The sequence below is a fragment of the Glycine max genome, chromosome 14 (genome assembly GCF_000004515.6).
Source record: "Glycine max cultivar Williams 82 chromosome 14, Glycine_max_v4.0, whole genome shotgun sequence".
NCBI lineage: Eukaryota > Viridiplantae > Streptophyta > Magnoliopsida > Fabales > Fabaceae > Glycine > Glycine max.
In genome coordinates this window covers 4449446-4722321 of record NC_038250.2, presented here as the reverse complement: position 1 = coordinate 4722321, position 272876 = coordinate 4449446, and the positions used below count along the sequence as shown (strand labels likewise).

The 272876-nt window shown below is 32.5% G+C and overlaps 24 protein-coding genes, 1 long non-coding RNA gene, 1 other non-coding gene and 2 pseudogenes across 44 annotated transcripts; 11 read left to right on the top strand and 17 right to left on the bottom strand.

The window, feature by feature from the left end:
• The first annotated feature begins 3776 nt into the window (after positions 1-3776).
• LOC547863 (phosphoinositide-specific phospholipase C P12) lies at positions 3777-8742 on the top strand. 2 transcript variants are annotated; one of them, XM_041008817.1, is made up of 9 exons: positions 3777-4228; positions 5875-6022; positions 6147-6282; positions 6375-6602; positions 6696-6916; positions 7016-7133; positions 7548-7700; positions 7773-7859; positions 8311-8742. In XM_041008817.1, exons 1-9 carry the CDS (start codon positions 4129-4131, stop codon positions 8602-8604), a joined length of 1485 nt encoding a protein of 494 aa, XP_040864751.1. In that variant the 5' UTR covers positions 3777-4128; the 3' UTR covers positions 8605-8742. The 2 variants fall into 2 exon arrangements, with proteins under 2 accessions (XP_040864751.1, NP_001235296.1); NM_001248367.2 differs by having other exon boundaries at positions 3940-4228; positions 5826-6022; positions 8311-8737.
• A 4682-nt stretch (positions 8743-13424) lies between these two features.
• Positions 13425-18290, top strand: LOC547864 (phosphoinositide-specific phospholipase C P13). The gene is made up of 9 exons (NM_001248381.2): positions 13425-13873; positions 14797-14993; positions 15524-15659; positions 15736-16008; positions 16102-16331; positions 16634-16751; positions 17191-17343; positions 17427-17513; positions 17689-18290. The coding sequence occupies exons 1-9, from the start codon at positions 13565-13567 to the stop codon at positions 17986-17988; spliced, it is 1803 nt and encodes a 600-aa protein (NP_001235310.1). The 5' UTR covers positions 13425-13564; the 3' UTR covers positions 17989-18290.
• A 2059-nt stretch (positions 18291-20349) lies between these two features.
• Positions 20350-23558, bottom strand: LOC100798905 (putative serine/threonine-protein kinase-like protein CCR3). The gene has a single exon (XM_003544038.5). It carries the CDS (start codon positions 23309-23311, stop codon positions 20921-20923), a length of 2391 nt encoding a protein of 796 aa, XP_003544086.2. The 5' UTR covers positions 23312-23558; the 3' UTR covers positions 20350-20920.
• A 9591-nt stretch (positions 23559-33149) lies between these two features.
• Positions 33150-37801, bottom strand: LOC100819720 (CTD nuclear envelope phosphatase 1 homolog). The gene is made up of 6 exons (XM_014767129.2): positions 37160-37801; positions 35726-35854; positions 35525-35642; positions 35344-35425; positions 33703-33856; positions 33150-33582 (listed from the first exon to the last, which is right to left on the bottom strand). Exons 1-6 carry the CDS (start codon positions 37460-37462, stop codon positions 33448-33450), a joined length of 921 nt encoding a protein of 306 aa, XP_014622615.2. The 5' UTR covers positions 37463-37801; the 3' UTR covers positions 33150-33447.
• Positions 37802-45077: 7276 nt separating this feature from the next.
• Positions 45078-49825, bottom strand: LOC100795722 (dual specificity tyrosine-phosphorylation-regulated kinase mbk-1). 2 transcript variants are annotated; one of them, XM_003544035.5, is made up of 7 exons: positions 49324-49825; positions 47941-48808; positions 47338-47617; positions 46988-47095; positions 46456-46734; positions 46118-46261; positions 45078-45513 (listed from the first exon to the last, which is right to left on the bottom strand). In XM_003544035.5, the coding sequence occupies exons 1-7, from the start codon at positions 49601-49603 to the stop codon at positions 45340-45342; spliced, it is 2133 nt and encodes a 710-aa protein (XP_003544083.1). In that variant the 5' UTR covers positions 49604-49825; the 3' UTR covers positions 45078-45339. The 2 variants fall into 2 exon arrangements, with proteins under 2 accessions (XP_003544083.1, XP_040865195.1); XM_041009261.1 differs by lacking the exon at positions 47941-48808 and having other exon boundaries at positions 49311-49823.
• A 5526-nt stretch (positions 49826-55351) lies between these two features.
• Positions 55352-56819, top strand: LOC102663240 (protein SMAX1-LIKE 8-like; annotated as a pseudogene).
• Positions 56820-64817: 7998 nt separating this feature from the next.
• LOC100794125 (probable 2-oxoglutarate-dependent dioxygenase At5g05600) lies at positions 64818-68773 on the bottom strand. Its single transcript, XM_003544033.4, has 3 exons — positions 67906-68773; positions 66998-67328; positions 64818-65457 (listed from the first exon to the last, which is right to left on the bottom strand). Exons 1-3 carry the CDS (start codon positions 68409-68411, stop codon positions 65209-65211), a joined length of 1086 nt encoding a protein of 361 aa, XP_003544081.2. The 5' UTR covers positions 68412-68773; the 3' UTR covers positions 64818-65208.
• A 7439-nt stretch (positions 68774-76212) lies between these two features.
• On the bottom strand, positions 76213-82283 carry LOC102662071 (uncharacterized). 3 transcript variants are annotated; one of them, XM_041009258.1, is made up of 10 exons: positions 81905-82283; positions 81566-81699; positions 81060-81144; positions 80725-80778; positions 79928-80230; positions 77329-79471; positions 77192-77257; positions 77004-77113; positions 76871-76933; positions 76213-76572 (listed from the first exon to the last, which is right to left on the bottom strand). In XM_041009258.1, the coding sequence occupies exons 6-10, from the start codon at positions 77669-77671 to the stop codon at positions 76486-76488; spliced, it is 669 nt and encodes a 222-aa protein (XP_040865192.1). In that variant the 5' UTR covers positions 77672-79471; positions 79928-80230; positions 80725-80778; positions 81060-81144; positions 81566-81699; positions 81905-82283; the 3' UTR covers positions 76213-76485. The 3 variants fall into 3 exon arrangements, with proteins under 3 accessions (XP_040865192.1, XP_040865193.1, XP_040865194.1); XM_041009259.1 differs by having other exon boundaries at positions 80075-80230; XM_041009260.1 differs by having other exon boundaries at positions 76213-76569; positions 77329-80230.
• A 5387-nt stretch (positions 82284-87670) lies between these two features.
• LOC100819181 (feruloyl CoA ortho-hydroxylase F6H1-3-like) lies at positions 87671-91222 on the top strand (annotated as a pseudogene).
• A 6288-nt stretch (positions 91223-97510) lies between these two features.
• LOC100789919 (protein ESKIMO 1-like) lies at positions 97511-101143 on the top strand. The gene is made up of 5 exons (NM_001369315.2): positions 97511-98243; positions 98356-98527; positions 99230-99435; positions 99542-99700; positions 100454-101143. Exons 1-5 carry the CDS (start codon positions 97588-97590, stop codon positions 100800-100802), a joined length of 1542 nt encoding a protein of 513 aa, NP_001356244.1. The 5' UTR covers positions 97511-97587; the 3' UTR covers positions 100803-101143.
• A 490-nt stretch (positions 101144-101633) lies between these two features.
• Positions 101634-132724, bottom strand: LOC100818647 (anaphase-promoting complex subunit 1). 2 transcript variants are annotated; one of them, XM_006595797.3, is made up of 37 exons: positions 132299-132724; positions 132021-132084; positions 130435-130519; positions 128845-129083; positions 128599-128704; positions 128355-128518; positions 123321-123508; positions 123178-123247; positions 122205-122375; positions 121582-122072; positions 118568-119027; positions 117879-118217; positions 117040-117123; positions 115537-115629; positions 115371-115430; positions 115161-115259; positions 111335-111475; positions 110484-110564; positions 109238-109309; positions 109003-109074; positions 108344-108437; positions 108189-108268; positions 108049-108102; positions 107851-107928; positions 107612-107733; positions 107360-107520; positions 107005-107081; positions 106813-106926; positions 106624-106725; positions 105958-106098; positions 105690-105863; positions 105409-105472; positions 105171-105310; positions 104932-105089; positions 103667-103745; positions 102839-102937; positions 101634-102344 (listed from the first exon to the last, which is right to left on the bottom strand). In XM_006595797.3, exons 1-37 carry the CDS (start codon positions 132523-132525, stop codon positions 101967-101969), a joined length of 5421 nt encoding a protein of 1806 aa, XP_006595860.1. In that variant the 5' UTR covers positions 132526-132724; the 3' UTR covers positions 101634-101966. The 2 variants fall into 2 exon arrangements, with proteins under 2 accessions (XP_006595860.1, XP_025981108.1); XM_026125323.2 differs by lacking the exons at positions 128845-129083; positions 130435-130519; positions 132021-132084; positions 132299-132724 and adding an exon at positions 128799-128837.
• Positions 132725-135944: 3220 nt separating this feature from the next.
• Positions 135945-150198, top strand: LOC100786715 (clathrin heavy chain 2). Its single transcript, XM_003544027.5, has 30 exons — positions 135945-136331; positions 136671-136875; positions 137821-137909; positions 137989-138067; positions 138204-138331; positions 139732-139830; positions 139928-140036; positions 141196-141275; positions 141353-141580; positions 141666-141731; positions 142606-142722; positions 142890-143087; positions 143248-143364; positions 143538-143597; positions 143780-143866; positions 143997-144080; positions 144169-144303; positions 144396-144458; positions 144556-144660; positions 144738-144850; positions 144968-145220; positions 145304-145440; positions 145522-145800; positions 146074-147076; positions 147384-147869; positions 147958-148128; positions 148212-148397; positions 148830-148952; positions 149426-149536; positions 149699-150198. Exons 1-30 carry the CDS (start codon positions 136287-136289, stop codon positions 149843-149845), a joined length of 5103 nt encoding a protein of 1700 aa, XP_003544075.1. The 5' UTR covers positions 135945-136286; the 3' UTR covers positions 149846-150198.
• A 5913-nt stretch (positions 150199-156111) lies between these two features.
• On the top strand, positions 156112-157975 carry LOC100306102 (transcription factor bHLH51). The gene is made up of 2 exons (XM_003544024.5): positions 156112-156666; positions 157361-157975. Exons 1-2 carry the CDS (start codon positions 156355-156357, stop codon positions 157841-157843), a joined length of 795 nt encoding a protein of 264 aa, XP_003544072.2. The 5' UTR covers positions 156112-156354; the 3' UTR covers positions 157844-157975.
• Positions 157976-164475: 6500 nt separating this feature from the next.
• On the top strand, positions 164476-165941 carry LOC102661292 (transcription factor MYB73). 2 transcript variants are annotated; one of them, XM_006595796.4, is made up of 2 exons: positions 164476-165158; positions 165597-165941. In XM_006595796.4, exons 1-2 carry the CDS (start codon positions 164476-164478, stop codon positions 165598-165600), a joined length of 687 nt encoding a protein of 228 aa, XP_006595859.1. In that variant the 3' UTR covers positions 165601-165941. The 2 variants fall into 2 exon arrangements, with proteins under 2 accessions (XP_006595859.1, XP_014622073.1); XM_014766587.3 differs by having other exon boundaries at positions 164476-165128; positions 165597-165940.
• A 2405-nt stretch (positions 165942-168346) lies between these two features.
• Positions 168347-169167, bottom strand: LOC106796022 (uncharacterized). The gene is made up of 2 exons (XR_001384801.2): positions 168736-169167; positions 168347-168614 (listed from the first exon to the last, which is right to left on the bottom strand). It is a non-coding gene; the product is annotated as an uncharacterized lncRNA (long non-coding RNA).
• A 4497-nt stretch (positions 169168-173664) lies between these two features.
• LOC102660969 (RING-H2 finger protein ATL66) lies at positions 173665-174477 on the bottom strand. Its single transcript, XM_006595795.4, has one exon. The coding sequence runs from the start codon at positions 174331-174333 to the stop codon at positions 173824-173826; it is 510 nt and encodes a 169-aa protein (XP_006595858.1). The 5' UTR covers positions 174334-174477; the 3' UTR covers positions 173665-173823.
• Positions 174478-179238: 4761 nt separating this feature from the next.
• On the bottom strand, positions 179239-184819 carry LOC100779779 (ethylene-responsive transcription factor ABI4). Of its 10 annotated transcripts, none has more exons than XM_041009251.1 (3): positions 183683-184819; positions 183268-183340; positions 179239-180355 (listed from the first exon to the last, which is right to left on the bottom strand). In XM_041009251.1, the coding sequence occupies exons 1-2, from the start codon at positions 184638-184640 to the stop codon at positions 183294-183296; spliced, it is 1005 nt and encodes a 334-aa protein (XP_040865185.1). In that variant the 5' UTR covers positions 184641-184819; the 3' UTR covers positions 179239-180355; positions 183268-183293. The 10 variants fall into 10 exon arrangements, with proteins under 10 accessions (XP_040865185.1, XP_040865186.1, XP_040865183.1 ...); XM_041009252.1 differs by having other exon boundaries at positions 179239-179732; XM_041009249.1 differs by having other exon boundaries at positions 179239-179638; positions 183683-184818.
• A 7750-nt stretch (positions 184820-192569) lies between these two features.
• On the top strand, positions 192570-195196 carry LOC100817048 (alcohol acyltransferase 9). The gene has a single exon (XM_003545178.5). The coding sequence runs from the start codon at positions 192943-192945 to the stop codon at positions 194266-194268; it is 1326 nt and encodes a 441-aa protein (XP_003545226.1). The 5' UTR covers positions 192570-192942; the 3' UTR covers positions 194269-195196.
• Positions 195197-200743: 5547 nt separating this feature from the next.
• Positions 200744-202145, bottom strand: LOC100777635 (LOB domain-containing protein 21). The gene has a single exon (XM_003544018.4). The coding sequence runs from the start codon at positions 201579-201581 to the stop codon at positions 201033-201035; it is 549 nt and encodes a 182-aa protein (XP_003544066.1). The 5' UTR covers positions 201582-202145; the 3' UTR covers positions 200744-201032.
• A 6258-nt stretch (positions 202146-208403) lies between these two features.
• On the bottom strand, positions 208404-212442 carry LOC100776589 (sorting and assembly machinery component 50 homolog). 2 transcript variants are annotated; one of them, XM_006595793.4, is made up of 5 exons: positions 211806-212442; positions 210840-211325; positions 209478-209769; positions 209257-209384; positions 208404-208785 (listed from the first exon to the last, which is right to left on the bottom strand). In XM_006595793.4, the coding sequence occupies exons 1-5, from the start codon at positions 212328-212330 to the stop codon at positions 208702-208704; spliced, it is 1515 nt and encodes a 504-aa protein (XP_006595856.1). In that variant the 5' UTR covers positions 212331-212442; the 3' UTR covers positions 208404-208701. The 2 variants fall into 2 exon arrangements, with proteins under 2 accessions (XP_006595856.1, XP_003544065.1); XM_003544017.5 differs by having other exon boundaries at positions 209257-209769; positions 211806-212441.
• A 1546-nt stretch (positions 212443-213988) lies between these two features.
• On the bottom strand, positions 213989-218094 carry LOC100820416 (probable inactive receptor-like protein kinase At3g56050). 2 transcript variants are annotated; one of them, XM_003544015.5, is made up of 9 exons: positions 217680-218093; positions 217452-217590; positions 217017-217088; positions 216768-216911; positions 216534-216674; positions 215953-216362; positions 215362-215552; positions 215118-215250; positions 213989-214833 (listed from the first exon to the last, which is right to left on the bottom strand). In XM_003544015.5, the coding sequence occupies exons 1-9, from the start codon at positions 217792-217794 to the stop codon at positions 214247-214249; spliced, it is 1932 nt and encodes a 643-aa protein (XP_003544063.2). In that variant the 5' UTR covers positions 217795-218093; the 3' UTR covers positions 213989-214246. The 2 variants fall into 2 exon arrangements, with proteins under 2 accessions (XP_003544063.2, XP_040865182.1); XM_041009248.1 differs by having other exon boundaries at positions 216534-216911; positions 217680-218094.
• A 5673-nt stretch (positions 218095-223767) lies between these two features.
• Positions 223768-225318, bottom strand: LOC100816516 (uncharacterized protein At3g28850). Its single transcript, XM_003545177.5, has one exon. The coding sequence runs from the start codon at positions 224789-224791 to the stop codon at positions 224063-224065; it is 729 nt and encodes a 242-aa protein (XP_003545225.1). The 5' UTR covers positions 224792-225318; the 3' UTR covers positions 223768-224062.
• A 2386-nt stretch (positions 225319-227704) lies between these two features.
• LOC100815989 (sister chromatid cohesion 1 protein 1) lies at positions 227705-232871 on the bottom strand. Its single transcript, XM_041009372.1, has 20 exons — positions 232799-232871; positions 232377-232445; positions 232237-232295; positions 232074-232118; positions 231948-231967; positions 231782-231858; positions 231510-231630; positions 231312-231390; positions 231147-231232; positions 230959-231112; positions 230033-230106; positions 229801-229953; positions 229375-229540; positions 229169-229248; positions 228933-229074; positions 228758-228833; positions 228481-228599; positions 228267-228348; positions 228065-228177; positions 227705-227971 (listed from the first exon to the last, which is right to left on the bottom strand). The coding sequence occupies exons 1-20, from the start codon at positions 232849-232851 to the stop codon at positions 227889-227891; spliced, it is 1851 nt and encodes a 616-aa protein (XP_040865306.1). The 5' UTR covers positions 232852-232871; the 3' UTR covers positions 227705-227888.
• A 2750-nt stretch (positions 232872-235621) lies between these two features.
• Positions 235622-239576, top strand: LOC100815451 (probable methyltransferase PMT23). Of its 2 annotated transcripts, XM_003545175.5 has the most exons (8): positions 235629-236467; positions 236632-236781; positions 237422-237692; positions 237809-237919; positions 238134-238305; positions 238517-238771; positions 239001-239195; positions 239341-239576. In XM_003545175.5, the coding sequence occupies exons 1-8, from the start codon at positions 236027-236029 to the stop codon at positions 239531-239533; spliced, it is 1788 nt and encodes a 595-aa protein (XP_003545223.1). In that variant the 5' UTR covers positions 235629-236026; the 3' UTR covers positions 239534-239576. The 2 variants fall into 2 exon arrangements, with proteins under 2 accessions (XP_014622475.1, XP_003545223.1); XM_014766989.3 differs by lacking the exon at positions 239341-239576 and having other exon boundaries at positions 235622-236467; positions 238894-239181.
• Positions 239577-240245: 669 nt separating this feature from the next.
• Positions 240246-242833, bottom strand: LOC100814925 (peptide-N4-(N-acetyl-beta-glucosaminyl)asparagine amidase A). The gene has a single exon (XM_006595790.4). The coding sequence runs from the start codon at positions 242485-242487 to the stop codon at positions 240709-240711; it is 1779 nt and encodes a 592-aa protein (XP_006595853.1). The 5' UTR covers positions 242488-242833; the 3' UTR covers positions 240246-240708.
• Positions 242834-249762: 6929 nt separating this feature from the next.
• On the bottom strand, positions 249763-249835 carry TRNAK-CUU (transfer RNA lysine (anticodon CUU)). The gene has a single exon. It is a non-coding gene; the product is annotated as a tRNA-Lys (tRNA).
• A 4416-nt stretch (positions 249836-254251) lies between these two features.
• Positions 254252-256889, top strand: LOC100811336 (40S ribosomal protein S4-1). Its single transcript, XM_003544009.5, has 5 exons — positions 254252-254447; positions 254851-254928; positions 255013-255193; positions 255745-255842; positions 256292-256889. The coding sequence occupies exons 1-5, from the start codon at positions 254445-254447 to the stop codon at positions 256724-256726; spliced, it is 795 nt and encodes a 264-aa protein (XP_003544057.1). The 5' UTR covers positions 254252-254444; the 3' UTR covers positions 256727-256889.
• A 6163-nt stretch (positions 256890-263052) lies between these two features.
• Positions 263053-265612, bottom strand: SFERH-4 (ferritin). Its single transcript, NM_001250120.2, has 8 exons — positions 265240-265612; positions 265064-265147; positions 264903-264963; positions 264728-264815; positions 263762-263823; positions 263562-263627; positions 263362-263425; positions 263053-263251 (listed from the first exon to the last, which is right to left on the bottom strand). Exons 1-8 carry the CDS (start codon positions 265503-265505, stop codon positions 263199-263201), a joined length of 744 nt encoding a protein of 247 aa, NP_001237049.1. The 5' UTR covers positions 265506-265612; the 3' UTR covers positions 263053-263198.
• Between the last annotated feature and the right edge of the window lie 7264 nt (positions 265613-272876).

Below are 272876 nucleotides of genomic sequence, written 5' to 3'. Positions count from 1 at the left end.
GATATAATTAAAAACTACATCAATTATTTTCAAATGTCATAATTAAAATTCACATTAAAAATTGTTAGAAAATATATTTTACATATAACATAGATTATAAAAAAAAATTAAAAGTCTTTGCCGAATGTAACAATATTTTGCATCTTATAATTTAAAAAAAAAACAATAACTGAGATTATGGGAAAACATTTACACATATATTATAGTCTATAAACTATATTTTCCAATAAACAATTATAACAGGCAGAATTATCATTCAAGTACACCTGAATATATATAACATCTGCCATTTGCAGACGTTGAGACAATGATACAAGAAAAGTGAAAACAAAGTAGACGCATGCGTGCACCAAGATTAATATCCAGCAAGTATTTGAATTAAATTTTATCAAGGGAAAAACCTTACACCGTATATTGATATTCTAATTCTAGTCATTCTTATCTTGTGGAGTAAATATTCCGCTGGACCTTAAAACTGGTCAACTGGGTATAGTCTTCTCATCTTCCTAATCCTTGGGAATGTGCTTATTAGGAAGATAACTTGTAAAGCTGATAGTGATACCTAATATAAAGCACTTAAGTAAACCTTTTTCGTATAAAGATTGTCACAAACGTATGCCTGCCAGTGATGCCATGAAAATTGAAGAGAGGAGTTGATTGCTCATTATGTTGACAAAAAAAAAAAAACATTGAGCTGGATAAAATCTGAATTGGAACCTAATGAGTTAATATGCCAAAATATTGAAATAATGACCTAGTAAGTTATCAAAGTATCACGGTTAAGTGATAATATAATAAGTTAATGTAGTGTTACGTCATTACTTAATAAACTTAGATTAATAACAAATAAAAAAATAAAAATTTGAAAATTTCAATTAGTAAAATAATAAAAAATATTATATAGATAATAAACTAAAAATTAAATATATTATAGGTATGAAAAATAATACAGTTATTTTTAATATTTATAAAACACTCCTCTTCACTCCCACCTTACTTTTTAAAATATAAAAAGAAGTTAATCAAAATGAAATACTCCAATGACTTCACTTTTACATTTTTATTAATAAAATACAAAAATCGTATTTCATATCTCCAATTTCACTTCTTTGTTTTTTTTAAAAAAAGTTATAATATCAATAACTTCACTTTTATATTTTTTTAATAGTAATAAAATACAAAATAGCATTTCATATCTCTAACTTCACTTCTTTATTTATTAAAAAATAGCCTTCTTTAGAAGTCGTAATTTTGAATATAAACTTTACTTTTTATCAATAGAGATAATAAGAGAAAGCTAAATCCTCGCGGGTATTATGCAACCCGGTTGTAATAGGTCATCAAGTATACTCATCCATGGCACTCTCTTGTTGTCCCTCACCCAAGGCGCATACTGCAAAAGCAAAAAACCAGAAAGTCATATAAATAATCAATGGAAACAATGGTTCAAACCAATAAGTCATATAAACAACCATCGGAAACAATGGTTCAACCTTCACTAGTGCTTATTTCAGATAAAGAGAAAAGTAGGGGAAAGAAAAATAGAGTGGGAAGAAGCAAGAGAAGCCAGAATGAATGAATAAAAAGTGAATAGATTTTTAAGGTGTTGGGATTAAAAAGTAGGAAAGAAATATAAGAGAAAGGAAAGTTGAATTTTTTTTTTCTCTACTTATTTGATTGGATAGAAAGTGAAAAAAAAAATCTTCTTAATATATTTTGATCTTATGAGGTAGAGAAGAAATAATAAGATTAAAATTATAATTTTTTATATATGGATCTCACATTTTATTATCTCTCTTTCTTTTTTTCTCACTAAATGAGATATTATGCATGTTTATATTTAAATTTGCAAAAATAATTTGAACCAAAAGTATGTTGTAAATTTAAGTTCGATAAAAATAAATTTACAATAATATAATTTATTTTTGAATATTTTTTATTCCAAAGTATACTGATAAAATAAATTTTGTTTGGATAATACATATAAAAAATACTTTTACTTCATATTTCTATTACAAATATATAAATCAAAAGTACTTTTTATTTAAAGTAACATATTTGTTCCTTATTTAAATCCAAATTTGTCTCAGATGCCTTATACAGATAATTTTAAGAGAATCTAAGTGAATGTTTGATTCAAGTTTGCAAACTTAAATTTGCAAATTGAATTTACAAAATTATCTTAAATCACACTTCTCAAAAATTAAATTTTTGAATAAAATTTTACTCTTAAACATATCTCTATATCACTTCAGTGGAATTCAAACAAACCCATGATACAAAACTGAGTTTGAAGTTCTAAAAGTATGTTTGAGGTCCGCAGATGACTATACAAACATACTCATTATTATTTGAGTTCATCACTTCCATACTTCATTCACTTTCCTTAACCAAGTTACGTCAAAGTACTTTTTCTTTCCTACTTAGTCACTTCTCTCTTCTCAAATTTTATTAAACTAAAGATAACAGTAATTAAGGCATGTGGATCCTCTTCAACTATAAATTTTTAGTACGAGAGAGACATACAAATAATGATTATAATTTATTTTTGATTTAAATATAATTTGAGCCTTTCTATTTTGTTTATTTTTGTAATTTTTATTTTTTTATTTTAAAATTGAGACATTTAATCATGATATTTTAAAAAATTTATGATTTTAATAATTTTATTTTAAAATAAAGATATTTAATCTTTTTATTTTAAAAAATTTATAATTTTAAACAAATTCTCAATTTTATCTATTTTTTTTGTCTTGATCCAATTAAACCTTAAACTTAACATATTCATTTAAAGTACCACTAATAAATAATTTAATTAATAACAAAATAAGAAATAAAATATAAGTAAAATTAGATATTAAATCAAAATTGTAGTTTTTTAAAAATATGAAGACAAAAATTGTGAATTCCCTATTATATAAGAATCAAATGTTTGTATTTTGAAATAGGAAAATCAAAATTATAAATTTTTTAAAATAAAAGAATCAAGTGTCTTAATTTTAAAATAAAGGGATCAAAATTATCAATTAAATAAAATAAAAGAACCAAAATTACATTTAAATCTTTTTTTAAACCATTTAATTTGTTTGATTGCGTCTGTTCCCTATTTTTAATATTTCAAATAATAATACACACTCGTGATTAAAAGGATAAACATGAGAGTCTCAAATTAAACACTTAAAATCCTTTGTAAAATTATAATTTATTCAAGTTTAATTCATTTATATAAACAATCCTAATTAAAAGCTTCATCTCTACTTATTGACAAATAAAACTTGAAATTAACATATTTGAACTGTTTATAGTTTAATTACTTTTACATCTAGCTATAAAAAGACAAAATATGAATTATGAGAAATATAGTTAAAATTATAATTAATTTGAAACATATATTTCATTGAATTTAATGTCTATAAGCTTATAAGGTAAAATAGTGTAACATTATCATCTAATCACATTATACCTTTAAAAGTCTAACAAATTTATTATAAATATGTTAAATTTTTTTATATCAATGCATAATCATTTATTCTCAATTTCATTTGTTATAAATGTTGATAAAGGCTCTTGATATCACTTTTAATCATTTTAAATTTATAAAAAAAAATAAAGTTAACAAAAATATATATTTAGGAAAATAAGAGGAAATAGAACATTTTTTTTACGAAAAAGCAAAATTTACGTGTTAGTCAGTCTAAAGTGTAAACGACAATGGGTTCCGCTTAACTCGCATTCCATTTATGTTTACGGTGTTTCTCTCTGTCTCCCAAACTCCAAATTCAAAAGGTTTTCATTCACCATTTATTTCATACCCATCGCTTTCTCCTTCTTCTTCTTCTTCTTCTTCTTCTTCTTTTCTCCGTGTCCAACAATGGGCACCGTCACCTACAGCTACAAAATGTTCAAGTACTTCAATAGAAAATTCGCCGTCTCCGAGCAGGCCCCTCCGCCGGACGTCAAGGAGGCCTTCTCCGCCTTCTCCGACGCCGCTGCCGCATCCATGTCCGCCGACCAGCTCCTCCGCTTCCTGCACGATCACCAGCGCGAAACGGACTGCTCCGCTGAGGATTCCAACCGCATCCTCGACAGCATCATTCAATCGCGCAAACAAAACGACACCAATGCCGAATGCGACCACCACACCGACAACAACAACAATGGTCTCAGCCTCGACGAGTTCTTCCGTTTCTTGTTCCTCGTCGATTTCAACGATCCCCTCAAATCCCAGGTCTCTTTCTTTTGCTTTCTCCGATAAAGGTGCAACAAAAACAAAAACCGTTTTTGTTCACTACCTATTATTTTATGCAATGAAATATTACGTGTCATAAAGGTTCTAACTTCTAAGTTGGAAAAAATCCAAACTAGGATGTAGGATTTTTTTGTTACCTTATATAAGCATTTTGTCATCTTGTTAGTGTTTGTAAACGTTGTTACGGAGAAGGTCTTACTAAGATAACAAACCAATATCACCAAGCGCATCAATTAACTGGTGTAAGGTTATTCCGGCAAGGTGATTTCAAATTTGAGTCCTAGATAGAGTTTTGTGGCAAACAATGATTTTACTAGCAGAATTGACTCATGTGAAAGATGCATGAAGATTTTACCAAATAAAATCTAATAAAGTTGATAGATAGTTAGTCCTCAAAATTTAAATACGTTAACAATGTTTGATTTTGGACAACTATGTGTGTATTTGGTCAAGCGTTGGAAATTCACATTCAACAAAAAAAATACTGTTCCAAGACATAAAAGCTAAAACAATGTGATGGATATTTTTTTTCAGCACTTGCGTTCTGGTTCGCAAACACACCCTATGTATATGAAAATGGTAAAATCAATTTTGATGATATTTTGAAATGATTAATTTCTGGAGAAAAAAAAAACATAGACAAAGCATATTTGCGTGATCTGTATTCAATGGATTAACGTTGGGGAATACGTTAAAAAAGGGGTGGTTGCTGTCTCGAGGATATTTGTGCGTGTGTGTGTTTTGATGGATTATTCGCTGTTGTACTAATTTGCTTTATTGTTTAATTTCCACATGTTATGTTTCTTTATCTTCTTTTTACTGCACAAAAAGGAAAGCATAAAAAGGAGAAATGGAAAAGTTTATATAACAGGCAAGAAATGGCACCTGTCATAAATAGCTTTATAAAGGACATAGAATTTAGCTTCCTATCCATTACTTTGAGTCCTTTCAAGTGACAAAAATTGAAATTGAAGGTATGAACTGTTACATCACATTATGGAGCCAACATAGGGAAGTCTAACTTATTTACAACACTTGTCAGATGTTGTTAGATATCAAATAGATAAAGGATGAGATTAGATGAATTTTGGAAAATAAATTTTTTGAGGAAAACACAAATTAATTTTTAAAAATGTTTGATCTTTAGAATATTTTTGAAGATATCTTTTAACTGAATTTTTTTTTTACTTAAAAGTTCAAACAATCGAGACCTGAGAGCTTTTCTTTGAATGTATGTAATGTGTAGTGATATTTTCTTATGTGCCAGAATTGTGAGTCACGACCTCCAACTAAAAGGGGAAAGTTTGAATAAGGAGTGAAACTGACTTGGATTTATCTTCTGCAGTTACATGTAAAGTTTGTGAGTGACATTGGATTTATAATGATCAATAGTTATACTAGTGTAAGAGTGTCTAAAATTAAATCATCAATACACTTCATTTGTTAAAGCCAATTATCGGAGATTAAACTGGAAAAAATGAGTATATAGGTTGAGGACAATATCTAGTTTATGGTGTTATTTTTTTAAGGAATGTTTGTGTTTCTTCTTGACAATATGAATGATGTGTCATGCCAGGTACATCATGATATGAATGCTCCGTTGTCACATTATTTCATATATACAGGGCACAATTCCTACCTGACTGGGAATCAGCTGAGCAGCGATTGCAGTGATGTGCCAATCATAAAGGCTTTGCAACGAGGTGTGCGAGTAATTGAACTAGATTTATGGCCAAATTCAACTAAAGATGATATCGACGTAGTTCATGGAAGGTGCTGATCTTGAGTTCAATCTTGTGGAGCTAGATGACTATTTTGATGCTTTATAGTTTTCAGATATTCATGGTGCAATTTGTAAAACTCATTTGCTTTGTAACCTTTTTCTTAAATATTTCAGGACACTTACTGCTCCTGTCTCACTTATCCAATGTTTAAAGTCCATAAAAGAGTATGCTTTTGTTAAATCTGACTACCCAGTCATCATAACTTTAGAGGACCACCTTACACCATTCCTTCAAGCTAAAGTTGCAGAGGTAATGTTCCATTGTTACCACACACACAAAAAGAATCTACTTCAAGTCCCTATTTTTGTAGGCATTGAATGCAAATTTAATCTTATTTGCAGATGATAGCTCAAGTATTTGGAGACATGCTCTATTTTCCTCAGGCAGATTCTCTGACAGAATTCCCCACACCAGAATCGTTGAAAGGTCGAATTCTTATATCAACCAAACCACCAAAAGAATATCTTGAATCCAAGCAATTCAAGGATAGTGACAGTGAGAGGGAATCAACTGAAGAAGGATCATTATCCCCATGTGTTATCCCTGAATTGGAGGCTGTTGATGAGAAGGTGAGCATAAAGTCATATTTGTGTCTGATTCGATTTGCATTTATAAGCTCTGTGTGCTTATGTCATCCCCCCCCCCCCCCCCCAACTGGATAGTTAAATGGAAGTGATCTTGATGAGGAAGGCTTGAATGCTCGTGATAAAAAATCAGACCAACAGAGTGCACCTGAGTACAAACGTTTGATTACAATCCATGCTGGGAAGCCAAAGGGTCATGTAAAGCACCACTTGAACAATGTTGGGGGCGTGAAGCGCTTGAGCTTGAGCGAACAGGAACTTGAAAAGGCTTCTGCTACTTATGGATCAGATATTGTTAGGTATCCTACTCAGTACATAGTAGTGCTAACTGCAAATATTTTCAACACTTTTATAGTTGACAACCTCTCAAATAAGATAGATGCATTTTATGCTTCCAGATTTACACAGAAGAATATTATCAGGGTGTATCCAAAGGGAACACGTGTTACCTCCTCGAATTACAGGCCACATATAGGATGGATGTATGGAGCTCAGATGGTGGCATTTAACATGCAGGTGAGGGACTTATGACCAAGGTTGTTTCAAATAAAAGGTTCATCCTAGTGTTCTATATTTATAGTCCTGATGCACTCTATCACACATGATCCATGTTAAAATTTTATTATACAGTTGCAAACTTGGATGATCAGGAAACTAGTGAAGCATGCATAGTTACATCTTCGGGCTATTTTCTGTAGTGGAGCAATCTTAATGCATATTGAATTAATATTTCTTAAGTTGTGCCCACATATATTTAATTCTTTATTGTACACTATTTTAGTGTTACCAGTAGAACAATCACTGCTAGTGCTATATGGATTTTGTGAATTTCTTCTTATTAAGGTATTTTGTTGACAGGCATATGCTAGTAACTAGTATGATGTTATTTTTCTTTTGTTTAGTGCATCAGTGTGTGTTTTTCTTTATCAGGGGCATGGAAAATCACTCTGGTACATGCAAGGCATGTTTAGAGCAAATGGCGGGTGTGGTTATGTGAAAAAGCCTGCATTTCTAATAGAAAAAGGTCCACATAATGAGGTTTTTGATCCTAAAAGAGCATTGCCAGTGAAGAAAACATTGAAGGTAAGGTACTATTTGAAAAGGAAATCAATTGATTTGGTGACATCGTTTAAACTTCTCCCCATCAACATATAGGTGAAAGTATATATGGGAAATGGGTGGAGCTCAGATTTCAGCAAAACACACTTTGATTCCTTCTCTCCACCGGACTTTTACACAAAGGTGAGTTCAATATTTTTACTAATATTGCAGATCAGGGGCAGTAATCCGTCAGTGGATTGACATAGTTGAACATCTCGTGAAGAGATGTTTTTGACAATTGAACTTGAAAATGTGGCCTAGTCTTCATGTTTGAATAATGATTGATACACCTCCAACTAGTTATGTGCTGAACTTTTCTTGGTATGAATGTTACAAACCCTTCAACTTTTTATAACCATCTCCTATATCTGTATTTCACAATTTGTATGGGATGTGCATATACCTTGGAGAGCAGACTACATAGTTTCAAGATCGTGTAAAAATTATTGTTGGAAATCCCTTGAAGTTAGTTGTTGATAATGGCTTGAATCTGAAGAACTAATTGTGTAATTGCAGTTATCATCAGGAAACAAGAGAGAGATACAAATACAATAATATATTATACTTAGCATTTGATTAATTTATATATCAGGTTTGCATTGTTGGAGTACCAGCTGATAAAGCCAATAAGAAGACCAAGGTAATTCAAGACAACTGGTTTCCCGTCTGGGACGAAGAGTTTGAATTTCCCTTGACTGTTCCAGAACTAGCTTTGCTCCGAATAGAAGTTCGAGAATATGATAAGCATGAAAAGGATGACTTTGGTGGGCAAACATGTTTGCCAATCTCTGAGTTAAGATCTGGTTTCCGTGCAGTCCCTCTATTTGATCAGAAGGGCGAGCAATTAAAATCTGTAAAGCTTTTAATGCGGTTTCAGTTCAAATGAACTACAAAGATTAGCCATTATTTAGGCATGTAACATGATATAATATTCCTAGGTGGTTTTCCTTTTGACTAGTGTGACTAGGGGCATCAAGAAGATTGTTTTAACTATATTATGGGCTTAAGAGGTTTATTTATCTAACTTATCTTCACCTTCAACACAACACAAACATATTAGCAACATCAATTTTTATTCCTGAGTGCTGTTAATTTTAAGGTGTATACTGATGCGAGACCTGAGACCAGAAAGGCATAATGTAGATGGGAGTTTGATGTCATACCCTTACAATGAAATTGCTGATAAATAAATAAGTTGGCAGATGTTTGTCAAAACAGCCACAAAAGGTGGCACATGCCACCTTGCTACTGACAAATATTCAAATATATATGTAACATGGTGAGGAAGATGCTGGATGGTGAATCTCTCTCCATGTTAGTGGAGGTGTCGCATCACTATTCAACCATTCATTCATTCATTCACCATTGCAACTATTTTGAAGGAGACCCTTGATTTGCCCTTTTATATTTGATAGTGAATACTCCAGGTCCAGTGTTGTGCCGGTCCTCTGATAACTTTTGTCGTATATTCTCGTAGATGCATAGGTCCTTACAGATAAAATGCATTCCCAGTGGCATTATTGTTTTGGAAATTAATGAGGGAAAAAGCTGGGGAAGTAAAGGTTCCCCCTCCTTTAGTTTTTAAAACCAAAAATTTCTTACCCATTAAGTTTTTCATTTTTGTTGTTGTTATTGTTGTTGCTGTACAATAGAAGTAACAAGTTTTAAATCTAAGACCTTCAGTAAACTACTGAAACCCTTTATTATTTGGCTGATGTTATAGGATTAAATTAAGAGTTTAACATAGGCAAAAATATGTTTTTCTTTTTAAAAAAAATAGTTATTAAATTACGTGCACACAGCGCATACATTCACATATCTACGTGTAGGCTTGCACGTTGCATTATAAATTTATAATGACTGCATGTTTGGAAACGCAATTTTGAAAAATAGATCTGCATGTGTATAATTAACGCATGTTTAGATCTGTGATTTGGAAGAATGGATCCGCATCTGGTCAGTAGCTTCTGCGTTTTTTTGGCATGATTTCAAAATTCTGAAAGTTAAGAATGCGTATCAAAACAGATACTTGGTTTTAATTTTCTTAATGCATGCCTACTTATTTTTAGAAGTATTTAAGTAAGTTACTTCTTATATAATTTATGAAAATCGATAATATAACTTCTTAAAATACTCTTGTTCAAAAGTAAGTAAGGGTATCTTAATAAATTATTTTCAGAAATATTTTAGAAAAATATAATTTTAGTGTATTTTAAACAAAATCGAAATTATAATTTGTTAACATAGTTAATGAGAATTTAAGATCATATCTGAATATATAATTTGTCTAACACAATCTATAATTTGTTAACATCAGCAAACAAAACAGGGGAGCGACGTGTGTTCTCATGGAAGCATAGTTAATGAGAAAATGATATCTATATTATTAAGGACATGGATGACAAGGTCAAAGTCTTTAAGATAATGTTTGTTTCAGACATTATCTTAAAATCTTTAAGATAACGACCGTAAGAGCTAGAAGATAGGGGAGCTACATGTGTTCTCATGTAATGTTTCGGACGGAACAAAGATGACCAATTACAAAGGACACACCACGAACAAGTTCGTAATTCTTTTAACAAACATCATACAGGGAAATTAGAAGACAACACTTGTTTCTTCAATTTGACCAGAGGTTATTAGAAAGCAGGTCTTGACTTTCCAAACAAAATAAAATAAAAATGTAGGGTTGAGTGTAATGGTGTCATCAAAACCCATGTGACGGTACAAAGGGTAGGTGTGATTGTTATGACATGCCTAATGAGCATTAGCCAGCAACAAGCTAGAGAGTTCATTTGATTAGAGTGGCAAAGTAATTTTACCCAATATAATCAATGAACCATGGGTTACAAATGAGTGGGGTAGTAGCAAAGTTGGATTTCAAATGATACTTTTAATAAGAATAGGACTAATCTAGAAAGTTCTTGTTATGCAATGAGACAGTAAATTAAAGAGAATTTAAGAAGTGTAATTTTGTAGTAATTCAAAAAGAGATGTATTGTGTATAAAGTAAAAGTTATCTACGTACAAGTGTTTTGAAACTTGGGTTGTTAAAATTAAGATTTGTAATTTGATCTTCAGCTTGAAAATAAAATTATGATTAATGATATTTGTACTGATTCGAAAGAATAATTGTAATTCTTCTTTCTTACGTCAACAATTATAATTCTTTTTTGTTACGTTAAACTGTATGTGAAAATAACTTTCCTTCAAGTGTCTAGAGAGAATATATATATAAAGATACTTTAATGCTTAAGTCACTTAATATAATAATATAAGAATAATAATGAAGTCAAGTTGAATTTTACATAAAAAATCTCACCATATATATATATGGATCTCATATTTATGGTCCTTATGATAATATTGTTATTTTGATAAGATAATATTATTTTTATTATGATATTTTTAGATAAGTATAAAGACCCTGTTGCCCTAAAATGGTCGATCCATGGAGAGGTGACTAATTGAATGTGAAATAGAAAACATGTACAAGTATGCATATATATAATTTTTTCTTTCAGAGCAAAACGTGAACTGTTCCACTAAAACCACCAAAGTAGAAGACACAAAATGTTCGTTACAGCTTTCAAAATTATTTCCAGTTTTGACACGGTCAATATTTCGAACAATTATATTGCATGGGGCAAAGTGGAACCAAATTATTATTTCTATTTCTAACTATTAGAAGAAAAAAAAATATCCATGTAGGACATGTGAATATATACCACATATAAATTTCTTCTACTTTATTGTAGAAATAGATAGATAATGTTGCCATGTTGACAATTCTTTAGAGAAAAATGGTTGGATCTACTCCTTTACAGGATTGGAATTGAACGATCATCGTCTTGATCAATGATTATTTATTGAGAGCATGTGGACACGTGAAAACAGACAACCGCATAAAATTAATTCCATACCAAAGTGCGTGGGGCACCTCCTGGTTTTGACGATAATCATGTTTAGCTAACTTTTCCAGTTAACTCAACGGTACTTCAATAATGCAAATACCAAAATACATACAACAAAAATCAACGTTTTTAGAGAAATAATTATCTTTTTTAAAAATAAGTAATTAATTTTCTAAAATAATCTGTTATTGCTGAATACGATACGAGCATAATATATTGTTCCTTTGTCAGATCTATTCAACTTGGATTAGTCTGATATTTTTACTTATAGTGTCTTATATAACTTATTTCCACTTGTTATTATGAAAGATGGAGAGATTTCTATATGGTGTCAATCATGGTGTTAATTGATGTCATTGATTTTGTTCAATTTTAGTCTTTTAACATGTATGATTATATTTTTGAAAAAGAAATTGCCCAAAAGGCGCTCGATCAGTTTATATAAAAAAGAAAAGAGATCAAGTTACTTCCGTAAAAAAATAAATCAATATCTTAATATATATTAAATTTTATGAATTCAACTATTAAATTAAAAGTTCTTATTAAATATACAATTTTTTTTATTAAATTTTATAATTATTTAATAATTTATTAAATGAATCCATTTCAATATACTTTTAAAAATATTAATAAATGATGACTATAATATTATATAGTAACAAATGTCATTTTCTTTTTTACAGAACCATCAAACGTCTAATTTATTTAAGTTTTGGTATACATAACTTGTTAAGTTAATGTAAAAATATCCAATGATTCAATTAATAAAATTTAATATATACAAAAAATCAAGCGAATAATTTTAGTAAAATTTAGAGATAAATTAGGAAATTTCTTAATGCTAATTGTTATGAAATTTAAAACATGAGTAATTTTATTTCTTGATTTTGTGTAAGGAATTCATTTTGTGGAGAATTTTTTTTTTCAAAATACTTAACACAGGATAATAAAAACTCGAATTCAAGACTATTAAAATTTCGCACCAAATGATTTGTGTGATCAATAGTTGTATAAAAAATTATTTTAATTTCTTAAAGGTTAAACTCAAGTTTCTCCCATAATTTATTATAAAATCTTAATTATATTTCTTCATAGTTAAAGTGAACTTTCTCTCATCTTATAATAAAATCTAAAGTATTAATTATATTTCTTAATTTAATTCGTATGTATACTTGAAGTGAAACTGGACCAATCCAGTTTGACTTTTAATGCTTTGACTTAAAAATTTTAAAAATAATAATATTATCCAACTTCTTAATATATTTTTCATTGCATGTATAATATTTATATATTAATTGTGTAAAATAATTTTATACGTCATTTAATCTTAAATTATTTTAAAAGTTAATAAATTTATGAGTTAAATATCTATATACTAATAATATATTATTATTTAATTATGAATTATTTTAAAATAATTATTTTAAAAATTAATAAATATATCATATATGATATGCTGTTATTTAATGATTATGTTACACTGATGTATAATTTCTTTTAATTTATCATAAGTAATGATAAAATATTGTATAAACAGCAACTAATAAATTAATGCATATTTTTTTTTCTCATCTTTTCACTGCTTTTTTTTTTTTTACTTGTGATTTGTCCATGGCTTATGTATGTCACGTCACGTTTTATTCTCACTTCTCAGTTCAAAGAGATACTACTACTATGCGTCGGTATAAATAATGCTACTCTTAAATGATACACGAATTTAACTGTACGCTAATTAAAACCGGCGTCGGTTGAAGCGTCGATCCACTTCCACCCGTGTCTGTGTTGTGTGTAGTTAACACTTTGACTCCACAGCAACAACAACGTTAAAGCAGAACCACACGGAATCCACACGCACACAACACACATATTCGTGTGTGTTTGAAGTGGAAGAAAGAGAACGCATAACACAGAACACAGTGCAGACAGCAAGTGATGACGTCGAAACAGACATACAGCGTGTGCTTCTGCTGGCGGCGGCGGTTCAAGCTGGCGCTGGCGGAGGCGCCGTCGGAAATCAAGACCCTATTCAATGAGTACTCCGAGAATGAGCTCATGACACCTTCGCATCTTAAGAGATTCCTGGTCGATGTGCAGAGGCAAGAGAAGGCCACTGAAGAAGACGCGCAAGCCATCATCGATAGCTTCAGGCATTTCCATCGCAGAGGCGCTGGCCTCAATCTCGAAACTTTCTTCAAGTACCTCTTCAGTGACGATAATCCTCCTCTTCTTCCTTCTCATGGGGTAAGCAAAAAAAAACACTCAGCTTTTTGTGTTTTCCTATTTGGGTTTTGTCAGAGACAGTTTGGGTCTACGAGATCTGGATTTGGCATTGTTTACTTTCCAATTGGGTGCTCTTCTTTTCTCCCTAGATTGGATTTTACTCGATTCATTCCCTTATTCTATTTTTTTACTGTATTTGCTTGCTGTACTTTTTCAATTGCGGTGTTTGGTTTTATTTTACTTCAGTTTTTGCAAAAGCTTGGTCTACTCATGCTAGTTCTCGTTTATTGTTATGCACAAAGGGTTAATCGTAACTGAATCTGTAGTGATTTAGCTTCTTCTTGGTTTTCTAGTTTGTACTTTTGGACTCACCCCCCAAAGAAAAGTCTGAGTTTTATTGCATTTTGGTTGACCGTGAAGATTTGTGACTCAAGTTCCTAATACAAAATGATAACACGATTGAGGATTAGCATTTTTCTCCCCTCAATTTTCAGAATGGATTCATCATTTATGCAGTTGAGCCTTTCTCTTATAAGTTGCTTCTTTTGGGAAGGACAGGGCATTGCAAGGCATATGAAGCCTTTTGATTTATATTCCATTCATGGAAATACCCTTTATTGTTGGATACACTATATAGTGTCACGGTGTCTTTGGGATATGGCATTGCTTTTTAGTTTTTACATTGGTTTTGATTGTGTTTTTGGGAATCAGTCATCATTTAGATTAGGATCTTCTTCTCTAGTGCCTTAATTTGGTAAAAATCAGGCCCCGAGATATTACACAGAGGGTTTCAGGGGCAAAACTTTGATTTACATATTGAATTTCATCCAAATTTTTGACAAGTCATTGTTACTTCCATCAATATTGATATTGTATCATGCTTAATTATATGCATTTGCTTATTCTGATCATTGTGTGTTGTATGATTATTTCTTCCATCTCAGGTGCACCATGATATGACTTTACCCTTGTCACATTATTTCATATATACTGGCCATAATTCCTATTTAACTGGGAATCAGCTGAGCAGCGACTGCAGTGACGTCCCCATCATAAATGCACTGAAGAAAGGTGTGCGGGTGATTGAATTAGACATATGGCCTAATGCATCAAAGGATAGTATAGATGTTCTTCATGGAAGGTAAGTTTAGTAGTTTACAGGTAGAATGATGCTGACTTTCATACATGAACTCATGCCAACTCTTTTTCCCTCATTTCTCCTTAGTGATCAAGCAGAAGTCAAAGAAATAAGTTTATCAGTTTTGAAAATTGTTATTTATTTTAGCTATCTTTCTCTGCTCTGACTTGCTGTCATGAGTTGAGTGTAGCCTTGAAGACAAAATTTTGTTAACTTTTGCAAACAATGTTAGTTCTCCAACAATTTGATAAAGATTTATCCTTCTATTCTTTTTTTTTTTTTTTTGGAGAATGATGTTGCCAGAGTCAATTGAAGTAAAAAGTTGATGAGTTGCAATGTGACCTCTGAAATCTCTATCTGGCATAATTGAAGCATAAGTTTGAAATTTTTGCCTATTAAAAATTCACTTGAAACCATGATTGTGGAACAGGTTATATATGAATGATATTATATCAATATATTGTTTAATATTGCCAGCTGAATCCAGAAATTATTGACTTGGAAATTTGATACATAATTGTTTATATGTCTAGGACATTGACTACTCCTGTAGAGCTTATCAGATGTTTGAGGTCTATTAAGGATCATGCCTTTGTGGCATCAGAATATCCAGTTGTAATAACCCTAGAAGACCACCTTACACCAGATCTTCAGGCTAAAGTGGCTGAGGTTAGTTACTTGGAGTTTAATTGGGATTCATAATGCTCACATTCTTAATAGTTGATAATCCTATCCAAATTTTTAGATGGTTACCCAAACATTTGGAGACATACTATTTACTCCTAACTCAGAAAGTGTGAAGGAATTCCCTTCTCCTGAATCACTTAAGAAGAGAATTATTATATCAACCAAACCACCTAAGGAGTACCTTGAGGCAAAAGAAAAGGAAAAAGGGGATGATTCACAGCACGAAAAGGAGAAAGGGGATGATTCAGAGCATGGAAAGGCATCAGGTGAAGATGAAGCTTGGGGGAAGGAAGTCCCAAGCTTGAAAGGTGGTACTATAGAGGATTACAAGGTTGGAAACTAAAACAATCGTGCATATTAACTACAACTGCATTTAATTTTATAAGGTAAATTTGTTAATTGACTTTATGCTTTGCCATCTTAGGACAACAACGTGGATGAAGATCTTAATGATGAGGAAGAATTTGATGAATCAGACAAGTCACATCATAATGAAGCTCCAGAATATAGACACCTAATTGCCATTCATGCTGGGAAGCCTAAAGGTGGATTAGTGGAATGCCTCAAAGTGGATCCTGAAAAAGTGAGACGTCTAAGTTTAAGTGAGCAACAGCTTGAAAAGGCTGCTATAAATTATGGACAACAAATTGTCAGGTATTATTAAATGTTTCTAGTAAGTCCTTTTAAGGTAGAATTGATTTGAATGTGGTTGAACCCCCTTTAAAAATGAATAAATAAACATCCTCTAACTCTTTATTGTCATGCAAAATGTTCTAAAAATTGACTGTTAAATATTGTGCTCCAATGATGGTGCACTGCATAAGTGTATGACTTGTTAATATTTAATAATGTTAATAGTTGGTTGATTTATCATCTTGTCTGATATGTGGAGGGTGTGTGATGCATCTGTGTTTATTTGAATTAATTTGTATTTCCTAATTGTTGGCCTGCTGTAGGTTTACTCAGCGGAATATACTGAGGGTGTATCCAAAAGGTACTCGCATTGACTCATCAAATTATAACCCATTAATTGGGTGGATGCATGGAGCTCAGATGGTTGCATTTAATATGCAGGTATCTGCCTCTTCCTTGTATATTTTATTTCATTCTCCCCTCCCCCCCGACCACACACACATTTTTGTTTTCCTTTTTTAATATTTTCTGTTTGGCAATTTTTGCTATTGCTTTGTATTTTGTTGGTTCGTTCTATCTTCTTCTTTGAGGAGGCAGGGGGAATAAGAAATTGGTAACCTTAAAGATACCAACAAAATTTAATAAGCATTTGACATCTAGTGATACAAATTTTACGATGAACATTTGATGTCTAACAATGTGCCTGTTGAAATATGGGGCAGTCCTTTTTTAGCTTGAGTTTTATAATTTATTGAATCCCTTGATGTGTTATTGCCTGCAAGATTCCACGAGTTAGGATGTACACACATCATGACATGAAGTATATTATTGAATACGATGAATATGATTCAGTTTTCATTGTGGTTGGTTTCATTACCAGGGGTATGGGAGATCTCTTTGGTTGATGCATGGAATGTTCAGAGCCAATGGAGGGTGCGGTTATGTTAAAAAACCAAATTTTCTATTGGAGACTGGTCCAGATGACGAGGTCTTCAATCCTAAAGCTAAGTTACCTGTGAAGACTACTTTGAAGGCAAGGGTTTTATGTCAATCAGCTGCCTCATTCAAGTATCTCTAGTTTAATGTTAACAATTTTCATACGCTTCTTATTCTTAGGTGACTGTATATATGGGGGAAGGATGGTACTATGATTTCAAGCATACACACTTTGATCAATATTCACCTCCAGACTTCTACACAAGAGTAAGTTAAGATCATATACTCTTAAAGCATGGGATTCTTGTCATAGCAATTCATTTTCAATTGATAAGGGTAGTTGTTCCTTGCTATTTATTGCATGCATATATGATACCTTCCCTTTTGTTTTCACCTATTTCATGGCAAAATTGTTGTGTGATTTGATAAACTTTTTATGCAGGTGGGGATTGCTGGAGTCCCTAATGATACTATAATGAAGAGAACTAAGGCAATAGAGGATAATTGGTTACCTACATGGAATGAGGCATTTGAGTTCCCTCTCACTGTTCCGGAGTTGGCCTTGCTTCGCATAGAAGTTCACGAGTATGACATGTCTGAGAAAGATGACTTTGGTGGACAAACATGCCTACCTATCTGGGAGCTTAGAAGTGGCATTCGAGCAATTCCACTGCATAGCCAAAAGGGAGATAAATACAACACTGTAAAGCTTCTCATGCGCTTTGAGTTTATTAATAATTGATTCTGTGCAATGTGCATCCTTCTGCTCCCCATTATTATTATTATTATTATGTACAGTCATTAAGATGTGTTAGTAGCAAGAGTTTGTATGTAGTAGCTGGATGATATCGTGAATTATGTGCCCCGTTAAATGATGTAAGAAAAAAAATGTGTTGTGTATTTTGTTTTCTTGAGGAGACTTGTTGGTCTTGTAAGGCTTGTCAATATATACTACTTATATATATATATATAAACATAAGGAAATTGTTCGTGTTTTGTATGAGAATACTTTTTAAGTCATCTGTACTCAAATGTTGGTTTTGATCTGTGATGTGTTCTCATTTTACAAATTTTATTTTAAAAGCATGAAGTTATTTTAGATTCTTTACTTTTTAAACAAAAGACAAAACAATGATTAAGTTTGAAAATTAGCATGAATGCGTAATAAGGAAGTTTGTTTAATACCATGACAGCAAAACGTGTTAAGATATCTTGGTCAAAGACAAAATAAAATATGTAATCGCTTCTCGAAGTAGATCATAGACTTGAAGGAAGAAATTGATGGTTAAAACCCTAACATAAATTGGGTTAACAAATGATTGATGTTCATGACAGCCTGACAGGCTAACATAAAAGAGCTAAGGCGTGGTGCTGCTTATTGTTTTTTCTGACCCATCTATTTAGTGGTATTTCTCTTATATTATTAATTAAAAGTTATGCCTAAATTATTTAATATAATTCAAAGTATTTAATATTATTAAATATACCTAATCAAAATTGAAAGTAAAGTTTGTTAAAAACTGATTGAGTTCTCTCTGACTGTCTCCCAATTTCTCTATCTATATTACTTTGATCTAAATTTTAGTTACTAGATATTGAGTTTAGTTTCTTTTAGAAAAAACTGAATTTAATTAGAATATACTAATAGTGTATATATGATTGTCATATTTTATATGATAAATTTATTTATTCTTATAATAATTATTTTAAAAGTTATACTTAGAATTAGTTTTTTATTAGTTGGCAACTTTAAAAAATTTATACTGACCGTAGATAAAAATGAAACCTAGTTATATATTTGTTTCTAAATATAATTGGTCTCACCATTTTTTTTCGCCATGTTAATCTGTAAGTTTCCAAGTAACCACTAAACCACGTACTTAAGTGGGATCTGTTTCATATTTTGGCTGCCTGAGGAAAATATTAATAAGATAGCATCCAAATATCACGTTAATGAATCATTCAAAAGAAAAATGTGTTATCTTAATACATACTAGTACTTTCTTAGTTTATATACGCCAAAAAAAAAACAGTGATTGCACTAGCACTCATCCCAAATATAGAGCCTTCCTGAGTTGGGGCTCACAGTTTAGATGCATATATATCTGTAAAGTTAGCCTTGGGTTGGGTATTGCCTTGACCTATAAGCATTCATATCATAGCAAACATAAATGGATAAAAATTTAATGGGTATAACTCAGTTGATAACCCATATTGAATTTGTGGGAAAGAACATAAATTCTACTCTTGTAGATTATACTCTTGAAAAAAAAATAAGAACTCTCAAGTGATTAAACTCTGAACCGAATGATTACTGTTGTTAATAAAAAAACATAAATGGGCAAAAGTAAGTTGGGTCACCGGGTATTAATTACAAAGGACACATTCATCATCACCATCAGACCCCAATCATATTGACACTTCACTAACCCATTAGGCCTATGGTCCAGTACCCTAAGCCCAGCATGTGCAGAATTTGCAAGTGACATTAATTTTGAGCCATTGAAGTACCGTTCCATATTTGACCAGTCTAAAGAAAATTTCAGTAGAATAATTTCTTTCACGAGGAAGAGCAAAATTGCTTCAGACGGAGTCCTATAAAATGTGTAGTACTCAAAGCCTGTGTTGGTCATTATCATTAACTCTTGACCCCATCACCTAGCTGACGTGTGACTAGAAAGGAGCAATAGGCTACAAGTCATTAACCAATCCACTTCTTTAATTGGTTCCTTTTCTCTAGTCAGACTCTTCCACCCATCATAGAAGTCAGCAAAGTCTTTCTAAGTAATTAAATAAATGTGTAGACCAATCTATTTTTTGATGGGGTCCATGTTTGGAAAGGTGATAAAGAACAAAAGGGTTAATTATAGTGCTTCTTCCCAGGGCCCAATAGCAACCTAGAATGAGAGGATACACTAGCATTGTATTTTCAAGCTCAAGCTCAAGCCAACCCTTGTTAACACTCTTTCACACGCTTACCAAATTTGCATTAGACTTGGTAAACTACAAGTAGCTTCCCTGTCAACGCGTGTGACCAAATAAGTAGTTCATGACGGTGCCTTCTCCTCCGACCAAAATATAAATGTAAACAAACTAATGCGCAATAGTTAATATGTTCATGGAGGTAAGTGTTCTAAATTTACACGTTACATCAAGTACAATGCCTTAAACGTATTAGCCTAAACCTTAACATAGAGGTTGCACTTGCATCAAGTACATTGCTTTAACCTGTAGCATAAACGACAAGAAGAGAGGCTACAAAAATTTTAGTGTACTTGCACACAATGTCACATGCATTAGGCACAAATTATACTTTACCTGTATCACTGTATGTGCGAGGCATACAAGAATTGCAGGTTGCAAATTCTTATCCGAAACAAACAATACTTATCACACAACGCTATAGACATGGTTAAAAACCAAAATTTCAAGAATATTTTTATTTACCATGAAAAAGAAAAACAAAATTCTGATATGAAAAAGAAAAAGAAGATTTATAATTGATCAATTTTACTGGCTGTTAGTGTATAACAAAATTCTGCACTACAGCTTCATGTTAGGTGACATTCCTAGTCTTTACACCCCAAGAGTATACCCATGTAATTAATCAGAAAGAATCAATAAGAATAAGGGAACATTTTCTATTTTGCTTCCCCTTTACCAGGGTTTGAATGTCAGTCGGATACAATGGAGATTGTACCACTGGAAATGCTGCCATGACTACTATCACAGAGAGCCAAAGCACGCTCCAAATTTGCTACAATATCAGCCATTGTTGGTCTGTCCTTCCCCTCCAAATTTACACAATGCATAGCAGTATATCCCACTAGCTCCACTGCTTCTGTTTCATTCATCTCTGGTGGTTTAACCCTGGGGTCCAAAATTTTCGCCAATTCTCCCGTCATAATTACCGGCACTGCGAAGTCTACCACACTCACTGGGGTGCCTCCATTTTCATCATTTTTGAATATAGCCCTCTTTCCTGTTAATAGTTCTAGCAGCACCACTCCAAGCCCATAGACATCACTCTTTGCTGTCAATACATTCAGACCATAATATTCAGGATCAATGTATCCAACTGTTCCCGCTGCCTTCATCGGCTGGTAATCATGGTCAGATTCTGGACTCATCAATGACAATCCAAAATCTGATACTCTCGCCGTCCAAGTCGCATCAATGAGAATGTTGGAAGACTTGATATCTCTGTGAATTATAGATGGAACTGCATAATTATGGAGATACTCAATTCCTCGTGAAGCATCCAGCGCTACTTTGATCCTCATTCTCCAAGAATTCAAGACACTACTACTCTTGTCCACATTGTTCTTGTCATGCAAATGATCATACAATGCCCCATTCTTCATGTACTCGTACACCAAGAGCCTCTCATCTTTCTCTTCACAGAACCCCACCAACCTGACCAAGTGCTTGTGGTGTAACCGGGACAAGAAGGCCAATTCTGACTCAAATGCAGTCTCTTTCTCTTGAAACTTCTTCATCTTGGTACTAGTTTCACCCCTTTTGATTGCCACCTCGCGACCATCGGCGAGTTTGCCTTTATAAACAACACCATAGCTTCCAGCACCAATCTTATTCTCAAGGGAAAAATTGTCGGTGGCTGCAACAAGTTCAGCCAAAGTGAACTCCTCAGCCCTCTCAGGATGCTTTGTGGATGATGTTCCACTCCTTTGACGCCTCATTATCCGCGACCCTTGACGCCTTATGGTGGATGATCTAGAAGGAGGACTAATACTGTTATTAGAACCGCCCACACCATTTACACTGCCACCTCTAGTGATTGTTGGCTGCACAGAATTGTGAACTTTCTTCTTCCCAAAACAAACCCCAGTCCACAAAGAATAAATCGCAGTGCATATCCCAGCAACACCTCCCACACATCCAACAATGGCAAATGCCAATAACCCCTTAGTCAAGGCCTTCGACCGAGAAGCCGGAGGAGGACTCGGTGGTGTTGCCGGCATCACCACAGGTGGCGCTGGCACCAGCATTTCAGGTAAACAAGGCTTTGGCTTACAAATGTTTCCATAGCCTGAACACAGAGACGCAGATTGAGGATATATCCCACATTCACTACAAGGAGATTGAACACAAGGCCCTGGAAGAATAGGAGGCAAGGGAATCTCATAACCTGAACCATTATCCCAACCAGGACCCCAACAAATGACTGAAAAATTGTTAGTAGTCAATCCACAAGTAAAATTGGACCCAGAAACAATAACCTCAAAAGAAACACCTTTTGTAACATTATCCTCAAACAACCCTCTCCCACCCCAACAAACGACAGAACCATTGGATCTCCGAATAGCACAAGTGTGCTCAACCCCAAGCGCCAAACCAGAAAACTCCAAAGCACCTCCTTCAGGAACATCAATTTGACCAAAGTTGTTACTTCCTCTGCAAACCAAATACCCACTTGAATTCAACCCACAAACATGTGACTCCCCAGCCACAAGACTCACCATAGACATGTTCCTAAATTCACTCTCCATTTTTCTCGCTATAGACCCAACACCCCAACACCGAACCCGATCACTACCCTTCAAAACTCCGCAAGAGAAGCCCGACCCAGATGAAATGGAATCAAACCGGTCCGAGCCAGATGGCGATTCGAACGCGGCGTTCGTTCTCCAGCACGACGCCTTTCCGGCGCCGACCACGGTGGCGCAAACCTGGGAGTCTCCGAGGGCGAGATTCTCGAATAGAACAGTGCCATTGTTGTAAAGCCTCTTGCTTTGGAAGGCGGAGAGGGTGTCCCAGCAGAGGAGGCTGTAGTTGCCGCAGCGGAGACCGCAGAAGTAGCTCCGGCCGCCGGAGATGGTCGAGAAGGAGACGTTGGGGGCGACGGCGACGACTTCGCCGTGGCGGTAGCACGCAATGCGCCGCGTCGGCTCCGATGCCACCACGCCGCAGACGGCGGAGGAGGTGACGGCTAGGGTGGCGGCGGAACCGAGGGCATGCGATGGTGATAGTGAAGAGAGGATTAAGAGGGTGGCGATGAAGAGAGTGAAGGTGGCGGCGGAGAAGGGTGATTTATTCTTCTTCATTGTGCGAAAGAATGGATTTTTTTGGGTTTGGGGGTTGCGATTGTTTCTGCGACATTGGCAGAGAAAAAGAGTTGAAGGGTACGGTGAAAGTGAAACCTTTTCAGGGTGTTTGTTGCAGACTCTGTTGACATCAGATAACGAGGTTTTTTGAACGTGTTTTGGGGATCGCCTTTTCCTTTTCTTTAGGCCATGTTAGGCTCATGAATATTTATCTCTTATCTTTCACATGAAATTTTTTGGATTTATATAACCACACGCACACGTGACACGTGGAGTAGTTTTTTTTAATTTTTTTTACCAAATAAAATTATTTTTATGTTATAAATAAAAATAAAAAATAATTGAGGAATGAAATTAGATATTATTTTTCTTTTTAGTTTATAATTAGTCCAAAAAAAATCAACTATCTCAAATTATTTTATTTATATAAATGATTTTCTTAACCAACTATTTATTTCAATCTATCATGATTATCTTTATCTTTAAATAAGAATTAAAAAAAAATTAACGCTAAACTGAACTTCGATAATTATTTAAAATAAATTTTAATAATTAAAATATTTTTTTAATAATTTAAATTGTTCATTGTAAATCTAAAATATAATTTTTATATATGAATTTCATTCAATTTTTTTTAGTCTCATCTATTTGATTTGTATTAAATAAAAAATTATTCTTTGGATTTATATATTTAAAAATATTTATTTTTTATAAATTTTAATTACAATAGAATTTATATATTTAAAATATTTATGTTAGTATAAATTTTAATTGAGTAAAAAAATATTTATCACGTGCAATACATAAGTTAAAATAATAGTTTTTTTTTCAAAATTATTATCTCTTTTAGTTTTTAAAAAACAAACTATCTCTAAATTGCTTTTGTTTTCTACTTTTCACTTTTCTATTATTCATGTTAGGGATGAAATGTGATGAGAGTGTTTTCTTAACTCAAGCTTTGGTGATGAGGGAGTTGAATATTACAATCCATGGATGTGTCATAAGAAAGGTTTGCCAAAGTGTGTGTGGAGATTGACTTGTGCCATTCAGTAACGGGGCAGGTTTGATTTTGCAATTACATAGGTTGACGACATCACCTACTTTTGTAAATTACAGGTGTTTTTATTTTTATTTCATTGAGATATTGTCAGCATTAGTCAAAGCTAAGGAAAAGAATTTTTACACTGGCTAAAGTTGACATGGTTGAAAGGATGTTTAATCAATGTGATATAATTTATAATTTTATATATTGGTAACAATTTCTTTAATGTGTTTGTGTGCGCCCTTCTAAGGTGATGTACAGTGGTGAAAATTTTATAATATGTAGCATTACTATTATATACTTATATTCATTTATACATGTGAAAGGTGAATTTTTTAAGTTGATACCATCATTAATATATATATATATATATATATATATATATATATATATATATATATAAGATGCTAGTATCTTAGTCATTTCATTTATTTTTAATCATGACTTTTAAAAGGAGACAATATTTTATAGGTGTTTAGTAGTTGTATATCTAAAAATTTAAAAATAATACAATCACTTATCAATATATACATTCAAACATCAATAATTTATTAAACTTTAAGCACTTATAGCATAAGTTGTTTCTTATATAATAAAAATTGTTGAATAAAATATCGATTAAGTTTTTTTTTCAAACCGATCTTAATGTAGATATATTATATTTATTAAATCACGCATAAACACATGTTAGAAAATTAATAAAAGTGTTTTCACAAAAAAAAAATAATAAAAGTGTCCGTATACATTTTATTTAATATATATAGGTATTACTTAAGTCCTATCATAATTACTTTTACTTAAACTATAGTGTGTTTTATATATAGATCTATTCAAAAAGTCAAACTTTCCATAAATATCTATTATATATTTAATAGATATAATATTTAATAAATATCAAAATAAATCATATATAAATATATCTATTTGTTTATATAAATATTATATTAATAATATTAAATGTTATATTAATGTTTGTGTTTAACTATTCCATATTATTTTTTAATTTGTATATTTAAAATATGTTTAATGTATAATAATAATTTAAAATAAGATTTCTTATAAAATATATAGTTAACTTTTCAATTCATAATACTTTATTTAAAATAATATTTAGAGAATTGATATATGTACAATAACTAGCATGTTTACCGGTGTCTTACATGGAAATGATATTTTTTTATCATTATGATATAAGTGTAAAATATTTATCAGTTTTATTAATGATTAATTTTGACAGGAATTACACCTTTAATAGAATTTCTCTTTTCAATCACATTTTTTTACTTAAAATCATTTTTTTAGACATTATTAATCTTTTTTTCGTAATAATCATTTTTATTTATTATCTTTTCACTTTAGTGAGGATTTTCTTTTATTACCGAAAAATTAAATTTTCTCTTATACGTTGATATCTCTGTGTAAATATTTTAATATAGAAATTATATGACATATAAAATAGAACTTTTATGAAAATCCTGGCTTGATGTATTATTTATTATAGAATTTAGTAGTATTTTACAAATTTGGACCAAAAGGTAAAAGCTTTTCAATTAAGTATTCAAAGTTGTTTTCACATTTTTAAGAATATTTTTATTACAATATTATATCTTTTAACCTAGTAAAAAAACATATTTTTTCCTCAAAGTTACTAATCCAATTTTAGAATTTCTAACAATTTAATTTCTAACAATTTAATTGTAATAGTTATTTTATACGTTTACAACAAATATAAGTAAATATCATCCCGTGCACCAATATCATCGAATCTTTTTTATTTCCAAAATTTAATAATTAACAATTAAAACTGTCAATTTTAAAAACTCTCAAATCTTTTTTATTTCAAAATTAAACAATGAAATGCAAAGAAATGAATTACAGCAGAAAAAACCACTTGTCGAAAGAAGAATGAGACAAATGACAAAAAAAAATGGAAGTCTTCCACTATTAACTCACAAATGTATAATATACATTGATGGATTTCTTTTTTTTAATGATTGAGGAAAAAAGAACAAACAAAAAGTAGCAAAAAAAGCAACAGACTATCTCAGTCTTAGAGAAATTACTCCCAAGAAATAAGCTAGAAGTAAACTTTGCACATCACAATTCAGATGGATCGGACATTGTGTCCAAATTTGAAGAACAATATTCATTAATTCGAGATCCTTTCTTGGCGAGAAGATCCGTGCAAAAATACATTTCACAGACAATATGCTTGATGGATATGTTGACATCCCGAGCTGTGAAAGATCTAATCCTTGATATTAGCGGGTACAAAGGGCATTGTTGTTATGTTTAAACAACAACCTTAGAATCTGATTCACACATGAACATGATATTAGTGTATCTAGCAGACAAAGCAAGCTTTATCCCATAATAGATAAGTTGCAATTCAGCATTCAAGATAGTAGTGACCTCACAATAGCCTGAAAAACCCATACACCAGTTACCAAGTGAGTTTCTGATGATGCCTCCGGATTGCCAGATTGAGAATTTGATTTCGAATGTACCAATCATCACGGACCACGCCTTGAAAGATTAAATCATTCCCAGATTTCCAGATGAACCAGCAACCAGCAATAGCAAAAAGACTCCCATGATCAGCAAGAGAGTTCCCACAAATCCACTGAGAATGAAGCATCGTCGTCTGAGTTATATTGAGACGCAGCAAGTTTCACACTCTCGTAGCCATAGGACAATGACGAAGACAGTGAAAGATGGTTTCATTACACCTGTAACAAGAAGAATCTAGACAATGGTGACGAAAAACACAAAAATTGACTTTGATTCCAAGCCAGCCAAACAATGATCGATGTCCAATACATCGATTGATTTGTAATCATTTATCCAATATTGATATTAATTGATATTTAGAAGCCTTCAAATTTATTTTGTTGTATAAGTACAATTTCTCTAATATTTAAGGCTAGAAATCACAAGATGGATTATTTTGAGAAAATAGTTTGTAGTCAAATTATGCAATAACTCATTAATTAAGAAAATGTTTAAATCATTTATTAGTGAAAACAATTATTAGTCAGATTTTAGTTACCTTGTGGTCTAATTTTAGATTAGGTAGTGTCTCTTACCTCTGGTAAATCAAAAGGTTAAGAAAAAAAAAGTTATCATTACAAATTTTTTGTTCTTATTTAAAAAAATCAAACTTAAATTTTAAATTAAACTTATTTAAATGTATAATTAAATTTAAATAATTTTTTCAGGAGTCAATTCAAACTTATTACTCGTTTTTTACCTGACTAAATAATATATGCATTGGGTGGGATAAAAATTCTGCGTTCTTATGTTTTTTTCTTTTGAACAGAAATTACAGTTTATCTCGGAACTACAGGACCATAATTGGATTCTAAAACAAAGAGCAAGCCAAACAAATCCAAATTTGGAGGAAGAGAATGGAAAGGAAGCTCACGACATGACACGACATACGTAACGTAAGTAATTGCAGCTTCCCAGTGTTCCAAATGAAAACATAGGATGCCAATGTTTTTTTTTAACTTACATATAGAATTCAACAGGCATGCATCTATTATATTAGGGTAATCTTATTATACTTTTAACTAATCCAAAAATACTTTTGGTATATTTTTAATGTATTTATTATCATAAAAGTAAAAAAAAAAACTTATTATTTGAAACAATTTGTTACTGAATAAAAGTGTAAAATATTTTTACACAGTCAATTTATATATTATTTATACATATTTTTTATAATATTTTTTTATATTTTATGAATAAATAATATATGCACTGGGTACGATTATTATTTTAACACTATCATTGGATCATAAATTATTTATAATAAATTTATTTATTTCCTTAAAAATTATACTAAGATAATTTTTTATTGGTTGATTGAGTAAAAAAAAATTACACTTTTTTTGCTACTCTCTCAATACATGTTTACTAAACTTTTTTTTTATATTTTTATGGGACACCCTTTTTTGTATTTTTTTTTCTATCACATTGTTTATTTATTTCATATTTTTATGCATTTAAATTAAAATATATATTAAAATATATTGAACGCGTCACTCAATTATATATTGTCACGAATAATAATTTTTATTTTATTTTATGATATAGGCATCTCCAATTACATTCATTTAAGAATTTCTCTTTGAGTTTTTAAGCGAGTCCGAAATAAATGTTATTATGCCACGCCCCTTTTAAGCAATTTACTCACATTGTACTTGAATAGTACAATCCTTTAATAAGCAATCGACATTTTTATTTAATTTTTTTATCATTAAACTATTCGCATTTAATTGACCTTTACAAAATCAATTTTTTGTAAGGATTTAAAAGATCTAGTTAAAAATTATACTTATTATAATTTCTTATTAATTAATAGTGTAAATTTTTTATACTATAATGAAAAATAAAATATCTTGTTAATTAAAAGTTAAATCTGCCAGTCAGATTCCATTTTCAATTTGTGTAGTGGCGCAAAATAATTAATGAGTTTTCAGTTTCGCACTGTTACAGAATTAGAATTTACTCGGTTTGTAATGTTGTAGCTTCCCGTGACTAGCTGTTTATTCATGATATTTCCTCCGTCGTAAAATAAATATTACATAAAAAAATCTGTTACAAAATAGGTATTATATTTTACTTTTCAATATAATATTAAATATTCTTTTTCACCAACATTTTAATAAATATTACTATAATTTTTAAATCTTTCATTTATTTGATAAGATTAATTATATAAAATTATTAATATTTTTTATTTATTTAACAGTTTTTTTAGTCTCCATAAAATAACCTAAAATAATATAACTTATTTTGAGATGAAGGTAATATTAATTTATTAATTTATAATAATAAATGTTTTTAAAAGATGTGATAGTTTTTGCGATCTTTGAGTTGGAGCTTTGAAATTGAAATCTGAGATGGACACGAGGAATCATATATTCAAATTAAATATCATAATTTTACAAAAGAAGAAAAAGCACGAAAGGGACAAGAAATGAGAAAAATGATAGTAGGAGATTAGGAGTACTTCCGCACTTTGCTGGCTATGGAGACTGTAGAAATTATTTAAGAGATACATATACTCATTTTTTCTTATACATCATGTCTGGTTTAAAAAGAAAGAAATAGAAAAGATGAAATAAAAGAGAGATAAATATTGTAATAGTGTATCAATCATTAAAAAAATTTCAAATTATAATAATTAGTCACAATCTATTATAAATAAAAAATAAATATATCACATATTTCACTTCTTTGAATCTGAGTTATTTTATTAACGGTAACGGACGAAAGTTAATAGTTGGATATATTTATCACACTTTTTTCACTTTTGAGGACTAAATTTTGTATTTTCATCTCTCAGGGACGTATTTGTCAACAAATTACACATTCAGGAATAAAAAGTGAATATTTACCCTATTCTTATTCCAGGGAAGACGAAAAGTCAATAAAATATTATATGGCAAATATGTCCCTATGTTGACAATTAGAGATGGTCATATTGACAATTATTTCAGTGACAAATTCGTCCCTCTGTGTCAAGTATGTTATTTTATTAACGGTGATGAACGTAAGTTAACGGTTGAATATATTTGTCGCACTTTTTACACTTTTAGGGACTAAATTTTATATTTTCATATTTCAGAGACATATTTGTCAGCAAATTACACATTCAAGAACAAAAACAATTAATTAATTAATAAATAGAGACAACATTCTAAGCTCTTAAGAGGCTAAATCCTCCATTGTTGAGAGCTTAGCAACCAAACACTCATGATGTAATTTTTTTTCATTATCTATTTAATGTTATTTTAATTTTTATTGTCTCTTTCATGTATCTGTCTTAGGATTTAGGCATTGAGAAATGTTTATCTTTTAAGAACTGAGAAAAGACATCTAAATGATTCATGTCTAGGAATAGAATGATATTGTTTAGTATGTTTTATGCATCTCTACTTCTAATGCAATTTACTTAGTTTATTCTTCAAAGGGATTAGGATAAATATTAGATAAATTAGACTATTTTACTTGAGTGATCGTGATTAGAGTATATGAGTAGATATAGGTAAAAATTGGAATAATATTAAATAAAAAAATCATTAACATTACATCGAGAGTAGTTTTGGTAGGCTAAATCCCAACATATTATTTGCATATTTTTGTATCATAACCCCCAAAATGTTTGTTTTTTTTGCTCTTGCCTGTTTTAGATAGTAGTTTAATTTTTTTGTCAATTTATTTTTTAATTTTTCATCTCTCAAATTCAATTTATTATTTGCTTGAAAATTAAGAATACACCAATTTAAATACAAATAAAGTCATTATAGACTCAACACTTGGACTTTCGTTTTACTTTACTACTTGTGATAATTTGATGCACTTGCTGCATTTAAATTAGGAAATTAAAAAAGTAAAACGAATTCTCTTTTACAAAAAGCAAACTAATCATTTCCTTAAGACAAAAAGCAGCTTGTTTAAGTTTCAAGCAATATTTTATTGGACATGAAATTGTGCACTGCCTGTGACCCATTCTTCTAATCAAGAGCCCAGATTGTATATTTGGAATTCCATGTATCAAATAATTACAATTACAGTGCAAAAATGAAACCTGCCCATTTAATATCACCAATTGTTAACTATGATATACCAACCACAAGAATAGGATAATTAGCATGGATTTTCTTTTTCTTTTTTTAAGCCAAAGGAGACATTTACAAAACGCAACTGAATTAGTGTTTAAGAATAAATGAAGGGTATGGAAGTAGACAAGCAGAAGAGAAGAGAAGCAGAGAGACAAAGTGTCACCCTAAGAATGAATTTGAAAAGAGGTTCTTTAAGGTCCAGCTCCTTTTTGTCAAGGTATTCAGGAATACTGGATAGAACTTTAAGGACAGGTTAAGCTGGCAAGCTGGAAAGAATTGCTTTTCTTTTTTTAATTTTTATTTCTTACAATCTAAATACCTAACATGATGTTGGGCTTCCAATTCCATCCAACCATTACTTAATTCTTATTTCTTTAAGAGCATAAGGCATATGACCATACTTGGGTTGCCTTGCCAGTTGCTACCCATCTTTTGGAGGGAGACTTTAAGACAAATAGATAACCATTTAATAAATGTTGGAGTTTATATAAAAATATATATATAATATTAGGGGATTGCTATTGAACACACGAGCGTCTGAACGCTCAAAACATTAGATTGAAAAGTATCATAATCTGTGTAACTGTGTAAGATTTTGAGTTAATATTAGTAAAAGAAAGAGAGAAAACAAAAACTGTGTGCATTCAGCTCTAGCATATAAATGCTCGAGCTCTTTCTAGCACCCTTAAAAGTATGAACTAAAGAGGATGGTGCATGTTGGGTTAATTTAATGCATATTACTGGGCTAAGCTATAACTAACAATATGAACCATTTATTACATCAAACCTTTACCATACATAACCTATAGTTACAAATGGATTTAGTTATCTAAAACAAAGGGATGTACTTCAAAAAAAGAAAAACAATTATAATCATTGATCGGAAAACAAGTGATTAAAATTTTAATAACTTCACGATTTGCTATATATGTAAATATATTTTTATCACAATTTCAATTGTTAAATTTTTAATTAATAGTTCTAATTATACCTTATCTTTCAAGGTAATAATACCTCAACTTTAAAAGAAACTTTTTTTTTTTAATTTGTGGAGTGGAACCAGTCAACCTGATCCTTCCCTAAGATGTTCGACTCCATCAAATTTCTCACATATTATTCATACCTTTTTTTATCTAATTTTAAATTAAATCTTAAATTAGTCTTAATTAAATAGTTTTTTTTCTTTTCCAAAACCTCGGTATGCGGATACCATATCGAACAGTTAATTAATCTACTTCGAGTTGGGGGCAAGACTACTTTTAAGTGGCTAAGCTCTTTCGACTGAGTTAATAAAATAATTTTGATTATTTTATACAGGTTCAATTCCCAGAAGGGCTAAATAGTAAGTTCACTGTGAAAAAAATACATGATTATCTTTATACAGTTGAACGCAACTTCATACTACCTACTCAAGGTAAAATACGACTGCCTCTGTTGTCAAATATATATATATAAAAAAAACATCTTTTAAGTTAAATTTAAATATAAATAAATCTAACTAATTCCATTTTAATTGATAATATCTTTCTAAAAATCCATTCATTTAATTATAATTTAATTTTCAAACTCTTTTATATTCATAATATTAAGTTTCAATGAAAACACATTATAGAAATAATTTTATTTTTTACGAATAAAATTAAATGAGATTAATTAACTTTCTTAATATAAAATTAATTAATTTTATTTATATATGAATTCATAGAAAATAGAAATTTTCACACAAGTCAAAAGAAAAAATCCTGCAACTCCAGGCTAGCACACAATAAGGAGGAGGAATAACAAATTTTTTTCTTTTTCCAGAGGCCAATCATACCTACCTAACACCAAAATAATTCTCCCAACTCACCCAAGAAAAAAAAAAAGCTACACTAGCCAATATGCCATAGACTTTTGACTTTGTGAGCAGCACAATAACGTCAATCTGAGTTATTAAGGATACTACTAGCTCCAAACGTTAGATTTCTCATAAATTACATAAATTATGCTAACGACCAAGACTATAAAGTACAGATAATCACAGATCACTTCAAGCTTTCTTGAACTCATTAAAGCAATTGACCCTGACTAAAGAAAATAAAAAAGCGAATCATTTATGCAGTTAGTTAGCTTTAATTTATTTTACATGCTTCACTAGCTGGTCATAACAAACTTTGCAACGTAATGAATGTTTAAACTGTTAATTATTGATAATTGATAATTTTACAATGGACTAACGAGATACTTTCCAACAGACTGCAAGCCTATAAACAAGAATCAGAATTCTGGCAATCTACATACACAAGTGGTGAACTGATTTGACATCCAAGAAGCAGAGCATTTGAAACCCTTAGGCAATCCAAAAACAAATTGATGCTATACAAAAAATCTATTTCAACCAATCAGCAGCTGCCCTTCCAGCAAAACAACTAAGAATTTCACCAAAAAGAAAACAGAGAGCTTAATGGCAAACTAGTTTAATCCTACAAAGTCCAACTGGAAGCTGGAATCCCTTGTTTCTGGAACCAATCAGGCATGTGGAACTTTTCATAGAGGAAAGGTCTTACATCATTCTGCTCAGAAAGTTGCTTGAGAAGTGGAAGAATGACATCTAGAAGCTGTTACACATCAAAATACAGGAGATGATGGTGAGCAATTCATCAAAGTATCAGATGAGTGATTTATTTTATTTTAAGCATTGGTGGTCTTAAATTTCAATAGCACAGATCTTTGCACACCTGGGTGTCATGTGGTTGCCCAGCAGAAAATGGAATGCACGGAATTCCATTCACCGGTTGCAATACAAAGCTGAAAGGATTATTGTCTACAATAACAATGCGACAAAGATCCTTTGAGATGCAGGTAAGATCCTTGACATGCTCCCGATATTCCCTGCAAGCAAACAGCATTTATAAGAATGCTTGTACAAATTCATCCAGCAGAATCCATTCTGAACTTCAAACTCAAGCACATACACCCCAAAATAACTTTAAAATTCCAGAAATGATGCAGATTATTTAATAACATTTAAAAAACTACAAAGAAAATCCTCGCAGACTGAAAATACTGTGAACAGAAACAATTAAATTTTAAGTTTGTAATATCAATGGTACATACAAACCAGTCTGGTGTGAACAACAGTCGGTTGTTATGGTTTGTTAGCATGATTTCAGCTGTTGAATTTATATTGAGCCCAAAAAGAAAAAGTAAATCCAAATTCAATTGTGACCTTGATTATGCAGAACATAGTTCAGAACTGAGAGAAATGCAAAAGCGTAGAAATTTAATCCCATGCATTACTCAAGTGGTTATGATGGGTAGGGATTTGGGTAGAGCTCTAGAGTTTGGGTGCGGTAACAACTCCAATTATATCAAAAATGAAATCATAGACAAAACATCCAAAAGTCAGTTAGGATAAACTTCTCGACAAATATTTATAGGAAAAGAAAATATAATGAACCAAACATCTCGCGTAAGCTAAAATCATTATATGCACTTCAATTAATGAAGTTTGATGAAAGAGTTATTGAAAAATTTGAGGTGCATAAGTTGATTTTTAACATGAGAAGTTAGATCATTCTACCTCCTTGATTCATTTTATTTTCTTTAGAAGTGCTTAATGAGAAAATTTTCCAAACTGGCTCTATACAGTTTTGTCCCTCTCAAAAAGATTCTGGTAAAACCAACAAAAGAATCAAGACATTTAGCCAGAAAATCCAAAGCATGTAATCCCTCAGGACTTTGAAGATATTACAAAAGCCAGCCAAATGTTTTTTTTTCTGCGGAAAGCATAACAATAAAAATGACCACAAGATGTACCATTCTTTGAGACTTGTATACACTCTACTAATTTAAGTAAGATCACTCGCACACACACACACACATATCTAGTATAAATGATAGAATAATATCATAAACATAAATATATAGCTGGAAAAGAAAAAAAGAAAATTTTAGAAACAATTAAAGAGAATAATTGCTGCACAGTTCTTCTATAACAGCACAAAACTTTCGTCCATTTAGCTATGCAGCACACTGCAGTCAAATTTAGCAGATGCTCATAAGCTCATTCGGTCCAAAAGTGTCCAGCATTATTATATGAATGCAACAAATTTGCACCAAATATCAATTTTTGTGGGTGGTTTATCAGTTTTGTAAAGATTCAATGACCGACCCTCCAACTTATAGAGAAGACAGGCATAGACCATGAAAGCATGGGCTGGTACCAGAAAAACAAGGAATAAAGAACCATAACTAAAAATAAAATGAACTATAATATTAATTCACATATAGTTGGCTGGCTACCAACCATGATGTAAACAGAAAGATTAATTACATAAAACAGAATACTGGATTTGAAACAAGGTAGATGCACTTACGTGCTAATTGTTGAGGGCCGATAAAGTCGTAGACTGAATCGATTTTCCACATCTATTCTGTCAACAAGGGGTCTAGCATAGCCTGTGAGAATTTACAGGCATATGTCATTCAGAAATGTTGAACATAATTCCCGAAAGATGAATATGCACAAGTGCAGCAGCTTAGTATTTTGGGACAAACCTTCAAGACCAGCTGTAAACAGCACCATGTCAGCAAATTCACTGAGTTGCTTTAAAAATTCCTTCAACCCAGGGCGTTCAAATACTGTAACATAATTGATTTTTTTGCCTTCTCCTTCCTTGAAAATCCAACATGATCAAGTGAGGATATAATATTATAGTTGTCGACAAGCAATCAGATGCAAATTACAAAGTAACTTACCTTGTCTATCGATACACATTCCAGCTCAAACCAATTCAAACCACCTTCGATTGCTTGAGTCCGTAGAGCAGCTGGCAAACTTGATGTCTCATATGCACATACCAGTGTTTCATCTAAGTCCAGCACAACCTACAAGTGCACATATAAGATCAAAATCTACATTAGCAACAGGAAAAGAGGAAGCAACAAAAGAAAATTACTAAAGAATGATATCATTAACATTCTTCTAACAGCTCATCAATAGAATACACCTTATACCACTTTTTCATTCTTCTTTTCTGACTAACAAAATAAATTCAAACCGGTATATTTTGCATACCAAATTTGGGCATTTGCAAGTGTGTGCCAAGGGTAAATGTAAAGACATGAAAATTAAAACAAAATAACAACTCAACGAGAGAAGCTACATGCAAATAGCATGGTTGAAACATGTGTACATGAATAAAACGGAGTCAGATTGTGATAAAAACGCAGAAACTACTGTGAGTAGCTTCTGCTTGGACACACGTAAAGCTTGGAATCCAAACATGTGGTAAATATAAATGAGGAAGTTTTCGAAACACATCACCGTATATTACAATTTACAAGCAAACTAAGGAATCAGTACAGCAGACAGCAATATAACAACAAATCATAAATCCCTCCATCATAAAAATCCAAAACACAAGGGGCTTTAAGCTGAACTGCATATGTTGCAACAAGAGTGACTCAACTCTCTAAGGCAAGCAACAGAAATCAGTACACAACCAAACCCAGAGGACAAGCTTCTACAGTCTCATTCCAAATGTCCCCAAACATGAGAAAGACATTTCTAATGTTTTGTCTTCTGCCTTAGATGCTTCCAAAAACCCTTTGAGTTCATGAAAGCCAACCATTTTCCACTTTGAGCAAGTCAACAAGACCATCCCAATAAACTTTATAAATATGCATGTTCAAGTAAAACCAAAACCAAAACGAAACCAGAACATCCAGCTAATGTTCAAGTTTAAGCAAAATCCAAACACAAAAACAAGAAACAAGGAAACTAAAAAAAAAAAGGGTACAAAAACAATAAGACAACAACGAAGTTTGAAGTATAGACAAAAGACAAAACAAATCATCCTCATCCCCGAAACACAGATTCACCCGTATAACAGGCACAGTGATCTTTATCAACTACAAACAAGTCTTCCCATTCACCTCCTTAGATATGCAAATTTCAGCATCCTTCTCAAACCCTACTCAGATCAGAGCCAAAGTCAAAAGTTTTTATTTTTTTAAAAAAAAGACACTAAAATCCTGAAATGAAAAACTGAAGCACTAGTTATATTATATTCAACACAAAAGGAATTAACCAATTAATCCTCGAATAAAACACTTTTTTTTTCTTCTCACTAAACACAAAAACAGAGAAAACAATTAAAAAAGAAAAGAAGTGGTTGGTTGCTACGGTACCGTGAGTTTTGGGACGGGATGATCGGCGGGGGAATAATCAAGTGGTGAGATTTCGAGGGCGGAGGGAGGAGGCGAATCGTGTTCAGCAATCTCAACGGAGGGAAGAGGTTTGAAGGAAGAGGAAGAGGAAGAAGCGTTTGAAGAAGAAGAAGAATTAGAAGAGAAAGAGAGTAGAGGGTAGTGACCTAAGGCTCTTATAATCTGGAAGAAGATCTGAAAGAAGAAGGCCAACCAACTCAACAGTGCCCTCCACACTTGCTGAGTCCGAGGCGAGTACACCTCCGCCTGAGTCAACTCGCCCATATTCCCCCAAAACAAAAACCTAACCAACGATCGATCGATCGATGCAAATTGATTATTAATCTCTTGCGTTGCGATTGTGCCGTGCTGCTTACGGGGTGTTTCGATTCTCTCTCTCTTTTGCGTGTGAGTGATTTTCAGAGAGATGTTGTGGTCATGGTGGTGCTTCGACGAGGTCTAGAGAGAGAGAGGGAAAGGAAAAGGGCTACGGAGATTGACGCACGCGCTGCGGTTGCGCGTGAGGTCTTTGGTGGCGCGTTAGTCAGAGATGGCCTTCTAGCTTTTTCTGTATTTTGGATGTTTTTGCTTTTTCTGCGGTCATGGGAGATTCATTGACTACGATTAATAGGGTCGAAAATGGAAATGGCCTTCTTATTAGTATTGAATTTTATTTGTTATCAATAACAATTTTAGTCCTTAATTCGAGAACTTAAACGTAAAATTAGGGATTCTCTAAAAAAAACATGAATTTTGGAATTAAATTGATTATTTAATAAAAATTAAAATAAATTGATTTCATAATGAAAACCCTACAAACATTTAAGTTTTAAAGAATTATTTTAATTTATTTTAGGTTTTGTTTGGTAAAATTAGGTGAAAAATGAAAAATAAAAAATAAAAGGAAAGTTTAAAACTAAAAAGTTAACTTATTAAATTATATTACCAATTATCTATATACAAGCAACATAGTATAAATTATTAAAATTAAGAAAAGTGATGATTACATTTAATATTATCATAAATTTAAATTTTATCCTGAAAGTATTCTTAACTTTAAATGTGTGGTGATGGGTAATCTCATTTAATATTAAAAATTATAGTGTGAAGTGTACTAAATAGAGTTAGTAATAAATTAAGGATATAAAAATCATTTAATTATGAATAAGTTTGAAAATTAATCATTGTTATTTATTGTTAGGATAAAAAAAATACTATTTATTGCTTATATATAAAATGGGAGGTATTAATATTTAGTAAAACTAGCTACGGAAATAAATGGAAATATAAAGTACAAAAATAGAATTTATTTTTAAAAAATAATTAAAAAGTTTGATAAAATATATTAAGGATAAAAAAAACTATAAACTAAAAATTAATATTTTAAAAAAATACTATTTTAAGTAACATATTTTAAAATGTTAAAAATTTAAAAAAATATTTATTTAACAAATAGTTAAATATATTTTTCAGCTAATAAAAAATTAAAATACCTTGTTTAACATCATCTTATTTTCAAGACTAATATTCCATCAAGATGCAAATTAGGGAGTAATAAACAGCAACATATTGTTTTTTTTATATATAAAAAAAAGCAACATATGCGGGTAATGTATTTAATTAAATAATGCAGCGCAGGGATGAGGGGACACAAAGGGTGGTAATGATTGATAATTGAGGCAATGTCCGAAAAGGCGCGTGAGGGGGAGGATGAACGAAAGAAGTAACAAATGATAAATAAAGAATAGGAAGCTATGGCCTATGGGGATAATGAATAAACCCAATAAGAAAAGACAATCTTTGAGTCTTTAAAGAGTCTGTCCTTCTTCTTCAAATTATTAAATTACATGGACTCACAGACACAACACGACTCAGGATCTCAAAACTCAAAAGATTGTTGCAGCAATTGGTTCTGATCAAATTTGAAACTAAATTAATTTTTTCAACGTTTTAATAACATTTAACTGTGTGCAAAAAGCTTTAGAAGTATGTCATCACATTCAAAATAAATAATGTTGTGACAAGTTAAACTAGTCTTCTTTTTGTTTTTAAAGAAGAAATTTGATATAAATTTACTCTTTATTCATAAACAAATAGGTATGAAACAACCTTGGTGTTTTGTATTTTTATATTTGGAAATTAAAAATGATATTAAAAAATTATAATAATTGACGCATGTTATTCAACTAATTAATTTAAATTCCTTTAACACAACTTTAGTGTTTAATTACGGTGAATATGATCTTTAGTTATTCAATAGTTATGGAGAAATTTTCTTTAAACTTTGAAGTAAAATTATCATTAACTAACAAACAATATTCATAGTTTTTCTTATAGTCTTTTTTTTATGAAATTCAAAGTCTGTGTTGGAAATTTGTTAGGTTATGCTTTTCCCCTTTAAATAGTAAAATCCACAATAAAGATATGGTACAATTAGCCTAACATGTACATGATACTAGTTGAATAAGAATAAGTGCCTCATATTTTAGATATCTACAAATTACAAATACTCCAGGTTTTTTTTTTCGTCTTTCTCTTCCTATTGCATTAGTACTAATAAATTCAATCACTTATTTCTTCTTCTTTTTTTTTATCTCTCTCAAGATGTAGACACTTAAGGGGTGACTATGAGAAGAATTTGAGTTGCCTTTGGTGAAAAAAGAGAATCATTATTTATTCTTTTGAATACACTTTTTATTATTGACCAAAAATTATTGAAAATTATAAACTTTAAGGGATCTTACTTTTTGAATCTCTTATTTTGTATTTTTAATAAATTTTAATTAATAGTAAGTAAGTGTGTGTTAAAAATAATATTTTAAAAGTTTATTGTTGACACTTCTCCTTAATTTTGACAACAAATTATAATGACTTTTGTATTTCTTATGTTGAAACTTAAAATTTAAAATATACTTATTAAATAAAAATTAATTTCAAAAGTTTATAGTGTTAACTTTTTTTTTTTTACCGTCGTATCTAGTTTAAGTTTTAGGGGTCACCAGGTAGAGCGAAATAAAGTATAAAAAAAATGAATGAAATGAGCAATAAAAATTTGTACAATCCACACTTTTACTTTTTACTTAATTGAAAACTTTCATCTATTTTCATTTCACATTCAAAAAGATAATTTTGTTATTTATAATAATATTCAAAATAATATTTTTTATTGATAAATAAATATTCAATTTTTAAATATCATTTTCTATATACAAGACTAGAAAATTATGTAATCAAATAATTTCATATTTTCAAGCAGAATTGACAATAACAAAGTCTATAAATAGTTGGGCTTCTAGTCTTCAGTAAAGAAAAAAAGATAAAAATATTCATTTATTTTTCAACTCATTAAAAAAGACAAATGATATATTATTTCTTTATCAAATCATAAATTTTATAATATTTATATTTTTTTCTTTTTTTCTCTCTAAGTATTTTATGGCATAATAGATGTTCATAAAATATTTTTCATTCAAAAATTCTCCAAAACGTCACGTGTGTATTACTCCCTCTATACTTATATTTAAATAAAAATAACTAATTTTATAATGATAGTGAGTTGATATTATTTAATTTTATTAATATCAAATAAAAAATAAATTTATTTTTAAAATATTCTTTATTGGAATGTATTATTGTGAATTAAAAAAGTTATTAAAAATAAAATTATAATTAAATGAAAAATATTTTTAAAATAATATCATTAAATAAAAATAAAATTTATTTATATTTAAGATGAACATAATTTTTATTTATTTAATTATATGCAAATGTAAGAATAACTCATAAGTGAAGTAAGTGTTTTCTGTTCCGTCAGTGGTCAACGTTGTTGGTAATTGGATCAGACTTGAATGCAGTGGACAGTGGTGCCATCAAGATCTTTATAGTATGGTCGTTGAAAATCATTAAAATGGTAGATATGCCACTATTTATGACTCAAAACTGAAAACATCATCTTCCTTTTTCAATTAGTACAGCTTCCTTTCTCAATTAGTACTAGTACATTCTTTCTTTTCTCGTGTAGCCTTGAATTCACGTTGCATCTCTTTATATTTTAAATTAATATTTTTTAAATTTTTAATTTATAGTACTTCTTTTGTTATCTTACTTAATATTTGTGTATAAATGACAAAATCACAATTTAGTAATAATTTTTTTATTTTCAAATTTTATAAAATTAAAGAATTAAAACATATATTTTATATTTAATTTTTTTTATTGCTAATAAAACAAATCTTTCTACTTGATATAATATTCTCTTTTATATATATAGTAAAAATATTTCATTTGTTAGGAAAACACTTATCCCATCAACTCATGATGGATCATTTTATTGAGTTAGGTTATTAATTTTTACGGTATTATTTAACTCATTTAATAAGCAAGTCAAGTTGAATTGACTCATTTTTTAAAAAAAATTTGACAAATTAATTCATTTCTTGTTTTTTATAGTGAAAAAGGACTAAAATGAGTGAAATGAATAGTAAAATGAGATAAGATTCATACTTTTACACTTTTATTTTAAGGTGAATTTTAGGGTGAACCACTTGATAAGTGGTCCATAATGAATCATAATTCTTAATCATTATATCAATGTTATTACCATAGGTCTATTCACACTAAATCCCCCAAACCCTTGCAACAACTCCCTTGACCACCTTTGTCGTTATTGGCAACGACGTTTTTTTCCTTCCTTACCTCCACCTTGTCTCTTTTTTCTCCATCTCTTTAGCTTTTTTTTCCCTTTCCCTTGCCATGAGGGGTCGATGCGTGGATAGATCCACACCGAAACCAATGCCTCGAAATTCTTACATTTCTATTTTCTTTTAGAGGTTAAAGCGTTTTCACCACAAAGAGGAGCATGGAGAGAAATTTGGAGCTACTAATGTCACTTTGAGATTCATACATGAACAGATGAAACCGTCAAAGTCTTGCCCATAAATGTTTCCCATTGTGATAATTATTACTCTTGTTCTTAACCCAAGACCTAGATTCATACCTAGATATGTTTGTGAGTGATAGAGAAATGAACATCAAAGAGAAGCAGAGACAGATAGATGACACTGAAAGGGGAACATGTAGTGGTGACGTCGTCGCCGTCTCGTTCCTCTTCACAGACTTGGCATCTATGTTGGGATTGTATCTAAGAGGTCTAGTCGAGCCCATCTTTTTTTTCAACTGTATAGAAATGGAACAAGAAATTAGGGAAGGGGAGGGAACAAACTAGTGCTCCTTTGGGTTGATAAATGCGACTTTATTAGCTAATGTGGATGTGAATATGCTTATGAATGCGATGGTGACATATGAGGGGCCGTTAGAGAATGGGAGGGGGAGGTGGTAGTTGTTGTTGTAGACAGAGGAGTCTTCATGGAGAATAGAGAGGAGGTGGGAGGGGTCTGAGGTGGGGGTCATGGGTTTTGAAATGCCTTCGGCGATAGAGAACAATGATAAAAAAAAATCTGTCAAGAGGAGGCTAAAAGATCCAGTAAGCTAATTTATGATAATAGATCAATCTAACAACTGACAATTATTGTCCATAATGGATTGCCTTGATAGGTGGTCCAGCGAAATAATGATCATACTTTAAATCAAAATTCTATCTCAATTTATTTTCATTTAATTTCATTTCATTCCACCGAACACTATTAGGTAAGTAAGGTTGACTTACTTTGATATCACAGTTTAGGACAGGTTATCATTCTTACGAGGCCATGTCTCTTAGTTGTTGGATTTTATGGGCCAGACCCAAGCCTCGTTCGAATGTTTACCAAAAATTGGTCTAGTGGTTCGGTCACTAACACCCCCCTTAGTGCATGGGACCAAATGTGGCATCTCATTAAAATTTAGGCAGTTGCTTTGGACACTTAGAATTTTTGTTGGGACACCCAACAACACAGGTGAAAGGGCTAAAATGTCTTTCACCTTTTCTTTAAATACGAATCGACGATCCGTATGACTCATACGGATGGCGAACCGTATGATTCATATGAATTAATGATCCATATGTTTTCATATGACTCATACGGATCAACAACCCGTATGAATTTTTTTAAAAAATAAAAAATAAAAAAACAAAACAAAAGAACTCATACGGACAACCGTATGATTTTTTTTTTAATTTTTAATTTTTTTAAAAAAATAATAATTTTTTTTAAAAATAATACAGATTGTTGATCCGTATGAGTTTTTTTTAAAAAAAAAATTGTTAAAAAAATTTAAAATTTTAAAATCCATATTTATAAAATTGCTAAAAATATTAAAAAAATTACACTACAAAACAAATTAAAAAAATATTTACAATTATATTTAAGAAAAAACCTACGGATCAGCAATCCGTATGAAACATACGGATTAACAATCCATAAGGCCATACAGATCAACAATTCGTATGAACCACACGGATTGTCAATCCATATGTTTTTTTTAAAAAAAAACATTATGTATTTCTTTTTCTTCGACGATGAAAAACCACCCAATTTCATTGTATATTCATAAATAACACATGTACACCGCCAGAGACAACAAACGGTCGAAATAGGAGACTAATGGAAGAAAATCACACTAAGGGAGTTAGGTTTTATGGAAAAAAATGGTACTATAAAAATAAAAAATAAAACCTGCTATTTATAACCAAAAATACACATAAGAATATTTTCAGCATTTTGAAAATCTGCTGGGTTTCTCAGCAAAAACGCTAGGTGCCCCAAGCAAATATCTAAAATTTAAAAGCCACAAGTGAAGGAGAAAGTCCAAGACATAAGCCCGTTTATCCAGAACCTCAATTATCCCTCAGTCCATTTCTCCTCATCTCATCTCGATGATCCCTCCTCATATTATGATCAAACTTTTATTTTAAATTCTTTGAATGCATATAATAATGAAATTATTTATGTGTAAAAAAAACTCATATCATGAATAATAATAATAATAATAATAATAATAATAATAATAATAATAATAATAATAAGAAGAAGAAGAAATTTTATAATAGACAAATGATACAAATCATTACTTGGATTAATGGGTGGGTAATAAAAAGACTCAAAATAAAATATATTATTTAGAACATTAAGTTTAAAAGAAGATTACAGAAGCAGCCTCAATTTAAGTGGGAAAAATGTCTTTATACTAACTTTTTTTATATTATATAAAGATACATGTATTAATTTTCATTTATTTTAAATGATCCTTTTCTTTACATTTTATAAAATTATAATTATACTTATTTTCATTTATCTTGTTTTTAAAAAAAATTGTTGACAGAATTTTAAAAATACTTATACTAATATATTTGTAAAATCTATTTTAAATTTTATATTATTAATGCTTATCCACAGAATGAAAATTTTAAAAATAATTTAAATAAAATAAACAAGTAAAATAAAAAGTTATTTAAATTTCAAAAAAATGAATAAATTTTAAAAAATGAAGAAAATTAATGACTGAAATTTAAGATGAAAGAGATAATTTTAATGAAGAAAAATCAAAAGTAATTTAATCTATGATTTGAGTGAAAAAATTGAATATAAAAGAAAATATAAAAATGATTAATAATTAAATTTTAAAAATATATAGGAAAACAAGTGATAAATAACAATAAATTCATTTTATAAGAAAGAAAAAGAAATAATAGAGGATCTTCACGTTTAAGTGAGATTTTTTTTAATAATTATAGAAATAAGGTTTAAATATCTAAATTGATGTTACTTGAGCCTCTCACCAGTAGCCCAATCTAAGAGAACTTACATTTATAAAATAATAAAGTCTGGCATTTGAATTGGCAGCACCGATCACTGAGAAAGTTCCATTGTTTTTGTAATGAAACTATATTAATCCAAATCCAGTGAATTCATAGAACCCCAGTATTATGTGACATGATGTTAGGACTTAGAACCAAATGGGGTGACATTAAAATGTTATTATGATAACCTCCCAATTCATGGAAGGCAAAAAAATAATGGGAAGAAATTCTGTACAAAGAACAAACTGTAAATCAACAGGCAAAAAAATTATACAGCATGAGACAGTGAATTCACTTGGTGTAGTTTATAAACAAACCAAAATTGTGATTGCAAGCTTTGCTATATGGGGAAAATAAGCTTTAGAGATCACGATTGATGAGGATAACTCCAATAGAATTACTGAACTCTCCACCAGAGAAAGAACTAGTAAACATAGGAAAGCCATGGATGCCTCAGTGCTTGTCTTGCAGTAGGCCTTCTTTTGGGGTTGATGCTAAGTAAGTATCTGACAAAGTCGATAAACGTAGTATCAGTGACCTGTAGGTGCTGCTCCAATGATGACTCTTCTGGAATTATGTACTCCAGTTGATCAGTCTCCTGTGCAATGTGTACAATGTTAAAGATTAGATGGAAAGAACTAAAATGAAATTTAGAAGGAGGATTCAAATTCAAATTATGCTGATGCATGAAAGGCCTTTATTTTTCTTCCCTTTATTGTGCATAACTAGTACGTGTGTATATTCCCCTTTCATTTACTCTACTTTCTCACTCAAAATAGACATACTAATCCATCTGAGCTTTTCCTCACATCAACTTTACCCTTCTCGTTCATATATTCTGAAAAAGGTGTGGATTTTCATTGGCTGCCTTTTGCAAATTTGAAATTGGCCACAATGTGGTTTAATAAGAATATAAGATTCTTTTGGTGAGAGTATAAGATTTAATCAGTGCTCATAAAGAAATTAAGAAAATGAAGAAAGATGTACTGCATTCTTGTGTTAATTAGATCATAGCATGCTCATACTTCTAGAAACAAGAAGAGAACTTTTTCCTGTTTTTTCTTTCAAATAAATGAGTCAATATGATCTGTATTCAGAAGCGAGAAGAAAATGTTTTTTCACCTATGATTTCATAAAAAAAAAACAATAAATCTTATAAAAAAAAGGAACAGCTATGAAGAGAAAAAATAGGGGGAACAAACCTCGTTTACGTAATAAATATCATATTCTTTGGTGAAGTACTTGTGCGTTTCTTGCCCTTTTACCAACATCTCCATATCAATAGAACCAAACATTCCAATCATGCGTGCTAGAATCATCACAACTGCATCATTTGGAAATAGCACCTGCAGAAGACATAAGAATTCAGGATGAGTAAATATCAAAAAATTCTTTGAAATTATGTTTATTCCTCAATTATATTAGCTTACCAAAACGAAAACCTGATTAAACTATATGAAAAAAAAAATTCCATGCTCATGTTAAAGCCATAGAAAAATATATTTCATGAATATCATAAAAAAGGCAAATTAGAACATACTTCACCAGAGCATAACTCTGCCAAGATACAGCCGAGAGACCATATATCAATCTTTTCATCATATTGAAGGCCCAACATCACTTCAGGAGCTCTATAGGATCGGGATTGTACATATAGACACAAATTGTCTGTTTGGAAGCAACTGCTTCCTAGATCAATAACCTTTATCTCACATCTTCTGTAACTTTTGATTAGAATGTTCTCTGGCTTCAGGTCACAGTGAACAATTCCCAAGCTATGCAAGTATTGCAATGCTTCCAAACATTGGCGAGTAATGAGCTGAATGAAAAGAAGGATAACAACAACCCTGATCATTTAGACAACTCTATATCTGACATGAAGCAATTCTACACAAATAGCTGAATTAACTATCTAACAATGGAAAGGCAATGTATTAATAGAAGCCACATATTGCTGAGGATCATAGGTCTGAAGGATCAAGGGTGCTTTAGACAGCTAAGTTTAGCAATATAAAGACTGAATAAGTAATCATGTGCAAGAGAACAAAAAATATTGTTCTGTTTGAACAAACCTGCAATCTGTTCAACGTAAAATATTCTTCCCCTCCAGATTCTTGCTTGAACTTCTGAAATTCGTACAAGTTTGCTTGCAGAAGTTCAGTTACAATGAATAAATGCTCCTGTGAAGTTTTAATTCAAGGTGAATTCAGACTAAATGGGATGGGAGAAGATATAGTAAGAAATGTTAATAATAAATTTCCACTAGATCATTCTGAAAGCTATATAAAAAGGATTTATTTGTGCTCTAGCTTAGTCCAAAGTTTCCCTGCTAAGCACGTATTATTTCACAAATATTTTGGATATAGCTTGACCTAGACATTTTGATCACTTAATGAAATCAATTCAGCAACATATGACATACCTGATGGTAGAAATAATCATAAAGGCGCAAAAAGTGGTGTAGATCTGCTGGGTCATGCTTATTGACAAGTTTCAGAAGCTTGATTTCATCTAAGCTTTGATCAAAAAAGTCTTTGTCGTTTTTAATGATCTTCAAGCAAACATCTATTCCTGTCTGAAGATCATGTGCCTGAACAACCCTACTGAAGGCAGCTGAACCAAGATATTCTGTTACATAATACCTTCCAGCCAAGACTGTATTTAGCACAATGGGCAGTTCCTTGTTTTCTTCAAATCCAGTCCTGTATGTGCAATAATGGATGAGAGCAAATTATACTCAAATACAATGCAAGTCTATTTAAAATACCTAAAGAGCCAGAGTGAAAAGCCAAAATTCAAATTCCACAATAAATAAATACTGAGTCAAAATCACCATGCAATTAGTTAAAGCCAACAAAGAAAAAGTTGACGGCTCAACAAGTAAAAGCCAACAAAGTTGCATTTAATTTCAAAATTTACTAATTCCTGATCTCCTACACATTCAAAATCAACTCATTCACCAGCATTAACAGGAATATTTGGCAGAAATGAAAGTTCAGGATACAAGATCATCTTTCAAGCAAACCTATTCTTTCTATGTATAATTCTCAGATCAAATACTTCGTATTCTTCCTCTTGAGTATACTTTAAGAGCTCATCATCAGTAGTATCCTCTCCATCTGCAGTAATCTCAGGATCTTGGCACTCTTCAGCTAATTCTCCACCATCTCGTGCTTTATAGGTGTCAAGTCCATTTGGTAGATCTTTTTGATTAACTTTGATAGTTAAGTCATATGGACCGTTGTACTCCTTACTGCTGTCATTTTTAGTGTAGTAGTCAAAACTTTGATTCACAGTTAGCTCTGAAGTAGAGTCAAAAGAGTTAATGTCCCCAAACTTCAGATGGATTTCCTTCAAATTAGGGTATCCGAAGTTTGTAGGATCCAAACTGCAAGAACCACCTGGACTGCTTTTGCAAAATGGAACTTCACAACTACAGGCAACAGTGTGTTTCTCAGCCTTGCCCTCTAATTCCCCTTCAAATAAGTTGTTGTTATCAACATGACAATACTCTTTTGAATAAGTAGCATTTCCATCCCTTACAGAGGAATGATTATAAAGGCATGCCTTGTCCATGAAACCACCATTACCATTTCCCTTTAATAGAAATTCTTCAGAGTTGTAAACAAGGTCCAGAGAATTGTCATGCTGATTTTCCGTTTCTGCTGTCATGACAAACTTATCTTCACTTTGACACGCAAAGAAATCCGGCCCTTCAAAACTAGGAGTCATGAAATAGTCATCATCTTTTTCATTATACCAATATGGTTCATTCTGCATTTCAAAATCATGATAATCACGTGCAGTGCCAAACTGAGATAATCTTTCAGACGAAGATGCGGAGTCATTCTGAGTCTGAGACGAGGAACGAATTCCATACGGATTTATGAATTCTGCAAAAACAACTAGGTTTTAGGATGCTCTAATCTCTGCCATAGGTGAATGACACCACTAAACCAAACTGATGTTTTTCTGGAATTACTAAATATATTTCTAACAAAAGTTGAATATTAGCATTTTTGTGTGTGTACGAAACCCAGTATTTTACTAGAGACAATCCTATTCACCCCGGATAGGACCACTGTGTTGAATCCCCTAAGTTCAGATCATAATAACTAGAATTCCTGGATACAGCATATAGCATGCAATCGAGTTGTGATCAACAAAACCAAACACACGAATTCAAATTTGGATGATAAATTTATATGATCCAAATATACAAATTAAAAACATTAAAAGAAAGCATCCGATTCAAGAATAGTAGCTAAACAACACAGTAACTAACTGTTACCGTCTCCGTTACTTCGAACAGAGAGTGATCACCAATCACTGATCAACACATGCAATTGAACATTAGCACTAAACAATTTGATTTGAATTTGAATAGTAGCTTACAACTTTGGAGTACCTGAAGAAGAAACACGAGAAGTGGGAGAACCGATGCTGACGAACTCATCGGAGCTGGATTTGGAGCAGTTGCCGTCGGCGGAGAGCTCGGATAGCCGGGAGAAGGATCGGACTCTGACCGGCGGCGGCGGTGGGACCATGGGGAAGAAGAACTTCTCGTAGTCGAAGTTTCCGAGGTCGTTGTTCTCGATGATGTCTTGTCGGAGAGCGGACTCAGCTTCCGACAAGCCATTCTTGCGCAGAAACTCTAACACTGCTTCGACGCCGTTGGACACAGCCATGGATACGACAAGACCAACTCAGAAACGTTGTTGTTGCTGATTAAGGAGGGCAGTGACATGTGAATTAAGAAACACGGAAGGGACAAAAGCGTAATAAAACGCATGGTTTATGATGTGCATGCTCTGGTAATGGTTGCAGGAGAGAGAATGAAGGTGAGATTCTGCGTGTCTCTCTTTCTCTCTCTTTGTTTTTTTGTGTAAAACATAAGCCAAACGAGGGGTGCCAATGTCTTACCAACTTTGAAATGATGAATAGAGAGAGAAAAAAAGTTTGTGAGAGGTTGCTGTTTGGTGGGTCCAGAGACGTCTTGCATTGTTCGATTTGACACGTGTAGTCATGATGGATGTCCACGTCATGTGACTGTTTTTATGTTCTGTTTTTTTTTTTCTTCTTTTATGGTGAGAAGTCAACATGGCATGGGACCATCGCGTTTTGCTTTTCTTTTTCTTTTTTTCCCTTTAGCGATTTTTATTGCTTTTCATTTCTAGAACGCGTTTTTTGGGTTACCTTCGTAGCTTTTTCTCCCTTTTTTTTCGTTGGGGAGTTCATTCTTTTTCATGAAAATATTAAATGAAAGCGTCAATAAAATTACTTGTTAGAATAATTCTGACATTTTTTTTATCTTCTAGACGTGGATTATCACTGTAAAATTGTTATATTATAAACTAATTAGAAATTATTCATCGCTAGAAAATTAAAGTTAATGGTGAAATAATTTGTTTATAATATTTAAATAATTCTAATTAAAAAAATTCTATGACTCCTAAATTAATGATAAAAAAATAGTTTGTCATTTGATCATTTATTTTTTATTGTGATTTTAAGATAACAGTTATAAAAGAAAATAAATTTCACGGTTTGTAAAGGAATGTTACAATATTAGTGGATGTATTACTTTTTTTGGTTAGACCAAATGAAGATATAGATAGCTATTATTGGATTATGTTCAGCCGCCTTAAAAATCTTCCTTATGTTTTGAATATTCTTCTTTGAGATTTTATGGTTATTTGATTGTAAAACATTTGAAATGAGCAGCATTCAGAATAACTAGACCATATAAAAGTCCAAAATGAATTAATAGAATCAAATCGGTTGCCGATATGGACAAAATGCTTTCGTAAGCAACATGGCTGGAGGCTGTGGCGCAAAGAAACTTCAAGAAGTGGCCATATAGAGATTAGAGAGTAGTATTTTTCTTTCCCGTTTTGCATATATGGATAACTCACCACCCGATTTTAGAATGGATGTGTTTTGGAGAATATGTTATGATATAATTGTGATTGTGATTATTATAAATTAAAAGAGAGAGAGAGAATTCAGAAAGAAGCAAAGATTAATAAAATTAGTAGGACCACATGCACATGTTCAATATTGAACTTTTTTACTAGTGTAACCTACTTTTGATTAGAGGGTCGATAATCAATAGCTTAGATCCACCATTTACCACAAGGTTGTTTCACAATTCTGATAATTACTAAATAAGAATTGTTTTTAACAATAAAAATAGAGTTAAAATATCTTTAAAAAGAATTATTTAGTAGTTATTCATGTTTAATTATTAAGAATTGATGTTTTTTTTTATGACTTGCAGATATAAAAAAATAAAGAATTAAAAGCAAAAAAATGTAAAAAATACGAAAAAAGATGAAGATTTTAGCACTAGGCCCAGTGACGCGCTAAGTGCGAAAGCAGACATCTGCGCTTAGCGAGCAGAGTGTGCTAAGCCTGAATACACAGACCCAAGTCTACCCAGCATAAAAAAAAGTCAAGCCAAAGAAAAATGGCACACTTAGTCTCAAAACACTCTAATACACACCTAAAGCATGAGAACTTTTCCTTAGAAAATTCTCTCATCATTTTCTCTAATTCTTAATAAGAATATAAGAAAAGTATGCATGCATCAGTTTTGGGAGTTAGACGCTCGACAAATGATAACTTCTAATAGAACTAAAAGGAACAAATATCATAATAAAATCGATGCTAGACATAAAATGATTGCATTATGTCCATGCATCTAGAATTAAAGTTTCATGCATTTTATCTATTAAATCTCTGTAAAGACATTTGGGAGATAGATAGGTAAAATAGACTTGTCATCATGAGACGTGCAAGTACTCTAACAGATGTGGGTAGGATAAATTTACGTGATTGATAAAGAAAAATAAAAAAATAATACATCTTAGTCAAATAATGTATCTTATAACATTCTCATCCCATTGAATTCTATATTTGATTATTTTGCTTCCTACTATGTTCTCTTTCTACAATTATTCGTTATTATTTATTGTTCTCTTTATTTATCTTTTACCTCTCTTTATCTCTTTTCTTATAAATTGAAAATTATACAAATGCAAAATAAAATTCCAATAAAAATTGAGACTCGAACTTCCAAGTTTTTACTATTAAAACATTAGATGAACTTGCCAAACTGTTAACAAATTCTATATACGGAACTGAGTCGCCACCCACTCCTTTCTTTTCCAGGTTGATCAATCACCACACCACACCCGCCATGGCTCGTAGAATGATTAACCTCTTTTCCCTCCTTTCATTTGTTCCCTTTACAATTATTGTTGTCCTCACCCTCCTTTTTGTCTTCTTTTTAACCCTTTTTTTCTTCTTCTATTTTTCTCTCTGGCCCTGGACAACATTTGAATTTCAAACGAGTTGCTCGTTAGTGAGGCCACACACGAAACATGCCAAGTTCTTAAAAATATGTCACTTTTATGTTAATTTAAGAGGATAAGTGACAAGAGGTAGTACATATATTGCATGGTTGAAGCTCAAAGCATATAACGTTAGCGTAACTTCCAAATAAATGTAACAGGTGAAAAATTTAGTGTCAGTTATGATTTGTGAAAAAAGTGGTCTAATTTATAACATCAGCAATTCAGCATCAATCTTTAGATTTCTTCTATAAATTGCACAAAACCTAGACTAAATATAGGCAGTAATCCATAAATGGGGTGCCAAAGTTGTTGGCAGTGTTCTTAGGTTAATAGTATTAGTATGTAACTTCAAGGTTCAAAAGCTCATGAACTTCAAAATATAAACAAATAGGGTGCATAAATGCAAATTTTGTTATGTTACTTGTAATGTTGGAAAAGGGTTATTATTCTCCATTGTCAATATTTGATTGTGTCTTTGTATGGACAAGACCCCGACCTAAATGGTCAAGTAGTATAATGACATAATCCCTAACAAAATAATTGACTTTTATTTTCTCTCACTTTTTAAAACCTAGAGCATTTCAATTAGGGGCCATGGGAATATAGTATAACATAACTAACGTATACACAACAAAGAAAAATAAACAATTGTTTGAGTCGTTCTCTGTCCCTCAGATCCATTTGAAACTGAATATTTTAAAGCGCGTAGAATCATTATTTATGATGATAATTTTTTTTTTTTGGTTTTATAATTCCGTAAATTAATTTATGTTGCTGATAATGGTGGCTTTGTGCTTAGTTAATACTTAATACTTTAATAGCTATCATGATTCCTGAATTCCCTTGTATGACTACAATAATGATTATCAACATTGGAGGTATCTTAGGATGCCCATGTTCTGAAGCACCTTGCGGAGATTGAGGAGTGGAAGAAAATAGAGCAAAAAATTGATAGCTTCCTAATCCCATTCAAAATGAAAGTGACTCAAGGAATAGTAGAAGACCAACAAAAAAAAAATAGAAATAATATTGGGTAATAATTGCTGCTTAATGTCTAATCACATATTACAATTTTGGGGTATAGTTAATTAGTTATCATCATGACCCCCCTCCCTCCCTTCCCAAGTGATGAGATCTAAGAATGGATCACTCCTAATCGACTATTGTATAAATTAGAATTATGTTTATTTGCGTTTTCCCTAAGAAAACATTATAATAATTATTTAATTTGGTGACTAAAAACTTTAAATATTTTTTCAACGCTTTAACATATCAAGTTTTAAAAATTATATATGTAACTATATGTGTAATAAAATCACCTTTTTTTATACACATGCAGAAGAAATTAGATATATAAAATTTCCCCAAAAAGTTAATTCAAATTCAACATATTGAAATGAAATTGTTGAACGGAAGTTTTACATAAAAATTTAAGGGCCTGTTTGATTTCATTAAATGTTTTGTGTTCGTTTCTATTTTTATTTTTAATGATAATAATAAATAGGAAAAATTTTGTTATTTTTTTATACAAATATTTAAAAATTAAAGTAAAATAAACATAAGATAATACTTTTTGTAATAAAAATGATTTTTTTCCATATTTTTTCAAATCAAATAAAGGTGAAGGTGATGGTTGGGAAACTGAAGGCTTAATTTTGAAGGCCCAACTCAAAACGTAAACATTTAAAATAAATAATGCCCCATGAGTTGAATTTACATATTTTGATCGAGAGTTACTATTCACAGCTATCGGTTTCTATTTTCACCTCCACTTGCTGAAATTTTTCTTATTTCCGAAAATATGATTATGTTGTACAATTTATACAAAAAAATCATATTTTCATTTCATACTTGTTGTGCTCCTCTTATTAATACATTAAAAATATGTTTTCATTGGGTATCTAATGAAAGTGTATAATGAAAATGTGTTTGCCTGAGATATCTTGGTGAGATACACAACGGAAATGTGCTTTTATGGTGTAATTTTGTTAGACACCCAACGAATGTGATTTCATTATCTCAGTAACATACTGATAGTGGGTCGACCCATTATGACCATAGTAGGTCCATTAGAATGACTTCCAGCCCTTATTGCCGAAAGACTTCCAGCAGATATGAATGGGCCTTTTTATCATTTAGTTGTTGTTGATTTTTATTACAGTTTCCCAAAAGTTACCCTAGCTAGGTATATTAAGTGATTTTGTATTCCTGAGACTTATTATGAAATGAATTGTGCATCTTTTTCTTAGTAGTTGTAGTGTAGCCTTTACCGTGCTTTACCCTAATTTAGCTAGTAGCTCTTTATCACATACACTATAGAGTCCCATTTCTGTTGTACACTTTTATCAACGAAAATGTGTTATACATTTCCGTTGAACAAATACATGCAAAAAGAAAAAATGCACCTCTCACAAAGGCTATGAAGACAAAGAAAGAAGGTAGTGGGGAAAAAAGGGTAAAGAAGTGAAGTAGGAGATGAGGGTATGAAGATGGCAGCAGGTGAAAGAGAAGGAGGAGGGGTGGGGGTGTGGGAAACTGGCAACAGGGGTAGTTTCATCCTTTAAACGAAATCTAAAAAAGAATGGGGGTGAATAGTAGTGTCATGGGTGAGAATAACAACTCCCTTTTTGAGCTCATGAGGCCCAAGTAAGTTTCAAACATTCCAAGCAATATTTTAACGGATTTTCTTCTTGTACCCAACACCATTTCTTCTACACCCAACATTTTGAGTGAAAAACTAATTTTGCTCCTGATTCATTGACGCTTAGATGTGAAGTATGGATTCCCAATCTATATGAACCTTACGGATTGCAAATCCGTATATTTATTAGCACAAATCGAAGTTGTAGAAAAAAACTAACATCCTTTGTCATTACACTGTAACACTAACCATGAACTACCAACGAATCACCGCGGCAATGCACCTCGACCAAACCAGCCACAACAAAAAAGGAGGAGCTCCACCAAAACAAAACAAAAATGAATGGTGTATGAAGAAAATAAAGAACAAACATAGGAAGAAGAATAAGTTAACATGGGTAATTTTGGAATTTTAAAAAAAATGTTGAATGTAGAAGTATGTACGGTATAGGAAGAAAATCTCATATTTCAAATGCAACATGTTCCACTTCATTTGTATGTGATGGAAGCCAGATGTCTCCCACATCTGTGATTTCTGTAACCACAGATTTGGGCTTAGGAATGTGCTCCTCTCCTACCAGCAATCAATCTAAGAAACCTTCCACTCAATATACAATGGAGCCTCCAAAGGAAATCTCAAGTTCATTTTCTTCAAAGTTTAATGTTGCTGATGGAAATATCTTGAAACATCCATCCCAGCATTTAACCTTTTTTTTTAAAAAAAAAGACTTTTGGGGACAAGTTGATGCAAGAAATCCCTAAATTCTTTTTGATGTCCTTACCAAGAAGGTTAGCTGGCAAGATGAAGCCTCAAGTGTTATCAGCAGAACAATAGCTGGCTGCCATGCAAAAAGGGTTGGAGCAAATCAAAGGGGTGATGTGTGGATGAATTTTGTGGGGCCTGATAGGAATGGTAAAAAGAAAGTTTCTGTTTCTCTAGTTAAGTTCTTGTAAGGAAGCCGGGATAATTTTTTTATGTGGATCTTTGTTCTGAAGAAATGAGAGGATGCAATGTGAAATTCAGAGGGAAGACTACTCTTGATTTTATTGTGGGTGAGTTTTGCAAGAAACGCTTCTCTGTGGTCTTCCTTGAAAATGTAGACAAGGCTGATGTGTTGGTTCAAAATAGTTTGTCCCAAGCCATCAAGACCAGAAAGCTTATTCACTCACACCGAGAAGTTGGTGTAAACAATGCAATATTTGTGACTTCTTTCTCTGGTCACCAAGCAAAGGATCCTTACAACTATTCTGAGGAAAGAATAGCAAAGGTAAAAGTGACGCCTATCAAAATAGCAGTTGAACATGTGAGTGGAGACATCAGAAGCCAAAGAGTTAGTGTGGCTGATGGTTCAATAGAGAGAATTTCCAATCTAGTTTTAGTAAATGAACGTAAGTTCATTGGTCAAATGAATTTTATGATCAGCATTTAATCTCAGACACGGCTAAAACAGCACACACAAAATCAAATTGGTATTTAGATTTGAATCTTCCAGCTGAAGACACTGAAATGGAAGATGGAAACTTGGAACATGCCTCAACTGAGAACCAAAACCTTTGGTTGCAAGATTTGTATGACCAGGTTGATGAAACAGTGGTTTTTAAACCTTTTAATTTTGATGAACTTGCGGATAGAGTGGTGAAAGTTATGACAAGTAGCTTCCACAAAACTATTGGATCAGAGTGTGCATTACAGATAGTGTCAGAAGTCATGGACCAATTGCTTGCAGCTGCATATGTCTCAGACAGAGGTAAAGACAATGAAAATTGGGTAGAAGAAGTTCTCTGTGGAGGATTTACAGAAGTACAGAGAAGGCACAACCTTACTGCTAGTTCCATTGTGAAACTTTTTACATGTTCGCATCAAGCATCAAGTGAATACCTTCTTCCAAGTATTACAATGGAATGAATTCCTGTTAGAAAATGTTGCTCCAATTTGGATGTATAATTTAGCTGTAGCACATAGTTAAACTTATTCTAGCCAACACAACTATAATTTTTCTGTTTTTTTTTAATCTAAATGACAAAGTTATAATTGCAAATACTATGTAATACTCAGCTAGTGGTTTGTGTGATTTTCCTTGCATAGTAAAATCAATAATCTTCTTTATACTGAAGGAAAAATATAATCAAATGTCTTCTAGAATCTTGTAACAAAAAAATACCCCTATTTCGATCGACAATTTCCTGCCGTTCGACTTTTAAAAGTGAAACAATTGAACCAAAGACTAGTCGCTAGCCAAAGGACATTAAATCATGAATGAAAGGGATAAAATGGTATGCAGTAATATGAAATGAAATCTGCTTGATTATTCTCTTATTCATTCTAACCCTTTTTCCCCTTGTATGCTTGTACAGAGCGAAAAATCTTAAAATTTGAATAATTTGATACGTATTTTTTTTTAAAGTAATGATGTGTATATAATAAACAAGGAGGGCACTGAAGCCTTACAACAACAACAATGTACAAGATGTGATACTTGTTTGAGATCATAGATAAAAACTTTTTTCTTACTTAAAAATATTTTATTTATTAAAAAGTTTATGGTTAATGTTTAATAAGAAATATTTGTTATTTTAAATCATTCTTTATTTTAATATTTTACACATGAAAATAATTTTTTCATTAGTATATATAATACAATCATTTTTAAATATATTTAATAAAATTTAAATTTCACTATTTTATTAATAAATTTAAAATAAGGATAATGATACAAAATGAAATTTTATTATAATTTGATTCAATATTAATATAATTACCTATTTTCTGAGTGATTGAAGTTCACATCTTAAAAAAAGTTTTCAAGGTTAAATGATTCTTAAAGTTTTATGCGAAGTTTTTAATTAGGCACTTATAATTTAAAAACTCTTAATAATATTCTTAGAACAAACATTTTTATGTGCTAGGAAATAACATTCTTAGATATAATATTTCTAGGATGTGATTTCAAAAAATGTAAGAAGATTCCATTAAATAAACACTCTCATATAGTCAGGTAGTCACATATCTTTTTTTTTTTTTTTACTGAATATATCTTTCTTGTCTTGTAATAAGTGTTTTATGAATTTTTATGTCAAATTAATTCCATTGTTCTCTTTAATTGGTCATCAACCCAAGAATGATTTTAAATTTCCTTAATTATTTTACTCAATACTTAAATTTCCACAAATTAATGTTACATATAATAATATATTTCTAAATCATCAATAAATTAACATCGATTAAAATAATTTAAAAATAAAATATAAACATTTATATATATATATATATATATATTTATAAATGTATAATTTACGAGATATTTATTAGTCATAAGAAAAAATATTAAATGCTATTTTCATTTTTAAACGGAGTGGATTGATTAACCTCATTAAAAAAATGAGCAGCTTTCATTTTCAAACTCGTGCTGTTTGACAAAATTTTCACTTATTTTTAAAAATTATTTCTGGCGTGCGTGTTAGAAACAACTGCCTCAAAAACACTTATTTTTAGTTGCAAGTGACGGACCAACTAAAATCATGTTTGTCCACTTGACACGCACTGAAGTTACCCCTTATGTCTCCAAATTCTTATGCCTCGTCTTCCCCGCCCAAAGTATAATTAATATCATTCGCCAATTAGCAATTTTATAACCTCTAGGGAATTTCAGTCAAAGAGCTGTAAGCTGCAACAAATTTTTTGGTAATATACTCTTTGAGACTTGTAAACGAGCTTGTAACAGTTTTTTTTTTTTTTTTTATCTTGTGAGAATCGAAAACAGTTTATCCAGATAATTATGAAGAATTAAGAAAGTAATATGAATTACTAGGTGAATAAGTGAATGTCTGTGTGCATGAGTTCTAAAAATGGTACTTCCTTCATTTAAAGATGATCAATGTTTTAACATTTTAAACTTTTAATGGAAAGGATAAATTAAAATTTTCTCTCTAAAAGTAAACAAAAGAAATAAAATTATCTTGATGAAATATGTCATGCAATATGAGTACTGTAGAAAATTTATATTAAGGAGGGGCATGTCCCCATGGAAAACTACAAACAAATATTTCGAGGCATAAACAATCCTATAAAATCTTTCAGCAGAAACTGAAGGCAATCTGCAAGTGGATTACAAAGAAGATTTAAGCCAAGGTCCTCTTTGTGAGCTTAACCGGCTACATGATCTACTAACTAACATATGGATCTCCCTAATCCTACACATGTAGTATGAGTTCCTAATCCTTATTAACTCAGTGACGAATTGCTTTCACTGTAGAATTAGAACATGGTAGAGAATTCATTGTAAAATTAAGTTTGAAGTAAAAATAATTTTGTCAATAGATCAAAAATCTTATTTTTATATTTATTTTATTTTTATCCGTTAAATTTATTATCATATTTTCAACTGTAAATCAACATCCATATCTCGAGATCGAGCTAAGACATAAGTACTAACAAACCGGACCACAACACATGCATGTGAATCACATTCCACCAATTCTTTTTTCTGGCAACTACATTATATTCCATGTTCTTTCCAGGCCTGTATAAAGACCCCACAACGACCAAAAGAGTTGAAGAATTCAAATTAATGTACATTGAATATATACATGCAATATGTATATTGGATATATGAATGTAGCCGATTAGCCACTTAACTAACGACATCATCACTTTTAATTCATATAAACTAAAATTAATCAATAGACCAACATAACTAATTAAAGAGTCTTACTAGCTAGTACTTTTAACATAATTCAGCCGGCAATGCAAACAGGAAGTTAACACATTAGTTGTGATTTTTGAATTAGGTTGAAGTTGAACCCCGGTATACATTCTAACTTAATTTGTCCAACATGATAGTTACCACCCTTAATATAAGCCATTAAAATTTGGCCACTCGATCCGTGCATGTGCACTGTGTTCCCAGTAGGGTATGTAAAGAGCTTTTTCCTATTAATTACTTACATCTGGTGACTGACTTCTCTAATGTGATTGAATGGCTAAATTTTAGACAATGACAAGAGCAAACCGTTTATCCAATGTACATTATTTTTTTAAGGGTCTCGCGGGCTAATATTTTTAGGCCAGTTAAAGAATTAAAAAAAATATTTATCGTCTAAATTATAGAACATAAAAAAAATTATGAATAACAATTTTTTATCTTTCAATAAAAATATTTTTACTTTAAATTTTTTAATTAATATTTTTAGGACATCGATTAATATTTATATTTTTTAATGAACTATTATCAACAAGAAAAATAGCAACACAATTTTTATAATTGATTGAAATTTATTAAAAATTATAATTTTTATAGGTTTCACTTGTTATTTAATGAATTTTTTTATTTTAAATAAATTTTAATCAATAATAAAATGTGTCAGATAGAGGAAATGTGTTAGAGAATATGTTAATGAGATTTGTTTTTATCACCAATAATGAAATTTTAAACTAACCTCTTTCTCTTCGTTGAGATTGATATGTAATCAAAAGGGACGAAAATTATGTCTAATATGTTGTTAATATATGGCAGTAGCGCTACCTTTTCAAACTTCGCGTCGGCACCTACCTAGCACCTCTATTAGAATTATTAGAAATAAATACTTCACGACATCATGGACGAAAATATAGTTAATCAACATATCGCTTTCATGTCTTAATTTTCGTTATTAAAGGTACTTAATCTGCCACTTGTTCCATCACACAAATGGAACAAATTGTGTAGGGAAAGATCAGAATCCAAAGAAGGTAATACTTTTCTTACTTGACAAGACGAATGAAAGGTTTTACCCCACATAAACGACGGCTTGGATAACCATGCATTGTTTGTCCCTCAATTTTATGCCATGATGCCGACATTAAACTACCATTCAGAGTTCATCATGCAGAGGCATTAGAATGCTAGTTTAGTTCTCGACCCTGCACGTTAGGAAGAAATACTATGAATCACGGGAATGCTATGCTGCTGCTAGCTACAGTCATTATGAATTAGATATGCTATGTTCTCTTCTGTCTTTGGGAACCATTTGGAATCCAACAAAGTAAAGAAAGAAATTAGAATGGCATAAATGAAAGAAATAAATAATACTAATGAAAAGGGCATGGTCAACTCCACACACTGCATCCTCTTCTCCCAATCTTAGTTCTTTCCAATTAAGTTTGTAAATATGTTCCATTTGTGGATAGGTATAGTTGAATTTTAATGTAGTTTAATTTCATCGTTCCACAAGCAATATATAACAGCAAAACTTGCTCACTTGATATGTAATAAAATGTATTAATTAAATGCATATTTGATTTTCAAGTAAAAAAGTACTTTTTGAAATAAAAGTAATTTTTTCAAATGATCATAATTATTTTATTTTTGTATGTTGGATTTGTATTAGAACACCAAATTCAAAGATTTCAAATCATGTCAACGAAAATTGATTCAATTGATAGGAATAGGATAAAAATGCATTAATTTAATAATTTTGGTTCTGTTTATCTTATTTTCCATAAATAAAGTTGTAGTATTAGTTACTTGTTAAATCCTTGCATGACTTATAAAACACAAAACAAGCGTGAAAGATTCTTTTTTCCATTGAAACAAACGTCCGTCAAACGTTAAACTGTATTCTAGAAAAATCAAATACACATTAGTAAATGATAATATAAATTTCTGTAGAAGTTTGTGGCATATCTTTGCCTCTTTAAATAATTTATTAAAAAGAAAAAGTTTCGAACCAATATAATTAAACGATCCTATCATGTGTACGTAATCCCAAATGAGCAATTCCAGATTAGGGTGACTCACTGCCACTATGAGACAACATGAGTGGCCTTTTAAAAAGAAATCAGACAAAGCGTGTCAATATATGTACAGTTTCAAGCACGTGACTAAAAAATGGTTGTGATTTGGATTTTTTTATGATGAAAACCTTAATAAATAGTTGACAATACTGACTTTTGAGCATGATGGGGCTCTAGAATATTCAACACAGTTACACTTGTTTTGTTGTGAGATAAAGCTCATTCGATCGTGACAAGAATTTATTAGGCAAGCATGTGGGTTTTAATTTAAGAACAACTTTTGTCAATACTAAGTTAGGAGCAGTTAATTAATAACTCACCTTGTTGAGCAGAGGTTTAACATTGGATACTAGATTTTTTATTTATTTATAAGAATGAAAGATAAATATTAGATAATTTATAAAAATTTATATACAATGTGATTAATCAATTGAATTAAATTTCTTAACAGTTAGAAAGAACCCATCTGTTAGGATTCATGAGAAATGAGAAATTATTATATGATTTGAAACTATTATTTATTTATGATCATAGTTAATTTTTATATTATATACAATCAAAATTTTAATTTTTAAGAAAGAATTAATATACCTCAATTACTTGTTAGGTATACGGTGATCTATACTAAAATTATCTATAAAAAAAAAAATCTTATTTCATGAATCCATCGATCCCCCCCCTAAATAACTGCAGACAATCATCTGGAGAATCTCGATGTGTCATACAATTTATATTGTTCATTGAGAATCTGCAACTTAACCCCTCGCCCTCACCACAGATAAGAAAATAAATAAAGAAATGAAAAACATTTGTCTTGTATCAAATGCGATGGAGGAAATTCGACATCCCATTTCCACGTATTAAAAAAGGAATATTAATTTCTTTAATAATTTTCATAACTATGATAAAGAAATGACACATGCACGAAAGCGAGCATCAACTTGTGATATTTAGAATCAGATACATCACAAAGACAAAAGGTTATATGCTCGTGAAAAAAAGAGTCAATTACAGTTGTCATTGTTGAAAAAAAATTGTCTAATAAAAATTGATCGAAGTATTAGTATTATGAATTTAAATTAATAATAAGTTGTGTCAAATTATGATTTTTTTTTCACGTTGAGAATCATCATTTCTAAAAAATATGAATCTGAAAATCATGATTTCTAAGAATAATGAAATTTATTTGGTTAGTAATTAAGATTAATTCTCATATAAATTTTCTGTGAACAAAAAAGTAACATATATAGTAATTCTACTACAAATTTTTATTATTTAACATATTAAATAATGAATTAATAAGAGTAACAAAACATTTTTATAAACTTGTTTTTAAATTTAAAAAATTACATTTTCACTTTTTCCCATGAAAATATTTTTGTTAGAAATGTAGTAAAACAATTCCCGATAAACATGGTTTCCTGAAAATGTTATTTTAAAACAATTAAACATGGAAAAAAAAAAATTTCATGAAACAAAAAAAAATTCTTATACCAAGCATCCCTTAACGCTTTTTGTCATTGGACAAAATTTTGACCGATTAAGTTCTCAAAAAATTTTAAAAACTCAAATTTTAATCCTGTACATCTATATAAAATAAAAAAAAAATAATGTGATTCAAACTTTGTTTGAAAAACTAAAAATTGAATTTTTAAACAGTTTAAAGACATTAATTGGTTAAATTTTTATTTAAAAACTAAAAACTTTAAGAAAAAAAATTAGAAAACATTAATCCATCAAACTTTTGTTTAAAACTAAAAAAATAAAATTTTAAAAAGTTTAAAAATTAAAAACTTAATCAGCCCGTCAAAATACTAGTATTCATAAAATGTCACACACAAAAGATATTTTCACACTTCTTTTCACAGTTAGATCAATCATCAATACATCTCCCCCGGCCTACCCATATTTCAATTTTCAAGAGACTAGTCTCTTTTAATTAATCCCCATTCTTTCTATCTGTTTTTTTTCTTCCTATAATGCAAACTCAATTGTGTTATTATTGTTTTAGATGGTGACTCACGAGCGTATCCACCTTAGATCAGATCATCAGCTGTTTGAAATCTCCCACAAACGTCTCAATCAAAGTATTGTGCTATGTTTTTTATTGTTATTATTTTCTTTTTAATATATTAAGTTTGTTAATTAGTCTGGTCTAAACATCTTGTTCTCATGATTAAGCGTTGTGTTTTTTTTCCAAGTACATGAATGTCTACCATTCAAGCCAAAGTGTGTGATGAAAATATCCTGATTGAATATTGGGTTTATTTCATGAGTTTGCTTTTTTTCCTAATCATTGATTGATATAGAAATCACCTTCTATAAACTCAGAGAAGACGTTAATATTTACTTATTTCGTGAGATTTTATTCTAATTGATTGCCACTATCGGATGATCATTCATGATTTTGGGTGGCACACGGGAAGCTCAATGCCATGAAAGCGTGGTAGATCTGGTTTGATGCCATATGGAAAGTGGTTTTTGTTGGCATGAGATAGATTGTGCTCATTGCGAAGCAAAGATCAAGTTCTGAAATCATCATTTTTGTTTTTTTAATGAAGGGACTTACCTAAGTTGGCCAATCTTAAGGAACTATTAAGTTAGTTAGCAGTTCAACAATTAATATAACATAAGTATTTCACTCTTCCTTTGTTGCTTACATATAGCAATTCAAAATCCCTAATGTGTAACTTTTTTAATCGTTATGCAAGTCCTTAGTGATAAAATATAGAATTTTGCTTGATACGACAATCTATAGTGTTGGTTTGCTTGATAAAATATAGAACTTTTTTAATCGTTAGTACCTAACGTAAGTATTTTATTTCTTAGCTTTTTCGCCCCACTTGGCTATATCTTTCGGTGGTTACTTCATATTTATCATTCTATGTTGGTAAATATTTATTAACCACCTATTACATGTTGGTGGGGCTGAATATGTAAGTTTTATGGGTACATCTTGTATCCCTTTTAATATTATTATACCTTTGCCTATAAAAAAAACTGACAATCTATATATATATAGTATGAGAATATAAATATTATTTTTTTAAAGGATGAGAATACAAATAACACTCTCCTAAAAAATATTTATTTTTAAATAATGCCGGAGACAATGTAGAAAGAAAAAAGTAGTGGAGTTCAATAATTAATTTAGTGCATTGAATTTGAAGCAGGCTTGTCAAGCATTGCATCATACAATTAATACAGTACATACTATTACTATATGATACAAATATTGCCCCTAAGATTATGGTGCACTTATCACCGTCATCTGTTGGGAATGTGGGGACACAAATCTCTAATAATTACAAAGCTATAGGAATGATCTTTGCGGACCTCCCAAATTCATCCATTAACATAAACAGTTTTTCCACATCAATTTCATATCTATATTATCCAATTGCTTTTGTGGTTTAACTATTAGGCAATTTGTTCAGACAAGTACATATCTAGGAACAGGATTTACAATACTATTAATTATATAATATTGCAAGCAATGTCCTTGTTGATAACGATATATCGATCATCTTGGAGATTTTAACGATTCCACATGAGATTTTCCGCATGGTCCTCTCAATCTAATGAAGAGCCTGTATTCATCAAAGGTCATGGGCGTGTAGAGTGCAGGTTTGTCTGGCTTTACCAATTCCTTTACTGGTTCAATGGGTATGTCACTTTTGGGATTGTAGAAGAAGGCTAGGGAAACTCTCTCTTTGTTTGAATTTACTAGCACCCTGTGCTCCACACTCTTGTAGTTTGCATTGCTTAGAACCTTGTCAAACAAAAACTAAAATAAATTAGTATGATTTTCTCATTGATAAGCTACATACTAAAGATCTAACATTGAATTTCAACTGGAAGTAACATGGTCATGCAAACTTAAAATCGGAGACAAAAATCTACCTTATATGTTTGTACCGCGACATTGCTTAAGCAAAAGCAAATATATATCCCTAATCTATAACTATTATAATGATAATTATCTTATTTAGTATACGTATTTATTATTTCTAATTTATCCTCAATTATTTTTTTCATTACTATCTATCTAAAAAAAAAGCAAAAAATAATATTATCATTCTCAAACGCCTATGACATACTTAATTGTCTCACTATTACACAAATCTCAATTGTTTTGTAAATAGCCAGACACAAAGTGCCTCATTTTTGCCCTTAGCCTTGGCTTATATAATGATCTTAGCAATATCAGTGTCATTTGCACCGTGACTAGCCAAATTTTTAAAAAAAACATCACTAATTCGTGCGGTAGTTGGTACCCTATTCTGTCATTTTTTTTCAGTCACGATAACGTCATGCACTCATTAGGTGTTTATTTTATTTTGACTTAGTACATACCTCATAAAACTTTAATCAATGTAATGTCTATTTTGAATTTTTTTTATTAAATATAAATAAGCATAGATTATAGGTATCTTAACAGTACTCTTTTAGTTGAAGTCTCAATTATTGGAGCGTGCTCTAACCTTTTGTAGTAGTCAACATAATCTAGATATATTTCATCTTATACAGTCATGATAGAAATAATATTTTACTAGGTGCAGTGTTTGGTCTTTTGAACATCGTCAAAAGATGCAATTATGTACTAGCTAGTTATAATTGGTAGATCATTGATCATAGCTTTATATGATGAGGGTATGATTGGTATGAAGGATAGAGTTTCAGTCACAAACTTAGGAAGGTAAAAGCAAAAATGAGCTTAAGCAATGAAATCATTTGTTCAGAAATGTCTTGTCAATAAAGAAAGACCTTATCCCTATAATGCTTTGGCCAACAGGCCAAATGCTATCTATTTTTATGTGTGCGCGCTGATTCTGCGACAGTGAAAAGAACATTCTTTATAATTAAGATCTCTTTCAAGTTTCAATCAAACTATCACTAATAAAAATTATTTTACTACTAATTTATAATAAAACATTTATCAATAGTTTCTATTATTAACAGTTATACTAATAAATAATTTTATTAGTATAAGAAATTAGAAATTATTATTAATCTGCGTTTTAAAATATTAAATAGAAAGATCTATAATTAAATATTAATGTATAACTATTTTACCGTGTGTTCATATATAATATATTTTTTCATTGAATAAAATAAAACCCTAAATGAGATCACATGCATGTGTGTAGAAACATTGAAATGGCCACATCCGTCAAAAAATCCGACGAATTAAGGACAAAACTAAAAAAGAATCAACCCTCAACTTGTACCCTCATGTGACAGATGCATGTATCATGAATTTGTAGCCAAAGATTCCATGAGGATAATTATGGGAGAGAGAGAGCATTCACCTGAATTTGGTCTCCAATATTGACAATAAAAGCATGGGGAAGGGGCTTCACCGTAATCCAATTGTTGCCTTTTCGGACTTGAAGACCAGGGACTTGGTCGTCAGAAAGTAAAAGTGTCATGCCTCCTGGATCTGAGTGCGAAGACAAACCCAGCGTCAACTCTGGCCTTGGACACTTTGGGTAAAAATTCACCCTCATGCATGCTCCAACATCTTCTCCTCCAAAAGCTTTCTGAAGAGCATCCTCTTCCAATCCAAGGTTTATGGATAGAACCTTCATCAACCTCCCACATAGCTTCACCAGCTCTCTCCCATACTCATCACACACTTCCCTGCATTAATTCAAGTTTTTATATAAATATATATGGTTGTTATCTTAGCTAGGGATATAATATAGTTAATAACTTTAAAAATTTAAATAGTTAATTTATGATATATGGTATTCGAGTCTCTTGTATTCAATTGTAATCTAGAATTATATTCAATCTTAGTCAATCTCATTCTTCCAATAGAAAAGCAATGAATTTATGCATTATTCATGCATGCTTTGTGTACAAAGGAGTCTTGGGTGATAGAACATGCTAGACATATAATATAATTAATCATTCATGTATATATCATTATGGTTTAAACATTTTGGGTAATTCGATATCATACGTGTTATATACCAAAAGACAAGACATACAATTATACAATTAAGAACTCGACCACATACAGCAAGAGAAATCATGACAATAATCACTTCTAAATTTAAAATATTTTTTTAAAGAAATAGAGGTCAAATAAACTTATTATAAGAATATATGGTAATGAACGATAATTTAAAAACTGATCTTCACACGATCAGTTCATAGACTATTTTCTGGTAAAAATTAAATTCATCACAAGTTTATTAAATTAGATATGTACCTGCAAGAGGGAGGCTGACTGGGCCATTTGTTATTGTCCTTCAAAGACAAGGGAAGGTAATGAAGATAATAGTAATCACTCCAGTCAAGAATGGCACCTTTCTCAATCCCAAGCCTGCTACCATACCCTTCATAGGTTTTTGGCGAGTTTGCATACTGCTGCTTCACCTCCAAAGGCATGTGAAAGAACTGGCGCCAAGTTTCCCTAGCCATGTCCATCAGCTCAGGGCTAACACCATGGTTCACGATTTGGAAGAAACCCCACTCATTACAAGCCTCAGAGATTTTCTTCAGTGTGGAGGCTCGAGCATCTGGGTCACCACCATAAAGCCCTGCAAGGTCAATGATTGGGATGTTGGCATCATCAACAGCAACGGCATCATCAGATGGACGGTCACTGAGGGGTTTGATATACCTCTCAGGGATTGAATCTGTGCACCTTTCGGACAAGGACTGAACTCTGACTATTGGCTCAGGCCAATCTTGTGGGCTATTGTTTTTCATCATTCTAATCTTTAACTACACAAAGTTTGTTTTAGGCTTGTTCTCCAAGGTACTCTTCATAGTTCACATATATATATATATATATATATGTGTGCACTAAAGTACTATGAAAAAAAAAAAACAAAGGGTGTTGATTTTATTGCAACAGTTGGGGTACGTGGGTGTTAGATAGAGAGAGGGAGAGGTGGGCGCGATGGGGCATGGGGTGAAATGGACTTGAATATGAAACGTGGAATTCGTGGGTGTTTAATAGGTGTGAATGCTTCATAAGTTAATGCAAAAGAAAAAATTAGATGAGGCAATTTAGTGGGTGTTTTTTTTTTTTTTTGCAAAGATGGGGTGGCAGCAGGTCGCCTTGAAGTAGTTGACGCAAAAGAAATAAAAGCAGCATATATCAAATGTGAATTTATTTGCTCTGGTTCATTTTATTATTTCGAAAATGTTTACTGTACATCAGACTGTGAATATCGTGCTACTAATAAGAATCTAATAATACATAACTTGTGGATTAAAAAATTATATGCTAACTCTCATTTAATTACAATTTATGGTAAATTTATTAACCTTTAAAATAATTTAATTTATAATTAATGTAAAATTCTTAAAAATATTAAGTGTGTCATTTATAAGGAAGGAAGTTCGTGGTAAATATCATGGTCATGAGAGGAGAATTAGCAAGTCAATGACTAAAATAAAAACAAGATATATTTAAAATATACTTAAAAGGAAAAAAAAAACAAGAAGAGTGATTATATTTTGATAACTAAAAGTTTCAAACATCAAATTAATAATTATTATTTTTCTTTTTCTTTTCTTATACATTACATCATCAATCAAATTAATCATTTATATTTCATTTTTTTTCTTTTTCTCTCAAGTTATAAATAACTTAAGATTTTTCAAGAAAAAATTTTCAAACAAAAAGGAGGAGGAAAAATTAACGAGGGTTAGGAATATTTAAAACAAAAATTGTACTATAAAGTAACATGTGTCATGTATATTGCTTACGTTACATATGACTGCCAAACAATTTATTGATGTGAACAAATGGATTATCACTAAAAATATTATAAGAAGCATAATATATCATGTTTTTGGACTATCTTTTTTATAAGAAGGCACAGAAAAATATTATATAACTAAAATAATATTTATAAGTTTCTTAAAAATATGTGAGATGTAACAAAGAATGATATACAACATTATTCTCCTTCTCATTATGTGGTTAAACTAATTTATAAGTTGCTCAAAAGTCTTAAAAACATACTTTTAAAAAGTAACGTTGGATTATGACTTAAAAAATTATTATTTTTTCTTTCAGAAACGCAGTTCGTTTCCTAAGCGGCATTCAACATGTCGTGGGTGATTTAGTTTACTGACATTTTTAATTAATTGCAGAAGTTTGATAATAATATTTTCTTGATAAGTAGTTTGATAATGATATTGATCGATAATAACGTACAATTTATATTATTATCTTAAAAAAACACTTTATAATATTATTGCAAATATACATTCTACAATGTTAATTAAAAACTAGCTAGCTATAGGATGAATATGGCCACAGCCCTCATCTTACAACTTATGTCGACAGATATGGATTGAAAGGGATAGCCATATTCCGGCGCCGTGCACAACTTGATCATTTTATGGTTTGCTATTTTAATACATATGTCTAATTCTGAACCAGAAAAATTCTGAGTTCAATAATCTTATAAGCCACCAAGATTTCTAGCCTTGCTTTCACTGTATGGAAATGTTTGAGGCTGGGATTTAAGTTGTCCCGAAGTGTTTGATGGGACTTTTATTGAATTGGCTCTCATGTTTCTTCTTTTTCCCCATCTAAAGAGCATGAACTGTTTGCATATATTGGGTACTCCCTATATGTCTCAATTGTTTTCAATTCCGATCCAGTTTTTAGTGGTAACATGAAATTAATGGTTTTGTTTATTAAAATCTTAACTGTAATTTTAATTTTTTAAATATTATTAATGTATCATTTTATTTTCTCTATAATTTTTTGTAAATTAAATAACCATTTTTTAATTATTAAAATTATGACCTTTCATAACTATGAGTGCAAGTACAGTTTCTCTGCGGAATACGATACTCGGTCTTACCGTTTTATATTATTTGTGCAACTTGGTACAACTGACCTATTCTAATTATGATGAGTTTCTGGAGGAGCTCGAGTGGAGCCATTGAGATAGGAAGCTCACCATGCTTCCAGAGAAGAACATAGATGTGACCTTGGTGAAGGAGTTTTACTCCAACATTTATAATCAGTGCAAGGTCCGAGGAAAGGTCATCAAGTTCGATGCTCAGACATTGAACACCTTCCTGGAGACGCCTGTAGTCCTACAGGAGGGCGAGAGGTACCCTGTCTTCTCCCAGTTTCTCCACAGCCAAGGAATACAATACTCGATCTTACTATTTTATAATTTTGTTGATTACATGTATATATGTCTTGATTTCTTTCTGTTCATTGAGTTTATACTTTGCTTGTGTGATGAATTAGGGTACATTGTGTACATACATGTGTGTTGTTGCGTTTGTTTGTATTGTTTATGCCATTTTAAGTTTTCGAAAATCGATGAACTTGTTAAGTCGGGCTTTCGTGTTTATCGAGTTCATACGATTTGGGTTTCTGAAACATGAACTCACTAAGCTAGAATGCTGCTCTTAGTGAGTTCATGAATTTCTGGAAATTTTGGATGAACCCACTAAGCGTGCCCTACATGCTAAGCAAGTTCATAGGTTTGTTTAATTACTTTGGCATTTTTGGGTTGATGTTCTTCAACCCTTATGAATGTTCTTCAACATTCACACAATCTGGGAATTTTTCAGAATCTGCATTCAATAAGCGGGTCTTCTATTTTGATGTTATCGTTACTCGGGCTTAGCGCTGACTACGCGCTAAGCCCAAAATGTCTCTTCATTTTTCATAAGTGGCTTAGCGCCCAAGAGACTTTTTGAATTCTGAATGTAGGCTTAGTGTGTACCCTCGCGCTAAGCAAGCTAGACACTGGACAATTCTTGTAATTGCTTGGGCTAAGCGCCATTCTTGCGCTAAGCCTAAATATGTCTCTGTTTGAATTCTAATATTATTTGGGCTAAGCGCATTCTACGCGCTAAGCCCAAATATCTCTGTGTGTGAAATATTTTGCTAATTGGGCTATAAGCACACACCTCGTGCTAAGCCCAAGCTATTTTTTGTATGTTCCACTTTGTGTTGGGTTAAGCACGCCCTACGCGCTAAGTCCAATTCCTTTTTTTGTCTTAAAATTTTGTTAATTGGGCTAAGTGTGCTACTTGCGCTAAGCCCACGCCTCTCCGAGAGGTTTCATTTTTTGAATGGGGCTTAGCGAGCCATATGCGCTAAGCTCAAATATCTCTGTGTTTTCCTATTTTCAATAATTGGGTTGAGCGCACACCCTCGTGCTAAGCCTAGTCTCCCTTTCTGAGTGTTTTGCTAAGGTTGGTGTTAAGCAACCATGTGTGCGCTTAGTGCCGAGTCCACTACATATTACCTTTATTTGTACTTTTTACTTTTGACTTTAACTATTTTACCTTTTAACTTGTGTTCTTTTTGTCTTTCTTTTTGTGCAAGTGGCTTCTAAAAAAACGCAGAGTTTCCACATCACAAGCTAGGCCACAAGTGCCCAAGACAAAATAGGACTCCACCAGGTTGACATCAAAAGTGACTTGGCATAGATATCAGGAGAACGTTCATCTCCGGAACATCCTTCCAGAGAGGAACGTACAACTAGCCTACTCTGATTATGATGAGTTCCTGGAGGAGCTCGAGCGAGGGCATTGGGATAGGAAGCTCATCAGGCTTCTAGAGAAGAACATATATGTGGCCTTGGTGAAAGAGTTTTACTCCAACATTTATGATCCTGAGGACGACTCACCTAAACAGTGCAAGGTCCGATTGAAGGTCATCAAGTTTTATGCTCAGACATTGAACACCTTCCTGGAGATGCTTGTGGTCCTATAGGAGGGCAAGAGGTACCCTGCCTTCTCCCAGTTTCTCCAAACCTACCCTAACCACCAGGCCTTCTCCTAGTTTCTCCACACCTACCCCGAAAACGACACCAATAACTTGTTGTCTCCTTGGCAAACATACCAAGTTGTACAAGTAGTATAAAACAGTAAGATCGAGTATCGTATTCTATAGAGACTATGCTTGTACTCAGAGTTATATATATATGATTAAGCAATTAATGACTCAAGTCGAATCTTGTTTATTGATTAACTACAAGTATAACTAAAAAGAATTAACTACAAAGCAAGAAACATAAAGGTTGAGAAAACATACACTCGAAGTTATGAGATGATGTTGTGGTGATTTAAGGAACATGTTGGGGCTCTGCTTGCCAAAACTTCTCTTGATGTAATCTTAATGGATTTTTCTCTTCTTAACATTAATATGGTTATTACCCACATCTACTAGTCTATTCTAACCAAGATCCCTCGAGCGAAAGAACCTAAACCACTTAATACCACTCTCAATCCCTTGGCGATTAATTAATAAATAATTTCCATTTTAGAGATCATTTCAAAGTTCTTAACATACAAACATTTCCCAATATTTGTATCCTAAAATAGTACATAATGATGGATGATCAAACCATAAGTATGTAAATAAGCACTGGATGAATAATAATAACATTATATTAATAGATAGTTTAGAATCATTACATCACAGAGAGTTTGGTTTGCAGAGCTCCCAACAATGAGTGGTTTTAGCCTCTCATTGTCATGAGAGACTTACAAAAAATAAAGGTGGGATGAAAAGGAAGAAAATGGAAGAAAAATGATTGAAACGAATCGACCAGAGCTCCGAACAAGGATTTCCCTTGGTTGTTTGCTTCCCTCTGTTTCCTTGTTCCTCTGCTTCCTTGGTTCCTTTGTGCATAAGGAAACAAAGTATGTTTCCTTTCCTTTTATATGTTTTACCAATTAATTGGTCAATCAGAACTCTCTTGTGCGCTTAGCGCAACTCTCGCGCATGTCCACTTGGATTAAGTGGTCACGTGCTAAGCGCAAGATGCCGCTTGTTCGTGATAGTTGTCTTCCAATGTGGCTCCTTGTGCTAAGCGGTTAACTTGGGCTGAGCGATTTTGATTCACTGAGCGAGGAGATCGCGCTGAAAGCAACACTTCTGTTTATTCATCCTCTTTCATGTCTTTGCTACAACTCAACTCTACATAAAATACAACAAAAATTATTCTAAAATCAATAAATTTAGTATCTTTTGAATAAAAATTCAAAAGAAGTTATGTTTTTGTTGTTTTAACACAAAAAAAACAATAAAAAATTAAATAATTGCTATATAATTTCAGTATAACAATAATGTATGCATAACCCTTATCAATATGTATTTGTGCATCATTATCACTCTTATCCCTTTATTAATTTATAAATCATGAAAATAAAGTTAGTTATAATAAAAATGAATAGATTAGTCCGTGCAAATTAAAAATAGTTAAGAAATATTGAAGAGACTAAATGAACCCTTAAACAATGCAATATTTTGCATACATACAAACACAGTTGGCCTTAAGATTTGGTTGGAAGAGTTTATTTACAGTTTTTGTTTGTGTGTGTGTTTATCTTATGGCATAAGTACATGATCAAGAATGTGGCGATTTTCGCATGATAAGGAGGCAATTTGATTTAACATTTCAGACTATAGTGATGGTTCTTTGTCTTATTAGGCTAATAGGCCCAATGCCTATCTATTGCAGGCTGAGTTCTTTTGTTGTGGAGGGATATTGCAAAGTGGAAGGTGCTGGAAGACTGCCTCTTAATTGGTTTCTGAAGACAAGGATTCTGATTTTTTTGTTGAAAGCTTCCCTTTATAAGATTATATTTTTCAATTAATTTCAGCTAACAATAATTAGTTTAAAGATTTTATTAGAGTATGTTAGTAATACCCTTTTATTAAATAAAGGGATGAGAGTGATAAAGATGTACAAATACATAAAAAAAACCTCAAAATTTACCACGTTATTTCCTTGGATTTGAATTCCCTACCATTTTAAATTATGAATTAATCTTTATCTTGCTGGAGAAAAATTAAAATCGAGAGTAATCATTCTAGGAACTTGTGATGTGAATTAAAATGCTTATGTTCTTTCACGAATGTTAGCTTATTGGATCTTGACAAATTTCTGTTATTCTTGAGCTACTTATTCTTTACAACCTAAATTTTGCATCAGAATGGTAGTTTATTAGTTCTTGACACGTAGTTGAGACAATTTTTGGCAACATTAGAAGAATCAATGCCTTGTGTCGCGTACTAGAAAGGGTTCGCTTGTAATTGAAATGTCTCTAAACACTTATAAGGTGTGGTAAAACACAAGCTCATTAAGAAAAGGTAATCTAATTGCACTTAGTAATTTATGTATGCCATTATTGTAAAAAGATACAACTTTGAAATGAAGGCAATGTGGGGAAACATTGTTGTCCAGATTAGAGGGTTATGTGGCGGAATGGCGATCCAATGGTTCCTATAGGTAGTTGAGTCCTTCGGATAATGAGTTGGCCTTGGTATATAGTTTGTTTTGGGAGTTTAGCATACCACGTGCTAAAAGGGATTATTTTGCTGCATAAGTCATTTTTCTTTTATATCCAACATATTTTTTATAATTTCAATATTATCCTTACACATAATCTATATGAATTCATAATTTGTATGGACCTATATGAATTCATAATTCATATGAACTTATACGAATTGACCAATAAAAATTATAAATTAAAATTTTTATATAAAAAAATATATTATTATATCAAAATTAATTATTACAAAATTTGTTATGTGAATTTATATATGTATTAAATATACATTAAAAAATTTAATATTTTATATAATAATATTTATTATTTTTTTAACAAAATTGATGTATTAGTTTAATTAGTTAGAATATTGTGCTAATAAGATAAAAGTCAAATGTACTTTTAACAATCCATATTGACCGTCTGTATGAACTATATGCAAAGGTGTTTTTGATTTATCCCTCGTTGTTGGGTGTATGAGGAAATTTGTTGAATGCGGGAAGAAAATCACATGCTAAAATTTGTAAGGATAATGTTTAAGGCACGTTAGTAAAGTAGGCAAACCAAAAAAAATGCATGAAGTACATTTTGTATCTTTGATATGAAATAAAGGCAGAGATGATCGGCATAAAGTACACATTATGTGTAATGGTTAAATTTTATGCAAAATTGTAAGAGATATTAATATAATATGTATTTTTTTTAGGAATTAAAGACGGTTAGAATTTATAATAATTCATACATTTTTATTCAATCTGAATTAGATTATATATATATATATATATATGCTCTTATCGCATTTTGTGAGTTATCTTCTGGACTTATTTCAGGAAGTATACCGCCAAATGAACGAAAATTGTATAAATAAAAATATAAAATTTATGCCGCGCAACTAAATTTAAATTTCTATAAACAAATGTAAAGTTAACCTCCATAAACTAGAGATAAACTTATTAATCGACTAGAATATGTTATGATGAATTTCTGTGTTGTTTCTCTAGCACAACTTTTTAATACAAAACCATGGCATATTAGATCTGCTCAGTTAAGTTCATAAAAATTGCATCTTCATGATTCTCTCAAATGAAACATTGACATTTTTTTTTTATCTAATTTCATCATTAAATAATTGTTAACATTTAGTTTTGAGGAAAAAAATATTGATATTTTTCACATTTTATTCGTAATTTAAAAAATATCAATTTACCTGAAAATGCATTATGCAGCATGCAACTTATTGAGGTTTATTATATTATTATAATATACAAAATTATATGCTGTACACAATAATTAAATTACACTAATATCCTAAAAAAATTAAATTAAACTAATATGTGCGTCAGAAAAATAAAAAATAATAACATGCACCACGTTGGACCAAATATGTTTACAAACAGTAAGTGATGGAATCAGCTACCTTAGCAAACTGCGAGGCCAATTCTCCATTCCAGAACTTCAACTTCGAAAGGAAATGAATAAGCGTATCGATGAAAATAAGAAATGCAACCAATCATAACTGCCACCATTTACGATTTTCCATTCTTTTAGCGAGCTCAGTTGCCATGGATGCAAAGTCTTGTGCCCCATTTTGCAACTCCTCAGTACGTTCGTTGAGTATCAAGTAAAAGAATGGCAAGACATGGTTAGATAGAAAAATAATACACGCATTTGGGAGAATTCCAGCCAAGTTTCAATTCATAGTAACTAAAAAATACTTTGATTTCTCATACAGCTAGGTGTGTGTGGGTGTGTAAGAAATGTCTGTTTTTAGAAACTTGATAAAAATGGAGTTTCTTTTTGGTGATTCAGGCTTTTATGTTCTTTGAAAAGGAGAAGTTTGAAATTGTCAAAAATAAGATACGGGTAATGAATTAAGGAATCAAACAATCATCTACCTGGAGTTTTTCTTGCCGCTCTACAAGTTTGTCCCTTGCAAGTGCAGTTGCTGCCGAGGCATCCTGACACCAGTAAAAAGTCAAGACATGATCTAAAATGAGTAAATTACAGAATTTTCAGATCTAGATTTACCCCCGTCTTTCTGTATTTAGCCTTAATTTCCTCAGCTGTTCTAGCTTTTGGTTTCGAGTCTGTGCTCACTTCTTCAAGTAATTTCTGTCTGTCTGTTCCTTTCCCTTTATCTGCAAGGCAACCATTTAATATTCAAAAGATAAAATCATAAAATACTTTTTGGAGAAAATAAAACAATATAGACGTACCTCTCTTGTCAATATCGATTTTCTGAGGAGATGAAAAGACTACAGGTTCATCAATTTGAATGTCATCTGCAAAAAGATAAGGTTAACATTTTAAGAAAATAAAGAATAGTAGGCAGTAGAAAATGTTAGGGACAAACCTATGTCAATCACAAAAGGATCTTGCTTATCTACTGTGCTCGAGGAAGACTTTAAGAAAGGAGGACTGGAGAATAATTGTTTTAAATTTTCCAATCTATTAGTATGAACTGCTTGATTTGCATTCTGATCCGCATTCCCCACTTTAAAGCTCTTAGCTATATTAAGAAAGATATGAGCAGCACCCCACAAATCAGTAAATACAAGTTCAAAAGGTTTTGAATAGACTGATTTAGAGGAAGAAGAGGGAAGTCTATGAGATTTACCAACACAACAATGATTACAATAATCAGAAACATTTTTATTGATTGGTGGACTAGTACAAAGTTTAAAGACAATTTTCATAGCATCCACACTAGGATGACCTAGTCTAGAATGCCAAGTAGAAAAGGAACATGAAGTATAAGCAGCTGTATTTACAATAGGAACAACAGATTTACAAGAATCTGTATCTAAAATAGGAACAACAGAATCACTTCTATCAACAGAAACAGAAGCATTTTTACTTACAAAAACAGAATTAACAGAAGCAAAATCAGCAGTGCTAAGAGACTGAGAAGTCCGAGGCACCAAAGACTTTAAGGCGGGAAATTGGTAGAGACCATCACGTCCCACTAACCCTTTAAAAAGAGTTTCTTCAGTGTATTGTGATTTAACAAGACAAAAAGAAGAATGAAATTCAAAGAAAGCATAATTATCTTTGCAAAATTGACTCACACTAACTAGATTTTTAGTAATTGAGGGAACAACAGCATATTACTTAGGACAAGAGACAAATTAGGTTTTAAAGGAGAGGGAAATGTAGAGACACCTGAGGAATTGACATTAAGTCCTTGACCATTACAAATAGTAATCTGGTCAGGACCCTCAAAATGAGTTAGCTGCTGGATGTTTTGGGACATATTGGTGACACGGAGAGATGCACCAGAATCAGGATACCTGCTCTGTGAAGGAGACTGAGCAGTGCTGGTAAGATAAGCCTGAGAAGCAGCATGAGATGTGGAACTCGAAGGCACAGGATTGGGTGTATAGGGTAACTGAGTTGGATACAGTTGAGGGTAGGCAAACTGAGGTAGCAACATGTATTGAGGTTGGTGAAAGTAAGAGGGAGTCCAGAACGGGGGCACCACTAAGCTGGTGCTTGAGTAGTGGTAGATGCAACAGGAGAAGCCACAGTCGAAACCGCAGAGGAAGCAGCAGAAGTAGTAGAAGCCATAGGAATAGTAGCAACATAGTTCTCATCATTTGTGACACACTTGGCATTGGACATCAACAAAATGATCTCGACCACCACCACCGCGTCCAAAGCTCCGACCACCAAGATTGTGCCTACCAAAACCACAGCCACCTCACCTAGCCGTGTGATTGTTAGCAGTTTCAGAAGCCAGATGAACTTGACCTTGCAAATTAGAATTTGAAGGTTGAAAGGAATCATTAGCCCTAAAATTTCCTTCAGTTAGATTAACAGAAACTAGGGAACGCTTTTTGGCCATGTCAATACGAGATTCATGCTCCAAGAGCATGGTCTCAACCTCATCAATCGTAAAATTGGCAACACATCTACTAATCAGTGAAATCGATGAGTCGTACTCAAGAGGAAGTCCATCAAGCACAAGATCAAGATGCTCAGTGGACGTTACGGTCTCTCCAACAGCCGTGAGAGAATTAACCAGTGTTTGGATCTGAAGAAGATATTCAGAAACCAAGCGGGTTTACAAGAGAGATCATGAAGCTCATTACGGATTTGGAAGCTTTGGCACAAGTGAGTGTGGATTTTGGCCCAAATCTGCCACGCAGACTTGCATCCAACAATTCGCAGAAGCATTCTCCCGAAGCCCAGAGGCTCTTCGCTATGCGAAGGTATGGGAGAGGGATATTGTACGTAGCCTTACCCTTGCATATGCAAAGAGGCTGTTTCCAGATTCGAACCCATGACCAACAAGTCACCAAGGCACAACTTTACCGCTGCACCAGGGCTCGCCCTCAAAATTGATAACAGATTATAATATTTTAATTTTCTCATCGAAAGTACTTGCCTATAATGTGCATTGAAATTGCATTTGATTTTACGCTGGGGCTCATTGTCCTACTGCAAACCATATCCCCTAACAGCTTAAACTTTCAAGTCAAGTGGGTGTAGAACATCTATATGCATGCAAACGTGCATGGATATTAGCAAAATACCAAAAAAGAATATTAGATCCTGTATGATAGCATATGCATTTATACAAAATCTCATGATTAGTTATAAACTTACAACCCTAAACTCAAAATCTCTCCGGGTGACACACATCACCCATATCAAGAAAGTTGATAGGTTACACCAAACATGCAATAACAACATTTCTCGTGTACAAAACCACAAGGCCATTTCAAAATTTGTAATTAATGGGTTACAATCTGCATCCAGACTCCAGAGAAAGTTACCCAATATCTTAATCAGAAATTTGGAACAGAAAATTTCTCTCACCACACACCAAAATTCAAACCAAAGAAAAGGCCAATGCTTCTTTTAAGCCAGCCACATAGGCAGGTACAAAAATACTAGTCTTGCTTCCAACTCAAATATGGTATAAATGAACTACAAGAATGAGTACATACCAGATATAACATTTGTGGGAACATAATAGGGTAATATTGTAATTTTTCTGTCTTCAGAGTTGAACATCAACACATATACCATCCCATGCTCAGTTCCAATATACTTGAATCTCATTAAGAGGGCAAAAATGTAAAATACCCATTTACCTATGTTTTCTTTGAACAAGTAGCATGCAAATGCAGATAGAAAATCATCTGCACAAGTATTTTACATGTAACTGGTGCCATAATAACAGAGAAAGAAGTTATGATGGATTCCCACTGCAAGGCAGAAGCAATTTGTTTGCTTTTCAAATCCCAAACCTGCCATTATCAGAAACATACTAAGCTGACTAGTGAATGAAACTGAGGAAAGGGGAGAATGAGAGTAAGGGGGAAAAAAAACTAGGCATAAATGTTAACCATTTTAAAATAACAAAAGCATCCAAGGAAAGAAAGTTCATATGTAATACCCAAAAAACAGGGTAAAATATGTTTTTGGACCCTCAAAATATCTCGAACTTTGGTTTTAGTCCATATAAAATTTTAATACATTTTTAATCTCTAAATTTACCATAGTGATACGGTTTTAGTCCCTCATCAAGAATACAAACATGTTTTTCTGTTAAAATCTACGGACTAAAAATGTATTAAATTTTTAAGGCACTAAAATTGAATTTTGAAATATTTTGAGATACCAAAAACATATTTTACAGCAAAAAATTATTACTCATATTCAGAGGGTGCCTGGTCATAAACAGTTTAAAAGATCTCATATGGAAGACCCAAAAAGAATTATAAGCTAATACGTAAGGTACCTGTATTTCATTATCACTTGAGACGCTGGCAAGAAAACCTTGATTTTCCAAGAACTGTGAGAAATTTGCAAAAAGATAAGATATAATATTATTCATGAAATCCCTCAAAATCATTTCATTTCGAGAGATTAATAAATGTACAATGTTAGATCAATAAGCATGCAAATGCACATCATACACACACTGACACACATCTGTGCATCACCAGTCACCACATACGCATATTCAAAGAAAAAATAAAACAAAATATCAAGGTAATAACCAATATAAGATTAAATGACTGATGCACATTACTCTTTAGTTTCAAGTTTCAACATGAATCCAAGATTACGAACCTCTAAATTTTTGAAGGATGCTTGCTTGGGAGAGATAAGAGTCCCTTCAATATTGTCACCACCAAACAACTTTATCTTTCCATCACTACAGGAGGGAAGAAAATGCCAGAGTCAGCTCAAAAACTGTCTAGCTCTCAATACCATAAAGTAGCAAGAATAACTAGTAATAACTAATGTACTACATCTAAGCTACTCCTCAATCATCACCACAAAGGAATAAATAGATTTTATTTTATTTTTAAAGTAAAACAGTTAAAAATACAATTTCAAAAGCACATAATAAAACATAAATATTTCCTTTAATAACATTAAAAAAAAAAGAAGGTGCATAACGTATCATAAGCTAGTTCCAATAGCATGAATCTCTATATACTGCATAACGTATCATAAGCTAGTTCTAACTAATGAAATTTCATTTCGGTATCCTTAGAAATGGAGAATTCCAATAAAGCAGAAAACATGAACAGAACGCGTTGTTCCAAAGCAAAGCAAAGCAAATAACTCACAGTGTTCCCACTGCTAATAGGCGTTGAATGTGATCAAAAGCGAGAATAGACGCAGTAGATGGAACGCCATGGTGAAGAACAACTCGCAGATCGAAATTCGGCGACGGAAAACTATCTTGCACCACGTCCTGTTGCTGAACGACGCCAAAAATGTTCAGAAACAACGTCAATTGCAGGATTTGCATTAATATATAAGCTCATACGGATGCACTATTACTATTCAACAAAAAAAAAACAAAAGGTTTCCAAACATTCTGCACCGGCATTCTTAACAGCCAGAAAAAAATAATCGAAGATGCTAGAATCTGCAATGAGCGTGAATAGCGTTTGTTTATGTACCTGAGGGCGCTGTTGCGGTGGAGATTTGTGAAAGAATCGAGAGAACATTGTTGAAGATGATCCAATCCAAGAGCTTCTTCTTCTGGCTTTTGTTTGTTTGGTTCCTCTGCTGGCCAAATTTGTATTCCGATTTTCTGTTTCTTCGTGCAGTGCTTCATCTTCAGGTGCCGCGTGAATCACCAGTATGGTGCATCGTGCACGCTTGCTCCTTCCGATTTTTTTCCCATCGAAATGGACGGTGATGCGAAGCCTGAAGGGTCACGTGGACCGTCCGATTTCAATCTTCAAAGGAGTTTCCGGGATCTGATCTCCGGAGCACCAGCACACGAAACTCGAAAGTTAACACGGGGCCCATAGAAGGCAGACACTTGGCTTTTCTCTGTCCACCTCCTCTTGAAAATAAAATAAAAACTTAAATACCAATTTGGTTTTTTATATTATTTAAACTGTATCAATTTAGTCTCCGACTTAACGCTGTTAATGGAATCAATTATTTGGGAACTTAATTAATACATTAAAATAATTTGAGGATTTAATTGGAGCTTTAAAATTTGGAAACTAAATTGATGCCTTTTAAAAATGTTAGATATATATTTTTAATATAAAATTTCATTAGTTAATAAATTGATAGTTAATCCTAAAATAAGATGTTTTTACTTTTTAAAAATGTTAGGTATACATCTTTAATATAAAAAAATTTACACAATTAATTAACTAGAATTTATTGATCGTTAAAATAATTATTATAAAAGTTAATAAATTTATCATTAATAATAATAATAATGTTACATCTTATCTTTCAGTTTTTTTACTAAAGTTTTGCTAAAAAACTTCTCATAGTTTTTTACAAAACAATATAGGGTGTTTTTCTACCTAAAAAAGTATTTGATAAAGCACTTTGACCGGTAGTTTTTCTTCGTCGTTTGATTGATAATTAATTCTAAATTTGTAAGTTTTATATATATAAAAAAAAACATCTCTAATCAGTTGGTTGTCTTACCCTCTTAATTACTAGTTCTACCATCAATATATAGATTAAATGACATGAATGAATTATTTTAACTTTATCAGATAATATAAATTCAAATCCTAATTATACAATTGTTAAATATTTGAAGATTTTTTTTTATTTACAATAATCTGACATAGAGGGACATTCGATTTAAAGGGGTGGACAAGGGCCCAAGTGTCCTCTCCCTCCTTTGAAACTTTTTATGTATATACATATTAATTTTAAGTTAATTAGTATAAAATTATTTTTGTATGTTTTTATTATAATAATGATTAAGGTTAGTTAATAAAAAAATTATAAATTTGGTTATATTTATTATTTTATTGTAATGATTAAAGTGATAATTAATGTAAAATTAGTTATGTGTTTATTATTATTATGATAATAATCAAGGTTATTATTATTCAATATAAAAAAATTTAATTTTATTTGTAAAAATAGAATTTTCTTAAAAAATATTATTTATTGAAATTTAGATATTTAAACAATTATAAAGGAAGAAAAAAAATTCAGACCCATTTTATAAGATTTCTAGATCTGCCTCCGCCGCATATAGTTAATCAGACTTAAAAAATAAAAAGTCTGAATTATAATAACCCAAAAATAATTATATTTTGGTTTGTTTTCAACCTCATAGTTCATTAATTAAGTTGAGTGAGTTGCGGTCCGTGAGCAATCCAGACAGTTTAAACCGAAATAAACAAAAAACAAGTAAAAGTTTAAGGTGTGTTTAAATCATTAAAATTATTAATTTTTATTAAACCCTAAACTAGAAGTGAGGAAATTAATTTTGAAACATTAAGAAAACAAATTTGTTTAAAGAGTTTAATTAAAAATGAAATACAAAGATAAATAAACAAACAGTTATATATGCCTTTGTCCAACTGTCCAATTCAATTACCACCTTTGTCCATGACCTGCTTGCTGCCACGAGAGACGCATCTTTCCTCACAAAAGGGCACAGGGCTGTGAGTCTGCGACTAACTATCAGCCCTAAACTTGCATGGGTTCAAAAGCTACTGCCATTTTTCTATGCAGCCACAGACACATTATTTAATTATGCAAAATCTGCCACACATAAAATAATGAACATGCTGGGTTAGACTCATTGTTTCAATCAAGATATTCCCCATTGTACTTGCATAATTAAGCCCTCACTATTCCACTGTTCCTTGTCTCGTGCCTCTTTAGTTTAAGAACACTGACTGGTAGACACCATACCAAACATATTACTTTCATAAGATTATACAATTATATTTTAATATAAGGTAAGGTTAATAATAATAAAATAATAAGAATTATGCAATGGTAGGAAGTTATTTATATTTTAGATGGTATACTATATATTGAAATAAATTGGTAAAATAAAGTATATCAGTTCATTTTTAAATTATTTAAGATTTTCCTAAATTTAATTTATTTTGTTAAAAAATAATATCATAGTTAGATCAATAAAATTTAATATTTATAAAAATTATAAGAAAAAAAATATATTTTACTAAATTTAATATTTAATATTATGAATATTAAATATATCTATTGTTTTAAATATATCTGTTGATTGATTTTGTCATTATGAATATTATGGTGATCGTTTTAAATATATCTATTGTTTGTATTTTATTATAACTATCATCTTGTGCATTTATATGATAAGTTAGAAAAATATTTTTTCCGTAATAAATATAGTTAAATTATAAGATAAAATAATAATGAAACAAGGGGTTAAGATGGTATAAACAATAGTCCAGGTCCTTTTTAGAAATATCTTAAAAATTAGTTAAAACATGTCAAAAAAGTAAGACTATATCCATGCCCACCCAAAGTTACATATTAAATATCCACCTGTATACTGTGCAGACTCATGTCATGCCCAGATAAATATTTTTTAAAATATATTTTTTAACTTTTCTAGTGAGAATTATTTATAATTTTTATTTATTTATTCAAATCATTTATTTATTAGTTATTGTTTTCTATTATTAAGGATTGCTATATATATAGTAGACTTAAAAAAATACAATGAAAGAAATAATAATTAATTATATTTAAGTAGGGAGAGATGCTTTTTGTATGTTCATGTTAATGATTAGAAGCTCTAAAAAAATCAATCAATCACTACTATTTACTAGAATATAGAGATTTCATAATTAAAGTTAAATAATATGTCTTTAAGAACTATCAAAATAGATCTTCCATTTTAAGTAATGAAATCAAATAAAAATTTGATACATTTGTTGTAATTTACTAATTTAGCATTAATTAGAGAACCCCTCAGTCAATTGTAACAATCGTTGAAAAAATGGGAAAAAACGAGTGCTCGAAATTATGATTTAACGAAAATGATTCTTAATCTCCACACTTCATTTTCTTATTTAAGTTAGTAATGAATTAATCACATAAAATTTGGATATGTTGGTCACGATCTAGCTAGTATTTAGAGAAACCTCTCAATCATTTTCAATAATTATTGAAAGACAAAAGCAGATCAATTTCTGGCGATCGAGATTTCTTCAAAATTTAATGCAACTATAACAAAAGGATTGTCGTGATATAGAAAGAGAAGTTACGTGACTAAGTTTTTTTTTAAAGATGATGGTTACGTGATTAAGTTGAATTAATATAAAATTAAAGGACAAAATCAAAACGAACCTAGCTAGAAATTAATGTTATGTCGATGCCATATGTTGCACAAGCATAATGTCATGACATACGTAATGTCAAACAAATCTATTATAATTAAATTTTAGTTACATACGTGTATTAATCAAACATAAAAGATTTACAATTAAACATAAAAAGTTTTAATTATAACTAAAAAGAAACTTATTTAAACAATTTGATGAAATGAAAGCGTTTGGCTATTGTGGCCAACAAAATCCCAAGGTTGAGTGAGATTCAATAACACACGTTACAACAAAATCCCAGGGTTTCCACTGTCACTCTCCATAGTCCAAAGCATCCATTAAAATCCCAAGTCGAAACCAATAGGCAGGCTCTTAGTCTGTAGTGGGGTGGCAGGGTTCTCTATAAACCAAAACGACTAGGTTACATTCAACTTATTTAAACAATTGATTAAATGAAAGTGTTACTAAACAAGATCTTACCCACATCAGCAATCAAATGTGGCAATAAAAAGTTAAATAAAAGTACATAACTAAATTTAAATAGAATTGGTAAAAATAAAAATATTAGATGGGAAGATATAACTGTTTATTTAAGAAAATTTAAATTTTAAGAATTAATTATTTTCCTTAAGCTATTCGAATAAGTAAGTTAAGAAAGTAATTATTTTTCTAAAATAAATTAAAGTAAATGTGGAATAAATTATAGCCCTACATTATATGTTGTGTGTGAGTTTTATTTCCTGCATGTATCTTCTGTATAAGACTATTTTAATGTTCAAATTAATTAACTCAATTCATTTACATTCTTAATTACAAATAAATAAGTCATTTAAAAAAAAGCATTAGTATAATGTCTAAAAAGAGGCCAAAGTACCAAACGAGGGAAGGAGACTTCAAATAAAATCAAAACACAAAAAGAGGATTAAAAACATAAGTGAGAAAAGGCTTGAAACATTTTATTCTTCTACTTAAATGAGTTTATCGATGAATGTAAATATATTTATATACTTCTTGAGTTTTATATCTGTTGATATTTAAATTTAATATCAATACATACAAAAAAAATATTTAATATACTAACATATCAACATCATTGTATTTAGGTTAAAACATTTTTTTTTTAATATTTTGAACTGACTTTCAATTTGCTGATTTTTGTCTATCTGCCCACTGCACAAATCAATCACATAGAATTGATTTGGGACATCATACTTTGTACTTGTGACATTCAACTCAAGTTTTATACTTGGGAGTGACATCAACACAAGGCCAACCTTGGAAGACATCTTCTTTGTTTGACCTTTGTGGTCGACATGTGTTATACTGAGAATTCCAAATCAACTTCAACTTGTGTTATGTGCAATGTTACTATCATGCCATGTAACTCATAATTTGGAATAATTGTCAATAGCTTATCACGCATTTGACATATATATAGATTGGCATGTGTCTTAGATCCTTCATCTATTCCTTTATTAACGTCACATCGTTACCTCTCATAATTTTTTACTTGAGCGATAAAGTCTTTGTAAGTTGCGAACGTTGAGTTCTTTCTTACCAATTATCGCACTATTGTTGTACAACCTTCTTTTTGCCCCCCAAAAATTGTATGTATTGTACTTGTACTAATATCTACATATGTTAATCCCAACAAACAAATACATTATTATTTATAATAAATTACTATTATAAAACAGTTTTAAATAAGGATATAAACTAAACAAATAATTAATTAATAAGATTTTAAATTTGTAAAACATTAATACATTTTAAAAATAAAACAAAATTTTACAATTATGGAAGAGAGATACTAGTAATATAATTAATTATGCTAAATTAAAATCTGCAAAAAAAAAAAGAATTTTTCTTTTTATGATCTTGCCAAATGCGTTAAAAAAAATCCCAATATTGTCTATATTGCCTGCCAACTCCGACATTGTTAACTAGATTGTCTCATTTTTATAACCAAAAAAAGCATATCAGACGTCCTGAAAAATGGAAATGGAAACGGGCCCATCACACGTGTGAATCGTCCTTTGTGCCACATATTTTGCACGCTCGCACATTCACCACAACAACGAGCCCAACATATAAGAACAACCCACAGGGTCCCAAAATTTCACACTATTTCTTATTATTCTCTCACGTAATGGCGTCTTCAGCTCAAGTGCCAAACCTCTTCGGCAGTGCCACCTCAGCTCTGCCGCCAACCCCGGCGGCGCACCACGACAACATCATGTCCTCCTCCGACGCCGCCGACGCGCTCTCCTGCCTCCTCCACCGCCTCCCGCCCACGCTCTCCCTTCCCACGCGCCTCCCCTCGCCTTCCTCCGCAGCCGCCACGTCTCCCCCCTCCCTCTCCCTAAACGACGTATTCTCCTGCGTTTCAAAACTCGGTTACGCGCAACTCACCGATCACTCAGTCCCCTCCGAACTCGCCAACTCGGCCGAGTCGGAAGCGCTTGCCCTCTTTGACCTTTCCAAAGAACAGAAGAACTCTCTCTTTCCCAAAAACTGGCCTCTCGGATACGGCGGCGACGACGAAGACGAAGACGAGCTCGCCGAGTCGTTCCGCTTCGACTCGGCGTGTTCGACCGAGTCGAACGAGTTGGCACTCTTTTCCCTGCGCAAGTTTGCGCGCGAACTGGAGATGCTGGGTTTAAAGATCGTTGATGGGTTAACAAAAGGACTTGGGGTGTGAGAATCCGCTTGGGGATGACCCGAACCGGTTCTGTTCGGTTCTGTGGGTTTCGGAGTCTCTGTCCGGGAACAAATCGGGTGGGTTTTACCCGTTTGTAATCGGATTGCAGTACCAGATAAGGAATCTGAAATACTCATTGCTGTCGGATTCGGGATGGGTTTCTGTGCTGCCACACGTGGACTCGATTTTGGTCACTGTTGGTGACATTGCTCAGGTAAATTATTATTTTTTAATTGATTAATGTTTTTGTTCAGACATAATGGCTGTGGCTTCTTAATTACTGCAACTTGTTTGTTTTATGTTTTGGATATTTGTTAATTTTGTTCTCCGGTCTCTTTTAAGATTGTTTGTTTATTTATTGATAATTTTAAGATTATTAATTTTACTTTTAATGTTTATACATTGATATGGAAACTCATTCTAGAACAAATTTTCTCTTAATAGAGATGACCTATTTGAAAAGCACTCAAGTAAAATTTGTCTCACCTGCTTTCTTAGGGCAACCAACAAGCCATTTATCATTGTTCATTGTACCTTTTTCCCCTATGATCACATTCAGAATATTATGGCTATCAAAATGTTTATATGTTATAACGTAGATGCCAACTAGATGGAATATCCGTATCCCTGGCAATGACTAGGCGAGATATCAACCCCTGATTTAATGACGTACGGTTGTAGGGTCCGATCAGGAGGGATATTACCACTACCGATTGTATTTTATCCAAGTGTGTATAGGTTAAAGCTTAATGGTTGGATCAAGATTCCACTTAGAGGACACACAGTTTGCTAGCTTAAAGCATGAAGTGTATAGGGATTAAGTGTGTAGCAATTGGGATTAATGGTAGGGTATAAACTAACATTCAATTATTAATTATCTTTTAAATGATTTTAAAATAATTATTTTTAAGAGTCAATAATTTATGATTGAATAATTGTTTAAACTATTAATACATAGTAATTTCTCTTTTTTTTTTCTCCTTAGTTATGGTTTGGGGGAAAATCGGAAAAGCTTGTGTATAAGTTTGTTAGTTTGTTAGGTAATCATATGGTGGCTAGTATAAAATTATATATTTATGACTTGTAATTACTTTATTGTCCCTTAGGTACATCCATAGTTTGATTTTGACACCTGTATGTATAATTTGAAGTTTGAACAAGGTTTGAAAACACAAACTGAACTAATCACGTTTTATTTGAACTATGTGATTTCGCCTAATGAGGCAGGCATTATAAGTTATATGAATGAATCTATTTTGGTTGTTATACTTCTTTACACTTTATTATTTTAATTCTATATGTAAACACTGTAAGTTTTAGTACAAATAAATTTAATGTGTTTTGTTACTTTTATAGCCATACTAACGTGGTTGACAGTGTAGCTGTTATGATCGCTACAAAATTTATGGAAGAACTACAATATTTATCACGGTTTACCAATTGTTAGAAAAATTCTATCGTGGAAAGAATTTTAGACGGCTTAACAATTGCTAGATTTCTTTTTGGGATTTTATATAGTTGGAAAAATTTTGTCTGGATGTTACAATGGCTAAAGTTAACTTTAGCGAAGTTAAAAAAAAAAAACTAACATTAGAAACCAAATTACATTATATTTACTTGTTCAAAGAATAAAATTTTCAATTTTTACATAAAGGTCAAAACAGTAAAGTGCAAACAAATTAATAATTAAACCTTTTTTTAGTATGGAGTCTTCTTTTACGAGAGAAATGTTACTTTAGTGATGTAATTCTACATTATTTTGTATTTTTAAGAAGAATTTAATATAAATATATTAACAGGTTATGAATATATTTCAATCATAAATAATTTATTTTAAAACAATTATTATAAAAATAAAAAAATTTATACATGCTAAATTATTATGTAAAAAAATTTACGCGGTCAGTGCATGTTTTTTTTTTTCTCTTTTAAGACTGATAATGAAGTTATAATTAAAATATTTTATTACGTATGCATAAAGTAATCATTGTTCTTTTCGGTCATACATTTTGGCATGCAAATTCTGATTTTGATCCTGCAGATAATTTATGTTGGTTGGGCCCCCTTCTTTAGCAAGGTGGATCACAATGCACTGTGTAGCAATGTCCCTATGTCAGGGTGTGTCTGTTCTTCATTTTTCATTTAGAAAAATCTTCAATTCAGCTCAGAAAAAGTGGACTAGGCAAAAGCCTCAAATCTCAAATGTTATACCACACATCATTTCCTAAGAATAGAAGATGAATTCAATTTCATATGGAGGAAAAAAATCATATACAATGCCCCATAAGTGTTTTTGTGTGTGTGATGCCTTAGTTTCTTAGTAGTTGGTTTCATATTTCTTAAAAAGTTTATAAGATTCATTATTTGTTCAATTTTGTATCATACTATCATGTATCTTTTTTTATAAATTATTTTATTTTGAAGAGCACATTACATTAATCCTAGGGGTGATGCATTTATAAAGTGGGATACTATATGAATTTAAACAATTACTGTGCAGATGTGGAGCAATGGCAAGTTAAAGAAAGTGAGAGGCAGACCAATGGCCACAGTGGGAGATGAAAATGGTTCACGCTGCATAACAATGTCATTGCTGATAACTCTTCCAACAGATAGCAGAGTGGCTCCACTCCTTCCCAAGGCAACCTGCAACAAGGAACAAAAGGAAGAAGAAGTTGATGAAGAAAGCAATGATGGTGGTGAAGAACTAGAGAAGAGGGTGTTCAACTCTTTTGATTTTGAGGACTATGCTTGGAGAGTGTACCATGAACGCATCATTTTCAAAGATCCATTGGATAGGTACCGTGTTGCTTAGAAGTTGTTGTTTGATCTTCTCAGCCATCGATGTTTTGTGTGAGATTCATTAATTTGTCATGCTAGTGTTAGTTAGTCTAGTAAGATTTGAATTTTGGATGGGTGAAAGGGAAATATGAGAGGACTGCAATAATGAGATGAATATCATATGCTCCATTTATTTATTGGATTGATTTTGAAGTTAGAGAAGTGTCACTTATTTTTTACTTTAGCTTTCAATCAAGAATTCAGAGTTTGTGTCAGTTACTCTAGGGACAGGGGTCCAACTCTGTCATGCCGAAATTGACGGGACAGTGGCTTCAATTATATACCTTTCAATGAAGTATCATTAAATATTGAATATCCTGATAGAATATCTATCTATATATGTTTCTATCAAAGATGAAAAAATTTGGGTTTTATTAATTAATTTTAAAAAGTAAAGATAAAAGAACATTAAATATACTTCATAAATACTTTTATTTACTTTTAAAAGTATATACTGAATATTTTTTATATTTCTGAAATAATAAATATTTTTCAATAAAAGATTCTTATTCTAGTTCAATTTTCTTACATTATCATTGCAAAGATTTTTATATTATTAATTAATTCAAAATAAATTTAAATATGATTTTTTAAAAATAATTATTATAAAAATAACAATTTCAGTTTGTAGGGTAATCTATGATAGGATTTTTTTATGGGGAATAACTCATTATTTCAATAACGACTTTCTCCTCAGTACAAGATGATAAAGTATCAAATTAAGAAACAAGAATCATCATGAGATATAGAAGTCGTCTGTTAAAAACTACGAGCAACTAAAATTACTTGTCAGGAAATAAAGTACAACTACATAGGTCGTTGACAACACGTTGATTATCAAGCTCTATCACAATGTCAAGATTTTGAAGCCATAAAAATGCTTCCTTCAGGGCCAAGGCCTATCCTTCATGGACTGCAGAATAAAAGGTTTCTAATCAGAGAATGCGGTTACAAATTGACTTTGGTCATATCTTATACAGACTCCCAAGCCCCATCCCAAAACTGCTACAATTCTTTACACTATTAGTATATTTAAATTAAATTCAAATTATTTTTTTGTTCATTCAACTAATATGCTTAAAACATTAGTTAATATAATTTTATAGAACAATACTGGATAATCGTATAATGAAATGTGGAAGTACAGGTAACTACTGATTGAAAATTCTAACTTACGTATGGGGGTAGTCATGGGATGGTATCTTTACCCAATAGAGTTATTTATTTAAATCTAAATTTAAATTCCATTTGATTAAGATCTAATGATATATAGAATATCAATCTTAATATTATATATAATTAAATTGTAGAATTAAAGTATATATTTACAATTAATGTATATTTTAAAGTATATAATATTAATATTGTATAATATCATGCCATACAAAACATTGTTTATTAAACTAAGAAGTTATATTATTAATACATAATTGATAAAAAGATTTATACTTTTTTTAAAAGAATCTAAGATATTGAACGAGGTTTGAACATTCTGAAGTATAACTTGTATCCATCCTTAAAATATACTGAATTTAATTTCTTAAAAGTAATTTCAAGTCAGATCAAATTAATGGAATGGTATGGATCATAAACATTCCTGATTCTTTGGGTTAAGGTACAACCCAAGCTTAATTACCACTTTGGGAAGAATTATATTGAAACTGGCAACCTCTTCCATCATGAGGAGAATGTGTATTAAAACTTGCTACGATCTTGTAATCGTTTTCATCTAAAACAGCTTTGAGACTCCAACTACCACTTCTACCATTCTCCCTGTCTTCAGATTCACTACTAGACGTCCTTTACTGAAGTGCCTTTGAGTGGTTTAGTGCCTTTGATGGCATACTTTTTTAAGGAAAAATGTTTGATGGACATCCATTAACCTATAACCGATAGGACATCTTCTTTGAAAGAGAGATAAAAATAAGAGAAAAATATAGATATGATAGAGTTTGTGATGTGACAAAAAAAAGAGATAAAAAAATATAAATGAGGTATTCAAAATTAAAATATATTTATATATTATTACTCTTTTTTTAGAATTGCTACTATATTCTACTTGGAGTTTTCTTTTGCTCACGATTTACCAGTCCAAAACAAAATCAAGGTACACTCAGTGAGGGTGGGGATAAACTTTAACAAAAACGAACAAACACAAATGTGTAAAAACAAAAAAGACCATTCTTATGTGCAATGTGTTTGGATTCGAACGTACTAAACCAGAGAACTAATGGTATTATTCTTCCACATTATTCAAATTTCTTCTACATTTAACATATTTTAAAAAATTTAAACTTTATTTTTTTTTTATTTTTTCTTCTTTGTTTTTTTCTTTTTGCTTTTCTTCATATAACCTATGGATTAACAATATGGATTGGATCCATAGTATGATAGTCTAACCAATCAAACTAATAGATCAATTATATTAAAAAATAGTTAACATCATTATATATAACACTAAAATTTCTAATGTATATTTAATACACATAAGTTTATATAATAAATTTTGTAATAATTAATTTTGATCTAATAATGGAAAAAATTTAATAATAATTTTGACCTAATAATGTTTTTTTACACAAATTTTAAATAAAAATTTTAAACAAAATATTCCTGCCTACATCGCCTACTCATTTGACATTTCCATGGTTTTGCAGAAAAACAATCCTCATGCAATAGCCACGATTTACTTATATGTAATTAACTTTCCTTGCCACATGTAATAAATTGATGTCTAGTAGGACTACAACTTTGCGACAAATAAATATTAGTCTACAAAATGTTAATTCATAGGAAAATATTTTTTTTTGGACAGAATTCATAGTAATAAAAGATAATAAAATGGAGACTTTGAAGTTTAAATACAACGTTATAAACACTATATTTTTACATATTTTCCTTAACAATTTTTTCTATATAAAAAAGAGGAGACTTTCTTTCTCCTGTACTTCCAAAAGAAAAAATTGTAAAACATTGAAATTAAAAAAATTATCGATTGTTGTTTTGGTTTCTTTCTTCTTTTGTAGTTCAAACTCTCAAAATTAATGCTACAAAGGTTTATCATACAAATGTGATTATACTACTGCTTATAGTTGGGAGGGCCCTGCAAAGTAAGGAATACAATAATATGAAAAACTAAAAACAATAGAAAAAATAATGCTCGCTTGTTAGCATGAGACATGAGTTGGCGTTGGACCACTTTGATTTTTTTTATATTATTATTAGTGCTCTTTTCCCTTATATTCCTTTATTTATTTCCCCATGTTAGTTACGATTAGGTGATCATCTTCAACATATTTATCTAGGGGGTCGTTAATATTTTTAGGATCGACAAGTTTGGCTTTAACACAGTGATCGATGTTGCCGTTTAGCTAATATGATGTGTACATCTGAAAGTTAATCAGATGTTTTGGCTTTGATGCTTTCGGAAGTTAATTTGTCTTTCGAACGATCTGTTTTATATATGTTTCCCTTCAATGCAAAGCTTGCCAATAAGTTAATTAGCACACACATGCACCTATTGATAGGGGGAAAAAGAACACTCGAGTCTCTGATTAAGTCTTACAGTAGAATGACTAAAAAATATATATAGGAGCTAGAATTAGATGTGAGAATAAGTAGCAAATTATATACGTATAAGTTATATATTCTTCCTGTGAATGTTGCATTGGAATCCACCCCTTGAGCATTCTTTTGGATTATCAAACAAATTACCATGATCAAACCATGCATCAAGATTATACCAGCCAGACGTTAAAAAATATGTCTTGTTTGGTGGCAATATTTAAACATAAGTTATCATGTTTTAGTTTGTTGTGTATGAAGATGCGATAAAATAAACTTATCCTACATGTTATTTATTAGTATAAAAGTTAACTTAAGGACTGGTTTAGAACAAATAGGTTAAAACAATAAAATTTTTCATTTTCTCAGTCACCTAAAAAGTAACTTCTGTGTTCAACCACACTATTGACATTATTCTTTAATATTGTCATTATTGATTCTATTATTATTATCTAAATTTCTAGATGAATTACCATCCATCACTATCATTGTGATTATTATTGTTTTCATTGTCTTTGCATGTTGTAAAAACTTTTACTATGGTAAAAAATGATAATTTATAAGCTTTTTTTTTTTGCTGAGTAATTTATAAGTTGAATTAACTACGTATACTAGTAAATTATCATAATACCATTTACTACTAGTTTAACGTTGAACTATAGCTTCCGTTGTTATATACTTTATGTAACAAAAATGGACTTATAGACATTATATGTTTTTACCAATTATATGATATATCATGCTAACAAGTAACAAGTGTTGAGAGATATTATCTGTTGATATAAAATAATGATATATATTATCTACTACGTATCGAATGTTAAAATAGTGTAGACTCACAATGTAACTTATAATTGACTTAAAAAAAACTTATAATTTACATTCTCTGAGATAAAAATATTTGATAAAAATTATCTCAATGCTTACATTTTTGTATCTTAATAAATGATATTTTTTTAGTGTTTAATATGCCTGTCTTTAAAAGTAATTGAAAGTAGTCAACGTGATATATTTATTAATTTTATACTACGTACGTATCAATGAACACATAATATAGAATCTTGTGAAATAAATTATCACAGTAATTAAAGTTATAAAAAGTTGATTATTTAGGAATAATAAAAGATCATAACAATGCATTAAACACCATCTTATGTATCACTAATTAATTAAATAATGTTTAAGAGGAAGCTAGTTTTATTTTGGTTTAAGAATTTACTTAATTCTCCCCATTTTTAACCTTATTGAAGAAGTGAGTTATGAGTTGATCGACTTACTAACAAAATTATTAAATCTTTAGCGAGTTTAAGGAGTTCAAGACAATAATTTGTCTTGACAAATTTTATAAATGAAAAATTTAGGTATAATATTTTACAGATTTCATTTATCATGAGAAATGAGAAAATCCATAGGTGTTAGTTCAGTCGAATAGTTTTATGATTTGGAGTATTGAATTGTCCAAGATATCAAATTTTCAAAGCTTGAATCAGTCATTCATGGCAAATTTTGACTAAATAACTTATGTTTGCACCGTTATAATGGAAGTTAACAAAAGATTAAATTTGACACGAAATTGAAACTTAGAAGAACAAATTGATCTTAATAAATACTCATATATTTTACCTCTCAGATCCCTAGATTCATTAATGTCAAAGGGTGCAACTATCCACGATGTTCTTGCATGAGAAAATCGGAGGCACGATCGTGTCAATGTTGAATAAATTATCATAAGATTGCTGGAGGCTTAATTAAGCCGATCGAGGTTAGTAATAGAAAGTCCATAAATCTTGATGGCTGTAGATTTTCCTTCCGAAAATATCTGGTAAATCTAAGAATATTCTGTACATTCTATTATACTTTTTTAATCATTTGAAAATAATTCTTAAAGAATTTCTATATTTTAAACATAATAAATACTTCTTTTTATTAAAGTTCCTGTATTTAATTTTGTCATTCAGCCGCGGTGTTGTTAGACTGATATATTCATTAAGATTAGTTTGTCGGCATATAATTAATTTAAGAATAAATTATGCATGCTAAATGGGTGTCTATTAATTAAACTCTAAATTTAATACTAGTATATTTTTTAACTAATAGAACTAGTGTAAAATCTCATTATGTTTATGATGTTTACATGTGAAAAAATAATTTATTTAATGGAATGACTTGTATTTGATTTTTTTTAGTGTAAAATTTTATTGATCAATTATAATTACGTATTTTGATAGATGAAATTAATCTATGATTTAATAAATTAAGGACACCGGTGATCTATGGGATTCATGACCAAAATACTAGTATTTTTTTTCTTCTTTTTTTTTTTGTCATTTTAAATTAGTTGACTTATTAACATGTTGAATCTACACTCTACCGTTGGAGGGTGGTTCTCAAACTCAACAAAACTCTCTCACCATCAATTAAAGTTACCTTGCAATCTCAAGAGTGAAAACTGAAAGACAGCAACATTGTGTCCACCTAAGAGCCTCACAAAACCACCACCACCCCTTCACCTGACTGAGACTGCTACCAACTTTGTTTGAAGGCTTTGAGATCACGTATTGTCCCAGACACAAGAATTAAGAAGATGTTGAAAGTGGTTACTAATGCCTCACAAAGGAACCAAAATCACAACAAATAAAATAAAATAAATAAAAAATAGATCAATAGATAGATAGTTCCCTAGCTTGAGAATTGAGAAATACAACTTTCCCTCCACCAATAACCTCTTGAAAGACAAGACCATTTCACCAAACCTTAATTAAACGAACAAACCCAACCTAAAACTACTACTTGAATTAATTTCAATGTCTCTCGTTGCAGTGATCCCTATATTTCTACCTCTCTTTGCTTCTTCTTTTCTCAGAGATTATTATTATTATTATTATTCAGATATCATTTCCTCTTTCTTCTTCTTCTTTTTTTTCTTCTTTTCCCCCCCATGCAGCCTCTTCGAAGAAAAACTCCTCTATTCACCACCTCAGAAATGGGGGCAATGAAGGGTCGCAAGAACAACAACCTCTCCATCTTCGTGGTGGTGTTCTCCATCTTCCTCTTTGGGCTCTTCATGTACAACGAGGATGTTAAGTCCATTGCCGAGTTCCCATTCTCGAGTCCCAAAGCGCATGAAACACAAGAAGGAGGAGAACCTAATAAACATGTTGATTCTGTTCAAGAAGACAATGTTGTTGTTGTTCAAAGGGAGAGTGAGAAGAAGGACGTGGAAGACAGTGTCACAGTGAAAATTTCTAAGAGTACTTCAAGGGCTCAGCTAGAGAAGAGTGGTGCTGAGGATGAGGATTCTGATGAGCGTGTTGATTTGAAAACTGTTGTGGAGAAAGAGAAGAAGATTGAAATGCCACGTGCGGAGGAAGAGGAAGAGGTGGAAGAAGAAGAAGAAGATGAGAAAGTTGAGTTGCCACCAGAAGATTGTGACTTGTTCACTGGGGAGTGGGTTTTGGATAACGTGACACACCCTTTGTACAAAGAAGACAAGTGTGAGTTTCTCACTTCGCAAGTGACATGCATGAAGAATGGACGACCTGATTCTTTGTATCAGAATTGGAAGTGGAAGCCAAGAGATTGTTCTCTGCCAAAGTATGAATTTTTGTTTTTTTAGTTTCCTTTTTTTTTATTTCTCTATCTTCTTAGTTTGTGTTTTTTTAGTAGATTTGTTTCTTATTGGTTGTGTTTTTGTGATCTTGTTAAGGTTCAAACCGAAGCTTTTGTTTCAGAAGATTAGAGGGAAGAGGCTTATGTTTGTTGGAGATTCACTGAATAGGAACCAGTGGGAATCCATGGTTTGTATGGTGAATTCTGCGGTTCCTTCATATAACAAGACCTGGTACAAGACTGGTTCTCTTGCCATCTTCAAAATCGAGGTTTGTAATTGACTTTCTCCTTTTTCTCTTGTCCAAGCAGGGGTATATGCCTGAAAACTATAACATGATTTAGGACCGTGTCAATGGTTTTAATCAATTTTTATGTTACATATAGTAGTTGAATTTTTCAATTTACAAAAATAATTAATAAAACTCAATTTCATGTCACGTGAATGAAGAATGATTCAAATTATAGTAGTTTGAACTTGGTAATAATTTCTCATACATACCAGTCTATTTGTACCAATCCAAAATCATAATGAATTCGCCAAAATGATTAACCACAAGCATAACATCGTAATAGATTGGTAAAGTACTGTTTTATCTTAATTATTTTTTACCTTTTTGGGCTAGAGTCGATGTAAAGCTGAAACTAGAATCATTGTGAAGGAAGTCTAATTTAGTTAATTGAACGAGATGCGTAACTTATTTTAAATATTTTGGCATTGTCATTGATTCCTATAAAAAAAAAAAATCATTTTGAGTATGATGGTGGTGGGCCACTGAATTTGATAAACAAATATGGGTTTTTTTAAATACCAAGTTACCAACTTGTTTGGCCTTTGTCTGAAAGTTCTGGCTTTAGAAGATTGTGCCAATCTCTTGGTAGTTAAGAATGGACACGCTGTGTAGGGAGTATTCAATTACTAATATCGCTTAGGATGCACTCCTGTTAAGTACTTGCTGGTTATGTTTGTGTAGGAGCCAGAGCACGTTACCACCGTGGAATTCTATTGGGCACCTTTCCTCGTGGAGTCAAATTCAGATGATCCAAACATGCACAGCATATTGAACCGTATAATCATGCCTGAATCAATAGAAAAGCATGGAATGAATTGGAAGGATGTGGACTACTTGATCTTTAACACCTACATATGGTGGATGAACACTTTCTCTATGAAAGTCTTGTAAGCACATGATTAACTCTCCCATTAATGTCTTTCCTTTCTTTAAGGTTTCGTGATTTTCAAGCAAATTCATGAGTTTTTGTAATTTTTGGGTGTGATGCAATAGACGAGGATCATTTGATGAAGGTTCCACAGAGTACGATGAGGTTCCTCGCCCAATAGCATATGGGAGAGTCCTCAAGACATGGTCAAAATGGGTAGATGACAACATTGACTCAAATCGAACTAAAGTTTTCTTCAGCAGCACGTCCCCTCTTCATATCAAGTAATTAATTAATGACTATACATCTTAATTTATGCCTTTTCATTTTTGAATAATCAACGAATATTGATTTCATAATACGAATAGTGGCATAGACACAATGCGTCATATAAATAAAAACATTCAGATACAATAAAATTTAAATCTCAACTTGTCTTTAAGTGTTACGTCATAATTAATATAAATTTTTTAAATATCTTTAATGATATAGATGAATTGTTTTTCAAAAATATTCATGTACGACAAAAATAAAAATTGTATCTAATTAATCTGATTTGTTACACACTATTTTTTTTCCTTTAACATCATTTTTCACTAGTGAATGAGGTGAAAATGATCTATCAACATCACATAAATACATGTTATTTATCAATAATTTAGTTTTAAAATGTTTGGGTTCATATTTGGTAACTTGGAACATCCTTTTGTTATTTTGAAAAACTTACCTACTAATCCATTCCTATGGTTAGTTGACACCAAATAGTTTAACCCACTTGCAATCATCCATGAACAAATTAGTGTGAAACTACAACATATTTGCTATGCCATTAGGTGGGACCATATCCAGGGTAAACTAATTAACAACATGATTGGAGTTTTCACTTTTGATTGTCAAGTTGGTGACCCTTTACCACATTTTTTTTTCTTTTTTACAAAGTTTATAGTTACCAACTTACCATGTGTACCTAACAAATTAAAAATACTTTTGAACACACTTTGAATTCAACATTAACATTTAACCATATGATTTTGTAGGAGTGAGGATTGGAACAACCCAGATGGTATAAAATGTGCTAAGGAAACCACCCCGATTCTCAACATGTCAACCCCATTAGATGTGGGAACAGATCGTCGCCTTTTTGCAATTGTCAACAATGTGATCCAGTCAATGAAGGTGTCAGTGTACTTCATTAACATCACTTCTTTGTCAGAGTTGAGAAAAGATGCACACACTTCTGTCTACACCATACGCCAAGGAAAAATGCTAACTCCAGAACAACAAGCTGATCCTACTACTTATGCTGATTGCATTCATTGGTGTTTACCAGGATTACCTGATACTTGGAATGAGTTCCTCTATACACAGATCATCTCTCAATCTTGACCTACAACAAACAACCTATAGATATCTTCACACACACTTCTATTCCCTTTTCCCTCTTTCCTTAATTGTTATTATTTCTCCTTTTACTTATGAAAAATGCTCCTTTTTCAATTGAATGCTTCAAGCATTTGTTTCAGTTTTTTTTTTTTTTTAATTTAGTCACTTTTTATTGGCTTTTTTTTTCATTTTAGGAATTGGGCATTTTTTTCCCTTTTTTTCCTCACGTTTCTTTGTTAAGCCAAATTAGCAAGTACGGAAGCACAGCAAGATCCTTAAATGTACAATGAATCCTTTCTCCTTGAATGAAGAAAAAATAAAGCACGAACGTTTTGTTTAGCTTACTTTCATGGAATAATTGTTTCATCTTTTAGTTTCTAAATAGTTACGTATTATGATCGTACGTTTGTACACGTGGAAAGCAAGATAACTTCGATTATAAATATTGCGTCTAATTTAGACCAAATCAAAACCTGCTTAATAACTTCATTATATTTAGATAGTAGTAGATAGAACAACACTCCTAAGGAATCCTATTAAAACCCAGAAATAAAAGCTTGCCTACCATCCACACCAGAATAAATGAAATCATATCTACAACCCTTTTGTTTATAATTTTTTAAGGAAATAATTCTACAATTACATAAAAAAACAATTTATTATTTAGAAATTGTGTAATAGTTGCTATTAAAAAATAAAGGTAATTCTACAATTCTTGAAATGTTAACAAGCACCTATGAATTAATATTAGTATATCACTGGCTATTGAATGACGTGTAAAGTTTGGATGCAAAATTCAATAGTTGAAAATGCAATGATACCAAAATTGATATATAAGAAACATGAAAAAGTCGACTTGTTTGTACCAGCCATAGATACAGTTAGTGTTCATCAGAATCATCACGACTTGCTTGTACTCGCTCAAGCAGTTCCATGGACGCATGCATGGCTATACAAACTGGTAAACAAGAGTTCAGCTGTATATACACATGCGTACTTGGTTTCCAGGGACATGCTCTCAAGTCTCAATGCCAATTTGGTTTGTGGAACAAGAAAATATGCAAAGGGATAAACTTGTATGAGCAAAAATGCTTTCGCAGCTACAGAGATGTGAACACTGCTATACATTAGTATTTGCAAAATCAAAAGATTACTGCTGATATACAATCATGACAAACATCTATCTATCTCGCTGATCACATGAATGTGAGTTCTTGGAAAAAACAGACGCAAGAAGGGAACTGAAGATGACGACATAAGCTTAGGTTTGACTCTATCAACAGCTGTCCTAATTGCAGATGAAGATGGTACATCAAACCACTGAAGGAACCAAGAAAGAAGTATTGAACGTTTATCTTGGGATTCTCCATCAGGCCATTTTCCCAATTTCAAATAGTTATGAAAATCATCCTTCAATTCCTGGGAACAATTTAGGAGCTCCTCTACCTGCTTCCGAAGTGAACCAACAAATGATGATTGCACAATTCCTCCTTTTGGAGCGGATAATTTTCCAGTCATCAATGCCTCAATATATGTTAGAGCAAGCTGCAAGCAGATAGAATTAGCATCAAGTCACATACTCATAAGGGGTGGGCTAGTGACCTAGTGAATGAGACTCCGCCCATTATGAGGGCCTGGAGTGGGTCAATTTTATGCTACCTTACTTAGTGGACTAGAGAGGAATTATGACTCAACCATGACTGATACATCACAAACACAAGCAAACAACCTTACCATTTCATCAAGACTCAACCTGATGCAGATGCTTTAAAAACTTTAAAGGAGCAAGATTTATTTGATTTGAAGAAAAATCACAATTAGATTTCAAAAGAATGAGTATAATCTAACTCAGCCTAGCCCTAGGGAAAAACAATAACTGTAGTTTAATTGCGATGAATGATATCAGCACAGTCTTTGCCAGGGAACCCTATATGATAAAGTATGCCTAAAAGACCTCTGCTTTAATCATAAAATCCAGTTTAGAGAAAGCTTATTACTTGAAAAGAAAGTGCAATTATCAAGATTAAGCATAAAACTACCTTAAAACCAGATATAGAGAGTGAGTCACCAAAAACAATGGCACCGTTAGTAACTTGTTCAGCCATCGATTCAACAGTTGTGTATAATGACAAATATACCTGCATAATAGAGCCATCAATTAAATAATATCAGAATTTTCCAATAATAAAAAATGCAAACTCTCATTATGGTTTACAGCAAGCATAGACATTAGACCAAACTTCATTTATCATAGAGTTTGAGAGAGAAAAGAAGAAAGCTGGAAGATATTATGTTTATTCAGAATTGAAAGGTTGGTTACAAACTGATTCTGTTTCTCTATTTATAGAGAGAACAGATATGATTACACATAACCTAACTAAGGCAGTTAACTAACAAAAGTTAGTTACTGCTCTAACAGAAATAACAGCTTCTAACAAACTAACAGAAATAACAAACCATAGCTTTCCTAACTGAACCATAACTGTTCTAACAGCTGCCCTAACTGAATCACAAAGTAAAACTTACTTAATACACGAATAATTTATTTACACAAATACTTATAAGAATCAAGCCTCTCATAAACAATTCATTTCAAATTTTTATATCATGTAGATCATGCTCATAATCCATGGCATTTCATAATTTATACTGTAATAACTAGTAATTTAGTACACGAGATTACCGTCGTGGAATCTAAAACAGAAGAGATTATTGACTGCTTGAATATTTACTTATGGATAAGCAATTTGTTTGAAATGCCACATGTATGGCCAACATGGAAACACAGCCAGTATTGAAGTTTTTAGATTGGGTCATCATTGTTTATTGAATTTAGGAAATACAAATTAACCTTCTAAGCACATTACCTGTAACAGAGCTGGTCTATCCTTGGTCACACACTCAAATAATACTTGCAAGCAGAATTCCTTGAAATCAACATCAGATCTGCAAGCATTTTTATTAATTTATTTAGATATTGAACCGTCTTTACAACATCAGATCTGCATAATTAGTTATACTTAAATCATCTTTGACTTATCATCTATGATCTTCAATATAAATCTTGGGAATAACAAAATGTAAATGTAAATGGTTAAAGAACCCAAAAAAGAAAAAGAAAAGAAAACCTTTTTGAAGGAAAGCCCTCAATCAGGCATGTCTAGCTGATTATGATGAAAAGATGGATGAAAGTGACCTTTCCCTCCAGGTTACTTTCAGCATGCAACATATTGTAATTGTGTGAAACTATTGATAACAAATGCGGCTCCTGTACAGTCCATTCAATCACAATACTTGGCTAAGATGATCTGATCTGACCAATAAAGTTTATGCCTCTATATCTTGGAAGTTTGAGGTAGTCTCCAATTTGAATATTAATTTGATAAATGGTATTTCAGGTTTGAAGAATAAGTTGACCAAGACTAATTATGCCTCTATATTCCCAGAGGTGTAGCTCATCGGATAGAGGATTATGATAAATTTTGTGCAGGTGCTGGGGATGATAACATAATTCATTGAGTTAAATGGGAGATCTGTTGCAGGCCCACAAATGAATGTGGATAGATCTTGGTAACTAGCTGTCCAAAAACATTGCCATGGCATTTTTCTAGAGATAAATATCTTACGGCACATGTTAATTTGAATTATATATGGTCCTTATCCACAGTTTAGATGTCAAAGTAGCAGTGAATGAAACTTGCAAGCCCTTGGAATTTTTTTCCAGACATTTTCATTATCAAGGATTTTGGAAGAATGGGTGCGTGATGCCCCTTTCTCAGCTTTTCCACATCGTGTTCAGCTCAACCCCCCCCCCCAAAAAAAAAAGGATAGTAAATAGCAGAATAACCACTGTTACGGATGAGCAATCAGAGTTTTCCCATCTTTACAAAAAAAAAAAAAAATCTAAAGCCAGATATGATTCCACTATGTATATGAAAGTATTACTTGGATTTGTTCCCTTTGTGCAAGTCAGATAAAACTTAAACTGTTAACTATTCATTAAATAGCATCTGATCAGTTATTCATCAAAAGATTTAAGAAACATTTCATAAATCAGACAAGTAGAATGAAACAGTAAAAACATAATCAAACAGAACATGGATGCCAAAACAATCTAGAAATATGAGCTTACCTATTATACCAAGAGGGGTCACAGCAGAGTTGTGCAAAAGCAATCAAACTAGGATCAGATGAGAAGGTACCAACCAACTGATCAACTGTGATTGAACCAGATCCACTACAAATGTCCGTGATTGTATCAGATGCTTTCAAACTTGTCAGGCCAAACACCTAGATCAAGCAAACAAATAAAGTGGGTTTTAATATCTGTATAAACATGTGTAGCAGTATCATACACTACGTAATTTCAACCTTGTGCATTGCCCGTGACAGCAGTGACTGGCACCCAATGGGATCATCAACATATGAACAAGCTCCAACCTTTCTTTTGATGAAAAGAATACCAGAATTAAATGGATTATTCTTGTCTCCAAAATTCCACCAAGGTTTATCTGTTATAAATGCATAATTGGGGTTACTCATTTAAAAAGTATATGATTCTAAAAACCTCATATCAGTATAAGATCACAGCATAATAGTTTATGTTTACCTTCTGGGGTAAAGTCTATTACTTGAGGCCAGTAGCGAGGCCCACAAACACGTATTCTTTTCAACTGTAACCATCAATGCCAATACAAATTAGTCCTACAAGGTTACAGATGCTTTTTTTTGCTTCAACAATAAGAAATATACAACTCCAAAAGCTATCAAATAGAAGTTAATTCAAACCGAACAGGAGAATTGTGAACCAAAAAAAGATAAATTGAACAAGACAAATCAAAGTATCCCACAGATTTCATTCATAGAGACCATCCAAACACTCAGACTTACAATTGATCGTTCTGGCAGAAGGCAAGGGGTGACCTCGCAAAAGCTGGATTCTGCATAATGCTCAGTTTCTCTGACTGTGACCTCAAGAGGAGCATAAACAGGCAGACCCGTGTCAACATCAACTGTCTGAATCCATCGCGCCTCTGTTGCAAGGACATAGAGATGGCGAAATGCCTGCAAAAACACTTTTTTCAGAACTTAATTTTCAATAGTAAACTAATAATCATTTAAGCCTTTATCCACAAGTAACTCCATCAATCTGAAATACCTGAAGGTGGCATCTGTTATCATTTGGACCAGTCGGCAAGCGTGGATATAGAGTAATTAGCAAAGCAGCAATGGAATGGTTGTTTGTTGAAAATGTTCTCATTCCACCACCAAGAAACAAGAAACCAGTAGCTAAGCTTACCTAAAACAGCAGGTTTATAAAACAAAAATAACGGAGACTGAAGAAGGCTAATTACCAAACTCATGTGAAAAAAATAAAAATTAGCATATACAAGATGTTGCATGAATATAGATCATGTAATGATGTAAATAAAATTTGTTTTACCAAATTAGGTACAGGAATATATGAATTTCAAACTGATTCTTTGATATTACTATCATAATACAAGATATCTGAATCACCAAAAGTCCTCTGATTGAAGATAATTTTTCACTGATTCTTTTATCTAAAGCCCAACTGCTAAACACAAACATTTTTGCATAATATACGCACAAAACTTGTGGACATGAGATAAAAAGACATTTTGAAGATCATTAGTGGCTTAGCATAATGGTACCAAGCCACCTCCGGCCACTTAAGGTAGGGAAGTTCAATCCCCAACCCCCTGGAAATTCAAGTTCCAAAGCCAGCCTCTCATATATATCAAGATTTTATTCTTTAAAAAAATGAAAATTAAAAAACCAAAAGACAACTTGCAGAACTTACTGCCATCTGAATACCATAACTTGACTGCCCATCTGCACAATTTCTGCTCCTTAGGAATCTCAACAACCGAAAGGTCTGTAAATGTCCAGACCCAGCCATAACCTGGTATGCAGAAGTTTAACCATAGAATTTTAGTCATGATCTTAATCTATAATTAATTGACGATGGACAGAAGGAGGAAGCAGGTACCACAGATAGAGAAAGAACAATAAGGTGAAGGCATGTTTCCAATGTGCCCCGATCGATGTAGCGAGACAGTCCCTTTGGGAAAACCTTTCCACATGTAGGAGAAACAGGCTTCATCTGCAAGATAAAAATAAACCATCTAAACCTACCACTTCACATGCATGGGGGAGTTAGGCAGCGTAATTCTGGACTGACCTCGTTAAGAAAGTAAATAACAAATTCATAAAGTAATTCCTGTGCATTTTCATTTCTTGTGCCAGCAAACACCATTCCTGACAAGGTTAAGAAGAATAAGTTTCAAGACAAAGACTAAACAGTACCACAACCACTGAGTTGTAAAAATAAAAAAATATAAAATATAAAAAAAGATAGAAGGAACCTTATTTAAGAAAATATCATCAAGGACAATAGTAGCAATGAGGATTTAAATAATTTCACTCAGGGTTATGATATGGTTACCTTTTCATATAAAGAATTTAGATAATATCAACATACATGCACTCTGTTAAATTTATCATAAAATGAATGCAAAGACTAGAGAACATTTTACCAAGTGATATACAAGCTCCAGCTATTATATTAACATAGGCCTGTATAAAAGCCTCAGCATCCATATCTTCAATATTATTGTCATCAACTCCAATCCCTTCTACAGAACATCTGACAATCTCAGGAATTTGAGACCAAACCCAATTTTTTGAGGGGTGAACCCTACAAAAAAATATGCAGGAAGCATGGATCAGAAGGGTGACAAACAGATCCAAGTAGATTGTTGCAATAACTTAAAGAAACCAGGACAAACCTGTTCCACATTATTAAATTTCGAGCAATGACTCTAAGCATTATAAAGTCAGGCCTCACATATTGTAAATCAAAACATGTATTGGGAATTGAGAGCCTAGACACAATAGCCTCAGATTCTGTCTGTCAAAAGAATAAAGACCAAAGTTATAAAAGGTAGAAAACAAATTAAATTGCAGCAGATAAACAGACTTCTTGTTGCCATTACTACTTATTGTAGAGTGAGTTCATTCGAAGAACCTTCATAAACATCAAAGCAATGGCAATGATGGCTCCAGGTGCAGTGACATCAACATTGACTGTTGTCCCATCCATCATCTACAAGTACAAATATTTAAATTAGTTATGCAAAAGAAAGTCTCAACTATAATGTCTCATACGATTTTATTTCTCTTTTATTTCATCACGGAAAAAAAATACTAATTGAATTCTCTAAACCTGTGCAGAACCACGACTTTCATCCATTGAGACTGTCGAAAAATGAGATCTTTCCTGATGCAAAAGTACTTGAGCATTATATAAAATTATAAACATTATCAACAAGGAAAGAAATGACAGAAGAATGTGAACCCCATTACATTGTGTACTTTTTCACCAATGTAGAGAAACAGACGATTCACAAATGTGTCAATGAAACCAAGTGCATCTTCTCCCCGTCCTTCAGGCAACATATTTTGGTTAGACAAAGAACCACAAAACCAAAATCCAAAACCTATTATTTAAGCATTCATACCCAATGCAACAAGACCCAGTGCAAATCCTGCAGAAACAGCATGACCCTCTCGCTCAAGAACATTATCACCTCCACTTCGGCACCCAATTTCACCCTGAAAAATTACATATAGATGTAGGGGAAGACCAGTTAAAGGAAGAAATTAAATTAACAGAAACACAGGCGACAAACAATTTAGTAAATATGGAAATCCTGCAAACCCTAATCAACCAGGGAAGACATAGGTATTATTATTTAGAATGAAAAGCAAAACAAAAAAGAATCATGAAAGAAATTTATGAACTGGTACTGAGGCTGGTTTGTTCAAAATACAGACAATAGGATCTGTACATACCTGACAGACACTATCATGCAAGCAAACAACTTTGATAAACCAATTCCTAAACATGCAAGTGCACAAATGATAATGAATTACAAATCTATCAAAACTCCAAGCTAATTGCATTTAATGGAAGGGGAAAAAGGAAACAATATTGTAAATCATACCAACTGGTTAAATGGTCCAAGAAAGCAATAGAATTCAGCACAATAAATAGTACCAGTTCAACCATAATCAACCTTCATGTTCACATTATCTCGATGGCATGCAAGAATTAAATAACTCGGGCATATGTTCAACCATTGGATAAACAGCAGACAAAGACATGAAATATATTTACCAATAAAACCTGCATTGTTTGTGGGTGAGCTGAACCTTCATATAAAATCCCCAAAGACATTAAAGCGGCTGACTGAAAAAATATAAATTTCTTCATGAGATAAAATGAAGCAAGTGAAAGCCCCAGTTTTGGGCTTTTATAATTTTTCTTCTGATGTTAGAAAGCACCAGAAAAGGAGGGAAGGGGTGAAAGGGGCTAATTCAAAGTGAACAAATAAAATAAACATAAAAGATACCTGGAGCAAGGTTGGAACCTCTAACTCTGGATAGGAAGATGGATGTCGTACAGGAATATGAAAATAAAGTGTCTGCAAGTGAGTAATTTTATCAGTTCTCCCAACACAGCAGGCAGAAGGGATGAGATAAGGGGTACGTATGCATGCTATCAAAGAAGTTGTGCAATATAAAGATACTGATTTCATGCATTAAAGGGCACAAACAAATAAAACACAATCTTCTATAAAAAGGTTAATGTTAATCCCTAAACCAAGGTCATCAAATCACGATTCAAATTGTGAATTGTAAATTGCATTTTTTGAGATCTCACATCGAGTAGTGGGATACCCAAGGCCCTAAATCCAAATTCTAAAATGATATCAGAACCTATCCTCGACTCATTATTTGGGTCACCCATATTTTCTTGTCTATCTATTCCTAAGCATGAGGGGGTGCTGTTATTGGACCACCTGCATTTGTCTGGCACACAAGTCTGACAATTCAGGTGACAATTCCGACATGCTTTGGTTCACTCTCTGGTTTGTATCAAAGGAGCGGCTGGGTCATCAATTCACACCATTCAAATTGTGAATCAAATGATTTCTATAATACTCCCCCCCCCCCCCCCAAAAAAAAAAAAAAACACAGAATCGATTATTTTGTTTCCTTGTCTTTGATAAAAGAAGAAATTTATCGAGACAGGGATCATGTTTGCAAAAATTAACAGTATACATTGTAAGGGAGGGAGGGAGTTTAATCTAAATTGTTAGCCTAGAACAATTAGAAAAGAAAGCCAACTCAATCCAATTACACCCCTCATTTGATTCCTAAAGTCAATCCCATTAACAGAACCACATCCTTGAATTCAATTAATTTTAAGAAACTTGATAGTCACTCATCAACAAATTAGTTCTAAGTAAAAATATACAATTAAGAAGACTTATTTTATTTCACCACACTCAAATTAAAATATTATCATTTCCTTGTGCTCATGGAAAACAATTGAACTAGGCGCATCCCAGATTTAATTTTCATGGAAACCATGACAAGAATGAGTGTTTTCTATTATACTCCAGCTTGAGATGCCTCTGATTTAGTTCCATTAGATTAAATTATGTGTTTTTGCAATAAAATGGCAAGTGCCTTCATGGTCAAGAAAAAACAATGCAATCAATAAGATATTTTATGTTGCACTTCAACTATGATCTAGTATCTGAGGGCAGAGATCTGCAACAATTCCACCAGAAAAATTGTGCTTGATAATACCTTTGATATAGCTGGATGCATGGTGCCTCCATAAGAAGCTGCAAGGCCAAGCATTAATCCCACAGTAGTACTTTCATGTTCCTAAACATATGTAGGGAAAATAATTTGATGTCAATGGAAAAGCTGAAAGATAAGAATATAACATATAAAGGAAAGATAGACAAATTGTCCCCAAGTTAATTGAAATTAAATGAATTATATGGCATCAACCATTTTGTGGTGACAATCGGGCCCTTAAAACCAAACAGTGTATTGACTCTACCATTTGAGAATTCACGTTTTAGTTCATTGAACTTCATTCTGACTCCAATCACTCTCACGAGAATATTTCAGTTTAAAAAAAACTGAGAACTCTACAATCAACACTGTGTCTATTTTCCTTCAGTGACTATAATTGTCTACTTGCACCTTACCAACTTAAGAGCCCCCCCCCCCCCCCCCCCCCAAAAAAAAAAAAAACAGCATAGTTGCTGCAATACCTGCAATTGCATTGTAGGCACAACAGATGAGACACAAACACTCTGCAATGCAGTTCCTATAGTGAGGGGCAACCACGATGCAACACTACAACGCTTGATAACTAGGCAACAAATACCCTAATTTTGGGAGCTTTCAACCTCTAACTAGATGCAGCCTGACTAGAAAGGAAACTATACAAAAGCTAAATAATTTTTTGAGGTGCCAAAAATTTAAAGATTGACCTTAGAGTGGCAGCAACAAATAATATATGCTATGAAGTATGAAATATATTATTTTCAACAGAAATTTAAGATTAATTGTTTCTGTTTTGTAACAATAAATCATCAACATTAGAATAAATGGAGTGCTAGGGGAGCATTAGGGAATTAAACCTGAGAAAAATACTGGTAGATGTCAGTAACAGCTAATACACGCAGATATCCATGCAATCCTAGTGCAAGTAGAAGTCCAGCATGAACAGAATTTGGCTCCTCAGGTTTGTTATACAAAACCCATGTTCTTGACATTCTTCCCTGCAAAAGGAATTATATGCAATTTTCAGAAATATGCAACCATACAATTATGCAAGCCACAATAACAAATACTCCCACCCAAAGCTTGTTCAGTAACAACAGAGTTGAGAGTGAAATATTGCTTTAAAAAAATACAATGCCTCTTGAGTTTTTAGTATGCGTGTCTAATTTCTGACAGACTCCATTAAAGATCTGCTTGTTTTGCTAAAAGAAAGGGACAGGAAGGCACCAAAAAAGTACTTTGTTAATTTTTAAAATAGTCCAAGATCTGGACAAAAAGAAGCCCAAGGGTCAACATAAAACACTGAAATACCACTAAACAACAACAAAGATTTATCCTACTAGGTGAGGTCAGCTACATGGATGATGGATCACACGACTTGACACAATTAAAAACCAAAGTTTCAGGTTGCACAACACAAAAAGTGAAAAAGAACAATTACCCCTTCCCATTGGGTGTGTCTGGGAGTTGGGTTTTGGAGGTAAAGGGAAGGGTAGGCAGGGCAAATTTTTCATTTCTCAATTCTAATAAATATTTTCTAATAGGGCAAATTTTTCATTTCTCAATTCTAATAAATATCATAAATGACATCATAATCTTTTTTTATAAATATTACACAGCTCTCTTAATTTTAAAAAATAAAAATAAAAAAATTGTACTCCTTTCCTTTCCCTCCAAAACCCCACACCCAAACAAACTCTTTTTTCCTAATTCTATTGTGAGGAAAACAATGCCAACAAAAAAGGTATTATAGTCTTTTCTTGTGATCTCACCAAACAGCTCCTATACAAATAATATCCTATGACTCAACAACTTGTATATTAAAAATATTTTTTCCTTTCAATTTCTCATTCAATCTTTAAAACATTAGTTAATATTTTTTCTTCCTTTCAATTTCTTAATCAATGAATTTTGGATTCTAGATGTTTGTTTGTCTCTCCATAGTCCATACACATCAAATACCCAAAATACTTTAACATAAGTGGAGGGCAGGGGGCAAAACCCTCACCCTATCAGCTCGTTATAAGAGTTGAGTTAGGCCCAAACTCAAATCCTAAAAGGCCTTAACCCTTCTACACTTATATACACCTTTTCTTGTCTTTATTTTTCTGATGTGGGACTTTATAGTTCTCCAACGAAATAGATCACGGAAGAATAGTAGAAGAGAAATGCTATTTCCTTCAACAAGTATAGACCGACTGAGCCTCCGAACCATAAAAATTCAACACGTGTCTATCAACATCATATTAAAATATTCATTCAATTTAACATTTTAAAATTTACACTCTTTCCACATTTACCCTTTCATACACGATCCAGACTGTTACACACACGACCTGGCAGAGAATGTGACTGCTAGTCGAAAAACGTTAAGCAGGTAGAAGGCGACGAGGACCTTCAGGATGTTCTGGCAGAGGTGTGTTCGCCGCCTTTGACACGGATGAGCATGTTGCTGTCGGTGAAGCAGTGGTCGTCGAGGAGGAGGATGGGCTCGAAGGTCTTGAACCAGTTTAATAACAAATTCTATATGCGACGATTTACAGGTCAATCAGACACAGCACCATAGTTTCTGTTTGTAGAAGTTCAAAAGAGAATGGTTCTGCGCTGGTTTGGGAAATTGTTGGTCTATTGTATATTTGAAGGACTTGTTGAATTAAGCATTTAGTTTTGCTCCTTTTGGTGGGTGAGCAATCTGTTTTAGTACTAGGATTTGTGGTAGCTATCTGCATAAACACTTCCTTTTTGGGTGTTCAATGCGTAGACGCTTATACTTTGGAGGTTCTTGTCCATCATGAGTGGGGGTGCCACTTCACTGCTTGTGATTTGGTGCCTTTTACCACTTTTTAATATATTTTATTTGGCCTTTAAAAAAAATAAAGTTCAAAAGAGAATTGATTTATGTTACTAAAATTGTAAATGCAACTAAAAAGGGCATTAGTGTTTTCAATTGACTGCATTATAGTAGATTTTGGTAGTGATGGGTGGAATTTATCTATACATATTGTATTGTACAGCACATGGTCTTCACTTTGCCACTGGAACCATTTTTAGAGCTGAATCTAGCTGATCAAGTTTGAAGACACAGCTCTCTTAACAGTGATAGAGCATACATCGATCCTTATTTCCCTGAGAGGTTCAACAGCTGGGGGCCTAGTCCTGATGAACTACTCCATTTGTCTCATCTCTTCAAAGAACTTGTTTGCTTAGTTTTTGTACATTTAGTTATAGCTTCAGCATTAATAACAAATTTTAATTGGTGGCATCTTAATTCTAGAATTTGACATTTCTTCTTAAAATGACCTTGTACGTATGTCCAGCTTTCATATATATATTTGGCTTTATGTCTTCTTCGGTTCTATTCCAAGCATAATACGCTGCATTGGTTTTTTTAGCATATCATATCATTTTCAAAAAAAATTTCCTTGTTCTTTAGTTAACATGTTACTCTTCACTCACATAATTATTAGGCATAATGGCACTAAGGGCATAGACTATTACCATTACGAAACAAAATGGAAACCATGCTTTGCTGAGGGAACTTTGCTGCATTGTGCGTATTTCTTGTGCTACTAACATGTATCCCAAGAGAAAGTGCTCAAGATAGCTCTTGCCTAAACAAGCTTTCTCCTTGCCTGAACTACCTCAACGGCAATGAAGACCCACCTAATAGTTGCTGTGAGCCACTTAAATCAATGATTGTATCAGCACTACAATTTTAAAAAATGCAGTTGCAGTAGCCAGAAGAGAGGTTTGGGTTTGGAGCCTCCTCTGAACCCACCTTTGACTTCTTGGTTAACCCTCACCGCCTTCTTTGGCTTCCCTTGTTTCTGCATTTCATCTGAGCTTTGACAAATACCATCAAGCTTAGCATCAACCACAAACCGCAGAAGGTTGTATTTGCCAACCACCAGCCTTGGTGCCTCAGGGAAGTTGAGTCTGGGACATTCGCCTTGCCGGAGATGCTTTGTCAGTAATCGTTATCAACATGCGTGTCTACGTCAAGGGCCCCACACCTCTCAGATCTATTGTACATGCGTGCAAAAGTCTGGGGTGAACAAGGGTGTGATCACGTGAGGAAGGGTAATTCTGGAAAGAACTTACATTTTAAATGTTAAATTAAATGAATATTTAATAGTAAAATTACAGACAGGTGTCAATTTTTTATTGCGTCAGAATATCTTCTGGCTGGTTTCTGGCAGAGGGTATAGCATTTCTCATAGAAGAATACTACGCAAGCAACCCATATAAGGTCAATAACATGAAAAAGGTCTTCCGCTTTTCAAGTTCTTGGTCTGGGGTGTCAGCAAGGGGCAGAAGCTCATTGAAGCCGTTAAGAGAAATTTTCATTGTCTAATTACGATAATTAAGGATATCTAACAATATCCAACAATTGCCTAATTACTATAATCAAATATATCTACAATATCTAATAGTCATTTTAGGGGAGTTAGGAGTGTCCATGTTAGATCTCAAGAGAAATTGGCAAGTTGTGTTGCATGTTTCTTAATTTATTTATTTATTGTAGGTTGTATAATCTTTAAACCTTGAAGATTTCTTATCCTCTTTTGTATATTTCTTTCCTATCTTAATAAATTTCTTTCTTATAAAAAAAATAAAATAATTTCCTAGCAGAAACATGTTTAAACCATTCAAAACTATGTAACTTAAGGATTAATGTTAAACCTGGAGAGGGGCTAGTCTAAGTCCAGCAGCAACAGCATTATGAAACTCAGGCCACGACCTGAGTTCTTGTATGTTCCTGATGTTTGGATCAAGATTAACCTGTGAATAAACAAACATGACTCAAGTCAACAAATACAACAACTAGTAAAAATAGTTTCACAAGCCAAAACAGGCATTACAGATATAATCAATAATATGATATCTACTTACAGTAGCATTCTGTTGGGCTGGCAACCGACCAGCTAGTACGAGCTTTGGAACACTAAAAGCCTAAAAATTGTACAATTTCAATCATAAAGAGTATATTTCCCAAAGTAATTTAAAAATTCGCAGTGAAGGCAAGTAGGAATATAAAAAAGTTAAACGTAAAGAGCACCTCAGTTAAGAGTGTATATATGGTTGCAAGGGTAAATGCCCCACGTCCAACAGGAAGTGAAGTGGTCCTTTGTGCAAGGTGCCACAATTGAGCCTTCATAAAAAATAAAAGAAATGTATCAAAGGCAGATTTATATATATTAAAAAAAAGTACACCCTTTCAACTTGAGAAATACTCCCTCCATCCCCATTTATAAGACATAGTCAACAAATTTTTTTGTCCCTTATTACAAGACTTCATTTCATCTCTCTTGTGCATTAATTATTCTTTTACTTATTTATATTATTCTAAAATTAAATGCTACTTTGAATTGTCACTTTCTCCCTCCTATGAAGATTGGAGAAGATGAATAGACTCCCAATAATGTTAAGGGCAAATTTAAAAAAATATTATAATTAGAGACAAATTTAATGTCAATACCTAAATTAACTATTTTTCTTAATAAGCATAATTTAGTCAACAATGTCTTATAAATAAGAGAATATAAATCACAAACAGGAAGCAATGTGCAGCAGATAATTAAAACAAACTTGGCCATCTTTTTCAAGAATAGAATTTGGTAGGAGAGAAAAAAAATATTAAATGAGAAAACAAATACAAACATGGAAGAATTAAAACATAGCCCACAATTGGGATGATTACCAACTCAAGGAAACCTTTCCCGTATAAGTACAATAAGACAAGTCGTGTACAATATGCAAATTACAAATTTCTTAGGTTTCTTTAGTTTGGTATTGATTTAATTTAGCTGCTGTAACAATTATAAATGATTACTAACGTAAAAAACACCAATTCATAACAATCTAGATTTACTTTTTTAATAAAAAATCATTCAAAAGGGAGAAAAGGTAAAAAGGGTCAAAAAATAAACATTTTACTTTAGTTATATATACCATACTAGTTGAATCAAAATATTTTATTTTTAACATTCATAAGTAATTATTTTTACGTTACCTTAATAATTAAATCAAATAGTGTTCTAATATAAAAACCATCTCAATACGATGATAATAACAAAAATCAACTGAACATTAAAACTCGGAAGAAATACAAATTTATGACAAAATAAACGAAGAAATCAAGGGAACAAACAACCACATTATGTGACCAAAGAAATGTATGAAAAGCCCAATTATATGTAGGATAGCTAAAGTGTCCCCTGAAAAATAATGAATTGCTTCCACATGTGTGTGATGAACATCTTATAATGGGGAGATATTTTTTACATAAATCAGGCATGTTACACAATGCCAAGAATTCCACTTAAAGTTAATATGACAGAGCAAAACAGAAGATCTAATTTCCAAGTTACATGTATGTCATAGTCACCAAGATCGGGATCATTGCATTGGGTGTATATAAGAATTTTTACCAAAGGAGGGTGGCAGGATCAGCCTTGCTAAGAATAACACCAATGAGTATATTATCAGATGCTTGAATAATCAAATTATAAACAAAACTGTTGACAATCACAAATAAAACAAATACCATGGCAACACATACCTGCTGGAGGTCCTGATCAGAAGCACTATGGTTAACAGATGTTTGAATTGCCACAGGCCTTGAAGAGCACAAAAGGCGTCTAACCTAGTAAAAGTAGCCAGAGCCATGATTCAGATAAGAAAGAAATAACTTTGTAAGTAACTTCTGCATCAGCACATAACATACATCAATTTCCAGTGGACTAGTGAAACATCTCAAGATATCAGTAAAGATAAAATACATGTACTGATAGACTGTAGAGAATGATCCTGTAAGAATTCTCCATCGAGGCATAGTAACATTGCAGGTTCAGAAATGTCCCATCAAGTAAGGAAAAACAGTATAAAAAGTTTCATATTTCTAAGACTATAAAGCAGTTGATGTTATATGCATAAAAGCTTGACATTAACAAGTACCATATAGCACTCTTCTCTCCTATCAATTTTTGTTGTTGAAGACAGGTGAAAAAAAAATCCTCTGGACTCACTAGTAGCTGTTAAAATAGAAGAAATGGAGTAATAATTGACTGAAAACAGAGTATCAGAGTACATTGTGGATGCGTGTTTATATAGGTTAATTACATTAATTATATATAATTAGAGGATATTATGTTTCCTCTAAATCAAAGATTATGTGCCTATAAAACGCTATTATTAATAAATCAGAATATTATATTCTTATTGCAAATACATTGATGGGCAAAAACCATAACCTTTTATATGATCTATAGACAAGCCACAACAGGGATTGAAAATATATATCAAGGAATGATAATCAAATCAGTCTTAAGTGAAGTGCCTCATACCATCAGATCACAACAGGGATTGAAAATATCTATTAAGTGAAGTGCCATAACTGACCTCATTCAACCTAAGATCACGACCATAACGCAACTGTGTGCTAGAGTTGAATATATGCTCCATACCATCAGTCATAGACCCATCAACTGAATCTGTATCCTCAAACTTTGTTCCTTCCAATCCAATTGCATCAGAAATAGTAGAAGATATTGTCACAGGATGCAGATTTAACATATAAGGTGTGGACATAGATATAACATTCACATTGGTTGGTGTTTCCATGCCCCTATATTTGCATTCGCGTGCCAAAGTTGACATTGCCAAATCTTGTCGGCCTAGAAGTACATAAGCAGCAGCTGGCCAGTCATTGGGAGGTGAATCTCGACACTTATCTAATGCCTAGAAGGCATAACAGAAAATAGATGTAAAAAACTCTGGAAATATATGTTAAAACTTAAAACTTGCTAGAGATAATGCTCAAAGCAGAACTATTATAGTAATAGTAGTAAGCAAAACATGTGGAAAATAGGGTAGAACATTGTCCCAGGAATGTGAAAAATTCAAACAAATATAAGAAAAGCAGTAGGCAATGCCTGATAAATGAGAGTGTCATCAAGATGAACATTAGAATTATGTAAGATGACAGATAATTTCAAATGTTTGACATGCTCCTGAACAAATTAATTTGTAAATGATTTTAAAAAGTTCTCAAAGCCCTGACAGACTGGCATCAATGAAGTCAAACTTACATGGCGTAGTGGAAGAGATACACCAGAAGGTAGTGAGTCCAGCTGTTGAAGTCCAAATCTTTCACCAACCATTGCTAAAATAGTAAGCTCCTCCTTTGAAGAATGTGATCCCATAGTAATGTTACAGTAAACACCAGTAGACAGTTTCTTTCCCAGCAATTTGGCACCAGATAATATGCTATAAAAGCAAACTACTTTCCGGGCTATGCTAACCACAGAACTTCCTTCTTTACAGACTAAAGCTGGAAGATCATTAATATTAGCATAATTAGATCCATATTGCAAGCAATTTTCAAACCATCTGAATAAACTTGGACAAATTTTAGGCGAAATGGTGATTCCAGACTTCAGAAACTTTTTACAGAGGCCAGGGAAATCACGAATATAATGGTCCAAGTAGATGTCCTCAGCCAGAAATTCAGCAATTTTGCATAACAGAATTGAAAGAAGCTCCAAGTCCCTATAGATCATAGGCAACAATTATCATATAGAATCAATAAATATATTTTAAGAAAAAACTAAAAGTGGGAAATTAACTGCTTGGTAAAATACAGCCTAAAGAACACAATGAAATGCTTAAAGCAGATAGTGGTAACAATATATGGAATTATGGATAACCAAAAGACAATCAAATTAACCCTTTAGCTGCCAATAATCAGAACACAATTAGCTTGGTAAGTCTGGTGGCATCCTCACAAAGCTAAAATCTAAGGTCCCGTTCGGGGTGGTTGCCAGTTTGTGGTTTATGTTTTGAAATACTATTTTAAAACCAAAACGTGTTCAGCAAAATTGGGGCTGAGTTGGTTTTTTAATTGTTTTCAAAACAGTTTTACCCTTGTTTGTAAAACAATAAAAATTGGTTTCTGGAGTTTTGTTGTGAGTTTACCCTAAATTTCAGTCCCCCTTACGCTGCTATCTCTCTCTCTCTCTCTCTCTCTTGACAGCCGCTCTCTCCATGCGACCCTCTCTCTATGGCTCGCTCTCTCGACGCGGCTTTGTCTCTCGTCTGCTCTCCCTCTCCCTCTGGTGGTCACCACTCACCGCCGGTTTCCTCTAGTCGCCGTAGATCAAACCTTGTCGCTTGCAGACAATGAAAGGAGTCCAGAGGAGACAAAGAGGTTACGTCGAAGCCAGCGGCGAAGGCTTGTTGGTTGGTCTGCATGCCGACGCTAGCGCGGTGTCTGCACCAATGATTGCGACACCATCTGTGCACAATGGCAACACAAGATCTGCATCTCAGGTTTCGCGATAGAGAGGTGGTGAATATTCATAGATCCAAGTTTTGTTTCATCAAATTTGGGTGTTTTGAAAACCTACCTTCTTTTTTTCTCTCAACTCTCCAAAGATCCTTCAAGCAATTTCATCACTTCTCTGATAATCATTGTTTGGGATGGACAAAAACATTTATGATGGATGAGTTATATGTTTTGATGCTATTGCTATCTATACCTACGTGGTTTGGGGGTTATTGGCTGGAATTTCTTTATTGTTGCAGTGGAAATTTCCTTTTCTGTTAGTTTCAGTTGATTATAGATGTTGTATTTTAATTGAAATGGAGATAATAAGAATTTGTAACTGGATATGATGTTCGAAATGGAAAAGTTTCCCTTGTTCATTGATTGGTGCTCATACATGATATGATGTAACATTGTTAAATTCCTCCCTTTTTTTATTAGTATAGTAAGGTTCTGGGGGACAAATTTCTGTATTCAATCAGGAATCCATTTGAAAGGTTCTCTATACAGCATAAATCAATGCCTATGAATTGCGTTAAATACGAATTAAAAATGCCTATGAACTGTTTAATAGAATGGCTGAGAATGAATTGAATTTTTTTGGAATGTTGTATTTCAATTGAATTTACTTTTCTTGCAAATCTAACTAGTACTTTGAATCAGATTTGGTAATTGAAATTTGAAAGCAGTGTAGTTTGTGTTTAGATGTGATAAGAAGGATTCATAGATAATGTCTTTGGAAGAAGACAGATGAACATAAAACTGAAACTCAACACTCAAAACTGAAACTGGGTTTAGTTTTTAATAATTTCAAAATTAGCAACAGAAAACCACCCTGAACTGGGACTAAAAGATTTTGCATAACGTGATGAAGTAGAAAATGACAGATGGAAGTCTCAGCAAAAACTTCAGCATTAAATTTTTGCAGGTCTAAGACTAAGACTGCTGACTGATGTATGATCTTTACTTCTAGCAATTTCAAACTTGTAATAGCAATGGGCAGATTATGAAATGATGAGAGAACAAAGAAAGATACAGGAGAGAAATTTCTTCTTTTTCCTGTACCAGCGAGTTATTTCTCCCGATTGTGTTACTGTTGTTCTGGTACCTAACAAACTTATTTGATTCCTTGACTTCTGTTGTTATGGACTTATGTGTTTAGCTTAAGACTGTGACTTTCAATTATTAATTATTATGAATGAATTATGAATATGTCTATCATTTTATGTAATTTTTTTTATTTTTGAGCATTTATATATAAGTATAAATTATTTAACTTGTATTGTTTCTATAGGTTTCAGTACAGCAGCCATCCAGCTATACTGATGTTCAAGTTGGCTGTTCTACCTTACCCTTAAACATGTAAATCCATTTAAAAAAAAAAACTGTGACAGAATAAAACATGCAACAGGAGCAGGGCTTATGCAAACTATCCTTTGTACTGTCTCTACCAATACATAAAGCAAAAGAAAGTTGGTATATCATCATGAAATGAAAGAGAAGAATAGGCGTAGCTACTTAGCTTAAAAGTTGGCCTCAAGCTAATCAAATCAAGCTAACATTTAAAACACTGAATTTACAACTAAAAGTAATATAGATTACTGACCAGATTCACTAACCCAACCAACTAGCTGCTTCCTAAACAAACAGGGCAGTATTACCAGACAAAATGCCAAATAGGATAGAAATAAGAGATGATCAGAAAATGCATTAGCTAGGATGCTAGAGACTAAAATGAAAAGGCAACCCAAAATATATTACACAGGATCAGAGACATACCTTTTGCGGAGATTGTCAAGTTTCAAGCTTTCATAGAGTCCATGAAGAGATTCCAGACTTTCCCATAACAGATCAGTATAAAAAGGCTTGTCAAAACTTTGTGCGTCATCTACAGATGACCTTTGGAAATTTAATTCCTGCTGATCAAGTGACACTGCACAAGGTATTCCGAACATGGAGTTTACTTTGCAAAAATTATAATGAAATTGGCTACTAACAAGGAAGTCCCAAGCAGAATGTGGTACTGAATCAGAACGCTTTTGACATATAATGTTATATTTTCTGCAGATTTGCATAATTACATGACAAAAAGAGTCCCATTCTGAATCAACAATAGATTCAGTTTCCGACAGATGAGCTGGATCACTATCTTTCCAGAGAAGACCAAGAAGATGTCTGTAATAACTAGAACGAAGCCCCTCAGCAAGTGCTGCGATGCAATCATTAGCTAATGTTGATGAAGGACTTTGTCGTAATGCACATCTAAAGATCTATATGGAAAGCAGAGATTTCAAATGATGCAAAGAAACAGACTATTAGTTTCCATTTGCCAAGAAACCTACAGATGCCAACTTCAATGTAAAAAATGAAAAGAAATCATCCCTAAATACAAGTCAACATACCTGTCTATTATTTACTATCACATTGACTCGCCCCTCAACAGCATCAGCCAGGCCTGTAATCTTTAAGTAATTGGGAAGAGGAGATTCTTCTGAAAGCTCCAAATCATGCAAAATCTTATCTTTATTTAAGCAAGAAGGTAGCACATATTTGCACAGGCATTGCTTCCCAGACTACAATATAAGCATGACATATTACTAAAAGAAATATCAAACTTTAGCAATCTTAATGGCACTTGATGGAATCATGAAAAAGGGTGAGTCTGAGAAAACTGACAACTTTGTATAAAGTATAAAAAGTCAATATTAAAAAGAATTTCTACAAATTAAAGCTGCCAAGTTTACAGCTCCATTTATACGAAACCATATCCAGGCATTATGGTAACAAATAGGTCAAATTTTATAAGGCCAGAACAAGTTATCAGATGTAGCACCCAGTACTTATCAGGGAACAAAAAAGTATCTGTCAGTAGATATTAATAACCTACCTACAATATCAGTTATATACCAATCAATGAAACTAAACTTACAATATTACTAAGAGAGGTAGTACGCAAAATTTAGCATTAAAAAAGAAAATAAATGTCACTTCAATTATTCAAAAGTAAAATCAGATTACAGAAAGAAAGCAATTTTTATATGGACACATTAATTGAAACAAAGATAAAAACAAAGCAGGAGAATCAGGAACCCTACTAAGCCCTAACAGCAACAAAAAAAAAAAATGATGCAAACATCAGCTCAAAAAAGGTCTCAAATCCACTCTATGCAAATTGCAAAGAAACCTTTATTGTAAAAAATCAAGCATTAACCCACAAGGAAGCTAGGAAAAGAATAATAATCAAAACACAATATAATGACAAACAAATGTAGAGACAGGATAGTATATAGACTGAGAGAAATGCCAGGAGTCAGGACACTAAAAAGATTGAAGAATGACACAATCAATTTATGCCCATCCATGTGTAAGACTTACATAGAGAAGCAGAACATTTTCTGGAGCCAAAACCATTATGTCTGAATATGGAAGTAGTCCTACTTTGACCCTAGAAAACACATATTTGAAGAAAATTATGTTCATCATTATAAAATCAATGTACAAATAGATGGGATATGTACCTTGGGCGGGTTACCGTCACAGGTGAAGCTGCAATTGCAGATATGTTCCAGCTCATATCAGGTTTGACATCAAACACAATCTCATTATTTATTTCAACAATCTGAAGACTAACAGACAACAACTTTCTTTGTTCTTGGTGAAAAAAGCAGACAACAGGAGCTGTATCATCATCAGTGGCCATAAAGACCTAGTAGTCATTTGAAGGAAAAGTCAAAAGAAAAGAAATAAAATTGAATGTATAAACTAAATGATAAACCACCCAAGGAGGAAAGGAGAATGCAATCCATCCATCCAGCTATCTAATTAGGGACTTGCAATTTCACTGTTCTGTGTAAAATCTAAAGGAATCTGGAGAGATTTAGAGAATGACCTAAACTGTATTTCATTTCATCAATTGAGTTGATTACAAGATATGTATTTACAGAGTACAAACATAGAGCACTAGCACTAACTGACTAACAGCTGTTGTAAGTAACTCAACAGCTGTCATAGCTAACTGAGAGGTAACTCTAAGCTACCTGTAGGTCTATACTACATACACTATAACCTATACAGAATATACACTATCATTCTGAACTAAAAATCTGATACTCCAATGAATAAAATAATTCTTCAAACAACAAAACAGTGAGGCATTTTGGATAATGTAGTGAAACAAACATCATTAACAGTGTGTTTAAATTAGCCAGTTATCTTTTTTATGTTCCAAATATCTTACAACCAAAATCTTACCAGTGTTGTTAAAACATTTTCTAGTTTGTTCTTGATAATTGATATATGTCATTATTCTATTTTATCTATAGTCTATAGTAGTACAAAAACTATTCAGCCGTTGCCATGTGTTGACTGGTCAGTGATTTTTTTTTTCCTTCCCACTTCACACTCTCTCTCCTCCTTTTACGCTCTTTTTCTGTTTTTCTTTAATTAAAAATAAAAACCGTGCAAAGCACAAGGCACTCCCTAGTTTATTACATTCTGCAGTTTTTTAGTATACATTTTGTGTGTAAAATATTTTTTATTATGGCCACCATGCAAGGGCAGGGAGTACCATCGCAACAAGGTGGTCCTCTTCTATAAGCAGATTATGAAATCAAATAAAATATTATTAAAAAACATTTGAATAATTATTTTCAAGTACTAAATATGTTACACTAAAACTTTAAATTAACAAAGTTTTAATTATTGATTAGTCATCTGCTATGCTAGAAATACAGATAAAACAGCTTTGAGGCCATATAAAGCATCTACATTCTACTCTACATTTACATATATTAATATCAATACTTGAAAAGCAAAGTAAACAACTATGTCATAAACTGATGAATTGCACTTCCCTTTTTGTTAGATCTCAAGATAGACCAGTTATCTAGAGGGTCTATTCTAGAAGGAAGAAAGCCCCTACACGGGAGATAGGATCGAATTAGTTATTAGTTTAATCTTTAGGGCCATCTATCTTTATTATTCTATCTTTATCTTTATTATTCTATCTTTATCAATTAGTTGGATTAGGATATTATAAATAAGAGTATTCTCATTAGAGGAAGGGGTAGAGAAGAATTAGAAATTGTAAAGGGTTTTCCCTTGGAAGAAGGTTTCCTTCTTGAATAAATTCAGTTTGCCCCAGTATTTTCCGTATATTCTTCTATTTTCTGTTTCACTTGTTTTCTCTGCTGTTAGGGATATTCAATACCCTAACAATTGGTCCGACCAGCTCTTTCCTCTACCATTCCAGATGGATTCACGTATAGACACCTTAGACCGCACCTTGATGACCCATGGAGAAGACATAGCTGATCTCAGAGGCGGCATCCAGAGGGTAGAAGGCATCATGAATCACGTACTACAGCAGCTGGAACGACTACAGAAAGACCCCTCCGATACCAAGTCGGAGAGCAATACCGAATCTGAGGTGGTTTTTGAACCACGCTTTTGGACCAAGAAGGTGGAACTACCGGTCTTCGATGGAACAGATCCTCTGTCTTGGATAGCTAGAGCTGAAATTTTTTTCGAAGTACATCAAGTGAAAGAAGAAGAGAAGATTTGATTGGCATTCATTAGCATGGAAGGGGAGGCGGTACACTGGTATCGTTTCATTCAAAAACGCAATCCATCTCTTTCTTGGCAATCTTTAACCCCACTCATGCTTCAGCGTTTTGGTGAAGGTAGTAAGGACAATGTTTTCGAGCGTTTAAAAACTCTCAAACAGGAGGAGTCCGTGGACGTTTATTTGAGAGAATTCGAAATTTTGGTGGCTCAAATCCCTGATCCATCAAAAGAACAGATGTTGGGATACTTCTTGGGTGGTCTCCAGCCGGAGATTCGATGTAGGGTGCGATCTTTCCGGCCGACAGAGGTCTTGCGTGCCATGGAAATTGCAAGAGATGTGGATGAAGAACTCCGCCTTGCTCGTGGTCAGCCTCCTTCTCAAAGGGTTTTTTTTCCTCCGCGTTTTCAACATAAGGGAAGCGTCGTGATTAGCAACCCAGCGAGTTCAACAGCCAATACAGCAGGCAATTATAGCGCATCCCAGGCACGCCCAGCTACTACTGGAGCACGGAACATCATGACAACTTCAAAAGGGGTTTCTTCGTGTGGATCAAATAACCCGCATTCCGGTAGTGCTGGCACCTTTTCAAGAAACAAGGGAGCTAGACAATTGCCATACGCTGAATTTTTAAAACGGAAAGAGGAGGGCCGCTGTTTTAGATGTGGTTTAGCCTTTGGTTTTGGACATAAGTGTCCAGAAGGGAGTCTGCGGATCACTATCCTTGGGGAGGACGAAGGCGACAACATAGAAGAGAATGACAAACAGGAACCAGAGGAGACCAATGATGTAGTGGGGGATCAATACCATTGCCAATGGATGGAATTATCTCAACTGGTCCAGAGGAACATTACGCCTCCAAAAACCATGAAACTATGGGGAGAAATGGCTGGTGTTGGGGTTACCATTCTGATTGATAGCGGCGCTAGTCACAACTTTGTAGCAAGGGACCTAATCTCAAGGATGAACTGTCCGATTCAACCTACTAGAAGTTTTGGGGTTCAACTGGGAAATGGACACCGATAGGAATCTCAGGGATATTGCCAGAATCTGATCCTAAAGATGCAGGGTTATGTTTACACTGGAGACTTTTTCTTGTTTGATCTTGGTGGTGTGGATGTCATCCTCGGGATGACCTGGTTGGCTTCATTAGGTGAGGTACAACACAATTGGAAGACTCTTACCATGTCTTTTCGCTATCAAGGGTCACCCACCCAAATCACGGGAGACTATAGCATGCAGAAGAAGGGATTTTCAGCGAAGGTCTTTGGGAGGGCTTCAGATGTTGAGGTTGCTGCCATGATACCTTTCTATTCAGACCTGCTCCGAGATCAAGAGGGAGCAACTCAAGGTGAGGAGCAAAAACTTGACCATCTTCAGTTGACCCAATTACAACATGTGACAGAGCGTTTTCAAGCGGTTTTTTCCAAACCCATAAGCTTACCTCCAAACAGACTTGTAGATCACAAGATTGTCCTCAAAGATGGGACGGGTCCTATAAATGTCCGTCCTTATCGATATCCACACTTACAGAAGAATGAGATCGAGAAACAGGTTGCAGAAATGTTACAGGAAGGCATAATCCGGCCCAGTAATAGCCTGTATTCTAGCCCGGTAATTTTAGCAAAAAAGAAAGATGGCAGTTGGCGGTTTTGTATTGACTATAGAGCACTGAATAAAGCGACAATTCCAGACAAGTTTCCCATTCCTGTGATCGAAGAATTACTGGACGAACTATTTGGGGCTGCATACTTTTCCAAAATCGATTTGAAGTCGGGCTATCACCAAATTCGAATGAGTGAAGAAGACGTTCCCAAAACAGCCTTTCGGACTCATCAAGGTCATTATGAGTCCCTTGTGATGCCTTTTGGCCTCACCAACGCCCCTGCCACTCTCCAACGAGCTATGAATTCTGTGTTGCAGCCCTTTCTATGGAAATTTGTGTTGGTCTTCTTTGATGACATCTTAGTATATAGCAGCGATTGGGAGAGCCATCTACAGCACTTGAGTGAGGTCCTACACACTCTCTTTCATCATAATTTCTTTGCAAACAGCAAGAAATGCAGTTTGGGCAGGACCACCATCGATTATTTAGGGCATCTGATTTCGAGAGAGGGAGTCTCTATGGATCCAAAAAAAGTAGATGTAGTCCTTCATTGGCCTATACCAAAATCCATTAAAGCTTTGAGGGGATTTTTGGGCTTAACTGGTTACTACAGGAAATTTGTGAAAGATTATGGGAAGATGGCTAAACCACTCACTGATTTGTTGAAGAAAGGAGCTTTTAATTGGAGTGCAGCGGCAACTGAGTCCTTTAATGCACTTAAGGACGCATTAACCCACTCTCCAGTTTTGACTTTACCAGACTTTAAGGAACCTTTTTCCATTGAATGTGATGCTTGCGGAACAGGGATCAGAGCTGTGTTAACACAAGGGAAATGTCCAGTTACATATTTCAGCAAAGGGTTAGCTACTTCAGTTTTAAGTAAATCTGTGTGGGAGAATGTGGATGTGATTCAGAATCTATTTCCTGAATTTAACCTTGAGGACAAGGTTCATTCTTTGGAGGCGAGTATTGTTAGATCTCAAGATAGACCAGTTATCTGGAGGGTCTATTCTAGAAGGAAGAAAGCCCCTACACGGAAGATAGGATCGAATTAGTTATTAGTTTAATCTTTAGGGCCATCTATCTTTATTATTCTGTCTTTATCAATTAGTTGGATTAGGATATTATAAATAAGAGTATTCTCATTAGAGGAAGGGGTAGAGAAGAATTAGAAATTGTAAAGGGTTTTCCCTTGGAAGAAGGTTTCCTTCTTGAATAAATTCAGTTTGCCCCCAGTATTTTTCATATATTCTTCTATTTTCTGTTTCTCTTGTTTTCTCTGCTGTTAGGGATATTCAATACCCTAACACTTTTAAAACCAAAAAATGCACATACAAACAATAGCCAGATAATTGTGAAGAAGCCTAATAGCCTATATCACACCTTACAAGCAGCTGTCTGAGCACCTTTCCCCTGCCATATTTTACGGAAGGACAGATGTTTTGGCAATACACTCATGGGATCTATATGTAATAAATCAGTGGCCGGATCCTCATCAATGTTAGAGCTGACAATTTCTGCAACCCACAAAGAGTGCTGCATCTTTCCTGAATTCAGAGTAACACTATCACAAAAATTACCAAGACAACTACCAGGAACTGATTGCAAGAACTTCAATGAAAGAAACCTTTATTATAGGAAGCCATAAGTGGGACCTGATGACTTGTCCAAATTGTCTTTTCATCATATTCCTTCATCATGTTCAATTTCCCTCTTTCTTCAATAAAAGTTGGCTACAATAACAGTAAAAGTCAGTAATCAAATGGAAAAGGTAAACCAAAACAAAAATTTATAGCAGTAAATATGTCAAAACTACACAAGGATAACCTAGAAGGAAGAAATTTCAGCAACAATCTGGAGATTGTTAACATACTCGAAGTTCATCCAGTGGATCCATCAAAATGAGATGAGAGGATACCGAAGTACCCTCCCCCTTTTGGATATGATTAGATGCACTAAGCAGCATATCACGTATATTAAGCAAAGGGCTTGTAGATGAAAAAGGAACATGTGACGGTATATTTGCTTCAACTTCTTGCTGGAGTAATAAACCAAAAGGAAGAGGCCATATAGATGTAATTGTATGAGGAAATGGAAGTGATACTACTTCACCTATTAAACAGAAGGAAATTTCAGTCACTATAGCACCAAAAAAAAAGAAAAATTGAATACCTGAAAATATTGACAATCTGATATATAGATATAATGATATACAAGGGAGATTTAAATTGATGACTTCTTCTCTAGTCATGAGTGAAGTGTGTGTGTGTGTCCAGTTGAGATTTAAAAAGATCTTTGAATCAAAGATGGAAAACGAACATGAGACATGTAGTTAATTAAATTCCCTGCTAAAGCAACAAATGAAATGGAAGAGACCGTGCAGATATGGTAGAGCAATGAGACATATAGTTAATTCAAATAGAAAGGAACATGAGACATAGTTAATTAAATTGGACTCCAGCTTCACCATGACTAAAAACAAGTATACATATAAAAACTAAAACAATAATCTAATTCTTGGATTTTACATAAATGATATGAAATAATTAGGACAAACTTCTGCTATTTTAAAATAATTTTATGTCATTTTTATTTTTTGGATTTAGGGAATTTATCTTAGTTTGACTAAGTTATTAGAGGGCGGCCCTGGCACAGCCTTGGTGACCTGTTGGTCATGGGTTCAAATCTGGAAACAGCCTCTTTGCATATGCAAGGGTAAGGCTGTGTACAATATCTCTCCCAATACCTTTGCACAGTGAGGAGCCTTCGGACAATATCCCTCCCAATAGCTTCTTAGTTTTTTTTTTTTACTAAGTTATTAAATATTAATTGATTAAATTAAAAAATGTAATCCCTATTCTTGACACCATTTTCTGTTTTGGGTCCATACATGAAAAAGTCTGCATTTTAAATGTTTGCTGACTTGACTAATGTTTGTCTTACCTTACTGGCTACTAAACATTAGCCAACTTAGCAAACATCTGACACTGATATAACTTTGGCAAATGGCAAGGACCAATATATAAATGTTTTTTCATGAAGGAACCAAAACAAAAAATGGTGTGGAGTATAGATGCCAAACTTTAAATTTAACCTTATTAATTTCAATAAGCTAGTGTTTGACTGGGATTCCAACCACCTTTTGACTATAGATACCATTTAAGGTGTCCTATTTTATTCACACTTCGATATTTATTAACTCCCACCTTGCGGGAAAAGGCACCGGTGCTGTTGTTGTAGTTTTGAAATTATTAATTAAAGAAATTGTGAAATTTTACTAGAATCTCAAGGACTCTTGGTTATTTTGGTTCTAGTTCTACATCAATAATGAGTAAAAGAAACTTGTTTCCAATGAGAAACTTGTTTTTGACAACAAAGCCAGAAACTAGTACCATTCTCATGACACGAGTTCTTTTTCTCCTTTTCTATCATATGATGGTTGAACTTCATTTATTACACTTACCAGATGTATTATAGATAGTCAAACAATCATTTTGCAATATACATAGAAGAGCTTCATCTGTATGACCAAGACGACACCAGCACACCTAAAATTTCAAAACAATTGGTTAAAGCAGAACTGTTCAGTAAATGGAACCAAAAACAGCATTACATATACAACAATGGAAAATAAAAATAAAATTTGAGACTTTTAGTCCTCCACTGTTGCAATTTTTTGTTGCACGGGAAATGTTGCAGCCATCGGATGATTGGATAAAATTCAACCTCCGTAGTCTTTGAAAACCCAAAGCCAAGTCAAGGAAGAATGTTTTGAAGGAAGACTTTATTACAAGGAAAGAAGGATAAAAATGGAATAATATAAAATAACCTCCTTAAACAAATAAGCAAAATTAAACAGAGTAAGGCCAATAATGCCTCACAGTCACAGCAGCACCTGTATGAATGCCTACCAAAAAAGTTCCACTAAGAAACTTTTGAACACCAAAGATATACTATAAAAACTATTCTTCCGGAAATAATTTATGGTCAAATCATTAAAATCGAAACATTTAACTAAATGATAGGATTCGAAGGACAACATAAATCATGTACATCACAGAGCTCTAATATAACGAATTTCGTTGCCTAGTTTTTGGGTTGGGCTTGTATGTTTTTGCTGCTTAGGTTGGATGGTTATTTTGGAGGGTAGCACCTTGGTGCCTTGTAACTTATATCTCTGGTACCACTGGTACTGGTTTATATATTAATAATATATATATTTTCTGCCTTCCAAAAAAAAAACATCACAGAGCTCTACCTTACTCCTGCCAAAATCTATAAAACTAGTAAAAAAGAAATGCTCGAAAGTTATTAGCACACACCCAAGATTCACCAACCATGCCAAGAAGCATACTTCAAATGTTGCTAGTTGCAATCTTCCTTTCTTACAGTCCTAAACAATATTCATCCTCTTATCTTATTCATTAAAATTAAATTCCTTTTTAAATTGAAAATTGCTCATAGAACTCTAATCCTTGGCATCCAAATTTCCTGAAGTAACTGTTACAGTCTGAAAATTCCAGATACTACTTACTTGAAGATTTTTTAATCCTCTAAATGTTTACTTCCCTATCTGCTTTTATATTAACTAGATCTCATCTTATACAATGTGTATGAGAATCTGAACTATATATGCAAATCACATGTCCTCTAACCACCGGCTGCAAAGGCACAAATTTTGTTTCTCTTTTTAAGGAATAAAGAAGATTAAAGTAAACATTACAAAAGTAATGAACAAATACATTAAAACACGAAGGGAGCACTAAACCAATAAATTTCTATCTGAAACACTAAAGACCATTTTCTCTACAGACTCAAACCATTAGCTTTGGCTTCACTCAAAATTAAAATAACTATAAAAAAAAAACTCCAGACAGGAAACAATCCACACAAAAAGCCGCTCTAAACGAGATATCCCTCCATCAACAATGTTCAGTTCACTTAACAAAAAAATCGTAAAGCGGGAGTTATAAATTACTAATATAGCGGGTTAAATTAAACAAACTCATTTAATTCAAATTCAAAGCATGAAAACTCAAAAACTCAAACCTTAACGATGTCAGATGACAAGGTAAATCTCTTAAATACTCTCGCACCCGTCGACCATATAATCCTATCACAAAACATCACAACGTTAGATAAAAGCAATGCAGCAACAGTGCAACTTCTGACAAAGTAATAACAAAGAGGAACACAGACACAGGCACAGCAGCAAAAGAAGAAAACAGAATTTCAAAACGAAGGTTCTAATTCAACTTCATTTCCGCACATTCGGAATCAACTGAGCAGAGAAGCGAGGGTTTTATTGGCAAAAGATGATAAATTACCGATTGCCTCGGATGAACAGCTCGTGATCCCCACGATTGCTCGGCGCAGAAGCGACGTCGTCGCAATCGTCATCGGCGTCACGGTCACGAGCGATTTCGGGATCGAAGAGGAAGTAATCGTACTTGTCGGTGACGGTGTCGGGGGGCTTGCCGTCGAGAGCTTCGGCAATGAGGCCAAATGGCTTGAACTCGCCCAGCACTGTTAAGCAACGGACTCCGATGGACATTTTCTCGGAGCTCAGAGCAAGTTCAACTTCAAGTTCTTCTCGGTGGTGACGAGAGTGGAGCAGAAGAACTAAGCTTGAGTGAAATGTGTATCGCACTCGCAGGCAGAACTAAGCTTTGGTCTCCCGCTCTTTATATCTTTGGTTGATTTTTTATTTTTTAGTTTCGAATGCAAGTACGCGACTGGGGCTGAGTTTTGAACTTTAAAAAACCCTAGCCAGACACTTGAACTAGTACCGTACCGGGAATTTAATTGTTTTTAATTAACTAATCAATTTATTTATTATTATCATTATTGTAATGTTTTTATTTTTTAATATTCTTCCAAAAGATACTTTTGTTATAGCAATTCTAATGTTTTTTTTTCAAAAAAAAACTCTACTATTAACTTTACTATAATTTTTTTATTAAATTTTGTGGGTTCAATATCCAAACAAGAATATCTACTAAAATTTGCTTAATCATTAAAAATCGAGTCGATCATCTACCAAGTTATTATTCTAAATTACTAGGTCAATGATTGAATCAATTACTTACTAATTAAATCATTTGACTTAATCTTTATTAAAAAAATTAATTTTTCATAACATGCATAAAAAACCTATATAATTATTATTATTATTATTTACTTTATTGTATTATATGCCATGCTTTGAATAATTTTTATTACTAAATTATCGTATTATATTTTATAATTATTGTTATTAATTGGTTTATTGTATTTTATTGTGATTTAGTTATTATATCATATTTTGTTTGGTGGTCATATGCATGATGTATGATTTAAGAAATATCATATTTACTTGCTACAAACTTTAGGCCAAGGTATGCTATGGAATAAATGTCATTTATGTATTTAAGTGGAAGAGATTATATTTTTTTTTATCTTTCATAAATAATTATTTCAAAAAAGAAATCTCTCATAAATACTACTATCAACATGAAGAAAAAAAAATGTGAATATGTAATTGATCAATTGAGTGTTGATTAATATCTATAATTTTTGGGAGACTCAAATTAAATTTCACTTCGATGTATTCAAACTATATGGTCCAATAAATGCTAAAACGCATTTGGCCCACATGACCCATATCCCTTGGGGTATGTTTGGAGTTGCAAAGATAGCATGGAGAGGGGAGGGCAGGTAAATAAGTGCATTGTATCATAGGACTTGAGCGATTTGGCGAGATCAAAATTGAGCTTAAATATTTTAAAAATGAAATGTAATCCACAACACAGTATTTTTCCTCTAAGATGTGAAGAAGATAACATTGTGCTTATGAATTTACTTATATGTCCCCATGATTTTATACATTTTTTTCTCCATTTTCTACCCGTGTTCACATGCACGACCTTTCTTCTCCGTCATTGGCTCCTATCAACTACTATATAAGCTAGTTTATTTTTATTTTTTACAATTTGCTTGTCCCAAATTATATAAATTATTTTGAGCACCTTGTTATTTATGGATTTTGTTCATGTTTTGAGCTCACTTGTGTTTGTAATTTGTATGGTTTTTTTGTGCAAAAAAACTTTACTTGCTACGCTGCCTCAACCCACTGACCCTGCTTGCAAATTGGTTATTATTGTTTGTTAAAATTGTGTTTTGCCTTTTTATTTTTTTAATTATAAAGTTTTACTTATTAAATAACTTTAATTCAAATATTTCCCCTTTATTCACACTTTATTTCTTTTCATTCAAACAACATTTATTTACTCTTCTTTTCTCGCCTACATACTTCTTCTCCTTCTATTTTTTCTCCTTCTATTAAACACACCCTTGAAATCCTAATTCACTATCATTGGGTAGTTCTTTGTACTATGATGTTGCTACCTCTTCTTTTTAAAACTAAAGCAGAGTTCAACGTGGCTTGGTGGCGGCAGGAGTAATGTGCCAAAGCTTTTGGGCGACAATGCGAATGCATAACCTTTCCAACTCCAAATTCCATGTTTGATTTTTCTTTTTAGAGATGCTCAAAGAAGGTTGGAGTTAGCAAGAGGAAGGTGACAACACTTTCCGACGATGGCACAAATGTCCTCCGAGCAAGAAGAAGGTTGGAGCTAGCGAGCACAGTCGCATTACCCTACCAATGTTGAACTCTTTTTTTTTTAAATGCACGAATCAATCTGGATTATTTTAACTTGTTGGTTCGCCAAGTCAACCACTTAAACAATTGAGTCGCAATGATTGGTTTACATCGGTTTGATTGGGTGTTCGATCTATAATTTTGCTCAATGCATCTACTACTCTAGTTCTCTCGACGTTCGATCCAATTTTTAAGACTATGGTAATTAGTGAAATGTGTCTCACTTGTTATTTTATATTGACATATTAAAATTATTTATTAAAAATGTTTTTTCTTTTAAATTCTCAACGACACTTTTTAATAATATTTGATGTCTCTCTCTATCTTGTCTTCTTGTATATTTATTTTCTTTTTTTTTCTTATGTTGATTGATTGGTTCAATATTTTTCTTCTTCTTATAATTTGGTGTCCTTTCTCGTCCATTATTTCTTACTTTTGATTTGATTAATTATTCTTTGTATCATTCTCCACACATTTGTATTATTTTAGGTGTTGTCGTCACATGCATGACTTATATATAGAGATTTTCTTTCACTTTGAAGATTTCATCATTCCCTTTAACAAAAATCTCTCCATCTATACCACTAACCATACACAATAACTCCCCCGAACACATACTTACAACATTTATCATATTAAGCAATTCAAATAGTAATCATTCTTAAAACCTTCGTGGGTTTGGAGGATTTAGATATGGGAGAATCAAGAACAAAAGCTTCTCCCACACTCTTGTCAACTTTAATGATCTTAAAATACATCATGTTGTCAAAAACTTGCTTTTCCTTGATGATGATAATCCCATCTATAATTCTTATTTTGAAATTCATTTATGTTGGGCAAGCACGTGCAAAACCTTATTTGATTCTGGGTCAAATATTCAAATCAAAACATATTTATATAATTTAGTTATTCAAAATTGCAAATCAAAATATTTATATAAGCTATCTGATTTCATTCGTATAATTATGCTCATCAGTAAATAGTTAATACATACAAAAAAATAAATAGTTAAATCAATAAATATTTAATAATTAATAATTAATCTATGGTAAACCTAGTACCTATAATCGAGAGCATTCGAATAAAATCAAGCATTACTTGTCGGAGGCGAAAGAAGCAATTTTTTTTCTGAAAAATCCTCTCCTATTTTTGTTGCACAATTTTAAATTTAAATTAAACGGGCATGAAAAAGACAAGACAGGATCCTACGTGTCCAAAATCAAAGCAAAGCCACCTTAGCAAGGCACGTTGACACGGCTCCTACAGTCTCCATTACGATTTTTTCTTTTCTTTTAATTTTGAAGTATTTATTATTTATCATTACAGCTCCTAAATATTTTCGCTTCGCTTGCTCGGTGTGTCAATAGGAGACGAGATCCATTCTTCTCGTCTCGTCATTGTAGACGACACGCCAGTTCAGTTCCACTCCCTTTCTTCTCCCTCGTTTTATTCGTGTCAGACCTTCAATTTCCCGTTTCGTTTCCACGTCTTTCTCTCTCTCCTCTTCGTTTTGAAGAGGGTCCAAGTCTTCTCTTCCGCTGCTTCCAGATCTCGCAGGGATTTGGATCCTCCTCAAGCTCCTTCTCTCTCTTCACTCTTCCACCCTCCATCGGCGAATTCAATTCGCCGGTTGCAGATCCGAATCTTCGATTTCCAGTTCCTTGATCTAAGCCACCATGGCGGCCGCGAATGCTCCGATCACCATGAAAGAAGCCCTAACTGTGAGTTATTGTTCTCCTTCGATTTTCTATTCCCGCGAACTTTTGTTTATTCAGATCAATTCACTGTTATAGCTCTGGAAGCAAGAACTAGAACACTTGCTTGTGATGATTATTGATGCTTTGCTGTATAATCGGTCAATTTCGGTCTCCAAGTCAAGTATGCTGCAAATTTTACTTTACTAGTTTGCTTACTGTGAAGTATGCGCAGATCTGATTTTTTTTTCGTTCGCTTTCTGAACTGGAGAGCGAGAAGCATAATTGTTCGTTGTTGCTGATGTATTCTTTTGCTAGATAGTGATTTGAGTGATGTGGTTTGTGTGATCTGACTTGTGATTGCAGTTGCCGAGCATTGGCATCAATTCGCAATTCATCACGTTTACGCACGTGACGATGGAATCGGATAAGTATATATGTGTTCGTGAAACCGCTCCACAGAATAGCGTGGTTATCATTGATATGAACATGCCAAATCAACCTTTGAGGAGGCCTATCACCGCGGATTCCGCTCTTATGAATCCGAATTCTAGAATTCTTGCTTTGAAAGGTACGTGACTTGTGAGTTGTGTTCTGTTGTTACTAATATTCTCGATTCTTTATCTGGTACCTTGGTATTGATATGAATTCTGTCTTTGTGGATATAAAAAATCCATTGGAAGCTTTCTTTCAACAGTTTTTCTTCTATTTATTTTTGCTTCCTTTAGTTGTATCATTTTTGTTGATGAGATTGTTGGATTAAATGAAACAGACTGCTTAATTATGACTAGTATGACTTGAAGCATTTGAACACGTCTAGTCATCCATAATATATCTACTTCTAATTCCGTGGTTCTTGGACTGTTTCTGCCACGGTCAGGTACTTTATATGCATCCTGATCGATAGGGCCACAGAGCTGTGAAGCAGGGATCTTTGATTGGTTTGAGAAGTTGAAATAAACTGGCATCCTTATTTTAAATTTTATATATAATATATAATGAAGTTAAAATATCATGTTTTTAAGTGCTATAATAGTATTTGTTGGAAAAAAGGTATTGTACATTGCTCTCACTCTTCCACAAGAAGATAGAAGGAGGGATTCCATTAGATGAGGAATTTATTTATGTAGATACTAGAAAAAATTATGTTTAAACTAAAACTTTATTCTGGTTAATTTTAATAAAAATATATGAACATTATCTGATAAATATTTTTTCTCCATTTTTTTTTACTTTTGCTAATATATCAATAATCCCCAATTTCACATTAGGCCTATTAGATGTCGCAATCCTACATATTTTTCATGCTGTCATCGTTTGACCAGGTTTTCAGTGGTTAAAAGAAAATTTTTGGTATTAAGATGAGCTGCAATGTTCATAGACCATAATGCTCCCAAATGTTGAGCAGTCTTTTAAGTTTTTAGTTTGTTGTGCATGTGCTTCTGTTGACGCTGCTTTTGAAATATTGTTTACTTTTGGTTTATCTTCACTTACAAGTTACATCATTCTGTTGAAGCCCAACTGCAAGGAACTACTCAAGATCACCTGCAAATATTTAACATTGAGATGAAAGCAAAGATGAAATCATATCAGATGCCTGAGCAGGTAACTATTATGCACAAGGACACATATATTGCAACATAGTAGGTCCAATATGGTAACATATATTGTTAATCATGCATAGGTAGTCTTTTGGAAGTGGATTAGCCCCAAGATGTTGGGTCTCGTAACACAGACCTCTGTATACCACTGGTCAATTGAAGGTAAGATGATAATTTGCTTAACTAAATATTTTTGTGTTATACTATATTTTCCAGTTTACGTATTCTTTATGCAGTGTGCTTGTGGTTTCTGCAAATTGTTGACTGGTACATGGTTCATGATCTATATAACTTGTAGGTGACTCTGAACCTGTTAAGATGTTTGAGAGAACAGCAAATTTGGCAAACAACCAGATAATTAATTATCGATGTGACCCTACAGAAAAATGGTTGGTTTTGATTGGCATTGCTCCTGGTGCACCTGAGGTATATCTCTGGTTCCTATTGTAGTCATTGTTATCAATCCCAAATAGTGGTGCAGAGTGGCTAACTTTAAAACTGTTATGGCAGGATGGACCTCTATTCTAAAGCTATATATTCAATTTAAATAATTTACATTTCACATTTATAAATGCTCAAAAGTAAAAAATTACATAAAGGGGAAAACATAATCATAATTAATAATACAAAATCAAATTCTTAAACTAAACACATAGGGTCAAAAATAACAAATGTAAAGGAAATAAAATATCAAATAAGTTTAAGCCTCCAAGTGGATGATGCCATGATTGCTTGAAGGATGACCAATGAAATGAGAAAAAAAATTGTAACAGAAAACGCTAAGATAGATCAGAGGGGTGAGCAAGTAGAAGAAGAACAAAATGTGGACTTGGAAAACATTAAAAAAAGAGTGAGCAAATTGAACATAGGCTGACACAGTTCTAGTTACATATTGCTTGATGACATGTGGAAGGCACCACTTCAGCAATGGAAGATGAGCCAACAGAAGATGCCACAAGGGAGATGGACGGTCCCTGATAAATCCGAACAGGTTCAGCCTGGAACCTAGAGAGCCTCACAATACACAAGTATTTGTATGAAAAGTTCAAGTCTGTCTATTCCATTGCAATTTCGTGTATCAGGGACTATCCATCAACCCTTGTGGCGTCTTCCTTTGGCTTATCTTCCATTGCTGGACGTGGCGCCTTCCACTTGTCATCAAGCGATCCGTAACTAGACCCGTGTCATCTGGTATAGAGGCAGGCATGACCTTTCTTCACTCAACACAAAGTGGTTATGCCTAGGCTTTGCCGAAAAGACCAGGGTTTGGTTAGAAACAACATTGGTAAGCACTGAGTGCTGGTGGTTTGTGTCAAAACAGGTGAGACAACAGTGGGTGCTTCGTGAATCAAGCTTCAAAAAAGGTTTTGAACCCTATAAGCTGTTTTAATGAAAAGGTGGGAGTGAAATCACGGAAGTCACTGAAAAGATTATTGGAGAACTTGGAAAGTGGTTGCCAAAAAAAGGGTTTCCCTATTCCAGTGTAGTGGCTACAACAACTACGAAATGCCACTCATTTGGGTGTTGACACAGAAATGCTTCGTGATATTTCTGTAGTGCTCTGCTCTCCACTATGTGATACTAAACCACAATAGCACCACTATCACATGCTCATGCTCTTGACATAGTTAGCTCTCGTGTTGCAAATACATTTTAAATTTTCAACTTTAGTTTAGGCTTTTCATTCAGATATTAATAGTTGTCTTTATCTATCTTTCTGCTGGCTTTATCTGTGTATAATTGTATAAGAATTGTGATCTTTTCACCGTGATTTTAACAAACCTGATCTATTTTGGTTTATTTTTCCATATTATTTTGCATTGTAGAGGGCACAATTGGTAAAGGGAAACATGCAACTTTTCTCAGTGGATCAACAACGTAGTCAGGCTCTTGAAGCTCATGCTGCATCATTTGCCCAATTTAAAGTGTGTTTTTTTTTTTTTTTTACTTTTGTCTTTAGTTTCCCATGATTTTTATTTTATATTTCCGGAATAATTGTATATATGCTACTGTGCTGGACAGGTTCCTGGGAATGAAAATCCTTCTGTTTTGATTTCTTTTGCCTCGAAGACACTTAATGCTGGTCAAGTTATATCCAAGTTGCATGTTATTGAACTGGGAGCACAACCAGGTCTGCATATTTTTAGCTCATTCACATTTATCTGTAATGCATCTATTTTATGGGCAACTTATGTTTTCTAGAAAAATCTGTCTTGTATGCTGGTTTAGTTATATCTCTCGACTTGATGAATTTTAATTTTCCTGGTAAATCAGAAATTGAAATTGATTATTTGTATCAATATGCATTTATCATTCCTGGTCTATAACTCAAGGTGAAAAGGTCATATGAATGATCCTTTTTGAAGATGTCTGTAGAATGATACCTTCAACATTAAAAGGATTTCAGAAATGAAAGAAGAGAAAATCACAAACTTCAGAAATGGAGTTTTGATATTAACTACCTCAACTAAAAACAGTTACATCTCGAGTATTTATACTAGAGTTAGACAGCTGTTACAACTAACATTAGTAACTGTCAACTAACCTTAAGTTAGTTGAGTTAACTAATACAACTAACCAACAATAGTTAAAAAACAAAAAAAGGAGTAATTCTACTCTTCTACTCTAATAAACATTGAACTGAAAATATAACTTTCATAAACTTTGATCTGTGGATGTATTACTCTGATCCATGATGAAGGAAGAGGCTACTCATTATTGCCAATAACTTAGGTACATGAAATGTATTATATTTTGTTGTTAGGCCATACTATGAGGATTGTTTTCCATTTGTTACCATGACCTTGGACAGTTTTTATAAATATATAGATGATAAACATGTGTAAGTGTGAAATTTGAAGGTAGATGAAGCAGTAAATATTTACTAGATAAGGGTATTATGAAATTAAACCGTGTATATCATCGTATCACCTGTGATTGAATTGATCATCCTTCTAGAGCTTGAATTGTTAGAGATATCATATAAAATCATTCATGTGTCTCTTCACCTAACTGCTGAAGCTTTTGAGATAGTTGGTATCAAAGTCTCTATAACTAATGGTGTAGAGTTCTATTCTTCCTGTCCCCATTCTTCTAAGAAAAATTTGAACTTCAGCACAGGATAGGTGGGGGCCTCTGTTCATTATCCATGCTTCAAGCCCAAAGGGCTCTAGCGTGAGGGGGCATGTTGGAAATGTTCTATGAAACCACTCATGCATCTTCACTTCACCTATCAACTTAAGCTTTTGCAATAGTTGTTCCCATGACAAACATTGCTAATTTGTTGGCAGGGAGGCCATCATTCACAAAGAAGCAAGCTGATCTTTTCTTCCCCCCAGATTTTGCTGATGATTTTCCAGTTGCCATGCAGGTACTGAAGTTGCTAGTATTTGTTGTTCATTTTATAAACAGTGTAAATATCTGATTTCTATTTTTATTTTTTGGCAGATATCCCACAAATACAATTTGATTTATGTGATTACGAAACTTGGCCTACTATTTGTCTATGATTTGGAGACAGCTACTGCTGTATATAGGAACAGAATCAGTCCAGATCCTATATTTTTGACCTCAGAAGCTACATCTGTGGGAGGCTTTTATGCCATCAACAGGAGAGGCCAGGTTTTATTGGCTACTGTTAATGAACAAACCATTGTGAATTTTGTCAGTGGCCAAGTATGTTTCTGACCATGTTATAACTTTTTTGTTGTAAAGTGGGGTATGAAATGCCATTTTTACAAATTTCATTTGGTTATCACAGCTAAACAATTTGGAGCTAGCAGTTAGTCTTGCCAAAAGAGGAAATCTTCCTGGTGCTGAAAAGCTGGTATGTCAATTTTGTGTAGAACTCAATTTTAGTAATAATATTTTTTTTCAAGGGTGTTTTCAGTGAGATTCAAAGAACTTGGATGCATTGTCAATTAATCTCTTGGGGGGCATTTGTTTCACCAAATGATATTGTATTCCTAGGATTTTTAAAAGTACATTTGGCTAGATTTTAACATTCCTAGGAATATTTTTAAAACTGAAAATGATTGAAAATAAAAAATAGGAGTTGGAATGGAAGTTATAGTTGGGTTAGAAAATAGCTTCCCATATTCCCATGGGAATATAAATTTCCCACCCCTTATCATAGGAATAGAAATGACTTGAATCATGGTATAACCACTGTCCTGGGAATAAGAAATACCCAGGAATGTTTTTTAAAAACTCGTAACATACATGGGAATACTACATTCCCCAGTTCACATTTCCGGTAATGGGATTTTAATCTGTGAAACAAACACACACTAGGGGTTTCATGTAGCTGATAAATGCTTACTTGCATGAAGTTTTGATACTAACTACAATAAAAAGTGCTATACTTTGATGAGTAATTGTTAACTCTTCTTTGTAGCAGACAGCCAGACACTAATTCAGTTTATTTCGTTGGTGTTTGACAGACATTTCTTTTCCTTACTGTTTTTTGTTGCATATTTGTTTTGAACTGTCAACCTTTTATTTTAGAGATTCTATTTTGTAAAAGATTTGTGCTCAAGTCTAGGGAGGTATGTGAGTGACCTTCATGATGCATGCTGTAGATCTGTTGCTTCTTTCGTCATTTACTTCAATGCAATATACACTGTTTAATCTCTCTCTTGTTATTGTATTTTTGGTTCTTTTATTCATGGACATGATGTCCATACTTGTTGACATTACAGGTAGTGGAACGTTTTCATGAACTGTTTGCCCAAACAAAATATAAGGAAGCTGCAGAACTTGCAGCTGAATCTCCACAAGGAATCCTTCGAACTCCTGACACAGTTGCCAAATTTCAGGTTTCTTGATAAGATGTTGCTATCTGAGAATTGTCTCTTGCTTTTTTAGCCACTTTATTCACAGAGATTCATTTTCTGGTTGTTTACTGTTTGCCTTTAGGTGGTGTCCTTTTGTTTGGTCAATTAGTTATAATGTTTAAAATGCCATTATCTGCTTTACGTGGCAGAGTGTTCCTGTGCAAGCTGGGCAAACTCCTCCTCTGTTGCAGTATTTTGGAACACTTTTAACAAGGGGAAAGCTGAATGCCTTTGAATCATTAGAATTATCACGGTTGGTTGTGAACCAGAACAAGAAAAATCTGTTGGAAAATTGGTTGGCAGAGGACAAGCTTGAATGCAGTGAGGAGCTAGGAGATCTCGTTAAGGTTGGGTTGCATTAAAATTTGAAAAATTCAATATTATTCTGTTATTTATAACTTTGTACTCTATCTTTCTAATTGTCTGCCAAAAATAGGGTACTGATTCTCATCTAACCTGTTTATTGTGAAATGTTGTATTAACTTTTACAAGCATGCTCCCTTGTAGACTGTGGACAATGATCTTGCTTTAAAAATATATATCAAAGCCAGAGCTACTCCAAAAGTTGTTGCTGCGTTTGCTGAGAGGAGGGAGTTTGACAAAATTCTGATTTACTCTAAACAGGTGCCTGTTTACTTATCAAAGAATATTGAAGCTTAATCCATAGAATAATTTTAATGCTATTATGGCATGTATAGCATTTTGTCTACCTGTATAATTATCATTGCATGTATTGCACTTTCATTTTACTGTAAACATTTGGTCCTGAACATTGTATTACTTATTTGTTGCTATAGGTTGGGTACACACCTGACTACCTCTTCCTTCTGCAAACAATTCTCCGGACAGATCCTCAGGTGTGAGAGAAACCTCTGCAGTTCATACAATTTTTTTATTTGAACCTGAACCATTTCTTTGTAGCTCCCCTTATTGTCTGCGTCCTTGTTATATCTGTGGTAACTGTTTTTGTTTTGAACAGTATATGTACATTAAGTTGACAATGTCTGCTGACAGTTACCATTTTCATTTTGATTTGCAGGGCGCTGTTAATTTTGCATTAATGATGTCTCAAATGGAGGGAGGTAGCCCAGTTGATTACAACACAATAACTGATCTCTTTCTTCAGGTTGATTATATGTTGTGATTAAGCAATTTTGATGAATATTAATATGATATTTTTGTTTCATAATCATTGATTTAGTACTGAATGGTTCTTGAAATTATTGTTATTTTCCATTTGGTTACTTCCTGCTCAGAGAAATCTGATTCGAGAGGCAACAGCTTTTCTCCTGGATGTTTTAAAGCCGAATCTACCAGAACATGGGTTCCTTCAGACAAAGGTGTGGCCTTTGTTTCTCATCTGTTATGGGCATTTTACTCTGAAAATTCTTTCTTTGAAGTGTTACGATGTTGTGAATCACTGTTCAGGTGTTGGAGATAAATCTGGTGACTTTCCCCAATGTTGCTGATGCAATATTGGCTAATGGCATGTTCAGCCATTATGACCGTCCTCGTATTGCCCAACTTTGTGAAAAAGCTGGCCTTTATGTGCGAGCTTTGCAAGTAAGGACTCTCCAAATGTGTTTTATTCTTGCACTTTCTCTATGTTAATCTTAAAATCAAACCCTTAATTGATTGCATTATTCTTGGTGCAGCATTACACAGAATTACCAGACATCAAACGCGTGATTGTTAATACACATGCAATTGAACCTCAGGTTTATGTGCTGTTCTGCTTTTAATCTCTTAGAGTTTAAAAATTAAAACCCATTCTGTGAGCTTTTAAAATACCTACTCATTATGTGGTTGTTACAGTCACTCGTAGAGTTTTTTGGTACACTGTCAAAAGAATGGGCATTAGAATGCATGAAAGACTTACTGCTGGCCAATCTTAGGGGCAACCTACAGATCATTGTGCAGGTATGGTGGTGTCAGTGTTTTCTATAACTTGGAACTTATTAAACAATTGTTGACAAAGCTTTCTTATGTGTGTTCAGGTTGCTAAAGAATATTGTGAGCAATTGGGCGTTGATGCCTGCATAAAACTTTTTGAGCAATTTAGGTCATATGAGGGACTGTACTTTTTCCTTGGATCATACTTGAGCTCCAGGTAATTCTTTCATTTGGAAAAAAAACTTGTTTTTCTGTTGGTAATTGACCTCATTTTATTGAGATATTGTCCGATGTATTTCTGCTGATGTATGTTCCTCTAAATAATATGGAACAGTGAGGATCCTGACATTCACTTTAAGTACATTGAGGCAGCAGCAAAGACTGGTCAAATCAAGGAGGTTGAGCGTGTGACAAGAGAATCAAATTTCTATGATGCTGAGAAAACCAAAAACTTTCTGATGGAGGCTAAACTTCCAGATGCACGGCCTTTGATTAATGTTTGTGATCGTTTTGGATTTGTTCCAGATCTAACACACTATCTATACACAAACAACATGGTTCGCTACATTGAAGGCTATGTTCAGAAGGTATAATAGTAGCCTTGCTTATCTCATGAGTGCTATCTACTCTTTTTCTCTGCCTATGTAAAACTTCGTGCCTTTCTATACAGGTGAACCCAGGGAATGCACCTTTAGTTGTTGGGCAGCTGCTAGATGATGAATGCGCAGAAGATTTTATCAAAGGCTTGATCCTTTCTGTTCGTTCATTACTGCCAGTGGAGCCCCTTGTGGAGGAATGTGAGAAGAGGTGGTGTTTTCCCTTTGATCCTATGTGTTATTGCTTTGCATTCTTGTTTCTTATTTTATCCTGTGTCTTTTTGATATGCAGGAATCGACTTCGTATGCTCACACAGTTCTTGGAACACCTTGTAAGTGAGGGAAGCCAGGATGTACATGTTCACAATGCACTGGGTAAAATTATCATTGATAGCAACAACAACCCAGAACATTTCCTCACAACCAACCCATACTATGATTCTCGAGTTGTGGGCAAGTATTGTGAGAAACGGGATCCCACCTTAGCAGTTGTAGCTTATCGGCGAGGACAATGTGACGATGAACTTATCAATGTCACCAACAAAAATTCTTTGTTCAAACTGCAAGCAAGGTTTGTGGTGTATATTGGCTTCTCTAAAGTGAGAGAGTATACTTTGCAGGATAAAAGTGTAGTTGCAACCATTGATTAGAAAACCAACAATTAAAATTGTTACAACTTCGAAGTTTGTTGTACTTGAATTTTATCATATTCTCAACCGTTGATTTTCTAATCAATGGTTATAACTGCACCTCCGTCACTTTAGAGGAGCTATATTTGTGATCCTTAATACACCAAATCAATTTTCTTTAATACAATGTTCACATGCTTATATTGTGATGACAGATATGTTGTTGAGAGAATGGATGGTGATTTGTGGGCTAAAGTTCTTGATCCTGATAATGAATATAGAAGGCAACTTATTGATCAGGTTGTATCTACTGCTTTGCCTGAAAGCTCAAGCCCTGAGCAAGTTTCTGCAGCTGTTAAGGCTTTCATGACAGCCGATCTGCCCCATGAATTGATTGAACTTCTTGAGAAGATTGTGCTTCAGAATTCTGCATTCAGTGGAAACTTTAATTTGCAGAATCTTCTTATTTTGACAGCAATAAAGGCTGATCCATCCAGAGTTATGGATTATGTTAATAGATTGGATAATTTTGATGGGCCCGCAGTTGGAGAAATGGCTGTAGAAGCTCAGTTATATGAGGAAGCATTTGCCATTTTTAAGAAGTTCAACTTGAATGTTCAAGCAGTCAACGTGTTGCTTGATAAGATTCATAGCATTGATAGAGCTGTTGAGTTTGCTTTCCGAGTTGAAGAAGATGCTGTTTGGAGTCAGGTGGCCAAGGCTCAACTCAGGGATGGGCTAGTAAGTGATGCAATTGAGTCATTTATACGAGCTGATGATGCTACACAATTTTTAGATGTTATCCGTGCTGCTGAAGATGGCAATGTTTACCATGACTTGGTGAAATACTTGCTAATGGTAAGAGGGAAAGCAAAAGAACCCAAGGTCGACAGTGAGCTCATTTATGCATATGCAAAAATAGATAGGCTGAGTGACATTGAGGAGTTCATTCTTATGCCTAATGTTGCTAATCTTCAAAATGTTGGTGACCGGTTGTACGATGAAGCATTATATGAAGCTGCAAAAATCATATTTGCTTTTATATCTAACTGGGCCAAGTTGGCTATCACACTGGTCAAATTACAACAGTTTCAAGGTGCTGTTGATGCAGCAAGGAAAGCCAACAGCTCAAAGACATGGAAGGAAGTTTGCTTTGCTTGTGTTGATGCAGAGGAGTTTCGTTTGGCCCAAATTTGTGGACTAAACATTATTATTCAGGTAATATGTTGATTTCAGTTTTTTGATGAACTGTGTGTGCCCATGCACACGCGTGCGTGTATATATAGGAACGTTTTTCTTCATTTCTGATGCAGACCGAGTTCAATTTAGAGAGTTTAAGTGATCTGCGTTTCAGTATGTGATGGTGAAGCAATTTCCCTAAAAGTATGCTGTGAACATGTGAATGGGCATGATTTATGATTGGAAGGGTGTTGTGCTTGTTATATGAACTTAATGTTGATTTGCTACTAGTGATCTTATTGAATTTCTAATGCTTATTGCGTCATTTTTTTTATTAATTTCATAGGTGGATGACTTGGAAGAAGTCAGTGAATATTACCAAAACAGAGGTTGCTTCAATGAGCTCATATCTCTCATGGAGAGTGGTTTAGGGTTAGAACGGGCACATATGGGCATCTTTACTGAGTTAGGAGTTCTGTATGCTAGATACCGCCCTGAGAAGCTTATGGAGCATATCAAACTATTCTCAACCCGCCTCAATATTCCTAAACTCATAAGAGCTTGTGATGAACAACAGCATTGGAAAGAATTGACCTATTTGTATATACAATATGGTGAGTTTGATAATGCTGCAACTACCATCATGAACCATTCACCTGAAGCATGGGATCACATGCAATTCAAAGATGTTGTTGTTAAAGTTGCCAATGTGGAGTTGTACTACAAGGCTGTTCACTTCTACTTGGAAGAGCATCCAGATCTTATCAATGATGTTCTGAACGTCCTTGCACTTCGTGTGGACCATGCACGTGTTGTTGACATCATGCGGAAGGTAGGATGAATATTGGCAAAAATTTCATTAGATATCAGTTGTTGCATGCCATAACACTAATGGGAAATTTCATTTTGATATGCTATAGGCTGGTCACCTCCGTCTTGTGAAACCGTATATGATTGCAGTTCAAAGCAACAATGTATCTGCTGTTAATGAAGCGTTGAATGAGATATATGTCGAGGAGGAAGATTATGATAGATTGCGCGAGTCAATTGATTTGCACGATAACTTTGATCAAATAGGCCTTGCTCAAAAGGTGTGGAAATTTGCTCTTAATTGGAACTATTTTTTGGTTTCAGCTGTGGAAATCTCAGATTATTGTTATTACTGTATACGCAGATTGAAAAGCATGAGCTTCTTGAGATGAGACGTGTTGCTGCTTATATTTACAAGAAGGCAGGTAGGTGGAAGCAGTCTATTGCTTTGTCAAAGAAGGATAACCTTTACAAAGATGCCATGGAGACAGCCTCCCAATCCGGGGAGCGTGAACTTGCTGAGGAGTTGCTTGTTTATTTCATTGATCAGGTGCTAAATTCATTTTCTTGCAATATCTTATTTGATTAGGTTTACTGTTATTCTTGGATAATGTGTTTTGTTTAATTGTTATAATGTCATACTTTGTGCATGTCTATGCGTACATAGCTACTCTGCAACCTTCTTTGCAGCAATGGTTATTGCATACTTGTGGAACCTCTTATAATATGTGTAATTCGAAGTCATACAAAGAAATTATTTGATTCCAGAGTTATTAATATTTTCTTTTTGTCAAAGCCTAGTGGCTGTTCTGCAATAGCATGTTAATCTTACAATCAAAACTACTGATTGAAGGATTGTCATTCAAGCTTCTTACTCAAGGGTTCAAGCTTTTTAGTTTGTCCTAATGGAGTGATAGTATTTCAATTTATTTATGTGCATATAATTGAGATTTCTAAATTTTCTTTTCATATGCTTATGCAGGGAAAGAAGGAATGCTTTGCCTCATGTCTATTTGTTTGCTATGATCTCATACGGGCAGACATTGTTCTTGAACTAGCTTGGATGCACAATATGATTGACTTTGCCTTCCCATATCTATTGCAGGTTTGCATTTGTTTTATGCTGCTAATTTGTATCACCTGTAGTTAGAATTTTATGTTTCATGATTCAATGTGATTCAGCTAGCTATTGATTTGTATCATAAGATTTGATCATATACTTTGCAAAGTCTGATAGTTTATGATGGGTTGCAATTTTAGTCAGTCCATTTGAACTGTTTTTTTGGTGAAACAGTTTAATCTTCCTCTTTATTTATAAGATCAACTTATTTGTAAGCACTTATTCAATAAGTACTTGATTAAACAGTTTACCCAAATGCACAATTAGTGGTGCTTAGCTTGTGAATATTGTGATTGGTCTTATGCACTTGCGGTATTACAGAGGTTATGTGAGCAAGTAAATCTAGGTTGACTAATGCAGTTATTGTCTTCTCCAGCCTTCCATTGAGCTGAAATGAATCTATTTATTGCCATCTTATCCAGAGGTTTCTCTCATCATTATTTTTTTTGGGGTTGTAGTTTATTCGTGAGTACACTGGCAAAGTCGATGAACTAGTGAAGGACAAAATTGAAGCACAAAATGAAGTGAAGGCTAAAGAGCAAGAAGAAAAGGATGTAGTTGCACAACAGGTAATTATTTTATGTCATGCTGTCACTCTGTCAGCAGTTTGAGTGTTCTGAAATGTTTGTTGTTGATAAATCCTCATCTTTCGCATCATTCATCCTCGACTTTCTCAACAGATTGAACATTAGAGTAGTACTGATATGAATGAGATGTGCTTTTTGTTGCAGAACATGTATGCTCAATTGTTGCCTCTTGCTTTGCCTGCACCACCAATGCCTGGAATGGGAGGCTTTGCTCCTCCCCCTCCAATGGGTGGACTGGGGATGCCCCCAATGCCTCCTTATGGTATGCCACCCATGGGCAGCAGTTTTTGAAGAGTATAGCATGAACTCGGTCCCTATGAAGAGCAATGTAGGAACTTCCAAGTTTTGCGTAGAACAATATCTTGTGTGATTTGGATGCAGCATTCTTTCTTTGCTTCGGTTGGCGGTGGGATATCCCAAGTTAAAATAATGTGAAGTTTTTCGGTTTAGATTGTGTCATAATAGTCTTGTAAGTTTATTGTTTTTTCTGTGTTGTAGTCGAGGCATTTTTTGGGCTGCTGATTCTAGCTAACCGATAAATTTCTGTATTCTACCATTTTTCTTGTAATAAATGAGTTAGTCCTAGGTAGACCAAACAAAAAATGAATTACATCTAGTATATATAAGAAATTTTCCGACTTTAACAGCCAGCTTTATGTGTGCATGTTGTGGCCTAAATTTCCTCACATTTTCTTGATATGGAAGCTACTTGATTATGGAGGCACCCTTGTTACCCCCTGTTTCTGCAGATCCAAGCTACACCCTTGGAGACATGTTTATAGAAAAAACACAACCATATTAGTGTTCCTTGAAAAACCACAAACTTATATATGTAGCTTTATTTTGCTTTTAGTTCTATTAACTCCTCATAATCTCAACACTTATTTGAAAGCGTCGCCATAGCTGACTTGGTTTCCAAATGGCGCTACATTTGGAATCTAAAGATACACGTGGGTTTTTTTTTGGAAATAGGGTTAACAAAACATGGTAGTTGTTTGGTTTGCTACTATTTAGTTAGATATAAATAATATACTTTAAACTTGAGAATCCTAATTTTGAATGTGTTTTTGAGTTGGTTAAATTAGATAAGAACATAGTTATCCAAAGGATGAAGAATTTCTCTTTTTCTTTCTATGAATGGTCAATAAATTCCGTGGAATGTTGGAAGTGGTTGTAGGGTGCAAAGCATAACATATTTGAAAATACTATATGCGTGCAGTAATGGCACTGCAGTGAGATTAGTAGGTTATTGACTAGTAGTCGGACTTACTTTGTATCTTGTATAAGCGCTGGAGTATGAGGGTATCCCCCATTTAAAGAAGTACTCAAATTGAAATCAACATAGGCTTAAAGAAGTACTCAAATTGAGTGTCTTTACCCCAAGGCCTAGACTTCGAAGAATTCGTTAGGGCCTCACCTTCCTGATTTAGGTCCAACCCCTAAAATAATTTTTTTTACACGCAGACACTACTCGTGAATTATACAATATCTAGGACCTCACACTCGTGTTTCAAACACGTTTAACACATTGTGTTACAATTTAACACTGATTTTTAACTAGAAAACCTACACTTTTCCTTTAAAATTGCACATAAACACTTTTCTCAAGATAAACACCAATTGAATTATTGTACAATTCACAACTTACAACACAAAAATTATCACATCAAGTGTTAATCACACACTTATTCACAATCAAATCTCATGTGCACAATTTAACATCTCATAATAACACAATCCATCATCACATGTTTATGTGTATCTCACAAATTAACACATGTTCAACTTTACACTTATACTCAATCTCAATAACAATATTATAATCTCAAAGCAACATGTTATCCCACAATTCATCACATATTTAATTTATCATTTATACACAATTTTAATCACAATGTCATGATCTCAATATTATAATTTATCATGTTCAACTAGTGAATCTTATCCAAAATACAAACAATTTATACAAAAATGTTTCTTATAACATGGGGAGTAAAACCTCAAACAATTTCACATAATCATATCAAAATCATAGGTAAAAAAACATGAAAACACCAAGAGCACTCAATTTATTAACCAATTCGCATCAGGACATCAATTGGTTCATCAAACACAATAATATCATATTTATAATCATAAAGGAAAATTTATAATTTAATAAACATCCCAAAATAAATCCAATTTAATCCCTTAAAGATCTCTACACATGTTCATTCTAATCCCAATTGTGATAAACTCATCCCTTACTTCTAAGTGGGCTCACGTGTGTAGTCCGACAATGATAGCTGTATCTTTAGGAGTTCCCTAAGATTCTTCAAATTTTTCCTATGTTTGTTTTGTTAGAGTTTCCAAGCGTCAGAGAAAAGGAGAAGAAATTGTAGTCTCCATTTTATTGTGAACATGCGAGGGACGTTTCTCTCTTTATGGACATTATTTCACAAATCACAACGGTGGAGATGTGTGAAAAGGGATTCCAAAGGTGGTGTCCAAATTTCACAATGATCTAACGATTAATGAATTAAAGATCATAGTTTTACTGAGACATATTTAAATCTCTGGGAAAAGAGAAAGCTAAAATACAAAGGGAATTTCTCTCACCTCGACATTGTTTCACAAATTCCAATGTTTTACCAAGACATGTCTGTGTGTATGCGGGACAAAGAGAGAGTGTTTCGGGAGGAGGAGAAAAGAAAATGAAATTGAGAAAAAAGAAGAACCACATAGACTATCGTTTAAAAACTGATATAGTATATTTCTATTTATAGCTAGGGTATTCCTAATCTATTATTTCCTCTATTTTTATTTATTTATTATTTTATAAAAAAATATTCTATTTTATTTTTTAACAAATGAATAAATCAATTTTTTTTTATTTTCCTTCAAACTATTATTTTAGTAAAGTTATTTTTCCTTATTTATTTAATTATAAAAATCTTATCATTTATTTTAAAATTTTATTTATGTTTAACTATTTTTTTTAATTTATTTTACGAAAAATAAGTTACCATTAGTATGATAAACCTACGTGTCTTTGCGTGACAATTGTAATACGGTAATGATATTCTCATGTTTATCTTAACAAAGAATAATGAAGTTCCATAAATTATTGTGTTGCTTACATGGTATGTATGAAATATTTTCACTACAAGCTAATAATTGTGGGCTATTTCTAAGGATTTTAATTATGGTTGGCATGAGTCTATCTTTTTCTGTGGGAAGTTTGTTGCGGAGAAATAAACTTTTCATCGAACTCACTTGTAAACATGACTGAAATGTGTGCTAACGACTTAAATATTTCTGAAAAAAAATCATTATCAAAACTCTTAATTTTTGATGTGATTAATTATATTTGGCATCACATGCAATGCATATATTTACATATAATTTAACTTATTGATCTTTCGAACATTACTTGACATCCAAACAAAGAAATATAGATATCGAACACCCCGCATATATTTACATTTAATTATATTTGACAGGACAAACAACACCCGTGCATATCCTTCCCTTTCTTTGAACATTTTCACTTCCCACCCATCTTATTCGCTTAAAAATATAGAACACATATAACACTGTGCAGAGACTAAAAAGGGAGGAAAAGTTAAAAGAACAAAAAAAAACTGACTTGAATGATAGATATCGAATTTTAGGATAAAGTAAAATCAAATGATTTTCAACGAAAAAGAAAAGTAGAATCAAATCACTTTTACCTCTCATTAGCAATTACATAATTATTTCCATCTTTTTCAATTGCATCCAATGTATCTCAGCCTTCCCCATTCATGTGTCAATTTTTTTTGCCGTTTACTAATAATTACTCTCCATTGAGCCATTTATTACGAAACTATGATTGCACCTTATCTTTATATTATTTACCCTTTCTTTGACCAAAGGGACAAGGAGGAGTGCATAGGCCTCCAACCTTAATTAGCTTCGGTGTTTATAACGCTTTATTTCTTATCATTTCATTTCTTGATATAACCAAAGATTTTTATTATGCAGCACGGCTGGTGGATCAATTAAAATAAAATTATTTGAGTTTAATTAATAATCTTAAATATGACTAAGTTATGTTAAATACTTGAAAGGAAAATTTTATCATTTATAATAATTTTATTTGTTTTGAACATGATTTTTTGAACATGATTTCTCTTAAAAATAGGGTCCTAAAATATCCATTATGCAATTTACTTATATATAAGGTTAATACTAATAAATTAATAAAAATAATTTAATTAAAACAAACAAATATAACATTAATTCATCCAAATTCAAGTCATAAATAAACAAAATTACAAAGATAGTCATCCAACATATCAATTGTTAAAGTTAATGTTTTAATTGTCTAACAAAAACTTTAATTAAAGATTTAGTATTTTCACTCTCTATATTATTTCATATTAGAGACTTAAAGTATTAGTAAAAAAATATAATTATTTTTCACAAAAAATTATATATATATATATATATATATATAATATAATATATACAATATATATATACTACTGTTTTATAACATATTATTTATTTTATATATAGAGAGAGAGAAATGTATTTTATATGAGGGTGAGATGATTAAATTTGGATCATATAACTAAGCATGGACGATTAAGATTTAATCTTAAAAAGTCATGTGACTTTTCAAGTAGCCACATCACATTAAATTTTAATCTTACATATATAATTATATAATCCAGATTTAATTATCTCACCCTCATGTGGAATATATTATAATACTCATACTCACGTAAATTTACAGATATATACTCATCCCAATATTATGAATAATTATCCGTCTTACTTACAGATATTTTTGCAAATACTCATATTATCCGCATATACTTTATCATACTTAATTCTTGAAGAGAATACATGTGATCTAGAACTAAGAAAAAGGACATGCCATCTCACTTTGATGGTTTTGGTTTGCCACATTTTCATCATGATGCCTTCACTTTGCCGATGATATATAGATAAATATTGAAGATATGTTTTGGGATTATGTGACCCAAAAGCCTAAAGTTTCGATTAGATAAAATAACATGGGTTGAGGGAAAGAAAGAAGAAGAAAGAAACAAGGAAAGAGATTGAAAAAAAAATACGGAATCACAAGAAACCACACAATTTGTATGAGAGATAATTGAGCCTAACAAAGTGAGTGGTTGGATCAGTAGTCGTATCACTCTTTAAGGTGCTTTATTATGAGTTACAAATTGTGAGGGAAAATGGGACCCTCCAGTGATTGTAATTGAAGCTTCCTTTGTTTGCTAGCTTGTGCGATAGACATACTAAGTGAGCTTTTCAATCAGAGCGCCATTAAAGTGTACAAAATAAGCCGCTTTTACTCAGTGGCCTGCTTTCAAGTTCCACCTTTCAATCAAGATACATGAGGAATTCACCAGGAAATAATAATTTGTAAGAAATCAAAGTAATTAACCTCTCTTCCAGATGCATGCACAATTGGACAAATCCACTTATTTGTCCAATATATAGAGATGGGCAGTAAATGTAGTAATTGAGTAATTGTAACAAGATAGAATTGCTTGTGATTCGTGTGGTGGAGTAATCCTCTAAATAAGTTTCTGCTAACAATCTCGACATATCATTGGTGTCTTGTCTGTTAGTATAAAATGTCTACCTTCTCTATTACTTTTTAATCACAAAATAATAGAGATTGGCAAAATAGGTCCACAACATAAGTTGTCTTAAACTTAATGGACAATCCGTTTATCACTGTTGTTACATCAGGCATTTGTCTAATTGTACGAGCAAATCTTGCGTTCATTTTTTTGTGTACAAATGTTCTCTTTCAGTCACCTTTTTCATCTTCCTCATCATGGCAAAGACTAAAACCTCGGTTGGGACAGTATATAATAGTACAGCAACTTATGTGGTGAAACTTAAGCATATTGAAGTTCAATGTGATAAAGTATATCTTTGAATGTATTTCACCTGTAGCCCATATCCTAAGTTAAGGCTTTAAAATATAGGAGCATTTTTATTTTTAACTGCAAAGGTACATGTAAGTTTTAAATGGCAGTCGACTTGTGGGTCACAATCTTTGACATTATGGAAAGTTACAGACAAATGCAACGACAATTGCGGCCACGATACAATTGTCGTCAATTCAAAACCAGAGGTTAAAATCGCGATCTCAAACCATTTTTTAAAACTATATGTTTAATCTTATGAAGTTAAATTTCAAGATAAGTACTACTAGATCTAGACTATAATCCACATGGTGAGCCCAAATGGTTATGATTGCCATCAGAGCAGACAAAAAACTTTATGACTATACACACATATAGAAGAATAAGATACTGTTCGTGCATCCACTACATCAATTGCTGTTAATAGGTCAAGCGATTCCAAAGTTCCACACAGTTGTTCCCAAGTCCATTTGCAAGATACTATTTCATTTATGGTTCAAATTCTTAGTCAGCACGGATACTCATTAAGATAAGCCTGTTTGTTGGGCCAGGCCACACCCTCTTGCTTTTTATTTTGGCTCTTCCTTTTTCTCCTTCTTAAACTTGAGAGATTCTTTACAAAGTCTAGTGAGATTTATTAGGGAGGCAAAAAAAAAAAAAAAAAAATTCTTGGTGAAGTGACCGGAGGATACAGCCAAAAATGATTTTCATCTGACCCCATTAAAGGTCATTGCATATCACACCAATCACCTTAAAAGATAAGAAGATCGCCCATTAAGCAAACAGTGTCCATGAAATGGGAAATAAAAAGCTCACAAAGCAAGGCCCAAGCATTAGAATGGTTTGTAATTTGTGTTGTGTGTGCATATGGAAAGTTACTACTATTCTGGCTGGCCTCTGGCTCAATTCAACTCTGCACCAAACAGTGATCAATTATCTCCTTTTTCAGTCCCAACAACAACACAACAAACACTCCCTCTTGTTGCTACTTCAACTTCTGACCGTGCAGCAGCAGCCTCTCTTCAATTTGGTGAGTTCCCTTCGTGGCCTGCCCCCATTGCAGCAGAAGATAGAGCTGCAAGTGCTTCCAAGAGCCACAGCCAAGCAGAGAAAAGGCGCAGGGACAGGATTAATGCACAGCTTGCAACTCTCAGAAAACTCATTCCCATGTCTGATAAGGTAATAGGAAAAATAAAATAAAAATCATGATGTGTTTCTTTTAATAAGTAGCATAGTTACTCCTATCAAATATACTATTTTTAAAATCTTGCATACTGTTTTAGACAAGAAGCAAAAAAGTGGAATTGGTGAGTTACCTATTCTATGATGTATAGGGTATCATTAAGGTAAATTAAATTAGATTCGATGTAATAATTTAATATGATATGATTGATAAAAATTGGCGTTACTTTAGCATGCGATCAATGTGATTAGAGGTTTGATCCTCATGTCCACGCATATAGAATAACATTTGGTAGGACTTGGAGAAACTAATTCCTTAAATGCATTTTAATATTTCGAGGGATTAATTTCTGACTCTCAACCATAGATACCTTGGGTTAAAAACAGAAAATAAGATTTGATCCAGTGTAAATTTGTGGCATTTCAATGTTTCTTTTTTCATGATAGATAGCACAGTCCCTTTCAATTCCATGAATAGCTTTACTAGGTTGTATGATAGGCCATATAGATTTCAATTCCACTAACTTGCCCATCTTTAGTAAAAAAAAAAAAAAGAAGCTATGAGAAAAAAGAATTATAGCATGAATAGCTTTACGATAGGTTGTATGATAGGCCATATATTTCAGTTCCACTAACTCCCCTATCTTTAATAGAGAAAGAAACTATAAGAGGTAAATTTATGTGGCTGCAGATGGACAAAGCAACATTACTAGGGAGTGTGGTAGACCATGTGAAAGATCTAAAGCGAAAAGCCATGGATGTCAGCAAAGCCATTACTGTTCCAACTGAAACTGATGAAGTAACAATTGACTACCACCAAGCTCAAGATGAAAGCTACACAAAAAAAGTGAACATATTAAAGGAAAACATCATAATCAAAGCTTCTGTTTGCTGTGATGATCGACCAGAACTGTTCCCTGAGCTCATCCAAGTCCTCAAAGGGTTGAGACTTACAGCAGTTAAAGCTGACATAGCCAGTGTTGGTGGCAGAATCAAAAGCATATTGGTTCTTTGCTCAAAGGATAGTGAAGAGAATAATAGTGTTTGCCTTAGCACTCTCAAACAATCACTTAAATCTGCTGTGAACAAAATTGCTTCGTTATCCGTGGCAACAAATTGTCCCACTAGAAGTAAGAGGCAGAGGTTCTTCTTGCCTTCTCATTACGTACAATAATTCATTGCAATTTTCTTTTTCATTTTTGTTTTTAATTCTTAGAGGGGTCGTGTCAGTAGCTCAAATTATTGGTTTCATTTTTCAACATTTGTTTACCGGTCAGATATAAAACTAAGGAAAGCTTAAGTGTTAGTTTTGTGCCTCCAATTATGGTAGGTTACGCTGAAATTAAAAAGTAGTCGGTTAAGCATATTCAAAGACCAATTCTTATGTTACTTCCAAAATAGAAACATGAGCTTAATTACCAATTTATGCAAGAAAAAGGAGGGGGATTAAGACAAAATCTTGGTAACTTTCTTCGTTTGGATTTTATCCAATTAGAAGGATAATTGGAAAAGGAAGAATCATGAACAATAAACAATTACATTGATATACACATTGAAACAGCGGAAAAATACACTTTTCAAAGCAAAAATATTAGAGTAACTATGCTCTAACTTTTATTAGAAAGTCCGTCAAATTCTAACTATTTCTCAAACACACTATATCCTCCCACAGGATTAAATTATGGTGACCCAGTAAATTAAATATTAATTATTAGAATAAACTTTAATATTATCTTAAAATTTATGTTATGACTTAACTCAACTTAAAATAATATTACTTAAGTAACCGAAAATTATTCTTCACTTATACGTACTACTTTAATTATTTAATTAGTGAACGTGAGATTTACAACAATACTTTATTCTTATTTTTTTTTGGTAGATACTTTATTCTTAAACCATACTATGTGACTTTTAGAAATGATTTATGGTGTTGGAAAATATTGACACGTCTAGTCGAGTAATCTTCATTGTAGTGCAACAAGTTGTTCCTGTGTGGGGCCCAATATTCTCTGGTTATTTATACGCAGAAGCAGCAGATGATTTATGAGATGCAACAACCAGTGATACCATTGTAAATAAGAACCAAGGCCATAATTAGATTAGGTTTAATTTTTTTTTGTTCCTATAATTTAATTGTGGTGTTTTTAGTCCTTATATTTTATATTTTAATTTTTTTTTAATTCTTATACTTTATATTTTAATTTAATCAAAATATGAATAATATTATTAATTACAATTAATTACAAAGATATTAATAAATAATTTATAATAAAAAATAGTTAATAATTTATAATTAATTTGTAATTAATTATTTTTATATATATTTTTATAATAAAGACTAAAAGGTAATTAAAATAAAGACTAAAAAAATCTCTTTCAGATTATACGGACTAAATAAGAATTAAATTAAAAATATCACTTTTAAACTATATAGACTAAAATGTACGAATCATAAGACTACAGACTAGAATCATAAGACTATAAGGAGACGAAATAAGTAATTTAGTCATTCCGTTACTATGCAACAAAAGGAACATTTTATAAAATGTTCTTTTGAAAATGATTTATACGGGAAAAAAGGTAATCGCCTGTTGCAATGTGTTTTTTTCTCTTTTTGTCTTTAGAATTGTGTTATTTTTTAGAATTGTTTTTTTTTTCTCCTGAATTTTTTCTCTTTTTGTCCAAGCCTTTCATTCACTGAATTGAATCTCCATCCTCAACTTCCTTCTCCTTTCCTTTATACATCAATTCTTTATTAACATCACTTGTGTATTCAATTACTGTTGAGCACTTCTCCCGATCCCACCAAAATAGACTTCTTCTGAATTGCCACAATTCTAACTAACTACTCCTTGGTTGTAGTCAGGTACGGTTGAATTTGTTGAATCTCTTTCTATATCAAATATTCAAATTGCCCGTATTCTTTGGAACATGTACCTATTTTCCAATCTAAAAGCACTTTTTTTTTTTTATAAATATTATTGAAAAGTATACTAGGAACAAGGATGTGTTAACTTGTTTTGGTCATATGAGAGATTATGTAAATTAAAGAAAATAATAATAATATGAAATCAATTTCAATATATCGAATCAACTATGTCATACTAATTCTCCAAAACTGGTGATTAATGAGAACATATACAAAGAATATATAAGTAAGCACACGCACACAAGTGTATGGCTCGACATTGTATAGAGCAATACTTCTTTCGACCCAACTTTATTATTGTTCTAGCTTTCTCTTTTTATTACAAAAGTAATATTTTTTATAGTATATTTTATTTGGTTTCAACATAATTATTTCCAGTAAGTATAAAACATATATACACGTAGTGTCTACCATAAACCTATAACTGTTTTACAAATTTTAATTCTCAAATTATTTTTTTCACATATATCTCCCTATATTTAAAATTACTATATTAGATTCTGATGAGAAAATTTATACTTAGAACATATTTAAAAGGCATTTCATATTACACCTTACATTAAATAAGAACATTTTGGACTAAATATATTAATATTTTATCCTTATTAAATGCAAAAGGCGAACATAAAAGACTGAGTTCCACCTAAAAAAAGGTGATCATCCTTGTTAAGAGTTAAAAAACATGTATAAGGAATTATGTTAAAGTATTACATTTTCATTTTTTTTTCAAAAAAGAATGAAAAGTTGATTTATTTTTTGGGCTTGTTTTTAAAAATATTTTTAGAAAAAATGTTTTCAAAATTTTAAACAAACATATTTTCACTCTTATTTTTTGTTTTCTTAAAAAAAACATTCAAATCAAATGTCACCTTATTGCAATAATTTTTCATTCTTGCTGCATGGTCTTGTATATTAATTTGTAGCATTGGATATGTTATTCGTTTATCATTTATTTTGTTTTTTTTGGTGTTTTTTTATTTTGTAAGACAAAAATATAAAATTACTCTTGTATAAAAAAATATTTAATTTAAATATATTAATATTATAAAGAGATTTTATATTTTCATTTAATCACAAATTATTATAGATATATAATATAATTTGTTTTTGTAATAATTAATTTAAAATCCATACTTATAATTCCTTAATTAAGGATATTTATGTTTTTCATATTCATGTCTATTTTCTTTCTTTTCACTTTCTACGTAACCATACAAAATGAAAGAAAAGTTTTACCTTCTTTTTTTCAATTTTTTTCTCCTGCCAAAAACCTAAAAAAAATATCTTACTTTCAATTTTTTCTCTCTTTTCATTTATTTATTTTCACTTTCTTTCATTTTACTTTTTTTCTCAAAACCAAACACATTCTAAAGGCTATCATCACCTAATATGATCACAATTTGAAAAGCTTTTTGGGGCTTTCTGAACAATGTAGGGACTATTTAGAGACAAATTACTCAATTAGGATACTTAAAAAAATGAATTTTTGACTTAGACTGGTCTTCGTTATATGAAAATCCACTTTATTAGTAATTATCTTGAATATTGCACGAATATATTTTAGGTAATTGAAAAAAAAAGTTAAACTCATAGTACTAGCTAATAGTAGGAAATTTGAACAATATGCATAGGATTCTAATATAACAAAAAAAAAGTTCAAATTTAAAGAAAAATGTGTGTAATTAATTTAAATAAATAAGTAAAAAATATATAAGAAGTTTAGATTTAGAGAGATTAAGATAGATATTTTAAAAATTAAATAAAAAATAATCTGAGTATAAACATTTATAATTTTGAGAAGAAAAAGGGAATTTTTATAAAAAAAAATTCTAAAAGTAATTAACATGAAAAGGTTGAGATTTTAAGAAGAAAAAAATATAAAAGAAAATTTGAAAATAACTAATGGTTTAGAAGAAGAAAAAAGCACTAAACGGTGAAGCAGGCACCATGTAAGCTCAAATTTATAATAATGCACTCAATTTGTGTGACAAAATGTGACGAAAGACAATTCTACTTAACTTTTTAGATGATGAACTACACATGATGACTTGAATTGGTCTTTTATGAGTGATACCATTGCCATGTCACAAAAGCTTCCAACACTTCATAATCATATAAAGCTAATAGGTGAATATTCTATGGTCGAGCTAGCAAATTATTGATCAAAATAAACTCTATACAGTTTTTTTTAGAACGAATACACATTTCTTTTATTTATATTAAAGTCAAAAGTATTAATTTTCAGTAAGTTATTCAATCAATTCATACTGAAAATTAAAATCAATTCCAGTAAAAGGTTTATAATTAATTAATTTAAAATAGATCCATATATTATTTCAAAATATCATGGAGGTGGTACCCAATGAGGAAGGGGAGAAAAAAGCTCATGAAATACAAGGATAGATTTCTCAATCAAGGGGAGGACACTATTTAGTTGAGGAAGGAAATGGATGATACTCCTAAATCCTAACTAAGAAATGCTAAAAAAGATATATGATATAAGGAGGTAAAAAAGGATGTAAAGCCTTATGTTAAGTCTAGAGGTGTCCCTTATAGATAAGGGATAAGAGAGTGGGACAGAGTCATTTAAGAAAACAATGACAATAAAGAAACTGGGCAAGAAGGTGAATTTAAGGGTTCATGAAAACAAACTTCAGAGAAGACAGACCAAGGGGGTATGATATCAAAGAATGAATAAACTATCATATATCATTATCTTGAATTCCATGAGATAAACCATGCATTATTTTCAAGTAATGCTATCATATACATGACAAAGGAGTCTCTGTACCAAAGAATAAATTATCTTTTAGAAAAAACTAGCCTATGAAGGTAAACAAAACATATCTATTCTCAAGTCCACTCCACATCTCCTACCATCATTTAATCTTACGTGAAAAAGTAAAAAAAATAATTTTCTTTTCTTTTAAAATATCTTTCATTTGAAACTTATTATCATAAATAAAAGAGTCATTCAAGATAGAAAAAGAATTAGACGAAAGAATAATATTTTAGGAAATAACATAAAATTAATCAAATTTATTTATATTTAAGTACAATAAACAATTTCATTTATTTACTTTTATATGCAAGTTTCGGAAGAGTAGTTTAACTGAAACTTTTGCTTAAGCTTTGCACAACATTTATCTTTTCTTCTTTTGTCTTGCAACAAAATATTGAACTGATTAATTCTTCAAGGAGAGTTCTTCTTGTCTATGTCATGATCCCGGACTTCTTTACCCTTCCAAGAGGTGTCTATCACTTCTTAGAGATATAGGAAGTGATAAGCTTTGTCCAATACCAAAAAGGACACCTTAAGTTAGTATTCGGAAAGTTGTTATCCTCTTTCCTCCACTAAAGGAAACTCCTCAACTTTCATATAGATACATAGTGCATCTTTATGTAATAATTTATTCGTTAAAATATCATAAGAAAGACAAAAAACATGATGAAAATGTAGGTTGTTACAACGGCCTCACGCTTATGGTAAATATATATAGCCGCTCTTAGCATGTTGGACCTGGAACTTAGCGCGCATAAATGGGTTTAGTCATTGTCACAATGATAAAAAAAAAAAAACAATATATGGAAATTGTTCGTAAGGTTCACGACATCTTTGGAGCTTAGAATGAGAAATCTTTCCTTCTCATAGAATTTTTAGCGAGTTTAGTTAATTTTTATATATTATTAGTGTAAAAAATTATTAGAAACTATATAAATATAACTTTTAAAATAATTCTTACAAAAGTCCATAATCATATTATAAAAAAAAACTATCTCATTGTTAATTGACACCCAAAGAGAAAAAGAAAGAAAAACATAGATAAATAAATAAAAATAATAGATAATAATAAAGTCTTTAACATATAATAACCTTTATATAGCATCCTTTGTTATCATATATGACAATTGGTAACCAAATAGATGTATAATAAACTTCGATCAGTTCTAATTAAATTTATTTTTAACCAGTATAAGAGGACAACCAATTATTGACGTTGGTGAAGAATTGAATCGAGTAATTTAAAGTTTGAAAACTCTTTCAAACTGGAGCATGTACCATATGCATGTCTAACTGCACCAACAACTTACAGTTGCAAAACCCCCCACTTTGCTCCTCTCATTTACTCATCTAATTCCCTCTCTCCCAGTCCCATGCCATATGGTCCAACTACATATAACCACTCTTAAATATATTATAACCGATGGCAGTTACACCTTCATGTTCATTTTGACTTCCCATCAGTTTAGTTGGTCTCCCTGACTACGTCAAGATTATGATAATAAATAACAATTAATTCCCGTTATAAAACAAATAAATAGAAAGTCAAAAATTACATTTATAGAATGAGTACTCCATCCTAACTGCCACACTCTTGGAAATCATCATCTCTATCCAACTACAGTTAAAAACAACACACATTTTAAATTAATGAAACAAACCGTGAGACGTTATAAAATAATGACGAAAGAATCATAACAGGAACACCATCAAACAAACCACCTTCCTTGCTAGAGTTTCTAGGAAAAGGCGTTATTTAAAAGAGGAAGTTATAACTTCCTCCATTATTAATTAATCTTTTCTCATCACCCACTCTCTTCATAAACCCTCAATTCTCTCAGAGAAACCTAAGTCCAAACCAAAAACACCCACACACCAAGAGGTTGTGGAACAGATTGGAACCAGAAACCTTCCTGCATTTGTTAAGTTCAAAAGCCGGTTATACTTTTAAGTTTTAAGGTTCGTGCCAACTAAATCATTTTTTCATTCATTTATGATCTAAACAAGAAAACAGATCGCACAAAAACATATATTTAACAGGCACCAACCTTTGTGTCTTTTCTCTGGCATTTTCTCGAACAGGTGAAAGGCGATGACGACGATGACCGGCGGCGACAATCGCGTGAAGGGTTCTTGGAGTCCTCAGGAGGATGCGACGTTGCTGAAACTGGTGAATGAGCACGGGGCACGCAACTGGTCCGTCATAAGCGCCGGCATTCCCGGCCGCTCCGGCAAGTCGTGTCGTCTGCGGTGGTGCAACCAGCTGAGTCCGGAAGTGCAACACCGTCCGTTCACTCCGGCGGAAGACAAGATGATCATTAAGGCGCACGCCATTCACGGAAACAAGTGGGCCACCATCTCACGCCTCCTTCCCGGCCGCACCGACAACGCCATCAAGAATCACTGGAACTCCACCCTCCGCCGCCGTCGCACGGCGGAGCAATCCTCCTCCTCGTCGGCGTCTCCGCCGGCCAAACGACCCTCATCCTTGTTTGACACGCTTCACCCTCTAAAAAAGCAGTGCATTGAAAAGGAAAATGAGGAAGAGAGTCCCGTTACGACGTCGTTGAGCCTTTTCCCTCCTGGGGAAAAATCAGAGGAAGAAGAAGAGGAGGAGGAGAAAGAAGAGTTTGCTAATCAAAAGGTTTCGGATCAGAATTACTTTATGCAGATGATGCAGCGGATGATAGCGGAAGAAGTTAGGAATTACATGGAGACTTTGCGCAATTGCTCCCTTGAGCCTGGGTTAGATCTTCTTTCTCCGACGCTTCCAAAGTAAATGATTCTATTTTTCTGACAGTTTTTGGAGTTACTTCTTCCTATGATCACAGTCTTAATAATTCCTTAGTAACATTCAATTTATTCGGCGGTTTAAGATTAGGTTGATGAATAATTAGTCAGTACAATGTGAAATTTTCTGAAACATCTCAAAAGAGGATTATACGATGCAAAAATATAAACATTCGTACCAATTTGAGATGGATTTTGAGAGGAAAGGGAGATAAAAAGGAAGAAAAAGAATATAGATACATGGAGAAAATACATGTAATAAAGTGATAGGTGAAAAATGATATATTTAATCTTTTATTTTTTTTAAAAATGGTTCAATCTGATTATTCCATTCATTGGAAATTAATAATCTCAAAATATCGTACAAGTTAAAAACTGTAACAAAATATGTCTTTTAAATATCCTCTTCTTCCTTCACAAAAGATGACTGTGACAACCTCGTCGACAACAACCACCAACCACCACAAGCCACCTTCCTAGCCCGTGTGGATTTGAAAGGTAGGAGATACAGCGACACATGTTGGAGGGCGGAGAGGCCCAAGTCGAAGACCTTGAGGTCACAGTGAGCGACACCATGGTAGTGGCAAAAGCAAAGCACGGATGAGCTACACAATGTAGTGGCATAAGACGAAATGAAGATGGAGCCAAGGGAGGATTGAAGAGAGACCAAGAACAGGAAAAAAAAACTTATATTTTATTATAATTTTTAGTCGTTAGTATCTTTATTTTATTAATGATATGTATAAGGATTATTTTAAAGTTTGAATTATTTAACAAAGATACAATATTAAAATAAAATTTTAAAAAATAAAAGAACAAAATGAAAATAAAATAAAATAAAAAGTTAAATAGATCATTTCGCGTAAGTGATATAATAGAGTAATGATTCATAAGTATTTTACCTAATAAACATTAAAAATATCAAAGAGTATTGTTAGAATTCTTCTTTCATGAGTTTCATCAATTCATATTATAGGAATAAAATGAGAGGTTTTTTTCTTTCTTTTTAATTATAAGAAACAGAGATCACTTTTTAAATATATTAAATATTATTCATATATTTACAGAGAGTTCGTCTTCTTACTCTATGTTTTATTGGGAAAGGAAAAAATTAAATTATTTTATAGTAACTCCCTATAGTTTAATTTTTTTTTTAATAAATACCTTATAATTTAATTTATTTTTAACTAAAGCTTAAATGCCAATGTCCATTAAACATTACTGAGTTAACATTGTTTAGATGGAATTAACGTATAATTATCAATGTTAGGCTTCTCATAATTAAAGATTTGCATAACCATCACATGGTTCGCCTCAAATTTATCCTGGTCCTAAATTTACTAAGTGATGACAGCATTATAATATCCTATATTGACTTGTATCCTTTATGGTATATTTGGATGAAACAAAAGAAATTAACGAAAAAACAATACAGAACATGGTATATTTTTGTTTTAAGTTAGGGATAATTTTTTTAATATGTAGAAATTGAAGACAAATATCAAAAGTTTATAATAATTCATACAACATTTTCAATCAATTGACTTACATCATTTGGTGATTGGAGAGAATAAAAAAGAGAGAAGAGTGAGAGAGAGAGAGAGAGTTAACTTCAACAAACAAAAATAAATAAATGATTTTTTCAACTCTTCTTTCAATTCAAATTTTAAATTTCATTTCTTAATTTTTCTCTGTGACTCCAAACAGACCATTAGTTAATAATCACATGAAATTTTGACTATATTCTTTATAAACCCTCCAATGAAAAGAAATTTGATTTCTACTTTAATATTTAGAAATTAGAATTATGAATAGAAATTAATTAGGGTTTTTGTGGATAACCTTGTTCTCACTTGCAATTATTTTCCTTAAAGAGACTGTTATTAAGAGCCTAAGAGGGCTGTGGTTAAGAAACCAAACCAGACTTCTTATTAAATGTTGGTAAAATAATAAGGTTTTTTTTTAAGTTAAAGCAATAATTTAACAAGCGTGCAATAATGGAGTTTAGAAATAAGGGGAAATTGAAAAGTAAGGAGTAGGATTTGAAATAGAATCGCAAAAAATAAAACACTTAAAAGAACCAAAGGAATACACCATCCCAATTTCTGACTCAGGTGACCTTTGTTCGAAGGTAAAAATATTGCCTTCTAAAAAATGTTACAATAGAAATTAAAAGTGAGTTAAATTACAAATTTCTATGTGAATGAAATTTTTGTATTTCTCATCAACATTATCATCAATGACACTCCATGATGTTTTTTTTAATATTGCAAAAATTTATTTTTTTAGTATTTACAACTTTTCTTATGAACAAACATAATGTGCGTGTTTGCGCATTTGAAGTTACCATTTTTTGCAAAACCACACTGTTTTGTTACCAATATAATAAAATGGTAAAAGACAAAAAAATGGAAACTTTTGACAGTAAATTTCACAAAAATAAAACATAATAAGTAAAATGTGCCAAAATTAAAAACGTTAAAATTCACAAATATAAATAAATCTAGGTGGTAAAGTGATAGATTTTACCATTAAGCCTTAGTAATTATAATATGAATTTCAGCCTTACATTCCAAAAACATCATAAGAATTGACGTGTAAATGCAAATCGCAAGTTCTTATTAGGGAGGTTGATATAATAAGGGTTAAAAAAGTAAAGAAAGTTTTTACCTTTATCTTATTTTCGAATGGAACGCTGACACTACTGGAATCCTATATTGTAATTCGCAATGATGAGCATTGCTATATTATTTAGTTGAACACTAAATTTATGTTTTCTTTAAAATAGACTTCCAAATCAACAAAAAAAGCTGAAATCATCACTGGCTTTAATTCCTAATTTCTCAACGATATGTATCAATCAACAAGCTTTTATGGGTCAGCATATCATGTACCCGATCATATTTCATAAATGGTGTTTAACAAATACTAGGAGTTATGAGATAAGATTCCAAGTGGCAATGCAGCAACAATTTTTTAGAAAATGTCAAACAAATACTATCCAAATCATCCTAAGCAATTGAAATTTTCCTTATCAACAAAACAATTGAACGGATTAAGCCTTCAGATCTAACATTGGGGGATAAGATATTGGAATTAAGAATATCAATTAGATCATAAAAAATTGAAGCAGATATAATGTGAAATTATAATAACCCTAAGAAAATCAGAGATGCAAATAGGAGATCATGTTGATTCGCAAAAGCAGTAACAACATTGTTTTGAGCTAATAACATAAGACGAACATAAACTACTTGAATCCAACAAAATGTATCAAACATCAAAAAGGAGAAACCAGTGCCACTAACAACTGGGTGTCCCATTCGACAACATAAGCAATTGTAAAAGCAACAGAAACAAACTAGGTTTAACGCACTACTTGGATCTCTGTCTCATCTTTCGGCGCTTCCTCTTCAACCTCCTCATACGCTTCTTCTTCCACTGCAAAAAAAAAAAAAAAAAAAAAAACAAAAACAAAAAGCCCCAATCAGACCTCAACGCTTAATAAAAACATAAATAGGCAAAGGAAATGAGCGAAACAACAGTGAAGAATTGAACTCACCTTGGCTCTCATCGCGAACAGAACACCGAACCCTTTTTCGTTTCTGAACCCTAGCCGAAGCTGCTGAGAAGTAAAAGACGATTCAGAAGAAAGGAACTGTGAAGGTTGCAACAATTTATAGCCTACGAGAAACCCTAGCAAATTATGAGGAAGTTTCGGCCTCTAACCCAAAGGCCCAGCATGCACGAGTAACGAATCAATGGGCTTAGGAAAGCCTCAACAATTAGAACGGCCCGTTAGGTTTTTGTTTGGAGTGAAGCACGTGTGAAATGTATACAGGTACAGTTTTAGTTTACTTCTAGACCAGTAAAAAAGTTTTTTTTTCTTTTTTTTACGTTTATACTGAAATAGACTGTTTATCGAATAAATGAAATTCAAAATTTTAAGTTGTTGTAGTCGCTGTCTTTGCGTAGTGGTACAGTATTTTGGATAGATATTTTAGGGATGTAAGATTGAGTACAAAATTCACAAAGGGGGAGAATATAACAAGAAGTCAAGAAGGGCACACAACTTTTGAACGATATGTTTGTAGAAATTAATAAAGTAGAACAAGCAAGAACTTCAACAACAAAGCAAGAGCCTGTGCCAATAATAATAGACAGTAAATTAAAGAGGCTTATTGGCGGCGAAGTTAGTAATATCAAAATAGTATTTTCATAATTGATAGTAATTTTTTGCTTCATTAAGTTGACCTTAAAATGAGAAGATGGGAAAAATGGAATTAAGTAAATAGAATGAAATGAATTGTGATTCATCATCCTCTTTAATTGTGGTATATCCTTAACTTTACAAATTAAACAATGAAATAATTCATCCTTTTACTGATCAACTCCATCCATTATACTTTATACCACCAGTCAAAGCATATATATATATATATATATACGGGGGGGATAGGATTTACATCTAAAGTGAGTTTAAAGATTTATACTAAATCTTAGTATATGTTGATCTTTTGTATATAATATCTTGATAAATATGACAAATTTAATATATTTAATGACAATCAATTACTTATTTTTAATTAATATAAATTAGATTATTCAATTTAATTGAATTTTAAATTATTTATTTATCAAATTTGTTAACAATAATACATTTTTACAATTTTTTATGCAATTAATTATATAGTTATTTGCCTCTATTTATTATTTTCATTATAACAGTTTATTATGACTCATTAAAAATATACTTATTATAAAATAGAAAAAATAAATGTGTAATGTAATTACAATTTAAACTTATTTATAAATTTTATTATTATATTCTTTATTTTATACATTATTGTAAAAACATAATTTAGTATTTTTTTTTCTTAGACTATATTAACGGTGAAAAATATATATCATAAGTAGAAAAATTATAAACTTTATTATATGAAACATTTGTAGAAAATATTATTTTGTTAATAATTTTTATAAATAGTCAAAAAAATAATCAAATAATCTAATTCATTGATTATAATTAATTAACGGATAGTCATAAAATATATTAAATTATCATATTTATTAAAGTATTATAAATTGTATAATTAATCTATATTAACAATGTAGATTTGGTATCAAAGATCTTATATATATATATATATATATATATATATATATATATATATATATATATATATATATATATAGCAAAAGTTGAACTGTTTCATTTTAGTTGTGTTAGTATATCAATTTTTAATTTTTGTTTCTAGGCATAGGTTTCAATAAAATCAAACGCATCCCTCAAATTTTCTCTCATTTAAAATTTTGTCCTCCATTTTGACTTCATCCATTATTCTCCATTTTGATTTCATCCATTATTCAATGGAATTAGTTGATGAGATAAACTAAACGTGAAATCAATTACAATTAAGCAAATACAATGTATCAACTAAAGGCGCTCTAATTGTATTGAATTAATATCGTATATACTGACGATCCTTATAGTAAATAAATATTTGTATGATAACAATAAACAAAACAAAAAATATCTTTTTATTATGAGTTTGTTAATGACTTAAATATTGAATGAAATAAGGATAGAATGACTAAATTGTAAGCGAGAAAAAACTTGAAGACTCAATTTTTTTACAGTTTAAGCAAATACATGTACAAAATCAATTTTTTAGTAGGATTTTTTTTATACACCACAAGTATCTTTTATTCTGACGGACTCAAACTCAAGATCACAAATTTTGTTTAAACAATCAGTTTTAAAATTTTTCTTTTTCCTCCTCCACCCCTCGTTAGGAACTTAAAAGTAACAAAAAGATCTACAAAGAGTAAAATCTGACAGCCATATTTGCAGAGAATTAAAATATATTTAAGGTTTTTATTTTTATTTTATTAGGACATAAAGATGTATCCTCATGGTTCATCTATCGTGCGAAATCTTATCGGATGAAGCAACAATGTTGTTCTTTTGGTTAGTCCTTAAATTCCACAACTAGTTTCATTTAAAGTTTGAAACATTCCTAATTTGAGCGAAAAAATTGTCCCTAAACTATTTTTATTTTATTTCTATTAAGATTTCATAATTTTAAAATTTTAGTAAACTAAATTTTATCCTTTTTATTTATAGAACTTTTCTTCAAATTAAACTTATTATATACTACTTCTTTGTGTTTGATGTCCTAAAACATTTTATCTCTGTACTTTAACTTCCCAAAAGTAAAAAAATAAAAAAGACTTCAAGTTCCGATTGAAAACTGCAAACTTGGCATGAAACACGCTTTATATTGTAAACGTAATCCAAATGGTGGGCAACTTGGATTAGAGAAAACATATATAAAAATTAAAACAAAAGTCTTGACATAAAGTCACATGGATCGACAATGGAGTGAACTAATTGAAAATGAGAATAATAATTATAAATTTTCATACTCTATCATCTTACAAATTACTCTATTATTTTTTTATAACAAGTTTTAAATGTGTTTTATATTTCGAAAATTTAAATACTTTTACTTCTCATTCAATACTTTGAAGAAGAAAAAACTCACTAAAGATCATATCTAACGTCAAAAAATTTATGAAGAAAAAAGGGATATCCTCTTTGAAAATATTTTCATTAGCACTGTTTTTGAAGAAGAAAAAGAATCGGAATCTTTGCTCCATCTTAAAAATGAATAGTTATAAAAAAATTGATATTTTATTAAAAAACTTTCATGACTTACAAATGAAAATTGAGGTGGTTCAAAAAGATTTAAAAGTGATCAACGAATTACAAGAGATAATAATAAGATTTTTAGGAGGATAAAATAAGAGAATATAACGTTCTCAAATGAAAAAAAGGATGAGGGGTCGTAGCATAGTCGTACTTTTTCATGTTTCGGGGTCCCCATTATCTAGTTGCACAATATAAACAAAACATATCAGAGCAATATTATTTTAGGACTTACATAGATGAGGGGTGCAAGGAAATTATATTCTAACCTTTTTGAACCCCGGTCTTGTACTTTTCCATCACCCAACGTGGGAACAAAACTCAATCAGAAAATAAAAAAAATTAAAAAACCCCTGTCTTGGACCTTTGTCACATGTGAAGGAATTTCTTGGGTAACCCTTTTTCTTTGGCTTTGGCAATTGGCATCTTCCAACTTATTATCAATATTTAATTAATTCTGAATAAATATTTAAACTTTGGCAAATGCGAATAAATGGTAAATTAGACTCAATTATTTTGATTCCACTTAGACTAAAATAAAACAAAATTTCGTTGATGTTCCTTATTCTCAAAATTAAGTGCCTCTTTACCTGAATCAGAAAACTACTTTTGAGGGTAAACCTAGGTACTTATCTCATAATTCAAAGTCAGTGACTAATTTTTTAATTATTAAGATCTATTTAAAAAATTGACAATCTCAGTAATTCATATATTTAGATATTAAGCGGTGGTGATTTTAATGAATAGATTTACATTTAGATGGTTATTAATATCGAGAATATAATAAATTATAAAAAGTTGATATGTTGCTTAGGGATCGAAATGAGCCGAGTAGCTTGTCAAGGACCTTTGACTCGACTTATTTAAGGTTCGGCTTGTTTATTATAAAGGTCAAGTTCAAATTTTTTTTAAAAAAATTCTAGATAAAAAGGCCAAAGTCAAACTATAAAAAAAAAACTTATTAAACTTAACAAGCCGACTTATTTAAGTAATAATAATAATAATAATAATAATAATAACTATTATCTATATCATTTGTATGACATTATGAATGACAGGATAAAGTGACATAAAGTGCTTAGAAAGTTCACTTGTATGTGGAAAATTCTAAAAAAAAAAGACTCAAGTTAAAAGGATAATGCAACCAGATTAATACTTTCAAAGAAAAGAATGTTTTGTAAAGACATTTTCAGACAATTTAAATATTTTTATTTGATTATATTAGTATAAATTATTTTTAATTCATATATTTTTTAATATTATGCTCTTTTTTATTCATTTTCTTTTGATATATTTTGTGTTTTAACAACTTGAATTCAATATGATTTTGTATTTTTACATTACTTATAAGAAATTTTATAAGTTTTTTTTTAGTTAATATTTACAGACTTTTAGACAGGCTCATAGACCAAGTAAGACTTTTATGTAAATCGAGCCAGGTCTTTAGAAGAAGTCTATGACAAGTAATGAGTCAAACTCAAGCTTAACGTATTGAACTCAAACTGAGTTTAAACCTAATAAAATTTGATTTTTCCACCCTAATGTTGCTAGAGGCAAGAAAATTCAAACTAATATAATTCGATGCACATTAGAGAGACTTTAATTCAAAACTCCGACCACATATGTGAGAGATATAGTAGTTACTTATCCAACGTATCAAACCATGTCAGTAATGAGTTATAGTTTAGGAATATGAACTTTGAATTAATTATTTATATTTGTTGTTTATCATAAAAATAAGATTAATTGAAAGCAATGCCCTTTATGGAAAAAAAGCTGTTAAACTATCAATATCTCTAGGGATTCCCTTCTTGGTTCTTGCAACAATTTACATTACTCAAGACAAATAATCCAAAACAAGTGGATTAGGGATTTACTATTACTAACTTACTGTTGAAGTTACAAATCGAAAACTGAAAAAAAGAAAGAAAGAAGGGATCAGACCGGAAGACTAGTTCTAACGGGTGGCGATTGGATCAAAATCGCGGGGAAGGAAGAAGAATCGAGCTTGAGCGAAGCTCTGCAGAGAGGGCAATTGGAGTGATTCGTGAGCCACTTATCCACGCACTCGCAATGGAAGCTGTGGTCGCACCCTGGAAGAACCTTCAGCTTCTCTCCGTCGGCGAACGCGCCGAGGCAGATGCAGCACTCCGCCTCCGCCACGCGGTTGCACCGCGGGTGGAGGACGATCGGTAGCCTCTTGATCGCGGCGGAATCGAGGCCGGTGTTCTGCGGCGGCGGGACGGCATCGGGGAGGAGGAGGCCATTGTGGTGGTGGTGGCGGCGGCGGCAGATCCGGCGCGCGAAGACGAAGAGCGCGGTGAAGAGGAGAATGATGGAGAAGAGGACGATGATGAAAAAGAGCTTGCGGCCGCGGATTTCGAGGGTTTCGTCGTCGAGTTCAGTGTCGTAGTGCCAATTCAGTGATTCAGAGTCACGAATCGACATCGTGGAGCGAAACGACGGCGTTTAGAATCGCCGCACGGTGATGTGGTGTGAAGCTGCAATGGGCACAGAACAGCTTTTTGAGTGGGTTCTGTATGTTGCTCAGGCTCAGACTGCTTTGTGAGAAGGGATAGAAATTAGGATCCAAATAACATTATTTATACTCTCTCAGTGGGGCACACGACACTTTGGGGTTTTCAATTTTATACTAAGTTCAAGTATTTTATCTTAATAATGAAAAAATGCTTTTAAAAAACTAATAATCTGAATGATGAAAATTAAAAACCAGTGCGTATTTGGTTTATCATCATGTTTGATTTACATCTAACTTGTGCACAAATTTCAATATAAAATCTAACCAACCAACAGAAACTAAACGAAAAAAGAAGGATGTAAATATTTTTGTTAATCTCATTTTATTACGAACGTCTGTTTAGAAACGGTTACTTTTAGAAATAGTATCTAATTATTCGTTTTTTTCCTATGAAAATAATAAAAATAAGTATTTTTAGAAAATTAAACTAAATACACATTCTATTTTAAAAACAATTGTTTAATTTTGAATTTTTCCCTTAATTAGGTACAAAAACAAGGGATTGTTTTTATATAATAAATTAAATCGATAGGTATTTCATTTAATTTAACAATTTGAAAAGTATATGTTGATGATTACAAGAAAAATTAAGTGATTTTCAAACAAAAAGTTAAATTGCTCTCTTACGTTACAGCATGTTGTCCACTTATTTGTTTTTTTAACGTACACATACTATACAAATAAGTTAAACTATTTCCCTTAGAAAGTTAAAAGGAAAGAATGAAGATTTTTTTGGCCAAAAAATTAAAGTCAATTTTTTTTTAAGAAAATAATTATTAAATGGCTTTTCTAACAAGGGTCAAGGCCACTAGCTGATCAGTAAGAGCATTAAAAATATTCTATTCAATATTTTTAATATTTTTAAAAAGTAAGTATTAAATGTTTATCTGATTTTTATATGATAAATGTTTCCTTTTTGAATATTTTTCATTTATTTTACTAGAAACTTTATGCATTAATTAAGATTTGCTTCGTTGGAGAGATATTTCTATCCATTTTTTTACGTTCATATTTAATTTCTATCCATAGTGTATATGATTTAATCCCGCATGTGTGTATGAATTCCCTGGTTGAAGAAAAAACAACAGTGCAAATGTATTTCGTAAATCTCAAGAAGTGATTTTAAGCAAGATGGGATTGGAGTTCTTGTAAATAATATATATGATCAAGAGAAGAAATTTTATTAAAAACGACCACCTATCTCAAGAGAGATCCAAAGATACTTCATATCTATAATATAATATGATTAATAAAATAGGCATCAATTTAAGAAATAAAAGTAAAATGACATTTTAAAAAATGATTTATTATATTTAAAACATAAAAATTAACACTTACTTTTATGTTGCTAGAAACATTTGTACTTTTATAAAACTTTTCTTACTTAGTATTTAAAAGGTAATTGCCACAATGATTTATTATTTATTTATAATTTTTAATAATTTAAAGTAATATTTAAAATCAATTAAGGTTGATTTAAATAATTAATTGATAGAAATATAAATAGGAAAATAATTATATCTGAAAATGTTATAAAAAAATTTAAAAAGAAAAAAATATCATGTGCATAAATGTTTGAGCTTAATAATTATATTTTGGCAATTTTTAAATATAATTATTTGCCTCTTTATATTTTTTTAGCTGAAACGTTTATTTGATGTTATTTTCTCTCAATAATTATATTTTTTATATTTGAAAATTGCCAAACGGCGTACGTGGGAACCGAAATACGAGGAGGGAGTGTATGTTAAATCATACTATAACACACTAAACAAATACATTATCACTAAGAAACAAATAGGATGAGGTTACTTCCTTGAAAATTTAAGAATAAACTTTATCATTCAAAAACTACGTGCCACACATGCATCGCTGTTGGATTATTACTTGCTGTATTATTTTGTTTGTTTATTTGAAAGAAAGAAAAATGAGATTTTTTTAAATTTAAATTAACGAAAAATTAAAATAATATTAATAAAAAGTTAATTTCTCAAAATCTTAAAATGATAACTTTAGACTTAACTCAATCTTAAAAATTAGCTTAAAGGGTTATTTATATTTTAATTTTAGTTTTAATCGAAGTGAGATTTTTTTCAACATAATTTTTTATTTTATTTTCTCTCAATAAGATAAATAAAAATACATCATATATATATATATATATATATATATATATATATATATATATATATATATATATATATATATGTTACTTTTCACTTAAAATTTACAGCCGGGCCCCGACAGAGAGGATTGAGCCCTATCTTCTAACTTATATGCAGTAAAATTTGCGAGTTCACTCACAACCAATTAATAACTATCGTACTCTACGACTTTAACTGTTAATAGCCAGTTACATGTGCTCAAAGAAAATCTTTGACTTTATCTGAATCAATGTAGAGAATGATGTCCGAATTCACATTTGTAGATAAGATTGACAAGTTCAATTTTTACGGCCTTTTCACGTTAGGCTTTTGAATTGGACGGTAAAAATCTCTGGTCGTTAGCAATTTTGTTATATTAACCTAATAATAAAAAATCATTGGAAGGAGATTTTTTTATCAATTATTGTCGACCAAAGTTGAATGTTCATACTTTATGCATGTACCGTAGTACCGTACATGATTACATGAATACGGTCCATTAGGAACTTGGTCATTAACACCGTGGTAGCTTATCCGTAACAATGTTGGATATGCAACAATTTCACGGGATGTATACGTACACACCAAATAGTTTTAATGTTACGTCTTTCATTCAACTATTTTGTCTCACGCAAAATTTTTGGATTTACCTGAATAAATATTTTTTAATACATAAAAATTAAAGCAAATATTAATAAATTTATAATAACTCATATCTTATTCAATTAAATGAATTAAATCTTTTCATTATCCAAATGAATATAGTAATAGACTAGTAGTGTTTTTTTCATGTATATATATATACTGGATTTACATAATATCTTAATTCGCCGTAGTAACATAATCTTTAATAATATGTTCATAATATTTTATTTAAATTAAGTAAAAAAGCATTTAATACAAAAAATATTTAATATTTTCATTTCTAACTTAAAATAATAAGGAAATATAACGTGTGGATTCAACTATTTTTTTTCAGGACAGAAAATATACAACCACAACAAAAGCTTTTACATTTTATTGAAAATTGAAACTATTTTTTATATACTTTCAATATTAAGTAAAAAATAAATACATTGAATATCTAAAAAATATTAAACGTATTCATTACTTCTTAATTTACTTAATCAATAAGAGAATCACTATAATGAAATTATAGAGAATTTATAATTATCTTTAAAAAAACATTGATTTGCTTGAATAAGAAATAGAAAGATGAATGACTAAAATAACTAGTTTTTAAATGTTTATATAATAAAGAAATAGATAAATAGAGAAGAGCAAAAACAATGAAATAAGATTATTAAAGAGCATAATAGTGTTAACGTGCTATAGAAAATGCTTTTAAAATGTTTGTATAACTCTACATTTAGTTTTTATTACAAATATCTTAAATTTTAAAAAAGAATCAAGAGATTCATTAAATCATTTTAATTTAATACAATATATGTATATATATTTATTTATTATATTTTTTTATATTATTCATGTTGTTTTCTTTCGGTTATTGAAGATTTATATATAAAAAAAAATTTAGAAAAAATGATTTTTTTTTATAAAAAAATCTTCATGAAACCAGCGAATTTACGCAAATAAATTATGTGTCATATTTGACTGAATAGCTTAAATTAGACTTAATGAGGATGACTGACCCAATGTCTCATTCAAAGGTTCATTTTTGAATTAACTTCACACTCAATCGATTCATGTTATTGCAAGAAAATCGTGGGATTTGCATAATTAATTGGCAGAATAACATAAATTTAGACTGCATGGAATAACCGGCACAGAGTTTAGTTGAAGAAGTCATAGTTGTTATTATATATATGAGCGTTATTATTCCGTGAGCGCCTATTAGTATTTGTTATTTTTTTTAAGATTTGAATTCTTTCTTCTCTAGAAATATATTTAATTGATTTAGATAACATTTTATAAATTAAAAATATATTTGGCAAACAAAAAATACAAAAAACATAACCCATATATCCACAAATTGATACACTTGATTTAGGATCATTCACTGTCCAACATTGTTTTGCCTATTAGATTCTTTTAAGTGAGGGTGTTTGTAGAACAATTTTTTTTAATCAGATGGGTCAGACTATTCATAAATTTATTAATAACTAATCTTTATAAAAAAATTATCTAAGTAGTCATCTTTAATAAAAAAATTTATCATAATCATATTTTTTTTTTCCATTTACAAGACTCTAACATAAAATTTTATTTTAGAAATCAAACCTTATTTCATTCATTCCAACAATTTATTAATGTTCTTGGGATAAGTTTAAATATCGTTATTTCATTCCTTGTCTAACATGAAATTTTATCAAATTAAATTTATAAATTCTAACTCGTCCCAATAATATTTAGAACAAAATCAAAACAATTCAACTTTTTTTAAAGGCCAAAAAATATTATTACTGATAAAAATGTCTGGGCTACAAGCTATAACCCACACCAGAAGACAATTACAAAAGAAAAAGATGCCGACAAAAAGTAACAGCATTAATAAAGCCTATAAATCCAAACAAAGAGACCACATTGGGCCTTCACAACAAAACATTGACCTTTTATCATTTTAAATTTTTTTCTCAAATAAAACCCTAAAATAGATGGTCAACTAAATTATTTATTCATCATGGGTTATTCTCATCACATATACATTGATTAAAAAAAACAACTAATATTCTTTTACATTAATTCTAAATTAATGAATTTAAAAGATGATTGCGTTATACAGGATGATGTCTCTTACATTTTATCTGATAAAAATAATCTATAACCCTTCCCATTTTGGTATTTTGTTTGGAAGAAAGAAAAACAAAAATTGTAAAAAAGTCCAAAATATTGGAACAAAAGGAAATATAGCAGTAAAACCAAGCACAATGTTTCTGCTTGAGGCTTATGCAACTCAGAAAACCCTAACAAGCAGGGTACCACGGGAAATACATGAAATTGGATTGGCACACCACGAAGACAGAATAGATAAATCCCTAAATCCCCCTTGCAAGCTCTAATCCACTTCCAAGCTAGAAACCTTTGCATGATCTTGATCGAATTGCTGCCACTGAGAGAATATTTTTTGAGAACACCACTTTAATTATTCTGCACTAACCACAGCCCCCACACACATGCTTTTCGTATAATAATGTTCCAGCAATCTAAATAATTTTGAACACCCAAAGAGCAGGAAAATATGATTGTAAATGCTATTTGGCCAAGCTGAGACTACCCTCAACAACTTAAACATTCTATCCAGACCTCCGATGCACGTGTACAGCCAAAAAAATTATGATTCAAATTTTCAAGTTCTATGTTATCATAGTAAAAGGAACTATAGAACTATTATATATTTAACAATGTATAATCGATTCATTATTTTTTAATAAATTACACTTTATAAAGGAATATAACTGATTCATTATTTTTTAATAAATTACACTTTATAAAGGAATATAACGCATTAGACAAATTAAGATGACCCATAATGTAACTCAACTTCATCCAAGAAATATAAGAATATAATCTTTTAAATCTAAGTGCACGTTTGAATTAACATTTGTAAACTTAATTTGGATAAACTAAGTTTGAATGAAAAACATCCAAGTCTTGCTTCTTCTGAGCTGAATTTTTAGACAAATTTTTTTTGTTAAACATAATTTTAAGCTATAATCAAGTTTCATCACAAATTATTTTACTAACAAACATACTCTAAGAATTCTTCTGAGAAATTCCAACACACCCTCAAAAATCCCTTGGGAAGAGTTATGAGTATCCGGACTTCCTGTTGATGTATGCAATAATTTAGTTAATTATTTAATTAGAAATTAGTGATTCATTTTGAAATTAGTTTGACAACTATAAAATTTGTTATAGTTACATGTACAGTGTGTATAAAAATAATAATAATCATCAATGAGAACTAGAACGTGCAGGAGTGTGCAGGAGAGTGCGATTTTTTTTTTAGATTTTTAAATCTCTTTTATTTTTTCTCAATCAATTCCTTCGTCATCTTCTCCTATCCTCTAAATCCGGCATTTTTGTTCAAATAAATAAAAATTCTACTGAAAAAAAAAGAACAAAAGCAAACTTGCTTAATGTTAATATAACTAGATGAAGAAAAATATTTAGCAACGCATTACACATCTCTAACAAATTATCCAATAAGTTTTTATGTAAAACAAAAAAAGTATCTCCAATTTCTATATTTTATAGTGTTTAAAATGGAGGGAGAATAAAATAATTAGTTTTCATAAATTAAATTAAAAATATAGATTCCTCATTTAAATAAATGAATAAAATAACATATTAATTTATTTTACCTTCATAATTTTTTCTATAAATACTTGAAGTTTCACGGAATGATTTGTATTCTAAAAAATCATATTCCTAGAAATATAACAACTAGGATTATTATTCCTGCTTATATTTAAAATATGTTTAATTTTATTTGAATATTCTTGAAATTATTTTTTAAAATTCAAATAATAAAAATAAAAATAAAAGTTACATGCATATATATTTAGATAATATTAGCTTTTCATATTCACACAGTAAATTTTATTTTCATACTCAATCCCATAAAAATATCACATATTCATCCCTCTCCATTTGGAAAGTTACATGGAACATCATGGAAAAACATAATAAAAAAGAAGCTACAAGATTCATAAACATAAAATACTTAGATAAATTTTCAAAACTTGTAAAAAAAACAAAATAATATTAGGTTTGTGTGTTCATATTTTCGATGATAAACTCCTAAACCATAAAACAAACGCACTCAAAAACACAAATTTCCCAAACTAAGTCCGGATCAGATTTGATATTGGCCTGAAATTTGAGATTTTAAAATTTAATTTTTAAATTTTAAATTTTTTATTTGTTTAATATTTTATGACCTAATGAACCATAAAGTAATTTATAAATGAAATTTCCAAACTTACATCCATATATATTATTTTGAAAGAATATTTTATAACAATATAAATCTATGTAAAGAAATAGTAAAAATATATCTTGTAAGAATTTATTAACATATCTACCACCATAACTATTTAAAAGAATATTTTAACGAAACCCTCAAATAAAAAAATAATTATATATATATATATATATATATATATATGAATATTTAAATTTAAATGTTAAACCTTGTAAATGAATCTATTATATTACAATATGACAAATTTTTTTAAATTCATCTATAGCTACTAAGGTAGACTAGATACAAAGTTAAAATAATTAAATAAATACATGAATATATAAATTTAATTGTTAATGACATTATAGGGAAAAAAATCATCGCTAAAAAAGACACCTATCTAATAAAAAAATAAAATAAAATTGAGTATTAATAAAGTTTTCAAAAGTGTTTATTCAACAAAAGAAAATATTACCATATCAAATAGTCCACAAATAGAAAATTGCAATGTGATTTATGATTTTTAGATTGAATAAGAAAACTTCAATGTTTTTAGACCTTTCATATTAACACTTTTAACATTAAAATAGTTTCAGTAAAAATATGCCAAACTTAAATTTAATGCAGAGTAAAATCATATTAAATAAATAACAGTATAAAATTGGGAACAAGAGTAAAATAAAGAATATTACAAAAGAAAAATATTTGGCTCACATGAAATTTTGATCTTCCTATTTTAAAATAAAGATATTTAATCTTTTTATTTTTTAAAATTCACAACTTTAATTTTTTTATTTTAAAATAAAAAAATTTAGTCCTTCACTTTTATTAAATCCAGGATTTTCATCTTTCCTTCAAACATAGAAAGTGTGTTGGAAGTGTTTATGGTCAAGAGATTAATATTGGGTATGACATTGATTAAACAATTAATTAATTGTGTGCCATGTTACAAAATTTGTATCAGGCTAGATTAATTTCATTACAAAAATAAAAGACTAAAATTACATATTTTGAAGAATATGACAAAATATCTCTATTTTAAAATTTTAAAATAGGAAGATCAAAATTATGAATTTACAAAATAAATAGACCAAAATTACATTTTAATCAAAATGTTTATACTAAATTAATGAAAAATGTTTCTCCATATCATTTCATAAGTCAAATTATTTATGATATTAAAAGATATCATATACCAAAATGATAAAGAAATAATAACTTTAACACAATTATAAAAACCATACTTTTTTTGGTCTCCACATTCTTGTAGATTATATAGATTATATTACCAATTAACTAACTTTATATACTAAATCAAAAATCTGATAAATAAATTTTATTAAAATAAACTAGAAACAATTTCTAATAATAAATTCTAAGGAAGTAGTTTAGATTTATAAAAATAAATTAGAGTTTGTAATAAATAAATTATTTGCATACTTCCATAAATCAATATTGGGTCATGCTAACAAGAACATAACTCTGAAGATAGGAGAATGTTTGCATGGATTAGACAAATAAAAAGAAGGAAATTTTTATAGACAAACTAATTAAGAACAATATTAATCAACCCAAAAAAAATAATACAGCTTTTTTCCAATCATTCAATTTCTCAACTTCTGGTTTCACAGTTAAAACTCCATGAAAACCTCCGAATTATTTGATCCAAGAGAACAATGACTACGTACATTTACATTTAAACATCACTGATCAGTGCATATAACTTACACATACATTGAATTGATGAAGTCCAAATAATAGAAAGGGCTTACCGCATAATCTGGCAAGATACATAACTTCATCGTTGATTTGCTTCCCAATCACCAGCAGCAAAATGTATTTGCACTGCAGTTAATTAGTATTTTACAACAGCACTAAATCTCAACCATGAAAATGATTTTATTTAATTCTACTACGCTTATTATCCACAATTAACAATTAATACTAACAAGCACTAATCTTTCAGCGTCGTAGTCTACCCAGCATTTTATTCACAACAGCATCGATCAATCTATATGTGATCCTCTTCCATCACGATGAACTAATACTATAAGTTCAAACCAATCGAACGATATAATTAACTTGAACAAACATATGTTATAATTCTAATTAATTAATCAAGCAATTTCAAACTCAAATTTCTTTAAAGATCAAAGAAGAAAGGATCATTATAATCCCATAAACTACCAGTGTAGTCATCCTCGTTCGCCATGGACCAAAACGGCGAAGAAGATCCAAGCCCCACTGTCCCCACCAACGCCAGATCCGGATCCACCGAAGAAGCATCCATAGCAGACGCAACCGAACCCACAACGGGGGAATTATTCACTCCCTCCACCACCACGCCATTCTGATGTTGCTGTTGCTGTTGATTCGACAAAACCCCATGTTGCACTTGCACATGCACATGATTATTATTACTATCCAGAAAACCATGCCTTTGGTACGAGGTTGATCTAATAGAACCATCAACAACAAAAACATTATTATTCACACCTAAACCCACATCGGATTCCGAATTATGTTGGTACGATGTTGATAGAGTATGTGCCACTTGCACTTGCACCAATTCCTCGGGACAACGATGGTGATGAGGATGATGAACTTGCACTATATTATTATTGTGATTATCATTAGGGCACAGAACCGGTGGGGAGTAAGTGTAATTGTGACTATTGTTATAAGGGTAAGGCACGGTAGCGGTGTTAAATGGAAAATTGACAGAAAAACCTGAAGGGCGAGGAAGCAAGGGTCTTAGGGTTTGGGTGGAAGAGGAAGAGGAGCGAGAAGAGGAAGATTGAGAAGAGGAACCGGAGGGTTGGAGGTTAAGCTGTGCCCTGGAACCGTAGAGGATGATGGCGGCGCGGTCGTAGGCTCTGGCGGCGTCCTCGGCGGTGGCGAAGGTTCCAAGCCACTTACGAGTTCGCTTGCGTGGCTCGCGGATCTCGGCGACCCATTTGCCCCAGCTTCGTTGTCTGACGCCGCGGTACCTAAATTTGTTGTTGTCGGGGCCACCTTTACCTTTGCACTTACGACTACTGATTTTGTTGTTGGTGTTACTGTTAGATGTTTCGCTGGGAGTGGTTTCAGTGGTGGTGGTGGCGGTGGGTTTGGTTTCTTGGGGTTGAGGTTGGAGAGAGGCCATTGGTTGGTTGGGCCCAGTTTGGTTTATAATTATCTGAATTAGATTAGAGGGAGAAAGATAGATGGAGACGCTTGTTGTTGGGAAGCTCGTTGTTGAGTCAGTGTTGATGTTGATTAGGCTCTGGTGGGAAGGGGTTTCGATGTCATCTCTGTCAATGGTGGAATAGGGCGGTGTAACATGCAATTTATACAGGAGAGAGAAAAAAGAGGAAGGGATTGGTGATGTGCATCGAATAGAGTACCACAATAGTATTGGTTTCGGAATTTGGAATCCCTGCTTCTGATGCTTCTTGCTTTTGTTGATTTTCTTCGTTTTGTTTCGAGACTAGGGTTATGGTGTTTATTGCTTGGGATAAGTTAATTAAATTAATTACTTCCCATTCCTATGCTGTTTACCGAAAATTATTATTCCTACTTTCCCAGACAACAACTCATTATTACACTGCCACCTAAGGATCTTTATTTCTATTGTGCCTTGCATTTGCATCAAGAAAAATACTCCTAGTAATTTTTTTAAACAGGAGTACTAAGCTACTTCGTTTGTTTAAATATAGGGAGTATTAATCTTTATCAACTCTTGTTACATATATTGGCAAGTTAACTACTAGTATCACACAAGTTTAATTTTAATAATTAAAATAAGGGCTACAAAATAAAAACCTTGTAGGGTGGGAAATGGCACAACTATCATTTTTATTTTTTTTTAACAAATGGCTAGATATTGGTCCCGGTAGGCAACCATGTTCCTTTTGTTGGTGTTCAGGAGATTTAGGTGATGGTATCTAACGTATTTTATGGTAATACTAATTGACATATAAACATAGTCCAGCCACCCTTATTTTAGTCACACATATTGCATTGGATTACGTGGTAGTTAAATGTTTCTAATGTCGGAAGTTTATTCTTCAAAAACTAGTCATAAGTGCCGGATAAAGTACACACATCCATCCATAAGCGCAACCTTCATTGAACTGGCGCGTGCGCGCGCATATATATATATATATATATATGGTTAGCTATATTGAAGCTTTTTGTGCTGGAAAAAGAATTCGGTTCTTTGTTTGGCTCATCTTCCATGATGATGAACTCCCAAAGTCACAACCTAATTAATACGTACTATATATACGCCACGAAAGACTTTTAACTTATAGTCCCTCTTGCAACTTAAGTGCACAGGCCATTCAAGATGCATCCTATTGTCTGTGTAATTGCACAAAAGCTTGTCATTTTTTGGGAATGGCTGGATTTTCTTACCAAGCTGATTTTCTTGCTTTAGACATCAAAAGCTGGCTTCACCCCTTCAGTTACGGCATCAATACAACCTTGTCCGTGTCTTGTTATATATATGAGGATTTGTATGCTTCCATATTTGATATGATCACTGAATTAGTACGTTTGATGTATTAAGAATAAATCCAATTATAATTGTCGTAAACATCTTTCATGTGATGATGTGATTAGAGAAAACATGCATTTTGCTAGTATTAGTACTAGTCTATTAGTACTAGTCTAGTCATTTAATTAGGGGTGTTTTTGGGTATAACTTATTCGCGAATTCAAATTAACCTAAATCGATCTAAATAATTTTGGATTGAGTCATTTATATACGTATTTGAGTCAAAACTGAATCAAAATTGTTTATGTATGAGCAAAATGAATTTAGATTTATAGATTTATTAACCCGATCCACTAATCCGTAATTAAAATATAAATTTTATTTTATATATATATATATATATTAAAAATTAAAAAAATATTTTTAACACATTACATTTTAACGCTTGATGCTTCCTTCTCTGCCGTTTTCTAATTCTAAGGTTACAAAGTTCCCTTTCAAACTTTCTAAGAAGCATGGTCTTAATAGAGAAACATTGTGCCACTGCACCACCACCACACCACCTTGTCACTGCAAGAGCATGTTGCTTCCTCCTCTTATGTTCTTTTATTCTAGGATTACAAAGTTTTCCTTTCATACTTGTCAGCAGCCGCGTGGTCTTGACAGAGAGACATCGCGCCACCACACAATCTCGCCGCCCCAAGTCTGCATTTCCGTAGATCTGCTATTCGCACCACCACATATCCATGTTACTTCACTTTGTTTCTTTTTATTGTGGATGGGTGCTTTAGAATTTTAATTAATACCTCTATCTGGAGCTTCCTATAATTAAAATGCGTGTTTATATATGGCAATGTTTTTATATGTTTTTTTGTATTTAGTGAATAATCTTTATATTGAAATAGCTCTGATTATTTTTATGCTGGATTGGTTCATTCGCAGAGAAAGATAGAGAGCTTGGGTTGGGGATGCTTTTGCGGAAATCAAGTCTCAAAGAAAGAAGGGTCAAAGAGGTATTCTATATTGTTGATAATATGGAATAGTGTCAATCTACATGAAAGAACTTATTATTGCATAGGTTCTCTTGAAGAGTTATTTGTTTCCTCTCATTCTCATACAATGAATTTAATTTTTATTTGGCTAGTGAATTTTCTCTTTATATTATTGTACAGGTTATTTAGCATTTGCAAATGAAAAAATTGAAAAAGAAAAGTGGTATAGGGAAAGAAAAGTGGTATAGGAAGTGTTAGTAATTCATCTCCAATTCCACCAATTAACATTCTCTCTTCATTTCACACTCAAAGTCTATGAGGGCAAGGGACAAAAGCTCCTTCACAACCATAAAGACATGAAACAAATTTGGTTACAACAAATTTGTAAATTTTATTATAAGAAATTAACTTGTAAGAAATAATTGTGATTCAGATTATTATACTAAATCTTGTTGAAAAATATTTATTTTAATTTATATTAATTTATTTTAAAATATTATATTAAATGGATACATATAGATGCATTCGTAATTCTTTTACAAAATGATTCTTCAGGCTTCATTCAATACTCTTGGGAATATTTGTCAAATTCTCGTATCCTTATTCTACGTACCATGCATCCTTCACAGATAATGAAAGCCAAGTATACCTTCACATGAACACATAAATTATCAAAGTTATCTGACTTGACTCATAGTTTAAATTGGTTATAAAAATGTTGGCTCGTTTTTTAAAATTAATTTTATTTTCGTATTTTTTGACTTTGTTATCATGAATAATTTTTTTTTGTATTCATATTATTCTAATTCTTTCCTGTATTTCCTTCATTTTTATTTTTTAAATAAGTGAGTTAGCTTGTGAATCTACCCACCTAACTTACCAACCTTTAGTAAATTAAATTATTGCACTATTTTTTTTTCACTCACTAAAGAAGTGAGATTGAATTAGTTTGACTTACTTTTTATGTAACCTTGTGATTTAACACAAGTCAAATTCTATTACTTTTTATCTCTAAGATTACTTCCTTTTTTAATAACGTCACTTTTCATTTTACATATTTTTCTCTCTTTTTTGAAGTTTCTTATGAATGTCTTTGACCTACCTTTATTGACACAAAAAAATAAGTTTTATAAAAATCAATCTTGATAATTATTTTCAAATAATTAAAAATGAAACTTTTTATTGATAAATATTTATTTTATATAAGCTTACAAAAAATATAGACACTCTTCTTAATGAAAATTTCCGTTTTCAGTTACTTAAAATCGATCCTAAATACTGAATAAAACACATACACACAACGATTCGATGATTCCTTTAACTTCATTTTGGTCTTGCTTTTTACTAGAATTTTTTAACATCTATTATAACATAAATTTTAAGTTGTAAACTTGTGCATTAAATCTTTTATCCCAGTTTCACTGATTTAGTTCGTTTGGAAACAGTTTAGAAAAGATGAACGTTGTTATCATAATATTTTTAAGAATTAGGAGTTATACTATTACAGAAATTTCTTATTGGGTCAACGATTTACAGAAGTTTTTTTTTTTTTTTTGTCAAAGAGAAGTTGTCTTTAACCATGATGGATATGATACTGTACTGTATAGGGCCCACAAGTAAAGCTAAGCCCAAGAAGGTCCAAGATGAGGTCAGTTATATGGGCTCAGATGAGGTCCAAGTCCTTCCCTTTTCTTGATCAATGACCTGACTAATAATAATAATAATAAAAAAGCTGCTTCCAATTGAGCCATTGAGGACCAAAAAGAACCTTTCCCTTTGCGGCCGGCTTTGCATCTTCAACTTAGCAACAAAAGAGATTTATAATGCGTAAATTGTTATACAATCACAAATTTAGTTACGTGATAAGTTTGTAGATTTTTATATAAAAAAATTTTAATTAAAAGTTATACACTTATACTTATAATGGAAATTTGTGGTAATTATATTATAAATATGAAATATTTATTAACTTTTTTTTTTATTTCAGAAATGACTTTGCTTATAACTAATTTTTATTTGAAAATTTGGTTGACCGTCTTTAAAAAAATATTCTCTCTTAACTACTTTTTATTTTATTTACAAAACCAAACATGAGACTTTAGTTAAAGAAATTTAAGCCCAATTTTTTGTTAGTATAAGTATATACTTGTACTAACCATGCATAAAAATTACTCTAAAAGAATTCTCAAGATGTGCTTAAGCGCTTAGAAGAGAATACTAAATGTATATTAAATATTAATTTTATATTATGTTTTAATGTAACTGGCAAGTAATAAAACAATTAATAGATATCACATCTAATATTGTTTTTCTTGTTTACAGCTAACCAAGTTGCAAAAATATAGATTAAGAGAGAGAAAGTATTCAATTTTTTTTTTCATAGGATTAAAATTTAGAGTTTAATTTTTAAGGGCATTTTTTTAAATGGTGAACTATATATTCAAAATTAATTATTAATAAGTGTACCTGAGTTAAAGATACATAAATATTTAATGTTTTAATGCATGAAAATATGTAGATAAGATGTATAAAAGCAACGCTAGTGAATAGTGGCATGAAATCAGTGAAAAGCAGTGATAAAAAAAAACTATATTTGCTTCTGTCTCTCCACTTATAGAATGGAGAAGTTTTGAGTGCATATATATATATATATATATATATATATATATATATATATATATATATATTAAAAATTACATCTGAACTCACTTTTGTGGTGTAGATGATGACTTTAATATTTCTTTTTATTACATGTCTACATATGAATATTTGAAATCATAATTCACATTTTGATAAAATAGAATGTATTTTTTTATATGGTAAAATGCAAATATTTGAGAAAGAGCGAACATTAATATTGATTAACATGAATATTAATAATTGAAAAGAATAGAATTGATTAAAAGTATCATATATAACTTGATTAATTAAAAAATATCAACAATAATATAATTTTAACTATAAAACATTACAACTTCAAAAAAAAAAAGCTATAAACATTACAAATAAAATTATTTAATTTAATTAAACAATATTTTTTTTAATTTTAATTGTAAAATATGACGAACATGGAATGCTGATATGAACAAATCGAATAAAATAGTAAATAAATTTATGAATAAATATTCGGATCCAAACTCTCTGAATAAGTAAGATGTTTTTTACCATGATATTTTTTAATGTGCATCCGATTCTCATTCTTATAAATATACGGCTTGTTAATCTGTCGTTTATCATGGTCTGTACTTGGACTCTTGTTGTATTTTTTCGGCATTAGCACTGATTCTGCCCTTACCCTATATATATGTGATCCTCTTTTTGCATAGCTTAGTAATATATTATTGTCCATAATCTTGAGAACAAAACCTTCAAATCAGCGTTACACAGCCCCGTGGGGGATATAGCTAGCTAGGTTCCTTTAAAATGGGAACAAAGGGATATATAAATATAGTTTCTTTATTAATAAAATAGATACTGTAATTGTTAGCGTCCATCTATAAATTTGATCTTGTGTCTTTGCTTTTGTGAAAAGACGTGATGGGCATGCAGCAAGCAGGACAAAAGAGGCAGCCAAAGCAACAAGGAATCAGATAATAGTGCAAGCAAATTTACCAAATTTTACATGCAGATATCCATGCATATCCATCAAGAAACAAAGTTAACAAGATTTTGATTACTTTTTTGATAAGCCCTACCCTATAGTCTTTTAATATTAATTTAGACCCTTTAGATAGATGCACATCATTTTAATTAATCTCGAATTGGATCCAAGTGGGGGGAGGAGAGGTCCTATCGCCTCACCTATACTTTATTCATTAATTAAAAAAAATCTCTTTTCCTATTGTAGGATTCTAATCCCTGAACACAGACTTATTTATTTATTTATTTATTTTACCTTCTCTAGTTTACTATTACGCTAATTGAGAACCATATGCATCTCTATCTCTGCATTGGCCATATTTTTGTCTTGTGTGGAAGAAAGGAGACCACGTTAGAGAGAATCTGCACGAGAATTAATTGGCCGGTGATAGCTAAGTTGGGAATTTGACTAAGGTAAAGACTGTGGATGTGTCCTTGTCAACGTCATGCCGGGTAATATATTACATGCCATGTATGTATGTATTCGGGACATGTGAAATAGCCAAAAAATTTTTATATATATAATAATAGGGCATATCTTCAGTGATATGTTTTTAAATGAAAGTTAAAACTTATAAGCAATTTCATAGTAACACAACAACTTTAATTGAAGAGTATATATATATATATATGTGTGTGTATACAAGGCAAGGGATCGATGTGCAGCTTATAGGTTTAGGGTCGATCCTTAGGGTCTAGTAAGTGTAGATCTTATGGCTCGAGTTGGTTTCTATTATGGAGTGGTTATAAGGCTAAGTACTGATGTTTGGACCACACCCTCCATTTGACAAAAGATTATCGTCACTAGCAAGTACTTATGAACAAGCAACCCCACTAGCAATGTTTGCAGATAATTTCCTTTCTAAGCTTGTGCAATATCTAATCACATATTCGAATCCTTCGAAATCTCAAACGAAAGAAGGTAATATAAAACATATTTTTAGAAGTGATAAAGATAAAAACCATCCTAAGACCCCACTCCCTAAACTTTTCTCAATTATGTGGATCCATGCAACTATAATTTGTCTTACTTCGGGGTTAGCGATAAAAATATGCAACAAGTAGGTAAACACATACTATATTTAATTTAAGTTCTATTAGATTTCATAAAGAAGTAAATAGAAAATCCCTTTGAAAATTATTTTATTTTAACACGAACTGTGTGTTTTAAATTAAAAAAGCAACAAAATGAAATTTATGACTGTGACTCCCAATAATATGTGGATGCCACATGTATGTATGCGTAACCAAACCTAACAAGATGTATTTATATATGGGCAATGCTTTAAACTTTTATCCGTGCCTATATATCCTCCCAGTGACTGCTTTTCACCTATTTGCATTTTAATATTTTTCTTCATAAAATTTCTGCCAGGTATAGCTTGCCGACGGGGACACAAACTGGACAGAATGACAGACAGGCCGGTGAAGCAAACTACTCACGTCAACCTCATCACGAATTCACAGTTCACAAACACGACACCACCACAAAAAAAAAACAGTAAATTTTGTATATGCGAATTAAATTTTTACTAATCTTATACTGTACAAGTATATATAACCAATGTAAAAACGATGTAATAAACAGAATTTGAAAACTAATTGTGCTTGGCGATGATTGAGATTGAGGGAGTAATAGCTATCAGTCCAACCCAACAGACAAAAAAGCTCGCGGGCACATCTGTTCTACAGTATACTACATTAATTGTTTTGATATTCATTTTGATGCCCGGAGAATCTTGGCACCTTAATATCAAGTTCGTAAATGAATGACAACACTCTTCTCCGAACATCTCGAATGCTGCAATTAATTAATTATAGTAGAGTTGGGCCCCTACATGGTATTTAGGAATTCTAATAAGTTTTTTCCCACTTAATTCTTAAAAACTTAGAACTGTTTAAAATAGTTTCCAATTGAATTCGGATACTTTTAAGTAAGTAGATGAAAAAAAATGATTAAAAATAAAATATTATCAACGATGATCAATTAAGTTGTCTAACAAAAACTAATCATGAAAAAAAAAACTTTTTAAAGCAGTTATTTATATAAACTATAATTATTACTGTGGGCACAATATTTACTCCAATGATAAAAGTCGATGAGAAGTGCTTCTTAAGTTTTGAGAACCCACGAGAAACTCACTTGTTCTTGTATTCCTTATAAATATCATCCATTTGTAGCTTCACTCGTACTCGCACTCACACTCACACTTGCACGCTTCTTAATTCGTTCACTCCACAAAGTATATGCATCTTAAACTTCGATCTCCTCCCAAAGCCCAATTTGCAAAAATTACATAAATTCCTAGCCCAAAAAACTTGATCAGTGAACAAACATGGGAAGTTCCGTGCGCGTAAAAGAAGCATCAGTGATTACACCTTCCGAGCCCACTCCATCAAGCGTGTTGGCTCTATCAGCTCTTGATTCACAACTCTTCCTTCGTTTTACCATAGAGTATCTGTTGGTCTACAACCCTTGCCCAGGCCTGGACCAGGCTGCCACCACGGCCCGTTTAAAAGCCGCATTAGCCCGAGCGCTGGTTCTTTATTATCCTTTTGCGGGCCGGGTCAGGCCCAGGCCCGATGGCCCTGGCCTGGAGGTGGTGTGTGGAGCCCAAGGCGCGGTGTTCATAGAAGCCTCCGCTGACTGTTACAATGTTAACGACTTCGAGAAAGCGCCTAAAACAGTTACGCACTGGAGGTCTCTCTTGTCGCTCCACGTGGCAGACGTTCTCAAAGGATCGCCGCCGTTGGTGGTTCAGATGACGTGGCTCCGCGACGGCGCCGCCGCACTCGGCGTCGGGATCAACCACTGCATCTGCGACGGGATCGGTAGCGCGGAGTTTCTAAACCACTTCGCCGAGTTAGCCAACGAGAAACGCGAGTTATTATTAGGTCTCAGGCCCAAACAAAAACCTGTCTGGGAGCGTCACCTTCTGAACCCGCCGCGTGGGAAGCAGACGCGGGTTGACTCGGCGAGTCACCCCGAGTTCAACCGAGTCGCTGATTTATGCAACTTCATGAGCAAGGTCTCGACGGGGCTTAAACCAACATCGGTGACCTTCGACAAGAGGAGACTCAACGAGCTGAAGCGACTCGCGCGTTGCACGAGTCAACCAGGCGAGTCGGTGTGTTACACGTCGTTCGAGGTGCTAGCGGCGCACGTGTGGAGAAGCTGGGCGAGAGCAATAGGGTTTCCGCCGAACCAGAAGCTGAAGCTGGTGTTCAGTGTAAACGTGCGGAACCGGGTTAAACCGGGTTTGCCGGAGGGGTATTATGGGAACGCGTTTGTTTTGGGGTGTGCGGAGACGAGTGCAAAGGAGTTGGAGGAAAGAGGGATCGGGTTCGGGTCGGGTTTGGTGAAGCGGGCAAAGGAGAGGGTGGGGAACGAGCACGTGAGGGAGGTGATGGAGTTGGTGTGGGAGAGAAAAGCGTGCCCTGACCCGGTTGGGGTGCTGATAGTGTCGCAGTGGTCTCGGTTAGGGTTGGAGAAGATTGACGTGGGTATGGGGAAGCTTCTTCACGTGGGACCCGTGTGCTGCGATAGGTACTGTTTGTTTTTGCCGCTCAGGGAACACTGTGTGAGTGTCAAGGTCATGGTGGCTGTCCCCACTCTCGCCGTTGACAATTACCAGCTTTTCATGCGCGCGTCGCACCTGTGACTTGTGACGCAAACGTGCTTTTTTTTTTTTTAAGAATTTAAAATGGTGTCCAAAATTTTATAATAATTATAATTACGTATTTTACTCAATTAATGGAACTGAACTTTTCACCTTAAATGCCTGAGATGCCCCCACTCTCATTCATTCCCTCACTTCTCACAACTGTGTTTTGTCCTACTTTTTCTAGCTTTTGAGTTTTGACCCAAAATCTAACTTATTAATTACGGTAAATCGGTAATTATTTTCGTACACTATTGAATTAGACAAAAATCATGATTTTCTGAAACGTATGTTATTTATTGATATGCTATCAAGTTTTACATTAATTTTAGATATATTTAATTTGATGTTGTGTAGGAAAATTTTGGATTAAAAGAACTTTTACTAATTTCTGCATTAAATCCAAGTTTTTTTATTAAATTTTAATCTTATTATGATAAAAATATCCATACATAAATTACATCATTTTAAAATGAATTTACCGACTTACATTCAAAGGAACACTATGAATTGAGATCGAATTTAGATTAGATGCGCTGAATGGTTATGGTTGAGGTTTTACGAATAAGAATCGAGATTCGGTAGTGTGTTTGCATTTTGCAAAATGATGAAATGCCCACCGTGGCCTATCTCACATGGTGGACCATGAGGCGCTGTGGCAACGAACCAAGTGGCACAAGCTTATCATGTAGTACAGGGAGGAACATGATCTCCCATTTTCCAATGATGTAATGCAAGGATGCACCTTTGGTAGCTTTCAATGCAATCACTACGACACTACTTCTCTATCTATATGATAGGGTCTTAATAATTAGTAAAGAAATTAAGGATAATCAAATTTTATTTACATACAGTTAATGTATAACAGAATGCAATCTGTGCCTATGCTATATTATACTATGTAACTATGTATATCATAATTTTCTTAGTCTAGCTAACATCTGTAATTTTAGTCAATGTATTCTCTTGTCACTTAGTTGACTAAATCTATTATGTGTTCACGAGTGATGAGTTTAATTGAAGCATCTGAAGTAATTTGAAACATTCAGATAACATACTACAAGCGTTGCAATAAAAAATAAAATAAAATAAAGGAATGTAGATATAAGTGAGAAGCTATCAATTTGGCATTTTACCTTTTAATAATTTTAGACTTATTAGTGATCACGTAACAACAAAAGATAAAGATTGTGTCTGATACTATTCTTGCTGAAATATTAATATATGTTTGATATATGATGGAGAAATTTAAATTTAGTAGCACCGAACGTTATGCATGCTCACGATCAACTTCTGTCCATTGGGCACCATAAGTTTGGTTCTTGGCCTTGCTGGCTTATTCTGGTTGTTCAGTTACAAAACCAAGTTTTTTTGGGTAGGCACCCCTTGTGCCATCTTAATATATGATTCTCTTTTTGGCTGATAAAAAAAAAACTTCTGTCCATTGGAAAGGGTGACCAAGTGACTAATTGTACTGTGATCACTTTGACTAATATTTTTTTTAACTAAATAAAAAATTTAAATATATTTCTCTACCATTCGACCAAAACTGCAAATTTTAAGAGAATGAAGCGTATATTTATAAGAACTCTAGAGAATGTATATATCATTTTTGGAAGAGAATATGCATTGACAATTGTTGGACTTTAATTGAAAAGTGATTCCTATAAGTCACGTTGTGTTAAACTTCCTCAGAAACAACACTATTGGCATTCGTTTTGATGGGTTATTGAGTTTTCAAAATTTATGATTGAACTTTGACGGCCATAGTAATTTTAATTGTCTACCATAAAGAATATTTGTAGTGTACAGAAAATTGAACATTAAAATAATCCAGTAATTAAGCAAATTCAACATTAAAATAATCCAATAATTAAACACAAAATCAATGTATTGAAATTAAGATTAAATTACTTAAATAATATTCAAGTTGGATCTCTGACGAATTTTTTTTTTACTAAATTTTAATTAACTTCCTATGAAACTTTAAATTAGTCAGAGTTACATTCTTCTTATTATGAGTAGTTAACACGGAAAAATTGATAAGGAGAATTGACTCTCGTTATTCAAGTATGATAGTAGCAGTATCTTGTAGAAACTTACTCCTTAAAGGCCCAAATTTCTCCTGCAGCGCATAATTTTCAGCAACCACGGGATTGAGAACTTTGATAACTGTTGACAATATTTTAAGGTTAGATGTTCCGGATCTGCTGTTCCATGACAAGAATCTTTGACCTAGAAAGGCCGACGAGGGAGCCAACCGAAGGGGCATTACGCTAACTTATGCTGATTAAACGGCATATTTTGAGGGAACCATAAAAGAGTAAGTTGATTTTGCTATTACAAGACAATTTTAGTATTTTGGCCAAGAATATCCTTTTGTCCTCTGCCTAATTTTTCCATTATCTAAAATTATTGATATCCAAATACTATTATTAAACATTTATGCAATATTGGAATGAGTGAAATGAGATGATATTGAACATAATAAATTAGCTAGGTAGATAGGAATCTATAAAAATCAAAACTCCACTCCGTGTTATTTAAATATTTTATGATGGATTGGAAGAAAGTTTCTATTCCATTTTTTTAGTACTGAATAGAATGAAATAAATTAATTTTTTTATACATGATTAGTATAATTTTATTTACACACTCAGTTAATTATAAATTATTTTAAATATAATTTTTAAAATAATTATTATAAAAATTAACAATATGTAACTATATATGATGATCTATAAGTAAACAACAATGTAAAATACTTTGTAATTAGTTGTATATTCTGATTAAGATATTTTTATATTACCCTTATTTTAACAGGACTAATATCAATGCAATGTGAGATTCTCCCTCATTCTATGCCTTCTCGATCTACCTTATAAAAACACATGTTTACTTTGCTGTCCGAACTTTGGTCGCACAAATTTCGTGGTGCGTAGATGGAGAGGTTAGAAAGGAAATGCTGGATATCTCTCCAATGTTACCCCAAACATACCCAAAGTTGTAAATATCCCTTTTGATCCGAAATTATCATTCAATGAATCAGTTTCTTTCTCAAAACTAAACTTCCTGCTGAATCGAACATATATAGATGAGTGAATCAACAAGAAAACTCAAAAAATAATTGAAATAAGCAACATGACATAGAAAAGTAAAAGATCCAAAGAATATATATACCGCTTATCAGGAAAACTAATACTTAATTAATTATAACTTATCATCATGGCTTTCATGGGCTTTTGCTTAGAAAATGAGAAAAACCATAACAGAAATGCCATAGTGAATGGAAACTAAGAAGTTCAGTAACGATATCACTTTCCGTATTTGCAACAAATATATTGGGTTATTCATGGTTTGCATTATATAGATTGGACTATCATAATGATTTGTTGGGCTAAACCTTAGTGCACTTTAAATTGCATTCTAAAAAGTTCAATTTGAAATTCATAATTGGCTAAATTATTAAATTATGGTATAGGTCCTTTAATTTGCTCTTCTAATTATTAAATGATTTAATTGGATTATCTAATTATTTAAAATGGTTCAATTTGATTCTTTCCAATTAAGTATTAATGTTAACCGTACAATCTAACGTGACAAATGATGTATCATTTTTTTAATAGATGATATATTAATAATGCTTGTACTTAATTTACGGAAAAAGCACAATTGAATTATTTTAAATAATTAGAGGATTCAATTGAACCCCTTAATAATTAGAAGACCTAATTAAACATTAAAAATAAATTAGAAGACCTAAACAATAATTTAACCTTCATAATTATATTTTGGGATGAATTTTTGGAATACAATGGAAAGTGTAAGAGTAATGGTGGGGCAGGAAACTACACCCAATTTGTAGTCACCAGCTCAAGTAGGATTTGAACACAAAATCATTTCATTACCTTGAAAGAAATCGTGAACGGTGATTGTCTTTTGCAACTTCTTTTTCTCAAAACACCCTCTATCACTATTTATTTTCATATTCCAAATTCTGAAATGTATAAAATAATTATGTTAATTAAGTTTTTAGTCTTTTAAATTTTTTAGATTCTAATTTGTAATCCCTCAAAAAATTTTGACAAAATTTAGTCCTCCATTAATTTTTTGTCAATATTTTTAGTCTCTCAATTTTTTCCCATTTTTAGTCCCTTAGTGTAAAAATTAATTTCTAGAATGTAAAAAAAGATGTATTAAAGAAAAAAGGTTGCGAAAAGAACCCCCGTGATATAAATGGATTGTGTTTTTCATTTGTAGGAAATTGATTGAGCTGGGTTCAGAGTTTCTGATGTTTCTTATCGGGCCGTTTGAAAGCACTGTACAAGATTGAAAATTGATATTTTCATCATATGTTATGTTAAGTTCACACACCCCCGTTGTGCATTTTTTTTTTATACAAAAAATACCTCTGACAGAAATACTTTTTATTTTTTTGAGGAGAAACAGAAATGCTTCTTTTTAAGACAAATACAGAGCGAAAACATATTTTCATTTCATCATAAGGTGTGCAAGCATAATATACAAAATGGAAACACATAAATTTTCTATTTCTTTTATTGAATTTAACTTCAATATATTGTAAGTATAAAACTTTTTATATTATTAATTTATCAGAAATTATGATAAGTATAATGTTTAAGATAACTATTGTTTTTTTAGAAGAGATAATTATTGTTAAAATTAACAAAATAATCATATTCAAATTTACATACACTATATACTCCTTTCATTTCCCATGTATCACATGTACCCTTACATCCAAAATCCCGGGACTACGTACTACATACACTATCTTTAATCTTGGACAATAGTCGAATTAATTATTCCCAAGATTTGATAGGATTAACATAGTAACTGAGATGTAATGCACTAATGCATGGTTGCTTGTTGCCCTTTCAGTGCTTGTATATTGATCTGTACCATGCGATGATATATAAATGAAACTTGATTGATCGAAAATTTAACCTTATGTTTAACCTTGATTTCCAATGTTCGTAGTTCGCTCAATCAGACCTGTTAAGGGATGTCAAGTTAGAAGTCAAATTATGTATTGATCTGAAATTGTTTGCAAAATTTTATTTTCTAGAATTTTTTCATACGTGGCATGAAGATCAACTGGGAATATTTATATTCTTTTCAGTCATACTATAATACTATTAGACTGCGTCTGAGAGTTAGGTAGTGTTGGACAACTTCTTTTTAGTTTCTAGTTTAAACAAAATCCTAAAAAGTTTATGAAGAACAAAAGTAATTTTTTAATATAAAGAAAATATAAAAATTAAGCTTTTACATGAAGTCTTGAACTAATTTTATTAATAGTTTTCCGTGTCCAAAACTCAATAATATATTATCCAATTATTTATATATTTTCCGTGAATTTTTCCTATCAAATTTTGGGTAAGATCGGACGGGTATTCACAAGTTTAATTTTTATTGCCATGTGTAAACAATAACATTGATGCACTTGTTGTTCTGTAGTATCCGAAAGTATTAAAATTACTAAATAGTTTTGACCTAAATTTAAAAAATTCAAATTCTAATTTCAAAGTAATTTCAATTAAGACCCACAAAAGTCAAAACGTCACCTTAATGTCGGCAATAGCTTATTAATGTCGACAATTTGGGGACAGATTATTTGAATCCATCAACAACGACCTTAACGATGAAATCAATTAATATAAGGCAAGTTCATGCATATTGGTTAGTGGTGTATTAATGTAAGAGACGGTTAACGTATCTTGAATAAATGTCATGCGTTATATTTTGGGCCATGGCTTGTAAGGAACTACACTGTTGTGCCATATACGGCAAAGAAAAAACTGTTGAAGCCTTACGGTATTGGCATTAGTCTTTGGATTCCTATGACATGACAGGGTTAAGCTTATATATGGACCATGGTGGTGGGGTTGGTGCGTGACTCTGAAAATCACAACGGGTGCTCCGTGCGTTGCAATAAACAGTACGGTTAATTAGACCCACTTCAGAGAGATTTGCAAGAATCAAAGTAGCTATAGTAGTGTTGCTGTCTCTATACTAAATGGTGTCTCACACATGTTGGTGGTGCCATTCAATACTCAGGTTCATCTGGTCCACTGTCTACATCACAAATAGGCTATCTGAATTCACAATCAGGGTCTTTCTTCTTCTTCTTCTTTTATTAGTATTTTTTTTGTTTGATGGTGGTGGTGTCTTTACTAAGCAAACAACACCGGAAAGAGATCATCCGAAGAACATTTATACATGCGTTTGGAAAGCAGAATTTCTTTTTGGTCACTGGGTGATCAAGAGAAGCATCATCATCCGTGAAAATCCTACTATTATTGTTACAAAAATGAAATTCAAAACACAAAGAAGATAATCATTTTTCCTATAATAATAGCATGGAGAAAACTTAGCAATTGGTCCCTTTAGGAGTGTTTTTGGTGTTATTTTTCAATCAGAATTGAAATTTTACCTCAATGATTTTGCATCATGATTTAATAGAAACCTTTATTACATGAATTACTAAGATTGAAACTCCAATTCTGATAGAAGAATAACACCGAAAGCAGCCGTGCAACAGTATATCTAATTTTTGTCCTGGTAGCATAGGAATTATGAAGCTAAAAGATTTCAATTAAGACCAATTCATTCTAGCTTGATTATTTATTAGCATATACAACGCAGTCGCTGCTTTTGATGATTTATCAGAAAATTCAGAACAATTACAACAAAGAGAGAGGGGGGGGGGGGGGGGGGGGGGTCATAACTAACAACATATCTCAAAATATATATGGGATTTGAATGAAATCATCCACCGTTTCATGTCTGGTGAATGATGATTGAGACGAAGAGGTGTGACAGAAGTTGTCATTATTGAAATTATCAGCACAAGTGAAAAAATCAGGGAAGGGTGGCAAACTAACATGGCCATTAATCAAGGCATCAGAAGTGGTGGTAGTAGCAGTAGCAGTAGTAGCAGCAGCAGTATAACGAGCAAGACGGTCCTTAGCAATGGCAAGGTCATGTTGAAGCTCCACCATCTTCCTTTGCAGCAGAGCTATGGCACCAATGCATCCATAAACCGGGTCCCGAAGCCGTGCTTCCGCCTCATAAGCAAGCGAATTCACCGTATCCTCTCTCTGTTCCTCAGGAACCTCAACGAGGATCTTGCTCACATTGCTTGCCCCGAACACCTTGTGCACCTTGGCGAATTTCTTGCACTCGTCAGAGCGAAAGTAAGGTGCAAATATGCAATTGGGTATGCACCTTCTCTTCAAGAACTTGCAAGCTGCACAAGAAGAGCTTGAACGTGGCTCATAACCCTTCATAGCTCTTTCAGTTCTCTCAATTTTCACTTTACTATAGTGTTTGCACTTATAAGTGTATGGTTCTCTCGATAGGTATTTTACTCAATCGCTATTTAAGGGCTTCCACGTTTCCTTGCCTATTAGCTCAGCTAGGTCGCAGGTTAGGGACTTACATGGGCCAATGCTGTCTTTTTACTGCATTTATTTTATGTTATTTGCTTCTGATAAAAAAAATATTATTTAGGTTTTCTCTAGCTAGTATAGTAGTATATTTAATTTGCCATCTATACCATTCATTCAAATTGGGAGTGCAAAAGTAGGTCCAAATAATTGATTCATGTGGACAATGGGTGGTATGAATTGGTAGTTTTCAAGTAAGATATGATAATTGGTGAATAAAGATGGCCGGGGATATTTTGATTGCTTGAAGAAAAGAAATATTCTCAATAAAAGCAAAATTATCCCCTTGGCAGTGAGAGGTATGGTCACTAGAAGGAAACCAATAAGATCGAATTGAGTACTTTAGATGTAGTTGGAATCTTCAGGTACAGCATAGTGGAGCCAAAAATAAAGCTAGTGAATTGTTGTTTTTATGCTTTCTATATCATTCGATATTTCGTTTTTTCCGTTATTATTTTTGCAATTCTAGTTGCTTTCTAACAAACTGAAACGGGATGTTTAAGGTGAAGAAGCTATAGGCCTATAGCACATGGAAACAAAATGAGTGCGTGTCAAATTTTAACCACATTAAATTAAACATCTTCTGGTTGGACTTGCACAGTAACCTAACATGGTTCCCCCCCTTTTTTTAAAAGAAGAAACACAAGGGTGCGACTGTGTTAGGGGTGTATTATTTTTTTAAAAAAATTTACAAAATTAGTTAAATATTCCTGCTAATTCTATGGGAATTAAATATACACCATGCACACATGAAAAATATTTTTATGGAGGAATTTAAATAAGTATATTTAATATATAAAAGAGGCTATTCTTAACCATATATAAAAGCAAAACCAGGAGCTAATCATGAACTGATTGATTTCCATTTCGGCAAGCAATAAGGCCAAACCTGACTTTATTATTAGATTAATAATTATTCGATCAAGGAATCCATAGATTCAAAAGTTCAACTTCATAATAAAGATTCAAGAGGAAAAATAAAAGAAATCTTTTTGTTTATCCTAAGTAATTCCGTAGTCTACAAAAACTGGTACCAGTCAAGAAAACATTGATGATATACTATAAATTTGATATTATTTTATCTTTTGGAGGCCACCTCACGCTGAAATTGATGCTTACACCGATAAGGATTAAAACATTAAATATTTTATCATTATCACTAGATAAAGAAGACATTAAACTGTATTAAGAAATACCATATTCGAAGGTTCAACCTAGTCGTAAATGTCCTATAACGACTTTCTATCATTGCATATTACTGTGGGGGTGCAACTGTAAAGATTTCCTATCTCATTATAGAATCTAATATAATAATTGTAGATTGCATTGTTAGGTGGACTGATCATAGCCCAGAATTTGGAGGGACTTGCATAATTTGGTGAAACCAATCTCTTGGTTCTCTGACTGTATTTTCACACAATTTAAAATTGTTAAAATTAGAGTTTATATTTTATGCATTGTTAGGCAAAACAATTACGATGTTAACCAATAAAAATAGGTGATTGTTGTTAAAGTCAAGAAACTTATTCAACATGTTAATTGATGATCGAATGATAATTTTTTTTTATACTGCTGGGTCATCTCTAATGTTGTTATTTACGAGACTTGTTTTCAAGTTAAGCCGCTTAAGGTGATTGTTTTAATATAATAACAATTAAAAATTATCATAAAATAATATTTTTTTTCCAAATAATTTTTGCATATAATTATCATAGGGATAGTTTTTAGTCCTCATAATAATATTTAATTTTTTTATAAATTAGAAGGAAAGACGAGTAAAGTGTGTATCAAGTCAATTAATTTGAGCATATGAACAAACTAATTTAATCAAATATTATTAATTTTATTTTTTATTTTGTTAAAGGAAGGAGTCAAAGAACTTAAGATTCAGGTTTGGTAAACATTAAAAAGATTTAAATTGACAGAACAAACTATTGACATTAGACTTTAATTTAAAATATTAATATTTAGATTTATGAATCTTATTCTCACTGATGAGGTGTTAAATCTTCTCCTTCTTATTTAATGTGAGACCTAATCTCATACTCATACTCTAACATTTTATTTAAATTATACATAATTAGTTTAGATTTCATTTAACCTTAAATCAAGTCAATTCATGAAGATTCTGAGGGAAATCTTCTAAGCTGTATCACATACTGTTTAGAAAAAAAGAAAAAAAAAGAAAAATGAAGGTAACTTTGTTTTTATGATTTTTTGATTAGGTGTGGAAGTGGGACATGATAAAATGGGGAGGATAAGTGTCACCTCAAACTCAAAGTGATGGTGGTAGAGAGGGGAAAGGGATGGAAGATGATAATGCACCCACCCTCCAATTTCTAAGACCCCAACCCAAGAGCCCACTTGTTTAATGCGCGTCGTTTTCCCATAAAACAAACAATGGACAATGGGGTGTGGGGGGAAGGAACCTTCCATGCCAGCCGTTGGATCAAGATCGACGGTTGGTAACACTCACGCGAAGGAGTGGATCGCGGAACTACGGATAATAGCTTCCGCAAAATGGGCCGGCCCAGGAATGATTGGAGATGAAGATGAGTCCCACTTCCCCCTCTCTCTCTTTTTTTTTTTTTTTCATTTTAATGCACATTCGGAGACAAAACAAATATGAATTCATATTTTCTGATACTCTGTACCATGCTGGACCTAGCTTGACTCGGTCAAAAGCTTGTGAGCGGCAATGTATCATAGTCCCTTCTCTCTATTATTTATATTTGAGGAAACCCCAATTTCATTTCTAAATTATTATTCTCTTTTTTAAATAGTTTTTAAAGTAAGAAAATTATATAAACAGTCTCAAATATTAAAATCATAACGAGTAGTCCTCTAAGTATTTAAAAATTATCAATTTAAAACATATCAACTCAAGGATTAAAATGATGGATATTTAATACTTGAAGGATTATGTATATAATTTTATTACTCTAGGAACTAAATAAGAGAGAGGGTAATACTTGAAAGACTAAATCAGTTGTTTATTCCTTATTTTTCTTTGGTATATATATATATATATATATAAAATCTTGTTTAAATTAGATAAGATTATTATAAATAATATTTAAAAAAAATATTTAATATAATTACATATTTAAGGTTCTAATATAAGATAACTAATTAATAAGAAACGACACCATTAATCGACACGTTAGATGTTAGGCGGTGTCTCTATTGTTCATTTTGTTTTATTGAAATTGAATCATTCTTTTTTAGTTATGAAAAATAAAAAAAAGGGGATTAATCTTTCTTTAAAGAGAAAATCAGAAAATATGTTGATTGGGGGAAGGAGCATCTTTCTGTTGTGTTCAATAAGTGAAGGAAAAACATAACAGCCAAAGACGAGGTAGGGGGTGGTACTAACCCAGACCAATTACCGTTTACTATAGGTAGGCCGAATATCTCTCTTGCTACAAAAATAATACAGTGTTGTGCTGCTTCTTGGTTCAGAAATCACAAGTGCTACTACTCGATAAAGTGAAACCAAAAAAAGTAAAACCAAATATGATGAACTGATTGACTGCTTACCAAATCAATGATATGCACAAACTATATATTGCGTCTTTTTTTTTTTCTTTAGTTAGGAAAGTGGCCGTCACACAGTAGTGGAGACATTGTGCATTGTTTGAAATTTTCAGTATAGACATAATATTTAGGTCTTTTCGCTTTGAAATTAGATAATTAATTATCGTATTTGAAATAAAAAAAGTTACCTTTTAATATATCTTTTCTTCAATTTTTTTTGTGAAACGGAACTGTATCTAGTTGTACCTTAATGTTGAACTAAATGGTCTCTTAGTAAATTAAGAAAACACGAGGAATTTAGTTATGCGATATGTTTGGAGCTTCTTTAAAAAACAATAATACTTGAAGGTATTTTTGCCTTTTTTTGTTGCAACAAAACTATGAAAAGTTGATGAGAGATATGAGAAGAATGAAAAGTGAAAACAAGATGAAGCTATTGGGAATCATTGAGAATTGAAGTAAAGTCAAAAGCTTGTAAAAGGTGGGTGGTATTGACATTGTTACTTTTAGTTCGGCTGACTATGGATGTGGATGGAGGCACCTAGGCTTTGAGGTTAAAGTAGCCAATCCAAGTCAATTGTAAGCCATTGGATACTGAAATTTCAAACGTAGGCTTGATCCAAGGATGTTATAGGCTAAGACAAGATAACGAGGAGGCAATTGTTTTATGCACCCATTTTTGCTTGGTGAACTCCCAAAATTTAATATAACCCCATCTTACCCTTCTCTCCTTTCCCATTGCCTACTTTCTTGTCCTCTCCATCTTCCTCTTGACCGCTTAGTGCCTCTACATTGCTGGCACATCCTCCTCATCCTTAGATTCAAGATTCAGAGTTATGGTTTCATAATTTTGGATTGAGTATTCTAGAATGCATTGCTATTCTGGATTACTCAATCCTTAATACATACAAATGGCATTCTAGGAGTTAGATTCCCTTACCTTATTTCGACTTTGAATTACTTTATCTATTATCATTCTTCATCTTGGGACGTCAGTGAGTTCTTTACAAATGATCTTTTATACGGGCATTGATATATCACTTGGATCCAATGTCATTCGTGCAAGGATTATTGCTATAAGAAATCTAATCCAATATTTAATCCATCAAATTCTTCAACATATATGCGAAAAACTAAGAAACACTCTAGGAGGTAAACATTTAATTTTTAAAACAAGGAGTAAGCTTAATTGATTTCATTTCCCATGGAGCAAGCGACGATTGTTTGGATGACATAAGTCCATGCGATTGATTTCACCCTTTACTTTGACCCCATTTATCCCTCCAACACCATTGACAACTTCTACTTCGACTGTGGTGAAAACAAGAGAGGACTCTTTGTCTTGCTTTGAACAATATGGATGCTAAGCATACTGCCTATGATAATGATCCATTCAAGTATATATTATGAATTTAACAATATGAATTGACTACTAAGATGAACCGAAGCTATTAAAATACACCTTAGTAACATGTTTTGGTGGCAGGTCAGTTTGACCCCATTTAACCCTCCAATCTTTATTTGAATTGACTACTAAGACGAGGGATTATTTATCCTAAGGATTTTGGTGGCAGGTCTTCCACCAATTGGGTTTCTCCCAGTGCAAATGACAATAAACAGCATCAGAGGCCTACAACATCAAGCTTCAATCCCATATCCATTTTACTCCAATATCTACACGCCCATTCTCGGTATGGCCCAAAACCCAACCAAATATGGTAATTAATTACTCACTCATTTTTATTTTTATTTTATATTTAATTTGCACGCCTTGTCACATGTTTGTCTCGTGCTAATTTTGTTCATTGATAATTTGTGAAGGCTTTGCACAAACTCTTCAAGGATGCTGTGGGACAGGGCTATTGGAGATGGGTCCTGTGTGCAATGCACATGACCTAACTTGCCCCGATTCGTCTAAGTACATGTTCTGTGATGCTGTGCACCTTACTGAAGCAGGGAACTACGTTCTTGCCGAGAGTGGTCGACAAAATGTGCTTCCATACCTTGGTAGTTAGGCTATTATGATTTTGATTTTATATACGCATTTTTTTTCCTTAGGATAAATAATCAGCCAATTGGATGGATCTGAATAATCTTCATTTAGGGTGATTATATTATTTTTTTCATGCCGGTTTAGGAAATTTGTTTTATCTATAGAGAATGTCATTTTGTGTAGGTACAATTACTTTCTTTTGATAATATTAAAAACACTTTTGGAGCTTTTGATTGATTAGCTTTTCATTAAATTGTCATTCTTAATTTTTTCTTTTTCTTTATGTGTATTTTACGTTCTACTCTTAGAATTAGCTGATGAGATCATAGGAGTAATCTTATATCATCTTATTTTATCCTTTTACAACTTCTCTTAGTACTTCTCCTGTTCTAAAGTAATACTCTTCTTAAATTATTTTGCCGTATTGAATGAAAAATAAATATATTTAGCAACTTGAAAATATAAAACATTTAAAATTTACCATAAAAGGTAATAGGAAACTTTATAGGAGGATGGAGCATGAGAATTTGTAATTATTCTTTCTCAAACACAATCCTAATAGTAATCATAATTTGAACTTGATTTCACTGCCAAAAAGAATAATTAAAATTGAAAAACATTATTCCTACTAGCATGGTTTACTTTTTAGAGTTATAAATGACGGATATATATATATATATATATATATATATATAAGTGTGTGTGTGTTCTAGTTCATAGTAATAATTTTTTAATCTATAAAAAAAGTATTAAAGTTTTAAAGTTTTTCTTAAGTTTTCTAATCTCATGAGATTTTCATTTTCTTTATTCTCTGAAAATAATATTTTCAATATTTTTTCTTTTCTTTTCTTTGGATGAATTTCCAACATTTCCATCTTCATTACTTAGAAACATATTTATCTTAAACTATTCTTATTTTATCTTCATGTATATACTCGATCATCTTAATCGTCTGTATATTTAACTCTATCATTTAAAAAAAAAATGAATTTTAATAAACTTTTTAAATCTTCTCACGAGGAAAATGGCCTTATGTTTTCCAATCATCACCATTGTGTACTGCAAAGATTGAACTCAATTCAATATCACTGAGTAGGTATAACTTAAATTACATGAAAAAAAAAGGTAGTGGATACTTTAACAACTCACAGTGATCTCTCAACATAAAGAGTGGTGTAAATTTTACAATCCAAGCAGGCCAGAAAAAGTAAAGAATTCTCAGTTGCAATGCTTCTAAAATTGCAGTACATAAGTGCATTATTTTCGAATTTCATACAACTTTGTGTGAAAATCTGCCGATATGTTATGAATGAATGCCCTCTCTTATTTTGTCTGGATTTAAGGTAAGAAATGAAAATATCGTGCCGAGACAGATTGCAAAAAATATTTAATGCTTGAAGAACCACAAAAAAATGGCAAAGAACACAGCTGCTATGAAGGCGCTGAGAAGCTAAACCTAAACCCAGTCTTCCCACGATCATGCTCACCCTTTCTGAGTATGTAAAAGTAGTTACCCTGAAACAAGAGGCATGTTAGTGAAGAAATCATTGAATATTTTGATATAACACACATATATAGCAAATTAAGAAAAGGCATGGTGGAGAATAGGAGATGGGTACAACAAAAAAGAGATTTACTAATCCTGATTAAAATGCTAACCTATCAATTCAACAGATTGTTCACCTAAATTACCTTGCTAAATTCAAATACCAATTTATAGCAGGAAAATGAGGGAAAAGACAAAAAAAAAAAAAAGAGGAAAATTATGCAACAAGATTTCAGGATTAAAAAATTATATATTCTCTTTTCTTTCCTTCATACTCTTTAATGTCCAAATATAACAAGGTTACCCCAAATTCCTTCATATATATTTTGTCTTCATCATTGACATTTCACTTCTAACTCCACTCAATCTCCCAACTTTTGGTTAGTCTGAGCTTCTTTTTAATTAAATACTAGTATAAAGAAATTAAAACAGATGCTGACCTCTAAGCGGAAGAGTCTAGTAGGAATAACTACTCCACATCCTACTGACATTCGAAAGGATTCTAAGAACTTCCGAGGAGAGAAGTGCTTATATTCATTCTTAGTTAATTTAGCAGCATTCCCAGAACCTGCAAAAACATGTCCGTGGATTCCATGTTCTCTCAACCACATAATTGGAAGATCAAAAGAGAGATCTGCAAAAGCAGTAACAGCAAAATCACCACCAATGAAGTCCCATCCAGAGGAATCAACATTGTCATCATTAGACCCATCTCTATTTTGCCTCCGAGGTTCAGTAGGACCTAATCCTCTAGTTTTAAATCCCCATAATGTTGTTGGTCCTCCTAGGGTGCAAACTGGAGAAAAATCACCACCCAAATAAAACCTTTCTGGAAGGGGAGATGGCTTGGTTTTGAATCCATTCCCCCATGGAAAAACAGCACCAGCAGATATCCCAAGGTTTAGTGCAGTATTGTAAAACCCAAAAGGGACAGAAAAGCGAACATCAAACTCCTGCATTAGAACTTAGAAGAGTTAACAGAGTTACTCAAGAAAAAATAGTAACAAAAAACAGAGCAAAGAAAAGAAATATTAAAATGTAGATGAGTTTTTGGCAACAAAGTTTTATGAGCAAACAAGTCCCACCATTTTTGTCCCCGAAATTGTAAAACACTGTCGTGATAGTCCAAGGTTTTCACTTTCTGGCAAATAAGTCCCAGAAATTGCATTCTGTTACTCAAGTTAGTCCTTGATGTTAGTCATCCACTAACACTATTAACCAACACATGATATGACTGCCAAAACGGCAAATAGCATGCCACATCAAATGCTGGTTAATGGAATTAGTGGATAACTAACAACAGAGACTAACTAGACTAATGGAATTCAATTTCGGAGTCTTATTTGCTAGAGTTAAATCTAGGGTCTACTATGGCATTGCTTTACCTCATACTTGTGAAATCCTTCATGGACATTTGCACTGAGATTTCACTCTCACAGTCTCACTAAAGGATATTGAACCCATCAATGAATAATAAGGCTATAAGCAACCAATTAAGTTCTTGTGCCAATTTTTTTATGAAAATGAAAAAATTACTACATAGATCATTCATCATATGAAGCATTGTCTCAAGGCAGAGTAACAAGTACCATGATAACGAATGACAAATAGTGGGCCATTTGTTTGTGCTTTTTAAGGAAAAAAATATTTAACTTTTTTTTATAGTAAATAGAATTAAAAGAACTCAAGAAAAGAAAGAAAAAGCCATTTGAGTGCTTCTCAAAATGCACAGACTGTATTCTCTTCTAAGGGAAGAGATCTTCTGTGACAAAGAAGATGGACTCCTTCCATATATAAAATAGATAAATCTAAAGTTTTAACCATAATTTTCTGCTTATTAACTCCATCAAATCATTTTAAAATTTCTGATGGCAACAATTTAAAATTCTAGCCACTCCCAAGATTATTTCAATAATTCTTATGCCAAAATCATTTAACACAAGAGTTAATAAGTTTCATGCACTACACATAAGTTTGCTCAGTAACAGACTAATTGGAGGAAAAGAAAAGCATTTAATCAGACCTGACGCAGAAACCGCAAGCTCCTGGGGTCCAGTGTAAGGCCACCAACATGAGTGGTGGAAAGAAAAACATATCCTTTTGTTGGCCTAATAGTAGAATTTCTCCTATCAATTTTAAATGTATACTTCAAAGATGACACTAAACCATGCCCAAGCTGCCTCCTTATAGACCTGGATGATTTCTTTGACGGATCTGTTAAGGTACGCCATCCAAGGGTGTATGCTAAGTCATGGTGCTTTGTCGAGATTAAGCCAAGATACGCACCCAACAACCGCTCCTTATATGAGGAAGACTCCTGCCAATCTTGGGAAAGCATGGATATCCGTGTTACAATAGGAGTCAAAAATCCTTTAACTCGAGGGGCATACACCCCTACACTCACCTCAGTCGCTTGGTTGGCACCATAGGCCAAAGAAGCATCACATAGATCACCATAACCCAACAAGTTCTTATACTTAAGAGCACCTTCAGCAGTCCACGAACTAGTCTACAAGCATCACATAATTTCCACATAAATAAAAATTAGATCCCCTTGCCCTTGACGACCCCTAAAACCTAACATGAAAAATGTTAGGACAAAACTTCAATACGGTTCCATTGCTGTTGTTTGTGCTCCAATCAGAATTTAAATTTCACATTAGTAATCCACATTATAAAGGTTTGCATCAAATGATTATGTAAGTGAAACTCCAATTCTGATTGAAAAATTGTACAAGTAAGGAGCTGCATATAAGTTCAGTCTACATAGGAAGCGTGAGAGCATGAGCATTCAATCTGTCACAGACGGTCTAGGTTAGTTTTACTTAAATCTAAACTTGACTATCTAAGTAAGATGGAATAATCGGAGTTAATTTTCTCACTTCTCACTTGATACTTTTATATATTTGCATATAAGTTTCTATACAATGCAATGCCTCGAATCAAAGTAAAATGTACTCAGTTCGAGTCTGAGAAGAATAAAGTGTACCGAGGGTTTGGTATAAATGCCGAATTCGCCGGAAACTTTGTTATCGGTTTCGACAACGTCGACGATGACATTGGCAGTGTTTGGAAGCTCTCGTGGTCCAGCCTCGAGGCGAACCATGCAGGAATCGAAGATTTCGAGACCCTGAAGCTTGGCAATGGCGATTTGCGAAGCTTGCATAAGCTCCTGCATGCTGGTGGCGTTCTCGATGCCTTTCAGCTCCGCTTCAATCACCCAATCCTTCGTCTTCGTGTTGCCGTTTATGACCACGTCGTGGACTCGGATCGGAACCAGCTCCGACGACAAGCGCCGCGATAGGGTTTCCACCTTGAAACGCTGTTCCCGCAACTTGGACGCTGCAGATTGGGGAATTCCGCGATTCGGTTCCTGAACGACGTCGTCTTCATCGTTTTCTTGGTCTTCTTCGATGTCTTCGTCGTCACGAGGTTCCACATCGTCGTTGGTGGAGTGTTGAGTGTAATTCTTAGGGTTCGGAGGAGTTGCTTCTTCTTCTTCGGTGTTTGTCATGTGAGACTCGGTTCAGTTTGTGACACGATTGAGTAGCGAGTGTAGCTGGTAGACGCCACCTTCTGTTACAAATTACAGTGTTTTTTTTTTTAACAAGGTGTCCATTACACAGTCTCTTTCGCTAGAGAGATGTCTTTTTTTATTGTTTCAAATATAATATTATAATAAATATTTTTAAAAAATATAAAAATAAATATAAATTAAAATAAATAAACTCTTTTATTAACATTAACATACAAATGTTATTAGATAGATGTATTTCTCACATTTTTTTCATTTTCGAAAAATAAAATTTAAATTTTTATCTTTCAAAAACAATTTTATTAGGATTTTATATATTTAAAGACGAAAATAATTATTTATCCTTAATTTAATTATTTTTATTTTTAATTAAAAATATCTCTATTTTAAGGCATAAACATCTATTAGTTTATTTTAATTTGATTTAAACAAACTTTTGAGATTATATTTTTTTTCAATTGTTACCCATAGGATTGCCAATTGTCAAAGCTTAGTTCTAAAGGTTTGGCTTGGCTTGTAGAGCATCCAACCATGGTGATGCTAGATACAGTTTTTGGTTAATGAATTTCTAAATTTTATTAGCAGAGAAAAAGGTATTATTTGTGTGACATTTCAAAATGAGTCAGCCTCGTTGTGTCAAACAGTCAAAGTAATATTTTATATTTGACTAATGTTATATATATATATATATATATATATGATTTTTTTAAAGAAAAGTACATAAAGGAAAGGAAAAAGAGAAAAAATAAGTGTAATAAGTGATGAGATAAAGAGAAATAAAAAAATACCAATATAAGAAAATTGCTTTAAAATTTTTATGCATGAACAATATTATTCTTTATATTTTCTATAGGTTCATAATGCAAATTGAACTCGTGTCATATTTATCTAAGAATTAATTGGCAGATAAACATGATGGAGAAATTTAACATCAAATCAACATCTTTTGTTATAAGACAAAATTTAGCACAATATTTTAGTTGTGTTTAGTGTTTGGATAAAGTAGAATAGATTGGAATATAATCAAATGATACATCATCATTGTTTTTTTTTTTTTAAAGAAATGATACATTTTTGTTATTATAAATCTATAGAACGGAAATAAGATGTTGTTTTTAATAACTTAGATATCCACGTCTTGTTTGATGGTTGAGTAGATTTTTTTAAAATGAAAAGCAAGACATATAGTGATTGCCATATATTAATTTTAAATTTCAATAATGTTTTTCAAGATATATACAGAAATAGATGAGTAGTTAGATAGTGTATCACTATTGAATACAATAAATGTTTTTTTATTCAATACTTATCATAAAAGATAATAAGAAGATTCATAGAATAATATAGTAGGAGGATTTAACATTACCGGACGAGGAAAGAAAGATATAAAATTCATTGGTATCTAGAGGTCAATAAAAGAGCAATTAATAGAGTTGTAATGTTCTGTTTCATCTAGTTTCATATTTGACAATCACTATCCTCTGTTGTCAAAAGAAAGCTTCGAATAACAAATGCAAAAGAAAGCCTCCCACTCTCGTTAATACTTGATAGTTTTGAACTTTTGGTCAATGCACGTGAGCAGGACTATGATTATTAAACTATTAGTTTGTTCGGCACATATGAAGGGGATGAGAAGATTTGGAAATATCTTGATTAAGTGATATACAAAAAGCTATTTTCTAGGTGCATTTCCATAGGCTACAATTTCTTTTTAAAAAAAAACAGCACCCAAAAGAACTTCACCACACCATTTTGGTCCCCCACACGTCACTTTTGACCATGTCCTACAACAATAGATACTTCAAGTAAGAAGTTTTTTATGCCTTCAGCTAAGGAAAAAAAGGATCACAATGCTAAGAGCTCTCAAAGACTTTTAAAAATCTGCTACACTGATCTCAACGTGCTTCTGCAGATGCAATCTCAATCTCTGCCCACCAAAGTGGAGAAAGTTTTGGAACCGCAGATTCAGGTGTTATTTTTGTTATCTCTCTCAGTCTCTCACTCACATCTTTCATTGTTGGTCTCTTCTGTGGATCAGGGTGGACACAAGATGTAATCAATGATGCAACTTGTTCCAGCTGATCTTCTTGGTAAGATACTAGAATTGGATCCACTATTTCTTTGAGGGGTTGGTCAACTTCTAAATAGTGTGATGCCCAGTTTTCAAGTGAATCCTTATGTTCTACTGAATAAGGAAGACGACCCGTGACCATTTCAAATAGTAGAACACCCAAGCTATAAACATTACTTTCTGGAGTTGCTAGTGGCTTGTCCATAGCTCTTGTCTCAGCTGAGGCTATGTCATTGGAGAAACTTAAATCTGAGAGTTTGGCAGCGTAGTCATCGGTGAGGTAAACGGCTGAAGAATTCAGCTTGATTAGGGCCATAGGAGGATCTAATTGGTGCATATGTTGCAGGCAATAAGCCACACCCGTTGCAACTCTAAGTCTTGTTCCCCAATCCAAGTGCTCAGCCTCTTTTACTGGAATTCACAAAATGATCATTGACAGGGATAATAATTGGAGGGCATTGTTGCTTCCAAAGAGAAAAGGAAACAACATAGTATAATTTCAAATATATTGTAATGGCAATTTCACATTGAAAAGTGCAAAATTATGAGCGAGTTTTAATAAATAAGGAGTGAAACCTACACAGTTATGTGATTATCAACAAATTTCGGCCAATAATTGACAGTATGCTAGAAAAAGTGTGTTGTTAGCATTTCTCCTTAATGTAGTAGTTACTCTAAAATGATACATTACTTACTGTGTAGATGCTCAAATAGTGTTCCGTTTGGGGCATATTCAAAAACCAACATTCTGGTGAAAGGCTCCTCTTCTTCACAGTATCCAATAAGATTCACAAAATTCTTGTGGTTCACTTTCGACAATTTATCTATCTGAAACCATGATGGTTAAGAAGTTAGTAATAATCAAATTTCCTAAATTGCAATTCTACAGTTAAATTTGCTGGGTTTTTTTTTTCTTTTCTGTTATGATAATTGACGTACCTTGCTTCTAAATTGAGCTTCTAAAGTTTTTGACCAATTCTTGGATGATGTTATGGAAACAAAAGCTACAGCTATTTCAACGCCACCAGACAAAGTTCCTTTGTACAGTATACCAATGGGTGAATTACCAATTACATTGCTAAAATCTTCACATGCTGCTTCAAGATCTGATCTCTTTAACTTTTGCGCACCTGAAAATGTAAAACACTGTCATGCATGTACATAGGCAGAAAACATACATATATAAGCATGAGAAATATAGCTCAAAGACATGGGAAAGCAATCATTCAAAGCTAAATCAATTGGATGACCAAAGGGCCGAAAGAAAACAAGTTAAATAAGTTCCTATTATTTGTCATGTTTCAGGTATCCTGAGTCAATATGCAGTATGAGGTTTAGATCTTCTGTTTTCCTAATAATAAAGGACATGGTCCTTCTTGGAAAGAGAAAGACATTTTATTTTATTTTATTAATATATCTAGTAGACTCTATAACTAATAATGTAGGTCCTTGCATGATAAAAATTATATGCTGCTTATAGCCATTGTTTTACTCATGTTAACTTATAGTAAAAGAAATGCTTAGATTTACCAGTTACAAATGCCTTCTGAAGCTGTCCACTTAGTCCCATGGCCCAAGGTCTGACATTAGCTACCTTTGTTTTACAAAGATATATGCCAATGCTTGAAAAAATAAGAAACACAGCACCACCTATAACTCCAGCCAAAATAGGAACTGTATGAACCTTTGATGAGGTGCTTTTAGTTTTAGATAGTGTTCCAGAACCTGATGTAGAGTGGGGAGGAGAAGAATCAGAAGCATTTTTCCTATGAGGAGCTAGCTTTGGCACTGGTGGTTTTGCTGAGCCTGATGGGGAAGCAGAAGGAGAAGAAGGGCTCTCAAGAGGTGGAGCAGCCACACGATTAAACTGGTAATGATTAGCAGCAGGAGAAGTATTAGAATGTTGTGAGCCACGAGTACCTTTACCTTGACCAATATGCCTTCAAAGAAGAGAAAATTATTTAAGTTTGTTTTTTTAGAAAAAAGAAATAGGATAAGATTAGCCTATAATAATAGCATGAGATGGGCACATCTTAGAATAGAAAATACAAGTACATAAGAAGGCACATAATTCCTGAGATGGACCACCTTTCAATCAATTAGTAACATACCTTGTGGTAGCTCTTTCTGTACAAGCTGGCATTTTAGCAGCATTAGTCAGCTGATTTTCATCTACTTGACATTCGGAAAGCATCCTCAGTTCATTTATTTCGGGAGATAAACCAACAAGAAATTCATTGTTATCCAGCAAACTGCAATAAAGAAGAAAATAAGTACATGAAGAGATTAAAAAAAAAGAAAGAAAGAGAAATTGAACTGTCTTAAGAGTATCATCATCATCATACAGGATTGTTAGTGAGATATTACTCCCTAGATCAGCAGGTAGATGTCCACTGAAGTTGTTGTATCCCAAATCCAAAACCTCCAGTTCTTTTAACTGTACAAATCCTTCAGGGATGGTCCCAGAGAAAGAGTTGTTCCGCAAAATACTGTAGCATATTCACCCTCTAATTATAGGAATGAACGCCAATTTATAAATAATGAAGAAAAGGAACTACAAAGTCAATTCCACCAAGTAACAAACAATTACTTACATGGACTTTATGTTGACAAGTTTCACAAGCTCAGGTGCCAGAGTTCCTCCAAGGCAGAGATCCTTCAAATTCCTGAGCAAAGGAAAAATTTCTCTTCATTAAAATCCCTCAAGTTTAACAATACAAACACTAGTGATTAGATTTATCTCAAGAGACTAATGTTCAAAAAATTATTGTGATAATAGCCACTGTCGGTAGAGTTGATCACTTGAGCATAAGGTTTTAGTGTTTTACCAAAAGAAAATAAAGTTTAAAAAAAAAACTTGAATCTCTCATTTGATGACACAAATAAAGAGAGAGATTAAAAAAAGCATGTATATTCATCTTCTTTACTTGCCCTGCTTGTTCCCATAAATTACACCACAGAATTGGTTACAACTTACAAATTACAACTAATCAGTTTCTGTGAAAACAGATAACAGAATAAGCACTTACAAGACCACAACTCTTCCATCTGAGCACTCAACTCCAAACCAGTTACAAGGGTCAACAGAAGCCTCATCATCAACCCAATTTGACAAAGCATCAAAAGGGTCACTCACTATTCTCTGCCTCAACTTCAAAAGAGCATTACCTGCACACACAAACCATGTCTCAGCATCTATCTTCCAAGTAACCACAAGATTCCACAAACTCAAAATTCCACCACTACTAGTCAAGTACCTTCTTCATTCAAAGAACAGCACAAACCCAAGTGGTGAAACAAGAAAAAAACTGCCACAAAGCAAAAAGCTATAGAAAGATCCTTGAACCGACTGAGTTTCCTGTTCTTGTCCATTCTTACTGCAAAAAACAAACCTTGGATGGAGCTTAATAGCCCAAGGAAGCAAAGTTTGAAGTTGTAAACATATTAAAAAGAAGACAAGTTGTAGAACATGTAGAGTGGAAGGAGCTTAAGTGTGATATCTAAGGTGAAGCAATAAAACATGGACTGGTTCTAAGTTCTAAGATTGTTGTGAGTTGTGACAACTACAATGCAAGAGAGATTGGTGAATGGACCCAAAGAGACTTGAAAGCGCGTTCGCTGTCGCGCAGCTAACTAGTCATAATAGTAACGGTGGAAGGAGTGAAGGACAACAACATATTCACATAACCTTTTTAATACGTTATTGTGAATTTGAGGGAAAAAATAAACCAAAAAAACTTGTGATCCTATTAATTTTTTCCAAATATAAAACATGTTTCGTATAAAAATATCCGAGGCAGTATCATTTTATCAAGTCTTATTATATATTTTTAAATTATTAATGTTAAAAGCAAAAGATTTTGTTTGTCGAAAAGTTAAGTGATGTCACTACCACACCTCTCTTATTTAACTTGGAAAAAAAGAACTTAAAAGACCTAAGAGTTTTTTTTTCTCTAAATTTTATTAAAAAAATCTCTGAGAATATAATTTTTATAGACTTAAATATGTTTTTAATCATTCACAAAATATTTTTTTTAATCTTTCTCTTTCTGCATATTACAATTCAAACATGAAACAAAAGATTCAAAATTGATAACTTTTAACTAGTAAAATTTAATTTTATATTTTATATTTTAAAGTATGTTTCTGATGATCAAAAGGTAAAAAAAAATTAAAACAAATCAACCACTTTAAAAATTACTTTAATTTTTTTTATTGACTTGATTTTAGCATTTTCAAACCACCAAAAAATCATACTTTAAACCATAAAATAGAAAATCAATTTTTTGCAATTAAAATATCTAAAATTGTGAATCTCTTATTTTTGTTTTGTTTTGACTTACACTTTGCATAAGAATAAAAGAACATTTTGCTGATTCTAGAAACTAAAAAAAAAACAAGTTGAAATTTAAAAGATTAAAAAGAAAATAACTATTTTGAGGGATTAAATAAGTATTTTAGTATTTTTTATATTATATATCAAGTTGTTGTTTTTGAAGTTGAAATGACCTTCAAACTTAGATTTTTTTATACCGTCACATATTTTTTTTATTTTATGAAATATATTTGATTAATTTCTCTATAAACTTGAATACTTGAAATACCTATATTTTAATATTTATATTTTATTTTATATTTGATTATCAATAAATGTTTTTAAATTTATATATTTTCATATTTTACATTATTTATAAATATATATTATATATATCATTTAGTTTAATTCACATCATTTTTTAATAAAATAAATAAATATGTAAAAATAGTGTGGGGGTAATTTTGTCTGCTTTGTTTGATTTGATCCATTAGTTCACTAAAGTTATTTTGTAAATGGGTTTCATGATTTATTTTTTCATTTAATAAAGTTATATGGTTTTTTAATCAAATTTCCAAATCTCTTGTATGCTTATGTAATCATATAATAAATTTTTGATAAAAATTGGTGGTTTGTATTTTCAATTATGTTTTTTATATAACTAATTGAAATATTTCTATAAATTCATTCAATTTCTAATAACTTAATTAAATTATACTTTCTCACTTTTTGAGTATGTTCTTTTATCTTTTATATTATAAAAAAAATCGATATAAAAATAAAATAAGTTTTGTTACAGCTATTTTATTTTTTCTTGTCACAAAATTAAAATATGAAAGAAAAAAATATTTCCTCTCATATCTCAAAATTGTGTTATTTAATTAACTATATATCAGCTAATTTGTTTTGGTACAGAAACTACCTAATTAATTTAACCATTTAGTTATATAAATTTAATCAAATATTTGAATAACGATACATGATTAATTTGTTAAATATATTTGACAAATGTTAAAAATAAGATATCTCTTCATCTCCTTTAATAAATATATACTTATCTGTAAATAAGTAAGTAATAAAATTAATTAATTTGATCATTAATCAAGCACAAGTCTAGGAGGAGTGGCCTCTGAAGTCTGAACAAATAACACGAGCCATATAAATAAAAGTAAAATAGCAGTAAGGATATCAACGAATGAATGAATGGCTGTGTTTTGATAAGGATGATATGATGATATGAAAAATAGATTGTAAGTTTTGGTGCTATTTAATAGTTATGTTTATTCTCCGACGACTTGACTTAGCTATTGTTATAGTTGGTGATGATGTTAAGACATGCATCGTGTCAGTGTCTGTCTTTCTCCTAGCTAGACTTGGTAAAAGACCCCTTTATAGATGCCACTGTCAACTTTATAAACAAACAATAGTCGTACTTTTTCTTAATATATTTTTTGTTATTAAAAAATATAAATACAAATATTATAGAGAACATATTTAAGTAACTAGCTAGTTTATTTAGTAGTTGCTTGATAAGTCTTCATTATATAATAATTTGTTATAAAATTAGGTTTTTTTAACTATATTTTTAGTCCCTTGCAGTATAAAAAAACAACTATGTTTTTAGTCTTATAAATCTAGCAAGTTCTAGTTTTAATCTTTCAAACTAATTTGTTAATGATTTTTATAACTTTATTTTTTAAAATAATTATTACACACACACACACACACACATATATATATATATATATATATATATCCTGCAATTATATAACTTTATATTCTAATACTATTGTATTAGCTTATCAAATTTAAATAAAATATATATCATTAGGGAATTTCTATTTCCACTCCACCTAATTTATAATACACTCTCCTTTATAATTATTTTTACTAAAATAGCTTGGAAATTGCACTCCGCTTTTTTAATTCTTATTGCCTCCAACTAGGTCAAAGCAGAGAGTGGGATAAGTTCAGAAATTTGGTTTGGTAGAATTAAGGATAATGTTCATGCAAATGAGATTATTGGAAACTAAATGCATGGAATGATGCACACGTTCCATAATCACTATTTATTTTTGTTATTATTTGCTATTTAATTTTGTAGGTATTCTAGTGACCTAGTTTCAGGTATTGCTCTCAACATTAATTAATTCCCTCTCATTATACCTTCTTAATCACTAAACTAAACTTCAAAATTTGTTGGCATACTATATGCTTGAAAGTGTAATATTTGCAAATAATTCTAACCTGACTCATTACACGGGGAACGAGTACATACAACTTGTGCTCCGCTTATGGAGTAAGCCGGATAATTTTACTTATTCAAATTGCTAAGTCTATCTGACACAGCCTTCTCTTTGTACGTCTTAAACAAAATATTGATTTAATTTTTCAACCTTTACACTCAAACTCTATGTATATTTATAATTTTGTGATATTAACAAAATAAATGCTACGTGTAGATGGATAATTTTAGTCTTTCAAACATTTTCTTCGAGACTAGTTTTAATATCTTTTATGGAAATGTTGTTGATATAATTTTGTGATTGATCATCTACGTTTAGCGAACTCTAATGTGGAGACACTAAATTGAATTTTTTATGCTTGAGAGGGGATGTGACAGTTTAATTTTTGGGGGGAAAATGGTTTTATGAGAACTTCGGGGATGTTGTCATTAGATAAAGAAATCGAAACACCCGCTAAAGATGTTTAAATTACATACCTCGCTCTTGACAATGACATAAGAACTACTCAGTACATACATAGGTGGTGTGACCTTTTCATTTTCATAATGGCACATAACATCATTAATGTACATTGATTTGCATAAACTCTCTCAGCATAAGTGGCTATTATATAAAATAGTTATCATTATAGTTTATAGACAATGATATATAACTACGGAATGCAATCTATATTTTAAAATTAATTTAAAAAGTTTTAGAATGAAAAAGAACCATTTCATTTTTTTTAAAATGAGGATTACTTACGTCTATGTCATCAAAATTAATTGGTTCAAGCAACATTGACTTTTCTCTCTTTATTTTGTAGCATTTTTTTCTCCAAATTAACTTATGTGTAAAATCACATCATTTCATCTAGAATTGACTTTTTTTTAGCTATCTAAAAACTATAATTAACAAGTATCAAAGAAAAACTATATAGGGAAGATCGTTTGGATAGGTCAAACATTCTTTTAATATGCATAACTTAAGTTTTATTTGTTTAATAGGTCAAACAGAGTTTATATACTTCTTTATGTAAAACAATCCTGTTCGATATAATTTTTGCAGAGGGAGAAAATTCTTCTATGGGATAATAAATTTCGTTTTAAACTACATTCAAACAAGGTAATTAATCTAACATTATTTTTGTCGTAATCTATCATGTTTTTATAGTAAGACAACTCAAAACTTATTTAAACCCAAAGATAATTGAGTTGTGATTAAATTTTTTTAAAAAAACTATATAGGGAAGCTCGTTTAGATAGGTCAAGCATTCTTTTAATATGCACAACTTAAGTTTTATTTGTTTAATAAGTCAAACGGAGTTTATATACTTCTTTATGTAAAACAACCCTGTTCGATATAATTTTTGCATAGGGAGAGAATTCTTCTATGGGATAGTAAATTTCGTTTTAAACTACATCCAAATAGACAATTAATCTAACATTATTGTTGTCGTAATCTATCATGTTTTTATCGTAAGGCAGCTCAAAACTTATTTAAATCCAAAGATAATTGAGTTGTGATTAAATTTAAAAAGAGATGTACTTTTTAGTCTGTTTGATGCTATACTTTAGGTTGAACGATCCGACTCAACCTAAGGTTACATAATGTTGTAAAACATATTTTTTTAAAATAAAGGATAAATTTTTTTATAAAAAATTCTTACTTGAAACTATATATTATTATAATACTTTTACATTAATATTTTTTTATAAATGTGTATATTGTAAAATATTTTTTTATTTTTTTGTTGATTATTTAAAAAAATAATTATACATAGTAGTAATATATATATATATGATAATACTTTTATTTAGTTGTATGTAAGGTAATTTTCAATTAAAAACAAGAATTTAAAACTACCATATTGTATACAAGATTTTAAGGTTTTTAAAAATACAAAAGACTCTGAGTTAGGGGTTCTATTGGGCATTGGCCAAGTTTTAACGAGAATTTATTCATTATTTGTTAGCCAGTTACTCTTAAGTTATTTTCAGTTGAAAATGTTAAAAAAATGATGACGAGAGATGTACCTACACTTCTATTATGCCAAAATACTATTTTACTTTTCTAAAACCAGCCCTGCGTGCATATATATTATTTTGCCTTTCTTTCTATACTCCTAACCTCATTCCACGATGTGTAGAAACAAAAGCCCAAGATTATTCTCTTCACAAACCCAACACCAAGCCCAAACGCATTCATCGTAGTAAAGCAAATGCCATTGAGGGCAAAAGAAAAGGTAATGCCTGCATTAAATCCAACGTCGCATTTTTCATGTTTAGCATATTGAATCGAATTCAGAATAAAATAATTTTATAACTAATTCTGGAGCACAGCCAAGGCACCAATGTACTTTTCCTCTAAGTAGGTTTTTGGATAAACATTGTCCATCCTAGTTCTTAACTTCCAACACACTTTCATTCTGATTTAAGGCACACACAAAAAAAAAGAATATAAATCAAGAGACAAGCTGGGGTCATGTTAACGTGAGCGACATGAGAATTGAGCATCAAGAAATTTGCGCTATAAAATAAGTGGGCCAAGCAATCAAATCAACACTCCAGAAAAGCAGGGAAATACAAAATGGACCAGACCCAAAACGAGGTCCAACACACACGGTTTCCACGATCTGCCCCAATGATTATTGTGCTTGTGTATGAGCAGGAACAAAACTTGAATCAGAAAACGGTGGGAACAGTTTCGACCCCTTTGAAGAAAATTTGGCAGCAACACCCACCAGACAAAATAATTTCAAATTTCGTGCCCTTGCCAAAGTAACCTCTCACAAAGATCATTGTGTGCTGTCAGTACATGGCTTACTCCATGTGAAAATCATTAATGTTGAAGTGCCATTACATTACAACAATTAATCAAAACCTAGCTCCTAAGTCCTAACAACATATAATAATAATAAGATACTATCCATACAGTGAGATTCTCCAGATACTACACGATTAATTATTAATTAATATATGTAATGTAGTAACATAAACGAAATGAAAGTGAGAAAGTGTTTATTTATCAACATAAATATGATTAATTAAATTTCATCCGTGAGTTGTCTGTGAGCTGTTACTAACTGAGGGGTAGGTAGCTATCTGGTGTGGCGCGGGAGCACGAAGAAGCATGCGGGGCACCGAATCAAGCCGTTGGCATTGCAAGAAGAACAGCATAGGAATCCGTTTTTCTCAGCGAACACTTTGTGGCTTCCATTGCACTCATCGCACACAACGAATCGGAAGCCTCCGCAGGAGTCGCAGGCGTTCAGGTTGGAGCGCGGGAGGCGTTCGATGAGGCGGTGGAGCTCGCCGCTCTCGTGGAGCTGGCGGACGTCGTCCGCGCCGCCGACGTAGACGCCGCCGACGAAGACACGCGGCAGGGCGAGGTTGCCGCGGCAGCCGAGGACGGCGTGGAGCTCGTCGCGGAAGCGGTCGTCGATGGAGACGTCGCGCTCGTCGACGGCAACGCGGAGGCCGCGGAGGATGGATCGGACGGCGCGGCAGTCGTCGAAGGTGCGGCGGACGACGCGGAGGGAGGTGAAGTAGACGACGACACCCTGGTCGAGGCCGGGCGGGAGTGCGGCGGGGGCGGCGGCGCGTGAGGCGCCCCAGGCGCGGAGCACGGCGGTGGAGATCCGGACGCGGCGGAAGAGAGACGGAGATTTCGGAGCGGCCGGTTCGGGTTTTTCTTGGAGGAGGCTCTGGATGTCTTTGAAGGAGGAACAGGAGAAGCTGAAGGAGCGAGTTCGAGAATGCGACGGGGATGGTGACGGCGGTGGAGTGTTGCGGAACCGGCTGGGTGAGTTAAGCCACGGTGGCCACATGAGAAGTAATGGTGAGGAGGAAAGGGAAAAGGGTTTTGAGGGTAGTGAAGAGTGGAGAGGGTGATGATGGGCACGCAAAGGAAACTAAACCAAACGAAGGGGGTGGGGGTTATTAATGGAAGATGGCTTATTAAAGAAAGTGTCAACCAGGATGCATTATCATAGCTAATCATAACCCTACCTAGAGAAGCATGCGAGTTTTTTTTTTTTCTCTCTCTCTCTCTTGACTACCGTTTCACACATGAAAATAAGGAAGATTTAAACGCATTCATAAGAAGAAGAAGAATAAAGAGAAAGGGTGTAATGTGTAGGGTATGAAAAAAGTTGTTGTATTTTTTCGGTTGGTCTATTGTGCACTGAAGAATATTTTATTTTTCATAGTGGTTTATTTTCTTAGTTAGAAATAGATCGTGTTATTTTTTAATTGACAAAAAAAAAATTGTCTCAACTCCCAAGGCAAAACTGTAAAACACCTTGCCATTGTTAAGTTTAAATTTTATTATTTGTAAAAAAAAGAAGTTTAAATTTTATTAGTATTATTGTGAAAAATAGTTAACATATGTACTAATGTCATTATTTTTTTATTGTTTTTTTAAGTATTTTTTAGGTATCATTATTATATATTAAATATGGACACTACTTTTTATAGTGATTCAAACATTGATTTATTTCCTCTAAAAAAAATTGATTTATGATATTAATGTTAATATCAATCCTTTTTTATATTGCAAGACCCAATATTAATATCTCTGATTAAGAAAGTTAGTTAATATAATTTAATTTTGTTGATCTTACTAAGAAAATAAGTTTTCTTTTCAAATTATTTTCATTAAAATTTGATATGAAAAATAAAAAAAAGTCATGTGAATTAGAATCTCAATTAAGCAAAAGATATCTTGGAAATGATTTATTCAAATATAATTAAATTAATTGAGATTTGTTTATATTCAAAACTAAAATATATGGATTTTTTTTATTAGTTATATTTAAGACTAATTAATAAACACAGATGTAATGTAGCTTTACTTTGTTAGAAAATATAAAATGAAGAATGTTATATCATTTGAGAATATATGTGAGAAATACAAAGAGAATATAGGAAAAATAGTTATTAGATGAAAGGATATTTGATAGTGTGTCTCAATTAAAGATGTCAATAAGTTTGTCTCATTAGAAAATGCTAATAAATAACTTTCTATTTTCAAATCAATTATTTTTTGCATAGGGACTTAACACCCAAAACTAACATTAAATTCAACTGAAAAATCAGGTTTTTTTCTTGCACTACACTTTCTTTTTCCTCGTTTTTTCTCTCTAAAATAAACCTACATGAAAAGTATTTCATAAACTAAGCTTGTTTTGAGTTTTCAGAGAGAAGTCGGGATTGGAGAACCCGAATGGTTCCTTTTTTTTAAATTAAAATAATTTTAAAAATTAATTCCCTTGTTTTTAAAAAATATTATTTTCACATTAATTTTTTAATATTATTAATTTATTTTTTAAATAATGATAATATTTTTTGTTTAATTATTTATTAAAAAATTTAAAATAATTAATTAATAGTCTTAAAATAAATAAAAAAAACAAAGTAATTAAAAAAATAGATTTGTCTTTCTTATTTTATTTTAAGACTATTAATTAATTATTTTAAAACCGTTAATAAATAATTAAACAAAAAATATTCTCATTATTTAAAAAGTAAAATAATAATAATATTATTATTTAATTATTTTTATAACTTGAAAATAATATTAAAAAAATAACTGAATTAATTTTTTTAAAAAATTTAAAAAAATAATAGAAAACTATTTTTTTAAAAAGATAAGAATAAAAGAGAAGTGGAATTCTCCAATCCCGACTTTTCTCTGCAAACTCAAGACAAGTGTAGTTTAAGAAATATTTTTCATGCAGACATATTTTAAGAAAAAATGAAAAGAGAAAAAGTATAATGGAGGAAAAAAAAACCCAGAAAATCGGCCAGCAAACAAACATAACTGAACCCACGTAGGAGAAACATCAAATCAATTTATAATGAAATCCATATGAACCGAAAGTTAATAAAGATATTTGACTGTAAATGCCACCAATTATACGTTTTAAATTTGTACTAATAGATTACAAAATAAAAATAATCTATACTCAAATATTTTATATAAAAAAGGAAAAAAATCAATTGTCTCTACAACAAATATTATAAAAGGGAAATAAAATATTTATATAAAAAGAATATGATATAATTAAATAGATTCCCAATAAAGACTGTAAAAAAGAATAAAATATTTTCAAAAGTAAAGAATGTTGTGATATTTATTCTATATATATTTTTTAATTGTTTCTAACTTTTCCAACGTATTTTTTAAAATTAAAATTATTTTCTAATTTTTGTACAAATAAAATTTAAACAACGTTTCTTTGAAAAATAATAATTACTTTTTCGTTATAATTTTTTTATCAATACAAATAAAATGTTATTAAAAATTACATAAACAGTACAATAATGATCAAAATAAAAAGCATAATGTTTAAATAATAATCTAAAAAGATATTTTGACAACGACAAATGATGCTCTGACCTGACTGAGATCTATTGAATGTGAGTAGTGAGATGTGAGAGTGTCAGGTTTCAAAAAATAATCGGACAAACAAGAAATTATGAGATAATATTAAGAGTAGAATCGGAAAAAAAAAATTACTTCTACTATTAACTAGGTGTTAAAAATCTGAAAAGCTTTATAGAATATCGTTTTAAAAAATGTCACAAACTATTTTATCAAATAAGCCTATTTTGCTTAAACAAATAATTTTTGAAATAACTTGAAAGTGACATTAAGCACACTCCTAATCACCTGACCAAATAGTAGTAGTCCAGCCAGTCCTACCGAACAATTTTCCATTAGACATTGTTCAGGAGGGAAAAAAAAATCTAACATTTAATCCTAGCAATGGCTATTTGGGTTTTGGATAATCGTTGTCGTTTCCTAAATTAAACATCAATACCTCTAGCTGATAAAGAAAACTAGCTGCATTAATAAAACTCTTAAAAGGAGAAGAAGCAAATTAGTATAACATAGATAACTGGGGGGGAACTAAAACTTCATCACATTCTTAATCCTCTAGAGAAGAGAATCTCTCCGTAGGGCACCTTTTGGTCAACCTTCAACGCATCGCGGGAAGCAAGAACTGTGAATGAAAGAATTACAATAATCATTAGAACACTTTGGATGTTTATTTTAAACAAAAGATAGATAAGAGGACTAAATAATAAATAAATACCACAAATTTGATAGAAAAGTTGTGCTGCTGATGTCCGTGTCATTCCAGCAGCTAGGATATGAAGGGATTCCACTGGAGGAGCTCCAGGCGTGTCAAAATGTGCCTTCATCTGCCTGTTGATCAAATACAAGGAATATGCAATTAAGGTCAATAAATTTCTTAAAGTTATTAAGATTAATAAATTTCTTAAAGAGACTCATACGCTTGGATGGAATCGGTTATCTTGTCACTAGGATGATTGATGTTTACTTGTGTTTGAGTGGGTCCTGTTTCCACGAGGAGTTCTGAAAAGAAACTTACGAGACTGATGTATGTGCTATGAGTGGATAAAGAATATACCATCACAGCAAGGCTGCTTCTAATACTAGAGAAGCCTTAACAAGTAATATACTATCCAAAAAATACAAGTAATATACCTTGATCAGGTGTGGGACCATCTTCATACAGTCTAGCTAACTTGAAATTTACATCTTCAGCTAGTGGCTCAAGGCCTCCACTGCTGTTTGCAGATGATGAATACCTTTTATTTTTGAATCTGTGAACAGTTCTGAAGAATCAGACTAACATTAATCTTGTTCAACAAGATCAAAACTCTCACCTCTTTTTGTCCTTCAGATATTCAGATATTAAGATGGAACAATAATGAGCAATTGAACAATAGAACAACATTCAATATGTTATAAATTGAACTACCTTCCCGAATCAAAATCTGAATGTGAGGCAGGACCATTTTCAGACGTCGGTCTTGGAAAGGAATGTACACTGCCTCCTAGAATATCACGTCGAAGAACAATTATCTTGTATTTTCATAGTTATACGCGTATGTTAAAGAATTCAAAGATCTAACAAACAAATCAATAAAATATACCAGCTTTCCCAGATGAGACCTGAGGAGTAGCTTCATGCCCTCTCAAAAGGCTAGCTGTCAGTTCATCCATGAGGATATGTTCCCGAGCCTTCTCCATTGGAGGTGCCTGGTAGTCTGGCCTACCGTCAAAATCTTCAGAAGGCTTCACATTTGTACATTTTATCAGAAGTAAGCAACATTTCCTCCTAAAATAGAGGAAAATCAAACCAAACCAAAAGATGGTGCAGAAGACTAACAAATTGCATGAAATATTCATTTTGTACTCCTGGAGGCGATGAAAATGATGGTTCTGGAGGATGGTGGGCTGAAATCCTTTCTGCATAAAATTGAGTTTGTTACTTTCTGCTAAACCTTTTCCATATAAAGGTTGATTATTTTCTCAATACCAACTAATACCATTTTAACACCCCCCAGGCACCCCAGAGAGAGACTCTATGCTGACCTGAAGGTGAATCATGAGGTGGTTGAATGCTCTTAATCCATAAGTCAAGAATAGGTTTTGGATAATATATATTGTCATTTACAGCAGTAAATAAATCATCAATTTGTACAACGGGTGGCAGCTTCATGAGGCTGGCTATCTTTGTTGAAGACATAACATCATTTTGCTGCAACAAGGAGTAAAAATTTGTTGTGTAAGTATGTTGTTGAAGATATAGCTGGATTACTAATTTTATCCGCTTCTCTTTTCTTTTCTTATTTTTTATGATATTAAACTCTCAGCTCAGTACTTTTCCTTAAAAAAATTCTGGTTTACAAAATATCATACATGATCTGTCTCTTCGGTGCCTAGCTGATAACATACATGAATAAGCATTTCATTCAAAAACCTTGGATGTTATATGCATAATGAATATCAAATGAAAACCTTTTTCCTTCTTCCCCTTCGCGAGACAATGTCAGAAGCATTCTGAAGCCAGTGTTGATATATGTGAGCAGGAATAATGGTTTGCTCATAATCCATTTCAATAGCCGATGGTTGTCCTCTTTTCCTTTTATTTGGTCCTCGCCTTCTAGGTTCCTGTTGCATTGCACTTCGGTTGGTCATTTCTTTTCTCATCAATCATAATGGTCACTGTACTATTAAATACTTATGGCACCTGTCTAGGTATCATGCCTTCACTAGGTTGCTGAATGTCTGGGTGTCCAGGATGATGGTCTTGAAACGTATCAGCTGCAGAATAATTATATGTCAGCAAAAAAATTCATTTCTTTCTTTTTACTTTTTATATTGACAATGTTTAGTTATCTCTACAACATTTCTATATTTTAATATTTGCTTGACTCTAAGGAAAAAAAACTATATCTCAGAATATTTTCACAGTAAATAATAATACTGCTGAAATGTAGTCTCATAATTACTAAACTCTAATAATAATAATAATTCAGTTTCTATGCAAAGATGCCCTTTTACGAGTCACAACTTATGATACCAAGATAAATTTTTACTAGTACGCCACCAACTGAAAAAATTACAATTGCTTACCTTCCATTGTCATTTGTCAATTCTAAACCTCCTCTCTGGTAAGAAAGGTAGAGCAGGACGAGTAGAGATACACAGGCTGTATATGTATGCAATGCAGTATGGACACTCCATAACTTCCCTACAATCCTTAAGCTACATGTACAACACTAGGAATATGACGCTCCATTACTCCCTTACAATCCTTAAGCTATATGTACACTTTAAGTTGTAGCCAAGCTCAATCCAACACAAATTTCCAAGCTTCTAAGTTATGAGGAGGAATGGAATTTGATGGAGTTGTCAAATCATACTGAGGTTGGGTCATGACTGAGTTTGGTCTGGATGGTACAGTACTATCTTGCGTCAAAAACCCAGTATTGATATAAGCTACATGAGTAGGGTACACACAAGGGAAATGTGGTGGAAGAAAATGAAATGGAATTAAGGTGGAAGGAAAGACATGTTTTAAAATCAACCGATACTTTAGATGACACCATGTTAAAAAGAAAAACAACATTATTTAAAATCTTAATGTTTACAAATGATTGTTATCCTAATCACCTTTGGTGGGTTCGTCTTGATGAGGTGGGGAGGGTACAAGCGTGGTTAGAATTTGATCTCCTGAAGTTACATTTACCTGTGTTTCCTCATCTTCTTCAATATCAAACCTGCCACAAAATTCAAAAAAATAAATGGAATGTTGCAAGAAATTAAAAACACGTATACAAATAAAAAAGGATGATTGAAACTAAAAACCTCTCAAAGCGATTGTATGTATCCGTGTTAGCTTGGAACGTTTCAAAGCGTTCAAATAAGGTAATATTCTCTGCGTCAACTGAGAATGATAAGAGTTAGGAAATGGACACTTGCATGGACTATACATATATATGTTTAGCAAATTTAAAGAAGAAAACCTTGATGGAGAAGTTCTGATTGATCTTGGTCCTCTCTTGCTCCATTATTAGTGAAGGGTTCATCCACATTATCAAGTCGCTGCAATAAACAAAAGGGTATAATGGATCAGCTCAACCTAATTGGGGATCAAACCTAGATTAACTTATTGATTAGTTCTTTTCGTTTTCTAATTCCAGGCAGCGAGACCAGGTATATACCATAGTAAAATAGGCGTTATGTTGGAATCCTGTTGTGGTGCCTGTGTTGGAAAACTGAAGGGACTGTTCAATATCTTCCATGTTCGTTTCACCGGTCCCTGGCAGAGTAACAGCCTCTTTTCTGTAAAAAAAAAAAAAAAAAGGTAATACAGAGAACAACGGAATTAAATCATTGAAAAAATGCATGACATTACTCATTGAGTCATGTAGTTATCTAAAAGGTAACGTATACTATGCATAATTTGAATAACGAGCAACAAAATGTGACTAACTTGGCCTTGGATTTGGACTTGGGGAGCAATGTAGGATCTGGAGCAGTCTTTACTTTCCAGGCTTCGTTTATCTCAACCTTTTTTACCCATAGGAAAGAAATGCAGAGAAATGTAAAGAAAACGAAACAAAATTCGTAGGAAATGTTAATTAATGTTGAGCTTATACCAGAAAACGGGTCACGTCCTCTGCGAGAAAACAAGGTAAAATTAAAAAATAAGTAAGAGAATTCAGAAATGTGCGCTTTGATTTTAATGCTACACTATGAATGAAAACAAGGATTCGAAAGTTTACCATAAAGGAGCTTCACTTTTCTCTCATAGACAATCACTACTCCTCCTGATGAAACGCAACAACCATTAAACAGGGACGTGGAGATGTCCTACATTTCTACCAATTAATTGAAATGGAAAATGAGATTGAAGATCACAGAGCATCAAAGAGAGCGAGTGTGCACCCATCAGAATTCCAGAAAGTCTAAGAGCCATAGGAATCGATGGGTTTAGAATCTCTTCGCTGCAAAATAAGCACAAGAAACAAAATAAATATAACTGCACTACTATAAGAAAAACATGCGTTCAGGTAAGCAACCGTTACCAAATTTTGATGATGTTGAGCTTGTCTAGCTTTCTTCGGTTAATCTTTGCGTGCATTGTCGCAGCCATCCTTCATCAAGGACCAAGTGAGAATTCATTCCTCATTTTAGAAATAAACTTCCAAGTTAAAGGAAATTGAAAAATCCAGAATCACCGATAATGTTACACGGAGACAGAAAACAAATTAGAAAAAGCATTCGTAAATTAAAACAACGATTTAATTTAGTTCTACATAAGTTCATCACATTCATGTTTGAAGTTCCATGTTCGATAGATGCTTTGCAGAAACGAAGAAATGGACAAGCATGGTGACCAAAATTAGAAACCAGTGATCTCACAGAAAACAGAGTACCGTTGAAGTCATACTTAAGACAGATACAAAAACAGAAAGAAGAAGCGTGAAGCGAATAGAAACGGAGTTACCATATTTGACCGAGTGGTGCCTTTCGAGCAAGAAGCTGGTGAGAGTAAAACATCTTCAAGCCAGTGAAAAACTCAACTATCTGTATTGATCAAAGTAGCAGAGACTCAGTATATGTTAAATTCAAAAAGATCAAAGAAAGAAAGAAAGAAAGAAAGCGTTTGAAAAAGCAGAACTCACTACTCTCTATTCGCTTCGCCTTGCAAAACTATCAACCCGCCAAATGCAATATGTAATGGCAATGCAGCAAGCAACAAACAAACACGCCAATGGTAACGAACGAATGTAGCAAAATAAGAGCTACCCGAGGGTGCACCAAATCTTCCCGTGCCCCAAAGCATGATTATAACACGTGTCAATGGCGTGACAATGTATAATAGTGTAGTAGGAGTAGGAGTAGTGTAGCTTTAGCGCACTCTTGGCTGGCTGTTAGGGTGGGCTCCACATAATCAACGATTTTTTTTTTCATTCTTTCCATCATGGCGAATTCGTTAGAAAAAGTGAAAACCATGTCAAATTAAAAATCGACACGTGGGGAAGGGTCGTAGCGAGTTTACACTACATTACATTACAGTGTCACGTGACTATCATTTTCTTTTCTCACAATCTGATCACGGCACCACCAATCCGAATCTCACACAGAGTCTATATAGGGTTGGTAGATGGAGGCACCAGTGGAAGTGTGCGAACCCGCGGAGGTTCGGATTGAGTTCGCATTGAACTGCAAATGTCGAGCCATGGTTCGGATTCGTTCTACTCCTCGGATCGTTTCCTAGTCAAAACGGCCGAGTTCGGTGCTAACACGTGCGGATCCACTCACCCCGAGTCTAAGGCCCGTGATTCTTATGGACTTGTTATATACCTGGGAATGGGAAAAATAGCAAATGGTATTTTATCTTCTTATACAAATGAGTCATAAATCAAACTTAATATCATATTTTAATCAAAAATCTTAAGCAGAAATTTATAAATCTTTTTTTTATTTATATGATGTTTAACTTTTTCACTTTATATCTGTGACTTTACGTCACATTTACTCTAACCCAATATGATGTTTATATTTCCATCCATTATCTTTTCTCCACAATGCCAACATGGAAGAAATGAATATTGTCCCTTAAAAAAATGCCATAGAAAATGTGCATGGACCATTGCAAGCAATGCTAGATGTTACTGTTTTGTCTAATTTCTACCTTTGCTTATTTTGTTTGCATGATTGTATTTAGGTATGCCAGACTCAATAGTTGTCTTACTCCTCTTCCGGTTGATGGTATGGGTAAGCTGCAGAGCTGGCCCAAGCCTTGGCCCCAGAGGCTTAACAGTAAGCAACCAAGCTTACCTACTGATTCAGATGCCAAGGACAGCAAACGCTGGTCTGAATTTGTTTCAGACGTTTATGTGAATGGTCTTTCAATGTCAAGTGTTCAAAATGTAATGGACATGAATGCTGGTTATGCAAGGTAAAGTAATTTTGTTATTGATTTTCTTTACTCACTTTTTCATTTACATTCTTTATAGTAGAATATGGACCCTTTTGAGGGCATTGGTAGTATTTACCCATATACTTGATCTGTTTTTCAGACCTACATATGGTTCAAATTCAATAATTGCATGTCAATCTTTTGTGACATGTACATTTACATTATCTGTTATTGCATCAACATAAATTGACCAGTTTCCTCCAAGTTTCTTTCTTTGAAACTGATACCGAGTCTGTTATTTCCAGATTTGCCGCGGCTCTCATTGATTTACCAGTCTGGGTGGTGAATGTAGTACCTATTGATGTGCCAGATACTCTTTTAGTGGAAACGATCCGAAGGTGATGAATGTGTTGGGGTCTTCTTAAATTTTGCTGTGCTATAATAGTTTTTTGTAAAATCTTTTTTTTAATGGATTTAAAAGCATATAACACAGTACTAGTTTATTAACTTTTGGACATTTTATAAAAGAGCTGGATTAATGTAAAAAATTATATACCATGGTCATTATTAATTTTTTTAGAAAATAGCTAAATTAACCTTTGAATAGATGCGACATTATAGCAGAAGTCATATTAATCCCTAAAAAAAATATAAAAATGATCACATAAGTTCACGAAATGTGTATTTTGTGAACTAAATTACTGCTTGTTTGATTCACCTTTTGAAGCAAGTTTCCAATTATCTCAATTTAGTCACTTTACATTGTGCTTAAAAAGAATACATAAAAGTTGCCCATGTTGAAATGCATTGCTCTACTACAATTGATTGTTAAAGGAGTTATAAGGCTGGCCCTTAATGGTTGAAGGAAGAAGGAATGAGGAAGATGCCATGAGTATCATTTCCACCCAGGATGGATCCAAAAATATTTTATAGTGGAGGCAAAAAATATTAGTTTGTAATATTTTCAAAGAAAAATGTCAATGTTAAATTTTTAAAATACATAATCTCATGGTAAAAAAATTTAAATTATTTAAACTTTTAGAAATTATAATTGGATTAATGTGTGTGTTTGTGTCACTTGTTTGTTTAAAAGATAAAGTAATAAAATTAGTAAAATTGTCTCTTTTATCTCTTATAATTGTTTATATTTATTTATAAAAATAGTTTCATGTTATGGGGGCAAATTTGTTTTTTATGGGAGTAAAAAAAATTTATCAAATAAGAAAAAAAAAATCGTGGGGGCAGTTGCTCTCATGGGAAGGTTGATCCGTCCTTGATTTTCACTAATAATTACAATAAGTAATAATCCTAGCGTCAGTGGGTTGTTGGTGTCCATTTTTCTTATCCTTTTTTGTCAGATCCCTCCTGCATAAATCAGGGTTTGGTCTTCGGCTTTTGCAGAATGTGAGACAGACACGACATTGTTCTAACGTTGACATTAAAGACCTTAACATGTTCGGAGGCAGCGTTTAACCTTAGTAATCTCACATTTAAAGTCACCATGAATGTAATTTTCTTTAATTAAAATATTTTTTACTATATATAATAGCACGAACATTCGTTGTATTTCGTAAGATCCTGCAAAACTAAACAAAGCACAACGCTGCCATTGTCGGTGTCAACACGTCGGTTCGAAAGTTTGAGAACCTAGGATTGAGTTGAAGCTGCGTTCTGAATACTGAATCTGACCACCAAAGTACACAGTCTTTAGGATTCGAAGGACAACCACAAGATCCAGTTATTCCTTCTTCCTCGTAAACCCGCGTGTATCTCTATCTCTGTCTCCCTTAAGCAGAGTGAAAAAACAAAATGGCAATTTTAGCTGAAAATTTCTTCAAGGAGAGAAAATACCCTTTCATTCTCACTCTCTTAATCTTGCTCATTTGCGTCACGCTCTTCCTCTTCAGCTTCAACCACACCACCTCAAACGCCGTTGCTTTCTATTCTGTTATCCAAGAGAAACCACCCCTTAACCCTTCCCAAGCATCTGCTGATTATACTGCAAATCCAAAAGAACAAGAGCTTCCACCAAACATGACCAATGTGAGGTTCGATTGGAAGCTATGTGAAGAACCGCAGAATGTTGATTTTATTCCCTGTTTGGATAATTTTAAGGCGATTAAGGCTCTTAAGTCGAGAAGGCACATGGAGCACAGGGAAAGGCATTGTCCTGAGACAAGTCTGCATTGTTTGCTTCCCCTTCCCAAAGGGTATAAAGTCCCAGTCCCATGGCCCAAGAGCAGGGACAAGGTGAGATTGATGAGAATTGAATAGGTTTTGCTTTATGATTTGTCACATACCAATTTCTTCTTACATACTTATGAAAATGGTGTTGATTGTTATTAGTTAAGTATTTGAGTTTTACTTTTATCTAGTCTTGAAATCAGTGAAGGAAACCTTTTTTTTTTTTTCAGATTTGGTATGATAACGTCCCTTATTCAAAGCTGGTGGAGTACAAGAAAGACCAACACTGGGTAGTGAAGTCTGGGAAATATCTGGTCTTTCCAGGTGGTGGTACTCAGTTCAAAGATGGGGTTGATCATTATATTAAGTTCTTAGAGAAGGTATGCTGTCATCTGGATTCACATAATTCAGTACCATAATTATGATACACGCTTTAAGTCTTTTAATCTTTAATCTTTTATTCTCCATGTGACTGTTATAGTTACTGAGAAACTGTAATCAACTACTGAAAAAGAGCCGAAAAATGAAAATAAAAAAATAAAAATTCGGAGGACATGGAGAGTACTGAGAAGGAACCTGACTGCTGTTTGGATCTTGCTTGGCCTGCATATTGATATTATATGAACACATCAAAAAGCTCAGGGCTTATAATTAGGAATGTTAGGCAGGAGCAGTAGGTATACATACATTCTGATAGAATCCTGAGGCTGAAATTTTTTTTTCTTAGTGCTGTTAGACGTAGTGCTTTGTTGCTTTTCTCTAGGATTGATGGAAGTGTCTAAGATCTCAGATAAAGAGTTGGCATTTTTTAACTTACAGTAGTTGGCATCCATTTATTGTTTTATCCAATAAAAAATGGTGACATTTTGTTAAATTTTGTTTTAATGAGTGCCAAACAATGTTTCATTTTGATTTATGTACGACTTAAACCAGTACATTACATATGTTATACTCGATGGACTAATTTTTGAATGCTTACTTCATTTTGTGGTTTGCTGATTTTTTTTTGTTTTACACTAGACATTACCTGCAATTAAGTGGGGAAAGCATATCAGGGTTGTTCTAGATGTTGGCTGTGGTGTTGCTAGCTTTGGTGGCTATCTGCTGGACAAAAATGTTATTACTATGTCATTTGCCCCAAAAGATGAACATGAAGCTCAGATACAATTTGCTTTGGAAAGAGGAATTCCTGCAACACTTTCTGTCATTGGAACACAAAAGTTGACTTTTCCTGATAATGGGTTTGATTTGATCCATTGTGCACGATGCAGGGTTCACTGGGATGCAGATGGTACTTATCTTCTTTTTTTGTTTCCATTAAGACAGGTTTCTATAATTGCCTTCCATGTTCCATTTATATTGATCTCTGGTAGAAATGTTTATTCACAAATCTGATCACAACATTAGGTGGGAAGCCCTTATATGAGCTCAATAGGATTCTTAGACCAGGCGGTTTCTTTGCATGGTCTGCAACACCAGTTTACCGTGATGATGAAAGAGATCAGAAAGTATGGAATGGTTTGTCTTTCTCTTTTACTCTCACCTCAACCCTGTCTATTTATGTCAATGTCTCTCCTTCCTTTGTAGTTAAAAATCTTTCGTCTGTGTTGAGAATGTATCTTATTGAATACATGGAGATGTTGAATTTCTGTATGACCCTGTCATAATGCTCCAAACAAATTTGTTCTTTCTTCTTATGTTTAAGAAAAACTATTTCTTTTTCAAACTGCAGCCATGGTGGATATAACAAAAGCCATGTGCTGGAAGGTTGTGGCTAAGGGTCATGATTCATCTGGAATTGGACTTGTTATATACCAAAAGCCAACCTCATCTTCTTGCTATGAGAAACGTGAAGGGAACAATCCACCTTTATGTGAAAATAAGGATGGCAAAAATAGCTCATGGTATTTTTTCTCTTCTTGGGATCTTATTTATATGATGTTTATATTTCCTTCTGTTTATACTTTCTCCACAATGCCAACATGAAAGAAATGAATATTGTCCCTATAAAAAGGCCATAGAAAATGTGCATGGACCATAGCAAGCAATGCTAGATATTACTATGTTTAGTCTAATTTCCACCTTTGCTTATTTTCTTTGCATGCTTATACTTAGGTATGCCAGACTGGATAGTTGTCTTACTCCTCTTCCGGTTGATGGTATGGGTAACCTGCAGAGCTGGCCCAAGCCTTGGCCCCAGAGGCTTACCAGTAAGCCACCTAGCTTACCTACTGATTCAGATGCCAAGGACAAGTTCTTCAAGGACAGCAAACGCTGGTCTGAATTAGTTTCAGACTTTTATATGAATGGTCTTTCAATAAAATGGTCAAGTGTTCGAAATGTAATGGACATGAATGCTGGTTATGCAGGGTAAAGTAATTTTGTTAATTTGTTTTTTGCTCTTTTCCCTTTTATTACATTCTTTATAGTAGAATATGGGCAATTTTGAGGGCATTGGTAGTATTTACTCATATACTTGATATGTCTTTCAGATCTACATATGATTCAATAATGGAATGCCAATCTTCTGTGACATTCAATAAATTGGCTGGTTTCCTCCAAGCAACTTTGAAACTGATACCAAGTCTGTTATTTGCAGATTTGCCACAGCTCTCATTGATCTACCAGTTTGGGTGATGAATGTAGTACCGATTGATGTGCCAGATACTCTTTCTATTATAATGGACAGAGGGTTTATAGGAATGTATCATGATTGGTGCGAGTCCTTTAACACCTATCCTCGCACTTACGATCTTCTTCATTCTAGTTTTCTTTTCAAATATCTTGAGCAAAGGTATGCTTATTGAGGAAACTAATACCTATAAGATTAAGTGATTTCTCCTTTTATTTATTGTTCTAGAACTCTCTCGACTTCTACACGTAGCATAGGTATGTGTTAAGAGATATATGAATCTGATAATGAACATTTTTTTGGTCAGATGTGACATTGTAGATGTGGCTGTGGAGATTGATCGCATATTGAGACCAAATGGATATCTTGTGGTTCAAGATTCTATGGAAATACTTAACAAGCTCATTTCAATCTTGCGTTCACTTCACTGGTCTGTAACGTTGCATCAAAATCAGTTTCTTGTAGGTAGAAAAGGTTTATGGCGTCCTAAGGGCTCTTGAAACTGAATGTATATCATGTTAATAAAAATGACGTATTCTTCAATCACCCATGTATCAGTATATTCTGTATAAAAATTAGGTGTAAAAAGAATGAATTTTAGGAATATGTATTCGACTAGGAAATCTTGTCTGAGTGTGAAGTATCTTAACGAGACATTTACTTATAGTAATACAGAGGAATTTGTTTTTCTAATATAACTTTTTGCGGAAACTAGTGTTCTTTTTTATCAACGAATGTTAATTTTTTTAGTTTTATTAGAAACATTAATTGGGAGATTTGAACTCCCGACTTTCCTTCTTTTCTTATATCTTATTTTTTAATCACCAGGCCAATTTTATATCTCTTGAAAACTAGTGTTATGTATGATGTGTTTACCTTTACCATAACTTCTGCATGCAATAGTTAAAAGTAGTTTCGTTCATGCACTTGTTAGCCAACACAAAACCAATTTAGCATGCAGAACATGTTACAAAAATGTCATTTTTTTTACTCTATTCTTTGTTTTCAAAAGTGTGGATTTTTTTTTAACAAGCAAAATACTTTCATTGATCAAAAGTGAAAGCTTAACCTCCAAAACACAAGCCGTGTTTTAAAAAACAGCTCCTCCCCAAGGTAATACAGCTTCCAGAAGGCAGAAGCTTCAAAGTTTGGATATGAAATAGTGAAAAACAAAGTAAAAATAGAAAAATGAAAATAAATTTTCATTATTTATTAAACTAAATTTATTGTCTATTTTCATTTTCTTTTTTCATTACTTTTGTACAAACTTTTGAGAAATGAGAAAAGGGTAAAAATACAAATAGATTTTCTTAAGCCAAACAATCCTTAGGCTTTTGTTGTGGACTTGATGGATGGCCTCAAGGCCACGAAAAGCATAATTCTTGAAGCTGAAAATTGCTTGTCTGCAAGCTCTACTCTGCTAGGAGCCATACATTTATGATATGATCCTTGTTTACTAACCGTAGGTTCAGTAGCTTGTGTCTTCCTTCAGTGTCTACTGTCTAGATCCAGGCACAGTGGCACGTATGGAAACAATACATACATTATGCAGATTCAAAAGATACTCTCATACTACATAAATTACTACACATTCCTTCCCCTAGAAAAAAAAAAAACTATGCAGGAAACTACATAATAAATAGATGTACGGAAAAAAAGAAACTACAAAGAATTTTCACAATTCACAGACAAAAGTTGAATTGTCCGCAACAACCCTGCCATTAGTCGCAGCAACATTCCTTGAGTAGCAAGTGAACCTATCAAAGTAACTGTAATTCTGGGAGGTGCTTGCTTGACCCGAAACAACAGAGTGACCCTTAACCTGGATCCACCCCTTTGAATTCTGCTCATTACTAATCGATTTGACGAAGCACCCACTCACATGCTTCTCCTTAAGAGTGTGAGAAAGATCAGTGATAAGCCTATAAGTCCCATCCCGAAACTGCTTAGTGTTTGTGACAACCCTTAAAGGGTACCTCCTCCTAACCTTCAACCTAGTAATCGATTCGCCTTTTCCATCGATCACCTTAACTTTCTTCTTGGCCTTGAACTTCTGCTTAACGGTCTTGATACTCCCGTTGTGTTGAAACTTTATGGAGTTCTTAAACGAGAAGCCCTGAGAAACAGTGGTGGTGATGTTGCCAACACTGGTCATAACCCACCCTGTGATCTGCGTTTCCTTCTCTGCGTCCACACCAAAGGCCCCATCAAGCCCTTTAAAGTCCTCTTGCCGTTCGATTGAAGTTTCAGGACTGTGATGAACCACAGGGTTTGCATGAACCACCGTGGATTCATGATCCAACCAAAGATGCAAATTTGCGTTCAGAAGCCAGTAAGAGATTCCCTTCACCACCCCAATTCCAAAGACGTGCTCTTTCCCGTCCAAAACCTTCCCCAAAAACGGCGTCAAATCGATGTCGTATGAGGGAAGGTCAAAGGCCCCAATCGCCACCATTGGTTCCCAGAACAGAGGGTTTATCCCGCCGGTGAAGATCACCGGAAACGGAATCTCCCATCCAACAACCTGGCCGTCGATCGTCACGTACACTTCCCTGTACGCGCCGTTACCACGCTCCGTTTCTAAACCGTTCGCCGTGATGTACGAATTCGGCGGGTTGGAGTACCAAAACTCGTCGTTTCCGTGGAAAGAAACGTATAACTCAAGCACCGCGCGGTAAGTGTTCCTCGGAATTCGAATTCTCCGGGAACAAGAACCTTTTTCTTCCTCCAATTTGAACCAGAACCCTCGCCGTCCGTCGTCGGAGATCGGAATAATCAAATCCGCCGGTGATTCGTTCACGCCTCTGGAGCCCGGTTCCTGAACAAGAGATCGAGATCGTGATCTCGATTGAATTGGATCAAAATTGAGTGCCTCGGGGCACGGGACAAACGGAACCCTAACGGGAGCCCTAACGGCGTACTTGTTGTAGAACAAAAGAGTGACGGTGACGTGGTAGACACCGGTGAATTCGTTATTGACGATGTTTTCGAGCATCATGGTGAGGTCTTGGTTGGGCTTGGCGAGGAGGGCGGAGTATTTGGTGACGTCCTTGCGGACGTTCCAGAAGATGCCGGCGGGGCTGGGCTCGGCGGTGCTGGTGCGGAGGATCTCGGCGCCGGCGAGCCAGATGGCGGCGATGCGGTCGTACTGCTCGCCCTTGCACCGCGCGTGGAAGTGGAGGACCACCCGAGACCACGGTGCCCCGCACCGCGGGGGCGGTGTGTAAGAGGTGGTGTACGGTGGAGAATCGATGGTGTTGGCGAAGGCGTGGTGGATTATTCGGTGGGTGCATGAAGGTGTTGTGGGTTCGTGTGAGTTTGGAGGGTAACTCACTTCGAAGTATTCTTGTTGAGAACCACTAAGGGGTTTGCGTCTCATGAAACGGTCTGGTTGGGACTCTGATAAGGTTGTCATCAAGAGGAAGAGTAAGGAGCAGAGGAAGGTGGTGGTCATCTTCTTGTTTGTTGTGTTGTGTTGAACAATGGCACACTGTAACACTGCTTTTTCAATAACTAAATAACTAACCTCTCAGGATCATTCATGGTTAGGAAATCATACTTGAAATGAAGCTGAATTCGGGTTAAAACCCTGGAGAACTTTGGATACCGGGTAGATTGCTTCATTTACAATTTGGTTAAAAATGGCATCATATATAATGGAGTTCGGTACTACAAAAGAAGGAAATTTCTTGGTCGTATTTTTCTTATCAGCATCCTACCCAATGTAAACTCCGCGTGTACTTCTTCCATTCCATTGCAAGTGTTGCCACATCCAAAATAACAAACTAAACTTCAATCATGAAAATTGACCTTATTTAATTGCTCTACTTTTATGTCATAATAATAGTAAAGTGATAAAGCTGATTTTTATTATTTTTTCGGCCAAAAAATGTAGAAGAGGAGGTAAATTTTATACACTCTAAGGTAATTCAGGAAAACTGTGAAAGTGCCCGTGACCTTATCAAACAGTATTAATGAAACGAAGCAGCATGAAGAAAAGATACGTAACCAGTGAACGTGAAATGATCAGTCTCAGCTTGCTGGTTTATTCATTAATATTGGAATTTATATACATCTGCAGTATGAAGTTGTTATATCCGACTAACTAATCTAACCAACTCTTTAACTACTAACTGAAAAGTTGTTATAGTTGCAGTTATACTGTTAACACGCCCCCCTCAAGCTGGGAATGTATGTTGATCATTCCCAGCTTGTTACAAAGATGCTGGAAAACTACCGGGGTCAAGGGTTTAGTAAAGATATCCGCGAGTTGCAGACTGGACGATACGGGAAGAAGCTTGATGAACCCTGAAGTGACTTTGTTACGAACAAGGTGACAGTCGATTTCAATATGCTTGGTGCGTTCATGGAATACAGGATTCGTTGCTATTTGAATTGCGGACTGATTGTCACAGTACAAAGTAGCTGGTTGAACGAATGTTACGCGAAGATCCTGAAGAAGATATGTCAGCCATTGAAGTTCACAGGTTGTGGATGCAAGAGCGCGATACTCAGCTTCGGAGGAGCTGCGGGAGACGGTGGATTGTTTCTTCGACTGCCATGAAACGAGGGAAGAGCCTAGATACACAAGGAACCCTGTGGTGGATTTTCGAGAATCTTTGCATCCTGCCCAATCCGAGACACTGAAAGCTCGGAGTTGGGGCGTTCCTGTTGCTGCGAAAAAGAGCCCAGACCCTGGTGTGCCTTTGAGGTATCGTAGTACACGAAAAGCGGCCTGAAGGTGAGCAGTTGTAGGAGCGGACATATATTGACTGAGTTGCTGGACTGCGTAGGCAATATCTGGACGCGTGTTGGTCAGATATATGAGCTTCCCTATTAATCTTCGATAAGAGGAAGAAGACTCGTTCGGAAGAGGGTTACCCGAGCTCTTTTGTAGTTTTACTGAATAATCCATTGGCGTTGAATGCGGCTTGCAACCCAACATGCCTGATTCAGATAAGATATCTAATACATACTTACGCTGGCATAGATGAATTCCTTTAGAGGTTCGAGCAATCTCCAGCCCCAGAAAGAACTTCAAGTTCCCAAGGTCTTTAATTCGAAACTCTTGGTCCAAAAGAGTGGTTATAGCCTGTATCTCCGTCAAGCTGTTCCCTGTAAGAATTATGTCGTCTACATACACTAAGAGGATGGTAATAGTGGAGCCGGTTATGCGCAAGAAAAGAGAATGATCCGAATCAGATCGTTGGAAGCCATGGGAGGTGAGGAAGCTTGACAACTTCGTGAACCATTGCCGGCTGGCTTGCTTAAGGCCGTAGAGGGAACGTTGAAGACGACAGACCAGCTGCGGGTTATCAACTGGAAGTCCCGGGGGAACTTGCATATATACCTCTTCTTCAAGGTCCCCATGGAGAAACGCGTTGTTGACGTCCAGTTGCCGCAGGTGCCATTTGTTGAGTGCGGCCAAAGCTAGAAGAACTCGTACGGAGGTGAGTTTTGCTACCGGAGAAAAGGTGTCAAGGTAGTCCAACCCCTCCGTTTGAGTGTAACCCTTGGCAACCAGGCGTGCCTTGTATCTTTCTATGGACCCATCGGCTCGATATTTGATCTTATATATCCAGCGACATCCGATAGCTGTTTTGTGAGGAGGAAGAGGCATGAGTCTCCAAGTATTGTTCATTTGTAAAGCTTGTAATTCGGCCGTCATAGCTTTAATCCAACAGTCATGGCGAGAAGCTTCGACGTATGTCACAGGTTCTATGGCTGAGGATATAGTCATTACAAAATTTCTATGTGCAGGTGACAGCCGTGAGTATGAAAGTACCGAGCTTAGAGGATAGCGAACAACCATTGAAGCCGTTGATGTAGTCGAAGCAAGGCTTCTGTGATAGTCTTGGAGATAGGCTGGGGAACGTTTTGATCGTGTTGAACGCCTAGATTGTGAAGGAGCTTGTTCTCTTAAATGATCATTACAAGGCGGATGTGTTGGTATTGAGGTTTGGGGGATTTGTGTCTCTTCCGGTGGGTGAAGTTCTTTGCCGGAAAAGGGTATCGGTGATGGCGCTGAGTTATTTCTGTTCGAAGGTTGAGTTTCAGGCAATTGTGGAAAATGATTTTCGTAAAAAGTAACATTTCTAGATACTGCAACATCATGTGAATGCAAGTTATACACAAGATAACCCTTCGTGTGTGCTTTGAAACCAATGAAAATGCATGGATGTCCCCTGGGATCAAATTTTTGTCGATTTGCTTTGAGTGTGTTAATATAACACAAGCATCCGAAAACGCGAATGTTAGAGATATCACATGGATGTTTGTGCAGTTTTTCGTAAGGTGAAATATTATGCAAAAATGGCGTAGGGATACGATTGATCAAGTACGCTGCGTGTGGCAAAGCATAGCACCAGAAGGTAGGTGGTAAGCTTGCCTGAAACAAGAGTGATCGTGTAACGTTAAGCAAGTGTTGATGCTTACGTTCTACGATCCCATTTTGTTCTGGGGTCTCGACACACGTGGTTTGGTGTATGATCCCCTTAGACGCATAATAATCATGCATGAAGAATTCTATTCCATTATCGCTTCTTATTATTTTAATTCTGCCGTCATATTGGGTTTCAATGAAAGCAATGAAGTTGGTGATGATGTGTCGCGTTTCGGCTTTAGTTTTCATGAGGTATACCCATGTGAAACGTGAATGATCATCAACGATGGTTAGAAAATACTTGTGACCATGCATGGATAATTTTGAGCATGGACCCCATATGTCCATATGCAGTAAATCAAAAGAATGCAATGCATGTGATTTGCTAGAATAAAAAGGCATTTTCTTGTGCTTTGCATAATGGCATGTGTTGCAGACAAAATTTGTATTATTTCTTGAAAGGGAATAGTAGTTTCTCATACATTGTAATCTCTCAGTCGATGGATGTCCCATTCTAAAATGCCATAGGTCTATGGGGATGGTATTGCACTGAGGGTGAGTGATGATCGAGTTTGCAGCTTTAGTGGGTATTTGGTTTGGTATCAGGTGATATAAGCCGTGCCTTGCTTCAACTATACCAATCTTCACATGGTTGTTCGTTTCCTGTAAAACACAAGATGTGGAGGAGAAGATTAATTCGTAATTATTAGAAGAAACGAGTTTTGAAATTGAAATAAGATTGAACGTGAATGTGGGTATGTAGAGTACATCGTGTAGGATTAAATTGGATGAGAAATGTACTGTTCCTGAGTGAGTGGCGTGAACGTGATGGCCGTTAGGAAGTTTCACCGTGATTGGGTCGATTTTTGTGTATGAATGTAGATTATGTAGAGAGCAAGTGACATGGTCCGTTGCTCCTGAATCTAGAATCCAGGAGGTGGGATATCTGTGTGTGGAAGGTGACGTACCTGGGCTTAGTGATGTATTGATAGTGCTTGAGGTCATTGACGCCACCTGTTTGGGTTGATTAGTCGTCGAGTTTCCTGCCTGTGGCTGTTGGATTAAGGCCAGTAATGCCTTATACTGCTCAGGGGAGAAGTGAACAATATCTTGTGACTCGTGTTGCTGAGCATGATCATCGGTGGTTCTTCCTTCCACTGCCATTATGTTGTTCACGGTGGTTTTTCCTCCGAACGGTTTATAACCCGGCGGATATCCGTGTTTACGATAGCAAACGTCCACTGTGTGTCCGATCTTGCCACAGTGTGTGCAAGTTTTCCTTCCATTGTTGCTCTTGTTCCTTCCGTCATAAGTTGCAGGTATCCCATGCTTTTTATAGCAAACGCTTTCTACATGACCAACACGTCCGCAGAAGTCGCAGATGGTTTTCGCCGCGTTGATGGAGGCATCTTTGGGTTCGAAGTTGATACTTGGACTTGTGTTGCCTAACAATTGCCTTTCTTGCTGAACTACATAAGAGAATATTTTGGAAATAGCAGGTATGGGATCCATAAGGAGCACGTGTGATCGGATGTTAGTATATTGATCATTCAAACCTCGTAGGAATTGCATGGCCCTATCTTCAAGCTTGCGCTGTGCGATGATGGTGAAGGCACTACAGGAACATCTGATATTGCACGAGCAGATTGAGTCGGGTCTGAAGTTCTCAATCTCGTCCCATATTATTCGTAAACGGGTGAAGTATTCCGTGACTGAGAGGGTCCCTTGTTTCATCGTAGACGCCTCTTGTTGAAGATCGGAGATTCGAAGAAGGTCTCCTTGCGAATATCTGGACTTCAGGTCACGCCAAATCTCCTCGGCTTTGTCCATCCAGAGGATACTTTGCCGTATGGAGGTGGCCACCGAGTGAACTAGCCATGACACGACCATATTGTTGCACCGGCGCCAAGCCCCATAGGTTCTGTCCGTCTTCAGCGGTTCAGGTGCACTCCCGTCTATGAATTCCACCTTATTCTTGGCACTTAGCGCGGTGACCATGGATCTACTCCATGAGTGGTAATTGGTTGAGTCTAAGACTGGAGAGACAAGGGCTATAGCAGGGTTCTCGCTCGGGTGGAGATATAAGTAGCTTTCTGCGCTATTAATCGAAGCTTCATTCATGGTGGATGTTAGAGGATAAGAGATGAATAGTATGCGCAGCAGAACTCTTCATTAGAAGAGCTCTGATACCATATTAATGAAACGAAGCAGCATGAAGAAAAGATACGTAACCAGTGAACGTGAAATGATCAGTCTCAGCTTGCTGGTTTATTCATTAATATTGGAATTTATATACATCTGCAGTATGAAGTTGTTATATCCGACTAACTAATCTAACCAACTCTTTAACTACTAACTGAAAAGTTGTTATAGTTGCAGTTATACTGTTAACAAACAAATAAAACAAAGACAATAGTGTAAAGTATGAGACACACATTTCCAATTCCAGAGACCTTTTTAGTTGCTCGTGTGTAACGAAAGCATATTGACAGTGACATACAATACATTCAAATTAGAGATTGAAAAGATTAACCACCACCCGCCCCAAAATAATGAAGGTTGTGCTTTCCATTTGCTTCTCCACTCTACCAAAATATTTTGGTCAATATGTGATCTCAAAACCCTGGTTCTTCTACACATCAATGTCCCCCATTCTTATCTTCTTCCTCACAATCTTCCCCACCACTTACCACCGCATTGTCTTGGCATAGCTTTGTCATGTGTTGGGCAAGAAAAATATCACCATGTTCACTCACCTGAATCACAATGTAGTGTCAAAACCATCAAATCAACCAAAAAAAAGTATAATTCTATGCTAAATATACACTATATTAAAAGATAGAAGAAAGCATGGCATATGGAGTATTAGTGTATTGGCAAAACATATAGAGGATGTCGTAAAATGATATATATTAGAATTTAGAAAACCAAAATTCAGTCAAATATAGAAAATATTGACACCCTGCTCTTGGCGCCTCCTTCACAAGAAGTTTACCCTTGTCAGTTGTGCTGTTCTATTGACGCAAACAACAACAACATTGTTGACAACAAGTATTCCTTGCAACTGTCCAGACCATAACAAAAAGTTACCGCTTACACTTTTAAATGCAATTCTACAAGATTACAACTGTCTTACTTCTACTTGATACTTGATAGTGGATAAGACATGAGATTTAGGTGGAAAAGAAAAAGGAGGAAAGAAGCACAAAACTTAACAGAATGATAGAGAGAGACAGAGATCAAAGAACTGAGCATTCCAATCTTTCTCAAATATAACAGTCATGCTTTAGTTTTAGGTAGCTACCCAACAGATATCAAAATCCTAACTAACAGTATCTGACTAACTAACATTATTTTCTTGTTTATTTTTACATAACAAGATACTGGATATTGTCTAGTCTGAAGTGTCTACTACTCTATTGTCTAAACAGTTGGGATTGCCAGAAGGGAGATATCTTCTAATAACATAGTGCAATTACAATCTCTGCAAAGGTGACATTTGCTTAAGTAACCACGACTTTTAAAGTTATCAACATAGCTTGCATAGGACATGAATGATATATTTTTTGGTCTAGTACAAATAAATATTCAGCAGCAGATACCAAGAGTTACCTACCATATCAACCACATACTCAATGTTAGTAACCGAGTGAGAGATTGCTATAGGTTGGGGGTACATCTGATACTTGATTAGTTGGTAGGATAAAAAGACACCTTTGAGTAGTATTCAGAAACACAAACAACCATGTGTTTGACTTCTGAAATGCATACCACCTTAGATTTTTTTAATTTGATCACTTTTGAAAACTAGCAAATACTAAATAATAGTAATTTGTAACACAATAATTAAGGAATTTAAAAGGCAAATCAGGATCCTCTAAGTACAAAGTGCACTTTAGACAGTAGAGTACAAGGGTTGTGTGTCTATTACCACTCCAAGATGTCTATTGTTACTTCTATTCAAGTAATTTTTGTTTAAAATACTCTTTTCATCTTTGTTAAATGTTGATCAAATTAATAATAAGGGTATTTTAAATGAAAAATTGATAGATAGAAGTGGGAACAGACACATGAAAGGGGCAATGGACACTCTCAAGAACAAGTTATAAATTCTCATGAGAAAATCGAGGGTGAATTCCCACAAGTCTATGACTTTGTTTATTTATCCATGTGCTTGTATTAGATGTTATAAAAATGTTTTTTTTTTTAATGCAAGATGTTATAAAGAGCTAAAGCAGTCCGATAGAAGTCAGGAGCTTTGATTGTTTCATGGATCTGACACAACCTAATAGGATAGATACACAAGTGAAGGAAGGTTTAGAAGAAAAAAAATCTTAAAAACAAAATCGCCCACCGTGGGGCTCGAACCCACGACCACAAGGTTAAGAGCCTTGCGCTCTACCAACTGAGCTAGACGGGCTTCTTATAATAAACTTTGTATTCCATTATAATATTATTTATGTTCCACTTGAAGATATAGTTTAACAAGGTGTAGTTCTTTTGGGTAAAGGAATAAATTTTTTAAGAATAAAGCTATGAAAGAATTACATATTTAATAGACAATGAGTAGATTTTAGGAAGTGTTTTTTTTTTCTTTTTTCTGCTAAGGGTTAAATCTTTCACCATAAATTAAAATAAGGTAATCTTTGATTTCAAATAATTATATATTATAAGTCATATATCAACCCCAATCTTAATAACTTTTTTTTTTAATTTCGGTTTTAATTTAATTAAAGTTATATATATATATATATATTACATGAGTAAACTTGACTTAAATTTACTTTGACTCGCATGTTAAATGGGATAATTCATTTTAATCTAAAGGAAAAAGTAAGCACTGTTTTACCAACATCCATCCTAACCTTTTAAATTTCTCAATTTGCTTTCCATTTAATATGACATATTGTTTCCTTAACTTTTTTTCTAATTGAATAAACTATATAGTGCATTGTTTGGATCAAAGTTAGGAGAACACAAAAAAAAATTTACTCTAAAAGAAACAATATTTTTCTTCTTCATTTGGTACACTGGAATTGGGGCAAAAATACTTTTGAAACTTTAATCTAAACATAATCATAGCCATGCATAAATCTACCAATTACGTAAGAGATCTGACTATGACGAAAAAATTAAGTACCACGAGCACTCATGCACTCCCACTAGAACTACTGTTATATTTACTTTAAATGATTTTTTAAAATGATAATGGGAAAAAAATTAAAATCACGTAGACACATAACATATGGTAAAAATGTAATAAGATGAGGAAAATGTATAATACTTGCATTTTTTTAAAGAAAGGCTATACATAGAGTATATTTTTCATAATTTTTTTAATAGAAGTTAATGGAACTTTAACAAAAAAATAAAAAATGAAGTGTTATATACTAAAATTTTAATTGAGATAAGTGCTTGAAGACTTAGGTTGAATTTTCATAATCTACATTGTTAAAAGAATACTTAAATCTGTCAAGGAGACAATAAATATTTTAACATGAGAAAAGAATTCGCATATTTCATTTTAGGATAGTATAATAATTTACTCTTTAAATATTACTATTTGACCACAATTAATATTTCAAAAACGTGCTACTTACTATTTTTTTACTCACTAATAACCCATCTCATTTAGTTTGTATCCAATAAATTACTATTGTTTCCTATCATATTTGGCAAAATCTTCTTCTTCTGTGGTTGCTTCTCCTAAGTCTCATTCGTGCACGGCGTTGGATGTAACTGTAAAGATATTTCGACAGTCAAGTTAGAGATACAAAGATAGAAGAAAGGTATAAAAAAATGAGTTAGAGTGAAGTCCCCTACCTAGTACCATTGAGGTTGTTTTTATAGAGTCTTTCTCTAGGTCAATGGGCATAGTTCCTAGTATAAATGGCATAAAATATGACGAAGATCCAATAGATAAAGATAGAGATTTTATCTCTTTTCTTACCTAGTACATGATATCAAATAGAACCATTGTGTGAGAGCCATGTTTTCTTTTGATGCCAAAATCAAATTATGTTTTGTTCTTCATACAGAATTATAGGCTATATATCTTGGTATGATTATTGCTTGGGAGAAAGGATTCAAGCATTTTATTTTTGAATCAGACTCCAATGATGCAATTCAGCTGTTGGATAAGGAATGCCCGAGTCATCATCCTTGCTTCAGTATCATTCAGAATATTGCTCATATTACTTTGGATGCATGGGGGAATAAAGTACTAGGTCCTTCTTCGTTAAAAACAAGAGAAATATATGCCAAATTAAAAAGCAAGTATGATGGAACAACTCACTTTTGGCTCTTGCAATATTTTCAAAAATCAAAACATTACTTGCAGAACTCCATTTGTATTGTTCATAATACTTTTTTAACATGTCGATTATCAATCTGTAAGCTAATTAGTAATATTAAGTATTGATTTAAAATACTTAATAGTTTACGAGTGATAGTTTTTTAAAAGTCGCAGTATTTAGTTAGTGAGGGAAATTTCACATTTGCTAAAAGCCAAAACAGTAAACGAATTATGTTATGTGCAAAGTTTTTAGTCACAATAGGTTTGGAAATAATAAGGGAATATGTGGAAATGCAGTAGTACGTAGGTGTTTATACATGCATAAAGTACATCTTGCCATCTTGGTATAATGAACTAACATTCATTAAAGTTTTTTGCTTTTTATTCTTTAAAGTTATGATTTTGTTGAGTTTGGCATTAGGTGCAAGGCTTTCTTGTTGACATTTTCTTGGTTATTGTTTAAGAAAAAAAAGTAGTACGCAATGTTAATATTAATTATCACATGGTAAATAATTGAATTGAAAAATTAAAAATAAAAAGGGCCTCTTAGATAATCTGTATTCAGGTTTGTCATGCCAAGAATCTTAGTGATTCTCATGCCTACACGCGCTTCAACATCACCTTGTTTTTCTAACAGGCAAAATTCATTCATCATTAAATTTTAACTATTGTAGAATGTGCATACATTGTTCTAAGTTTGAAATTGGTATTTGTTATTTTACTAAGAGGTGAAGTTTAAACCATATATAGAACCATAAATGGCAAATACAAATATTTATGGCGTAGGAGTGGAAGAAAAAAAATGTGAGTACTGTCTAGTTTAATTGAATAAGAATCAAGCGAGCTTTCATAGGGTGTGTTTCTTTTCTGGAAAAGAGTTAAATTGGGGGGGAGAAAGGGAATAAGGGAATAAGGGAATGTGCTTTGCTAGCAAAAGTAGTTTGGAAAACAAAATGAGAATGAAGGATGCATTTTTTTTTTAATGGAATGGGCTTAACTCATTTCATTAATAATAACATAATCAATACAAAGAGGAATGTGCTGAAAAACTTGAGGACAAGTGAAAGATCAAGATGCCCTAGATAAGATATGAACGACTTGATTGTCTTGTCTTCGAACAAAACTCAAAGAAGAGTTGTTAATGAGATGGAGTTGTTGTTTGCAGTTCAGAAGAATGTGATCATACTCAGTGTGAGGTGGATAATTGAAAAGGAAGTTATCACCATATTTCCATATCTTTGGTCCGCAAACCATATGATAGCAGTCAGAAGCGAGAAAGCTTCAACTTTATGAGGAAAAACATTTCCTTGATGGAAGGATGTACGTGCTTTTTGGAAAACACCATTGTTGTCTCGGATATATGCAAGCTCCAATGCCAAAGAGATTGGAATATGCAAAGATAGATGCAACTATGTTGCATTTCAATAGGCTAGGATTTGGCTTTTTCCATATATATATGATTATGCGAGTGAGATTGGGGCAGTTATACGCTGGGAGTTCTTGTGCGTTTGGCTTTTTCATTTCTTCGGTGCCACAAGCACCAAAGACCTGCAACCAAAAGCAATTGATTGTTGTCCTCCATATACTTCAACAAATTAAACAAACAGTCCTGAATGTTGTCAACATTATCATCAACAACAGAGCACATGCTATTCCAGTAATCTGCATGACCAAAAAAAGTTTGTCATGAGGATTCTAAACAATTCTCGCATAGGGGACGACATAGAGTGGTACATTGCACGTACGCCTTTAGAACATAGTCAGATTCTGGTTGGAAGACAATCCCAAAGGATCCGCTAGATGAGAATTTTTATTTTATATGGAACATGCAAACCCCATAACTAATTCCAATCACCTTTTACCTGCAGGGAGGTATTATGGATAAGTAACTCTATCGCATGGTAGTGTGCAGACTTCACACTATAGTCCCGAATGTTGAAAGGATGTATTAGTATAAAAGAATAGTTTACATAACACTGTCTTGATTAAATGACCATTTTTTATTTTTTATTTATTGTGCAAAGGAGAAGAAGTATTTAAAGTTTCTTATTTCATACTTAACTAATTTTTATTTCACTAAATGAGTCTATTTTTGGATAAAATAATACCTTAATTGTGACTTTGTGCCTAAATCAAGGATTTTTCTATTAAAATTTTAATAACAAATAAAAAGTCACTAGCAATGGCCTACTATACATAATGGCATAATGCCAATCTCACCAATCTTACAATTTTGAAAGAATAAAATAAGGGTTGAATCCAGACAATAAAACATTTTTATAATTATTCATTAAAAAAAGTTGCAATTAAAATTTGAATTTCATTATTTATTATACATATACACATATTTTATGATAATTTTAATTATTAATTTGAAAACAATAATTATCAACATATACTTATCCTAAACCAAATGATAACATTGGGAAAAACTGTATTAATGAAAGCGTAATCTCATTATTGGTATAGGCCCCATAGTTATAGTTTATGACTCAAATGTGATCAGTTTTCTTTTTTAAAAGAAAAAAAAAACTCAAATGTGACCCAAATGGGCCATTCTGACAAAGAAAAGGAATACGGGCCTTTAAGGCCCATGATCCAGCACTTCTACGGATTAGGGTTTCTTTTCATCAACCTCTCATCTTAAGTGCCGCAGCAACTCATTCTGTTTCTTCAGTTTGGTATAACTTTAGCCGAGGTCAGGAGGAGCACTAGCTAAGTTCACAATTTCAAAATGGTTCGTATTCTTACCCTTCTTCTGAATTTGATGCATTCTCAATTGTATCTTCATAATAGGTTTCGATCTTCATCTTCCTTTGAGCATTTTACTCGAATTAAATCTTCATTTTTTCATGAAATAGCGCTTGATTTTCTGCAATCAGAGTGCCACTATCTGTTCACGCTTCAGATCACATGCTTCAATTCACGATATCATGACTATTTGTTTGATAATAATTCGTGCCTTTGAATAGTGTACATTTGGATTCTTTAGATTTCACTCTGTGAAGGATGTACTGCATTTTTTGGATTAAGCTGGACTAAACTAGCGTTTTGTATATGATTTGTTCTTTAGACTTGCTGTTTAGATTTTTTTTATTTTGTGCTTGAGCTTTAAACTTTTGTGCTTATGATTGTTACAGGCTAGGGGACTAAAGAAGCATTTGAAAAGGCTCAATGCTCCTAAGCATTGGATGCTTGACAAACTGGGTGGTGCATTTGTAAGTGAAAATTTAATCATTTTGTAACCAGTTTTGAAGGGTATTATTTTGAAGACTGATGTGAACCTTTTTCATCCTGTATAGGCGCCTAAACCCTCATCTGGACCACACAAATCGAGGGAGTGCCTCCCCCTCATTCTTATTCTGCGAAACCGGCTGAAGTATGCTCTGACATACCGTGAAGTCATTGCTATTCTGATGCAGCGCCATGTTCTTGTTGATGGCAAAGTCAGGACTGACAAGACTTACCCTGCTGGTTTCATGGGTATGTTTGCAGCTTGTCAATTTTTAGAATAACTGCCTGTTTCATGTTATGCAACCAAAATATGTTACAGTATGAGGGGGTAATAATATGCTAAAGTTCTTATTGTTTATTGAGCTTGACCAATTCTGAATCTGATACATTTAGTAAACTCTCTTGAAGTCTATGTAGCTGGATATTGTAATATATATGTATATCCAGAGGTTCGAATGGAAAGTTAGGTGTTAACTGATTCTCAGCTATTCATGTTCTAAGAATGTAAATGTTAACCCTTATTTCTAACATTCTCCAGTGGCTTGTGAATAGACTATGGTTAAATGTGAGCTTGAATTTACCTAACCAAATTAGTTGCAGAAACAGTTCCTGTCCGAACTCTGGATTAGTCAGGTCTTTTCATTACCCTGATGTACTGGAGGGTTAAGACAAAAAATAATAGTTGCAGAAGCTTCCACCAGGCTCTCTCCCCCGCCAAAAACACCTTTTGTCTGTCCCAATATGGTTCTATAATTATATTGATTTAGCTCGAGGAATGATTTCTTTTTATCTCTATACAGATGTTGTTTCAATCCCAAAAACAAATGAGAACTTCCGCCTGCTCTATGACACTAAAGGCCGATTCCGTCTTCATTCCATCAGGGATGATGAGGCAAAGGTACTTTTTATATGGTTTATATTGAATATTGTGATTATGAGGGCGAGCCCTGGTGCAGCGGTAAAGTTGTGCCTTGGTGACTTGTTGGTCATGGGTTCGAATCCGGAAACAGCCTCTTTGCATATGCAAGGGTAAGGCTGCGTACAACATCCCTCCCCCATACCTTCGCATAGCGAAGAGCCTCTGGGCAATGGGGTACGAAGTTTTTTATATTGAATATTGTGATTCATTTGCAGCCTAGGTGCTATTATACTATTATTGACTGTAGCTTTGCTGTGTTTAGTTATCTTATATATAGGCTAACAAATGTGTTGATGCTAATGAACCTTTTAAATGTCAATTTCAAGACTTGTATAGTTTTTTTATTTTATTTTATTTTGGAGTTACAATTTTTCCTACTCAATGGTTATGGTTTAGCATATATTCTTTGTATGTTGTGTAAATGGCAGTTCAAGCTCTGCAAGGTTAGGTCAGTACAGTTTGGCCAGAAAGGTATCCCATACCTGAACACCTATGATGGTCGCACCATCCGTTACCCAGACCCTCTCATCAGGGCCAATGACACTGTTAAGCTGGATCTGGAGGAAAACAAGATTGTCGATTTTATCAAATTTGATGTTGGGAATGTAGTTATGGTAACAGGTGGAAGAAACAGGGGGCGTGTTGGAGTGATCAAGAACAGGGAGAAGCATAAGGGTAGCTTCGAGACAATTCACGTGCAGGATGCCACTGGGCATGAATTTGCTACTCGTATGGGCAATGTGTTCACTATTGGCAAGGGGACAAAGCCATGGATATCCCTGCCCAAGGGTAAGGGTATTAAGCTATCAATCATTGAAGAAGCTAGGAAAAGGATTGCCGCCCAGCAAGCAACTACTGCTTAAAAAACCCCCCTTTTGAATGAATAGACTTGAGTGCTTGGTAGTTTTGTTCAATGTTTTTGTTTTCTAATTTCTTTTGTCTAAGTTTTTAATCGTTGAATTTTGACTCTTGCACTATACAACTTTATTGTGGCTGTGTTATATTCATGGAGTAATCTTTCTATTCTCTTGGTCGTCATACAAAATCACTGAATGAATTTCACGATAGCAAAATGCCGCAGCTGTAGTAAGATGGTATTGCTTGCAATTGAAGAGAATATGGATGTTTATTTGCGTGTTTTGGTAAATGATTCAATGCGCCTCATTGTTTGAAGGAGTTCTTTTAAATTGTTGATTTGTTGTCCGACTTAAAAGGAAATGCTATTAACACATTTTTAACATTCTTTTGATTTGAACACATTCTCGACATTTGCTTTTTTAGTCCCTCTCCTTGTATGTGTCAAACTTAAAATATTGAGTATGCAAAATTTGAGTCGACCTTTGGTTGTTAGAATTTGATTTTTAAAATTTAGAAATTAAATTCTGGTGGTCAACCACCATAATTTTGTGTAAGCCGTTATAAATTGTGAATAAGCATTTCATAAGTTTAATGATTAAGAAAAATAATTTTAATTTGAGGGATTAAAAATATTTATAATGAGAAACTAAAAGCATATTTAAGTGATTTAGCCTCCTCGAAGTTCTAATGAATGAATACATGCCAATAAATTTATAATTAGGGATGGAAATAAGCTGAGCTGTTTGTCAAAGGTTTTTTACAAATAAAAAGACTTAAGTTAAAAGAATGATGTAATCAGAATAATACTTTCAAAGGAAAGAATGTTTTGTAAAAATATTTTCAGACAATTTGAATATTTTTATTTAGTTATATTAGTATAAATCATCTCTAATTCATTTTTTTTAATATTATGTTCTTTTGTTTTATTTTCTTTTTATATACTTTGTGTTTTAATAACTTGAATTCAATATAATTTTGTTTATCAATTATTTTTGGATTTATATATTATTTATACAAAATTTTATAAGTTTCTTTTTTTAGTTATTATTTCATTAGGTTTTAAAATAATTAATTGGTTAAAGATGGCTTTAAACAGGCTCGTAGGCCAAGCCATGTAAATTGAGCCGAATCTTTAAAAAAAGTCTATAATGAATCGAGCTCAAGCCTTGAATATTCAACTCAAATCGAGTTCAAGTCTAATAATGCTTGGCTTGACTGACTTATTTCCACTCCTATTTATAATAAAATGGGGATGCTGCCTATTGTCAATGAATTGTGGAAAGCTAATTCAAAATATAACGGGATACTGTAGAAAGCAATAGTGGGAGTGTATAGGATGAAGGGTTTTTGTCCCTCATTTTCATTTAAAAAAAAAAAAAGTGCAGAGGAGTTGGGTCTCGTTAGTTAATTTTGGGTCAAACTGGTTTAGGTCTTGAGTTACTTCAAAACGTAGTCACTCAAAAAGTAAGGATAAAATTGAAATTAAAAAAAAATAAAAAATAAACAGCACCGTCAATATTGTCCATATAAAGAAATTGCCAATACTACACAAAATTTACATAGCAAAAAATAAATAATCTCAATAAAATAATAAAAATGTTGAATTTAATTATATAATTGTGATGAACATTAAAAACAGATATCTTGTCTAATCGGCCAACTGCAACATTTTATCATTGTTATAAAGACTATTATATTATAATTGAGATATTAAAGTATACTTGTGTAACTTTAACAATTATTATATAATCTTTTTTTTCAGTTAAATAATATTATTTTAAAATAATTTACTGTTGAATTGAAAGGTTTTTTTAGATATATCACATGCAAAATTTCATATTATTTAAAAATTATTTATTATCTTATTTATATATATTTAAATTAATATAATATAAATATTTTAAAATATACTAAAATATGAATCATTTGATTATCTTGTTCAATTTTAATGAATAATCTTAATAATATATAAATATAATTCAATAGTTGGATAAATAAAAATCATATTTTATATTAAGTTATAAAAATAATATAATAATTATCAAAATTATACTGGTTTAATTTGATCCCTCCTTATTATAATTTAATTTATATAAATATTTAATCATTTGTTACAATATTTCTTATTTTAAATGTTTTAATGAATATAAATATATTAAATTAATAACTTATTATGCTTCCGTCATTTACTGAGCAAAAAATTAAAGCTTTATTTCATTCTATTAAAAAATTAATATTTTTATTCAAAGTATTACTCAGTTTGATGATTTCTAATTTTGAGACGCACCATATTTTTATTCCACACGCCAAAAACATGAGCCAAGCACCAGAGTTCAAGGAGTAACTTATTATATGCTTCAATCATTTACGGAGCAAAACATGCATTAAACTGTTTAAAAATATTTTTAAAAAAAACATGTTTATTTCTTTACAAGGAGGGAAGTAATACTCACTTCTGTATGCCTTGAAAGAGTTAGTTTCCGACTATCAATTAGGAAATATTAAATAAAATAATATTTGTATTTTAAAGTAATAACCTTATCTCTAAAATAATATCATTATAATATCGAATTTTCTAACTTTCTGCATTAATGTTGCATGGAAAAAAGTGATTAATTACTTTTTTAACAAAAATAATCAATATATTAATTATTAATTATTTCATTGACAATAATAATATTAATGACAATGACAACAACCATAAATAAAGATGATGACAATTGTTGGAAGTAATGGGAATGATCATGCCATAACAATGGTAATAATAATAGGTAGGTATTATTTTGTGTGTTATAAGAAGTGAATCTATTAAATAAATAAAAAATAAATAATTTTATTTGAAAGGATCATTACCAATTAATATATTTTTTTAAAAAAAAACAAGTAATTAAATACTTTATTGTGTACAACATTGCACACGTTAGAAAGACCATTCTTAAAATTTAGAAGAAAAAAATGATGTCATTTATTTCTTATATAAAGGAGTTGAGATAATATTTCCTTATTTCAAGGATTTTATTAGCCAATATTGTAAAAATATTTCCTTAAATATTAGATATATAATATAATAAATGTAATTAAATATTTTCTTATTTTAAGGATCTTGTTAATGAATACTGAATACTATAACAATATTTCCTTTAATATTAGAGTAACATGTAATTAACGATTTATGATAATATATGTTAATTACTTATTTGATATATAGTATCAATATATTCATTCTAAATTATATAATGTTTTATAAAGAATCAAATTAGTATTTTTTTTATTTTGCAATTTAGCATTAATTCGTATATCCTTCCGTTTTGATCTATACAAATACAAATTGAAATTCATATTGAAAGTATAATACAGAATATAATTAATTAATTATGTAATGAATCACCATAAAAGGAAATAATCATGTAATGTGAGCAATGCTATAAAGAATTCAACAACCTCCCGTCTTTTACTGGTCTGGTTATTCTATTGTCTCTTTTTCAGTTGTCCCTCTATTGTTTCTTGAAAATTGTGCAGTTTTAAAATTGAATCACAAAATTAAATATTAACATAACTACATGAACAGCACAAGAACAGTTGGAAAAAAGACAGCAAAGAAACCAATCTCGCCTCGTATGGGATGGTTTCTCATTTTTATTTTTGAAATTTGTAAGAATCAAAATTAGTTTTAGTTGAGTTTTTGGTTTCGATTTATTCTTTGTTTTTAGTTTTTAAAAAGATATTACAAATTGAAGATAAATAAAATGAGTCATCATATATAGCTCTATTATGAAATAATGATGGTGACAAAGGTAGCGGGATGAGAATGATGACTATAACAATGGTGGTGTCGGTGGTGGCAACGATGGTGGTGAGGGTGGAATATTGATGGTAACAATGATGGTGAATTGGTGATGGTAGCATAGTAATGGTTGAATGGTTATGACCAGGTTTTAAAGCTTGGATAGACCAACTAGTCAAACTGGTTTGACTACAATTGAAGGTCTAGTCGGGTTAAGTTGCATATCAGATCGGTCATGCATTGTTGGCAATAATAGCAGTGAAATGGTGGTGGTGGTAGCAACAATGCAGTGGTAGTGACAATGATAATGTTAGAATGGTGATGGTGACAACAACATAAGTAGTAGGGTGGAATAGTGGTAGCGACAGCGACAACAACAACGGAGGTGACAAAATGGTAGCGACAACAATAGTGATGACAATGATGCGGTGCTGGTAGAGGCAACAAAGATGAGGTGCAATGACAATGCTTGTGAAATGGTGGAGGTGATAGTAGTGGTAGTGATGACAACAATGTAGTAGTGTTGGAGATATCAACAACCGCCGGGTGTGATGAGAATGATTATGGTGAAATGGTGGCGGTGGTGATATGGTGATGGTGGTTAGAATGCATTTTTTAAAACTAAAAATCAAATTCACAAAATCTTTTTTTCTTGGTTTTGATAATAAATATAAAATTATTTTAAAATTGAGTTAAAAATCAATTCTGCTCCCTTTTTGCTTAACACATTTTGTTTTGAATACCAAAAATCAGAAATTTGCAATCACATCAAACGAGGCCTTAAAGAAGAAAATTATTTATTTAAGCAAAAACAATTTAGGCAAACATTAAAAAATATATGTTTATTTCATTAAATTAAATGCTTATTTCACTAAATAAGTTTAAACAGACCTTAAAACTCCCCACCATAAAATAAATTCTTTTGCACCATGTTCCCTGTTGCTCAGCCTTTGCTTGATCCTCATTACTCAGTCTCCTTCGCTAACAAATGCTAGAATTCATGGTCATCATTCATAGGCTGCTTGGTGAAGGTTCTGACCTAATTGGCAAAATTTGCAAGAAAATCCCACAGCAAAGAATCGAATGCACGAACATTCTAAGAGCTGATCCTAGAGTTCAGCGTGCAAAAAACTTGCTTGAACTTTCAGAGGCGGTCTTGAAGTTGGCCTTAAAGAAGGGAATAGAAGGGCAGAAATTTCTTAAGGGATATTGGTGAAGACAAAATATGTTCTAGCCATTGCAGAATGTGCAAACTCTGACTATGAATATGTGGTTATGGCGTTTAGGAGTGCTCTGAGTGAATTGATATACGACTCTCTAACTGCTATCTTTGCTAACAATGATGCCAAACATGCTGCTTATGGACCTGAATACTGTGAGACAGCCTTGACTTCTGTACATATTGTTAACCTTGCAATTTCTATTCTTAACCATCAAATATCGTTGCTTAGCTTTATTGCATTCCTAGCCATAAATCAACTTGCTAGTTAAGGAAATTTACTTATGGGTCAACTTGCAACGTAAATGCATGCATATTTGCAATTGCAGGTTCGACCAAAGGTGTAGGGATTTGTATTTGTTTTAACCTCTCACCAAGGGAGAGTAATTAATAAAATCGGATAAAAGTTTCCTGCTATTTGTTTTTGGGGTGTTGACTATCATCTATTATTGTCTATATATGACATTCTATTTATTGAGATAGGTTTTGTCTTCATTTTTTTTTTTTTGAATCCCCAATTTTATGTGGCTAATATATACTAATGAATGAAATAAAAATGATTAAGTGAATGAATGAAATAAAAATGTAATAAGGTCTCATAGAAGGGGATAAAAAAAGGAAATATCTCAGGAAGGTTTTATGAATGAAACAAGAATATGATAAGGTCTCATAGAAGGGGATAAAAAAGGAAATATCTCAGGAAGGTTTTAGAAGGAATGAGTCGCGTGTTTCGTTTACATTATTTTATTTTTTTAAAGGCCACATTAGTAACCTCCATATCCAGCACCGTCTCACTAATTCTATGCTCAACCAAAGAACCCCACACCAACCACTGCTCCTTGCTCACTGAGACGCATCATGGCTCAGACTTCAAAGCTAAAAACATGAACCAAGCACCAAAGGTCCATCCTGTGGCTGTGTTCTTGTTCTTTTGACACTCAGTGCTTTATCATTTGTCTGTCCATCTATCATTTTGCCATTGCAATGTTTGCTGTTATGAGTTTTGTTTCTCAGTTAGAGCCTTAGACGATCGTCCCTTTTCACTATGTTTTGTAACTAACTAATCTTTCATCTTTAATGTTTGGTTCTCTATGTCATGGTTTTGGCCCTGCCATCTTCGTTTATTTTCATGCTAATTTTGTTATGCGCGTTATATCCATTTCCCCATAGCTATTCACCAGCATGCCCTTATGAGTCATGATTGATGGAAGTTTGAATATCCGGGTTCGTTAACCTAGCCCTAGTAGCCTTAGGGTGCATTTAAAAGGATAGATTTAAGTCTCTACCTTTTCTTTTTATGAAAAAAAAATCATTGATCAAGTAGTAAATAATCTACGAGAGGACCGAAACCAGTCCACATTTATTTTATTCATCCATATAGTTCAGTTCCACCTTCTAGCAAAAGACTAGAAAGCCACCTAGATGAGCAAGATACAAAATAATAATAGAAAGGGGGGTAATGTAGTAATAATCATCAAGCTGCATCTCCTCCCTCGTGGAGGAGCATCTGATCAAAGTGCCAAACACCTGAAAGAAAGTCCATCAAGGAAAACACATAACATGAATACCTTCCTTTGATCAAAGCAAAAACCTCAGGAAAAAAAAAAAAGGCACGTAGCAGAATTAGAAATTCTTACCATGTCCTTTGCCAACTCTTCTGAGCTGAGCAACATACTCGGATATTCTTTTGATGGCTTCCACCTAAGAAAGAAACCATTCAACATTAGAGTTATTGAACTTCTTAGCAGTCTTTTGCCAAATGCAATGCATAGCACACAATATGTACAATCTCTCACACTTGAAAATTGATAGTTGCGTCAAGAAATTTATATTATACCTGTTCACCCAGATACTCAGTTTCCACGAAGTCAGCCAACTGCACGTCACCATTCTTTGTGGCAACCTGTCAAACAACATACATCAAGTTTAAAGTAAGGAACTTCCATTTTTAACAATATCAATGTCAAGACGATTGATATCAATGAAACAAAGAACATGCAGCAAAACCAAAACTAAGATCCTACAAAGGTGGCTTACACTGTGCAAGTTAAGGAGCTTCTCGTTGGTTAGCTTCTCTAATGACAGAGCGAGTTCCATTGCTGAAAGAGGGGGAACAAATAATTAACTCTGACATATAGAGAATTCAGTTGAGAATTTCAACAGGTAAAGCCTAGGAGAAGCGATTTGTTTTTTTTTTTTTTGTGCTAGTTGACTTCTTTATTTGTATTTTACCATTTTGGTAATATATAGTTATATATCAGTACTATATAAATGTAACGTTCAGTCAGGATTTGATTTATTTTACATAAACATTATACATAATGTTAAACTAGGAATTGAAAAAAGAAAGGATTTGATTTATTTTACATAAACATTATACATAATGTTAAACTAGGAATTGAAAAAAGAACTTGACCGTAAGTCCCACAAAACAAAAATCACAGCTAAGTATGTGGAGCTTCTATTTCAGGAGAATAAGAGGCGAGCAATAATATGAGTGATTGAGTGACTGCATAAAATCCTTGTTTCATATGAATGAAAACATAGTTTGCTTTTCTTAGTGCTCTTTAATTCCTTTTCATTTAATAAGTCACTCTCATTTAATTTTTCAATTCCTATGATGAGAATTTATGAGAGTATCCCAACATTCATTCATGTACTGCATAATTCCAAATCATTTGTGATTCATCACAAGATACTAAGAATAGTATCAAATCATGTCATCATTCAAAGATTCTAAAAACTAGGAATTCCAATTCTAGAAACGATGTCAAAACTGTAAGATTTCAAAGCTCGATCAAGTATCTTCAATAATCAAAACCACAAAGCACTACGATGCGAAAAAAAAAAGTTCGATCCAAGAACCAAATCACACACATAACACACTTCAGATTTAGATAAACAGAGAACAACACAGAAAATGAAAACAAACCTATTTCCAATTAACACACGAACTAAACTGAAAGCACTAAAAAGGGAAATTACAAGGCCAGAAACACTAACCGTGCAGCGCATCTCCCTTATCTGCATGATCAAAATCAGAAAGCGGCATCACAATTGACTGCAACTTCACTTTTCCACCACGTTTGTTCTGAAAACAAATAAACAAACAAATAATCAGAATTCAGCGTCAACATCACTCGATTCCTTATACGAAAAATAAGTCTAAGTCAAACACCTGATACTCCATCAATTTCTCAGCATGCTCTCTTTCTTCTTCACTCGATTCCTTAAAAAACCTTCATCAACCACACATAACCATTATTAATAACTAATAATCACTCCTAACTAGTATAAAATAAAACGATAGATTCTAAAAATAACGAAACCGTTACTTACTTGGCAAGTCCTCTCAGCGCAACGTTGTCCCTATCGAAGTACGCAAACATGGCATGGTAAACGTACGAAACGTTATACTCCACACTGCATAAAAAATAATAATAAGCAGAAGGTGGAAAAAAGAAAATGAAATAAAACCGATGAGGGAGAGCGAGAGAGAGAGAAATGGGAGCAACTTGATTTGTTCGTTAACGGCGGACTCAGATTCGTCAACGTATTTTTGGCGCGCGAGAGAAGCTTGCGGAACGGTGGGAACGAGATCGAGCTCCTTCTTCACCTCTTCGAACGGTTCAAAAATCACTCCGGTCAGGGCGCGGTGGTTCGTGGATCCTTTCGCTGCGCGAACCACCAATCCACGAGCGGGAACCGAACGGGGAGGTTCGGCGTTCGGGCTGAAGAGGGAGAGGGACGAAGCAGAAGCAGCAGCGGTTCGGAGAAGCATGGTTTCTGGTTCGGGATTTCCACGAAGCGGGGATTTGAAAGAAAGAAAAAAAAAACAGAGGAAAACGGAACGGAACGGTGACAGTGTGTTATTGTGAGCGTGTGGATAGAGATGGGTCTGTGGCTGTGTGGGACTAAAAGGAGGGGTTGGTGATGTGGTAGCCGTTGGATGGGGTGAAACGTGGAGGGTTGAAATGTAAAGGTGGGGCTTGGCGCGTGGCGTGCTCGTGGTCTAGCTGTCCTTGTCCCTTCAAATATCTAGAATCCTTTAACTTTGAAATTATTCTTTTCTGGGTCCAATTACACTATTTTAAGTGGAACCTTTTGTTCGGTTGCCTTTTTTCCAGTTGTATATCCCCATATGGGGACGAAAAGGGGACGTATATAAAAAATAATGACTCATGTGCAAATTAATATAAGAGGTTTGTTAATTATAATTTGTCAAATGCTCAAGACATTGATTAAAAAAGTATAGAGAATTTTTTTTTATCTTTTTTAATTCTTTAACTAGTGTCCTAACAAGATCCTTATAAGTTAAAAATAGAGATTTGTTAATACTACATTAATAAATTATAATTTTAAATTTATTGAAAAATTTTAACATGTAATTTATTAGCTTAAATTAATCTCTGTGTTCTAGTTTAGGTCTTTTTAGGGTTAGGATATCTAAGTCAAAAGCACTCAAGTATATATATAATATGTCTAAATTTAAGTCAATGTTAGATTATGTTCATCCTTTATGTGTATAGATTGAGTCTTGATATTCCTGGGATCACAATTTAATTGTTATCTAAGATATTTGGACCATGCATCCAAGGTAGTTATAATGTACCTAAGATTCGTGGCCCTGCAATGGGGTCATGAAGTAAGAGGAAGTGGTTGGCTTGTCTATGGTCGGTCCACAACCAAGTCAATAAACTTGGTCGACAAACAACCAATAGGTACACAGCTCTTTAATCTCAAGTACATTAGCATGAAAAAATTTAAAGAAAAAATCATGAATTGATCGACAATCGATTGGTAGGTACAACAAGTATCATTTTTTTTACCATTTTAATTGAGTTTATGAATTATTTTACGGACAAGTATCTAAACTTGTATTTATCTAGGTCCTTGATTTTTTTTAAAAAAAATTCTGTAAATTGTATTTATTTTTAATTAAATTTCAATATGAATCTAATTGAAAAAGGATAAATAGTTATTTTTGTCTCTAAATGTGTAAAATGCTGACAAATTCACCCCGATACATGAAAATTCAAATTTTAGTTCCCGAAAGTGAAAAAAGTGTGACAAATCATTTCATCTGTTAACTTCTATTCTTTAGCGTTAATAAAAGAACCTACATGACACAAAAGAGATAAAAATGTTACAAAGATGATGGTCAACATGACTGCGGAATAGATTGGAACAAAATGTCAATAAGTTTTCATTGGATAAAAATGTTAATAAGTTTCCATTGGACAAATTTGTCAGACCCCAAATTTTGTTTCATTTAAGGGTAAAATTAATTTAATCTTCATTTTCTCCATTTTTTTATCATTGCAAGCATAATATTACAATAAAATACTTAAAAAAAGGGAAATAAACATAAGTTAGAACAAACATAATAATAAACATGATATTGATTAATAAGCATAATCTGTCTATTGTTTTGAAATTTCTAATATGACAGTTATCCAAAATATGAGACTCAGACAAAAATGCACAATCATTAACTTAATTCTTACAAAAAAAAATGAGACTCAACTTGATTTTGTTACCACTTGATGTTGTCACAGTAGAAATTTCAGAGCAGACAAATTATGTTTATTAATTAATATTATGCTTATTATTATGTTTGTTTCAACTTTTGCTTGTTTCTTTTTTTAAGTGTTTATTGTAATATTATGCTTACAATGATAAAAACGCCGGAGGAAAATGAAGATTAAATTATATTTTACCCTTAAATGAAACGAAATTTGGAGTCTGACAAATTAGTCTAACAAAAATTTACTCACAATTTGATCCAACATAAACTTACTAACATTTTGGTCAAATCTATTAAATAATCATGTTGGCAATCATTTTTGTGATATTTTTGTTCCTCTATGTTACGTGGATTTTTTCATTAACGATAACGAATAGATGGATTAGTCGCACTTATTTTTTTTATTTTCAGGACTAAAATTGAATTTTCATCTTTTAGAGATGAATTTGTGAATACTTTACACATTCAAAAATAAAAACGACTATTTAACCAATTAAAAAATAAATACAATTTCAAGGATCCATGCTAAATTAAACACAATTCATATGAAAGGTCGAGATCACATCAAGTTTTTAGTGGTGACCAACTTTTCATATTTTCTTTAACTTTTTTCTTGCATCCATACTTAGATTACTTCCATGCTTCTTCGAGTGGACCTCCATTCTTTAAAAGGTTTTCAAATCTCTCCCAAGGCTCTCAAATATTCAAGCTCTCATCCCAAAAGGCTAAAGCAACTTACTAAAAACACATAATAGCTGTAACAAAGTTCTAGAAGGAAAAATCGAAGAAATGTGTACAAAAGTAAACTTAAACCACTAGAAAATGCATGCAAATGAGTAATGAAAAAAATGTAAAACGTTTTCTATTTAAGGAATGTAAAATATGTTATGAGATGTAATCTATATTTTTTTCACTTGTTATGCTATTATTTATTATATGCAATTTTTAATTTTTCACTTATGGTCACATTATATATATTTTGGTGGAATTTAATGCGAAATGGTTACATTACATATATTTTTGATAATTAGAAATAATAAATTGATAAGTTGAATAGAGAAAAAAAATCAAGAAGTATTTGTTTCAAAGTATACTTTATTTTTAAGAATCACATTCTCAAAAATATTATTACCATTATTGTGGAGAATATTTAAAAGTTTATTTGGTTAGATTTTAAAACTCTAAAGAATATTTTAAATTTTAAAATAATTATTAAAATAAAAATAAGAATTGAAATAGAAGTTCTAAGTGGATTAAAAATAACTTCTCTCGTATTCTTATTGGAATATTTTCATCCCCATGACGAAAATAAAAACAAAGTAAACAATATTGTTATTACTTTTATTGAGAGTGAACAATACAAAGTTATACTTTTAAAATTTTAAACAAACATAAAAATACTGTCTTCTCTAAGTTATAACTTATAATTCTAGGAATGAGTTTTTAATATGTTAAATTAGCACAGTCCAAAAGAGTAATTTGGTCTATTTTTCTCTTATACATTTGATTTGACTAATCCTAACTATGTCTCCTACTACTAGGAATACCTTGCAGTGTTTTCTTTTTTCTTCCATTGCAATGTGATAAAGTAGCTTTAGGAGGGAAAAGCAAGAAAGATAGATAGATAAATGTGAAAATATTGATTGGGAACGATGCTTATCCGGATCGGTGTCACGATAAAAGCTAAAACCAGAAAAGATCAGAAAGCAATCAATTCATCACATTATTAAATTACTAATGAGATGTGTGAGATAAGTGAGAAGATATTGTTCACTTCTTTTTTTTTTTATTACTTTTATTATTATTTTGGAAAAAATAAACAATATTCTTCGTTATTGTTTCCTTTCATTTCATTCACTTCTTTAAGAATGAGAAGAAACAATGTCAAATCGTGAGATAAGGTTGCTATTCGCTTATGCGATGAGTAAAGTCACTAAACCTATAATTTTGAGACCTGTTATGATAGTTTTGAAATAAAAAAATTATAAATAAATTCTTAAAATTAAAAACGACTGTTATCTTAATCCTTTAAATTTGTTCACACGTAACTAATTAGAGTTTAATACTTATATATTCATCAACATTCAATCACACTGCTTGAAATACGTTAGAAAATTATTTCAAAAATCAATAAACTTATTTTATATAATAACTTGTAATTAAATAATTTTATAAAATTTTTTATATTATCAATATATATTATTTAAATTTTATAACTTATAATGATTGTAGTCTCTAGCGAAACTATTGACAAAGACTGATATGATTAACCAATTTCATTTCAAAAACTTAACTTTTTTTTGTTTAATTTCAGAAACTGGTATAACATCATTTTTCAATTTGAGGAACTGAAAACAGTAATTAATTCCATATGAAACCGATACAGAAAATGATGATCATGTATTTTTCTTTCTTCATCGGTGGCATATTATGATGTGTTTTTACTTCAAGTTTTCAGTAAGGATTGTCGATAAGGATTTGTTGGGCAATGGGCATTACATGGATGCGATTGGGATCTCATATAGGGTGATGCTAGGTGCACCAGCAGGTGCATCCAGTAATTTTTTTAATTTCCTAAATACCCCTAGTGTCTTCTTCCTTTTGAAGTTGGTTGTAGTGTTATTTTTTCTCTTACGCTTCCATTGTTTTTTTCTTCGATTTCTCCTTCTGTTGTTGGTTCATGTTGGTTTTTTATTGTTGAGAGAGTTGCCACATGGGTCAAGGTGAAAGTGTTACGGGTTGATGGTGATTATTGCAATGGTTGTTTTGTCGTCGTCGACATTTAAGGTACGCCATTTTGTTGGATGTGCATGAGTTGATCCGTATGTGTAAGTTATAAGTACGAATCAAGTTAATTCGTAAAATCTATATAGATCAAGTTGATCCATAAGTTAAAATTACACATACGGATCAACTTGATCCGTATGACTCATATGGATCAATTATGACTCATACGGATCAAGTTGATTCATATAAATTATATGGATCAACTTGACTGAAGGAAATTTTCGTCCATTCACTTAAAATACTGGGTGTACCAGCATTAGGTGCACCTAGCATCACCCTCTCATAATATAGTATAGGTAAACTTTTTCATTAGGCTGGACCAGACGAACCCAAGAAATGAGATGTTTGGTTGGGCAATTACTTAGCACACTCCATTTTTGCTTGGTTCACCCAGAAATATATAAAGTCTTCATTCTACCCTTTTCATCTCACTTAATCTCTTTTCCTATTTGGCATAAGCGGCCCTTATGCCAAACATTTTGTCCTTGACGTAGAACTCAACCTACAATGCCAAGTGCGTGAAGGGATCTTGAATTGGTGTCTATTACGGATAAATTCATAATATATTTGTATTAATATAATATATTATGAAGGGAGCAAATGGCAGAGATTTGGGGTGGAGTGGTTGCGGAAGGGTCGCGCACGTGGCGGAGGGCATGGATCTCAAGCGGAGTGGTCATCGAAGGTTCCAAGGTGAGATGCGTTAGGGTAGATCTGAGGAAGAAGTTGTGAGGCGAAATGTGTTTGTGTGCGCGGATCTGGGGCAGAGGAGGCGGCGACGCGACAAGGAGGAAATGGGTGGTGAGTGGTGGTGGTCGACGGTCCACCGATGGAGGCGGTGGGAGAGAGAGGAAGAAGAAGGGTAAATCCAAAATATTAGAAAATTATGAGATGATAATAAATAAAAAAGGGAATAATTATTTGGTTAGAAATTAATTTTAAACACTAATTTTACCAAGAAAAAATAGTTATGATCATGTTGATTTAATTTGATTTGTTATGTAATTAAAGAAATTTTAATTTTGATTGGAAGAAAAATCTTTAGAGGAAAAGTTTATTCCTATGAATTCAGTGGAAAATTTCCTACCTGTTTTTATACATTTGAATTGAAATATAATAATAAAAAATATAATTTCACCACTTTTAACTTTCAAAATTATTATTTTCATGATTTTTATATTAAATTCAATCTGTATATTAATTAACTTAGACATGTCTTTTGAAAAAAAAACTTATAGGATGATTTTATTAAATGTTGTATGATTATTTTAATCTACTATTTGATTTTATAAAACCAAGTTCTTAAAAAAATTAATCAAATTTTAGGAATTAAAGTTAATGTAAATTCATATATTAGTAGATAAATATACAATGCATATATATATTTAATTTATTGAATTACTTAATCTATAACTATTATAATAAAAATTATTCCGTTTTTGACGTATATATTTACTATTTTCAATTTATCTTTAATTATTTTTTTCATTACTACCTATCTGAAAAAAAAGCAAAAAAAAAAGAGTAAAAAAGATGACTCTCAAAATGTTGTTAAGTAAAAAAGATGACTCTCAAAATGTGAACAACATACCCAACTGTTTATTACACGAACCACAATTTTGTAAACAATGAGACACGAATGTCTCATTTGTCCCTAGTTTTAATAAAAATAAATAAATGACGGTGATTTATTTTATTAATATGGATTGAGATGATTTAATGTGTAAATTTGAATAACTAATATTAGAAGATTCAATTTCATTAGTTTTTGTAATTTTGGTTAAACGATTTTATTATTTAAGCAACGGACAGTTGAGTACTTTTGCAATTACTTTTTTTTTTCAATTTCTATCAGTTATTTTATCACATATGATGCTAAATTTGTTTGAATCATAAAATACCCACCTGAACTAAGTAATAACGAAAATAAATAAACAAAACTAGTAGAGTGTGATAACATTATAAGAAAACATACATGATATGATATTGTAATTAAACGAAAATGCATTAAACTAAATCAAAACCTTAACATGAAAACACAACAATTGTCTCAAATAATGTGATTAGTTATACCAGAAAATTTAATAAAATAAGTGAAATCATTTATATTTTCGAATAATTCTGACAAAGTTTTTTAGCATTATAATTCCACCTAGATGGAACATCTCGTGCTTTTAATTTATTTTTCTTAACAAAATCATTCTAAACCAATATATACTACCTCTGTTTTTATTTATAAATTCGTAATAACTCATTAGTCCTCCTTTGACTGTTGTTAAACTTGCACTCATACTCCTGTCTTACTTCATGTTGAAATCAAAGTCATTTATATGAAATCTGAAATTCAATATATTTACGTCCCATATTTGATTTTATTGTATAGTTTCTGTGTTGTTAATAGTAATTACATAAAATATTGAATTTCGAAATTAAGAATGCATTAAATCAATTTTTCTTTCCTTTAAAAAATATTTTTTTTCCCATCAACAGTAACTATATAATTGTTTAGTTATAAAAAATTAAATTATATTAAATTATTAATTACAAATAATGATTTTAATTAGGGTTAAGGATTACAATATTTTGAAATCTAATCATATTTAATATATTTGTGCCTTCACGTTTTTATTTTTTCATTAGATCAAATGCATTAAATTATCTGTGGTGGTTTTTCTAATAATTATTGCGTTTGGGATTTCCCTTTCAAATTTGTCTAATTTATTATTATTATTATTATATATATATATATATATATATATATATATATATATATATATATATATATATATATATATATATATACGTTTTATTTGTATACATTTGTGTCGAGTGATTTTT

What these genes read in the sequence shown, in the direction of transcription:
- LOC547863 (NM_001248367.2), top strand. Translation starts at nt 4,001, where the DNA reads ATGTCCGCCGACCAGCTCCTCCGCTTCCTGCACGATCACCAGCGCGAA. An exon ending in ACGATCCCCTCAAATCCCAG is followed by an intron (nt 4,229 to 5,825) that starts GTCTCTTTCTTT and finishes GTGTCATGCCAG; the next exon opens with GTACATCATGATATGAATGC. An exon ending in ATCGACGTAGTTCATGGAAG is followed by an intron (nt 6,023 to 6,146) that starts GTGCTGATCTTG and finishes TAAATATTTCAG; the next exon opens with GACACTTACTGCTCCTGTCT.
- LOC547864 (NM_001248381.2), top strand. Translation starts at nt 13,565, where the DNA reads ATGACGTCGAAACAGACATACAGCGTGTGCTTCTGCTGGCGGCGGCGG. An exon ending in TATGGACAACAAATTGTCAG is followed by an intron (nt 16,332 to 16,633) that starts GTATTATTAAAT and finishes GGCCTGCTGTAG; the next exon opens with GTTTACTCAGCGGAATATAC. An exon ending in TGGTTGCATTTAATATGCAG is followed by an intron (nt 16,752 to 17,190) that starts GTATCTGCCTCT and finishes TTTCATTACCAG; the next exon opens with GGGTATGGGAGATCTCTTTG.
- LOC100798905 (XM_003544038.5), bottom strand. Translation starts at nt 23,311, where the DNA reads ATGAAGAAGAATAAATCACCCTTCTCCGCCGCCACCTTCACTCTCTTC.
- LOC100819720 (XM_014767129.2), bottom strand. Translation starts at nt 37,462, where the DNA reads ATGGGCGAGTTGACTCAGGCGGAGGTGTACTCGCCTCGGACTCAGCAA. An exon ending in ATCCCGTCCCAAAACTCACG is followed by an intron (nt 35,855 to 37,159) that starts GTACCGTAGCAA and finishes GTGCACTTGTAG; the next exon opens with GTTGTGCTGGACTTAGATGA. An exon ending in AATGTGTATCGATAGACAAG is followed by an intron (nt 35,643 to 35,725) that starts GTAAGTTACTTT and finishes TGGATTTTCAAG; the next exon opens with GAAGGAGAAGGCAAAAAAAT.
- LOC100795722 (XM_003544035.5), bottom strand. Translation starts at nt 49,603, where the DNA reads ATGGCTGTGTCCAACGGCGTCGAAGCAGTGTTAGAGTTTCTGCGCAAG. An exon ending in ATTATACATAGAAAGAATAG is followed by an intron (nt 47,618 to 47,940) that starts GTTTGCTTGAAA and finishes TTGCACATACAG; the next exon opens with GACTGGATTTGAAGAAAACA. An exon ending in CAGAGTTATGCTCTGGTGAA is followed by an intron (nt 46,262 to 46,455) that starts GTATGTTCTAAT and finishes TGTCTTCTGCAG; the next exon opens with GTGCTATTTCCAAATGATGC.
- LOC100794125 (XM_003544033.4), bottom strand. Translation starts at nt 68,411, where the DNA reads ATGATGAAAAACAATAGCCCACAAGATTGGCCTGAGCCAATAGTCAGA. An exon ending in AGTCAGCCTCCCTCTTGCAG is followed by an intron (nt 67,329 to 67,905) that starts GTACATATCTAA and finishes GAATTAATGCAG; the next exon opens with GGAAGTGTGTGATGAGTATG. An exon ending in ATATTGGAGACCAAATTCAG is followed by an intron (nt 65,458 to 66,997) that starts GTGAATGCTCTC and finishes TTGTTTGACAAG; the next exon opens with GTTCTAAGCAATGCAAACTA.
- LOC102662071 (XM_041009258.1), bottom strand. Translation starts at nt 77,671, where the DNA reads ATGAAAATTGTCTTTAAACTTTGTACTAGTCCACCAATCAATAAAAAT. An exon ending in TCCTTTTGTGATTGACATAG is followed by an intron (nt 77,258 to 77,328) that starts GTTTGTCCCTAA and finishes ATCTTTTTGCAG; the next exon opens with ATGACATTCAAATTGATGAA. An exon ending in AGCGGCAAGAAAAACTCCAG is followed by an intron (nt 76,573 to 76,870) that starts GTAGATGATTGT and finishes GAACGTACTGAG; the next exon opens with GAGTTGCAAAATGGGGCACA.
- LOC100789919 (NM_001369315.2), top strand. Translation starts at nt 97,588, where the DNA reads ATGCAGCCTCTTCGAAGAAAAACTCCTCTATTCACCACCTCAGAAATG. An exon ending in AGAGATTGTTCTCTGCCAAA is followed by an intron (nt 98,244 to 98,355) that starts GTATGAATTTTT and finishes GATCTTGTTAAG; the next exon opens with GTTCAAACCGAAGCTTTTGT. An exon ending in ACGTCCCCTCTTCATATCAA is followed by an intron (nt 99,701 to 100,453) that starts GTAATTAATTAA and finishes ATGATTTTGTAG; the next exon opens with GAGTGAGGATTGGAACAACC.
- LOC100818647 (XM_006595797.3), bottom strand. Translation starts at nt 132,525, where the DNA reads ATGTCCATCGGAGTCCGTTGCTTAACAGTGCTGGGCGAGTTCAAGCCA. An exon ending in TGCATCCAGCTATATCAAAG is followed by an intron (nt 109,310 to 110,483) that starts GTATTATCAAGC and finishes ACTCACTTGCAG; the next exon opens with ACACTTTATTTTCATATTCC. An exon ending in AAACAATGCAGGTTTTATTG is followed by an intron (nt 108,438 to 109,002) that starts GTAAATATATTT and finishes GTAATTTTTCAG; the next exon opens with GGTGAAATTGGGTGCCGAAG.
- LOC100786715 (XM_003544027.5), top strand. Translation starts at nt 136,287, where the DNA reads ATGGCGGCCGCGAATGCTCCGATCACCATGAAAGAAGCCCTAACT. An exon ending in ATTTTCCAGTTGCCATGCAG is followed by an intron (nt 141,276 to 141,352) that starts GTACTGAAGTTG and finishes ATTTTTTGGCAG; the next exon opens with ATATCCCACAAATACAATTT. An exon ending in TTCTCCGGACAGATCCTCAG is followed by an intron (nt 143,598 to 143,779) that starts GTGTGAGAGAAA and finishes TTTGATTTGCAG; the next exon opens with GGCGCTGTTAATTTTGCATT.
- LOC100306102 (XM_003544024.5), top strand. Translation starts at nt 156,355, where the DNA reads ATGGAAAGTTACTACTATTCTGGCTGGCCTCTGGCTCAATTCAACTCT. An exon ending in TCATTCCCATGTCTGATAAG is followed by an intron (nt 156,667 to 157,360) that starts GTAATAGGAAAA and finishes ATGTGGCTGCAG; the next exon opens with ATGGACAAAGCAACATTACT.
- LOC102661292 (XM_006595796.4), top strand. Translation starts at nt 164,476, where the DNA reads ATGACGACGATGACCGGCGGCGACAATCGCGTGAAGGGTTCTTGGAGT.
- LOC102660969 (XM_006595795.4), bottom strand. Translation starts at nt 174,333, where the DNA reads ATGTCGATTCGTGACTCTGAATCACTGAATTGGCACTACGACACTGAA.
- LOC100779779 (XM_041009251.1), bottom strand. Translation starts at nt 184,640, where the DNA reads ATGGCCTCTCTCCAACCTCAACCCCAAGAAACCAAACCCACCGCCACC. An exon ending in GAACGAGGATGACTACACTG is followed by an intron (nt 183,341 to 183,682) that starts GTAGTTTATGGG and finishes AATTAACTGCAG; the next exon opens with TGCAAATACATTTTGCTGCT.
- LOC100817048 (XM_003545178.5), top strand. Translation starts at nt 192,943, where the DNA reads ATGGGAAGTTCCGTGCGCGTAAAAGAAGCATCAGTGATTACACCTTCC.
- LOC100777635 (XM_003544018.4), bottom strand. Translation starts at nt 201,581, where the DNA reads ATGAAGGGTTATGAGCCACGTTCAAGCTCTTCTTGTGCAGCTTGCAAG.
- LOC100776589 (XM_003544017.5), bottom strand. Translation starts at nt 212,330, where the DNA reads ATGACAAACACCGAAGAAGAAGAAGCAACTCCTCCGAACCCTAAGAAT. An exon ending in GCTTGCGGTTTCTGCGTCAG is followed by an intron (nt 209,770 to 210,839) that starts GTCTGATTAAAT and finishes GTTCTAATGCAG; the next exon opens with GAGTTTGATGTTCGCTTTTC. An exon ending in CTAGACTCTTCCGCTTAGAG is followed by an intron (nt 208,786 to 209,256) that starts GTCAGCATCTGT and finishes CTCTTGTTTCAG; the next exon opens with GGTAACTACTTTTACATACT.
- LOC100820416 (XM_041009248.1), bottom strand. Translation starts at nt 217,794, where the DNA reads ATGGACAAGAACAGGAAACTCAGTCGGTTCAAGGATCTTTCTATAGCT. An exon ending in GATGGAAGAGTTGTGGTCTT is followed by an intron (nt 217,089 to 217,451) that starts GTAAGTGCTTAT and finishes TCCTTTGCTCAG; the next exon opens with GAATTTGAAGGATCTCTGCC. An exon ending in CTTGTCAACATAAAGTCCAT is followed by an intron (nt 216,912 to 217,016) that starts GTAAGTAATTGT and finishes AATATGCTACAG; the next exon opens with TATTTTGCGGAACAACTCTT.
- LOC100816516 (XM_003545177.5), bottom strand. Translation starts at nt 224,791, where the DNA reads ATGTGGCCACCGTGGCTTAACTCACCCAGCCGGTTCCGCAACACTCCA.
- LOC100815989 (XM_041009372.1), bottom strand. Translation starts at nt 232,851, where the DNA reads ATGTTTTACTCTCACCAGCTTCTTGCTCGAAAGGCACCACTCGGTCAA. An exon ending in AGGACGTGACCCGTTTTCTG is followed by an intron (nt 231,859 to 231,947) that starts GTATAAGCTCAA and finishes TGGGTAAAAAAG; the next exon opens with GTTGAGATAAACGAAGCCTG. An exon ending in TCAAGACGAACCCACCAAAG is followed by an intron (nt 230,107 to 230,958) that starts GTGATTAGGATA and finishes ATTATTCTGCAG; the next exon opens with CTGATACGTTTCAAGACCAT.
- LOC100815451 (XM_003545175.5), top strand. Translation starts at nt 236,027, where the DNA reads ATGGCAATTTTAGCTGAAAATTTCTTCAAGGAGAGAAAATACCCTTTC. An exon ending in GGTTCACTGGGATGCAGATG is followed by an intron (nt 237,693 to 237,808) that starts GTACTTATCTTC and finishes TCACAACATTAG; the next exon opens with GTGGGAAGCCCTTATATGAG. An exon ending in AGATCAGAAAGTATGGAATG is followed by an intron (nt 237,920 to 238,133) that starts GTTTGTCTTTCT and finishes TTCAAACTGCAG; the next exon opens with CCATGGTGGATATAACAAAA.
- LOC100814925 (XM_006595790.4), bottom strand. Translation starts at nt 242,487, where the DNA reads ATGACCACCACCTTCCTCTGCTCCTTACTCTTCCTCTTGATGACAACC.
- LOC100811336 (XM_003544009.5), top strand. An exon ending in ACAAACTGGGTGGTGCATTT is followed by an intron (nt 254,929 to 255,012) that starts GTAAGTGAAAAT and finishes CATCCTGTATAG; the next exon opens with GCGCCTAAACCCTCATCTGG. An exon ending in TTACCCTGCTGGTTTCATGG is followed by an intron (nt 255,194 to 255,744) that starts GTATGTTTGCAG and finishes ATCTCTATACAG; the next exon opens with ATGTTGTTTCAATCCCAAAA.
- SFERH-4 (NM_001250120.2), bottom strand. Translation starts at nt 265,505, where the DNA reads ATGCTTCTCCGAACCGCTGCTGCTTCTGCTTCGTCCCTCTCCCTCTTC. An exon ending in GCGCTGAGAGGACTTGCCAA is followed by an intron (nt 264,964 to 265,063) that starts GTAAGTAACGGT and finishes TGGTTGATGAAG; the next exon opens with GTTTTTTAAGGAATCGAGTG. An exon ending in AGCTCCTTAACTTGCACAGT is followed by an intron (nt 263,628 to 263,761) that starts GTAAGCCACCTT and finishes GTTGTTTGACAG; the next exon opens with GTTGCCACAAAGAATGGTGA.